Source organism: Erpetoichthys calabaricus, chromosome 2 (assembly GCF_900747795.2).
Source record: "Erpetoichthys calabaricus chromosome 2, fErpCal1.3, whole genome shotgun sequence".
Classification (NCBI taxonomy): domain Eukaryota; kingdom Metazoa; phylum Chordata; class Cladistia; order Polypteriformes; family Polypteridae; genus Erpetoichthys; species Erpetoichthys calabaricus.
The window spans coordinates 67,858,999-68,134,634 of NC_041395.2; the positions used below are offsets into that span (position 1 = coordinate 67,858,999).

A 275,636-nucleotide genomic window follows, 5' to 3' on the forward strand; every position below is an offset into this window, starting at 1 on the left:
AGGAACTGTGGCTGTGAATATATTTTAGCACAACTGATCTAGTAAAAAAGGTATTTAACATGGGGACTGCAATTTCCATCAGCCAGTGTGTGGCTCCTGACGATTTCATCAGTGCGCACAAAGTTTAAATAAAAGCATTGACAAACATGACATGTTGTCAAATGTAGGAACTGCTGCGTTCTTCTGAGAAATGTACTACCAAAACAAGAATATGCAGTGTTGCCAAACCATTAAGGAGTAATCTTCCATTCTTTCTTTCTAAAGCCAAAATTTAAAAACTCCCAACCTCAAATATTTATTTTTAGTAAGTTTTGCTAAACCTATTTAAAACAAAAACTCAGCTGTTTTGTTTGTCATTACCTATTATGATTTTTTTCTGACATAATCTTCAAAGTGAGATTCGGGCAGCTGGACAGTGCTAATGTGATGCACTTCATTTTATTGTGCATGTCATTTTACTGTGTACACCATATGTGACAACAAATCTAAGATAAAATGATTTCAATACATTTTTTTCTGTGCAAAGCCTTGTTTTTTTAAAAAAAAAAACAAAATTGTTGTCCACCTGTAAGTCATCGTTAAATCTGCAGTACCAATCAATGATCAGTGTTAAGCAGTGAAAAACAATTAACTGATGGAGCCAAACCATTTTTTGTGTTGATATATATTCAAACCAACTATATAATAAGGCAGTAGAAAATTTAGACTTTGATGCCAATGCACAGTTAAGATATTTAGCAATTTTTACCATTGAATCAATCAATTTTAAATCATCTTTACCAAATACTGCTTTTGGCAATATATCCAGTAATACAGAATTCTGCAGAAATCTCTTCCTCACCAACACCAACAACTGTAGATGCTTTCTGTGTTCCATGCTGTATGTAGTTCACCATATTATTTCTTTTCACCTGTCCTTTTCTGTACAATGCTTAAAATCTTCAATTAATTTCATGTGCCATGTAAATGTGCAGCCTGTAATCATCTTTACTGTTTAATAATTTCAAGTAATACATGATTTACCCAGAAAGTCATATGAACAAAATTAAGAAATAACAATAATAATAAATACTTTAATATTTCATTCCCTATTTCTCATGAACATATGTCTGACGGTGAATTTGATAACAAATTTTTGACTGTACAAAGTAAAAACTCACATCTGAAGTACTCTTTAGTTCAGCTCACTTGCTGCTGTTGTATGATACATATGCTGTACTCATTGAAAGGTCAAGGTTTGCAGTTTGCTCTGCTTTTTATTTCACTTTTCAGCATTTTCCATTTTGTAACTTTATTTGGGGTTTATTTCAGTTCTTACTGGTTCCAATGTTTAGTTTCCCACTTTCTCGGAGTTAAGCTGTTGTTCTCATAAACTAGGCCTGTTTCAATTTGTGAACTGATTTTGATCTAATCCTTCCAAACCTTGTAACAGTAGAAGATTACAGATCAAAAGCATTACATTCAAATCTGATCGAAGCTACCTTTTATGCAGGATGTGCTGTAAGGTGTAATTATATAGCCAAAATTCCCATTATTCAATAAATCACCTGTCTGAATTCAGAAGAATATAGTTTCCTGTAAAATTGTGTTTTCCTACGACCATCAACAAAAGCAAAGGTCAGTCACTAGGAGAAGCAAAAATTGATCTCCAGCAGGAATGTTTTACTCTAGGGCAATTGCATGTGGCATGTTTAAGACTAAGGAGCTCAAGTGAAGTATTAATATTAGTCAGTAGTTTAAAAAAAAACTACAAATATTGTATACTGAAATGTAATCAGTTACATCGCACTTTTGATACATCTGATTAAATGATGGCACTATAACTGAGGCCCATTGTTTTAGAAAATTTCCTGGGTGACGCCAGGTAACACAGCTTGTATATTATATGTCTGGCTTAGCGAGGCTATGTAGAGCGAGTGCCAACTCCAATTATAAATCCACAGCAATGAACATACCTGTGGGTGCCAATCCTAGACGGAATGAAAGTTTATCACAGGACACTCAAACACACTCTGGTTAACATAACCAACACATCTTTGGGTTAAGTGAGGGAAAAAAATAACACACACAAACACACCACAGTAGAAAAATGTGTAGGCCACGCACGGGCACCAGCTAGGAGAAAATTTAAGCCCAGGACAATGGAGGAATAAGTCAGTGTTGGCCTAATTATATTATGATCTTGTTGGCAAATTGTTTTATGCTGGTAATTGAAACTGAATTCTGATAATATTGCTATTTTTGTTTAATTACTAATTTAGAATTTATTTACTATAGGCTCAGAATTTGGCAGGTTTAATTTGAGTTCATCTCATTAACCCCTTTATCTGCCTGAAGGGCCATCACTAAAGTTCAACAAATTCTACCTTTTAAAGCCCTGCAAAAGCTCTTTCATTTCATCCCATTCAGACTACTGTAGCTCCCTCTGTATTGGTGTTTGCCACTCACCTCTGTCCAGACTGCAACTAATTCAAAATGCTGCTGCCAGATTCTTGACTGGCACTATTTTCCTGTAAAATAAAGAATAGATTTTAAGATTTTTATTTGATTTTATTTTCAAAAGCAAAACATCACAATAGCATGCCACTTGATCAAACAAATAATAATATCTTAACAAAATAAAATGTAACCCACACCCAAAAGAAAGAGAAAAAGAAAGGAGACTAGAACAAAAAAAGCCAAAGAAAAAAATCTAAGTTGTTTTTTTATTTTTTGAAGTGATAAAACAATGATTATAACATAGGAATGTCAATCACAGGCTCAGCATGTTTATTCTAAAATAATATTAATTATTGCCATTTTTTTCAAACTTCTGGACATCTCCTCTAACAGAGAATTTGATTTTTCTAATTTGAGATAATACACAGCTTTACTTACCCAATGAGTTATAGAAGGTGTTTTGGGATTCTGCCAGTTAAGAAAGATAAACCTTGCCTAGGTACATTTTGGAAAATTTTAAATGTAAATGTGATTGATGGAAGACATTTAATTGAATTATCGATTGGTTGCTGCGTACAGAACTAGAGTGTATTCAGTGTATGGCTTAGTTCCGCTACTTTTCTGAGATGCCAATTGAAAGGTTCTTTTCCCACCGTTCCCTAGAATCTTTGCAGGGTAAATGCTTGCAAATATTTTAATACATTGTTGAAATGCTCTCCAAGTCATCATTTTAAGATTTAATTGTTTTACATGGGATCTCCTGTGCCTCTGCTCATCCAGCAGGTCTCTCAGATGCTCCGATCGTGTATTGCTATCTGTTTCATGCACACATTAGATGCTGTGGAGTGATGGTGCCCTCGCTGTAGTGGCCCTAGGCCATTGAATAGCCTGCCCTTCTCATTAAGATCAATCCCTCCAAATGAAAATTTTAAACCCCAGCTAAAAACTTACTTTTTTTTACTTGCTTTTAATTAGCATTAACAGACAAACTTAACTTTGTAGTTCTAACAGTGGTTTTATTTTTTAAAAGTATACAGTATGTATTTTTATAGCTACTAACTGTCAGTATGTGTTTTTATTTTGCCATTAATTTATCCCTTTATTCCAATGCATTATGATTTTCACTCATTTTTCTAGTCAGCTATTAATTTCAATTCGAACAACTTCTAGTTGTTTTTAAAGTGCAATATAAATACATTTGACTTAACTTATGTTTAAGTTATACTTCTAAATCAAAACGTTTTCATATGTCCGTGGAACAAAAACTATTCGTGGACACGTGAGTTTTACAAGCGCTTAAAAATCAGGCACCTTTCTTGCAGATGCACTTAAGTTGGTCTGTGCTTTCAGGACGCAATGAGCACGATATGCTTTAAGTCCTCTGCGATCGAGCTGTTTGATTTTTCCCAGGCAGACGGACGCCACAGTCACGTGACGCAGGTGAGGCACGTAGCAGCGACTATTAAGGTCTGGCGTTTGCAGGTGCGCAAACTGTGACCATAAGGGGCGGGGCTTTCCTAGGAATACTTGGGGGAAAAATAGGCGGCTTGGTTTGAAGGAAGAGTTCAGGTGCGCGAAAGCAACAAGTAAAATACGTTTTAATTGTGTTTTTTTAAAAGGACACTGAACTGTTATCGGCATTACACGTATACTTCAGTCTTAGGACGTAGTGGTTTATTTCCACCCACTTCTTTATGACGCTCATCTTTTAGTTTCGTATTGTTTCGATATGTACAGTTTCGAGTGAACTCTTCCTGGTTGGGTTCACTGGTTACAAGTGAACAAAAATTGTATATTGGAGTTTGTTTTCTGATACAGCCGGATATGCGCCTAAAAGTAAGGTAAGAGGTCAATTAATCATTAATCGTGCCTATTGGGGATTCACTTAAGTGACGACGAGTTAATGTTCCTTTATTTACAGTGTAACGGGCTCGCTTATGAAACATTTCACGTCTCCATGAAGTTTTTCTCTTTTTGTTTAATACTGGTGTTATTAATATCAGTTGTGAATACTGAAACTCTTGAGCCCATGAAAGTTTCAAAGTTCTTTACCATGACTGTCATTATTGGTCTTTGCCCTTTCCTACGTTTGAGTTTGTTAAGTCACTGTTCTTTCTGCCAATTTTATTTTTACCACTTGTTCCAGAAGTCGATCACATGCCTATGTGTGCTTTTGTTCCACAGATGGACGACGCAGGTCCTGCCATTTCTAGTGGTGTCACAGGTGATCACGGGGGTGTTTTCCAGATGTGCTAGGAGACTCCTGTCAGTAGAACAACAGCAAATCTCAGGTGACAAAGTGTCCTTATTTTAAGACGTTTCTGATCAAGTAATGAGTAATTGGCATTTCCCCCACTATGAACTTAATTGCAGTGTTTTCATTAAATTTTATGTACTTATTGTTGGGTGATGGTGTGTTTAGTGAGTACAGCACCAGGTTACATGGGTGGAGTTCCCATGTTCACCAGGTGCCCCATTGCCCTAAAGAAGTGGTTAGGTTCATTAGTTAGTGGACTGACACTGTGTCCAGTATTGGTTTCTCTCCTGTGTGTCAGCTTGGCTCCCCACAGCTCTCGATTGGATAAGAAAGTTGGAAACTGGGTATGCTCATTCTCCCTGTGCAATTTCCTTCTGTGTCTACAGCTTTCCTCCCACCATTCTCAAAATACATGTGAATTGGCAGTGTGAGTGTGCCCTGCAATGCACTGACTTGTTTGGGGTGAATTAGTGCATTTCCTCTGATGCTTATATATGGTTAAATCCCTGTGTCCCAAAATTGGATGTAACAGTCGATGGGTATGAGAGATGCAGGAATGGCTTTAGCCACTTTATGCTGATTGCTGGTGAGTGGCCCTTTGTTTTCACTCCCAGCTTGTTTGTCCACTCATTCACACTGCCTGGCTTCTCCTCACTCGCTCACCCAGGGTCAGAGACAAACCATATGCCACACTTTACCCTGTCCCAAGGCCAGGGTCTGCATTAGAGGCTCACCTGTGGCCGTGCATCAATGGTAATGGACTTTAGCAGCCAAGAGGCACGTCCGAATTGCCATTGCCTCTGCTTTATAGCCAGCTTCATCCAGTATTAATGCCCCTGGACAGTCCATGACCACCTGGGAAGTGTGCCCCTCTCGGGTCTACCAATGGCATAGTGCTGATAACGGAGGTCACATATCTAGCATTTTCATATGTTTAATATAGCTAAAAGTGACTCTGTCCTGATTTTCTCTCTGCTGAGTTTTGCCTTGTATCTGTTTGTCTGTGTTTATTTATTTACAGTATTTATTTTTTTGACTACTCAGATAAATTTTGTCACTGATCTGAATCTGTCTATGCATGCACCAAATGAATGAAAGAATATTGTTTGACAGAAGCAAATTAAAAGAGGTTGGTTGTTGCTCTACTTCATATTATTTCAGTGCAGGACACTTTCAAAATCAAGAAATGAAAGGTCAGAGCTATTGTTCAGTGTTCTTGAGTGTTTAGAAAGGTGACTACAAATAAATAAAATGTACTTTTAGAGATGTTGATTTGAATAAGTTTATCCCTGTTGGTGGCCCAATGGACAGCAGACTAGGATGACGAGAGTGATGTGGACAGTATGGATTTAAAGTGGTCCTTGTGAGAGCAGTTTACATACTTTTTGAAAGGTTTTGATACCATGATACTTTTTTGCTAATCGTACTTGTCTAAAAAATCGAATCTTTGTCACATACAAGTAAAAATTTAATGGAACTGAGCTGCAGTGTGAGTGGAGCCTTTTTGTTTTCAGGTATTAAATGCAAGGTTGAATGCAGCTGTTAATAATGATGCAGTTGCTCTCAAAAATGTCGCGGCATTCATGAAAAGCTATAACAGTCGTAAACAACAAAAATGACAGTAATAATTCAACTGATTAAATAGAGAGAATCATCCATCCATCCATTATCCAACCCGCTATATCCTAACTACAGGGTCATGGGGGTCTGCTGGATCCAATCAAATATAACTATTAATCCTATAAATAACTGTAGTAAACATTTTATAGAAAAAAACCCCTGAACAATGGCAAACTATACCTGTACTAACAGGATGCTAAAAATCCTTGAATATTTCCTGCATGTAATTTTTTTTTTCCCCCCTGTTGGTCGTTGAAAAATAGCCAATGACTGTTCTCCTATATTTCAGACTCGTATGCCTGTCCTCTGAAGACAAACTATTCAAACAACTGAGTCTAAAAATTAACCTATGCTGTGTCTGGCTGGTTTGTTGCAATTAAATATAACAAAACATTTTGATACTCCAATGTTATTATTTCTATTCAATACTGCATACCTTTATTTTTTAACTGGGTCTGGTGCTGTCAGGTTGCTTGGCACAGCATTTTAAAAAGCTTATGGTTGTCTACACTGAGAAGAGGTGGGCAAGGAGGACAAGCAGAAGAAGCCTTTTCAGTCACACTTACCGCAATGCTTAATGCACCTGATACAGTAATCTGCTTTATATTTGACACGGGCAGCATTTTGCCAATTCCATCTTCCATTGATGCTTTAAGCATAGATGTTAACTTTGGTAGTTTGGTAATGGACTGTGCCAGCTGCTTGATTTGAGCAGTGCGCCATTATTTTATTTTTCTTCTCATGATGGATTTTCTCATATTAGCCCATCTGTTGCTTGTTACGTCACATCATGCAATGCATTTTGCCTAAATTTTTTTCTTTTTCCGAAAATGATTTTTTGTTTCTGACATTGTGGAGTTCTGGTGAGAGGAGCCTTTGGGTCTTGGGGTGTCTGCTACATCACTGGGCACTGCATGGATTAAGCAGTTTTGAAAATGTTATGTACTACATTACTCTTAATGTACTTTTTTTGTATTTGCTGTGTGTGGTTGGTACTGTACTGTAGTCAGCAGTCTGTGGGAAGCATGGATCTGAGGATTTAAATATACTATATGCAAAGGTGGTAGTAAATATAAGCTTGAACTTATCTTGGAGCATTTTAAAGAATTTGAGTGCTGTTTTACTTAATCAGACAGACTTGATTTTTAATTCACTCAAATAATGACTGCACTAGTTGGTGGAATATACATTTTCCTGTAATACACAATTACTGTGCCCACACACTGTCCTATTTATTTTATCCCTTAATCATTATTATGGACACAACAGTCTAGCTTTGGTGTATAAGGAGTTGTGAAGCAAACGTAGCTTATAAAATAAAGCTGTTTATTGTATTACTAAAGCAAAGGAACAAGGAATACTGTACCCAAAAATATTTTGTTTTACTTGTTTAAAAAATATTTTTTACCTGTTTACTTATCCCATGTTTGTAGTAATGGCTGAAAAAAATGATCCCATGTTATAATGGAGAATAGGGGTAACAAACTTCCTGACACAATAGGCTTCTGCCAAATGGCAAACGATATCAAAACACCCATGGATGTGACACATTTAAACCAAGATCTTTTCCAAGTTTTGAACATCTAGGTGTGTGTTCGTAACGTTCCAAACAAATATATTTTGGCTAAAATATTGTTAAAAAACCACTTCTGGAATATCCTCTCATGAATCGCTGGGAAGCACGCTCAGATGTGAATGATCTTTTCAAACAGAGGGCTGCCTCTCTTCAACAATCATTAGAAACAACACTGGGTAAAAAAAATATCATTTTTGGGTGGAGTATTACCCTAATATAACAAGGTAGAACAGACTATACTGTATTTATTTGTAAAGAGAACAGCAGAGGCAACTTAAGGCCGTTGTGTTGCCAAGAGTTATCTGAGTTATAGTATACATAGGGAAATGTATAATCTTAAGCAGTTTGGTGGATTGTTACTGTTTGAGGAAAAAGAATTTTATATTGTAGTTAGAAAGTTGCATAGAAGGCTTTCAAATATTGCTGACATTCAACCTACTTAGGAATGTGTGGCTTTTCAAATGCTTTAAGAAACAAGATGGCAATTAATTCTGTGATGGCCACCCAATAATATACTCCCTTTGCCATGGGAAAAATTCTTTTTAGAAATGAATGAACATCACTTCCTTACATGTAGAACAAATATCATTAAACAAGAGGAAACTACTCTGTCTATAAGGTTTGTTTGGTTAGTTAGTGGCTTATGGCTATGTCGCATTACTTGACTTTACCAGTAATTTGTTTTCCCTTCTCAGTTATAGCCTTCAAGTACATAATTGTAGAGATTCGGAGGCAGTTGTCGGTGAGCTGCCATGAAGCCAGTTACCTAATATGACCATACCCAGTGAGTGACTGTAGCAAGTCTGTGACTTGCTCTGATAGAATCTAACGGTTTTATTTTGTCTTTAGTCATAGGGGCAGGCTGTATGTGCATGAGAGCTGACAACCAATGAATAGTCATCCTGAAGTACAATGCGTTAAAAGTAGTAACAGGGAAAAAGGAAATGCTAGTGTTCTGGATCTCACAAACAGAAGAGGATCTCATCTGTCTGATGTCTTGTACTTTTCTAACATGAAAGAATGGGTAAAAAGAAAAACAGGGATAGAGGCTGAGCCTCACCTTTCCATAGTTGTTAATCCTTCATTCAACTCCTGTCAGGCAGCACTCTGTTGTTTGGCACAAAAAAGGGCGACCACAACTGTGCTAGTTGGTCGGCTGTTAAGGGGTTAATGTGAAATAGACTGCAGTTTTCACTTGTAAATTGATTGGTCTGCCTTCCAGATCAGCAATTGTGATGAGCAAATCTACACAAGTGGAAGTTACATAATGTGACATTGGCTTTAGCTGTCCCAGTATCTCACTCTAATGTGTGTGTGGTGTGTGTTGTTTTTTTAAATAAAAGGTTTCTGCTACAGCTACATGATTTAGTAGTTTGGACCAGATTACCACAAATAACATTTCCTTATAAATTCCTCCCAGTGTCAACAAGAACGTGATTCACTATTTTATGATTTGTGCAATGGGTACTTGAATTATGAATGAATGAAAGCATTTTCTTTAAGATTGATGTGTTGTTTACATCCTAGTTTGCCAACATACTGCATGAAGACATAACATTCCCAACTCTGCTTAATCCAATTCATTGTTCTAGGTGGCTAGAATCTATCTAGGCATCGAGGTGGGGACCAACCCAGGACAAGGTACGAGTCCACTGCAGCAAACACAGGACACTGTACCAAAGTGCTGCCCAGTAACTCTAGTAAAGAAAAAATTTAAAATTTGCATGTTCAATATTTACTTTTTACACCATCAATTTTTGTGAGTTTTATTTGCTGAAACGTTGATGACCATTTTATTTCATTACCACTTTTGCTCTATTTTTAAATGTGTTCTTTACCGTTTCTGATTATGAAAGCTTGATATGTATAGTAATCCAGTGATATTGTCTCATCCTGTGTTTGTAAATTTTATGGACAAGATGTCCAAGTGCAAATGGGGCTTGGCCTCATTAGACTGAGATCTCTGCTTGGCACTGGAATGATTCATAGTAAAGTGCAGTGTAGTTGGGGTGACAATTAGCACTTCTAAATTTGAGGTTATAGTCTTCTCCTGGAAAAAGTGCCTTATTCCGTAAAGAGGAGGGGCGAGCAGCTGCCCCAAATGGGGGAGTTAAAGTATCTCAAGGTCTAGGCCTTATGTGTGAGTGTACATGTGGACACCAATTAGCAATAAGTTGGTGTAATGGCACAAAATGTGGAACTAAAGTTGAGAAGCAGGGATAGTCCATAGACCAAGTGGTTGATTACCCAATCTTTGCCTATGGGGACAACCTCTCAAAAGTAATTATAAAAAAAAAAAAAAAAATGATTGCAAGCATGAGACCTGAATGCGGTTAGTGCGCAGGGCTGCTTGGCTTGCCGTTTGTGATAGGGTGAGGAACTCTGCAATATAGCAAACCTCAGAGTTGAACTACTGCTTCTTTGAATCGAGAGAAGCCCTTTTAGGTGGTTTGGACATGTAATTAAGAATTCTCTGGATGCCTACTACCAGAGGATACAAGGCACAGCCCAATAGGAGGAGACCATATGAAATGCTGAAGGAATACCATCCTTCCTGAGTGCAGTATTTTACAAATTTAAGTTTTAAAGTATTTTCAATAAACTAATTTTAAAATGACATTCTTTTATAGCTTTTCTAAGTCCAGAGGAAGCAATGACATTCTTGGGACGCCATTTGCTATACAATCGCTTTGACTTTGAGTTGTTCACACCAGGAAATTTAGAACGGGAATGCTATGAAGAAATATGCAACTATGAGGAAGCCCGGGAAGTGTTTGAAGATACTGCAAAAACAGTTAAGTACCAATTTAATATTTGGGTAAAGCTCACCACAATAATTCAGAAAAATACTGTACACAACCTTTTGTTTATGGCAGGTTTATCTCAAAAGAACACCACTACAATATGGAGGACTATTTCGGACAAAATTAAATAAATAAATAAATGCGCAAATAAATTAAAGTTCTGTGAAATGTGAGCATAAATAAATAAATGTATCATGAAATAAAGCCTTAATAAATAAATTTGCCATGAAATGAGAGCATAAATAAATAAATGTGTCACGAAATATGTTTTTTGTTGCTTATTTATTTATTTCATTTTGTCCGTAACATTCCTCCAAACCATCATGAAATACGACTTGAAATAAAACTGTCACTTTCACTCGTCAAAGTTGAGAGGATGGGCTCTAACACACCATCTAGTTATTGATTGGTTAATCGACTTCTGTAGATTGGCTATGCCTAATTCAACATGGCTGTGTGTGAGATGGAAGTAAACGAGATAGCACAAGAATTAATTAGAAAAATGCTTACTACTGCCGATGAAATGGATTCTGCCGAAGATATCACATATTTCAGAGAGAGAATTGTTGCAGAGAAATGGAAGAATGCAAGAAGACCGACGTTCCAGTTTGAATTAAATATCACACATTTTACTTAACCATGTAATTTCACATTTATGATCTTTTCACACTGCTGACATTATTCTGCAAAACCAAAATTATTTCTCTCCTTCCATATTTTACATTATGTTAACTGGGCTACTTATTTGTGGTCTAATAATATTACATACCTGTGAAGGAGATCCTCTTTTCTCCAAGTCCAGAGGCAGCAAGGCTTGCTTTGACAAACACACTTGGTATTTTGGTAGAAGTCTGGTCACTTAGACAAAAGAAATTATGTGTGTACATTATGTGATGTACTATGCTTGGAGAAGGCATCCTTCTAGTAGACCTAAATTGCCTCCTTGGGTTGTTTGAGCCCCCATACGGGGCAAATAGCCGTGCTACCTCTGCTGTTAATTAAAAGAAGCAACACATTTAATTTTTGACATGCAGCAATATAGTTTTTAACAAGATAAAATTGAATGTGTTCAATAAATGTGCTCATCACTGTATTTCTTTCACTGCAACACTGAAAGCCCAGTTAAATGTAGAGGAGAATCATCCTTTCTGGAATGTGGGCACCATGTTTTGAGGATTGTTTAGGAAAGCTAGAAGTAGCAACATACTACAAATAACTACAGAAGGGTAAAACTGAATCAGGATACCAGGAAACACTGTATAAAAAAATATGCTCACTAAACTGCAAGGAACCACAGGTCTTAGAGAAAGAGAGAGACAGAGTATAAATAAATGTTTAAAACCTACTTTAAACAGTAATTATGGGGGGTGGTGAAAAACAAAGAAAGGTGTTGTTTAATTACGAAAAGGGGGGAAAAAACAGGTAAAACAACAACAAAAAAAACCCCAGAAACCAATTGTATGAAGAATACAAACTGAAATGAAAATGAATCAAATTTTTATATATAAAAAGTGGTAGAAAAAGCAGAAAAAGGCAAAGGTAGTAGACTAACAATTACATAGAATAAAAAATTTAAAATACAATTACATGAAAAATATAAACAATGTGATATAAGAAAATAGAACATATTGGTAAACATAGAAAAATAATTAAGAAAAAAGTAAAAAATGAAATACAGTCACATATTGAGAAATCAAGGAAAAATACATGCATAACAACATAGGAAATTAGTAACGGAAAGCTATTTAATAGCATGAAAAATTAACTCAAAATTGTTTCCACAGTCTTTCTGCTGTGGGTTACTGAATGTACTAAAACAAACACTTGCAACAATATATGTGTATAACATACCGTTAAGTGAGAAGAAAAACAACTGTTCATATTAAAGTTTATTATCCTAAAAATGCACATAAACCTGTTTCCTCCACATCCTTTGCATCAAATTAATTTCTGCATTCTCAGTCTACCAAAATCACTTGACAGTAGGTGAAAACTGCATTTTAAGATAACCACTGTTCAATTATACACAATTATACTTAAGTTTCCATCCAGTTTTTTGCGACGTTTTGTTATCGACAAACAGAATATACGTAAAAAAAATTTGCGAAATTTGCTGTCTCCAGCCTGTTTCCATCAAACTGGCTTTTTATCGATAAAATGGTGTGCGTGATGACGTCATCCCCCCCCAAAACGAACTGTCGCATAACTTTTGTTGTATCGCGAAAAAAATCTGCCCTTGAGCCGTTTCCATACATATGTCGCAAATTATCTACCTTTTGTTTTCCACGTTACACCCCCTCCACTAAACAAAAACAAAGAAATGGAGAGATTATTCAGACAGTTTTTTCAAATTTGCCAGCTTACTGTTATTCCAGTTTCACAAATAATTGGAATTGTACATAATATCCGAAGACGACAGCAGAATGAAGCAGTTGCTTGTCTGATAGCCCTAGAGCTCGAAGAAAGTACCCCAGTGCGACGAAACCCACGGGTATGGGAGAGACGACGGAATAAGACCTTCTGGGAGGAGGTGGTGGAGAGACTTAACAGAAAATCTCTGGCTGCAACATTTTATAATGACACGGCCGATGTTTGAGATGTTGTGTGGATTCATCAGTCCTGATGTTGCGCCCATCACAGGTTGCCACCGACCACCGGTTCCAACCCAAAAGCGGATTGCCATCGCCCTTTACAAGCTGGCAACCTGCGCCGAGTATAGAGTAGTTGGAGAAACTTTCGGGGTTAGTAAAACTACCGTCCATCGATGTGTATATGCTGTGTGCACCGCTATTAAAGAAAAATTAATGCGGCGTTATATCAGACTTCCGACTGAAGCGGAGGCCAATGAAATTGCATACCGCAATTCCTTGGTGCATCTTGTGCCACAGATTTACGGTGCGCTGGATGGCACGCTTGTGCCTATTCTTCCCCCGACGGAAGGCTACCGCGATTACATTAATCGCAAAGGGTGGCCATCTATTGTTCTCCAGGCCCTTGTTGATGATAGGTGCATGATACGAGACATTTGCGTTGGCACTCCTGGAAGTGCCCATGATGCAGCTGTGTTTGCAGCATCGGATCTGTACAGGTGAGCCTACCTTTCAACATCCCTTCACAGTGCGATAACAACTGAATTAACCTGCTTCCCTTAAGGTTTTTAATTAAAACTGAAATTTGAATTAATACAAAATAACGACGTTTAATCAAAAAAAAAACTCTCTTCATCAGACCATGCGAACCGCTCCGCCATTCTCGTTTTGATTGCACGTGATGAAAATGTGACACATTTATTTGCGTTAAAGCCCTTTTTTCCGACAAAAACTTTTTCCAATGTAGTTTTTGCGACATCTGAAGTATCGATATAGAATTTATGCGCTAAAGTTAAACGGAAAAATATTATGTTGACATGTACAACATTTTATCGATAATTAGCATTTCCATCGGCTATATCGGTAAAAAAATTTGAAGCGCTAAATATTTTTTCGCAAAAACTCCTTGGATGGAAACCTGGCTAGTAGTGTAACAAAGTGAATATAAAGAGGCGAGTATGTTTATAAAATGATGGCTCCAACTCAACTATTGTGCGACATTCACAAAATATTTCTGTTAGATTTAATAACTCTTCAGTATTCAGCAACTGATATTTCGTTTGTGATGTGGCTACCGTCAGGTCTTTCTGTTTACTTGTAGGCAGGTTTGTATTTTGCAGACAAATAACTATTGCAAATTTACAGCGCTATTAGCACAGCCACCTAAAATACAGTAGTATATCTTGAACAGGAGTAGAGTGAGTACTCGACAAAGTGGGGGTAGGTCTTCGGCTATCAAGTGGGGCACTTACAGCTGAAACCTCATGTGCTGATTCCTGAGGGGATGAAGAGGTTAGAGCTTCCTGAATTAAAACTGCCGCTTCACGTAGCAACTCTGGGCAACTTTTTGTAGCAGTCATATTCGCCATGGACACTCACAAGCACAACTTTAAGCATGCGCTTTGGTAACTTGAGAATCATATGGCTCATAGTTCGATTACTCTAGGCTGAAGGTAACACTCAACAAATCAATAACTAGAGGGTGTGTTAGAGCCCACCCTCTCAACTTTGACGAGTGAAAGTGACAGTTTTATTTCAAGTCGTATTTCATGATGGTTTGGAGGAATGTTACGGACAAAATGAAATAAATAAATAAGCAACAAAAAACATATTTCGTGACACATTTATTTATTTATGCTCTCATTTCATGGCACATTTATTTATTAAGGCTTCATTTCATGATACATTTATTTATTTATGCTCACATTTCACAGAACTTTAATTTATTTGCGCATTTATTTATTTATTTAATTTTGTCCAAAATAGTCCTCCATACTACAAAACATATTAGGTATGATTTAAACCTTTGCATAAATTCTGATTTATAGAGTCTGAGTGTAGGCAGGCAAGGTGATTGGTTTCAGTTCACAAAGTGGTAAAATTTTTAAAACCGTTTTCAATCCACTTCCACCATTGTATTCATGTAGGGCAAATACCCAGTGGGAAGGTGAGCTTTCTTATGAGAGGTGTGTTTTATATTTAAAATTGTGAGTTTGTAAGGTATTCCAAGACATTTGTACCTACAGTGGAACCTGGGTTCACGAACACCTTGGTACACATACAACTCGGTTTACAACCAAAAAGTTCGCCAAACTTTTGCCTCGGTTCACGACCACACACTCGGTTTACGAACAAGCCAGTTTCCCTTTCGGTTTGTGCGCGCTGATGATTTCCGTACGTGTTGCATTGTCCTCGGTCAGACGTGAACTGCTGCAATGTGAGAGAAAGAGAGAGCAGGCAGGCTTGTGTGCTGATGACAGAGAGAGAGAGAGAGAGAGCAGGCAGGCTCGTGTGCTGATGACAGAGAGAGAGAGAGCGAGCAGGCAGGCTCGTGTGCTGATGACAGAGAGAGAGAGAGAGAGCAGGCAGGCTCGTGTGCTGATGACAGAGAGAGAGAGAGAGAGCAGGCAGGCTCGTGTGCTGATGACAGAGAGAGAGAGAGAGAGAGAGCAGGCAGGCTCGTGTGCTGATGACAGAGAGAGAGAGCAGGCAGGCTCGTGTGCTGATGACAGAGAGAGAGAGCAGGCAGGCTCGTGTGCTGATGACAGAGAGAGAGAGCAGGCAGGCTCGTGTGCTGATGACAGAGAGAGAGAGAGCAGGCAGGCTCGTGTGCTGATGACAGAGAGAGAGAGAGCAGGCAGGCTCGTGTGCTGATGACAGAGAGAGAGAGCAGGCAGGCTCGTGTGCTGATGACAGAGAGAGAGAGAGCAGGCAGGCTCGTGTGCTGATGACAGAGAGAGAGAGAGAGCAGGCAGGCTCGTGTGCTGATGACAGAGAGAGAGAGAGAGCAGGCAGGCTCGTGTGCTGATGACAGAGAGAGAGAGAGAGCAGGCAGGCTCGTGTGCTGATGACAGAGAGAGAGAGAGAGCAGGCAGGCTCGTGTGCTGATGACAGAGAGAGAGAGAGAGCAGGCAGGCTCGTGTGCTGATGACAGAGAGAGAGAGAGAGCAGGCAGGCTCGTGTGCTGATGACAGAGAGAGAGAGAGCAGGCAGGCTCGTGTGCTGATGACAGAGAGAGAGAGAGCAGGCAGGCTCGTGTGCTGATGACAGAGAGAGAGAGAGAGAGCAGGCAGGCTCGTGTGCTGATGACAGAGAGAGAGAGAGAGCAGGCAGGCTCGTGTGCTGATGACAGAGAGAGAGAGAGAGCAGGCAGGCTCGTGTGCTGATGACAGAGAGAGAGAGAGCAGGCAGGCTCGTGTGCTGATGACAGAGAGAGAGAGAGCAGGCAGGCTCGTGTGCTGATGACACAGAGAGAGAGAGAGAGAGCAGGCAGGCTCGTGTGCTGATGACACAGAGAGAGAGAGAGAGAGCAGGCAGGCTCGTGTGCTGATGACAGAGAGAGAGAGAGAGAGCAGGCAGGCTCGTGTGCTGATGACAGAGAGAGAGAGAGAGAGAGCAGGCAGGCTCGTGTGCTGATGACAGAGAGAGAGAGAGCAGGTAGGCTCGTGTGCTGATGACAGAGAGAGAGAGAGCAGGCAGGCTCGTGTGCTGATGACAGAGAGAGAGAGAGAGAGAGAGAGAGCGAGCAGGCAGGCTCGCATGCTAGAGAGCGAGCCTGTACGTGCAGCTGAGCAGGGAGCATGGGTGTTTGTCAGTGTTATTCAATGTTTTTACATTAGTTTACTATTACACTGTGCATTCTATGGTGTAATTAACTATATTTGTGCTTAAAAATATTTTTAAAAATATACATACAGTTCGTACGGTCAGGAACGGATTAATTGTATTTACATACAATCCTATGGGGGGAAATTGCTTCGGTTCATGACCAATTCGGTTTATGACCAGAGGTTTGGAACGAATTATGGTCGTGAATCGAGGTTCCACTGTATATAAATGGAAATTTGCTTTTGCTTTACGTTTGTCTTAACTCAGTAATATGTTCAGAAAAGTTACTTTTTTTCTATTTTGCATTTTATTTGCTTCCTTTATTGTAGACCATCAGGAACAGGTGAATAGCTGCTTATGTCTTGATATCCTCATATCTATGATATACACCTGTTAATATGCTTTTTTCTTTCTTCTTCTTTTTTTCCCCCAAGAAAAACTAAGTTTAATTTACAGTATGTCAAGTTACATTTTGCCTGGAGAGTAGTTCAGTATTTTAGAAAAACATAGGGCAATCCACAGAGCTTGTAATCTGACGGAGTTAAAAAGGTTTTGGCTGAAGTGAGGTACAACATGAGAATGAGATGAAGGTACAGAGAGCTGTAGAGCTTGAAAAACTGCACAAGGAACAATGGCCAAAACTTTGTCTGATTTGCATAAAGCCACTAAACTGCGCACAGCTAGCTGTAATGGTTCCTATAGTGTCCCTCCCTTGAAGTGGCTGCTAGTACAAAATGACAAGAAAAGTCAACAAGGAACTTTAAGTTGCAAGAATTTTCCAAAAATACATTTTACAAGCACTCAAAAAATTAAAACTTTAGATGCACTTACAGAAAACTGGTTTGTTTTTTGTTTGTGTTTTTCTCTCTAGAATTTCATTTTCTTTCCAAGACTTATTTAGAGGTTTGACCGTGGAACAATCAGTGTAGAACAAGTAAAAGAGACCGAGTTCTACTCCCTGTTCTCTTAACCGGGGAAGGGGGGAACATTGCTAGGGAATGAACTGACTTTTACTCTGTTAAATTGTACTTCCCAAGACAAATACTGAAGTCAGTAAGGGAGGGAGAATTATAAGGTGTTATTTATCTCCATTGTTAGGACCCATTATTATATGTTATGAATTCTTTTTTTCTTTAACTCCAATAATATTTTAGATATTTTCATTTTACATGCCTTTTATAGTTTTAAAATATCCTGATTTATTGTGTTTTATATTTGGATTTTACTGTGTCATTTTGTTTTTGTTATTTTGCATATTTTCATGGGTGGGGCCATGTTGTTAACAACTTTTTTGTAGCATGTGTCATCACCAATGATATAAAATATGATGGCTTATTTCATCTTACAACTGAATTTTTGGGCAAAACCAAACATGTTGAGTACAGGTCTTGACGGTTGTTGACACAGTTTGATGAATCAAAAATTTATTTTGAATTTCAACTTCACATTTACTTTGGTATAAAGAATTTTTGTTAAACATTTCTTGTTTTGTGTAACAGACCTGTGCCTGCCTATGACACCACTTTGTTCCTGCTTTTGATAGAAATGTTTATCCTTGGCTGTTCAACCCTTCTCCAGTTGTTTCTTTCAAAACAATCCTAATATCTAGGAAAAATTATTATATGCACAAAAAATGTTATTTCATTTTGAAATGTATTGTACTTACCATGAAGAACACTTTACTCATAACCAATGAATTTAGATTATGGGAAGCATCATGTGGGAGATAAGACAGGGAAAGAAGGAAAGCACTACAACATTGTTAAAGGAAATAATCTGTTTAGTTGTCTTTATGGGATCAAATGTTATGCTACAGAACCAATGATGGTTTTATCTTGGCAAGTAGATAGTGTTCTAGTGTGGTGGGCTGTGGTAGTAAAATCTTAAATGTTGTTTTTTTTTTTTTTTTCTTCTCTTCAGGATGCATTCTGGAAAGATTATATTAAAAATGGCCCTTATGCTAACCCAGGTAAGATAAATTTGTCAATCTGATAAATCACCCACAGCAATGCAGGGTCTGCATCTCCCTATCCAAAAGTTAGGTTGATCGGTCACACCTTTTATATATGAGAGTGCCAAAAAAGGCAACTGGCAAATTGCAAGTGTCAATCATACTCATTCTTTCTGTTATTAAGTAAGATAAGAAGTAAGGTAATAATTGTAAAGGTAGTTGCACTTTAAATTATGTTTTTTACTTGTTAGGCTGTTTCTAAATGTACAAATAAAACATTACAACTTTAAGGATCGAAATGTACACAAGCAAATACAACAGACAGAGGGCTGATTAATTTATTGGATTTCTATGTGAAATTAAATCAGTTCTGTAACCTTTTTTAAACCCAATTTGCAATGAAACACCTGTACATCTTCACATGTTTCATGTACACATTTTTATGTACCTGTATCCAACAAGAGGTACAAACTACTTTTGGGTGTTTTTTGTTCTGTTTAAAAACAAAAAAAAATGTGGCTCTGAAAGCATATTTTCACACCAAGGTTATTATAGTTAATGAAAACTACAATCAAAACTGAAACTATTAATAAAAAAAAAAAAATTGTATAAACTGAAATAAAATAATGAATAAAACTGAAATGAAAAACTAAATGAAAAACTATTGAAGTAGCTAGAAAGACTAACATAATAATTTACTAAAAATATTTTGTTTTCGTTATAACCGGACTTACACAAGGGCTGCAGAGTCCCAAAATTAATCAAAATATATAAGAATTTCCTATTTGGGTTTTGAATTAATGTTCCTGCTGTTAGTCATTAACCCTTGTATTTTTTTTTTTTTTTAACATTTTATTGATTTTATTTAAAGCAAATAACATTCCATACATCCATTCATCATCCAACCCACTATATCCTTACTACAGGGTCACTGGAGCCAATCCCAGCCAACACAGGACGCAAGGCAGGAAACAAACCCCGGGCAGGGCGCCAGCCCACAGTAGGGCACGCACACACACACACACACACACACACACACACACACACACACACACTAGGGACAATTTAGAACCGCCAATGCACCTAACCTGCATGTCTTTGGACTGTGGAAGGAAACCAGAGTACCCGGAGGAAACCCATGCAGACACGGGGAGAACATGCAAACTCCATGCAGGGAGGACCCGGGAAGCGAACCCGGGTCTCCTAACTGCAAGGCAACAGCGCTATTCACTGCGCCACCATGCCGCCACATTCCATACAAGCAAGTCAAATTTTATAGAACTAAGTTCAAGTCAAATCAACAGATGGAAAGTCATCCACCGCAAGCTGCCTGCATATATTCATCCTGTGATCAGCAGTTTGTGAAGGACAGCAGGTGGTCACACAGCATTTGCGGTGACAGAGCAAGCTGAATATGAGCACGTAAAGCGTGTGAAATAGTAAGCGATTTACTGTGTGAAAATAGTGACAGTTCTTCAGGAGCTGATAGTGACGGCATTATAGATTCTGGTTCAAATTTTAGTGAAGAATACCAAGGTGATGATTTTGCTTTGAATATGCTGGGTAGCTTTCAAAGCTGCTGTTCTCCTGGGTTCAAGAGTAGTATTAGATACAGATGATTCCTTGTAGAATTTCAGTCTGTTCATAGATGACCGCATGTTGGCTGTAATTCTGACTGAGTCCAGGATACAGTATATACACAGCAATTATTATAGTAGCACAAACTAAGCCAAATCCTGGGCTGCATGTGAGTCTAATGTCTGTTATGATGAGCTGACCCATTTCTTTGAGCTTCTTGTATATCAAGATGTAATTCAAACGCCTGAAGTCAGAATGTGCTGGTCCATAAAATCTTCACTGTATGGACAGAAAAATCACGAGTGAGTAACGTTTCAGTTTATTTCTCAGGTGCCTGTGTTTTGTTGATAGTAATTCACCTGCCACTTCGCACAGGAAAAATCTTTTTTTGAAAGTAAAATGGTATTGATTGAGAGACTGATTTAGTCAAGATCGGCATATTATTGCTGACCAATCACTTTTGCTTTAAAAATGTCGTTTTAAGAACAAACTGATACAAAACTTGTAAAATTCCTGAGTTGGCAATGTCTCTACTGAAATACAGGTAGGTAGGTGAAGAGAGTCTGCCAACTGATGAAAAACTATACCTACTAATGTTTTTTATATTTATTCTGTATTTATTAATTTTATCTTTTTTTTTTTTTAGTTTACATTCACAGCTCAAAATACCTGATATTTTCAATCTTTTTCTCTCTCTCTCTCAAAATAGATAGCTGAAATATATTCTTTTTGTGTTTTTAATATCGGCCATATCATACAAAATGCATACCAGGGATTTTTCCTGCTTTGCATCCAAACCTGCTAGAATAGGCTCCAGGATTCCTGCGATCCTGCTCTGGAAAACCAGGTTTAGAAAATGTATATATTGTTCCGAATTCTCAGATGCGGTTTCTGATGTTTTGCTGTTGTCCATACTGCTTTGTCACCTGCACTTACTCTACTCATTGTTTGCTGTTCTTATGCATGGGCTATTAAAGTCTCACTGCCGCTAACCTTAACACTAAATACTTGTTTTTCTTTGTTTTTCCTAAGCCCCCATGATTTTCATGACCACACGTATCAGAACACGGTAGAATTTTTTTGGTATCTTTTCAGGCCTGCAGGTCGCAAAATTCTGTCAAAATTGTATGTGCCTGAGATGGAATTGGAGATCAATGTGGCTGGTAGGAAATAACAAAGCCCAGTATGGGAGGTTTTTTAATGCAATATTGAAGGTGTTAATTGTAAGTACATTGTCTTGGAGCAGGATATGTTGTGTGCTGTAGATATTTAAAAAAACATAAAACCTTAAAATTTACCTACATTTCATCACAAATTGGCCTGTTCTGGGCAAGAAAAGGAAAAGATGAAAAGTGTCAACATTCAGTGCACATTTGTTCAGCACAAATGAAATAGAATATATTTTAAAAATGTTCATATTCAGTTTACTATCTGGTTTTGTTTTTCTCTGATTTAAAAACTAGCATAATCAAAACCAGATAGTAAACCATATAGTGTAGTAAGCTTCCACTAACATTAAACTTATTATATGCAAACCCGTTAAGTGTACAGTTCTGTCTGATTGTGACAGAAAACTGAACTCCATAGCAGCTCTTTAACCATACCGTAATTACTAAACCTAAAACAGAAAATAGTAGATATAAAAATGTTTTCTGTGAAATAAAAACTAAAACGAAAAATACACAATGAAGGAAAACTAAAACTAAGCAGAATTTCCAAGTACTGTAAGGTCAGAAGAAACGTAGAAATAAAAACTAATATAAAAAGGTAAGTCTATAATAACCTTTATTCACACCCACCTTGGCCACAGTGAAAAGATAACATAACGCACATAAAGTGTACTTAAATCCCTTTTAATACTGGCTTTTGCTCACAGATAATAACTAAAGGGAAGCCTGATGGAATAATACAATGCCAATAAAGGGGGGGGGTCAGGTTTCGGAATTCATTCCGTTCAGTAGGTTTACAATTTTTAAATGCATTTACACATAGGAATATGTTTTCATCTTGTATATTGTACATATTTAATATCGCAAAACCATTTTGAAAATGGTTTTTCGTTCCCTTTCTGCGCTAATGCCATGTTTAACTTGTTTCATTCTCCCCCAAAAGACTTGCATTTTTAAATATAGGGTATCTGGACCTGGATGCTATAGTAAGTGTGAAATAGGAACCAACCATAAATATTGCATTGCTTTTTTGCAGGGAGCACTTGTGCACCACCAAATTCACTCAACCCATGATGGGCCTGTTTAGAGTCTGCGAACCTTGCATGTCTTTGCAGTGTGACGGAACATGCGTTCTTCACATACATAAATGTCTTGGCTGTGATTTGAACCAAGAATTCTGCATGTAACTCTAGGTCAATTGTGGTACCATGCATCACAGTTCAGTTTGTTCTTGTAAATGTGAGAAGGATATTGGCACATCCTTTTTTTTCCTTTTTGTACTTCAAACTTTTTGTATTGCTGCAGAGCACTACAACACACCAGCAACCACAATTAAGACATTGTGTACTTTTTTTTTTTCTTTTCTACCACAAATGGTTGAAGAACAGATGAGCCATAGTAACTCATATTGATTTTGATTAATAAAATTGTTAAAAAGAGAACGAGGTCTGCAGTGTATGAAATGCCATCCCAGGATATTGAAGAGATTCTGAAAAGAAGATTAGTCACAGTTCTTAACTATTGTAGAAATGACTGACTAACAAATGGAGATACAATATGTAAATAAATTCAAAAACTCTGTTTGGAATATATTATACTGAAGTAGTATGCTTTCTTTCAGTCTGGACTTAATACAGTACTTGGTAAATTATTCTATTTGTCCGTGGTTCTTTGTGTGAAGAAAAATGTGCTAACATTTGTAAAATTTGCACTTAACAAGTTTGCAACTGTCCCCTTGTGTTCTTCTTGAAGAATATATTTTAAAGTAACAGCCAGAATCCACTAGTCTAATTCAATTCATAATTGTAAACAGTTATGCCACTTATTAATCCATTTCACTTCTTCAGTCTTTCTCAAAGCTCATACCTTTTTAGTCCTGCAATCCTCTTTTCTGTTGATCAACTCTAGCATGGTTATGTCTTTTTTTTTTTTGTAATACAGAGACCAAAACTGTCCATAGAACTTCAGATGAGGCCTCACTAGTGAATTATATAACCTCCCTTGACTTGTTAGGTTAAATATATCACAAGGTGTAGGATACATCTTATTAACTTCCTTAATCACGTCTGGGTGAAGGTAGTGACAAGTTCACTATGACTCCAAAGTCGTCCTCATAAGCAGTACTCAAGTTTCAGATGTTCTATTGTGCATTGAAATCTAATATATTTGTTTCTTATGCATAATACCTTCTATACAGATAGATTACATTTCCTTTGCCCAGACCTTTTATACTGTCTAGGTCTCTCTGTAATGAGTAAGCTGATTTTACTTTATCTGCCCTACCACCTAGTTTTATTATCCTCTGCAAGCTTGACAAGGTTTTTATTAATTTTCTAATCCAGATTGTTTATGTATATTAAAAAGAACCGTGGCCCCAGCACCGATTCTTGATGTTCTCATTAGGGATTAATTTGGGGCCACTACTCCAGTGAAATGCTGGTCACCAACTAGGTTTTTTATAAAATTGCTACCTTTTGGCTGAAAATTTGCCTACTGTGTTCTATAATTTTCCCAAACTGCTGCATCAGTAACTCTGTATAGACTGGGCCCTGTTGCAATGTGACACCATCCCTTGTTTACCGTTGTATTTAATATGTAGTTTAGCAAGCTTTGTTGTAATTGAGTACTCAATATTGTATACCATAAGTAAGTTTTGTCTATGTAGATCAGGGAAATGTCAAGTCCACTGAACTTGAGGAAAGTTCTTAACTTCTGTTTGTTGTCTTTGTTTATGTTTCCAACCAAAAAAGGTATGTTCTAGATTGTATATGTTGCTAATGGGCAAAGTGTTTTGCATAGTAGTAGGTAAGCTGCAATCGCAGAGGCTTACTAGTTGCTGATAAATCAACATACTGGTTTTGGCCTTGTATCAATTTTTTTCTGTTTTATATAGGCTGGCGTGCTTAATTTTTCCTTTTTTTTTTTTTTTTTTTTTTACAATCTGTGCCGTCATAGTGTTCAGAAGCTTTGGCTGAACACACACTAAACATTAATGAAGATAAACATCCATAGCAACATTTATAAAGCTGTTTTTTCCTTCTGTGTGTGTCTCTCTCACATCCATTTTCTAACTCCCACCAATACTCAACTGAGTTCACAGATTGAACAATCTAATTTCCATTTATAGATCCACAAATGCTTGTCATGGGTGAAATGAATAAAATGTATGAAAATACAGAATGCATTAATTTAATTTAAAATAAATAAATAAAGTGCATATACTGCAAGATGTGTACACAGGATGTATTGTATTGATGCAAAGGCTACCAGGAAATGGTGAGTGGCAGGGCTGGTTGCTGATATATGAAACTATTATAAAAAGCAGAGTTTAATTTTTTGACAAAATATATACAGACAGTGTGATTGTGTGTGTGTGGTATTGTTTTTTTTTCTTATTGGAAGTGTTCATAAGAAACAAAAGATTTCCTTCAAAACATAGAAGTACATAAGAAACAAGAATAGTTGTCATATATTTTAACTATTAAAATATGTGCTTCAATTTAAATTTAAATTTTTAAAATCAAAATATACTAATTTGTAATAGGCAACTGTCATTTTTAGCCCTCTGATAGAAGTCCATAGAGGGCTAAATTGTTAGTAAAGAATCAAAAATAACGTCTTGTTCGTATTCACTGACCTTCAAATAGTCTAAAACTATACCCCACATGCTTATGTTTGAATTTTGTCATTTTAAACCTTCTGGGAGTGTCTCTTAGAAGGCTAGGACCACCAGTAAAGAATCTAATATCAAATACAATGTCATATTCATCAGCAACCTTGAAATAGCAGACACTCCACAAGCCTATATTATCAATCCCCATTTTTACCCAAACTTTCATGAAAATGAACCTCTTTGACCCCTTGTGTTTCATTAAGGGTTGAGCCCATGGAGTTGGATAATGTAGCATGCAAAACTTTGAGTCCTTGGGATCATTTTTGTTTAAGACACTTAACTGATTTAGCCTTTATGCGGGAATGTACACCCTTATGATAAACTTCTGCCCAAAATGGCCTAAACATGAAAGTTGTTCAGGTCTAGAGGGCTAACAATAAGCGGAAATCCCAAAAAGCTTTATGCTTTGCATAACTAGACTGCAGGATTAGTTGAGATCTATATGATATGTTGGTGATTTTCTCATAGCATTGAGTCAGGAGGCACTAGACAAAAACTGAAGTAATTTCAAAGCGCTCATGAGTAATTATTACTAATACAATATTAAATAAACCTGGTTTTGCAAAGCTCTTCATACAAACACAGTAGATTCAATGCAGTGTATAAGTTAATGAAAAAATAAATTACATCTACACAGAAACCTTTTTCAGGTCTTAAGTTCATATTTCTGCTCCTTCTCAAAAATACCCTCAACATTTGTCCATGTCCACAAAAATTCACAAGGATGTACTGAAATAATTATATTTAGCTGTCCTCTTATGAGTAAATGGTATAGGTACATTATCGTTTAAAATATTAACAGCATCAATTAAGGCAAACTGTATTACTATTTAAAAAATTAAATCACAAGAAGCAGTGAATATACTTTTAAAAAAGAATTGATCACAAAACCATTAACAAAAATCTTTATTGGTTCAGCTCAAAGATCATCTGAAATTCACCAATCCAGCTTGTCACTTGTTTTCATTAAAATGATCCCTTCTTAGGAACAAGTTAACTATGAGAAACATAATGATTAGTGAGTTATTAATTGCTTACTTTATAATAAGCTTGTGCTTCTTGAATAATACCTTTTTATGTGGAACTGTAGTTATTTGATAATATGAGTGTTTTTCAGTTTGTTCTGGGGATTGAGAAAATCCCAAAATGTATTGGTTCTTCTGTTTAATGTTTGTGATATAACTTTGTACAGTATATATTCTGAAGTAAACTTCTTCAAGCAATTTGCTATGTATTTAAAGAAAAAAAAATCTAGGTCTGTTTCTATAAGAGTTCAAAACTAGTTTTCTACAAACTTTTTTGTTTAAAACAAAAAAACTGACATTTTTATTTTTTATTTATTGCCATACTGGTTTTGAATCCCAAAGCTTATCTTATCCAACAAAAGTATTGTTAATGGTTTTGTATTTAATTCCCCCCCCCCCCCCCCCCCCCCCCCCCCAAGGATACCAGCTGCTTCTTAAAATAGCGTTTGTAATTTAAACAAACACACACACAATGAAGCTTATATTCTGATCTTTAGATTTGGTGTTGTTTGGACCACTACAGAATAATAAATTACAATTGCCTTCTTATTGCTAATTTTTTTCCCACATTTTTCATAATGACTTCCTACATGTCATCTTTCAACACGGCTCATACGCTGGTTTCCAGAAATCAGTCTCATAGTTTATCATTGCAATAACTCTTTCACTGTTATGTCACATTTGTTATTATGACAAACTACACAATATGTTCCAAGTAAGTTCTCGCCCTTAATCCTAATAGCCTTTTTAATTGCTTCTATATAATTTGCTTACAGAATGTGATAAGTTCTTCTAAGATGTACTTTAAATTTTCAAACTGCTTATATGTTTTATGTATTTTTACTTTATATTTTGTATGAATTATTTTTATCTGAATAGTTTTGGGTTGTGGAATGAATCATCTGAGTTTCCATTATTTTATTATGGGGAATTTTGCTTTGATATACGAGTGCTTTGAATTAAAAGCACACTTCCGGAACGAATTATTCTCGCAATCGAAGGTTCCACTGTGTATATACCAGTAACCACGCACTGCACGATAACAGTGAATACACTTGACTTGACCATTCATAGATTTTATACCTTCTCTGTACATTAAGCATTTGTTTGCTCAGAGGTTGATGCGCTTGCTGCTTCATGAGAAGCTCTTCTTTCTCCACCCTAGTGGCCCGCTTCTCTTTTTTTTTTTTTTTTGCATTAAAACTGAATAAGTCAGTGTTTGTGTTGCAATTACTTAATATGTTTTCCTTAATTTTTCACTTAAGCTGGCACTTAAGTCTTCAATCTGCCTCAAGAATGATTTAAGATATGAATAGGTAGGAGAAGTGACGACAAAGGTAGTAGGGAATGAGAACAGCGCCCGAATGCAAACGCCGCACAGCCACCCTGCTGGCCGCTGTCGAGAGTTGATTCTACAATAAAATAATTTTTTTTTTTTTTTTTTTTAAAACAGATTTTCCTTTTTCATATTAAAGTTCATTGTATTGAGTTTAGTTATGGCCTTTCTACTCTGACTTTCACAGTTCAGATATTAACTTCTTCTTTTCTGTATCATATTTTTTTTCAGGTTCAAATGACCAAAAGGTAGATGTTACAGCTCTCATTACTGGCCTCATAGCTGGTGGTGTATCACTCTTCATAATTGCTCTGCTATGTTGGTATTTTTGCTGCAGAATTAAAAGGAGAAAAAAGTAAGTGTCCTTAACAGTTAAAATACCAAAATCCAAATAGCAGTAATTAAAATATAAGGCGGCATGAAATAATTTCATTCAGAAACCCCTAACCGGGGTTGCAAATGATCTTTACCTAAACTTTCATTATATAATTGCTTTATGGTGCACTCTTGAATTTTGAAGGCCTTTTGTGTTCAACATTGGCATTTGACCAATACTCTTAACCCAGAATGTTTGAGCATTAAGCACTGCAGTACAGATTCTAACATCTAGACCTCCATAGCACAGATACATTATCATCCAAAATGAATATTTTTGAATACTCTCTCAAGATTGATCAAAAACTGACATCAATTTGTCTCCTGTCATATCGTCTTTAACATGGGGACAATCCTTTCCTAATGTTTATGCACTTGCTGACAGATACAACACATTGAAATCTTTGAATATTTCACTGTATTTGTTTTGGTAGGACTCCCAGTCTATTTGCCAACATGTAAACGTGTAATGTTTACATTGTGAATTTGAATATCCTCCGTACTAAATCTGACAAAGGTTACAGCTAAAATAAATAATGCAAATTTTAAAAGTAGAAAGTATACAGTGCATCTGGAAAGTATTCACAGCACATCACTTTTTCCACATTTTGTTATGTTACAGCCTTATTCCAAAATGTGTGTAGAATTCTGAGGAAAAAAATGAATTTAATCCAACACCCCATAATGACAACATGAACAAAGTTTTTACTTGAGATTTTTGCAAATTTATTAAAAATAAAATAATTGAGAAAGCACATGTACATAAGTATTCACAGCCTTTGCCATGAAGCTCAAAATTGAGCTCAGGTGCATCCTGTTTCCATTGATCATCCTTGAGATGTTTCTGCAGCTTAATTGGAGTCCACCTGTGGTAAATTCAGTTGACTGGACATGATTTGGAAAGGCACACACCTGTCTATATAAGGTCCCACAGTTGACAGTTCATGTTAGAGCACAAACCAAGCATGAAATCAAAGGAATTGTCTGTAGACCTCTGAGACAGGATTGTCTCGAGGCACAAATCTGGGGAAGGTTACAGAAAAATTTCTGCTGCTTTGAAGGTCCCAATGAGCACAGTGGCCTCCATCATCCATAAGTGGAAGAAGTTAAAAACCACCAGGACTCTTCCTAGAGCTGGCCGGCCATCTAAACTGAGCGATCGGGGGAGAAGGGCCTTAGTCAGGGAGGTGACCAAGAACCCGATGGTCACTCTGTCAGAGCTCCAGAGGTCCTCTGGCGAAAGAGGAGTACCTTCCAGAAGGACAACCATCTCTGCAGCAATCCACCAATCAGGCCTGTATGGTAGAGTGGCCAGACGGAAGCCACTCCTTAGTAAAAGGCACATGGCAGTCCGCCTGGAGTTTGCCAAAAGGCACCTGAAGGACTCTTGGACCATGAGAAAGAAAATTCTCTGGTCTGATGAGACAAAGATTGAACTCTTTGGTGTGAATGCCAGGCGTCACGTTTGGAGGAAACCAGGCTCCGCTCATCACCAGGCCAATACCATCCCTACAGTGAAGCATGGTGGTGGCATCATCATGCTGTGGGGATGTTTTTCAGCGGCAGGAACTGGGAGACTAGTCAGGATAAAGGGAAAGATGACTGCAGCAATGTACAGAGACATCCTGGATGAAAACCTGCTCCAGAGCGCTGTTGACCTCAGACTGGGGCGACGGTTCATCTTTCAGCAGGACAACAACCCTAAGCACACAGCCAAGATATCAAAGGAGTGGCTTCAGGACAACTCTGTGAATGTCCTTGAGTGGCCCAGCCAGAGCCCAGACTTGAATCCGATTGAACATCTCTGGAGAGATCTTAAAATGGCTGTGCACCGACGCTTCCCATCCAACCTGATGGAGCTTTAGAGGTTCTGCAAAGAGGAATGGGTGAAACTGGCCAAGGATAGGTGTGCCAAGCTTGAGGCATCATATTCAAAAAGACTTGAGGCTGTAATTGCTGCCAAAGGTGCATCGACAAAGTATTGAGCAAAGGTAGTGAATACTTATGTACATGTGATTTTTCAGTTTGTTTATTTTTAATAAATTTGCAAAAATCTCAACTAAACCTTTTTCACGTTGTCATTATGGGGTGCTGTGTGTAGAATTCTGAGGAAAAAAATGAATTTAATCCATTTTGGAATAAGGCGGTAACATAAAATGTGGAAAAAGTGATGCGCTGTGAATACTTTCCGGATGCACTGTAAATCATTACAAGTACAGTGCCATGAAAAAGTATTGGATATGTGTATAAATGTGCCAAGTGCTTGACTGGAGTAGTATAAAGTTGACTCCCACCAACCTATGGTTATGCTGCATTTCACCACAACCATAAACTTGACAAAATGTTAGAAATAATGGTTACATTTCTATATATTATTGCAAACTGAATGTAACCAATTTCTTTACCATCATATTAGGTTTAAAAAAAAAAAAGTTATGCTAAGCCCAAACACCCATGTTACTTTTTTACCCTCTTGGACATGAACTATTTACACAACCATTAACTGCAAATAGACCTGTCTGTAGCTCTTTAATTCCTTGAGCATGAACTGTTTCTGTCGTGTCACGTAGGAGTATATCAGTGGGGTTTAGTTATGAATATTGATTAGCCCATTTCAAGTCTCCGTTCTTATTCATCAAAATATCAGGTTTTGGAACTTTTTTTTGCTTCAGCTAAAATATGGATGGCCTGAAAGTCTTTAATGTGCCCACTGATACAAAATGCTCCTACAGTGATTGTAACTTGTCCAAGTCCCAGTGCAGCAAGGTGTCCCCAATCTATGATCCTGTCACCACCATGCTTCACTGTTATTGAATGTTCATTTTATATGACTAGTCTGCCCACTTTTTATACATAGATCTTTGGAGTGATTTACAGTAGCTGATTGTCTCAGAAGGCTGCATTACAACACTGCTAATTTTACTTTTCAGTAATGATGCCAGATGAACTTGTAAAAGAATGAGTTAAAGTGCTTGTCACTTTTGTGGGTAGCACTGCACCCTCCTTGTAATTGCTCACTTACTCATGTACAGAAGCTATGGCTTCCTCCCTCACCCTAAAAATGTGCATCTTAAGCTTTTGGGGTCTAAATGAGTACATATGGTGTTTTCCAAATACATATATGGGTAACTGCTGTTTTTAGCATTTAGAATATTTAACCCCTTTTTAGAACACACTTGGTAATCCAAAAAATAAACAATTTGTGTTGAGTCCTATTTCCTTGGAGGCAGGTATTTTCTGTATTTGGTTTTGAATAATTTTACAGTTTGGAAGAATAATTTATATAGTATAAGGTGTTACATTAATATGTAAAAACTAGCCAACCCGCGGCGTAGCATACTCCGCATAATTATGTATTGATGGGTGAACACTTCCTGAAAGACACAGTTATCCAAATGGGATGGGTTTGAGGATACCACTGTGAGTGAATGAAAAGATGGAACTCTGGAGAGAGCAACATACAATTGTCCGTGACTGAAAACTGGTTTTGATACAGGCATATCTTTTTGAAAGTTTGTCCCTGTGCCTTATTAATTGTCATTGCAAAGGCCAATCTAACAGGAAATTGTCTGCGTGTAAAAGTAAAAGGCAAATTTGAATCTGATGGGGTCAGGGAAATCCGGGGAATATGGACAGTTTGTGAGGTAGGAGCTGCAATTGTTTTACACTCCAGTACATTGCGGTGAATGCTGAGAACAGTCAGACGGTATGTGATCTTCTTCGAACCTCCGACTTTTGTTCTTGATTAACGAAAACATTCTTGGCAAATGCTTTCGCGCGAATTGTTGGCTCTGTAGTGCGTGTGCCATGGTCGGCTGCTTAGTGAATTGTTGGTATGCGGGACTCGGTCTTGTGTGCGTCTTGCTTGCCATGGACTTAAGTGAATTATATATATAGATATTTTTTCTTATGCAGCAAAGTAATAATCCAGAACACCATAAAACATACAATAGAATGTCTGATGCAAAATAAATGTTATATTTTGGTATGACCAAGTCAGATGTTGAAATGTGGTATGCCCTAAAGCCAGCTCTTTCTCGTGCCAGTATTTACATTCAAGACTGTTGTATGTTTATCAATGTAAATGAAAGCCAGTTTGTTCTGATATGAAAATTGAATCAAGTACAGAACAGATGACCAGTGTGTTTTTGTTTTAAAATATGTTACACAAACTGATAATCTGCTGAGACCAGTTAATGTGAAATGCTGAACGTAGGATGAAAAAAATCAATCATATGAAGCTTGATAAGCTTGTAATAAACCTTTGGAGATTCTGTCAAAGTGCAGAAAGAAAGTACAGAACACAACTTGTATTTATTCCAAACTAATCACCTAGCAATTGTCTGGATTAAATATGTAAATAACATGCATTCTACACATAAGGATTATATATTGTAGATGCTTTTCAAATATCTTTGGTAACTAAAATTTGCGATTAATAATTATGTGATTTCACTGTCCTTTTTCAGTGTGATTCGTATGAGACAGAACAGTCCAAGTTCTAATCCTACAAGTGGGGAAGAGATCTCTTTGAACACAATGCCTACCCAAATGGAGGACACTGCACATGGACTTCCATCATACGATCAAGCCTTTGCTATGTCAGGACAGTATGATGCACCCCCTCCTCCTTATCCAGGGTATGCCTTCCAGAAAAGTTTCTCTATTCTTAAAGTTCTATACGTACAAATTGAGACTAGTTGTTCATGTTTAATTTCCAGTTCTTCATAGCCTTTCTTACAAGATTAATTTTACCTGTTTCCTTTGATATTTTTGTGCAGTTAACTCACAATATAAATGATTTTATCTACTGTATACCTTTCAGTGCCTCTTTTTTTCTGTCAGTGTTCCAGTTTTTTGTGAGAGGCTTTTTTTAAGTATCCCTTCATTATAAAATAGTGCCTTACTTCATACTATACTCAGTTTTATACTGTTTATGGTTATGGACCATGTATTAGTCAAGGACACTGCTATGTGGTGCTTTTTACTCTTCCCAATTCATGCTTTGTTTAGAGGACACCACTTATGATTATTAAAATTTGATTGACTTGGATCAAAAAGAAAAGGTGTAGAACTGTATCAAAGGCTTTTCTAAAGTCTACATAAATAATGTTTCGAGCTTTGTTTTTTCCTACTACTCCAGTTGCTCATTCAAAAAAGCGAAGAGATTATAAACCCATGCGGACTGCTTACTATATTTTCTTAGTTTGCACCTCTAAGTTTGGTGGTAGTGATATAGCCCCCCATAGTCTGTTCCCCTCTTGTATTATTCCCTAATACCTTCATTATTTGCACTGAAAAATATTCTACAGTTGATTAGATCACTACCTCCTGCATTTTAAAAATGCAATGTTAATAGTGTCTATATTCTGTGGACTCCTAGTCCACCAAAGTCTGCTCCTTTCACATTTCTTTTGGCTTCTGACATCCTGACATGACTTAAGGGCCTCTTCTGCATCAAAGTAGGCCACTATGGGAGTGCTACTTGTCCAGTTTAGAGACACCAACAGTTTAATAGACAAAAACAACTTAAAATGAAAGTTGTACTTTTTAAAATATTCTCCATAGGAAGGCAATAATGTAGCTTTTTTACTGGCACATGCCAAGTCAGATGTCCAGTGCTGCCTGTGTTTGAGGTTTTTTTTGTTGGTAATGGACAGTAATCACTCTACCAATACCCAGAGCCAGACAGAGTTTATATCATGTTCAATGCATAGTCACCAATAATGCATATCCTTTCTTGTATGAAAGTAAGAATGTATTCTTACTTATTCAACCTTTATTTAAACGCGTCTTTGGACTTTAATTACCCCTGTTGTATGTGTTTGAAAATCAATAAATAAATTTCACTACTAGTCCGTTAATACCCCCACTTGTTACCTTAACACATCACATGTTTCCTGTTATGCAAATATGTTTGATGTATCCATAACCTGTTATAATACAAACAAAACATTCAGTAAATATCTTTTTCTTTCTACTCCCATAAAAAATACATTATAGTGTAAAACAAAGTTCCAGGTTCAAGTGTTGACCCATGTTTAAAATGAAATTTTATAAACAAAAACAATCCATCTTTCTTCATAATATTGTCCTGAAAAATTGCTTTTTCCAAACAAATACATAATTGAACTTCTAAGAAAAGTTAAAGTGCATTCCATCCATCATAACCACCATAACCAAAATATTCATAAGCCAACCTATAATGGACATACTCTAATCTGACAGTTTAATTAAACTTAACAGTATCCTAATTTCAAGCCACCTCAAATTTAAGGCATTTGTTTTCCAACTCCACCCATTTATCAGGAAAGGCTTTGTACAGATGACTTAAACTGAATAAGAGCGGAGTGTGTCAACATCTGTCATTTTCTCAATCATAACTATAAACAAGGGGCTATATTAAATGGCCCCAAATACTAAATGCTAATATTAAACAGAAACATGTTCCGAATGCTCATGATTTTGTGCCATATGCCATCCATCCATCCATTCTCTTCCGCTTATCCGAGGTCGGGTCGTGGGGGCAGCAGCTTGAGCAGAGATGCCCAGACTTCCCTCTTCCCGGCCACTTCTTCTAGCTCTTCCGGGAGAATCCCGAGGCATTCCCAGGCCAGCCGGGAGACATAGTCCCTCCAGCGTGTCCTGGGTCTTCCCCGGGGCCTCCTCCCGGTTGGACGTGCCTGGAACACCTCACCAGGGAGGCGTCCAGGAGGCATCCTGATCAGATGCCCGAGCCACCTCATCTGACTCCTCTCGATGCGGAGGAGCAGCGGCTCTACTCTGAGCCCCTCCCGGATGACTGAGCTTCTCACCCTATCTTTAAGGGAGAGCCCAGACACCCTGCAGAGGAAACTCATTTCAGCTGCTTGTATTCACAATCTCGTTCTTTCGGACACTACCCATAGCTCATGACCATAGGTGAGGGTAGGAACATAGATCGACTGGTAAATTGAGAGCTTTGCCTTATGGCTCAGCTCCTTTTTCACCATGACAGACTAATGCAGAGCCCGCATCACTGCGGACGCCGCACCGATCTGCCTGTCGATCTCACGCTCCATTCTTCCCTCACTCATGAACAAGACCCTGAGATACTTGAACTCCTCCACTTGGGGCAGAATCTCGCTACAAACCCTGAGAGGGCACTCCACCCTTTTCCGGCTGAGGACCATGGTCTCGGATTTGGAGGTGCTGATTCTCATCCCAGCCGCTTCACACTCAGCTGCAAACCAATCCAGAGAGAGCTGAAGATCACGGCCTGATGAAGCAAACAGGACAACATCATCTGCAAAAAGCAGTGACCCAATCCTGAGTCCGCCAAACTGGACCCCCTCAACACCCTGGCTGCGCCTAGAAATTCTGTTCATAAATGTTATGAACAGAATCGGTGACAAAGGGCAGCCCTGGCGGAGTCCAACTCTCACTGGAAACGGGTTCGACTTACTGCCGGCAATGTGGACCAAGCTCTGACACTGGTTGTACAGGGACTGAATAGCCCTTATCAGGGGGTCCGGTACCCCATACTCCCGGAGCACCCCCCACAGGATTCCCCGAGGGACACGGTCGAACGCCTTTTCCAAGACCACAAAACACATGTAGACTGGTTGGGCGAACTCCCATGCACCCTCCAGGACTCTGCTAAGGGTGTAGAGCTGGTCCACTGTTCCGCGACCAGGACGAAAACCACACTGTTCCTCCTGAATCCGAGGCTCGACTATCCGACGGACCCTCCTCTCCAGGACCCCTGAATAGACTTTTCCAGGGAGGCTGAGGAGTGTGATCTCTGTGTAGTTGGAACACACCCTCCTGTCCCCCTTCTTAAAGAGGGGGACCACCACCCCGGTCTGCCAATCCAGAGGTACTGTCCCTGATGTCCATGCGATGTTGCAGAGGCGTGTCAACCAAGACAGTCCTACAACATCCAGAGCCTTGAGGAACTCCGGGCGTATCTCATCCACCCCCGGGGCCCTGCCACCGAGGAGTTTTCTGACCACCTCGGTGACCTCAGTCCCAGAGATGGGGGAGCCCACCTCCGAGTCCCCAGGCTCTGCTTCCTCATTGGAAGGCATGTTAGTGGGATTGAGGAGGTCTTCGAAGTACTCCCCCCACCGACCCACAACATCCCGAGTCGAGGTCAGCAGCGCACCATCCCCACCATATACAGTGTTGACACTGTCAGGGTTCCCACGCGTCCTGGAAAACCTGAAAATTTTGAGGGTTATTTTCCAGTCATTGAAATGACCTGGAAACTGATCGAAATGGCCAAATGTCCTGGAAATAATCTTTGTTGTCCTGGAATTTTATTTCTGTTTTCGCTTTTTAATTTTTCTGTTTGAAACTGCTTGCTGTTCGTAAGTCTAGATATGATGACAGCTGAGCTAGGTCGTGGCCTCTGCTGCGCAATGTCTCCACCTACTGAGACATGTATAGGCAATTATATTTATAAATGATTCTTTGACTGGTGGCTCATTTGATGGAGTATTGCCAAAGCCCCTCTTACAGCATTGCAGAAATGCCAGGATGCGATATGTCCAATACCTGAAAATGACAAGCAAAGAGAAGAGCTCCACTCTGAAATCAAAAAGTGGCAGCAAAGAGACAGAAAATAATCACTAGCATTGAGGCAATGCAAGAAGAAGCAGATGTAATGGCAGAGAACGCTGAGAGAAAACAGGACTTTACACTGCTCACAAAATCTAATGCCTATCGTAAAAGTGTTGCTGAAAAAAATAGAGTCATCGGTCTAGATGCAGTTTTATCAGACCTCAAGGAGCAACACCAGCATTGTTTCTAAACCTAGGCCTACACCAGATGCCTTTTTCACAGGTTACACTACAGTGACTGTTTTTTTTTCCAATATACTGGAGTTCAGGCTCTTATCCTTTGTTCCTAGTATTCTTTCTAGTTTAACCAAGTTTTCAACTCAGGAATTGATGGCAAGGCTATCATGATTTAAAATGGATGTATTTTGCTTCTTTTCCCACAAAGATAAGTTCTTTATTATAATCTTTGTCGTTGATTTATGCAAATTCTACAGCTGCTGTATTCCCAGTAAAGCTACCAGTTGAAAGTTAACTCTGACTTTGTTTTGTCGCGTGCCAATTGTTGCATATATTAGTGTTATAGGCATCATACACATGATATAGGCAATAAATTGGCTTTATGCAGTTTTGTTTAATACAAACATTGTACATAAATTTATTTGATACAAACAATGACATAATATGTAATATGCAAGTAACTTTTACTGAAATTCGGTCACTATGGTAGCCTATTTCATGGTGTCATCAACAGCTCTATACTGAACATTATGGAATTGCTCAGTATATGTCACTGTTTGGATAGTTTTCCACAATCCAAGAGGCATTTATTTCTTTAAAAGAGTTTTGCAGTTTAAAACAGTGTGTAACAAAAAGAGGTCAAACAACTCCATTATACATCAGTGCATTAATTGGTGTTGCCTTTATGTAATTTAGCATATCGGTGACACTAAGTCCCTGCATAATCAAAGAGAAATTAAAATGGCGTTAAGCCTGCGACTAAAGTGTATGACTGTATGACCAGATCCTGTCATGAATTTCTGGAAAAAGCTCCTGGAAATGTCCTGGAAAATGATTCCTTAAAAAGAGTGGGAACCCTGCACTGTACTGCTTCCCGTTGTGCCATATGTAATCTTTATAATGTCAGTGTGGGGATTACTAGTAGTTGCTGTTCTATTCTGAAAGAAATTACTTGCAACTTCTGTATGAGCTATACGGCGAAATTCACACATGCAGCATACTTAATACAAGGTTTTTTAATGTCTGCTATTAAAACATAACAATGTGGCATTAGTAATAAACAAACAATAGGAATATTTAGGTGTGCTATGGCTTTGTGCATACAATATAAATGTTCTAAATAGCTACTAAACTGCAAATATCCATGCATATTAGGATATGAACAGACAATATATTACAAAAAACACCTTTCAGACTCAACATTGTACCACTGCTCATATAACAGCTGACCCTACTCTAGAATTAATTTCTCATTGAATCAATTTTCTCATGAACAGAAGTGGGATGTCATTACATACACAATCCTGTGTCTTAGCCTTTTCAAACTGCAGATAAGCACAATTTGCAGTGACTTTCTTTGATTGATAGAAGGCATCTACTAAGATCCAATTGATAGTAGACTTGCTAGTATGCACTGTGTGTTTGTGTGTGTGTAAAAATATGAAGTATGAACCTATTTAGAGTCTGTCATTTGGTAGTTTTTCTTTTATTTCTGGAATGGCTCTGTAATTTTGTGTCTTGAGGTTTTTTTTTTTTTTTTTTTTTGTGGCAATTAATCTCTAGATCAGACCAATCTAATGCCCTACAAACAATTGCAAAAGTATAAGGGAGGACTTTAAAAGCACACCTAAATTTTACTATATGAAGAACACCGTTACGAAATTTGGACTTTTAAGGCATTCCATAAAAATGAATTTTTGCTGTCATTGGAATCTTGTTAAATTAGCATTCATTTCAGAATAGTCAGGCAAGATCACGTTCACTTCAACAGCTTTTTATGGACCTGGAGACACTAAGCCAACCTGGAAAGATGAAGAGCCACCTGGCGCTGTCTGCCTCCAGAGAGTCCAAAGTTGTAATATTTTGGATTCTGGCCTACCCTTCCACATATTGCTTCTACTGTCACTATCCTTGTTTCTCTCTAAAAAGATGAGTGTTTCTGCAAACTGAGTATATAGTTCGAAGCATTTAGTAATCATAACTACATTTGTATACAAAGCCCATATTGTAGTATTATCAGAATCTGATCCTAATTCTGTACAAAATATACTCTAGAATTTGACCCATATTTAGCATGTTATAAAGAAATTCAGTCTTTTGAACCCTTCATTCAATCTTTTTTTATCCTTTTAAACCCATTTATCCAAATCAGGGTCACAGGCAACTGGTACAGCTTGATTAGTTATGTTTGCTTCCGTGTTTTTGTGAAGTAGTTTGTGTCTCTTCAGCCCAGGATGATACACTTGGTTTCTGACCAGCTGTACTTTAGTCTAAAGAGAACTGTAAAGAAATTTATATTTTTAAATAATGGAATTATTAAAGCATGCCATCTGCTGCATTGAAACATGCTTTCTCTTCTTTCTTGGCCCATACAACTGCCACTCCACTTGACACACATTATGCATTTTATTGTTGTGCTAATTGATTAATAGTGAGGGCCCAGTTGTATGATTTGCAAAAATATGAAGGGTATTTTTCCTATTTTGCCTTATAAAGAATTGTCATACAGAATTATTGCAATAAACTTTTATCTAACAACAATAATAATAATAAAAATAATAATAATGTTAATAATAATAAAATTATGATTGCAATAAACTTATTTACTTAAAACTTACTTAAAGAAAGGTGATTCCTCGAATATTCTAAACTGCAGTTACAGCAAAGTTTTTTTTTTTGTTTTTTTTTTTTTTTTTTTAAAAAGAGAAAAATATTCTATTTGGCCACATAAAAAAAATCCTAAACCTGACATTAGATCCATTTATATACTTATTCAATTGACCATTAACATAAATATCCATTTTTTCCTCTATTAGAAGGTGTTTTTATATTTTGACTGTTATTTGCATTTCTGTTTTCTTGCAGGTCTCGGTCAGGATCACTGCATCAGTGAAAAGAAGGAAACGCAGTCCATATGTATTTTGTGTTTTAAACAAATGTGAAACATAATTATTTTTTTAATGTGCATTTTTCTGTGATACACTAATTTGTTTCTGTAGTCAGGAGTAAAGGGCTAGTAGTGCCTTTCTAAATCTGTTTTAGTATGTTTTAACCAATTTTATTGTAATACTACAAATAAATTATCATTCTTCCCTCAACCGAGACCTGTTAAAATATTTATTGAAATTGTAATTTACTGAAGAATATTTTGGTGCTTATTCCCTTCTACATTTATTAACAGTTAGTTGTGCATGTCCATGTATAGTGCACTCTGTTTTTTATATATGCACAGTACACATAATGACTACCATTTTCTGAATATTGATGACTTCCATCTTTGAGCGTTATCAATCACATGTCAACACTGTTTTAAAATTAAAGAAAAAAAATCTCTTGTTATACAAGAAACTAAATCCATATCAGCTGTGTCACCACAATATGGATATAAAACATACTTCCATAAGCTATACAAATTCACCTTGTATATACATAAAATCGGATATACAGTATGTATACTTGGTATTTCTAGCCAGTTTGAGTTCTTGTTTAGAAAATTAAGAATTCTGAGTGATTTGAAATTGAAGACCTGAACAAATTATTTGGAAAGGTGTTGTTTTTTTTTTTTTCTTTCTTTCTTCATCCTTGGACAGCTAGCAACATGTCTTTGCCAGAGGCATATATGTAGAGTTTGACATCTTTTAGCCTTGAAATTAAGCCGACATTAAGCCATTTCAATGAAAAGCATTAACATGTCTGCTTTACATCACTCAAGCATATTCACAAGAATCTATTTTATATGTTCTGATGAAGGAATAAAAATATAAAAATCAATGCTTGATTGAATTTGTTTCTGAATTCTACAAAATTCCATAACATCTGGAGAGAAATAGCAAATCTTCAAAGTGTATGAGATTAAATATTTATAAACCTTAATTTGTTACACAATTAATGAGGTCAAAGTGAAATAGGTTATTTTTGTGTTTTTTTTTTTTTGTTTTTTTTTTTGGAAATCATTCTTTTGTGACAGTGTTAGAATTCACTAGTGAATTATCTTGGACTTGCTTCTGGAGGGCATATTTTTATTAAGATCCAGTAGATAAATATTTGGTGCAAATTTCACCTGCCCATTCCTAAGGCTATTTTATGCATGCTAGAAAAGACAAGTTTCTACTTGAGCAAAATAAACTGCCGTGGTAAAATGTACAGGTGTTTGGGGGACTATTTTTACCTCTTTCTTCCTTTTTCTCTCTCACTCTCTCTGTTTTGAGAGTGGTGAGTGGGCGGAGCTTTTCAAGAGGACTAGGAGAGTGAACGGGAGTGTTTGAAGGTTTCTCCATCTTTACTGTATCTTCCTATTGTTTTTCCTGTCTCTTTTTAATGTATTTTTGGCGATTAGTGTACACTGAGGACAGCCAGTATGGCCTCCCCTGGGGCTGTCCCTGTTATGAAGGTTTCTGTGCCCCGTGGAATTCGGTATTCCTTCTGATTTGGCACATCATGTTCACATATCTTTGTGTGCCATTTCCCTTTTGATTTAAAACATGTTCCATGCAAAATGCTGGCCTTTCTGTTAGTAAACCTGCACGTGCACCCGCGCTCCAAGGTTGCAGGTGTGTTAACACATTATTGTTGTTTTACTGGGGTGCTCTGTGGTTGATAGCAGACAGTAAACTTTGTTAAAATGGTATTGAAAAGTGCCACTTGTGAGTTGCATTTTCAGTCATTTTGGCATGTACACTGTATGTTCCGTTACCAATACATTCTTCAATGGGAGCTCATCAACAAAGAAAAAAAGAAAACCAGATTTGGGAAAATATCAGATAGTTTACTGTCCTCCGTTCATCCCAGAGCACCCCAGTAAAATGGCAATAATGTGTAATACACTTGCAGCCTTAAACTGCAGATTTCAAGATATTGTTGCGTGTGAGGAAACAGCAGGCAGACGGCTGCACATGCATATTTACAAACAGGCAGGCTGGCATTTTGAATTGATCATGCTTAAAATCAAAAGGGTAATGGCACACAAAGATGTGTGAATATGTGGAGATCTGTGATAAACACACCTTTAGTGCACCTGCACCAAATAAGAAGGGACACTGAATTTCATGGGGCACAGAAATCTTCATAACCCCCCTCTTCAGAATGATGAATTCCAAAAGCTTAAGCTACAGCACACTGTAAAACTAATGCCTGAGTTGGCCTGCTGTTTAGAGGAGCGTGTTTTAGCTGTTGGTAATGTGATCGGTTGCAAAAATTTCCGCTTCATGAATGATCAGTGCAGTTGTGGTGTTTGTTCCACAACTGACCTCGTACATCATTTAGTAGAGAATGGAATTGTTATTAAAGACAGTCTGACTCCCATAATGCCTCATGCCACTCCTGCTAAAATGATCATTCTGTCCAGTGTGCCACCATTTCTGTCTAATGAAGCTCCGGAAAAAGGGCTTTCTTGTTATAGACAGCTCGTGTCTCCGGTAAAGAGAAGCAGATACAATGCATATCTTTTTAGAAGACTAGGGGGCTTCCCCCTTCCCAACCCCTCCCCGACCATGAAGAGGAGAGCTGAACGCACCCCAAGGAGACATGGCCGCTCCTCTGAAACCCCTCTTAAACGGTGATACAATGGGAAACAAATAACAGTTGTTTTTTTACCTTCTCTTTGTTCGATCAGCTGCTGGCTTACTGCTGCTGCCGTGCCTCGTGATCTGCATTTCGTGCGGCACTTTAAACATTTAAAAGCCTGTACAGCAGCTGTCCTTTTGTCTCACTGCCTTGTCTCTCTTGTTCCCCAGACATCCTCAAACACTTTGTGATCTCTTTTCGCTGTTCCGTTATTTCAATGAGTAATATTTTCCATTTATTTGGGCTAATGCAATCTTTACTCTCATTTTTTTGAGACTTTCAAATTTTCCGACTTCCGTTATCTCTAATCTGCTCTGCATGTGTATCATGGGACTTGCTTCCAAAGGTTGTAAGTATGACATGACGTGAAAGTGTCTCTCGGTCTCTCTCTGAAGGAAGTAAATGAAGAGATGAACATGGCTCTGACGTTTAATAAAATAGATGGTTATGAATATGTTATCTTCGTTTCTTCAGAACCTATGAAGGTTTTAAATGTGGTGACACTGGACACTTGCAGCTGCTTAAGTGTAGACACTTATTCTGAGATGGAAAGAGACATAACAGTAGGTGAAGAAAATAATCTGGTTCACAAGAGGATGAACGTGGGGGAAATGTCTAATGGTGTGTCAGTTCAAAATGAAACTAATCAGTGATAGGAATAGCAAGAGTGTAAATGGATATGGGGATGAAATCATTAGGGAAGAATGTATAAAAATTAAAAGTATGGACAGTGTAACGACCGATGTACATGAGAATGATAAAGAACTAACAATCAAGGTCCCTAAAGCTTTGAAAAGGCATCAAAACACGAAAGAACAGGTTGTGTCTAAGAAGTGCAGTGTGACAGAGACATTTGTCAAGCAAGATGCAGAAGAATTGTCTGCTTTTGAGAGCGGGGAGGAGGGCGACTTGTTGGACGCATCCTTAACCTTTGACGATACTCATGTCATCACAGGGGGCTTCAGTTTGGCAAAAGTTTAGAGATTTTCTGGTGGAGACAAAGGGCAATAGAAGAGTTGTTGTGCAAAACGTCTTTCCTGACACACAGATGTTTGTTTTATCTTTTTAAAAGAAAAACAAACTGCTGAAACAAGGATCAGGGACTGAAAGCTTTTCTGATCGGGTGGGATAGAAGTTACAAAGCATTTTGACAAAGTTATGTAAAACATAATAAACGTAAAATGAATAATCTCTCTGCATACTTTCAAAAGACTAATTGTTAATGGCTGTAGAGACTCTTTTAAAATTACCCAGGTCTATGATGTCTTGAAAGGACAGCACCTGTCAGTAGCTTACCTGCAGGAAACGCACGACATTTCGGACGTAGAACTGGAGTGGCAGAAATGTTGGGGGGAAGTTTGAGGTGGGGGTTAAGCTGTTGGTGGGGTTAATGTGCATTTTAGCCATGGGACCTCACAGAGCGTGTTAAGTACTTGTCCCTGGTCTCTGTGTCTATCATTGAAGTCGTTAAAGGGTGGGTGCTTAAGAGACCAGCAGCTCTGGAGACATGCCGGTTTATTTTTATTAACAACAATGGGCAGGGAGAGAGTGTGCTTTTTAAAAGAACTTAATCAAGCTCTTAGTGACTGATTTGGATGACTCTGTTTTTAGGAAAAAATTTTAACTGCACTGAAAACTATGTGCTGGATAGAAATCACACTGAGCTACAGCCTCGGTCTGCCAGAGATTTACGCATCATCACAGAGTGGCATGAGCTGCAGAATGTGGGCTTTGAATGGAGCACACAGACCGTACACCTGGGCACAGGGATGAGGTGCCTCTCTCTCCCTTGCCAGGCTTGACCATTTCTTTACTTTTAGCCACCATTTTAGTCTTTTTACGTCCTGTGTTATTGTCCCTACGTGCCTCTCCAATCATTCTCTAGTTTTATACACTGCAATACTGCCAGCTATACAGACAAAAGGTTCTCACTGGTATTTTAACAGTCTTTTTTATGTCTTGACCCATTTTACATACTTTTGGACTCGGTGGATAAAGAGGATCAGTAAGTTCTCTTCTCTGAGACAATGGTGGGATATTGGGAAGGCACAGATTTGCCGCTTCTGTAAACAGTACACTCTACGAAGAGTATGGATGAGTCCATCAAAGCCATGGAGGAGGAGATACTGGAGACTGAAAAGTGATGGAGACCTATGCTTAGAATTCTGGAAGCTGACCTGGTGCAGTTGATTGATCATAAAGTCAAGGAGGTTTTAGTAAGATCTCACTTTCAAGTAGAGACTGAATGTGATACTCCTACAAGATAATTCTTTTAGCCTGGAAAGAAAACGGGTTCAGAGCCGGATCAATCAGTGCCAGTGCACATCATCTGGCTAAGAGTTGAGAAGAACAAACTAGATCTGTGCTAGGGCTGTGCAGTTTTACTCTCTGCTCAGCTCAAGTGAGTTAGCAGAGGAGGTAAACGACAATTTGGATTTCCTTTCAGAGCTGCCTACAATTCCAGAGGTAGAACAGTCCATGTTAAATGGAAGTATGAACTTACAAGAGCTCACAAAGAGCGTGAATCCTAGAAAAGTACAAGGAGTAGATAGCTTATCAATTGCTGGGCACTCCTTTTAAAGTAGCTAGGGGATTAGATAGCATTGCCCTCTTTCCAGGATGTTGTACTCACTGGCTATCAAGCCCCTGCTGATTAACTTTAGGATGGTACTGGGAGGTCTGTCTGTCCCACAGTGTTATGCACTTCTGAACATCTCTGCCTATGCAGATGACATCATGGTCATCATTGGGAATGATGAACATGTGGATGGATTGGTATCCATCCAGAAAGTCTCATCTGCTAAGGTCAACTGGAATAAGAGCTGCGAAGTACTGTTGGGGAAGTGGAAATACAGAAAAGCTCAGCTACCTGGGGGAATGAGATGGACAAGAGGGGTACTAAGTACCTTGGTGTCTATTTGGGTGATGAAGCTAGTGAGAAAAAGAACTGGGAGGAAGTAAAAGACAATGTAAAGAATCATTTAAATCGACAGACCTAGTTACTTCCTCAGCTCTCTTACAGGGGCCGTGTCCTCATTATTAATAACCTGGTTAGCATCTGCTCTTTGGCATAGACTAGCCTGCTTAGAACTCCCTCAGCATGTGATATCCGATGTACAGAAGGAATTACTGAACTCTTTTTGGAATGGAAACCACTAGCTAAGCCACAGCATTCTGTATCTTCCAATAAACAAGCAAGGTCAAGGAATGATTAACATTTAAAGTCGCAAAAATGCATTTCAATTGCAGGATTTGAAAACCTTCTTTATAGTAATAGGCTGCTGTCTTGGACACTTTTGGCTTGCAGTTTACTCCATTAAGTGGGTGCGTTGCAGCTGGACTGGGACCTGTTTTTGTTGGACAGTTCCCTTCTCTTTTTGGCCAGTCTTCTGGAATATTAAAACACTCTTTTGAGGTGCTGGCAACAGCTGAAAGTAAGCCCTGAGGATGATTCCTTTACACCACACTGGGTTTTATAAATGCCTGTTACCTCCCAAAAGACTTTTTGTCCATGTTGCAAATCGAGCATCTGCTTAATGATACACAGAGTGGCCAGATAACTGAACCAAGATGGCAGTGGACTTGAAGCTGTTCTCTCTGTACACTGCTGAACTAATTATGTCAAGTTTCCCATAAGTGGTTAAAGAAATGCTGAAAGACTATTTGGAGAATATGGACACTCTTGAGCCACTTTGTGTGTTTCCAAACCTTTTAGTTAATTCAAGATTCCAAATTGAAGATGGACTACAGGATGCAACACTGGATTTCAAAATGCTTGACCTGGATGCTGCAGAACATTATAAACTGTGTGTCCAGGTGAGACATCAAAGTCAGCTGAGGAAGACTGTGGACACAGCCTGGAGGGACACACTGGGGGATTAGGGAAGTACAGCCTGGCTTGGGTCAGTCTATGCAGACCACCATTGAATAAGAGGACTGGTGATCTGCAGTGGAGGATCCTGCGTGGGATCATCGCCATGAACTCGTTTGTGTGTCTTATTTACTCCTAGGGTGTGTGATTTGTGTCCTTTCTCTTCGGAAAGAAAGGTCTTTCATTCTTTTGTTTTACGGTTAGGATTAGCCAGCCACTTTAACTGTTCTTACTTCTATTTTTAATGCTTTGCATTTGTATTTTAATGAATCCGTGTTTATTTGTGGAGTATCTAAGTCAAAGGATAAGAAGACTAATGGCAGGATTACCGTTTTTTTGTTGGGCCAGGCAAAAATGGCTATTTGCAAGTCAAGAAAAGAAAAAATCAATAATCAATAATTTGGACACTAATCAATAATCAATAATTTGGACACTTAAGCAGAATAGCAAAATATCTACTGCCTTAGTAAGAGCGAGAATATGTCTTGGTTATAAATTTTATCAAATTAATTTTAGCCTGTAAACATTTTTTATACACCAGTGGTGTATAAATGAGGCAGTTTGTATAATCAGGAATGGGGAACTCTCTTTTTATTTGTAGTTCTAATACCATGTTTTGGAAATTGTATTTATTTCAAATATATTTTTTGAGAGCTCATGACTGTAAAGATTTTGTTTGTTTTTTGTAATGATTGTTATTGAGTAATAAAGTTTACATTTAAAAATTGAAATTTCTTTCTTTCTTTCTTTCTTCAAGCAGTGCTTTGAATGCCTCAAACACAAAATGTAACATCCATACTCTGTACTGACAGTATATTATTATGAACAGGATTATGAATATGTTTGCTCTTTATGAAACTGCCTTTTTATAAATCTATAAAATGAAGTCTATTTTTAAAATATGAAGTCTAGCACATTAATGTTAAAATATAATATAATAATTATTATGTCATTACTCTGCGACAAGAAGCAGTTATTATATTATAATTTGGACACTTAAGCAGAATCTAAAATGGAATGATAAAGCAACCCATGTCCTTGATTTGTATCTTGTGTGTTTTTTAAACAGTGTGGCAGGCGGCTCAACCATTCCTCCAGGACCCTCAGAGGCGCGTCCGCCTTCTCCTCCAGCCTCTCGATCACCTCCTGTAATGCTCGTATGGCCTGCAAGATAACCTGCACGGGCTGAAGGACCCCCTCCAGCTCATGTACAGTCGGCAGCCAATTGTTAAAGGCAGCCAACGGTGAATCCGCGCTTCGCCTGTACTCACCTGCCGGTTGTGAGCCACAGAGTCCCTGTGCCGCTTGCGCAGACTCAGTCGGGTTCCTCTCGGGAGGGGGTTGAAGATTCACTGCCCCTGCTTGCACTCGCCTGTTCACAGGAGGCCGGTACACCTCCTCCACTCCCTTACCTGCGTCACCGAGCGAATCTCGGCCCTTCCCCGCCGCCTGCTTCATCAGGCCACTCCCCGTGGGACAGGGCTCCAGGTGCTCCTTCGCGAACTGCGGTTCCCTCCACAACAGCAGACACTCGTCCTCCTCAGACCTTGTCCCACCGTCGGCTCTGGGATCGGTGTCCTTCAGCCAGCCAAACGCCTCTGGATGGTCTCCCCCTACGAGATAGGCACCCGGACAAACACGACCAATGCCCCAGGGCAATCTCTCCCTGGGTTCGGTACCTACCTCTGGGATCCCTTCTTCTGGAGGTAGCTTCCATGGCCTGGCTGCTTCTTCAAGCCTGCCAGTCCTTTCATCGACGACGGGCTCCTTTGATTTGCCTGCTGTCTTCAAGCCCCGCCTGGCCTGGCCCATGAGGGCAACCATTAAGAAGGATATCAGGGAGGCTAAAAGACAGTTGGAGAGGAATATAGCAGATAAGGTCGAAAGATGACCCTAAGAGATTCTTTCAGTATTTTACTAGTAAAAGAACAGTCAAGGAGGAGGTCAAGTGCATCAGAAATAGTAAAGGGGAATTAAAAGATACAGACAGTGAAATAGTGGATGCCCTAAACTTACATTTTTCTGAGGTGTTTACAACTGAGCAAGTGGATAACCTCCCAGAGGTAACAGGGACTACTAAGGAGGTACTGAGGGATTTGGAAATTGTAGAGGGAGAGGTGCTGCTCAGATTAAATAAGCTGAAATCAAACAAATCACCAGGGGCCTCATGTATAAACAGTGCGTACACACAGAAATGTTGTGTACGAATGTTTCCACGCTCAAATCGCGATGTATAAAACCTAAACTTGGCATAAAGCCACGCACATTTCCATGGTACCTCATACCCTGGCGTACGCAATTTCTCTGCTTGGTTTTGCAGACTGGCGGCACCCAGCGTCAAAGCAGTAGTACTGTTCCTGTGTGGTCACCCTTTCTTTCTTAGACCTACATTCCTGACGCGGCTTTATAAATACACTGAAACTAACTGCATATTGTTTATTAGTGTAACGCATCTGATTGTAATTAACCTGCAGCAATATAATGGTCCAGGGAATAGCCATAGTATTCCAAATACCATAACTGCTTTAGCGTTGTTATGCTCACTGCATCTTCTTCTTCTTTCAGCTGCTCCTGTTAAGGGTTGCCACAGCAGATCATCTTTTTCCATATTACTCTCACTGCACCACTCGGAGTATTTATATCACTGTATCTGAGTGGGGAATCACAGCAGCAGCTGATTGGAAAGAGAATTCTCGGTATACAGCATGAAGCAGATGCTGCCTCAGCCACGGCAAAACGCTTCAGAGACTTCCCTGTACGAACTTTGCGGTTTAGAAAAAGTTTCATCCCAAGAACTATAAACGCACTCAATCAGTCCATCAAGTGCTCCTTGTAGAACTGTTTGTACTTATAAGTACAATTACCTCACTGTAAACTTACATTACAGTTATAATATTGCACAACCTGCGCCACTTTATAAAGCGCGAATTTATATATGATGATGATATCATGTTTAAGATGAAATGCAGCAAAATATGTTGATTATATTTTACAGATAAAGCTTTAACTTCATTTAAATAATCTGTATTGTTAATAATTAAACATGTGAGGACATGGTGCCGCAGCGCTAGCTAGTTCAGGGATTGTTCCTGCATTGCGTTGTATTCTTGCTGGTGCTGACGCGACACTGGAAGGATAGACGGATAGATTAATTTAAACACGTACTACGAAAATATTTCAATGTTCCTTAAAAGTTTTGAAAAATCTGCGTTCTAAGCTTACAGATGGCTTAACGTCTATTACAGAGTTGATTGTGTGGCGATTGGGTATTTGGAGAAAGAAAAGTAAGGACAGGAATTGGAGGTTAGTACGTTTGAAAGAGACAGTACTGCTGCAATAAATTATTTCATCGAAGGTCGCACATGGCGCAGCAAGCCTTTTGCGTGAGACATGAACAAGCACTGCGCCACCGTGTTCCCATGTTTAATAACATGCTTTCATTCCTATCATCATGAAAAAGATATCACGTATACATCTCAGTATTTTAATTATTCAGAGAGCTGTAATATCACGAATGTAATGGATTATGTGTCCTGTCGGAGAAAAAGAAAGCCCGTTTAAGAAGCAGGTAGTGATTCACACAGAGAGCATATAGAAGATCGAATACAGAACAAAGCATTTAATGTGCTACTTTAGTTACAATGGGATTTGAGAAACTAGTAAATTAAACGATTTTAAGATGAAGTTTATGATGTTCTACTTTAATAGCAAAATAAACTACGTGATTAAAGTGGAAATTTCGAGATTAAAGTTGACATTTCGTGCTTTTTTCCACTGTGTGCCTATTTTTTTTGTCTGTACCCTAATAAGCTTTCATATGACACTCAGACGGTGGGCTACGACTTGCCTTTTCACGGCGACTTTGATATGCGATTTCTTTTTTATTTCGGGCACTGTGCGACTTTGTGAACTTGAGCTTTCGAGTTTCTCCGACACTCTGTCACTTGATCAACTTTCTTTTGTTGATTATACCACTGTTTAAACCAACAAATAGTACGTTTTTCCTTTGCCTCCACTTGGTATTCGCTGAAATTCTTATATTTTCCCCCGTGTTTTTGCCACTGTCTTTTCACAGAAGGCTATTTATATTGATTTGCATATTCAAAGAGGCGTAATTCTGGGAGGAGTTGGGGCGGGACAGAAGGCGCATGCACGTGCGTTACTTTTCACGCTGATCGGGATTTATGTAGCGAAAGAACGTGGAAGTTTTTGCGTACGCACAGATTCCTGCATCTGGATTTTTCTGTGCATACGCACATTCCTGCTTTTGTGCTTACGCCATATTATAGTGTGAGTTATACACATGGCGTTATACATGAGGCCCCAGGACCAGATAATATTTACCCTCTAGTTCTTAAGGAGGCTAGTGAGTACATATATAAACCCTTGACACATATTTTTAGGGAGTCACTGCGTACTGGAGAGATTCTGAAGGACTGGAAAATGGCAAATATCATCCCATTATATAAAAAGAGTGACAGGGCAGAACCAAGCAACTATAGGCCAGTAAGCTTAACATGCACCACAGGAAAATTAATGGAAGGAATTATTAAGGATAAGATTGAGCAACACCTGGCAAGGACAGGAGTTATTAGGAACAGTCAGCATGGGTTCAGAAGAGGGAGGTCGTGTTTTACTAACATGCTGGAATTCTGTGAGGAGGCAACAAAAGGATACGATCAAAATGGAGCAGATGATATTATTTATCTGGTCTTTCAGAAAGCATTTGATAAGGTGCCACATGAGAGGTTGGGCATCAAATTAAAAGAAGTGGGAGTTCAGGGTGATGTTTTTAGATGGGTGCAGAATTGGCTCAGACACAGGAAGCAAAGGGTGATGGTGCGAGGAACCTCATCAAAACTGGCCGATGTTAAGAGTGGTGTCCCACAGGGGTCAGTGATAGGGCCGCTGCTATTTTTAATATATATAAATGATTTAGATAGGAATATAAGTAACAAGCTGGTTAAGTTTTCAGATGATACCAAGATAGGTGGAATAGCAGATAATTTGGAATTGATTTTATCATTACAGAAGGACTTGGATAGCATACAGGCTTGGGCAGATTTGTAGCAGATGAAATTTAATGTCAGTAAATGTAAAGTATTACACATAGGAAGTAAAAATGTTAGGTTTGAATACACAATGGGCGGTCGGAAAATCGAGAGTACACCTTATGAGAAGGACTTAGGAGTCATAGTGGACTGTAAGCTATCGACTTCCCGACAGTGTTCAAAAGCCATTAAGAAGGCTAACAGAATGTTAGGTTATATAAAACGATGTGTGGAGTACAAGTCCAAGGAGGTTATCCTCAACCTTTATAATACACTGGTGAAGCCTCATCTGGGGTACTGTGTGCAGTTTTGGTCTCCAGGATACAAAAAGGACATAGCAGGGCTAGAAAAGGTCCAGAGAAGAGTGACTAGGGTGATTTCAGGGCTACAGGGGTTGAGTTATGAGGAAAGATTAAAAGGGCTGAGCCTATACAGTTTAAGCAAAAGAAGATTAAGAGGTGACATGATTGAAGTGTTTAAAATTATGAAGGGAATTAGTACAGTGGATCAAGACTGTTATTTTAAAATTAGTTCATCAAGAACACGAGGACACAGTTGGAAACTTGTTAGGGTAAATTTCACACAAACATTAGGAAGTTTTTCTTTACTCAAAGAACGATAGAAACTTGGAATAAGCTACCAAGTAGTGTGATAGACAGTAAGACGTTGGGGACTTTCAAAACTCGACTTGATGTTTTTTTGGAAGAAATAAGCGGATAGGACTGGCAAGCTTTGTTGGGCTGAATGGCCTGTTCTCGTCTAGAGTGTTCTAATGAGTATTAGAAGCAGAACTGTCTTCCTTCCCATTGGGGAGAGCGGTGTCTTCTCGGGTCTTCGGCTATTGCAAAGGCTGACCCCCTTGTGCCGCATGTGTGTGTCACAGGAGTGCGCGTACTACGCGCAACTGAGATGGTGCGCGCCTCGCAGTGCTGCACCGGGCTTTCACAAATTATTTTTTCGACAGGTCCGTGCCTTTTAACAGCCAGCGAGTCCCATCTGGGATGCTATGTGAAAGATAGCCTGGACACAGACAGACACTGAGGCTCACAATATCCAAAACACGCACTTTTTAATTGCAATTTCTCAGCTACACACAATACCGTGCACAATCCACAAAGCTCAGTCCTTTGCACTTCTCTTCAGCCGCCTCCACTCCTCCCTCGCAAGCTCTGTCTTCTCCCTCCCGACTTCGGCTCCCCGAATGGAGTGAGGCAGCCCCTTTTATCCCACCCCAGATGTGCTCCAGGTGTTCTGTGATGGTTTTCCAGCAGCACTTCCTGGTGTGGTGGAAGTGCTGCCCTTGCACCTGGAAGCACTCCGGGCATACACAGTTCCTGGTTCGGCAGCACTTCCAGGTGTGGTGGAAGTGCTGTCCTCCAGGGCTCAGGAACCATCCAGGTGCCCCCTGGTGGTGGCCATGGACCTCCACAGGGTTTAGCTTCCCGTATCTGTGGCCCCTGATGGAATCCTTGGGGCTGCCCTCTTGCACCCAGGGAAGATAATGCCCCTCTCCCGGTCCTTCTCTGCTCCAGGTGTCCCGGTGGGGCAAGGTCCCTGGTCGTCTGCCACAATATATATATATATATATATATATATATATATATATATATATATATATATATATATACATATACACTGTCACACACATGCGCATGGGAGGCAGCTAAAGGGTCTAAATGAGAGTAATTCCACGCCTGTTGTGATGTGAAATTTTGCATACAAGTTGATAAATATTTTGTTATGACTTTATTTGTAACTTAGACAAAACAATGTAATATTAGGGTTATGTTATTGATAATAACAGCAATGGTTTAAGAACCCCTTCCCCCCTTTTAGGAATGAGTCTCTTAGTTACAACAGGTTTGGGGGAAGTGCTTCAAACCAGTTTGGCTAATATTTCTCTGCTAGAATCTCTCAGTCAACCCCCACAGGAAAGCCAGGCTGCCTAACTGCCAAGTTTTACCTTAACGTACGGTTTTGGGGTGGCAGGTGTGAAGGTATTCTGTTCCCCCATTGGTCTGACGTATGGCTGTTTGGAACTGGCTTGTATCAAAAGTCTTTAAGTACCACAACGCCCTATTGGCTCTAGGGGTTGGACAGAAAAGCTATAAATTTCCTTGCTTTACCTCACCCTCTCTCTCTTTTACCAAACTGATGAAAGACCATCACACACGATAAACTGAAAAGGACAACACAATGGAAAGCACAGCTTGGCAGCCATATTGAGACAGGCATGCGGCCTGTTCTGAAGAAAGCTGACCACAAATCAGGACGTAACTAGAGACATTTAAAGTAACTAACAAGTCTTTGTGTCGCCTGAAACTACACATCAACATTTATCAGGTTGTATGGTTGCCAATATTCAAATGTACTTTGCATATTGTTATTATTTATGAATATTATCATCCATCCATCCATCCATCCATCCTCTTCCGCTTATCCGAGGTTGGGTCGCGGGGGCAGCAGCTTGAGCAGAGATGCCCAGACTTCCCTCTCCCCGGCCACTTCTTCTAGCTCTTCCGGGAGAATCCCGAGGCGTTCCCAGGCCAGCCGGGAGACATAGTCCCTTCAGCGTGTCCTGGGTCTTCCCCGGGGCCTCCTCCTAGTTGGATGTGCCCGGAACACCTCACCAGGGAGGCATCCTGATCAGATGCCCGAGCCACCTCATCTGACTCCTCTCGATGCGGAGGAGCAGCGGCTCTACTCTGAGCCCCTCCCGGATGACTGAACTTCTCACCCTATCTTTAAGGGAGAGACCAGACACCCTGTGGAGGAAACTCATTTCAGCCGCTTGTATTCGCGATCTCATTCTTTCGGTCACTACCCATAGCTCATGACCATAGGTGAGGGTAGGAACATAGATTGACTGGTAAATTGAGAGCTTTGCCTTGCGGCTTTTTCACCACGACAGACCGATGCAGAGCCCGCATCACTGCAGATGCCGCACCGATTCGCCTGTCGATCTTACGCTCCATTCTTCCCTCACTCGTGAACAAGACCCCGAGATACTTGAACTCCTCCACTTGGGGCAGGATCTCACACCCAACCCTGAGAGGGCAATCCACCCTTTTTCGGCTGAGGACCATGGTCTCGGATTTGGAGGTGCTGATTCCCATCCCAGCCACTTCACACTCAGCTGCGAACCGATCCAGAGAGAGCTGAAGATCACAGCCTGATGAAGCAAACAGGACATCATCATCTGCAAAAAGCAGTGACCCAATCCTGAGTCCACCAAACCGGACTCCCTCAACACCCTGGCTGCGCCTAGAAATTCTGTCCATAAAAGTTATGAACAGAATTGGTGACAAAGGGCAGCCCTGGCGGAGTCCAACTCTCACTGGAAATGGGTTCAACTTACTGCCAGCAATGCGGACCAAGCTCTGACACCGATCGTACAGGGACTGAACAGCCCTTATCAGGGGATCCGGTACCCCATACTCTCGGAGTACCCCCCACAGGATTCCCCGAGGGACACGGTCGAATGCCTTTTCCAAGTCCACAAAACACATGTAGACTGGTTTGGCAAACTCCCATGCACCCTCCAGGACCCTGCTAAGGGTGTAGAGCTGTTCCACGACCAGGACGAAAACCACACTGTTCCTCCTGAATCTGAGGTTCGACTATCCGACAGACCCTCCTCTCCAGGACCCTTGAATAGACTTTTCCAGGGAGGCTGAGGAGTGTGATCCCTCTGTAGTTGGAACACACCCTCCGGTCCCCCTTCTTAAAGAGGGGGACCACCACTCCAGTCTGCCAATCCAGAGGCACTGTCCCTGATGTCCATGCGATGTTGCAGTGGTGTGTCAACCAAGACAGCCCTACAACATCCAGAGCCTTGAGGATCTCCGGGCGTATCTCATCCACCCCCGGGGCCCTGCCACCAAGGAGTTTTTGACCACCTTGGTGACCTCAGTCCCAGAGATGGTGGAGCCCACCTCTGAGCCCCCAGGCTCTGCTTCCTCATTGGAAGGCATGTTAGTGGGATTGAGGAGGTCTTCGAAGTACTCCCCCCCACCGACCCACAACGTCCCAAGTCGAGGTCAGCAGTGCACCATCCCCCACCATATACAGTGTTGACACTGCACTGCTTCCCCCTCCTGAGATACCGGATGGTGGACCAGAATCTCCTCGAAGCCGTCCGAAAGTCGTTCTCCATGGCCTCGTCAAACTCCTCCCACGCCTGAGTTTTTGCCTCAGCAACCACCAAAGCCGCATTCCGCATGGCCTGCCGGTACCTATCAGCTGCCTCCAGAGTCCAACAGGACAAAAAGGTCCTGTAGGACTCCTTCTTCAGATGGACGGCATCCCTCACCGCCGGTGTCCACCAACGGGTTCGGGGATTGCCGCCACGACAGGCACCGACCACCTTATGGTGACAGCTCCGGTCAGCCACCTCACCAATAGAGGCATGGAACATGGCCCATTCGGACTCAATGTCCCCCACCTCCCTCGGGACGTGGTCAAAGTTCTGCCGGAGGTGGGAGTTGAAGCTACTTCTGACAGGGGACTCTGCCAGATGTTCCCAGCAGACCCACACAACACGTTTGGGCCTACCAGGCCTGACTGGCATCCTCCCCCACCATCGAAGCCAACTCACCACCAGGTGGTGATCAGTTGACAGCTCCGCCCCTCTCTTCACCCAAGTGTCCAAGACATGTGGCCGCAAGTCCGACGACACGACCACAAAGTCGATCATCGAACTGAGGCCTAGGGTGTCCTGGTGCCAAGTGCACATATGAATACCCCTATGCTTGAACATGGTGTTTGTTATGGACAATCCGTGACGAGCACAGAAATCCAATAACAAAACACCGCTCGGGTTCAGATCGGGGGGGCCATTCCTCCCAATCACGCCCTTCCAGGTCTCACTGTCATTGCCCACGTGAGCATTGAAGTCTCCCAGCAGAACGAGGGAGTCCCCAGAAGGTATGCCTTCTAGCACCCCCTCCAGGGACTCCAAAAAGGGTGGGTACTCCGAACTGCTGTTCGGTGCATACGCACAAACAACAGTTAGGACCCGTCCCCCCACCCGAAGGCGAAGGGAGGCTACCCTCTCATCCACCGGGGTAAACCCCAATGAACAGGCTCCAAGTTGTGGGGCAATAAGCATGCCCACACCCGCTCAGCGCCTCTCACCGGGGGCAACTCCAGAGTGGTAGAGAGTCCAGCCCCTCTCAAGAAGATTGGTCCCAGGGTCCAAGCTGTGCGTCGAGGTGAGCCCGACTATATCTAGCCGGAACCTCTCGACCTCGCGCACTTGGGACATTCCACGTCCTAAGAGCCAGCTTCTGTAGCCGAGGATCGGACCGCCAAGGTCCCCGCCTTCGGCCACCACCCAACTCACACTGCACCCGACCTCCTTGGCCCCTCCCACAGGTGGTGAGCCCATGGGAAGGGGGACCCACATTGCCTCTTCGGGCTGTGCCTGGCCGAGCCCCATGGGTGCAAGCCCGGCCACCAGGCGCTTGCCATCGAGCCCCACCTCCAGGCCTGGCTCCAGAGGGGGGCCCCGGTGACCCGCATCCGGGCAAGGGAAAACGCCGTCCAAAGGTTTGATTCATCCCTCACCTAGGACCAGTTTGCCTTGGGTGGCCCTACCAGGGGCATAAAGCCCCGGACAACAGAGCTCCTAGGATCATTGGGACACGCAAACCCCTCCACCACGATAAGGTGGCAGTTCAAGGAGGGGATGAATATTATCAATAATACATTATTTTATGTGTAACTTAACTCCTGCTTGTCTTTTACTACACCTAATTGCCTGAGTTTATAGATGTAGGAGGAAAGGTGGGGAGAAGTTATATACTATAATACCTATATACTATAAAACAGTGGTAAATCTGTGAGATTTGAGGCATTCTGACAAAGGCTACTTATTAATAATACAAAAGGGGAAAGTAGAGTAAAAGTATTACTCTACTAAGACAAAACAACACCAGACCAGGGGGTGGCGGAGCACACTGACCTTTTTTCTCACTTTCCTGCAGACAGTTCACAGGAAATTCTGCCTGGCCCCAGTGACGTCACTTCCATTGAAGAACCTATGACCAAAGAGACTTCCTGTTCCAGCCCTTTTGATGACGTCATGTCTGTGTCTGTACCTATGGAAGAGGACCCTTCCGCTTCTACCCTCGATGACTTCACTTCCTTTTGTGGCCTTTAAAGCCACCATATTTGACTAACCTCGTCAGTTCTGTTTTGGACTCTGTTCTGAGCACATCGGTGCTAGCAATTTAATCATTTGCAGCCAAGGAATATTATATGGGTGGCTGCCCCAAACCTTTTTATGACTCTTGTGTCTGCTTTTTGTGACAACACTATATATTTATACTTTGTGGAATAAATCCACTTTGTGGATTGTGGAAGGACCAGGGGAGAGAGTATTTCTAGGACAGTTTCTCCCCAAGACCAACAGAGGGCAGTCCCCTTAGTTTCCAGCAGGGCCATGGATCATAAGCATGGGAGCTCAACCCTGCTGGGGCCTGTGGCCACCGCCAGGGGGTGCATGAACTCTTTCAGGGCCCTATTTGGTCGCACCCAGAAGTGTGGCCGCAATATGCTCATTGGGCACTTGAAGTCCTTCCAGTCACCAGAAGTCAAGGTGAAAGAGGACAAAGCCTGAAGTGGAGTGAAGGTGGAAGGATTGGCGGCAAGAGGGACTGTGTTGGGCTCTGTGCTTTGCCTTGTGTGCTGTGAAGGCAAATTATGTAAATAAACCGTCTGTTGTGTGTGGCAATTGGTGTCCTGCCTGTTTGTGTTGGGGTTAGGGAGGCTATACATGCCCAGGGCATCACAACATATTATATATATATATAAATACTGTATATATACACAAATTCCTGCAGCATTAAACAGGACTACACATATTAATATCAGGTGTGCACTGTTATTCAGATTGAAATATTGATGAACATTTTAACATTTTTACTCATCTAGTGATGAAGTCATATGACTTCAGTTTAACAATGTAATCACACAACAGTTTTTAGATATACAAAGCTTCCTCTCCAGATGGTCCCGGAATGGTGCATCTGGAATGTGGCATATAAAATAATCATTCTAAACCATTAATCACCTCGCCATACATTGGCAGCATGAAGCACGGCTTTCTAATCTGAGGTGGATGTATGCAGGCTAACAATTACATTTAATCAGATGTCTGCCTCTAACTCTGATTGCAAGCATTCCCATTTAATTTGTAATTAAGCTTCGGGGCTACACAAATTATTGGAAATGCAAGTCATTAATTCCATTATTTCTAGACATGTGGAACAAATACTGTTAGGATTTAGAAAATGAATGAACAAACAAATGCAGTTTTTAAGAGTTAGGGGAAAAATGAGTAATATATATATTATAAACTGTATCAAAATCAAAGACCCTCAAGAAGTGCCTTTGTGATGTGATAAGACATGGTGGATATCAAATGATGTTAATCAGTAACAGAAAAATACATTCTAATTCTATGTTAAAGTAAAAGTTACATTCACATCTTGCATAAAGCCTGCTGTAATTTAGTAAAATGTCTGGATTTTTCAGTACTCTTAAAAATTTGAAAAATAGTCAGAATTAGGGTAAGCAGCTCTCATTTGGGATGTGCATAAGACATGTAATGATTTAGGTAGAAGTACATAACACACAAGAAGAGTTACGTCAAATATTTGAAATAAAATGCAAGCTTCAATTAAAATGTTTAAAGTCAAATATTCTCAATTGTAGCTGAAATTTGTCATTTTTCACCCTCTGCTAGAGGTCTGTAGACAGCTAGTAAAGAATCAAAACTATCCTCATAGTCGTAATTGCTGACCTTGAAATTGCCTTAAATGATACCTCACATGCTTAGGTTTGAAATTTGGGAGTGGCTGTTAGAGGTCTAGGACCACCAGTTAAGCATCAAATATCAAAACTATTATCAGAATTGTGATCAGCAACCTTGAAATACTATAAAATGACACTCCACATGCCAATATTACCAAGTTTTGACCCCTCCTGTCCCATTAGGGTTGAACCCCTGGGGTCGGCTGATGTGGCACGCATGACCTCAAGTCCTTCTGACACCCGTTGGATTCCCTTTATCTTAAGGGTGTAACTTCCTGCAGAAGAGGGCCAATAAAAAGGGGAAGGGAACCCCAAAAGGTTCTGCATCTTCCTTAACGAGACATCAAGACGAGTCCAAATGGTACATCATATACGGGGGGTTTTCTCGTTCCAGTAAGTCAAAGGGGTGCCGGACAAAAAAAAAAAAAACGCATTCAAAGCGTTCACAAGTGTACACACCTGGTTTTGCAGAGCCCCTCATACAAACACACACTGCATTGGGCGTACTGTACGCTCCTGAAGGGATACGTGACATCTACTCAGAAACCTGCTTCCCTCTCCCTTCAGTGCACTCCCTCCTCAGTCTTCTCATATTTGTCCAAGTCTACATAAGTAACCCAGAATGTACTGAAATAATCCGAAATAATTCTTTAACTTGATTTCAAAGCTTTTGTAAGTGATTCTCTTAAACACAGTTTATGTTAAATCTAATTTAAAAGAGTGTTTTGCAAACCTTTACAGGAAACATGTCCAGGTAAGGGGCAGTACAGGGGTTGGTAGCGCTCTCCTGTGGCTCCTTAGTGCTCCATTCAAGTCTGGCGTCTGCACATTCTCCCTTCCTTTCATTTTAGTTCATTTATTTCTTTAGGTAGCTAACCAGGAGTTGCACACACATTAATGTTACCAAGCAGTGTAGCAGACAGCAGCTCAAAGGGGTCCGTTACGTCTCGACCTGAACAGGGATTGATGAGCGATGTTGACCCGACTGGCCGGTTCTCTTTAAAACTGTGCTTATGTTTCTGTAACAAGATAGACTCCACAAAATCAGCTGAATTGTTGCCATTCGCATCTTCATCTAATTATGTGACGTGTTCTGCAAACAAAATAATAACTTAATTTCTGCAATGGCTGTGATTATCCTGCACTGCCCTTTACCTGGATGTGTTTTCTGTAAAGTTGCTGCATTACAGTACCCCGGGATTAGAACCAGGGGTTTTAAAGGATGCTCTAGACCAGGGGTCTCCAACCTTTTTTCCCCTGAGAGCTACTTTTACAAAATGAAAACGGCCGAGAACTACTCATGCTTTCTAACGTTTATTCTCATAGCTTATTTCGATCCAAACAAACTGAATAAGCTGGTTTTGCCTGAACATTTACAAAATGTTGGTGTCCACAACTCACATTTTGCATTAAAACATCACAAAAAAATATTTAGTTCTACTGCACGTGCATTTTGTATGTCTGTATGTATTTTCTAGTGTATCTCACACTATAGAATTAAAACATGAATACTGTCAAAACAAAACAATGCAATTCCAAATCCACAGATCTGACTTATTCATTTGTCATTTTGTTCCATGTCACTGTTTCACTTTATACACATGTCCAGTTGCATGTGTGATGTGTTTTTTAGTTAGTCAGATGACTGGCACTGCATGGAGTCAACAAGAGAGGTGAATTGTGGAGTGTAGCCACTCTTCACTCTTATGGAGCCATTTAAATGTTCATCTGTCAGTCTTGTTCTGAACTTTGATTTCATGACATTCATGTCAGACTCCCAGAGGTATGGAGACCCAAACAAAGCAGACATTTTCAGAGCTACTTGGTGAAGATTCTTATAGTTATCTGGCTCTACTAAGCTCCAGAAATGCTGAGAATGCTGTTGAGACTTTAACTGCACATTATTTTGAAGGTTTACTAATATATAATATATAAAATCCAATGTCTGTATGTCTGTCCGCTTTAAACGAGAGAACTACTTAATGGATTTAGATCGGGTTGTTTTCTATAATTTGCTCGAACATTCTGGTTGATTTTGTGACTTCTCTCATTTCGCTATGTATCATATTTCGCTTGCAGTACCAATTTATTTGCGCGAATCTGAGAAACACGCAGTGGGCCGAAGGGAGGGGCCTTCCTCACACTCGTCAGCTTCGGGGCGTGTTCCTTAACTCCGCTTAGCTAGCGAACGAGAGAACAATTGAATTCAACTTTGTTTGATGTTTAACATAATGTGTTACTTAGGTCTTGATGAGTTTGAGTCGGATATTCTCTTAAGTGTATGCCACATTGCAATTCAGATTGTGGATCGTGATTTTGTATTTAAAGGATGATGATGATATTTTGGAAAGATTGCCCACCCCTAATTTGACTAATCAAGTTTTCAAATTCATGTAGGATTCATTAACCCTTTGGCGAGCTACTTGGAAAGGGGTTGCAAGCTACTGGTAGCTCGCGAGTGACATGTTGGAGACCCCCTGCTCTCGACGTTACTAAAGTTGCCTTTCATGAAGGGCCGGTTCAGGGTTAAAGGTGATAATCCCAGTGAAGAATACAATGGAAACACCATTTGCATGCAGCTTGAAAAATGTGAGGGATCTGCTAGATGGTGTTGTCAGGGTGGGACTCCTATTTTTGGGGTCAGTTTGCCCCTGGTCACTCCTTCTTCATCTTGTTCCTGGGTGATGCTAATCATGCTGATGTCAAGTGACTGATGGGATAAGCGGAAGTAAAAGTGTAAGTCTGGATAGAAGTATGTAAGCCTGCAGTCAGGGTTACACCTGCAAACAGTATTTATCACTTTGACTTTTGGCCTATGTTTTAGATTTAGCTTTGCTGTTTATTTTATATACTGTTGTGCACGCACATTTAGGGGACACCTTTGATGGCCCTGTCTCTTCCAGCCATATATCCGGGCCACAAGGAGGACGAGGCTGTCACTTGATGACTAGAAAGCAAAGCAGAATGAACTCCTGGCACCTATGAGGCAATCTTGAATTGTTAAGTGGATAGCCGGATTGTTGACGTTCTTTATACTTTTGATTTCAAACACTAAAATAAGCAGGTGCACTGAGGAGGTGACCCAGCCCTTGAAGTGGGGTCTGCATTTTCTTTCCATAATACATTTTGAATAATACTTTATTTATCCCAAGAGGGAAATTAAGTTTACCTGTTATTTTATTTTAGATGCCTAAGAAATTTAACAAATAATGACAAGAAAAAAAATCTTAAACACACACAAGAATTGACAGAAAGAAGAAAAACTTTGACTTTCCAAAATTACTGCCATAGGTATGTACTTTTGTCATGAACTGACACTTAATACAGAAAAGTCAGGTCCAGAAGAAGGACATAACCAAAGGTCAAGTTCTGAGAAACGGCGAAGGTCAAAAAGGACAATCTACCAAAATGTTATCCATAAGTCAAAGTCAAAAAGTAAACTTGCAACGATGTTATCCCTAAGCCAGAAATGAAAAGAAACAGCACACTACTGTAACTTTCTAGAAAGAATCCAGAATCTTGGGACAGTTATCTTTAGTGGAAGATCAGTTAAAGTGCTATTGTCTTGACTTATGGTAGATGCCCCAGCAACATTGGCACCTCACAACTGGTGATCAGGAGAACTTTAAATAATAAATCTCATTGTCCCCCCTCTCTCTCTCTCTCTCTATGTATACTGCATATAATCTCTGACCAAGCAATCATAAACAGACATCATGAGGTTGGCCTGAGGGCCCACCGTCCTCTAGTTGGCCCTGTGCTCACTGCCCAGCACCATGGAGCTCGATTGGCATTTGCCATAGAATACCAGAATTAGCAGGTCCACCACTGGTGCCCTGTGCTTTTCACAGATGACAGCAGGTTCACCCTGAGCACATGTGACAGACATGAAAGGGTCTGGAAAAGCCGTGGAGAACGTTATGCTGCCTGTAACATCATTCAGCAGGACTGGTTTGGTGGTGGGTCAGTGATGTTCTGGGGAGGCATATATCCATGGAGGGACACACAGACCTCTACAGGCTAGACAACGGCACCTTGACTGCCATTAGGTATCAGGATGAAATCCTTGGACCCATTGTCAGACCCTGTGGGTGGGTCCTGGGTTCCTCCTGGTGCACAACAGTGCCCGGCCTCATGTGGCGAGAGTATGCAGGCAGTTCCTGGAGGATGAGGAATTGATACCATTGAGTAGCCACCACGCTCACCTGACCTAAATCCAATAGAACACCTCTGGGACATTATGTTTTGGTCCATCCAAATCCACCAGGTTACACCTCAGACTGTCCAGGAGCTCAGTGATGCCTTGGTCCAGATCTTGGAGGAGGTCCCCCAGGACACCATCTGTTGTCTCATTAGGAGCAGGCCCTGGCGTTGTCAGGCATGAATACAAACACATAGGGGCCATACAAACTACTGAGTACGATTTGGAGTTGCTGCAATGAAATTTCAGTAAAATGGAGTAGCCTGCCGCATAATTCTTTCACTTTGATTTTTGGGGTGTCTTTGAATTCAGCCCTCTGTAGGTTGATAATTTTCATTTCCATCAAACGATGTGGCATCCTTTCGTTTCGAACACATTACTATATCAGTCCATATCAGTAGAGATAGCCAGCAACATTTTTTTCCTATTGAGATCTGGTGTGTTTTCAAAGTGTTCCTTTAATTTTTTTGAGCAGTTTATATATACTGTATATATATATATATATATATATATATATATATATATATATATATATATATATATATATATAATGGACAGCACAAACTGACTGGCATCCCAGCCGAGATTAAACAAGGATACTAACCCAGCCAGGACGACAGTGCAATGGAAGGTCTGGGGGAAGTGAATATTTTCTCCCCAAGTACACCAGATGGCAGGATCCCTAAGTTACAAATCCCACAAAGACACCCGCAGGACAAGCTGGGACCTGTAGTCCTGTGGGGCAGGCCTGCTGGGATTCATAGTCTCTACTTTCTGGGACTTCTGTTTGACCTGTAAGTGCTTCCAACAGGTTGTGCCCTAGCACTGGAAGTACTCCCGAGTCGTAGATGAAAGAAGCTGCTTGATCTCAGCCAGGTGAGTCAGAGTTGAGTGGAAGAGGATGAAGCTTGCTTGGAGGAGTGGAAGGAAAATAAAATTAATATTGTAATGATTTGCAAAACCTTTGTAAGGTATTTGGTGGAAATAAATTATTCTATTATATCTGGACTTCTGTTGTTTGTGTCAGGGGTTTGAGGTGCTACAACGCCACCTACTGGTCACAATATATATATAATTATAAGGGCTGTCATTTTTGTCACATGATCAGTTGCAAACTACTGGGGCTAGAAACTTGATCTTGAACAAAATTTCATGACCCAATACATATTAGTATTGCAAAAAAATGTGATATGGCTATATTTGTGGGTTTCTTTTGGGCAGAGTGGTAGGCAGATGAAGTGACATCTACTGAGTGTCAAGCATGTCACAGAGGCCGAAGATGTCAACTAACAGGGCTAAAACACTGATCTTGGCCTTGATTGAAAACTTATTGTGTTTACTGACCTTTAAACGTGACGAGGAGCTCCATAATAGGAAGAAGGAAAAAGAAGGCTGGTGAAATCTGCTGAGTGCCAAGCACATCTCAGAAGGTGCTAAAGAGAGAGTGACTGCACAGCAGGCTGACATGATGGCTAATAGGCACGCAAGGCAAAATCCAAGATACAGAATGCAAGAACAAAAGAGAACTGCATGCTGACAGATGAACCATACTTTAAACAGCAAGGACATAATGGAGAACACCATAATACGATAAAGTGCAGGCTCTCTGTTGAGCATCAAATGCCAGATTAAGAATGCTGGAATCACAAAGATGAAGAAATGCGTGCACATCAAGCACATAACAGAAGATGATTAAATGACACGGACTGAGAAAGAATAAGCAGTCAAGATGTGGACTCACACTATATAGCCTGATTTGTCCTGGAAATTCAAATAAAGTTTTGGTGGTGTGGCCACCAGGGGGCTCTTCCACTTCCCAATCCCGACACAACACACATTTTATATTTTGCTGCAGTAAACCCTTCCCAATCATTTCCCATTTGCAAGCACACAGTACAAAGCACATTCGTCCCAAATAAACACATCTTGTCTTTTCTTCCTTTTCTTTCCTTTCTTTGTCTCGTCTGCATCCACTGTTCCTGGCAAGCTTTGTCCTCTTCCTCCTGACTCTGGCTCTCTGAATGAAGTGAGGCGGTCCTCATTTATGTTGCACCCAGGACTTTTCCATTTAGCGATGGGGCTTCAAGGTGAGAGACCCTTATGGTTTAAGCCTTTCCCAGTCAAGGCTAAGTGCACAAGCCATTTGCTTCCTTAAAGGCAGCCGCAGTAACTTGTACGGAATGGGGCTGAGCAGCATCTCCATCTTCATCCATCGCCTCAGGAAGACTGCTAGATGGTGCTAAAGTTGAAAAAACCACCAAGAAAGTGTCACACATCCTCTTCTCACCACATGGAAAAGAAGTGGACTGTATGACACCTCTGTTACAATGAGGCACACTGAGCCCAGGTGCAAAAAGAACAGCTATAGAAGGAACGTTTTTGTCCAGTTGTTTGCCGGCCTCAAGCAATCAGCCAACACCTGCCTGCACAGTGGTTAGCATGGCTGCTGGAAAACCCCAGAGTCTTGTGCTGTGCTTATGCAGCGTGTGACATCTGTGTGTTCTCTCCGTGTTATCGTGGCTTGTCTTTTCTCATCTCAGAGCCATTTAATTCTTAATTGGGTTGTTGCAGTTTCTATTTAGACAGCGGGTGGTTTACAAGGTTCCCTGGTCGCTTAGCATTTAAATTTCTATAACTGTATTTCTTCAGAAGATGAAGTCAGAGGGTATCACAATGACCTGATGCCAGCTGAGACAGACGTGGCATTACCATCTCATTGTTCGATTTTTTATTTAAGCACAGGAATGGTGTATGAACGTGCATGATTTGCTTGGGATAGAAAACACTAAACTACCGAAGTAAGCTCCACCAGAATTTTCATGCCAAGAACATCACGGATTTTTGTCCTCCTGCCAGTTGGATTAAATGTTTTTAAAAGATTGTCTATTTTGTTTTTCCTTATCCGCATGTCCATATCTGTGTCCAATCACTGGCAAGTGTGAGGAGTCGCCGCTCCACTCTCTCTTTGTGTGACTCTGCTATTGGGAGACCCCTGTAAGGGAGCGGCTGGTCATAAGACAATTCAGAAGACACTTCCACAGGTTAAAGAACATGCTAAGGTTTTGCCATGAATGCTTATACTTTCCCTCTCAATATTGAATTCTTGTTTATTGTGGGGTGTAGGAAGTTTCTGATCAGCAATAAAACATATGCTCATTTTAGGATTATTATAGAATATACACATTTCACAATCTCTCAGTGCTTCCTCCCGGAGCACTTGTTAAGCTTACTTTGAAATATCTGAACAATATACATTTATTTATTTATTTTTATTTACATATCGATTGATTGGCTGTATTATCTATACTGTGAGTCTGTATCCTTCTTTTTATGTTTCTGCTGCTGTATGCATGTGAATTTCCCCTTGTGATGAATACAGTTTATCTAAATTTGCAAATAGAGCAACATTACTATTAACAGCATTTGTGTGTTGGTGTCTAGATAACACTTTTAGAATTCTTTAACCAGATCCCCCCAAATTGATTTTTTAATCTGTTATTTATTCCAGATTGTTTCTAGTGATGGATGGAAAAAAAACTTTTTATTCTCATGTTTTTATAGAAAATGGAGGCAACAAAAATCCTGATTCAATTGGCTTCAATGAAGACACAGCATAAACAACAGCAAACAACATCAGAACCTCCATGGAATAAATCTCAAATTACTCGCATCTTCAACTGAAAAGCTCTGCCAGCATACTTCACTGTCATGCACAACAGTATTTTCTGGAAGTGGTTTATTTAATAATATTTTAGACAAATTTCATGTGTTTGCAAGGGCGCCTTAGAGGGCCAAGTTATACAGAATACATACATATATATATATATATATATATATATATATATATATATATATACTGTACATATATACATTATATACATATATATATTATATACATATATATAATATATATATATATAGCTTTGACTTTGTGCTAATAGATTTGGACTTAAATTAGAATGGTGAACGGACTGTGTTTTCAACTCTGCTGTTATTTTGTAAATGGCTTAAGCTCTGCGTATTCCTACACCGGTGGCATTGCTGGCTTCTACTGCTTCACTGTGCAACCAGTCCTTTGCTGTTTCATAATTTGGAATTATGATTTTTAAACATTTCTGTACAAATACATCAGATAACTCCATATTCTGAATCTGCATCCCAAGAAAATTCCAAAGTGCCTGCCAGCCAAGCTGCTTAAGTTGGTGCCCACCAGTCCAGAGAGAAGGTGACGAGCGTGGCACAGATGTGCGTTTCATTCTCTCACTCTGCTATGTTTTTAGTTTCTCGTATACAAACTATAGGGAAAGTATTGTAATTGTCCAAAGATCTGATGTCGAGATTTTGATAAATCTTGATGTTTTAGACCTCCCCGACTTTCTCGTATACAAAGTATAGGGAAAGTATTGGAATCCTCCAAAACATTCTATTTCGAGATCTTGGTGAATCTCAATGTTTTAGACTTCCCTGAGTCCGAAAATACCACTTTTGGAATTATGTGCGTGTCTGCCTGTGTCTGTGTGTGTGTGTGTATGTAAACACGATAACTTGAGTACATTTTCACTTAGGTCAACCAAATTTTGCATACAAATATTAGGTATAACACGTAGATTTCTATCAACTTTTGGACTCTTTGCATTAACCAGAAGTGGTACTTTACCTTTTATCCATGCAGCTGCAGAGTTCGATTTATTCAACTTTACTTTTATAATAATTGTTGAATATATTATTGATTTCATTTGATTTGTTGTTAATGGTTCTTTAATGTCAGTCAGTCATTCTCCAGCCCACTATATCCTAACACAGGGTCACAGGGGTCTGCTGGAGCCAATCCCAGCCAGCACAGGGCGCCAGCCCACCGCAGGACACACACACACACACAAAGCACACATTAGGGACAATTTCAGATCGCCAATGCACCTAACCTGCATGTCTTTGGACTGTGGGAAGAAACCCACTCAGACACAGGGAGAACATGCAAACTCCACGCAGGGAGGACCCAGGAAGCGAACCCGGGTCTCCTAACTGCGAGGCAGCATCACTACCACTGCGCCACCATGCTGCCCTTCTTTAATGTACATAATACAAAAATATAATCATTGTCTTGCGGCTTACTCCTCAAATATCCATCCCCATATCAGAGTATACAAGAAAGTCTAGGGGAGACCACTCCCGATTTTTAGTGATATTTTTGCTCTGTGTAAAGTGAAAATGTCTACAACAAAATGGAGAAGAACAGCATAAACTACCCTTCCATGATCCCATCTTCTTGCCATCCAAATGCAGATCAACTGTAAGTGACCGTCCTTTTAAATGGCCTTGTTTTACTTTATTAAGCGTCATATCTATTCATTGTGTGTTTTCCTTACAGTACATCACCATTACAACGTAGAAGGAAAATTCAATGCTGTTGTTGGGTTTACTTTGAACTGCACCTAAACACACAATTGTGTCTGCTAAGTGTTAACCAATTAGGTAAGTGGGGTTTTAAATATTTTAAATTATGCAGAAATCATCGGTGGACAGCTATATCAGTGTATAAGAGTACTTTAGTGATTTTTCACATAAAATTTTCCCAGCACATCCATTTTTCCATGGGGTTCTGGTATTTGGAAATTTGCTGTCAAGACACATTTTTATGATAGCTACATAAAGGACACCCATGAAAATTAAGGGGAAGTTAATGCATTCATGACTGAAGCCAGGAAGCACTTCTTTATACAAAAGGTTGTGGGAATTTGAAACAAACTACTAAGACATGTAGTTGAAGCAGAAACTTTGACAACCTTAGGGAGTATCCAGGCAAGATGCACACAAACGAGCTTGACTGACTGACTGACTGACTGATCTCCTCTTGTTTGTCTGATTTCTTACATTTCTTATACCTTTGCTGACAGCTACAGCCTCAAACTGCACTCACTGGCCTATCATGGAGTTCCTGCCTTCCTTAATTGCGCCTACATTTAACCAAGATGATGTGCTCAGATTAGTGGAGCAGCATTTTAAATTAAAGCCTGAGTTTTTCTTTTTTTGTCAAACAATTCATTTTTAACTGTTGTACTCACAGAAACACAAATGTCAGTTTGCAGAACTTGTGGCTCGTTTGACTCATACAACCAACATGCATGAATGCAACATTAGCAAGCTTATGTTACATTTTAGACACTGAAACAGCAGGACAATTTAGCTAAATTGGTGAGGATGTTAACACAATTGTAGATCAAGTTTGTCACCATTGCTGCAGCCTGGGCATGGATGTAATGTCTGCAGATGCTAACTGACTCACAGAGGGACGTAGAAGAACAATAGCACCATTTTCTACTAGCTGTGACACATTTTAACATGCACTACTACATCCACACTAAATTTTTGTAGGTATACAGTAAGTTACTGTCATAATGTGAGAGTCAGTTTCACCGCAGGTTTCTATAAATTGTAGTATTTCGGACAGTATGAGGTGTACGTTTATCTTTATTAAATACTCCTGTTACTGAAGCTCAATTGAGCGCTCAGGTTTAACTTCAGGGTCTCTCAGGTGTCTGTAGATGTCCCCTGTAGGTTCTACACTAGTCAGATAAACTCCATGTTAAGCTTTTCACCTCTCCCTCCCTCCCAGTATACAGTAAATGTAATCTTTGTTCAAGGACAGCAGATGACTTTAGTCTATCCACTGTGATTTTCTTCTGCTAAGATTAATCAGCACAGATTTTGTGGAGTAAAGGTGTTGCTTAGTCCTGACTTTTCACAGTACAATCTAATGGTATGAGCCTGGGGAACAGACGTCAGTCTACTGAGTAACAATTATCCATTAGCAGCTTGCTGGGGTGGTCACAATGGCTGCCCACCAAAGGGTCCAGGAGCTCTACTCCCTTGATTCTATAGCTATCTGTTTTTGGCTGGTCTAAGTTACTTCAGAGCAATGACCAGATATCTGGGGAAATTTCAAAAGTGATACAGTAAAAAAAACATTCTTAATGAACGTCTTTTTATGAAACATGAATTTTGTTGGAATTTCTGAAGATTTGCTCTTGCACAAAAGATGTCATTCCACAAGCATTTTATAAAGAAACTCCTGAGCCTCTTACTGCACCACATTGGAATGTCAGCTTAGCTGGAGGGTTAGCGCCTTATGAAAAAAACGCTTAGTCCTGTTGTCCGGGCCTACTGCCTGCTTGGGAAGGCAGTGTGATTTAGCAAAGTAAAAATGTAATGTCCCCCTCAGTGCTGTGTTGGGGTCTAATCTGGACGGGTAATATTGAAGCAGAAGGCTCTTAGTAAGAGGCTAAATAAACTGGGGAAAAAGTGCCCAAGATTTTCAGATAAAGAATTAAGATGGGGCAAATGCTTCATAGGTCAGAAGAGTCCCAGTCATCTGTGTAGCTGAAGCTGACTGCATATCCCTGGTAAGCCACTAGAGATTTCCTCCTTTCCTTTTTCTTGACCTGTGAAGTGTAGTTTGCAGTTATACAAGACTAACAAATTCATTTCAATGTATTCTTATTAAGTGCACCACTACCTCAGAGCCCATTCACAAACTCACTTCTTGTAGTCCAAACCACAGGGGGCTGGAGCTTATTCGAGCAGCATTTGCTGTAATACAGGAAAGAACCTTGTCCCAGCGCCAGCCCACAGCAGGGCCCACTGCCATACACAAGGCCTAGTTTGGAACTGCCAGTCCACCAAACCTGAATATCATTAGCAGTGTGGGAAAAAACCCACAAAGGCACAGGCAGAGCATGCAAACTCCACTTGGACAAGGACTATGCATTGGATTCAAACCCATGACGTTGGTCTGTGAAGCAGCATTGCTAACCACTGTGCCACCCTGCATGCTCTTCTAGTTAAGCTTAAAGCTATTTTTACTAAAAATAAACTTTTCAATTGTTTGATTACCTTAACTTTGCTGAATTTATTATTGTGTATACCCTACAATGTACTCTGCCATCACAAAGCACAGGTCTTATTATAGTAAACAGTCTTTAATTCTTTCAGGGCTGATGTTGACTTTTGTCAAAGGAGGCGTTGACGATGGTAGTCAACTGTAAACTGTGACAAAACCAACTGTTATGTTTTAGTTGGACTCTTGTTGCTAGAAGGAAAGTTAGCTTCATTGGTTTGACCGAGATTTCCTGCGCTTGTGTGAGTAGCAAGACGCAAAGAATGGAAAAAATGGCACTGATATCTGGCGAGAGATCAAAGCGAATCCATAAAGCAATATACTCTGTGGACGACATTTTGCCTATTATCTCTGAACTGGACTATGACTTGTCAGACTCCGATTTTGATACAAGTGATCAAAAACGAATGTGAGGTTCTAGTTTCAGCTGATTGGTCCCCATCTATTCGTGGTGCTGAACAGGTTCATGTAGCTGACATGCCTACGGCAATGTTTGCTATGGAGGACTGCCACTTAACAATGATAAGAGGTAGAAACCAGATTGTAATGTAATGCACTGCGACTGTGATCGCTGCTGCTGCCCCAGCCACACGAAAACAGCCTGGCAGCAATCCTGACGCACATTCTTGGCAAACTGGCTGCCACAGCATACAGCAACAGATGTTTTATGTTGATTTCTGTGTGAAACCATTGCTTTTCAGAAACTATGTTTTTTGGAAAGAAAATTCAGCCCTCAAAGAGTTAAGTAAACTACCCCTATTGGCATCCACAAACACAATAAAAAAATATAATTAGAATGTTTCCATCACATCTCATTTAAGCACAAAACTGAAAAGAAAAAATGCTACTTTTTTCATGTATACAATTTTATTCTAAATCAATTTGCCAAGATAACATTTATTTACAATATTCACTCTAATATTTTAAGTATATATATTAAAAAAACAACGATAAATATTCACTGACTTAAATATAACTTCTGTACTTGTTGTCACTAGCTTTTGACCCAAACTTGAATTAGTGACTCATCATTTGTACACTTTTTCTGGTTTGTCTCATCAATCACACAGTGGTAGTTCACCACCATACTGACATCCCAACAAACTTGGATCATTCCTTCCATGTCCTTGATAGCCTGGTGGAATCTTTGACCCTGACCTTTACTTTCCGCTCCAAGATTTTCCAGGAAAAATTCCAAATGTGAATCCAAAAAGTGAACTTCGAGACTCATGTTGCAACCCAATTCCTTAAATTTATATAAAAGGGTTTTCCCAATTTCTTTATAATTTGGATCTTTATCATAACCTAAGAGCCTATAAATTGCTTCTTTGAATAATACCCAAGCCTCTTATTCCAAGTCATTCATCACACCATTAAAATTCTGTGACAGAAATCAGGTCTGGCAAAATACCCTTTTAAAATGTAGCCTCATACAAACCTGGTAAAGTTCGGCACAAATACAAAAAAACAGGCTCCATCTTTTGATAGGACTTTGACCAACTGCTTCATTAAACCTAGCTTAATATGAAGCGGTGGCAGCAGCACTTTATCTGGATGCACCAGCCTAGGGCTGATGATGTTTTTGGCACCAGGCTGAAGCTTTTTTTCTAGCTGGCCATTGCTTCTGGGCCCAAAGTCAGTTCTTGGCTCTGTTGTCCCACTCAGAGAGAAGACGTGGGAATTGTGTATGCCCTGACTACTGACCCAGTAAGACACACAGAACTTTCAGGTCCCCACATGTAAACCAACGGGGCTCATTGTAGTTAGTCTTCTTGTGAAAATTTTGAAAGTTCCTTAAACATAGATTTTATCATTTAAATAGAAAGTTGATGCTTAATCAATTATTGCACAAAAACAACTTCAAAGCCTACTGTAGGTGACACATGTCCTGAGTAGTAGGCACCTACCTGTATTCTAGTGATATTCGGAGCCAGCTTCATTGCCTTCTGTAGTGGTCTTTGGTCCTGAGCTGAACAGGAGCCATTGAAGATGTAATGCAGCCAATGAAGACAAACTACACTGTGCAAAAGCACAAGCTGGTGAGCACAGAGAGACATCCAAGGATTCCCCATGAAGTAAAGGCCTAAGTGAGCCTTATTAACAAGATGCATTATGCTCACTTTAAGTCATCAGTTATGATTACAAAAAATTAAAGCAGCTGACCCAATGGAGATGGAAGCATTGCCTGCCTCTTCCTTCCTGAAGTCTTCATTTATAGATTTTGTTCTGCTGACATTAAGAGACAAGATGTCATCCTCATACCACCGTATTAGAAGGCAAACCTCTTTTCTACAAGCTGTATCATCACTGTTTGTGACCAGGCCTGTGATGGTGGTATCAGGAGTAAATTTAATGATGAAGTTGGAGCCACAGGGAAAACAAAGAGTAAAACAGCAGGCTCCACACACTTCCATGTGTGGCGCCCTTGTTGAGAATTAATGTGAAGAAACTGAGCTGCCAGTCTACATAATATCCCGTGATCTGGCAGTTAGAAAGTGTGAAATTCAATTGCAGATGATGGCACTGATTCACAAGTGTAGGAGCTTGACGACCTGCACTGATAGTGAAAGAAGGTTAAATGCTGAGTTGTAGTCTTTCTCACATAGAAACTGGCATCATCCCGGTGTGCTGGTATAGTATGAATATGATATACATGCAATGCTATGCTTGTATTTTAGCTTTTAATTGTTTTTTTCATGTATAGAATTGAATTAACCCTTACCTTTGTTTTACATTTTGAATCAAAATGAATAAAGTTATAACTTTTACCATCTTGATTTTCATTATTTACATGACGCCTTGGTACCTTTCACGCGACTGTGTTGTCACACTTGTGAGTTGTGATGTCATGTAACATTATGTATGGGCCATTTCATTATTCACAGTAGTTGCCTTCAAAACAAGTAAAATTAAGTGTCTGGTTTTGAACCCTTTGCTCTTTGACTCTCAATCTTTATCTGGCTCATCTGATTTTGGTTACTTGGTTTTATTTCACTTCACTGTATTTTTGACCCTTGCCTTCCATTTTTGATTACGATCCTTGGCTCCCAGTCATCTTCTGGTCCCTTTGTTCATAATAATCCTTGACATCTTGTGCACCATAACTATGCCCAGATATGGCATCTTCTTTTGGACCTGTTGTGATGATATGCAAACATAAGGACATTTAAATTGGCAAGAATTTAATGTATAATGTTTCCTAACATCAGATTATCAAATAATTCTATCACAATGGAAGTGAGTGTCTCTGATACACAGTGACTGAGGCAGTCCATTTATTTTCTTTTTGAAGTAGGTGGGGACCACAGATTCTGTCAGCGACTTCATAGAAATGTCAATAAAACATCAGCTAGTTATTTGATGGGCGGCACAGTGGCGCAGTGGGTAGCGCTGCTGCCTCGCAGTTGGGAGACCTGGGTTCGTTTCCCGGGTCCTCCCTGCGTGGAGTTTGCATGTTCTCCCCGTGTCTGCGCGGGTTTTCTCCGGGCGCTCCGGTTTCCTCCCACAGTCCAAAGACATGCAGGTTAGGTGGATTGGTGATTCTAAATTGGCACTAGTGTGTGCTTGGTGTGTGGGTGTGTTTGTGTGTGTCCTGCGGCGGGTTGGCACCCCGCCCGGGATTGGTTCCTGCCTTGTGCCCTGTGTTGGCTGGGATTGGCTCCAGCAGACCCCCGTGACCCTGTGTTCGGATTCAGCGGGTTGGAAAATGGATGGATGGATAGTTGTTTGATTCAGGATTTTAAAATACATTCTGTAATACCATCAGAACAAGATGCCTTGTGGATATACGAGTGCTTAAAAAAATGTTCCTTATATCACCCATAGAAATAGAAAAGGTCGAATCATATGGTGCTGTAGGTAACTGCAGGGGAAGCAGTTTGCAGTTCCAGTCAAAGAGGTGGCATTACATTCATCCAGGTGAGGAAATGTTCATGCAACTGGATTAGGCTTCAATTTAAAATCAAACAACAGTAAGCTCTGCCACAGCTTATATACCTCATGACTGCTAATATGCTCCTGCACTGACATTTAGCAACTTTGATTGTTAATTTTAATTTAGCATTTACTTTCATAATTATGCTGATGTTACTCAGTATTGCTTAACTAAAACCTTAGTGACATCTTAACAACTTCAAAGGTGTTGGATAGCACACTGATTACTGCATCTGCCTTACTGACATTAAATTGATAGCCTGTGAGTGAATATGCTCTGTGATGGACTGATGGAAGTATAAAATTAACAGGTCCACTAAACTTCAGGACTGTCAACTCAGGCTCTGTTTCAGTCAGAACTATTTAATATCCACTTTAATTCTCTGTCTGAAATTTTACTTTGTCTGTATTAGAGACCGTGAAAATGTAAGTTGCTTTGTTAATGGTGAGGATAAACAAATATTAAATGACTCGTTTGTAAAAGGAACCCAGAATATTTTGTTATCTCCAGGTTTGTTCAACTGCTTTTTTTTAATATTATGTTATCCAAAATACAGCTGCAAGAATCACAAGAACTAGATCATGTAACTTTAGTACCAGTTGCTTCAGTCGTTAGTACCAGTTAAATTTAGAAATGATCATTTAATCCCTATACTTTGCAGAAGTTATTAATACATACTGTATACACAGAGTGTGTGATGGGATCACAAGATATAGACTGACTTATAATTCCAGGGATAAATAAAATTACTGCAGAGACAAAGGTGTTAAGCTATACCTTGGGAATGCTCTGCCTGCATCAGCTTGAGCCTTAACTAAACACACCCAGTTGTTGTATGACAAACTACAGCTAGCATTGCCGGTGTGGGGTTGCAAGATGCACTATTGCTTGTTGCATTTTTAATGACTAGTATGTCACCACAGGTATGACAGTGATGGTTTTATCTGCATTTTCACTCTCATCCCACTGTCCTTTGCCACTTCAGTCTTTCCCCAAATGACCTGCCACTTGGCTTCACAGCAGATTAAATGCAACAGATGCACCTGCTTCAGCCCCTAGCATGTCCCTGCTGCAGCCTTTGTTATTTGCTTGAACATTTGTCTCTGAATTGAGGACTGACCTGGGGTACGTGGGCAGCTGACTTCTGCTGGTTACTGAATTCATAAAGCAAATGAAAAGAATAGCCGAAAAATTAAACACTGATATTTGTTTCACTTTTTCTGCTCTCATTTGCCATTAAAAACGTTGTCATTTGTTGTACATTACTACAATGAACAGGAGGGTTAGGAAATTAAAATGTTTATTAATTTCATGAACCTACTTTGTCCACTAGAATTAACAAGGAGCCACAGCCCATCCCAAACATGTGGCCAGGAGGCAAACTATCCATCCCAGGACACACTTACCTCACTTACTCACAACGGGCAAATGTAGCGTCACCAAACAACCTATTTTGTGGAGTGGGACTGAAGCCCCCAGAGAAAACACTAGGAAGTAAGGAGACTGCATGTGGACAGTAGTGGCTTGGATTTGAACCCAAGACCATACAAGTATGAGGCAGCAGCACTAAATAATGTGCCATCATGCCACTCAGAAGAGTTCTTTTTAAAAATATTTAGGGAAGAGCTTCAATGGAATAATAATGAAACTCATATTTGCTAGACCGGCTCCGTTTCAACTTGAGAAGACTGCTACATTTTCAGATAGTTTTATAAAAACATGCAGAAGAGAAACTAATTTTCCCCTGTTACCTCAGTTTAGACTAAGGTCCCTGTCTCCCTGCATGATAAAAGATAACTAAAGGAGGTTGTTCCAGAAATCCCAAGATTTGTGAGGCCAACAGCCATGCTGGGTTAACATGGAAAATGGATATTAAACCAGTGGAGGTGTGTGTATGTGTAATGAATTAAAAAATTAGCCTAGAATAGTTTCATTGTTCTTCCCTAAAGACTTTCCCATTCCAGGGCAAACTAATAAATGAACAAAGTAATACACCTTTTCAATGATGTGGATGGGGGAGGGAGAGAGGGAGCTGTTTGAAGAGACTTTCCCAGAGTTTTAATGTTTTTCATTTGTCTCTACTGCCTTTGGAACATTAAAATATCTGGTTTTGACTCCATTAGTTAAGCAAATGAGGAACAGAAAGCACGCAAAAACTACATAAATAAGACCCATTGTTTCTGTCTGCCCATTATTTTTTGTGTCAGAAAGTATAGGTCCATCCATCCATTTTCCAACCCGCTGAATCCGAACACAGGGTCACGGGGGTCTGCTGGAGCCAATCCCAGCCAATACAGGGCACAAGGCAGGGACCAATCCTGGGCAGGGTGCCAGCCCACCGCGGAGAAAGTATAGGTACTCCCTGCTAATTATCTTTTACAGATATTAGTGATGCAACACCCAGCATCTTTTGCTATATATCCAGATATTATGGGACAGCCTTTCAATGTCTGTATTTTGATCCATACTTGTTTTCTCATGGCACTGGAGAGTGGCTACATATTGCATTGACCTCCATCCATCCAACCATCCATTTTCTTAATGTGCTTATCCAGGGCACTGTTGCAGGAAAGCTAGAGGCTATCCCAGCAATCATCAGGCACAAGGCAGGAACACCACCTGGGCAGGGCACCACTCCATCACGGGGTGAATACACACACCACAACACCACCAATTATTTCTTTGGCATATTTTCATACAAAGTATTTATCTCAAACTGCTTTACAAGATATCAAAGAAAAAATTCTAAACAAATTCAAAATAGATAGAAGAAAGAATTGATAAAATGCCATACCAAAAATAGATAAGAATAAATCAGTACACACTTACATGGCATAGATATACAAGTGATAATAATCACACATACATGAACACACTAGGGTCAATTAGAAACACCAATTCACCTAACCTGCTTGTGTTTGGACTGTGCGAAGAAATCAAAGCACACAGACCCATATGAACATGAGGAGAACATGCAAACTCCACACAAGGGGCACCCAGGGTGAAAACCCCAGTCTCCATATTGCAAGGCAGCAATGCCACCACCTCGCCTCCCTTGGCTGGAGATGAATATAAGAATTTCTCGTTAGTCTGTACATTTGACAGTACTACAAATACTATTATCACTTATGCATCATATATTAAAAGGACCCATTGCCCACTATCTCATTTTGTATACTCACTTTATCATCAGGATCTTATTTTGGATAAATTAGGTGAATAGGACTGATGAGCTTTGTTGGAATGAATATTTTCCATTCTTATTATAATATTCCTAATGGATACTGTCTAAAATCAAAAGGAATGACTGCCTAGTATCGCATATCGTGTAAGCAGTGTTGCTTCAAAAATTATTAGGAATCCTGACTGAAAATGCTGTAGCATTCAAACTCACTAGGAATGACTGCTCAGTATGGTATGCTATATGCCCAGTGCTCCTTCAAATATTATCTGGAAGCCTGACCTGAAAATTTTCACATAACCGTTTTGCATGAAATACTACAGGAACATCATGCTCAGTGTCATCCTTTTGGCAGGTATATTGGTCACCATGTATAACACTACTTCAACTATGTATCAGGGCCATCTTTACAGCATCATAGGCCTCCAGGCAAAGTAGTGCACTGGGACCCCTGTTTTGATAGCTAAAACTGAAACAGACATCAGAAACATTGCGGGCCCCTATGCTCCTGGGACCCCCAAGCCAGTGCCCCTAAATTAAGATGGCCCTGCTGTGTATACTCCTGTTTGCTACACCATAAGGTCGAGGTCCATTATTTTCTTCTGTATATGCTGGTACTAAAACATTTTTTTTTTTTGCCCAGTCAATACTCATTCTGTATACTCCATTGGCATCAATTATCATGATACTATGCTGAATTTCCTACCACACAATTATTAGGGGACACTCTCTCCAATCTTGCATTTTATATAACCTGACATCAAAATTTGGGAACACCCAAATTCCATGTATCATTCTTTATACCCCACTGTTGCATAACTTATTAAGAGGAGACTATTGATGATCTCCAGTATAATGGAGAGCCTTCTACATGCATTATTACTAGAAACCCCGTCGGGTAACACATCCTCTGTATTTCCCGTTTTAGGATATCACGTACGGTACTTGGTGTTATTCCAACACATGTTAACTCGAACAATGGGTGGTCCGATTTGATACAAACTCAATTTTTTAATACCCTAATTATCCTTGTATTGTCGACGACTCATGTGAACGTTTTAATTTGTTCCTATTTCTTTTTCACAAGCTAAACAGCATTATTAAAATATGTACCATAACTGAAAGAAGTCGTCTGTATGAAAGTTTGACGCAGCCCCCTCGCGATTCGCGCGCGGCACTTGTCACTCACCATTGTTTTATTCGGTTAGTTCCGAGGGGTCAGCTGCTTCTCTAGTGGCTGCACTCGTGTGACACGGACTTTACTACATCGCAGACAGTAGACGCACATGCTCTTGCTAGGTTATACAAATAATCTAAATGCTAAGAGAAAAGAAAAAAAAATACGACGTGGTACACTTGGGCGTATAGGTGGCACTGCCGAATGTTCTTCCGAAACAAAGGAAAAGCAAACAAAAAAGCACCCAGCGGATTATTATTTCTTTGAGTAATTCCTATGAATTACCTGCCTCTCCCTTCTGTTCAGTGACAGATAATGACTGTAACTCGCAACCCAGCTGGTAGTAGGAGGTGCATCCTGGGAAATAAACCAACATGGGGATCTGATCCAAGTAGCACCATGCAACACTAACATCATGACTGAGTAAAGAGACAGGAATAATAATAATAAGCAGACAATAATCTGACATTAAAAGAGTCGCTCTTGGATTCTTCTGTGCCATTTGCAAGCCTGCCGGCGACTCCCGAGCCATTCTCCGAGACAATGTGATCGCTCCTGGCCGGCCCTGTCTGCTTGTATGCGTGTGCGCTTTAGAGAGCTTTCCTGGGGAAGCGCCGCACTCCCGATTTTTGCCCGATGATGGAGAGGAACTATTCGACTCCCAGCTTCGCTGACCCGCTGGCTGCTCCAGCGCAGACTGCCGCTTGGGCCTATGATCGCAGCACGCCAAGCATCAAGCCGAGGTAAGCTGGGTGGTACGGTCAGTAGTCGCGGGAAAATCTCGGGGATCTGGGGCCTAGCACAACACGCAGGGTGTCAGGCTGCGAAAGTTTTGCTGGCCGAGAGCAATACGACATGCTGGGTTTGTGCATGGATTTTTTTGTAATTTTTCCCTCCGCGCTATTGTCACATGAAAAGATCCGTAGAAGGAAATGGTGGTCTTCAAGGGGCTCGATAGTGCTTTGCAACTTAGCGAGCCAATCTAGATTGTAGCTCGACTTACGGAAACGTTGGAAACCTGGGATCCCTGCAGAGGGCTGGAAAACGGCAGTTGTTAAAATATCGGAATTTTACTTTTATGGACTATGCAGTGCAGCCCAACCCAAGGGCTTTTGACCACGAGCTGCAGACTCGATTGTAGTGCGGTTGACGAAACACGCGAAAATTCAAATAATTTGCCGCTCCACTTTTTTTTACATTTCCTTTAATAGAGGACGGTAATCACTAAACACAATGGCCGGCTGCGTTAAGTTTCAGAGCGATCGCATTTCACGTTAAAACTGCTCGCAAGTTTCTGCACTTCAGCGAATGATTCAAAATGCGGAGATATGCAGATTTTTGCTAATTTTTATTGTACCTCTGGGAGTGTAAAAATGTTTACATTTTTTCCTAAAGACGCTTTATAATGTTGATAGAAGTGACCAATAACGTATGTCTTTGGGGCCATATATCCAGACGGTCCCAACTGATTTCGTTTAAACTCTTTAATTAGACTTAACTATATTCCATCTGTTGGAGGTGTATGTATTTTTAGCAATGAGTAACACGTCATGAGGCTCGTTACGTGGAGGCGTGGCCGTGTTTGTCAACAGAAGTGTGGCGTGAAATGAGATGAGGTTTGAAAGAAGAGTCGTCATACAATTGCAGCATATTCGGCGGTCCTCTGTCATCTCCTTTAGCTTGCTTACGAAGATGGAATGGTAGCCCTTTGTCACTAATTGGTAGTTTGCAGGAAGCGTACGCACATGTTCTGTTGTGCCCTTTACTTAGGGAGGCAGGGTGGTCTTTAAATGCAGCTGAGAAACTAGCCATTTAAAAAGGTCAAGCACATGTCTAAAGCTAGCTGGTTTATAATCTTTGGGATTTGCCATTTTTACACATGGAATACTTATTGGTGGCTTTTTAATGGGCACTTGAATTCATAATCATAACGTCACTTAGTATAGTTCTACCAGTTTCATTGGTGTTTATATTGGATTAGGATAGAAATGGTGTGAAATTATAAAACAGTGGACACCTAACATGAGGAACCTACTGGGTTTGTTGCCATCTGTTATCAAGCTGGGCATTATGTGGTCTTCGTGTGAATTTACAGTAACAAGACTAACTTTTGGGTTTAGAGCTGTGTGCTCCAGAACTGTGGGCTGGTAGCGGACCAAGACTAAGACAAAATGCAGTCGCAGAGTGCTGCTTTTTACAAAGTTGCCTACAAACGTATACCACATCGTGAACAAATGTAGCACCATGGGCAGTGTTACAAATTTAACTCTGCATATTTCAGACTGTTACACATATGAAAAAGCACTTAAATACCATTTAAAAGATGTGGAAACAACATTTTATATTTATATTTGAAGTGAAGTATAGCATGATACTGTATCAAATATATTTAACTCAGTCACAGAAAATTCCAAGTGATGCATGAGAATATTTACATTGCATATTATAAGTAATCGAAAAATATGGATCAACATACATTTAACAGTTAATCGTTAGTAAAATAGTGGCATCTTTGTCTCTAAGAAATCATTGTCTGGGGCACTGTAATTGCCTTTCTGGCTTCTACTTTTATCTTTCATAAATGTTATTAGATGCACAGTTCAATTCTTCTTGGTTGTTGGTTTGGAAAATGAACATTGAAAGATACTGACAGTTTCATACTGTATTCCTTCAGAGTGTTGTGGAGATATGCAGGTATCCTGATTGTTGGATATGTGATCTCTCACTATATGTATTTTATAATGCCTGTACTTTAGTGTAAAGTTTGTGCTGTGATAAGACATTATGAATATTGTCCAGCCTCTGGCTAGGTATTTTATAACCTGGTGATTGCTTGATTAATTCAGTTATTAGGAAAAGGTAGTAAATAAATATGAGCTCTTCTGTATTATCTACATTATTAGGAATTGAGTTACAGAGAGACAACTATGCTTCAGATATAATTCTACTAACATTTACCTCTCCTTGCCATTACTTTTCTCATAGGTATTTCAGGGCCTCTTCATATGCGCAAAATGAATAACATTTACAATAACAGCCACACTCATTTTGATCTAATTTAGGTTAACGGTTACAGTTTGTTTACGTGAGAATAATATTTTTCCCCTGTGCACTGTCCCTTTAAATTGAGAGGAATGCATGTCGTTAATGGAGAGAGGGCAAGACGTTAATTGATGTAATGCTGTTAACTGGCAATCAGATGGACTGAGTAAATCAAAGAGAAACACAAAGCCAAAAACAAGACTAGTTACAGATTGGTTAAACTTGGTGATTAATCTTGTTCTGCTGTTCACTGAGATGGGACTTACCCCAGAGTATCATCTCCTTTTAGTACCTCACTACATAGTCTGGTGTTGATCCGCTGTTAGTCAGGTACACTGCAACTCACCCATAGAAGCCTACCCCTTCTTCAGAATTAAACTACAAAAGAGGGTTCAAAGTAACAGAATAGGGTTAACTGAACTGCAGTTGGTTAGCATATATTTAGTTTTGTAAGTCTTCATCAATGTAGAAGTATTGAAAAAGTTTTGTCAGCGTTTTGGTATACTGCTGTCAACCTCCCCTCTCCCACCCCTGATGTTCACCTTAACTAATCAAATTGTTTTTGAAGATTTCAATCACAGTCCAAAAAAACGGACCTTTTGATTCGACAGCCTAAGATGTTAAAGTGCGTGTGCATATGGTCAGATTCGTGTCGTGTCAAGGATTTTGGGTCCATCGAGATAATCACCTAGGCTGATGAATAGGTTTGCGAAACTTGCCTTCTAGCCGACAACTGCCATGTTGAAATTTAAATTGATATTATGCTCACATCCATCTATTTTCTGATGTTGCTCATCCATTTCATAATCAAGCAGAGTTGAATCTTATCTATTATAATGGTGCCCCAGTTTGGTCTATTTTGGCTGCAGATTTGTATTCCAACCAAATTGGTTGTTTATAAGCTGGTGCTTGCTGATAACAGAACTTGCTACTTAATTCTGTGGCTTTCATTATGCCAAGTCAGGTCATTCTCATATTGTAGATTTTATTTTTTTCTTTCTGTGGATTCTCATTCATATCATGTGTGAACTGTAGCAGTTTAGTAATTCTCAGTCCTTCACTTTTTCCTCATCCATTTCTTTCCAATATTTTATTAAAACAAGTACCTTCTGTTGAACACACACACACAGGTGTGAGTGATTGTAAATGGTGAACTGCTGGGGCTTTTGTCATTTGTGTCTCATTGTTAATTGCAAGTTGGTTCAGAAAACAAGAAGCAATTAAAATGGGGAATGCAGCTGTTTAAAACTAAAAGAAGCAATTATGTGTTGCAAATATTTTCAGGTAACTTAACTAAAACGAACTTTGAGCAATCGTTTACTTCAGCAGCAATAACTTCTGATTAAGAGACTGAAAACCGGCAGCTACTATGGCACACCATTCCTCCACTAGAAGCATTAGATTCAAGGCAGGAGGTTCTGTCAGTCAAAAGAGTAATAAATCCTTATTCACTCAGTTTAGAGGACTCTGTTAATCTAACATGCTTGTCTTTGGGAAGTGGAAAGAAAATGTGAAAGTAAAAAGTGAGCGGCCCGGGAGTTTTGAGGACACATCACTGTCCTGTACATCACCATGCTGCGTTTTGCTGTTAACTCGTCATTTTAATATTCCAATGCACTCAATACTTTTGTGTCACTCAGACTGAGCAATATGAATTATGTTCTCCCTGGCAGAACTGGGGAAGTGTAAGGTAACCAAAATGAATGCACAGCTAGGACTGATTGTGAATCTTATTGTTTTTATGGTTAAAGAAAAATGTATACAGTGGACCAGAGATACATCGAATCCTGCCAATTAATTGAACAGGGACCAGATTCTATAACAATAATTCCATACAGAAATGTCTTAATAGAAGTGGTTAAGTGAGTCTATAGAAACTTCTTTTTACTTTGAAAGTAATTCTAATAAACTAGCCAGAAATTTATTATACTTATCTCTTTAGAGTCTGTACTCGACCAATGATCTTACAATAGATATTAGAAATTTAACAAACAAGAACAGACTGCTGTGTCCAACAAGCTTATTTCGGGTCTAAGTTGCCCTAATATCTTATCCAGCTGGTGTTCAGAAGTCTTAGTCATAGGTGCTTCAGCTATATGCCGGCTGTTTTTTCTTGGCTTCACTCTACATTCCCACTTCCATGTGGTCTTATTTAGTAGTCAAAAAGAGCACTGAACAAAATAGATTGTTTTAATGGTCATAAGTATTCCTATGCCTTGTAACTTAAATGTGTAAATAGTGGCATCGCTTACAATGGCCATTAGCAATGAGGACATGTCCTGTGTTTATATACTAGTTAGTCCAGTTTAAACAGAGGCTGAATACAGGCATGTTCAAAAGAGAGCAATATCTCCCAAAAATTCTTTTGTAAAATTAAAAGAGCCTCTTGATTCTTGAATTTCCCTTACAGTGTTGACAACAGTGCATCATTATAAAAGCAAACATGGAAAACAGCTGTGATACGACGTCTGTGTCTTTAGTGCTTATTTGTGATTTTCTTTTGCTTCTGGGTCAGTGGTATTGAGTTCAGAAGAATCTCATAATGAGAAAAAAATGTTATTTTACATTTAATTTTGAACACTTTATGACAGTTTGTCAGCACTGACTTTGGAACTGGCAATTTCCTGTGAGGTAAATGTAGAGGTCAGGTGCTATGGACTTGAGCCATTGGTGCACCACAAGACTGTGATCAATTAGTATTAGGTATAGTGGAACTGAATGGAAATTACAGAAGGTCTATTGGATACTATTGAGACCACATATGTTATATGGGTTGGAGACGGTGGCACTGACAAGAAAACAGGAGACAGAGCTGGAAGTGGCAGAGTTAAAGATTTGCATTGAGTGTGATGAGGATGGGCAGACTTAGAAATGAGTACATTAGAGGGTTAGCTCAGGTTGGACAGTCTGGAAAAAAAGTCAGAGAGGAGAGACTGCATTGATGTGGACATGTGCAGAGGGGAGGTGCTGGGTATATTGTGAAAAGGATGCGAAGGAAGGAGCTACCAGGTAAGAGGAAAAGAGGAAGGCCTAAGAGAATACTTATGGATGTGCCGAGAGAGGACATGAAGTTGGTGGGTGTAACAGAGCAAGATGCATAGGACAGGAAGTTATGGAAAAAGATGAAATGTTGTTGCAACCCCTAATGGGAGCAGCCGAAAGAAGATTATTTTCTTGGTGACTTTCACAATACTTAAAATCATCCAGTATATTGTAGCTTTGCTGATGTATTTTGTCCCTTCTCACACCCACACTACTCCAGTGCTCCACTCGTTCAGCTTGTTTTCTAGTATCCAGTTTAAAACACTTGTCTTAACACAAAGGTCCCTGCTCAGCTCTGCTTCTCATGGTGAATCTGATATCATGGTTTCTGTTTTTCCAGGAGAAGCATTGCATGTTGAGCAATCAGCCTGAAACTCTTGTCTCTGATGTCAGAAATCGGGAACTGCGTGAAAAAGAACTCAGAATTCCCCATTTGTAGAAAAAAGACAACCCTTTATTTTGTCCAAAAATCCAGTAAGCTTGGATGAAAACGTTTCATCATTTAAATTCCTAAGGATTTTTGAATCCATTATTTCAAAATGTGTGCCCTTAAGCGGTACTTCATTTATGATATAAAAGGCTAACTTTAGAGCTGATTGGTTAAAGGGAAATGCAAGTCTTGGAGCAGTAACTTCAATGATGTTCCAGAAACAACTGGAACTCGAGGATGTCAGATTGACCTGCTCCTCACTACCCCAAGTCTCCGGTGTCTCTGAAAGATGTTGTCCTGTTTTCTGTTCTATCCACTGTCCTTCATTTTGCACAGATGGGCTAAATATGTATGCTGTTTGTCAGTTCTTATTCCCAACTTGTGTGCAGACCAAACGTTTTATAGCACGGCCATCTAAACCTCTCCCTCGATGTTCAGATGCGTCTTGAAGACTCGCCACCTACCACATTTCAATTCCCAAAGCTTCTTGCTTCCTTGTCAATATCTATAGCTTCTTCTGACCCAATTTATCTTCAGTTACAAGGGCTTCTGTTATGTTGCTCATTTTCAAACTAAAAATGATAGGTATAATACAAAAAGTGTACTATCATTTCATCTTCTATCCCCTGACAATTTTAAACTTTCTTGGCATGCACTCAAATTTATTGCATATATACTTATTTTTGTACCTTGTGTAAAGGTGTCTGCTAAACAAAAAATAATTCATTATAGAGGCAGACCTTCATTGTTTTATACTCCTCTTTTAGACTTATTTCTTATATTCTTTCATATCACAGAGAATATTCAAGGGTCCTAACAACTAGTATGGGATGTTTCAAATTGAGAATGTAAACCTGTTCATTGGAGACTTGGCTTTGAGGGATTATCAGATATTGGAATTTATTCGTCTTCAGAATAAGCACAAGTTACAACAGAACAACCCAAATGTTTTGGAATGGGAACAGAATAAGAATGGATGTACAATGTGAATGGAGTGTTTGTCTGAAGAACAGCTTCCTGGTCTCCATAATGAATTTACTTTTCCTTGATTTCTGCTAATGTCTGTGAGTATGCAGTTTACTCTTTAAATGGAAGAATGTGAATGAATTAGCCTTATTAGGGAATGAGAGTTTGGAAGGCATGGATTATGACCCCGTGCAAGATTTGTTGTTCAAGACAGAACTCATTTTCATTTCACAGTGTTTCTCGAGTTCAGTCCTCATTAGAGTTGTCAGAATGAACACCACTATTTAAATATAATTCGAATCTATATGAAGTAATTCTTTTTCAAAGTCAAATGCTATAGTTGTAGGTTGTTGTACTATGTTGGCCATTGTGGATGCAATGAAAAGTCAAGTAAATGACTGAACAGATTACAATATGCAAGCTGCCTGAAGAATGGGCTTTAGCTGCCTCGAAAGTTTGTATATTGTAATCAGTTCAGTTAGCCAATAAAAGATGTAATTTTGCTTGACTTCTCAAAGTCAAATGCTGGCATTCAATTGTAAAATATACTTCTGCATTTTGCATATATTTTGCACATAATGTCCACAATCAGCATTATCATTTTTAGCTGTTAGTTTGTATCATAAAATGGACAAAGTCTTCTACTGCCCTGCTCTGCACTTTGGTTAACAGGTAAACTAACAATAGATTTGAAACATTTTCCCAGCACCCTAAAAGTATTGTTTTGCTCCTGATCCAGTTCCAATTTCACTCTTGAACCAGAGATCCCTGATTAGCTGTTATTTTATATTAAAACTGTTAAGCACTGACTGTAGCAAATAAAAAGTGATTTTGTTTTACATTAAACATAATGGGAAATCACTGCTAGTTTTCTGATTTTCCTTTATTATAATGCCTTTAAAATATCCACTTTATTAAAGAGCATTTTCAGTGTCGGGAAAGCATACTTGGCTACCTCAACCAACATGTATCTTTTAAAGGCTGCTGGTTTGACATATAATTCCTAAAGCAAAGACAGAATGAAAAATAAGTATTAAGGCTACATGTGTTTTATTTTTGTTGCATCTGTGAAGGGGGGAAAAATATCCTTTTTAATTTTAATCCTGTATGTTATTCTGACCACAGCAGGCCATGCTACAAAGTTATCAAATTGGTCTGCTCCACACACTTAATCTACCTTTCACAAGCTGTTTTTTTTAAAACAATATTTTTTAACAATAATAAACTCGTGATTTGTTTTAAAATTTTGCAATGTGTTATTTTTTTTACTTGCTAGTGGAATTTTTAGGTTGCTATAGTGTTTGCCAAATAAAAATATAATGAGGAGGGAATACTTAAAAATTATTACATTGCAACATTTTGTACTCTCAGTAGCTCATTTTGTGAAATGTGAACAGACTCGCTGTGTCTCATCTTATCTTATGTAAAATATAGATTGGCACTGACTTTACATCTTTTACATGCAAGGATCAGAAAGGCACATAGTGGAGCATAGGACTGGAAGAGGGGCAGGGTGTAGGAGGCCAAAGTAATGCGTGCTTAGTGTATGGGCTTGGTATATGCATTACAGGCTTCTTTTTGATCTTGTCACTTTTCATGCTTAGAAAATCCTGGTTTTTTTTTTTGAAGTCCTAAGCACTGCATGGTGTGGAGACTTACTGCAAGCAAAAAAGCAAAAATATTAATAACCATGAAGCAAACAAAGATGCATTAAGTTCAAACATACATGCGGTAGAACTTTTAACATACATTTGAATATTTACTCATTTTTAATATGAGTATTCAGATCCTAATTATTGAATAATTTGTCAGCCTTAGTTCTTTATTTTGCTCTCATTTTTTAATGTTCCTGTTATAAGATTTTTCTTACTAATTACTATACAGTGAGCTTGTAGCCACAGGGGTACCCTAGGACAAAACTTTGGAAGCCCTGACTAGATGAATGGTCTTTAGTTCCAAACAGGTTTAGTTGCTTAGTCTAATTATTGTGTGTTTATGTTTTACGTACTCAAATATCTCAGATCTTTACTTAATAAAACAGTTGTAATATATGTAACATTTATTTAATCATTATATAATAATAACTTAATTGAATTCCTCCACCTGGAAAGTAACTCAAAAGATACAGTACATTATAGACAAAATAACTGCATGACTTGAGCTTTATACAACTGGTATAGATCCTAGGTAAAAACTATTTTTGTAAATGTCTGATTGTTTAAATTGCCATCATACACTTTTTGTAATGGTTATGGGATTTTCAATATGAACTGGATTTCTTTTATTTTACTTTCAGATTGAACCAGCTGTTCACTTTAATTTCTTTTCCAGTCAAAGCTGTTCATTAAATTGAAGAAATATTACAGTTTGGTCAATTTGACATTGCCATTTTTAGATATTCAAACACTAGAGGTATTAACAATTCACAGGGTTAGTCACCATTTGTGAACAACCCTGGTACAAATGAAATAAATGTTTTGCTCCGACACAAATGGTATTCATTAAAAGAATCAAGTTCTTAACTGCTATGTTACAAGATGGTGTTACTACAGACAGCGCAGATGGCATCTCTATTGCTGTCTCCCAGATTGACAAAAGTATTCTGGAAAGTGTGGCAGAAAATTGATTATTGTGTGGAGTCACACACGGAGCTTGTGTTGAAGGATTGTAGGAGATGTTTCATTTAATACCATTTTTGTTATACCAGTGGATGAATTTAATTTGTAATACAATTTTAAAGTTGTTGACAAACATTTTGATTAAGCCTTCTTAAAAAAAAAAAAAAAAAAAAAAAAAAAAAAAATCTAAATATGGTAATAGCCTCCAATTGCATTTGGTGAAAAGAAAAAAAAAAACAATAATAATGTCTATTTTGTAGAAACCCTAGCAACTTTTTGTCTGTAACCTTTGTTAGTTAAAATTGTACATTATTTATTAGTTCTGTTTAATTTGACATGACTTTTTTATTTAGAAATGTTTATACTACATCTGCATAAACAGTTTTAATGTTGAATACTAGGTTTTTCTGAGACAGCCTAGTGCAGCAGTGTCTCTACATTTGAAAGTATTTGTATTGCAAAAGACCCAGGGCTTTCACTAAACACCTCGATTAATTAAGTGTCTGGACAGATAGGGAGAAGTTGGTGTGAAATGCATACATTGCTAAATTATTAATGAGGAAATCAATTATATAAATGGCTCGGTCACTGTTTGTGGTGCATCAATAGTTGGCTAATATTGTATGCGTTTTTCCTGGAACCCCTGTACCTCTTACACTGGGGGGAAAAAAGTGTGTGTCAGGTTGTTAGGCAGCTCTACTTTGTCCTGCATTAGCCTGCTTTGAGAAGCACTGGCTATCCTGTTTAGGAAAACGCAAAGGAAAAATGAAAGAAGAGATTGACCAAGTAGCAATTTTATTCAAGTAATCTTTGACTTAAATCCAAAAAAATATTATGTCACATAACATTACTGTATTCCTGTGCATAGATTCATGCCAAGAATTAAAAAGAAAATGTTTACCACAGAGTCTGTAGTAAAGTATTACAGCTGAATTCTTTTATTAGTGCCTGACCTCATAAATGCTCTACAGAATGAGTTGGCACAAACTCCCAAAGAAATGCTCCAGAATTTTGTGGAAAGCCATCCAAGAAGAGTGGAAGCTATTACAGCTGCAAAGAGGGGACCGACTCCCCATTACAGTCTACAGTATGTATTTGAATCCAATGTCATTAAAGTCCCTGTTGGTATCATGGTCTGGCATCCCAATACTTTTGTCCATATAATGCATGTATACATTGATTTTTTCAGCAGAGGACACGGCTGGAATGGAGCCTCCTAGGAATAGCGCTTAGCATGTCACTGGTATCATGTTTCTTTTGAACTCCCTCAGATGCCACATTTAACCTTGGATTAGTTTACTGATGCTGTAAAAATGTTTTGAATGAATGTGAGAATGAGTTAGAACAATGGCATTTGAACATGAATTACTGATATTTTGTAAATTTTTAGTAAAATAGGTTAAGGATGCGTAAGTATGAGGGAAAACTCTTCTGCATGCAAATAGACCCCCATTGTTATACTGAGTTACTTGCTGATTTGCTGCATAGAAGTTACTCACTGGTCTTTTGTTTTTCTGATATACTACTATTGGAGAACTCTATCTGTATTCAAAATTTTGAAATTACCCCTATTGCAATAAAGATTAAAATATTATGAAATTAGTGACAATTTTGAAATATGCGAGTACTAGCACAGTGAAATGCCTGTTAATTGAAACAGGCTAAATGGTACAAAGCTAAGTGCACTGTTTTGATCGTGACTACAATTTATGAACTTCACTTCACCAGATAGATAGATAGATAGATAGATAGATACTTTATTAATCCCAAGGGGAAATTCACATACTCCAGCAGCAGCATACTGATACAAAAACAATATTAAATTAAAGAGTAATAAAAATGCTGGTAAAAACAGACAATAACTTTGAATAATGTTAACGTTTAACCCGGGTGGAATTGAAGAGTCGCATAGTTTGGGGGAGGAACGATCTCCTCAGTCTGTTAGTGGAGAAGGACAGTGACAGCAGGCTATCGCTGAAGCTGCTCCTCTGTCTGGAGATGATACTGTTTAGTGGATGCAATGGATTCTCCATAATTGATAGGAGCCTGCTGAGCGCCCGTCCCTCCGCTGCAGATGTCAAACTGTTCAGCCCCATGCCTACAATACAGCCTGCTTTCCTCACCAGTTTGTCCAGGCGTGAGGCGTCCTTCTTCTTAATGCTGCCTCCCCAGCACACCACGGCATAGAAGAGGGCACTCACCACAACTGTCTGATAGAACATCTGCAGCATCTTATTGCAGATGTTGAAGGACGCCAGTCTTCTAAGGAAGTATAGCCGGCCCTATCCTCTCTTGCACAGAGAATCAGTATTGGCAGTCCAGTCCAATTTATCATCCAGCTGCACTCCCAGGTATATATAGGTCTGTACCCTCTGCACACAGTCACCTCTGATGATCACGGGGTCCAGGAGGGGTCTAGGCCTCCTAAAATCCACCACCAGCTCCAGATATGCATTACATCCCTTTTTCTTTTTATGTCTTGTTGCCTTTCTTCTTGCCTGAAGTTTTGTTGTGGATGTACACCAAAGGGTTTATCATTTTATGCCAGTCACTTGCCTTTGTTCATCAGACATTGCTGCCCTTTTATGGATGCCTGATGACATTACGCCCAATGTTTCTCTTCAAATTAATATTCAAAAGCTGCACAATGACTTGCATACCCCTCTTATGCTGTTACTTAAAGTGAAGGAAAATCCTCGTTTTATTGTTTATCCCAAACTACTGGTATTGGAATATGTATTCTCTATACCAGGGATCTGCGTTCTACTGTTGGAACACCTGTGGAGCACTTTGATGTCCATTAGTGTGTTTGTTCTGTAAACATTGACAGGATGGGGTGAGGCAAATCTCTTACAGCTTAATGGCTAAGAAGCTGTTTTTACTCAACTGTTAGGACCTGAACACTTTTAACAGTAATACACTAGATATTCACTTTTCCTTGGGGATGTATTTTGTTTAGGTTTGCTGTGCCCCGATGATTATACCAGAGGAGGAGTTTAAAAGTGTCAAGTATACTAATCATTTAAATAAGTGATCTGAATGTATTGTCTTTAGTTAATCATAATCTCCTGTCGTATTTGCACTTGTAGATGATGTAATATTTTGCACCAATGAAATAGTGATAGTTTCATGCAAGCAGTAGTATGTATAGCATCTCTTGAAGAATGCCATTGTGAAGTGATACCAGTTAGACTAGAAATATGTTGTTACTAATCAGTTTACTAGATTGTCTATCCAAACTATATACAATGTACACATTTGTGAATCCAGATCAAATATTATGTGTCAAAGTTTTGACTAAGTCTTGACATCAACCTCTAATGAAGAAGACCGAATATACCCTCCTGCTAGTGATAGTGCACATGTTTATTTGATGGCTAACAGTTTATCCAGTTTGCACTCCTGCTTCAACTTGTACCCCATCAAACCTGTGGTGTAATTTTATTCTTTATGTAATTTTAGTGTCAGGTCATACTTTTAACTGTGGATTCTCACTTTAAAAAAATCACTAGAAACACAAACTAAAAATAATGGACACTTACATTAAATGCTGAGAACATACTAACAAATTGATGTGTTGAAAATTAATAATCTGCCTTAAAAACCAGTTTCAAAAAGTACTGTCCATGCATTGAAGTATGGCAGCGTCACTCTGTAAAGAAGCTTCTCATCAGCACTTTATAAAACTGATAAAGCTGGAATACAATGTTGTGAAAAAATTGCAGGGAAGTTTTATTTAAGTATGTAAAATCAGTAGAACAGTGGTGTGAAGGACAGACAGCATTGTAGTGGCATAACAGTAAAAAAAACTAAATACAGTACACCCCCAAAATTCGTGGGGGTCATGTTCCTAAAGCACCTGCAAATTGTGAAAAACCACAAATTATGGACGTGGTTAAAAAAAATGCCTATTTTTATAGTTTTAAACCATAAATATGCCCCCAAAACACTTTAATTTCATTTCAACCTCAGCTTAATAGATTACCTAAAAAAAGAATGTAAAGGTAAACCCGTATACTGTACAGTACTGTACTGATATGTCACCCGCAGTGCTAGAATGTAAAATACCGATGTTACTGCTATATGTACTGTAATTCATGCAAGCGCGTTTTTATTGCCAGAAGCCTTAGAAGGTGCAGGGCATTTCGGCGGCATCTTGGGGCTTCAACCCTTAAACTGCCACATACTTGGGGGTTAATGCATCCCTGGACGCCAAATAGTTTTTTGCTGCACTTTTTAAGTAAACATCACAATTCACAAAGAAAAAAAGTAAAATTTTAGCGGAACGCATTTTTTTTCATGCAAAGAGCATCACAATTACTGCAACACTGATCATTTTACACACTGCTAATGAACTGTAAAAACTACTTAAAAAAACTACTGGAACAATATGTACAAGGTGCACCTGAGGCTATTGATGAAATTCAGTAAATCACCGAGCCAACTGCACTTGAACTGGTTGCACGCAGACAATAAAAGAGGCGTTTCATGCCATTGCAGGTAGGTAATACACAGGCCAAAACACCCACAGTTCCATGAAGAATCTCACAATCAGCCTAACATTCTCATTACCCAGGATTTCCAAATGTGATTGGGGCACATGGGACTGATCAGAGTGGAGTTTGATCAAACATTATGTATGTAATATACCTCTCCTCCTGATGAATAATCAGACACAGTGTCTTCATCAAATATTTGACTTTTGTCAATATCTTGTTGGTCAGACACAAGTTCTAGGGATATCACATTCCCTGCAACTGACCCAACAAAAAAAGAGGGCCATATGGAACATACCTATGGCACTCATTGAGGACAAATATATGCAATGACCATCCTTTACCTGAAATGAAGTGACCACTGCATCCTGCCACTGGTTTTGGGGGGGAGCTTCCCCCTGGAATGCCCTCAGAAACAGGGCGATGGGCATTTTGCTGGTTAGCCAACTCTTCTGCAGGGATTAGGTCTGGACCGCGTGGACCTCCACCTGTTTTTTGCTTGTCTACCTTCTTATTACCTTTAAAATTTAATGCTTTTTGTATTATATATGATTATTTATGTCAACAATTCTTTAAATATTTATCTATAATAATAAAAGGCAAAGCCCTCACTGACTGACTGACTGACTGACTGACTCACTCATCACTAATTGTCCAACTTCCCGTGTAGGTGGAAGGCTGAAATTTGGCAGGCTCATTCCTTACAGCTTACTTACAAAAGTTAGGCAGGTTTCATTTCAAAATTATACGCGTAATGGTCATAACTGGAACCTCTTTTTTGTCCATATACTGTAATGGAAGGCAGCAAGATGGCCGTAGGAGACTGAGTTGCGTGTCGCGTCATCACGCCTCCCACGTAATCACGTGAACTGACTGTGAACTCAGTACGTAGAAAAGAAGGAGGAGCCCCAAAGAGCGCTGAAGAAAACACTCATTACACAATTGACAAGGCAGCGAAACAATAAGAAGCGAGTGAGTGATGCATACAAGCATCTTCATAAGACACGAGGTATAAAAAAGCACGGTGTAAACCGTAAGTCTAAATTTACTTTATAGAAACGCTCCCGCTGCCGTTTGCAATACCATATTCGCGAGATACAAGTTTAATGAGAAGACACGAGGTATAAAAAAGCACGGTATAAACCTAACCTTAAATTAACTTTATAGAAACGCTCCCGCTGCCGTTTGCAATGCCATATTCGCGAGATACAAGTTTAATGAGAAGACACGAGGTATAAACGACAGTTTGCATCACTTTGTAACAGAGTTAAAATTGCTGTAGCGAGAAACTTTTAACTGCCGGGTCTTAGCTAACATTAAATAAACCCGTGGACATCGCAACATCACACAAGAGAGCGGCTCACGTGAAGTGACTGAACGCAGCAGGAGTGATCACTTCCATGAATCAAACCTGTTCAAAAAACACATTACACAATTGATAAAGTAGGAAAAGAATATGAAACAAAGCACGGTATAAACCGTAACTTCAAATTAAGTTTATAGAAACGCTGCCGTTTGCAATACCATATTCGCCCCTGCGAAGCGCGGTGATTTTGCTATATATATTAAACTATTTCAACCATTGTATGATCTGCTTCTCGCAACTGAAAGAGGGCACCGTGGCAGAAGTTAGCCGACTTGCTCACCAACCACAAGCGTTACCTGGTAGGTAACCACCCATACAATCAGATTGTGAATCAGACTACGAATGCCTGCAATGTAATTACCCCGATCTACATGCTGTCAAATGAACGAACCACACGCCGTAGCACAACGTTAGGGGCTTCGCCTCTACGTCCGAGGATCGATTCCAGTAAGGGAGTGCAGTGACTGTGTACTCCTAATGAGCCCACAATTACGGTGAAACACGTGTCGCATACTATGCATCTTCAAAGCACGGTGTAAACAGTAAGTTTAAATTGAGTTTATAGAAACGCTCCTGCTGCCGTTTGCAATACCATATTAGATGACTTTGTAACAGAGTTAAAATTGCTGGAGCGATAAATTTTTAACTGCCGGGTCATGTCGCGTGTTCTTGGGTAGGTACACCAAAAAATGTATACATTTATGCATGTAATGGGCAAACAAAAAATGTACTATACCCGAAAGCACTACAGTAGTACTCAATGTATCTTTACTTCTTAAATGTTAATGTTTTACTGTTTAATAATTTATACGCTTCTTATATGTTATTCAGATTCTTTTATCAAAATACCAGTAACAGTGCACTGCACGATAACGTGGAGTGAATATACTTGACATGACCATTCATAGTATTTATCCTCTTTCTCTGTACGTTTACCATTCGTTTGCTCAGAGGTTGATGAGCTTGCTGCTTAATGAGCAGCTCTTCACCCTAGCGTCCCGCTGCTTCTCTTCTTTCGTCGGCATCTTTTCCCGTTAAAACTGATTTGTTTTAAAACTTAGTATGTTTTCTTTAATTTTTCAGTTAAGCTGGCACTTAAGTCTTCAATCTGCCTCAAGAATGATTAGCGGAGGTGGTAGACAATGAAAACGTCAGCCGTACGCATCCGCCACGCACGCACTGGTGCGCGCAGCTGTGAGTTGACTCTACAATAAAATAAAATAAAGATAAAAAGAGCAATAACTTGCAGCACCGCTATTCAATTACACTTGCCTAACGCCTCTCCTAAGGGGAAATACTGTGGGATCTGGGCATCCGTCAAAGCAGCAATCACAAGCCCGATTACAAAGCGGGAAGCTGTGATTTGTCCTCTCCCTCCCATGTAACAATCGCAGCCCGTGTTGCAACGCACTATGTATATATGTGTATGTGTGTGTGTATATATATATATATATATATATATATATATATATATATATGTTCATATGTGTGGGAAAGCGAATAGTAGACGTGACGTAGTATATGTGTACCAAATTTCAAGTCAATAGGTGAAACAGTTTGCGAGCTACAGCTGATTTAAAATCCTGGACAGACAAACGAATAGCCACGGTAGCGTATTATAGAAGAACATTTTACTGTTTAATAATTTATATTTATATGCAATGTGCTTCTTATATATTACTTCATATTCTCATATGATAATGATGTTAATGTTGTTTATATTGATTTCTATGTTATTGTAAGTGCCCTTTATTTGTGGAAAAATAAATTTGGCAATTAAACTTATTCTATACATACATTTTATTTTTTTCTCTTGCACTCAGTGAGCGAATCCACTGGGTAATCAGCTATATATATATATATATATATATAGATATATAGATATATAGATATATAGATAGATATATGTGTATGTATGTAGATAGATATGTGTTTATATGTATATATGTGTATATATATATATATATATATAGATATACAAATATGTATATATGTGTATATATATGTAGATATAAAAATAAGTATATGTATATATGTGTCTGTATGTGTATATATATGTTGATATATGTATATATATATATGTGGATGTGTATATGTATATATATATATGTATATATGTTTATGTATATATATGTTTACATAACCTCTTTAACACACTACTTCTCCGCTGCGAAGCGCGGGTATTTTGCTAGTATACCAATATTTACCAGTTTGAAGTATATTCTTGTACTTCACTTTAACCTGTTCCCATGTTCTCCTTGTGCTCACGTTTGATCTGGAATGATGACATATTAAATAATAATTAATCTGACACATAGGAAATGAAACGCTGCATTCAGTAAGTACAATGCACACTACTTAGCGTTTAATTTGTCGGCCACTTTTTGCCAGCCGTCTTTTCTGGTTTGGGCTGCTTTTGCAGTGTTACCCCTTATGCATATTAAATCTTGAAATTCTTCATTTCCTTCGAATAAAAGGTCCTGCTCCGCTTGTGTGAAAAAAAATGTGCCCGTTCTTTTGTCATTTTGTTACAGACTATCAAAGACTTGCTGATCATGTTTTCTAGACTCAATATATAAATGGGCTTTTCAATCCGCGCGGGTGCGCACAAACATCTCGGATGATTAGATCCAGCTAGACTAATCTACTACACGGCTGCATTTGAAAAACTCGCTTATCTCGGATGAGTTTCACCGGCATTTACTCATCGAAGATGAGGCATCTGATCTCGGATGATTTAAGTGACGTACAGAAAATACCCCCCTGTTCCCCTTATGGCGATTATACATTAAATACATCAAAGCACCAACAAAACATACACAGTAAAGTCCATGAAAAACTGCAACGGATGAAATATAATGATGAAAATAGATAGTCCAGAGATCTGCATGTTGAATGGGAATGTAAAGATAGTCCTACCGGTAGTTCCTGAAATGATGGAAGACGGGTGGACGGGTTCAGGAGCACTCCTTTCTTCGCAGGATGGATATGAATCCACTTACAGTCCTTATGTACACAGGCAGATGGCAGACAATCCAGACCCCAACCACGAAATGATCCGAGGACAAAACAAATAAGTACAGGTAAGGCAGAGAAACAGGAACTTGAAACACAAATTACAAAAACTTTTTTTTTCTGTCTTGGTCACCAGCCCCCTTTTTAAAAGCCGCGCTGATATCCTTTGACCCCAACAGTGCCTGCACCCTCAGCAGAAGACCAATTGGAGCCACTGCTGGGAGTTACAGTTTCAAATTCTAGTAGAGTACAACGCTCTTGGATTGGCTACTTTCACCATCCCAAGCTGCGTTTTCCCCTACGGTTGCTTCCTGTTCTTTCTACAGTGCAGCATTGCTGCAAAAAAGCCATAAAAAATTGCGGAGGATATTTGCGGTTTATGCTAACAATTATTAGTTAGGTTCTAAGGAAAAATCTGCAAATGACTGAGGCCGCAAACCCTGAACCGCATCTTCGCGGGGGTCTATTGTATTCTGGGATGACTTCATTGAAATTCCCAACCTTTGCCCCATTTAGAAATTGTGAGAAAGTATGAAGTGGGGGCCAGAGATGTCATTTCCTAAAAAAATGAATAAACCAAAACAAATTTGCAAAGAGGGATGGGCAAAGATCAGCATAATCCAAATGCAAATAAACAGTGATCTACTCCAAAAGACTAGTAATGTGGAAAAAGATGAGTTGGCCATTCTTCTTCATCTTCTGAGTTTGTAGTAAAAAAAAAAAAAAAAAGACACAGTAAGTATCATTTGTCATCCTGCGATAAAGTACAATTTTAAACCTGTACAAGGTTTTTATTATTTTGATAGACGCACACACACCCACCCACACACAGTATGTGTATTATATAATTTTATTTTTCTTTGCTAGAAGGAGAAAAACAGTTTTTGCAAATTTGCATTGCAAGTTCAGGCATAACTCAGTAGGGTGTTTTTTTTTTGGGTGCTGTCACACTGATCCTATTCTACATCAGGAGTAAAAACACTTTGAGAAATATTTTTGTTTTTTTTATTTTTCACCAGCAATTAGCAATATACAAAAATAATTAAATTTCAGAACAAGAGCAACTGTTGGTGACATATTTTGTATGAATGAGATTAAGAGAAGATACCTTTTGATCCCAACTTGCAGAATGTTTTGTCTGACTTTTGTAGTGTAAATAGGTCAGTTATATTGTTTTTTTGTTCAAATTACAAGTTTTATTGGGGAGGGAGGTTTTCCTAGCGGACTATCCAAGCACAGTGGCATATTGGTAAGAGTTTCTACCTCAAAGCTACACGGTCTTGGGTTTAAATGCACATCCCCAGCAAGTACAGATTAGATTGATTGGTGAATCTACACTGGTGAGAAGGGTCTGGCTACAGACCTGCAGTGGCAGACCCCTCTGTGGCTGCTCTATTTGCAGGATCATATGACATCATTCTGGGGACTGTGGCTGGAGGTGAGAAGTGGAGACTGTTGGCATAGGGCAGTCTTGAAAATGCACTGTTCATTGATTGTCCAAATGTAAAAACTGGTTTACTGGATAGATCTATGTGTGCATGTATGCTTAGCATAAATAAATAAGTGCAGCTAACTTTTTCTAATAAAAGCTAATGTCATAAATTAATGAGTGTACAACTCTAGTAACAAAAGATACTTTACTATTTGTACATTTTTGCCATAGTAGAAAACTTATTAAAACTAGTTGCATTGTGTGTGTTTAACTAGCTAGGATCTGAAAAGATTTGAGTTGTTTTACTATATTAGTTTTCTTTTATTGATACAAATAGTTTAACGCTTTCATATTGTTGTGACCTAATGTGACTGCATGTAAAGCTCTACTTTTGTTTTTTTCAGCTCCTGATGTCAGTGTTATAAATGTTTTATAGTGGAACACAGGAGCATCCCTCCCTGACATTTTAATACAGTATCACTGAAGAAGAAATTACCATACTAAAGAAATAGGCTTTGCTGTTGTGGTAGGAGAGTTCGCGAATTAAGAAAAACCTGTTATGCAAGCTAGTTTGATTTAAGAGTTTTATTTAGGGTCTTGCGGTTTGGTGAGTGACTTCAAAGTTTTTTATATTTTCCCAACTTGAGTGTTTAACTTTTATGAGACTGTGTGCTTTTGTTCCCATGTTAAATATGCACATCTTACACTGGGGACTATGTATTGCTCCGCATGTGGATTAGAATTGTAGTGATCCATATTACTAAACGAGAATGGTAAACCGGATATGGACGCAGGGACCTGCCCGTGGACGCAAAAGAAATAGTGCGCAAGTGCCACACAAAGCCCCCCCCACCCCGAGTGAAATGGGAGAGACTACGCACGTGCGCAGGCGCCACACAAAGCAAACCCCTAAGCACCAGAGCAAAACGGGAGAGACTACGAACCGTCAGAGTAGGAAACAAAGTAAAACGTTATAAACAGGTTAAAGAACAGGGACAAACACATGGAGAGCAGGTTACAGAACAAAACCCCCTCCCCAGAGTAAAACGAGAGAGACTACGAACCGTCTGACATGCCGCAAGCAGGATAAAGCGAGGTCAGAAATAAAACACAGAGTAGGAAACAAAGTAAAACCTTATAAAGGGATTAAAGAACGGGGACGAACACATGGAGAGTGGGTTACAGATGATGAAAACTGGAATGCAACAGCTTCAAAAAAACCTAGGCACGAAACACATGCACACCGAGATACAGAATATAAAGGCAGAAACAACGACAGTTAAACATCCACACCACACAGCGGAGGCGGACCCGGAAGGTGCAGGCGCCTACATCATACGTCGGAAGGCGCAGTAAAGTACAAAAGGCAAAGGTGCCTACACAGCATGGTAAAAACTGACATAATACGGAAGGCGCAGGCGTCGATGCCATATTGTGAATGGCACTAATGCGTGGTGAAGACGCAGGAGGAGACATAGTAAAACAAGAGGAGTCAACGCCCCGCCCCAGAGTGAAACGGGACACATGACGGAGTCCACAAAGGTTCATACATCAAACCCGAGATGGTACGGACACGTGTCTGAAACCGTGGAAACAAAACTGTCTCGGCTCCAAAACCAAACAGCTCAACAATTAACACAGCTTCGACACCGAGCCCCCGTGGACAGATCTAATGAACGTGGACACCTACAACGCGCGTCTCAAACTGCGTAGGCAAAGCAGGCACGGATTCAACACGACATAGCTCGAGTGACCGAGATACAAACACGCGTCTGCCTGGATATAATTAATGAACGCAGGCGCCTACAACGTGCATCTGAAATGCCGCACACCAGGCAGGCACTGCTCCAAAAAGAAACAGCTCGACTAAACGAGATATGAAGTGAAATGGGAAACACTACAGAGTCCGCAGTGCTCCACAATTCACCGCATAATAGTTCGGAAAGAGCTTCGTAGTAACAGTGGGGAAACCCAGAGTGACACGGGCGAATGCTCCGTATTAAACATACGTCATCCTCACACGTCCAAACTATAGATAGATAGATAGATAGATACTTTATTAATCCCAATGGGAAATTCACATTTTCCAGCAGCAGCATACTGATACAATAAATAATATTAAATTAAAGAATGATAATAATGCAGGTGAAAAAAAGACAATAACTTTGTAGAATGTTAACTGTTAACGTTTACCCCCCCTAGGTGAATCACATTACAGTGATGCATTATTAACAGTACGATAAACATCACAGTATCGCAAACAAATGAAAATTATTACTCAAAAAAGGGAAAATATATTCACCACGGACCAGGTGTCATTGAAACAAAAGCAGAATAAAGCGAGATCAGAAATGAAAGACAGTAGAAAGCAAAGTAAAATGTCATAAACAGGTTACACGAGGGGGCCAAACACATGGACAGCAGGTTACAGATAATGAAGACCGCAATTCAAAAGCTTCAAAAACAAAAGCTCGACTGACCGAGATACAAACTGAAACGGGAAACACTACGTGGTCCGCAGTAGTCCACAATGCACCACATAATAGTACGGACAGAGCTCCGTATTAACAGTGGAGGGCCCCAGAGTGACACGGTCGAACGCTCCGTATTAAACGTGCGTCATCCTCACACGTGGCTGCCCAGCGGGCACGGGTTCAAAACACCGGGGGTAGCCGAGCGAAGCGAGCAGGGGGCGGAGCCCCCTTGTAAATATTTCTAAGCATAAAACATGGAATACCTGTCATGCTAGCAGACATTCCCAATGTCCACAAACTGTGGTCCATGTGTTCTTCAAATGCTCAAAGTATGCAAAAGTACTCAAAAGTTAAATCTGACAGTTATGAGCTACAATAATTAGACATTAAGGTTTGAATTTCATGTATTTATCTATAGATTTCTAATTCTTTATAATAAACATTTTACCAGATTTCTTAGATTTCAACACATCCATCCATCCATCATCCAACCCGTAATATCCTAACTACAGGGTCACGGGGGTCTGCTGGAGCCAATCCCAGCCAACACAGGGCGCAAGGCATGAAACAAACCCCGGGCAGGGCGCCAGTCCACCCCAGCAGATTTTAACACAGGTAGCGTAAATATCTGTAAGAGTTGGCTTGTGCCTTGCATCCAGTTTTGTGGGGATAGACACCCTGAAATATTCCTAATGCAATAAGCAGGTTTAGAAAATAGCAGCATGAATTCATTATTCAAAAAGGAACCTTTTAATCTTTTAAATATAGTTCTTGTGTAATATTTGGAGGAAATTTACCACAAATGAAAAGCTTAAAACCACAGTTTTCAAATTTATAGCTAAAATAAAAGTAAGAAAAATACTATTGCCACCTTTCCTTTAGCTCATAATTTTTATGAACTCTTATTTCACTCGTATATGGAAGCTTATTCCTGCCACTCAGAAAAAAATACATAATTGCATTATTTTGCAAAAGTATTCTATTATTTTGCAATAAACATTCCACTATTTTACAAAGATACATGCCTGGTGTAGTTGGTGTCATTCTGCATGTGCATGCTCTGGATATCTTAGGATAGCTACTGGAAATAGATTTAAGAATATGCATAGTGTGCAATCAAGTGGCAGGAACTGAACAAAAATTATATTTATACATATAATTCTGCATGTGCTGAATGGTACACTTAATCTGCTTTGTTTATGGTAACAGGGAGGCAGTGGTTATCACAGCTGCACCTGGTATAAGGCACAATGGACGGTATACCTGTTCTTTGCAGGTCGCAATTGCATAGCCAAACAGAAAAGAGTGTGCTGCATGCAATCCACTAACAGAAACCTGTAAATAAAGTATCTGTTTAGTTTTAATCTTATTTATTTACTACACATATTTTGAAACAGTGTAATCTGTGGCATATCAGCTAGTGTTCATTCCTTGAATGTTCAGGGACTCTGGCTGGGAATGGAAAAAAAGGGGATGGATTTTATTTACTTTACAGCACAGGTAGGACTAAACAGTTTTTGTTAACTGAGAAATATTCCTGATACTTTTCCAGTGTTCAAAGATCTTGCTTACTGCTTCTGCTACCATAGGGCACGTTTGTGGAAGTAAACATTGCTTTACAGCATTTAATCAGGTGACTTGCATTGGGAAAACATGCAGATCCTGGTGCCGTGAATCAAGAATGCTAGCTCTGCACCACCATCCTGCCTTTGTGAAAACATCTGTAATGTGCTTACTAAACTTTAATCTGATTAAAACTAAATGTATACCTATACCTTTTTCTCACTTACTATCCTTTGATTTCAAGCTACACACGTGCTTAACCTCTTCCTTCACACAAATGCCTGATGTTACTGGCAGCAGCAGGTTACAGTCATATGAAAAAGTTTGGGAACCCCTCTCAGCCTGCATAATAATTTACTTTCAACAAAAAAGATGACAGTGGTATGTCTTTCACTTCCTAGGAACATCTGAGTACTGGGGTGTTTTCCAAACAAAGATTTTTAGTGAAGCAGTATTTAGTTGTATGAAATTAAATCAAATGTGAAAAACTGGCTGTGCAAAAATGTGGGTACCCTTGTAATTTTGCTGATTTGAATGCATGGAACTGCTCAATACTGATTCCTTGCAACACCAAATTGGTTGGATTATCTTATTAAGCCTTGAATTTCATAGACAATCACGAGAAAAGGTATTTAAGGTGGTCACTTGCAAGTTGTGCTTCCCTTTGACTCTCTTCTGAAGAATGACAGCATAGGATCCTCAAAGCAACGCTCAAAAGATCTGAAAACAAAGATTATTCAGTATCATGGTTTAGGGGAAGGCTACAAAAAGCTATCTCAGAGGTTTAAACTGTCAGTTTCAACTGTAAGGAATGTAATCAGGAAATGGAAGGCCACAGGCACGGTTGCTATAAAACCAACCCAGGTCTGGCAGGCCAAGAAAAATACAGGAGCGGCATATGCGCAGGATTGTGAGAATGGTTACAGACAACCCACAAATCACTTCCAAAGACCTGCAAGAACATCTTGCTGCAGATGGTGTATTTGTACATCATTCTACAATCCAGTGCAATTTACACAAAGAACATGAGAAAGAAGCCCTTACTGCACTCACGCCACAAACAGAGTCGCTTGTTGTATGCAAATTGTCATTTAGACAAGCCAGATTCATTTGGAACAAAGTGCTTTGGACTGATGAGACAAAAATTGAGTTATTTAGTCATAACAAAAAGTGCTTTGCATGGTGGAAGAACAACACCGCATTCCAAGAAAAACACCTGCTACCTACTGTCAAATTTGGTGGAGGTTCCATCATGCTGTGGGGCTGTGTGGCTAGTTCAGGGACTGGGGCCCTTGTTAAAGTCGAGGGTCGGATGAATTCAGTATTAACAAATTCTTCAGGATAATGTCAAGCATCAGTCATAAAGTTGAAGCTGGATATTCCAACAAGACAATGACCCAAAACACAGTTCAAAATCTACAAAGGCATTCATGCAGAGGGAGAAGTACAATGTTCTGGAATGGCCATCACAGTCCCCTGACTTGAATATCATTGAAAATCTATGGGATGATTTGAAGGAGGCTGTCCATGCTCGGCAGCCATCAAATTTAACTGAACTGGAGAGATTTTGTGTGGAAGAATGGTCAAAAATTCCTCCATCCAGAATCCAGACACTCATCAAAGGCTATAGGAGGTGTCTAGAGGCTGTTATATTTGCAAAAGGAGGCTCAACTATATTGATGTAATATCTCTGTTGGGGTGCCCATATTTATGCGCCTGTCTAATTTTGTTATGATGCATATTGCATATTTTCTGTTAATCCAATAAATTTAATGTTGCTGCTGAAATACTAGTTTCCATTAGGCATGTCATATATTTAAAGGAAGTTGCTACTTTGAAAGCTCAGCCAATGATAAACAAAAATCCAAATAATTAAAAGGGGTTCCCAAACTTTTTCATATGACTGTATTTCTTGCTTTGCACCCGGTGCTGCTGTGATAATCACTAGCTCACTCTGACCCTAATCTGGGCAGATTAAATTTACTCCCCAACACATGCAGAATTAAATGTATACCTATGACTTTTGTTCAGTTCTCTCAGTTGATTGCATGCTGTGCACATCTTTAATCTGTCCCTTACTAGCCATCATGGGACATCCGGAATACACCCATGCACGATGATAGTGACCATACCAGGCAATGCCTTTTGTGAAATAATGCAATAAAAATATTTTTCTGAGAGGTGGGAATAAACTTCTGTACTCAAAAGGCTAATTCTAAAAATATTTTAAAATAGCCTTCTCAGAAAAGTGTTATAAAAAAAAGCCTGGGTCAAACACTGTTGGCCGATATGTTTAAATTAGGGTGAAGAAGTGTCCTATGCTTCCTCAAAATTTGTTATACAAGTTGTACGAAGGCTATGCTGTGAATTTTTTAATTTTTAACATTTTTTTCCCTCCAATTGTTTATTGGTGTCATCTTACTAAATTCCATCAATAAGCCTGAAATTAAGTTAGTGGATAGTTTTAAACCTGGGAATCTTCATGCCTTGGTAATGTATAAAAAGAAGACACAGACCTGTGATGTTGTTGCATCAATATACAGTATACCTTTATGATCAGGGTCACAATACAAATAAAATTTATTAGCACAAATTAATTATTGAAATCTTGAATTTTTCATGTGCCTTTGCTTAGATTGATTGCACTTTTGTTACATATGAACTGGTCAGTTTGAACTTCACTTGTCCAAGTTTTTGTTTTCTCCTTTCACAGCTGTGAATACCTCATCTCTGGTATTGCCGTTTTTTACTTTATAAAATAACTTGGAGAAACCTTTTCAAATGTTCATTGATTTAGATTTATTAATAAGAATTTTAGTCAACATTATTTTAAAATGAAAATTAACCTGTAATTACTATTTAGCACAAGAAGCCATACTTTGGATGCCGCATGTTTTTATTTAAGCCCAGAAAGTTGTGGTGATACAGAGGACTATAACAGACATTTCAGTTTCAGCAGAAAGATTTCCTTTGTAGTAGAGCAAATTTCAAAGTGCTGCTTAATGCAGAAAGTCTGGGATTAAGCACAAAATTGCAGACCCACTTCTTGATCCCTGCCAGTCTTTTTTCTTAGAATTATTTGATTATACCACTGCCATATGCCAGGACTAATGTAGAATGAGAAATATTTTCAAAAACACAGTGATATGAATTATGTCAGACCTGTTTCTGGATTTGTGAAACAATCACTTTAAAGCTCCTTGCAGGCAAATGGTAATATAAGATGCTCTAAGTAAACATCAGTTAATATGAAGTTAAAGTAAACAAACTTTCAGTTTACACACATCCCGGAGAAAATAAACTATTAATGTTCTATGATCCTTGTAAAAGAAAAAAAAATAAAGCTTGTTGAACGTATGCCAATTGCTTGCCACACTTCTCTATAGGTGTTATAGATGCTGACTGGTCTCAGAATACTGGTGAACTACAAAGCTGTGACTCTTTATATTTCCATAGTGATGCTCACATTCATGGCTCACTATGAAGTTTCAGTGTAGAGTTATTAAGGATCATTTAATGGCAGCATACAGCAAAGAGAGAAAAATGGCAAAAGTTAAGCATAAGCTAATCGGATTCATTATACCTGTTATTAACCAGCAATATGAACATCTTGCCAGCAGCTCCACCTGGAGTGTTATGCTAAACTAGTGAAGTTTTCAGCCTTGATTCAAATGTTGAGTCCAATGCAGTATATGTAATATGTTCAGCTAAATGATTAATGAGTTTATGGTGTCTGTGGGTGAATGTGCCCTGTGATGGACTAGCACCTCATCTAGCATTTTGTCTATCATATAGTGGATAGGCTTTGATAAGCAGGTTTGATAATGGATGGAAGCATGTTAGTGTCATTCTTGAGTTTAGGCAGTACTTTACTTAAAGGCAGTAATTTTGTTTATCCTTGCAATTGTAGTAAGTCCTGCATTTTATGGTATTAAGAAGTTATGTAACTTAGGGTTTCTATAAGTCATTGTTTAGCTGTAGTTTGCCTCAGTGATTAGTTATGCTTTATAACAGTTTCTATGTCATAGGTATGAGTTCTGTGCCCTTTGTGAGTTGCCACCAGTATGTTTAGGACAGTTTTTGAACCTCCACAACTCTAAATTGAATTAATTGGGCATGAGTATATTAAGTTAGAAATAGGGTTGCCAATGACTAACCATTCATTAACATTTGTTAAGAGTTTAAAACAATTAACCTTATCAATTATGCAATTAGTTTAACTTTGCATTAGGAAATGCCTTTGCTTTGCTGCATTACAATGCCTGTTTTAAACTTACTTTGAGACATGGTGAGGAATTTTGCACCAGAATGTGCAGTGCTGTGATGGGGGACCACAGACGTGCACCTAAGAGTTTTATCACATGCAGAACAAACTTTCTGTTTGGGAGGTCAGATTGCAGCAACCAACCATATAGGCATTGCTAGCCATTAAAAACAAATGACAGGTGGTTTGACAAAATCCAATTCCAATCGTCATTCTTTCAGGAGCTAGTCAATCATTTTTTATTTAGGATAACCCATTTCTTCTAGAATTCCCATCACCAGCCATGTAATAAATGATTTCACTGAAGGGACTCTAAGTCACTGTCAGTAGATTTACACTTGAAATGAATCACTTGACCAGTGGACTGCATTGTCAACCAAAATTAGTTCACAGTAATGTGCTCTCTACATAGGTGAAGATTGACTGATAAAATTAATGGTATTACAAGAACAGTGTTCAAGTGAGAGATACAGCTGCTGGTCTTGCCAAGAATCTAACTGCTGCCATGTAGAAATGGTAACCAGTAGGCAAAATGGTTACACGTGTTTATGATAATATGCAAAACTTTTTGACTACTAATTCATATACCTGCTGTGAACCAGGCTTAGGTTGCATGTGATGGATATTAACATTTGTCTTAACTGTGCACAAAGGCTACAGGAGTATACCTATAACATCTGCACTTTCATAAAACAAAAATGTATAAAACACTGTGCAATAAACAGATAGTTTGTGACCTGAATAAATATAAGTATGCCCTCATTTTCCTTGTTATTAAGCATATTCCCTTTCTATTAATCAGTACTAAACGCTACTTATGAAATGTGATCAGTATTTGCATTGCCACTTAGAACAAATGCATAGCCTTAAGAAGTGAAGATCTATATTGTAGTTATGATATTTGCCACCATGCTTTGAATAACTTTAGAGTAATAATTGGAACAATGTAATCAGTCTGACAGTAAGGGATTACGATCATTCATTCTTTTATGCTCAAGAGTAAATAAACAAACTTTTTTGTCCAAAAGTACATACATCCAACTATATTCATTTTCTACTTATCCAGTTTGGTCAAGGGGCACCATTTTAGTTTTCAAGCTGTTTTAGTAGAATGTTGCAGTTAATTGTTTCAAAAGCTACACTGAAGTTTGAAGACATATTGGCTAGTTTTTTTCTTGAGTCGGAGTATATTAAAGTGTCTTTAGCAGCATGGAATTAAGATGTGTCTGTGCTGTGACTTGGACACAAACTGTAAAGTCTGTATTTTTTAAGACTGGATATATCAGGGGAACCATTTTTATAAGCCTTTAGTTGTTGAATTTATATTAGTACATAACTGTAGAAAACATTTAAATATAAATATGGGCTAACCATGGCCACTTTTAAAGCTCTCTAGGACAACATTGGCTATTAAAACGTGACAATTCTATCCATTATGAACTGGATAATTACTATAAGCAAGTTTTTTTTCATAATCTGTTTGGAATATCAAAATGTTAGTGTTAAACACACATCTTGATAAAAGCAGATGGTAAATGTTTATCCATTTAATAGGATAAATACATTTTAAGAAATGTAATGCATATGATAGTGCTTGGAATACGTAACAATGTCAGCTACTGATTTTTAGACAGCTAAAACTTTAAGGTTTTAGGACAATTAGTTTTTCACTGTAAATATGGAACCACTTCCAAGTAAAAGGGAGTTTAAAGTAGATCCACTTATTGATTAATGATGTGTGTGATATTTTCCTTTACAGTATATCATCATGTGATCTGGGAAGTCTTAATTTTTTATATAAATGGAAATGATGGTTTTCATTCATCAATCTGAAATATCTCTGATGCCCGAGAAAGTGGATATAATTCTCACATATGAATCCATCTTTTAAAGTCAGTGTATTATGGCGATTACTAATTAAAGCTCTCACAGTGTATGTTTGCACTAGAAGCAGTAAAAGAGTTAAGTACTTAGGAGTTTCCCCAAGTACAAAAGCTCAATTCATTTGTTTTTCTATGCTGGATTAGTTGTGCGGTTGTTCCATATAAGGATGTAAAGTTTGTTTTTTTGCTTTGCTTGATATATGATTGTGCTTTACAAGAACACCACTGTTTTGTTTTGGCAAGACTAACAATTAGTTTATTTGACTGTTGTTTACAAAAAATCATATCATATCATTAAAGCCATCAATGTTTTAAACTGTCAATTTTTTCAAACAAATCTGTTATTAAAGCTGTCAATTTTTCAAACAACAATTTTTATTAAATAAAATGCTTAATGAATTATTTCATGACTGTCTAGTATTTGATTAGGCATTCTCAACAGAAATTCGGGTGAAGAGAGGGGCGGAGCTGTCAACTGATCACCACCTGGTGGTGAGTTGGCTTCGATGGTGGGGGAGGATGCCGGTCAGGCGTGGTAGGCCCAAACGTGTTGTGAGGGTCTGCTGGGAACGTCTGGCAGAGCCCCCTGTCAGAAGTAGCTTCAACTCCCACCTCCGGCAGAACTTCGACCACATCCCGAGGGAGGTGGGGGACATTGAGTCCGAATGGGCCATGTTCCGTGCCTCTATTGTTGAGGCAGCTGACCGGAGCTGTGGCCGTAAGGTGGTCGGTGCCTGTCGTGGCGGCAATCCCCGAACCCGCTGGTGGACACCGGCGGTGAAGGATGCCGTCAAGCTGAAGAAGGAGTCCTACAGGACCCTTTTGTCCTGTGGGACCCCGGAGGCAGCTGATAGATACCGGCAGGCCAAGCGGAATGCGGCTTTGGTGGTTGCTGAGGCAAAAACTCGGGCGTGGGAGGAGTTTGGGGAGGCCATGGAGAATGACTTTCGGACGGCTTCGAGGAGATTCTGGTCCACCATCCGGCGTCTCAGGAAGGGGAAGCAGTGCAGTGTCAACACTGTATATGGTGGGGATGGTGCGCTGCTGACCTCGACTCGGGACGTTGTGGGTCGGTGGGGGGAATACTTCGAAGACCTCCTCAATCCCATTAACATGCCTTCCAATGAGGAAGCAGAGCCTGGGGACTCAGAGGTGGGCTCCCCCATCTCTGGGACTGAGGTCACCGAGGTGGTCAAAAAACTCCTTGGTGGCAGGGCCCCGGGGGTGGATGAGATACGCCCGGAGTTCCTCAAGGCTCTGGATGTTGTAGGACTGTCTTGGCTGACACGCCTCTGCAACATAGCATGGACATCAGGGACAGTGCCTCTGGATTGGCAGACCGGGGTGGTGGTCCCCCTCTTTAAGAAGGGGGATCGGAGGGTGTGTTCCAACTACAGAGGGATCACACTCCTCAGCCTCCCTGGAAAAGTCTATTCAGGGGTCCTGGAGAGGAGGGTCCGTCGGATAGTCGAGCCTCGGATTCAGGAGGAACAGTGTGGTTTTCGTCCTGGTCGCGGAACAGTGGACCAGCTCTATACCCTTAGCAGGGTCCTGGAGGGTGCATGGGAGTTTGCCCAACCAGTCTACATGTGTTTTGTGGACTTGGAAAAGGCATTCGACCGTGTCCCTCGGGGAATCCTGTGGGGGGTACTCCGAGAGTATGGGGTACCGGCCCCCCTGATAAGGGCTGTTCAGTCCCTGTACGATCGGTGCCAGAGCTTGGTCCGCATTGCCGGCAGTAAGTCGAACCCGTTTCCAGTGAGAGTTGGACTCCGCCAGGGCTGCCCTTTGTCACCGATTCTGTTCATAACTTTTATGGACAGAATTTCTAGGCGCAGCCAGGGTGTTGAGGGGGTCCGGTTTGGTGGGCTCAGGATTGGGTCACTGCTTTTTGCAGATGATGTTGTCCTGTTTGCTTCATCAGGCCGTGATCTTCAGCTCTCTCTGGATCGGTTCGCAGCCGAGTGTGAAGCGGCTGGGATGAGAATCAGCACCTCCAAATCCGAGACCATGGTCCTCAGCCGGAAAAGGGTGGAGTGCCCTCTCAGGGTTGGTAGCGAGATCCTGCCCCAAGTGGAGTAGTTCAAGTATCTCGGGGTCTTGTTCACGAGTGAGGGAAGAATGGAGCGTGAGATCGACAGGCGGATCGGTGCGGCATCCGCAGTAATGCGGGCATTGCATCGGTCTGTCGTGGTGAAAAAGGAGCTGAGCCGCAAGGCGAAGCTCTCAATTTACCAGTCGATCTATGTTCCTACCCTCACCTATGGTCATGAGCTATGGGTAGTGACCGAAAGAACGAGATTGCGAATACAAGCGGCTGAAATGAGTTTCCTCCGCAGGGTGTCTGGGCTTTCCCTTAAAGATAGGGTGAGAAGCTCAGTCATCCGGGAGTGGCTCAGAGTAGAGCCGCTGCTCCTCCGCATTGAGAGGAGTCAGATGAGGTGGCTCGGGCATCTGATCAGGATGCCTCCTGGACGCCTCCCTGGTGAGGTGTTCCGGGCACGTCCAACCGGGAGGAGGCCCCGGGGAAGACCCAGGACACGCTGGAGGGACTATGTCTCTCGACTGGCCTGGGAACGCCTTGGGATTCTCCCGGAAGAGCTAGAAGAAGTGGCCGGGGAGAGGGAAGTCTGGGCATCTCTGCTCAAGCTGCTGCCCCCGCGACCCGACCTCGGATAAGCGGGAGACAATGGATGGATGGATTCTCAACAGAAATCAAAATTCATTTCTGCTACAAAATAATAGTTAAATGTTCTAAGGTAGATTTGTTTTCTGTAATGTACAGTTGGCTTATCTATTGGAGATTTTTGTTGCATCAGTTGTCTTCTTTCTTTTTTGTTCATTATTAATTTAGTGACAATAGTGCTTTTGTAACTGATTACCCACAGCTCTGTGAGTATTATTTTGGCTCTTTATAGGTTTTGTTCCTTGGAAAATATCTTGCTGATCATACTGTACTAAAATACTTTATTTAATCAGGTTAATGACTTCCTGATTAAAAATGAGCAGCTGTGCATTATTTGGACAAATTTAACATGGTTGTTTACTGGGTAAAGGAAAATATTACACTTTTGGACCATTTCACTCACAGATTCTGTCCAGAATTATAGAATTTGCATTGGTTCACTTCTATAGCCATACTTTGTGAAAAAATTATTTCTGAAAATCATGCAAGGTCATGATAACTGTATATGTTTAAAGGAATATGCCACCAAAAATGTTTTTTGAATCTGTAAAACTTACCATGTAGTTGTAGTTATGCCAGGTAAAAACTTTTAAATTCCTGATACAGACTGAATTCCACGGTTGGGGCCCAGCGTCAAAAAAATCTGATTACTCATTTTGCATAATTCAAATGTTCAGGTTTCAGTCATAGGCTCGGAATTTCTCACACTTGTGTATTTTGGCTAAATATTGTCAAATTAACTACTCCAGGAAATGCTACTGTGTATAACAAAGAAGTGCATTCAAACTACTGGTCAATGAATGATTGTGATCTTCAATTCAAAAGCTTAAGCCTGTTTGAATAAATTCCAATATTTATATTGTTAGGTGGAGCATTTATTTAAGTGGTATGCATTTATTCATCTTTGAACATTTTTCAAAATATATACACATACTAGCCATGTGCGCCCAACTACGTTGCACATGTTAAAGTTGTCTGTGAAGGGCTCCCTGTTTAAACGCGGCTGCCAGGCGTGAACTGGGCCCTTCGTCGCACAGCATTATGATTTTTTATAAGGGAAACAAAATTACAAAACAAAACCCTTGGACATTGATTCGATAGGAACGGCCTACTCGGAATCACTGCCCGAATAGTAATTATGTGGTGGTGTAGGAGCATTTCTGCTTCTCTCCGTTCACAGTCCGTCTCATTTTCACGACGCTGTCGTTTCCTCTCACGATCTCTTCTCAACCTTTCTCCAATCTCACAGGTTGCTTTGTGGCAATCCAAAGAGTAAGGCAATATACACTGAGCAATGGTTATAAAAGGGGGACACATAGGTATCCCGGCTCTTTAAAGCATAAATAGGGATGACTTCACTGACATGTGAGCAAGCCAGGGTACAACTGTGAGACGCACAGCACTCGCCGGCTACAACGTAACAATAATAATTTCCGGAACGTGCTGTTAATTTGTCATTCATTTTACCCACTGTCTTTCTTTCATTCATATGTTACGTAGGCACATACCTTTTATCTTCGGCAATCTCATTCTCTAACCAGGCTTCACGAGCTAACCAGCGTAACACTGTCCACCACCCCTTTCATTATTCCGGCACATTGTTGACATCCGTGAGTAACAACAACGTACTAAACTGAAAGGTGGTCTACGCATGCGTGGAATTCGCGGACAATCAAAGATCAAGATCCAAATGAAGATTATATATAAAGATTAGTTAATTTAAAAGCACAACAATTTGTTTAGTTTGAATGTCTGTGTTTTGAGGTGTGACTGGAGTACTACAGTCTTCAGTAGTATAAGCCTGGAGGAGATTCTTAATGCAATGCCTATGTTTTAGCTGTCTCTCTACTGCCATCTAGTGCTTCTTCTTCTAATTCATTCGTGGACAAACAAAGATCAAGATCCAAATGAAGATTATATATAGAGATGAACACTTTGGGTCTCAAAGATGTCTTCTTGGGATGGAAAATATGAAAAGCCTGACATGCCTGTGTGACAGTAGGTAATGGAAAGCACATTCTCAAAGTGCTGGCTTTAAATGGTCATCTTGGTAGACTCATCTTGACATTGGAAGCTGTGCATCTTCCACTATTCAAAATAATGATGATTCACTCCTTTGTTTTTTGATTTCACTTATTTCAAAATAGATCATTTGGGTGACAGACTCTGTCCTAAAAGGATTGGGCAAAAGGTAGAAACACTTCATGACAGTACTCATCAATGGAGATCGTCAAAAAAAAAATGCAATTACAGTTTTAACATCTTATGATTCTACCACTGAGATAACATTGTGGGATGTATGTCTATTCCCTCTCCTAATAAGGAGCCAATAAAGTTAACATGACTCAGTTCTTCCAGTTAATTAGTGAATCACATATTTTAGGATGCCTAAGGTGAAGTCTGTTTAGCACAGAATCAAGACAGCACTTCTTCACACAAAGGGTGGTGAGACCTTGGATAAAGTATCAAATCTCACATTTGAAACAGAAACCCATAGACCACATAAAGTGTCAAGGCGAGATACTGGAGCAACTTGGCTATTGGTCCTTTCTGATTAATAAAACTTTCATGGTCTTGTTCTAAAAAGTTAGTTATGTCTTTAATGTGAATGTGATTTATTATGCAGTGCAAAGCACTGTCAGCCATATCCCATTAATCAAAATTGCACCTAGAGTGAAGAAATTCTGAAATGCTAAGAATGTGCACTTTTTATGCAGAATTAATAGCAAGTCGACATTGTGTGTGTGTGTTAGATCAGTGTAAATGTGCTACTGAATATTATATTGATATGAACTACAAACAATAATCCTATTAGTTGCATATTATATGTATATTATGTACAATATGTTAAGAATATTAGAGTTTTATGTAAATTGACTTTTTCATTATTTAACATTTTATAATTTTCATTAATTAAGTTGATGGGTTTATATATAAAATATGTTTTTATAAAAGATTTTTAAGGCATTAGGAGATTTGATTACTGTATAATTATTTTTAGACATGTTCAGTCTTCTGTAAACAAGTCACTTAACTTGATCAATTAAATCCACCATTTTAAATAGAAAGGATTATAAATATTTAAAAAGAAGATTTTTTTGTAGGAAACTTAAGTTGCTGTAAAAAAACATCAAATAGCAAATCCATAGTTTTTGCTTTCACATGTTGAAACACAGATACCTACTTCCCAGTTTTCAGATGTACATATTTTATTGCATTTTTCCAGAGTTAGATATATATTTTTAATTTTATGTACCAGATGAATACATTTATTCCTAAACTGGTGACTGCCAAATACAGTTATATAGACTATTTTTGCTGAGAGTGCATTTCTGCATTGTAATAGAGTTGACTGTTAAGTGATCACAGAGTAAAATAAGGAATTTTAAGAATGGGCATGCTTAAATTTCAGTGGACAGGCTGAGACTTGAGAAGCGCAGCTCATTTTTTGTTAAAATGTGTTTTAGTTTGATGTTATTACAAGCTTTTTTGTTTTTCCCCATTGATTTGGCTGTTGAAGCGAGATTCAGGTTTATTGTATTGTAAAAAAAGAGGAAATTTACAAGGAGTATTTGATGGGGCCTTGTAATTTCAGAAAACAGAAAATTCATACATGTAGGATTTTAAAAGATCTCTAATTTGAGGATAGCCATTTGGATGACCTTGGATGACAAATATAATTTTAGTTTGTAGTCAACAAAACATAGTGGAGCAAAAGCAGGAAAACATCTGATAAAAATCTATTTTGAATCTTTGCTAAAGAAGTTAGTATGTAATTCAGTTTGATTGGTGTGAACTTGAATATTACCTGCATTACTTATTGTAGTAAATTGTTGTTTGTGCAGGAGTCCACATTACCAGTTTTTACTCTGAAAACCCTAAGGCCATTCATTCTATCCCATTCATGGAAATGATATGGCTGCTTAAGAGAATCCTGCATTCAGATTCATTGAAGCCTTCTAAGCATGCTAACAAAACATGTTAGAGATCTGTAATCAGTCCTTTGTAATTTTAGAAATTAAAGTTGTGTCTTGCTTTTGTGTTACTAAGCGTAAATAGAAATAGCAGTTGAAACTGCAATACAAAATTTGCAAGATATCTTGGAAATCTGGCATATTCACTGTTTTATCATTAGAAAAGTTAATTAAATCTGTGCTGCTGATATTTTTAGGAATTTGATGACAGTTCACATTACTTGTCAAAATGAGAACTGTTTTAAATGTAATAAGAGTTTTTGCTGTTTTCATGTATTAATCTGAAATAGTTATAGCAGAGAGGTGTTGTTCTCACATTATACTAATGATTATAAGAGAAGCCTTGGTGTGTCGTTCTATGGGATGGTGAACATCACAAAGTATCAGACATAATATCCAATAATTTTGATATCTGCTGTCAGCAATGTGTCAATATTATACTGTATATGTAATATATGTAAATATATTTTGTTTTGTTTACATTTTTACGATTTCTGTGGCGGTGTTATTTCAATACCATCTTATTTCTTTGTATTTCCATTGGTGATAAACATTTTGAAGCTTCAGGTTATTAGGACGCTGCAAGATGCATGACACCTTCACAGTCATGTTGTAATAAATGGCTGCACACATGAAACAACATCCAAACTTTATTTATGATAAAGAGAATGCTTCGAAAGAAGACTTTAGCATTATGAAATATTTAATTTGATTTCTGGTTTGACTTGATCCTATTTTTTTTTAGTTGCTGGTTTATGACTTTAGTGTATCTGCCTCTGCAACGTCTGACGATTCTTTGATTTGCCCTTAACAACAAAATACAGGCCTGTGCCACTCAGCTGTACCACTGACCAGGCATACTTTTTGAAAGTTGTCATTGGTTGTAACCCACTATATATTGTGAGAAAGGAAAGTGTATTTATTAAAAGTTAAAAAGTTTTGGCCATTTTTTCCAACATCAGGTTAAAGTTGCTTGTAGTAAGGCAGTTAACGTGCTACTTAGTAGAGCTGTGTGAGATGTGGTCGGTGTGTGATGCCCTATGTTTAAGCTGCGTTGCATAAAGAAGCTCGACTAAACTCTGTTACATTGAAGGCTATAGACAGACTGATGTATACCATTGCTCTGAATGCAATGCAGAAATTCAGGAAACTGACCTGTATTATTTAGTGACTTTGTATTCATTTCCATTCTTTTTTTTATTTGATGGATTGACTACTGCCAACTCATAAGACGCTTATAATTGTCATTCTCTAAATTGTTCATGGTATGCTGACTACCATTAAATCTGAATCTGAAAAACAGAATCAGTGAAACATGTAAATCAATGAGAAACAATACTACAGGATAACATTCAATAAAATCTGCTGTAGATATACCCATGGTTAAGCCTGTCAACACTCTTAACTTTGAAAAGAACAACAATCCAGCAGAAGAATGAAACTTCTTTTGATGCTTTTCCCTGTGATACTGCAATTCACCTTTACATTCTCTTAGGGTTTTTTTTTTTAAATGTTTTGGTACATTTACTTATTTGGCTGATTTTTTTTATTCAAGGCAACTGAAAACATGTATGCTATATTTGATTACATTTCTTTTGATTTTCCATTTAGAGCACAAGCATGTCACGTGACTTACTCATGGTCACACAGTATCATTAGTGGGATTTATACCCACAACCTCAGGGTTTATAGCCCAAAGCATTAGACACTTCACTACACTGCCTGCTTAGTAACCACTCATGGTAATCTCAAAGAAAATATGTTCACAGACAACTTAATAATAGTCATAGTCCTTCTCAAGCCCACTTGCTCCAATTGAGACAATCAAGGAGCAAGAGCTTATTTTGGTGTTTCTGGCCACAATGCAGGAAAGGTCTTGGAAAAACTGACAGTTTATCGCAGGTACACTCACACTGGGGCCATTTAACCCAAGCTGCAAGGCTTTGATGATGTGTGTGTCAAGAGAATGAAGCATCAAGAAGAAAAGTACAGAGACCTAGGGAATACACACAAACTCTCTGCAGACAGTGTGGTGCCTGATTTGAATATAGTTTGTTGCATCTGTGAAGTGGAAGTGCTAAACATTGTACGCTACTGAACCGTCAAAGGTAAGACTGTGTTACATATGTTTTAACTAAATATCGTAAGTTTCTTAAATTAACAGCTTACAGGGAAAACAGTACAATATGTTAAGAAAAGAAAAATACCTACTATTCTCAGCATATTTTGTTTTATATTCTTGAGGTTTTATTTAAAAATATCTCCACTCTTGCAGTTTTTCCTCAAGCAAGTTTGTTTTTTGGACAAATATGAGTGGAAATCTCTACATGCTAAATTAAAGTTAAATTTTAAAATGTCAGAAATCAATTATTTGAGGGACTGATTAATAATTTCTCAAAATTTTATAAACTACTGTAAACATTAGAAAGTTGTTACATAAAAAAAAAGTCTGAAATATCAAAATGACCCCCCCCCAACCGCATAACACACCACAATGGAATCTGAAACCCTCATGGTGTTAAATGTACAGTAAGCCTTGGTACCAATAAATGAGCCAGTGGCTTTATGCTAAACATTTATTCATCTTATTGGGGGTCATATTCCAATGGACTCTCTTTCTGCCTTTCTTTTCAAGTGCGGGTGTGACCTCTGTTTTAGTATTTTTCAATTTTTTCTACATATCTCCCTTAACCTCAAGCTTTTCTGGTTCTTTCTTGACAGTTCTAACATTTTTTCCCCCATCTCATTGTTTATATTAAAGGTGTACCTTTCTTGTACAGATTCTTGTCACAATTCTTCTATCACATGTTGATATCCCCGAGATGGTGGTGTAAAAGACTATTCAAGTAATTTTCTTGTAGATGAAAATATATATCATGAATATCAAAGTAAAGAAGACAAAAGTTTTAAGTCTGTGTAAAGCCCTTATTTTCTATTTGTATGATCAGAACATTCCAGTACTATGAATGTATTTGTTAAAAAAAAAAAAAAAAAATCAATACTACAATCTGATTGGCCAGCCAAATACTTAGAGTAGTAAATTAAAAACTAAAGAGAGATGATTTTTTTTTCAAATTAAGAAAAGGAAAATACTATATAGTAAGTGCGATTTTTTTTTTTTTTTTTTTTCTTTTTCTTTTTAATTTTTAATAATTCTGGAGAGCTGATTAGTAGTAAAGATGTGAAAACATTTGTAAACCAATTTTGTGATACAAGATACCCAACACGATTCTTTTAATCTTGCATATCCAGTTGCTATGATACACATGGTTGTTTGTGGTCACAGCTTGTGCTGTTACATACCATTTTTAAATTAGCATTATAGGGAGGTTAACCAAAGCTTTAGCTACACCTAAAAGCACATTATAATTTCAGAAGTTCATTTCACCCACAAACTTATATGATCTTAGCTTATATTTTTGTTTATATAGTTTATATTTTGTTTACAGTTTTTATTTTAATATTTTTGTTATGCTAGATTTTGTTAAATTGCAGTTGTAGCAATATTTCAAGTGATTTATATGTTTTAAAAATGTAATCTATAGTTGCTTGTATGCACTCTAAATTTCTTTTTCACACTCTGGGTCTGCACTCCCTCAAGTCTTTTCTTTCTTTCTTTTTTTTTATCTTAAATACTCTTTTCCCTTCCTTCCCTCTAGATTACAGGTAGTATTCTCAGATGAAGCCATAAAAAACCTACCTACAGTCGAACATAAACAAATGTTACTTGGGACTGGCAGCGATACACCAGTGGACCTCAGCCTACTAATTGAAAAATGTCATTCTCCCAACTTAGTTACATTTCTAGTCAGATTTTTTTGCTTTTATTCTGAAAAAAGTCACTGGCGATTTGCTGCATGTGTTCGAGTAATTTTCTGAATTTCCACTTTGAGCTTTGGAAGAAAATTCAGGTTGGTGTTGATTTGGTGAACATTTGCACCTAAAGCAATTAAAAATCAGCTGTAATCCTTATGTTAAAATAAAAATCAACTTAGAAGCATTAACCTGAAAAAAGAGCACAAATAACTCCTAGAAGGTGTACAACTACATTAGAAGCCGCAATAATGCACTCTCACTCATAGCAATCAACCCTTGCAAAAACAAAGATTGACCAAGGTCGAAATTAAATATGACCTTTTTTTAAAAAAATATTAACTACTAAATAAAAGTAAACTAATAATTTATATACTGATTTCCTACCTCCTTATTGCCCACAGTGTCCTTTCTCAGTCTCTTTGCAATATTGATAGAGTAGATGAATTAGTGGTCATAGTCTTTCATGCATCATCATGAACACACTTAACCACTTTGCTTGTGCTTCTTCATGTCAACACAGCAAAGCGGCCAGATGTATGTCTTGTTGGATCATTTTAGTTATCTTTAGTACTTACACTAACAATTTCATGTGTCAGACTTCATATACAGGTGCTGGTTATAAAATTAGAATATTATGACAAAGTTGATTTATTTCAGTAATTCCATTCAAAAAGTGAAACTTGTATATTAGATTCATTCATTACACACAGACTGATGTATTTCAAATGTTTATTTCTTTTAATGTTGATGATTATAACTGACAACTAATGAAAGTCCCAAATTCAGTATCTCGGAAAATTAGAATATCAATTAAGACCAATGCAAAAAAAGGATTTTTAGAAATGTTGGCCAACTGAAAGGTATGAACATGAAAAGTATGAGCATGTACAGCACTCAATATTTAGCTGGGGCTCCTTTGGCCTGGATTACTACAGCAATGCGGCGTGGCATGGAGTCGATCAGTCTGTGGCACTGCTCAGGTGTTATGAGAGCCCATGTTGCTCTGATAGTGGCCTTCAGCTCTTCTGAATTATTGGGTCTGGCGTATTGCATCTTCCTCTTCACAATACCCCATAGATTTTCTATGGGGTTAAGGTCAGGCGAGTTTGCTGGCCAATCAAGAACAGGGATACCATGGTCCTTAAACCAGGTACTGGTAGCTTTGGCACTGTATGCAGGTGCCAGGTCCTGTTGGAAAATGAAATTTGCATCTCCATAAAGTTCGTCAGCAGCAGGAAGCATGAAGTGCTCTAAAACTTCCTGGTAGACGGCTGCGTTGACCTTGGACTAACACCAGCAGATGACATGGCACTCCAAACCATCACTGACTGTGGAAACTTTACACTGGACCTCACGCAACGTGGATTCTGTGTCTCTCCTCTCTTCCTCCAGACTCTGGGACCTTGATTTCCAAAGGAAATGCAAAATTTACTTTCATCAGAGAACATAACTTTGGACCACTCAGCAGCAGTCCAGTCCTTTTTGTCTTTAGCCCAGGTGAGACACTTCTGACGCTGTCTCTTGTTCAAGAGTGGCTTGACACAAGGAATGCGACAGCTGAAACCCATGTCTTGCATACGTCTGTGCGTGGTGGTTCTTGAAGCACTGACTCCAGCTGCAGTCCACTCTTTGTGAATCTCCCCCACATTTTTGAATGGGTTTTGTTTCACAATCCTCTCCAGGGTGCAGTTATCCCTATTACTTGTACACTTTTTTCTACCACATCTTGTCCTTCCCTTCGCCTCTCTATTAATGTGCTTGTACACAGAGCTCTGTGAACAGCCAGCCTCTTTAGCAGTGACCTTTTGTGTCTTGCCCTCCTTGTGCAAGGTGTCAATGGTCGTCTTTTGGACAACTGTCAAGTCAGCAGTCTTCCCCATGATTGTGTAGCCTACAGAACTAGACTGAGAGACAATTTAAAGGCTTTTGCAGGTGTTTTGAGTTAATTAGCTGATTAGAGTGTGGCACCAGGTGTCTTCAATATTGAACCTTTTCACAATATTCTAATTTTCCGAGATACTGAATTTGGGACTTTCATTAGTTGTCAGTTATAATCATCAACATTAAAAGAAATAAACATTTGAAATACATCAGTCTGTGTGTAATGAATGAATCTAATATACAAGTTTCACTTTTTGAATGGAATTATTGAAATAAATCAACTTTGTCATAATATTCTAATTTTATAACCAGCACCTGTATAGTATGTTTGATACTGTGGCATGATTCTTTGTTCTTAGTCCCATTCATTAATCATTTGAGAGTGTAAGCTTATTGGCTATGGATGTCTGAGTTTTCAGCTCTTATGTCTTTTCTGTATAATGTTTTTCTATATAGTTAACAGTGCCTCTTGATGGAATGTGGTGCCGTAGCTCAAAATAATTGATTAGATGCTAAAGGCCTTTGTTGTCAACCATATGATGACATGTTTTGATCTATCATTTTACATCTACTCTGCGTTTGCTCTGACCACTGAGCAGAAGTTTTTCCTGTTAGTGCTATTAATAGATAGGTTGCTATAACTAATAACATGTAAGAAGCAAACATATTTACATTATATTCATTGTATTTTTTGACCCAGTCTGGCTAATAAATATAAATGTATAATAATGTTTAATTCGTTTATAATAGTATATATATGTATGTACAGTATGTGAATGCTACATGTTAACAATCCTAAATGTTATTTTAAAATAAACACTTGTCACTTCGTATACGGTATATGTCTTTGTCCTTTTGGCAGTTTTCAGATTTATGACATTTAATATTACCTACATTAAACACATATCCATGAGGAAAATAAGGACAAACATCAGATCACATTGCAGATTCAAATGCTAGCATTTTCTGTTAGAATAGCTGCCAATCCTTATGTTCAGATTATTGTTTTTATTAATCTTTACATTTTCATTCAGTTTACTCTTATAAAGTACACTTGTAAACTCAACATGTCATACACTAATTGTACCATTATAGCATCATCAAAATACACACAAAACTGAGGAAAGGAAGATACCATGCAGTACATATGAAGATATATTCATGTACATTATATAGAGTTTTAACAATAATAAATACAAAAAAAAAGTTTTCTTAAAGCAGTAATGGCTTTTAATCCTCAATTTCACTATCTTAGATCATAATCAGTACCTTGCCTAAAATATGGAGCCAATGTAGGAAACACTTTAAGACATAGGTGTTGTTCTTTGCAGCTCCATTACAGGACAATTTTGTATTATGGCCCTCCCCTAATTATACAGTATTTAATTTATAGAAATCATTAGGTACAGTGTATCCGGAAAGTATTCACAGCGCATCACTTTTTCCATATTTTGTTATGTTACAGCCTTATTCCAAAATGGATTAAATTCATTTTTTTCCTCAGAATTCTACACACAACACCCCATAATGACAACGTGAAAAAAGTTTACTTGAGGTTTTTGCAAATTTATTAAAAATAAAAAATCTGAGAAATCACATGTACATAAGTATTCACAGCCTTTGCTCAATACTTTTGTCGATGCACCTTTGGCAGCAATTACAGCCTCAAGTCTTTTTGAATATGATGCCACAAGCTTGGCACACCTATCCTTGGCCAGTTTCGCCCATTCCTCTTTGCAGCACTTCTCAAGCTCCATCAGGTTGGATGGGAAGCGTCGGTGCACAGCCATTTTAAGATCTCCCCAGAGATGTTCAATCGGATTCAAGTCTGGGCTCTGGCTGGACCACTCAAGGACATTCACAGAGTTGTCCTGAAGCCACTCCTTTGATATCTTGGCTGTGTGCTTAGGGTCGTTGTCCTGCTGAAAGATGAACCGTCGCCCCAGTCTGAGGTCAACAGCGCTCTGGAGCAGGTTTTCATCCAGGATGTCTCTGTACATTGCTGCAGTCATCTTTCCCTTTATCCTGACTAGTCTTCCAGTCCCTGCCGCTGAAAAACATCCCCACAGCATGATGCTGCCACCACCATGCTTCACTGTAGGGATGATATTGGCCTGGTGATGAGCGGTGCCTGGTTTCCTCCAAACGTGATGCCTGACATTCACACCAAAGAGTTCAATTTTTGTCTCATCAGACCAGAGAATTTTCTTTCTCATGGTCTGAGAGTCCTTCAGGTGCCTTTTGGCAAACTCCAGGCGGGCTGCCATGTGCCTTTTACTAAGGAGTGGCTTCCGTCTGGCCACTCTACCATACAGGCTTGATTGGTGGATTGCTGCAGAGATGGTTGTCCTTCTGGAAGGTTCTCCTCTCTCCACAGAGGACCTCTGGAGCTCTGACAGAGTGACCATCGGGTTCTTGGTCACCTCCCTGACTAAGGCCCTTCTCCACCGATCGCTCAGTTTAGATGGCCTGCCAGCTCTAGGAAGAGTCCTGGTGGTTTCGAACTTCTTCCACTTATGGATGATGGAGGCCACTGTGCTCATTGGGACCTTCAAAGCAGCAGAAATTTTTCTGTAACCTTCCCCAGATTTGTGCCTCGAGACAATCCTGTCACGGAGGTCTACAGAAAATTCCTTTGACTTTGTGCTTGGTTTGTGCTCTGACATGAACTTTCAACTGTGGTACCTTTATATAGACAGGTGTGTGCCTTTCCAAATCATGTCCAATCATCTGAATTTACCACAGGTGGACTCCAATTAAGCTGCAGAAACATCTCAAGGATGAGAAACAGGATGCACCTGAGCTCAATTTTGAGCTTCATGGCAAAGGCTGTGAATACTTATGTACATGTGCTTTCTCAATTTTTTTATTTTTAATAAATTTGCAAAAATCTCAAGTACAGTTTTTTTCACGTTGTCATTATGGGGTGTTGTGTGTAGAATTCTGAGGAAAAAAATGAATTTAATCCATTTTGGAATAAGGCTGTAACATAACAAAATGTGGAAAAAGTGATGCGCTGTGAATACTTTCCGGATGCACTGTATATTTACCTTCAGGAATCTTTGTTAAAAATGTGTTTGCACCCTTTGATCCACTCAGTTGTAAATATTAAATTTCCTGAATAAAATAATTCTGACTTATTTCCTAAATCTTTCATCTATGTCCACACCTCATAAAACTTATGTAATAATGAGGAGAATATCAGTTGTATTTTCAGAATTTATCAGTTAATGTCATGATACTCACTCACTACAGCACAATCTTGGGAAATGCTGGGAAAGAATCCCCTCTATTAATATCTCAGGACAGGGACTGGAGTTTCAATATTAATAACAGCCATATATATATATATATATCTCTGTGCAAAACATGCTGTGTATCATACACAGATTAGTACTGGATGCTATTAAAACAATCTAGCAATAAAGGTATGATTTTTTTTTTTTTCATACTACATTTTCATTGGCTCAGTTGATGGAGGAATCCTAATGCAAGTTCTGTATCTGAATGCAAAAACTATCTTATAAAACTGGAAAATTAATATAGTCATCTTTGAGTCGAACGGTGCAAAGCTTTGTAGAATCTGGCAAGAATGCAGTGCATTAAATTTGTTCTATAATAATTCTACTGGGTTCCTGCCAACTAGTTTGAGAAAGTATATTATGGATTTTCTTCATTAATTAGCTCACTGCATTGAGTAAAGGTAGGGTTTTAAGTATTGTTTAAGATAAATGAATATCTTCTTTCTGTGATTTACTGGATCGATTGTAGTTGTGACTGGACTTATTTTTAATATTTTTATATTAATAGGTGTTTGTTTTATTAGAACCTGTCTATTGTATTGTTTATATCTAGAAATAAATGAAGAAGAAAAAAGATGTATATTTTTGCTTATATTCGTTTTTGGCATTTGATTCAGTAGATGTTGATAATATGCCTTAACATTCTACGGAAAAAGCACTTTACTACCCTGCACAAAATGGTTTGTCCGTTTTAACTGAAATCCGATGTGTAGACTCACTAGAGAGATTCAAACAGTGTATCAGTAAAGAACAACAGGATAAAAGCAAAGCCAATTATTGTTGTAACACAACAAATCTGAGAAATCATTTATCCTGATGTCACTCATAAACATAATCATCAAAATGAGTAGAGCCTAAACAATCTACACTGGAGATGGCATGTAGATCCAAGCTTCCATTTAATTTGGCTCGTGTCCAAAAAAATAACAGAATCATATAACAGTTTTAATCCATAAAGATAAGAGACACTGGACCGATGTTCAAAATGAGGGCTTTCAACAAATGATGCAGGCTTTTGAATTGTGGTATGCTATACCAACCTGAAACCAATTGAGAGAAGTGATTGTAACTAGGCTTTATGAAAATCTTAAGCACGCACCCCAAGGAGACGCAGTCGCTCCTCCAAAACCCCCTTTTAAATGGTGGTACATTGTGATCTGCATCTCGCGTGGCGCTTTGAACATTTAAAAGCCTGTACAGCAGCTGTTCTTTTGTCTCACTGCCTTGTCTCTCTTCCCCTGTTCTGGGTCTTGCTCCCGAGGCGCATCCCTATGAAGAGGAAGATTTTCTATTCTTTTAATTGAGACAGAACTGGCCCCTCTGACTACACACGGAGCTCGATTCACTCCTGAAAGAGACTTGTTTGTTAGAAGTATTTGAATAATGTTTCTGTCTCTAAAATCTAGTGTGTATCTGTGCAGCTGTGTGACCCAAGCGTGACAGCATATGTGGATTTCACTTTCACCAAACAACAAATCTTTTAATTCTTGCAGATACGCCTCTTCATTGGGAAGAAACACTACTTTTCCCTGACGAATTATACAATCTACAAGTCTCCAACTTAAAGTTCTTTTCACTGTTCCGTTATTTCACCGAGTAATAATTTGTTTGTTTGCACTAATGCGGTCTTTACTATCTTTTTTTTTTTTTTTTTGACTTTCGAATTTTCGTACTTCCATTATCCCTAACTTGCTCTGCATGTGTATCGCGCCAGCGTTTTTGAATTCTTTATGATGTTCTACTTTGTCATCTGCTCTTTGTCTTTTATTTCTGGCCACAGGCGTGGTTAAATCTTTTGGCACATAGTCTTGTCTCGTGGGACGTGAAAGTGTCTCTCTGAGAAAGTCAAGTCTCGTCTCTCAAGATTTTTTTTTATTATAATAGAGATTTTATTCCACATCTTACAAATACTGATGTTAACTGTGCATTATTAATCAGGCATTTCTTCTTAAATGTCATTCCATGCTTATGCATATGTCATGAAGTCACCATGTAGGTCAGGTCTGATTGGGGAGCATGTACTAGTACAACACAATGCCACACCCACCACACGACGAAATGGCTTGGGATCCTGGTTGGCAACCCACTGGAGATGAACCATCTGTCTGCTGCAGCTTGGTGCTACATGGCCGCCTTGGCCTGGTCCAGCCACTCGGGTCCTGAACAATGAGAACTCTGCTAGACAGATCACCCTTGTGGAATCCCGGCACATGGCTATAATGCCATAACTGAAGCTCCCTCACAATGCAGGTAATATGCCTCATTTGGGACTCTGTGAGCAGCCACTTGTTTGACACCAAGTCAAACCAATGGTACCCATGGATTTTCCAAAGAGACATAGTACCAAAGAAGTCCAGTCCTTGTCTCAGGTCACTGTGTCTATATCAAAACAGGAAACCTCAGGACTTTAAAGACTTGGACTTTTGTCCTATTGCAAGATATTGGGAGCGCCACACACCTTTCCAGCGGCCTCATGACAACCCCATGCTCTCTCAGTTCTTCTACCAACTTCATAGGAAGAGTCACCAGAGACATAAATGTTACTGCCGAAATAAGTAAACCTCTCAACAAGGTCAACATTCTCTCTGCAGATAGACACACTATTTAGACACCCTTCAAATAAATTGTTACTGAAATTTGTCACATTATACGTATTAATGTTCTCTTTACATGGTTAAGTAATTTAAAAAACAAAACAAAAAAAAACAAAGCCACCACTTCAGATATGTCAGTGCATGCCAATTCAGTCAAGATAAAATTTATATCGAATCAAATCAGGACATCAGTGCTGATACCCAGCCCTAGTAACAACACATCCTCTCTAAGGTACACTGGCAAAATAAAATGCCAAGACGACAAAATTAATAACTGTGGAACAATATTACTACAATGATTACTCATGAATAAATGAATAAACAAACAAATAAATAAATATGCACAGCTTAAACCTTAGCTTTCAGTACCTGCAATGCTAAACTACTAATTCTTTGGCCTTGATTTAAACGCTGAACCCAATGGGCATCTTTGACAGTAACAGTTCAGCCTATTCTAGTAGAGTATTTAACTGTGCACTTTTAAGCGGGTCTGCAACTTAGGGATAAATACTTAGTAAATACCTACTTAAATTTAGTTTTAGTTCCCAGGCATGCTGCTAGCTCTTTCTGCTTTTTTTTCTTTGTTTTCTTTCAGCCACCTCCGAATTGGGTTGGGTTGGGGAAGATACTTTATTCTCATTTTGATGTTGGACTCTTCTTATCTTGTTATTCCCTTTTTCTCTCTCTTCATAAAAAATAAAATATTGTTTACAAAAATAAGAGTTTTAGTTAGAATCTTTACTTCTGTGCTTTACGTTAACTATAAACAGTAAGTAAACAATTTGAAAAGCCTGTCAATAAACCATTAGAATATATTCTTCCCCCCTCTTTCAAACATTATGCATTTGTGAAAATCCTGTTATAAGGTGAACACTTGCAATTCAAAAATGTAAATCACCTGTAACTTTAATGGGGAAAAATGTATGCATTGTAGAATCACACTCTAAAGACACATTTTTGTGTTTATTAGTTACTTTAATACCAGCAAACCGCAAATCCAAGAATGGCAATCACTTTCTGTTCCTTCCGATATTTGGAGGGATGAAAAATCATGGAGGGTGGGTGCGTCCTGGGAAAGTTTTCATTTAATTAAATAAACACATTTGTACTAAAGCGGTTTCTTTTTGGAGCTGTGACTCATCTGGTTCTGGTGTTTCAGAAGCATGTTATAGGCGCCTTTGTTTATTGTTTTTATCCATGCAGTCTTGTTTTTGTTTTTCTATGGCTGTGTCGTTAGCTAGAAGTCGTTTGCTGACGGCAGCGGATTCGCATGCTGAAGTGACGATGGCGGCGGACCCAGGCTTGAAAGGGTACATTACTAAACGAAGGTGGTATATGTGGTGGTGTGAGCAGTCGCATTCGGGCAGCGTTGGTAGTGTGTACGGCTTGCCTGTGGCCTCTGGCATCTGTGCATATATACTGTACAACCAGGCGTGCACGCATTACCTCAAGTTTAGTTTACAAGTCGTGTTGTGTTTGGGCGCCACCTACTGACTTTGGGAAGCCGCTGGGTTTGACACTGGGGCGCAGTGCGCGTGCGCTTCGGTGCGTCTGGCATCCGTGCATATATAAAACCTTCGTTTAGTAATATAGATGGCTGTTTACCAGTTCCCATTATGCTCTTTAGTAGCGACTGTATTTTTAAGTATACACTTAAGATTTGTAAACAAAGTAAATGTATGATCATAGGTGCCCTCTATTAGGGGAAGTTGAGTCAATTGTCCCTAGGTTCTGAAAATGAAACATTCAAGCAAAGAAATTGCATTATTCCTGTCATTAGTCCAAATAGTACAAATGTTCCATATGATCAAAAAAGCATCCAGCATGTACAATGCCTTTCAGCAAGTATGCAAAACCTCCAATCTGTTTAAGCTTTTGAAATACTGTTGAGTTTTTAATAATTTTGTTTGAATAAAAGTATTAATGTGGCCTCCTTTGCTGCTAAATCTGCCAGTACCAAAGATGAATCTCAGTCCAAAATGAATTACTATTATTGAATACTTATTATATTTATATAATTTGTTATCTAAATTCTTATTTATGTTGTAGCGTATGGTTTTTCTGCCCCCTCCCCATGTTTATGACAAGTTGGCTTCATTGCATACGGTACTATTTATGAGCTCATATTGCACTTACCAAAGAAACTGAAAAGACAGAAGTCACAGGGATAGTGGGGGCATCATTGCTGTGGGTTGGTTGCGATTGCAGTGGTGAGTGAGAAGATGATGGACAAGGAAAAAACAAAAAGTACCAAGTTCTCGTATATTATCTATATCTTGTGCCTGATTTTCTTCCATTGTGACAGGAGGAGAAGAGAAATCAGAAGTTGGATGTGAGGGCCTGAATGTGTCAGCAGCAGGTGGATTAGCTGCCTGAAAGAATATGATATGATGCTGGTCTATTTAGCTTCTCATAATTTTTCTTTTGTATGTCTGTGTGTAGCAACAAATTGAAAATGCCACATTAATTCTTGTAACTGTAACATACAGTACATATCTTGTAACTCGAACAAGGTAGTAAATGAAACTCATCATAAACACAAAAACTTACATCTCAGAGGAAACCGTTTTGCTTGAAAGAAAATAATAAATTAGGTTTGATTGGTGTCATGAAATTAAAATAAAAAAAAAACAATTTTCACAATATTTCAAAGCTGTAGAACTCAAGATTTTGAAAGCATGGCTATGATACCTGAAAGGTTAAATATGTGTCAAAGGTAACACTTCAGCTGCTGAATTTAGCCAAACTGAACAATGGGGGTTTTGAGTTAGGGTTACAGTATTTACACACACTAAAAATGTATTTTCCTTAATATAAAGGCAATTTTCACACTTTTTTTGTGTCACTAAAATCATTGATGCATATTAGCTGAAGAAGCATCGTTCTGTTTAATTTGTAAATTCAACCAAGTGTCATTATTGTACAAATGAAAGGTACTGTTTCTGAATTTTAGTACTCCTCCCAATCACAGCATGTAAAGAGTAGAAAAAATTGGGTCCAGCCCGGAACCCTAAGGGGCAACATCTGACCACAGACAAGAATGAGGAACATGAATATTTATACTTCTTTATGTATTGAACAGGACTTAAAAAGCAGGAAGTACCCAACAAAGAACAGTGCCTGCCAGTCCAGGTAAACTGTCAAGCCTTTATAGCAGAATGCTGTGGCCAGTGCATTAAATGCTACACTTAAATCTAAAAGTATAATGATTGTGATATTCCATGCATTCAAGGGAATTGGAATATTAATTAAAGCCATGTTTGGGCTTATTCTTCACTACTACCAAAGTTAAATGTTTCTCTTGAAGACTGCTTTTTAAAATAATGTTCAAGTTGTTGAAAAGGTCTATTTAAATTGACCTATAAATCTAAAGAAAATGTGCAACCAATAGATACAGTAAACATGTAGTAGCTTTCAATGAAGAAATTAACACAAGTCCCTACAGTTTAAATTTACTGAGGAGGTAAAGTTAAAAGATAGCATGATACAACATGGTGCTTCTTTACAATATTTAGATGCTTAGTCTAAAATTTTGTGTTACTTAGTTTGTTGTTAAGGAATCTTGAAATTTCATTCATAGAACCATTAATTGGTTCAGGTTTTAATTAACCATTTTAGAATTTTTCTTCAAGGTAACTTAGAGTTGTAAACATTTTCATATGGCATATTAGTAAAAGTGTGTTTTTTAGGAGTTTTATTATATTGCTTAGAACTTTCAGTCTGCAGAATGGTAAACTTGTAACGTTAATATCCAATTCTGCTCTGATTTAAAATTTAAGATTTTAGGTGTTATCATGAAAACCTTTGTAAAAATTCTGTGGCCCTAAAAGATCCCTGGGCATCTTTGGTAAAGAGTAGGATGCTTTCCAGTGTACTAGATAAATTGTCCATCATGGCCTGGACATTTTGGCCGCCTAATTTCCCCCGTGTCAAATTGGCTAATTATGTCTCTCACCCCGTCACCAACTGAAAACTAATGTGTTGAGCGTAGTGGCACAAGGTGCCTGAAATCTCATCATCCAGGCAGATGCTACACATTGGTGGTGGTTGAAGTGGCTCCCTTCTCTCCATGTAAAAGCACTTTGAGTGTCTTAAATAGCGCTATATAAATGCAATGTCGTCTTCTTTGTTTTGAGAAGAGAAGCTGTATCTAAAGCCCGTTTCAACAGCATGCTGTAACTTAGAATGAGGTCACATTTTTATTTTTGACCAAGACTCAAAACATTTTACAAAAAAATTTTAAATTTAATAGCTTTTTATATAATTTGTCAAAAACCAAGTCTCATTTATTGTTGTGATTAATATGTAATGTTTCAGATAAAGATAAGAGACCTGTCATGTTGTAGTGTTTTTAGTTTACATCCATTGACGTTTGGTTTGTGGCATTTCTGACAAGAAATATGGTGCATTTTGGACATTGTCAATAGTCAGTATTTGATCCTGTTGTTGAGGTTTGTAGTACCAGGCTTATTGCCTCAGTTTCTGTTATATCTGTTTACAATATCTTAGTTTGACTCAAGAGCTTCCAGAGAAAATACTGTTCTTCAGTAGTAGCACTGTTACAAAGTCTTGAAGACTTGAGTTTGTAACAGTTTCATATGTCCGTTGTAATATATGGGATAGATTTCAGATTCAGTTAAAGTTAATGTTTTGATGTGCTTCTCCTGAACCTGCAAGAGGATCCCGATTCTGCAAATTGCACATTCCCATGTTCAGACAAATTTTCACTGTACTGAGGACAAATGATTATTTTGCTATTTGTAATTTGGCACATCTACACCTAATAAAAATGGCCACTTAATAGCTCTCCAAAGCACTTGCCATAATTATTGTCATCCATATTTTTGTCAGTTCTAAACAGGAAAATCAGTATGTAATAAACTGTGACCTCTTGTGAATGGATGTTTATTCTTCCAAGAGTCATGTTTATTCTTCCAAGGACGTTTATTTTTCATTACTGTAATTACTCCCGGTAGTAAGTAGCCTTATAAGTCACTATTTAGATATTGATCAGCTTATCCTAAAAGAGAAGCTGTCAATTCGCTTGGCATTTCATTTATTTAAAAAAAAGTCAGTGTGCTTTGCATGCTCAACTTGTGTTTCCTTAACAACAGATGATTATGATTTACAGTAAATCTTGGCATTCTCAAGCTATGTCAAACAGTAAAATATTCTTGGGGGGAAAAGAATACAATGTAGATTCATGCAATAGTATGTAATGTCAAAAGGTTTCTATTTTTACTGAATTCACATGTTTTATTTGAAGGAATTTTTTTTTTTTGATTTTATTGTAATCATTCCATACAAATAGATCAATTTTTACAAAAAATAGGATTGAAAACAAATCAACTCCCACCTCTGAGAAAGAGAGCATAGCCAACGGAGTAAAACTTAAAGCTAGTAATAAATAAATTGATGAGTTTAATAGGCGGATAAAGATAGATGGAGAAGAAAAAGAAATGGGAAGAGAGTCTACTTCCTCAGTGCTTTAAGAGCTTATTCTAAAATATTATTGATTAGATCCTGCCAGGTTTTGAAAAAGTTCTGCACAGATCTTCTAACTGAGAATTAGATTTTTTTCCAATTTCAAATAATATAAAACATCAGTTACTCACTGACTTAAAAGAGGAGAGTTTGGATTCTTACAGTTTAACAAAATAAGTCTGCATGCCAATAGTGTAGTGAAGGCAATCACAGTTTGTTTGTCCTTCTCCACTTTAAGCCCATCTGGAAGAACACCAAACACACAGGGTTAGGAGGGATTGTGACACCAAGGCTGTCTCAAAGGCACTTAAAAATTTTTGTCCAGAACAATGTTATTTTGGTGCAGGCCCAAAACATGTGACCCAATGAGGCTGGAACTTGATTGCAGCGTTTGCAGGTTGGATTTTGCCCTGGAAGCAATTTGGACAGTTTTAAGCAAGACAGATGTGCTCGATATATAATTTTGAGTTGAATAATTGTATGCTTTGCGTATATGGAGCTCGAGTAAATTCTCTGTATTGCTACCTTCCACTCCTTTTCTGATATGTTGAGTGAGAGATCCTTTTCCCATTGTCCTCTTGGATCTTTGAAAGGGAGGGACTGTAAAATAATTTTATATATTGCAGAAATGCTGTCCGAGTCCTCGAAACTGAGCAATATTTTTTTCATACAGAAGGAAAATTTTTGTTGATAAAGAGCTTTGTTTACTTGTGATATTTACCCCTAGGTATTTAAACTGATCTGAAATGATGAAAGGGAAGGTGTCCAATCTAATATTGTATGCTTGAGAATTCACTGGAAAGAGCACAATTTTATTCAAATTAATTCTGAGACCAGAGATCTTTTGAAATTCTGTAAGTGCTGTTAAGACTGCAGGCACAGTATTTTGTGGGTCTGATATATACAGTACCATATCATCTGTATATAGAGAAATTTTCTGTGCAAGTCCTTCTCTGATAATCCCCTTTATCTGATAAGCATTTCGACAGTGAACTGCCAGTGGTTCAATGGCGATTGCAAATAGCAGTGGTGACAAGGGGCATTCTTGTCTGGTACCACATTCTATTTTAAAGTAGTCTGAACAAATGTTGTTAATACAAATTGAAGCTTCTGGATTGGTATACAGTAGTTTGATCCATGCACAAATTTTCGGGCCTAACCCAACTTTCTCTAATGTAGTGAAAAGGTAGTTCCATTCAATCATATCAAATGCTTTTTCTGCATCCAACGATATCATCTCTGGGGTGTTTGACTTTGCAGGTGAATATATTACATTAAACAAGCGTCGAAGATTGGGAGTTAAGTGTTGGCCTTTATTAAAACCAGTTTGATCTTGTGATATTACTGAAGGTAGCACTTTCTCCATCCTTCTAGCTAGGCCTTTGGAGAGTATCTTAACAACATTATTCTGAAGTGAAATTGGTCTGTATGATGCAAATTGTAATAAGTCCTTATTTTGTTTAGGAAAGATGGTGATTAATGCTTGGCGAAAAATTTGAGGTAGAATTTGATTGTCTCTAGCTTCTGTGAATGTTGCTAATAAGAGGGAAGCTAGCTGAGTGGAGAATTGCTTATGAAATTCGACAGGGTAGCCATCAGGGCCTGCTGCTTTCCCGCTCTGAAGTGACTTTATAGCATCTAGTAATTCTGATAGCGCCAGAGGTTTACCCAGTTCCTCTGCACTAAAAGCATCTATTTGTGGTATGTGTAATGTATCCAGAAATGCATTAGATTGTGTGTTGTCTTCTTTAAACTCAGTAGAATATAAGGATTTATAGTAGTCTCTAAATGTGTGCATTATATTTTTATGGTCAATGATTTTATCTCTGTTCGTGTTGGTGATTGCTGGGATTGCATTGCGAACTTCGTGCTTGTGGATTTGTTGAGCTAAGAACTTAATGGCTTTCTCTCTGTGTTCATAGTAATGATGTCTTGATTTAAAAATGAGTTGTTCAGTTTCTTTGGTTGTTAAGAGGTTGAGCTTTGAATGCAGAGCCTGCCTTTTCCTATGAAGAGCCTCACTTGGACACCTGGCATGTTCTTGATCTATTCTAGTAATTTCGCTGGTTAGCTCTGATACCTTCTTGCTTTCTATTTCATTTCTGTGGGAAAGATATGAAATAATCTGTCCTCTTAAGAAGGCCTTTAGAGTTTCCTAGAGTATTCCTGCAGAGACCTCGGAGGATGTATTTGTCTCTAAGAAGAAGCTGATTTGTTTTGATATAAATTCTGTACAGTCGTCTGCTAATAGAAGTGGGTTAAGACGCCATCTGCGAGATGAGTATGTGGGACATAATGATTTTAGCTCCAAGATCAGAGGGACATGGTTGGAAATAACAATAGCGTCGTACTTGCAAGATTTAATCATAGGCAAGAAATTATTATGTATAAAGAAATAATCAATTCTTGAGTAGCAATGATGATCTAGTGAGTAAGAATATGTTCTTGAGTTTGGGTTTAGAAACCTCCAGGGGTCTGATAAGTTTTGGTCAGTTAAAAACTGTAATTGTCTTTGCAGTGTTAGATGTCATCTCCCCTGTGACAAGATACCTATCAAAGAGTGGATTTAAAACACAATTTAAGTCCCTAGCCATTATAATTTTGAGTGTTCACATTGGGAATGGATGTAAATACATTTTGCATGAATTCCCTATCATCAACATTGGGTGCATAAACATTTATCAATCACTTTACAGTTCAATAAATTGCCCATGACAATCACATATCTCCCTTCAGGATCAGATACTACATCTGATGCTACAAATGGGACTGTTCTCTATGTATGAGAATTCCCACACCTCTAGATTTCTTTGTAAAGCGGGAATGGAACATTTGGCCAGTCCAGTCTTTTTGCAGTCGGAACTGATTTGAAGGAATATTTAAAGGAAAATAAGTGATTATCCTGTTTTGTTTCCAACACTACATTTGGTAGAAAGATTGTAGTTTTGTTCCTGTGCCTGTTAGCAATCATAAATCCATTTTCTGTGTCATTTTAAGTCAAATCGGAGCTTTGGGGAGCCGCATCAAATCCAGTGTGTACTCCGTGCAAGGCAGGAACCAAATCTGTACCAGACACCCATATATCAAAGGGCAAGCTTATGCATGCCCACAAACACTCTCATACAGACTGAATTTTGTGCATTAACAGTCTCCAGTTAACTAACACACATGTATTAGAAATATCGGAGAAAAGCTGGAGTACCCACAGAGGAACCCATACAGATATGGGGAAAACATGGAAAAGCCCAATAAGATTGTATGCCAGCGTACTGGTGGTGTTAGTCTATGTGCACAACCACCTCCGTCCTCAGTCATTCAAACTTTATTTTATGTAGCACTTTTCACAAAGCACTATATCATATGGTACTCTATCCCATAGGATAGTTATTACTGTGATAGTCAAGTGTTAGAGACACATTTTTGGATTGTACACTTTTTTTCCCACAACTGGTATAAAGGGCTTATCACCTCACTGCAAATTTTATGTTTAATTGTGTTTCTTGATTGTGAAATCTGGATACTGTAGACAGTGGCATTTGAGAGACATAGATAGCTTAAAAAGCTTTAAACATTTTTACTTAATAGTGTGAATGGGAAGCCCTTGGGCTTTCAAATTCATTCATGACTGTGATGTTAGGTAGTTGACTACTTTTGTTTGGGTTTTTTTTTTTTTTTTTTTTTAACTTTTTTTTGAAGTGGCCATTGGTACCTCTCGTGTTCTATTTCAATGCTCCTGTCAGACTTCATGTACAGTTTATATGGAAAAGTTTGGACACTCCTGGTGAAGTTGAATGTTCCACTTAAGTCAGTTGCTGATAGACTGCTAATCCAACATGTGCAAGTCACAAAAGAAAGCATTAAATGTAATTTTTTAATGCATGATTACTATTTATTCAAACTTATTACATTGAGGTGAAAAAGTGATACTAGGGGAAATATGAGAAAAGTACCTGGGAAAAACCCTTGCACAAATATACAGAATGTGTTGACTCCAGTGACTAAATGAAATAAAACATTGTAGCCCTAATTGTTCTGTTTGCTTTTGTTTGACATTTTATTCTTGATCTATTTTATGCTGTGCATAATGCCTTTTTCTGCCAACTCATTTAATGTTCACTTATACACTGAAGAAATCTTTAACATATTTCTTTCCTGCCAATGTAAAAACCATTCACATTACAAGCAGTCTCATTAAAATCATGTCCAATCACTGAATTGTAACTAAAATCTTGATTATTTTCATTGTTCATACTAAGCACATCAGCTGGTGTAGCAAGCCCAAGTTTGTTTTGCTAAAAGATAAATAATCAATTGATGTTAATCAACCAATTAATGGTTTAGATTTTGGCAATGTCAATAATTATTTTGCAATTCAGTTAGACTCACACTTTACTTTCCTTACCTTTCTCTGTAGATAGGGTTCTCAGCTGTTAGGCTTCAAGGTTAATGAAGAAGCAGAGTAGCACAATTTATCAATAAAACAAGGATTATCTTAGATCAGAAGCTTTGTTTGTCTCCAAGGGGAAATTAAAACTTTACATAAGTCCAAAAAGGGAAAACATGTGTATGTGTATACATAATAAACAAACAACACCTCCCAAAACACATATTCTGGCTTGGGTAATTTGGAGCTGCTGCTGTTAACAGACTTGTAGGTGGCAGTAAGATGATGAGACCTGTCCAGATGTACCTCAGGTTTACATTTAAAGGCATTCATTTTTGAATACAGCAGTTCTAGCTTACTGTGTCCACAAAAGGTACATTCCATTAAATCCAAAAAATTTCCTAGTTAAAGAAACCAGCATTCAGAATGACTCATCTTTCTCTAATTTGGATTAGAGAAATATGGTAAATGCTTACAGTGCTCTCCTGTATTAACGGAGTCTTGTTCTGTTCAGATGTTTGCACAACTTGGCATTTGTTGTTGACAAATATAAAAAGAATCAGTTAATATTACCTGATATGTTCAGGTGGCTAGCACTGGACATGATGCTTGTAATACTTTTTGTGGTGATTTGATATTTCAACAGTGTATCGGAAAGCTTAGTTGTGTTAGTCGTTTGTTTGGTTTTATACTGCTTATCATTTTTTGTAAAGTTTGTAATTTTCCCCTGCTATGTTGTCTGTTCTTTTATTGTAATACTAGTCATTTAGCCCGTTACAATAATGGGCGCTAGAACAGTAGTGCCTAAACATTAGTAGGAACAGTCTATATTAAATGGCAAGGGACTTTGACCTCATTCTTTTTGTTGGTCGTATATTTCTTTCTTTCAGCCTTTCTTTTGTTGATGTTTACTTGCTGAGCTGACCGTTCTTCGTGGGCTGCCGCCGTGTATTTAATTTTCTGTGACAGTAATACTGTCTTGTACGGCCCTATTCAATAAGGGCGCGCACAAAAAGGCGAGCTTCAAAAGGGCTACCTCAATTGAGCGCGGCAAATAAAGGCGTTCGTAGATAATTTAGTTCAAATGGCTCTGGAATATGTGAAGAGCAACAAAGGTGCAGATCTTTAGTTATGCGCTCCTTTATTCGCTGTGCCCAATTGAGGTCGCCCTTTTGAGGCTCGCCTTTTTGTGCGCGCCCTTATTGAAGGATGCCATCTTGTATGTCCGTAATATACCTTTAATTTTCTCTGGCGGTAATACAGGCGTGCACGTCGGTAATATGCCTTTAATCTCCTCTGACAGTAATACTGGCTTGTATGTAGCTGTAATATGCGTCACTGTATTGTGTACCTTTAATTTCCTCTCGCAGTAATACTGGTTTGTATTTCCGTAAAACGCCTCTAACTTTCTCTGACAGTAATATTGCGCATCGCACCGTGCCCCGTGCATGCGCACTTCACCAGAAGACACCCACACACGGACACCTGGACGCACATAGGGATTTTATATATATAGATGTGGAGTTTTGCCTTGTCTCTTTTCTCACCTCCTTGCAAAACTTTTGTTTTTTTTTTTTTTAATTGTTTGATTCTCTGGTTTATTAACTTACTGTACTCAAAGATACCATTTTTGAATTTGCTTTGCTTTTTCTCATTGGAAGAAAACTTTTTGTTTTGTTCTTTGCAGTGCTTTTGTTAATAAGCTTTATTATACAGACAAAACAGAGAGGGAACTGAAAAAATTCCTAAGTTAAATAGAATTTGGCCTCATTTGTGTGTGTAGACTGGAAGCATGCTTCTGGAATTTCAGAGCTGGGTCTACTTTATGGGCCTACTTAGAGTTTCAGGCCTGTTTTTTTTTTTTTTATTTCTGTGATCCCAGAAATCGCAACAGTTTGTTTTTGTTAACTATTGCCTTTCATTGTGGTAAATATTATGCACCATGAGCAGTAGACCACAACTTCAAGTCAAAATGGCATGTTTACAATTAGGGATATGGGAATTTTGGGCAATATAAATAAGTATATGGCATTTGAATTGAATGCATGTCTGTATTGTATTTGCTGTTTTTTTAAACATTTTATTATTAATATTTTTGCTTTTCACTGTATATCATGATTTGCTTACAAGTTGCTCATTATTGCTTAAGAGACTTGGGTGGAAACAGTGGCTTCCATGAATGTGATTGGCTCTCCCACAAAAAGCAATGCAAAGAGAAATAAGACACACACTGCAATGGCACTTTCTAATGACAATGTTCAAAAGAAAAACAAACAAAATTATCAGTGATTGCTCAAACAAGTAAACGCAGTCATTTTTTCCTTTTTTTCCTAGAGGCCAGAGGACCTTATGTCCCGGTGTCTATTTTTTACAGTAAATAAACTGAAACACTGTGACCCTTTACATGTTTTACAAATGAAACAAGTGTTTTAAATGTTACTTTTTGGTGGTCTTTTAAGTATTTTGTGTATTGTAATTAATTATTTAGCAGACAGCATTTTTCAAAGTAACAAAAAAAATGTAAAATGAGTTTAAGTGTTTAATTACACGCAACAAACAAAAACATGAAGCAAAGAAGCATAGGCTATAGTTGGCTCAGTCGCTTGATGAAAACTAGCGATCTTTAAAATGGGTGTGTTTAACACAGAAGATACCGACCGTTGAACTAATGACTAATAACAATATGGGTTAACAATTCAGAAACACATATAGGCTGATCCTAAAAAGTTAACTGCAAAAACATCTGTAAAATCCCACAAAAGTGTCCAGCACGTCTTCAGTAACATGAAGCCAAAGTTAGTGTGAGGTAAAACCAACAATCGCTCTTTTACATTCGATTGCCATTTTTCTTTCTTGCCTTCGAAGATTTTTTATACATTCGAATTATGTTAGAATAGTGATATTCGATCTGACAGCCGTAGTTACTTTTACGATACTTTTAAGATTTACTTAAAACAATGTTGTAAAGATCTCCACAGAGCTTTTTTTTTTAAAACTCACCTCTGTTGTCATCTGGCTGTTTTCTCGAGGCATCAATGTGTTCTCTTCAAGAGTTTCGTTGTAGAGCGTGCATACCACCTCATCATTTATCTTGGCCCTTTTCTGTTGTAGACAATCTATCTCTGATTCACTCGTTTGCATTTCGTTTGATGCAAGTTCCATCTGAGCTTGCAACATTTTGAGTGCCTGTGATTTTACATCTGCATCGAAATAGTGGTCTTTCTATCTCGGGTCTACAATAGTGGCAACACAGTACATGGGTTCTGTGTAAATCTCAATGAAATGATTTTTTACAGCCTCCAAGAATGTGCTTTTACTGGTTTTGACTCAGAACTCAGTATGAGCGCTTTTAGTCAACAGTCGTTTTAAAGCATTAACTGAGGGAATAACGTTAGAAGCCAAGGCTTCAGACTGGCAAATTTCTTTTGTCAGTTGTTCAAATGGAGCAAGGAATGTGATTATGTTCTCGAATAAAACCCCACTGATTAGGCGTTAGAGTCGCAGGTAACTCAAAATCGGAGGCTTAAGTCTCAAGGGCTCTTTTCTGCTCCAGCAAGCTTTGCAGCATATAGAATGTGCTGTTCCATCTAATCAAAATGTCTTGTTGAAGCATTTTCGGTGGCATACCAAGTTCAGTTTGTATAGTTTTGAGACACGAGTTGGCTAATTATGAATGCTTAAGGTGACCGACTATTTTTCTGCCAATCGCTATTGTATCAGAGACGATGCGCTGGGATAGTACGCCGTCGTTCACGACAAGCTGTAAAGTATGTGCCATACATGGCAAACTTGGGATCCCGCATTCCTCCATAGCCTTTGCAACGTCGCGTGCGTTGTCTTGCAATACTACATGAAAATCCTCTTTGGCTGTTTTCCATGTTTCAAACATTCTTTTAAACGAAACAGAGAGTGCAGCACCCTGCAATTCAAACTTGTGGTCAATCAACTGAGCAGTTAAACTAAGCATACTAATAGCACTCGTATCAGATGTCCATATATTAGTGGTAAAGCTTATGGCTGTAACATCTTCAGCAAGGAGTTTGTGCACATGACTTCCCACAATCTTATGTAACTCTGGAAGCGCTATGCCAGAAAAATACCGGTGACTGAGTATCTGGTAACAGGGCTTGAGATGATCAAGCAGCCTTCAAAATCCCTTATATTCTACAACAGAAAATGGCTGATCATCCAGAGCAATAAATTCCATCACCTTTGCAGTAATTGTTTGAGCTTTAGGGTTATCTTTATCAAATTTCTTTTGATTTTTCAAGTAACTGATCACCACGTTGAGCAACTGCAGTATTTGATTTTGTGTGCAGTGGCACAGGATACTCCTCTTTTGCTCTGAGGAATTCTGTATATTTGTCAGGATGGCGTGTCTTCAAGTGTGTAATTAAGTTGATGATATTGAAATTTCGCACTTTGGTCCCTCTGCGCAAAATATTAGTCGAACAAGTGTTGCAAATGGCATATTTTATGTCGCTCTCACTCACTTTGAAAAACTTCCACACCGCAGACATTTTTGTACAGTAGCCCAGCGTCTCCTAAATGTCTGCCACATCCGGAACACAGTGAATGGGTCATCAATATTGGTTCGAATTATCGGTCAAATTTAGTCATCAGTCCCTGATGCCGATAAAATTATTTTAGCCCATTATCTGCCGATACAGATGTAAATCCGATATTATCGTGCATCCCTATTTACAATATAGCATCTCTTAATTTATTGCATCACAGTGCCACTGAAATAAATTATCACACCAGTTAGGGTGGTTTGTGAAGGAACAACAATAGGTAAACATAATGCATTAGTGTCAGTAAGTGACAGCAGACTGTTCCCAACTGTAAAGACAAAAAAGCCTGGAACCTGCATGGGAAGCATTGCCTAACTAGCACAGAGGAAGAGTAAAGTGCAAGGAATGACATTGCATCTCTTTAGATATATACAGTAGGGGGCAGCAGGATTTTCTTTTTAGCTTGGTTTTCTTGTTGTTTTTCCTATGATTTTTCTGGGTTTTTTTTTTTGTTTTGTTAGGATAAGCAAGATTTTCACTGTACCTTGTACATTTGACAACACTACTGTTTCTGCTACTATTGTATAAAGTAGTGAAGTATCTTGCAGTAGGGCATTTCTGCAGTGTTATTTGAATACTGAAATTGACAATTTAAGCATCTGTAAACATTTTAAATTTTCCTCGACTGTTCTTGTTTTAGAAGGTATAAAAATAGTGTATTTATTAAAATGTTCAGTGATCAAACACTCTTACATTTAGCTGTTAATTTTGTAATATTATTGGAAAAAGTATTTTAACATTAGAGCAAGGATGTAGTTAATCTGAGACTGTTTTTTTTGTGGTGGAAGAATTAATCTGAGGCTGTTTTTTTTGTGGTGGAAGAAATTAATCTGTTTAGATGAACTCTGAAGGAGCCTAAACTGAGGTATTAAGTAAACAATTAATGAGTGGCAAAAAGAGTCACACTTTCACATACTTGTGGACATGTATGTACATTGTGTAACAGGAAATATTCATATTTATTGAAACATCATTTATTTAATATTTGTGGGACATCTGCATGGTGTGCAATACATATAACACATTGTAATCTCATATTGTAATAATGGGAAAACATCTCACCTGTCAAGCTTTCATAATTAAGCACAAAGCTTGAGGGAGAGTTAATTTTTGTGTTGCTCTGTAACAGATTTTTTTTTTGCTTTTGGAAAGTAAGCGCATTACAGATGCATCTATGATGGAACACTCTCCATCTCTGTTGCTTTGCCCCACACCACAAGTGGTAGTAGTGCAGATTTAGAGCGACTGCGGAATGACTTGAGGCAAGCTGAATTTGTTTTCATGAGAGAGATACTCCACTACAACCCTATTCATCTCCCCCAGTTTTAGTAAGGTGTTTTCTATTACTTTGTATGCATACACTCTAGGGATGCTCTGATCAGGTTTTTTCTAGACTTCATACTGATCAACAATATCATGTTACTGGATTGACTGATTTCAATATAATTAAATTTTTTTTATTTTTATATTAAGCTCCTGCATAACCAGGTGAAGAACAGCCTAAACTTCTATTTTAAAGTATTAACTTTGGTATTGTTAAATTGGAATTTTATAGGATTATTTTTCAGTGGCCATAAAATACTAAAATAAATAAAATTCCCTTAAAATACATACTTTTTAAACTAATAAAATAGAGAAAAATGTTTATCCATAATACATATGACATTAAAGAAAATAAAAGACTAATGTACTTATCTGAAAACAAGGCTTAATTTTAAAAAGTAGTTTTCAGCATTTGTCTATCAAAAATATATATTTTCACATACTGATTCAATAAATTGATCAATTCAATAAATTGCAGTGCAGTTTTTTTTTTTTTTTGCTGTTAATATACACATTTACTATATTTATGCAGGTTTTTTGTTTGTTCCCCCCCTCCCCCCCATGTACCAGATAGACATTCTTAATTCTGGAGTAATTGTAAATTCCTGTGTAATTATTAATATTGATTACCATTTTAATTATTCAGTACTTGTTTCTTATACAAACCTTTAAAAGAATCTCCAAATCTATGAAATGTTTTCAAGATGTTTATCAAGAAGATGTAAGGCTAAATGCTTAAAAAACTAACAAGCCTATTGTTTACTAAGCAGTAATTTCAATTTTTTTCTTTATCTGTTCTTTTCTAATGAAAATGTGAGCTGCTGTACTAAACACAATCTCGCTAATCATCCAAACTCTGACAAAGTGTTAGTTTTAATTAAAGGACAAAATAAAAAGGTCTGAATCCATTAAAGTAGCTTTTTTGTAATTTGTCTAATTGCACAAGACGACACCTATGATTCTGTTTTCTAAATTTATTACTCCACTCTTTAATTTGAAGCCTAATATTCTGGTCTTGTTCTGCTGCTGTCTGTATACAGAAAGTAAAAGATGTACACTCACTGAACTACCATAATACCTCACATAAAGGTAAAGCACTACAATTAAATTACAATAAAGCTTAAAAAGCAGATATTGAAAAAGTTGTTTTTTGTGATGGGCCAATTTACAGATCACAGATTGAGTCTTTTGTAGTGAAAATAGGCTGATTTAGATTGGTGGATGATGCCACTTGAACAAATAGTAATAAAGCAATTGTTTGATTCTTTGGTATGAGCAGCATAGATGCTTTGAAGCGGTTTAAAACATGCTGGCAATTTGTTTTTAGTTGTCCTTTAATCTTACTGCAGAATAGGAAGGAAAAGTAAAGCAAATTATAGAATTTTAATAAAAATTTTTTTAAGTTTTACTAAATTTATCAATCATTTACACCATGCCAAATATGCTAGTTCTTATAATTGGTAGCTAACTTTTTTATTTTAAAAGATTTGTCTTATTTTAGAAAAACATGGGTTCAGATAATGAGTGATTAGCATTTGTTCAATAAAATTAACTTAAATCAAATAAACAGTGCTTCCAGCTTCAGCTTGATGTTGGTGATTTGCAAGGGCTATGTGCGCGATGTTGCCAAGACCGTAATGTGGACAAAGCAGGAAGGAAATGGATGAATGAAAAAACTGCCATTTGCAGTTTGCTACTTTAGAACTGCACATGGTTTGTGTTTAAATAATTGTGCAATCATTGTATAAATATTGTTCTGAATAACCAACATATCAATTCCAGCAGTAGAACATGGCTTTGAAATTGCCAGCTATATGGTAGAATGCTGAATATCTGAACCAGTTGGGACCAAGATAGGTTCACTTAATGACATGATTTGGATAATCAGAGATACATGAGGTCTTATGGTTAAATTCTTGTACACAAGCTTATTACAACTTATTTTAAAATATGAAGTATTATAAAGAGTGACTCAGGAAGTCTGCGGTGGGTTGGCACCCTGCCCGGGATTGGTTCCTGCTTTGTGCCCTGTGTTGGCTGGGATTGGCTCCAGCAGACCCCCCGTGACCCTGTGTTTGGATTCAGCGGGTTGGAAAATGGATGGATGGATGGACTTAGGAAGTGGTCAGTAAATAGTAACAAATGTTTTGAAAAAGCAATGCATACTGTATTATATATATTTTTAACTTACATAATTGTTTTACATGGTGTTAAATCAAATTATCTTAATACATAAACAAACATACACAAATGCAAGCAACTGCACATAAACAAGAGTATAATGAATCTGGCAAAAGTTTATTTTTTTAAATAGCATATATGATCTTGATGGACCATGCAAGTTTTTTTTTTTTTTCTTCAGAAGCACAGTTTCTCATTCTCTTTATCCTCAGTATCCATAGAGCTGCATTTTGACTGTAACACCATCCCATTGCATTTTCTAAATATTGGAGCATATATGTTTATACTAGTCATTAAGCCCGTTACAATAACGGGCGCTAGAACAGTAGTGCATAAACATTAGTAAGAATAGTCTATATTAAATGGCAAGGGACCTTGACCTCATTCTGTTTGTTGGTCGTATTTTTCTTTGTCTTTCAGCCTTTCTTTTGTTGATGTTTACTTGCTGAGCTGACCGTTCTTCGTGGGCTGCCGCCGTGTATTGTGTGTCTTTGATTTTCTGTGACAGTAATACTGTCTTGTATGTCCGCTGTCTTGTAAGTCCACAATATACCTTTTGTTTTCTCTGGTGGTAATACAGGCGTGCCCGTCGGTAATATGCCTTTAATTTTCTCTGACAGTAATACTGGCTTGTATGTGGCTGTAATATGCGTCGCTGTATTGTGTACCTTTAATTTCCTCTCGCAGTAATACTGGTTTGTATTTCCGTAAAACGCCTGTAATTTTCTCTGACAGTAATATCGCTCATCGCATCGTGCCCCGCGCATGCGCACTTCACCAGAAGACACACACACACGGACACCTGGACGCACACAGGGATTTTATTAAAGAGGATAATCTCTAAACCCATTTCTGCATGTGCAAAGCATATGGAAATTTATTCTGGCGCAGAGTATTGAAAGGAGGAGGGGGTGCAGATATTGAGCACATACTTGTACACATTTCAGGGGGTTCATTTTCTAGATTGAATAATTGACAGTTCGGATGACTTGCATTTGGATATCAATGTCTTACAGTACTTAGGCCATGGCTAGTGTAAATAAATGAATTGTCATATATAAGTTTGTAGTAGGGATAACCAAAATAGGAGAAAAAAATGCCTACTTCCACTAGCCTGTATAGTTCAGTTCACATCTGTTAAAATTAATTAGGTGCAAAATGTTTTAGCTATTTTTCATTTTATATGTCTGTCACTGGTTGATTTTTCCTAATGAACAAATCTTCTACAAACTGTGAACTTAATTTAAATAGACAATAAGTAAAAAAGCTAAGAATGTATTTATGCAAGAACTGTAGGGCTGCAACTAATGATTATTTTGGTAGTCGACTAATCGTTCAGTTTTTTTCCCCAATTAGTCATGATTATTTCATGCCTGACTATTTTGAAGCCTGTGACCTGTGGTTGCACATCCTGTTCTGGGCTTCAGTGCATGTCTTGCCTCATCTGCTCATGTCTGTGCACTTGTGAATGTCATCCTGATGTCTCTGCATTAACACAATTAAAATTAATAATAATCAAATTAAAATAACCAGTGAAACATATGAATTTGAAAATAATCAGATGTTTTTATATTAGTGTGACCATCACAATAAAAAAGAAATACATTAAAACAATAAACTAAAGTGTACGTAGTCTTTAAATAAAAAAAGTGCATTTAACTTAACCAAAAAATACATAGTTAAAACAGAAACATTTTTCATATTTTAGTAATAAATGACAAAATGTAGACATAAAACTGTATAATGTGTAAAGCCTGAAGTGCAAAGATCAAATAAACACTTTCACAAAAGGTTCAAGGATGATACAATAGCTTCCGTGGTGAAGCGGTAGGAATTGCTGACTTATAATCAAGAGTTCCCTGGTTCGATCCTGCCTGCCTCGTATATTTACCGTTTTGAGTAGTGAGTTGCTCTTATTGTTAATATTATACAACAAACACATGCATTTGATTTGCGTCTGTAACAGCCACTGTAAATGTATAGTACTTGTAAAAGTTACCTTTTTTTTCTCCCAGTTTTATTTTCTCAGTCACGATCATGATACTACCGCCTCCCCAGGGATCTGACGCTGTTACTTTTTATCTGAAACTAGGAACAACTGTAGATGTGGGTGGTGTTTTGAGATAATCGAACTGGAAATTCTCTGATCTGGATGGATAAAAGCTGACACACAAACGCTGGCGAATCTGCCTTATTCGTATGTCATTGTCACTTGATTTTTTTTAATTCAGTTTTATTGAGTGTTCCAGCTTATGCTGAATTAGGATGCACCTTTTGGTCTGTGATGTCAAAGCCACACTGACAAAAAAAACAGACACAGGTATATATGATATTTGGAATTATTTATTTTATGACCTTATAGTACATTTCGGGAAAACATTGTGGCACGGATGCAACATTATTCATATTATTCATATTCTTTCATGTACCTTCTTGCCATTGTAATCGGTGACCGCGTTCCCCTCCGCCCCCCCCCCCCCCGACTTTGTCCAGTCTGCACAGGACTCCAGGACATTGTGGCATAGCGGGTCCACAGCTCCCATCAAAAGCCTGTTTTAAAATAAATGATCACCGCGCTCGCGGCTTAGCGAGGGGGCGTGGTGGTTGTGTGGCTGAAGCGGTTCTCAGGGCAATTCGTGATGTGGGAGTTTCTCTCCTAAGTGCACAGATGAGAGACCACCCGCATCCGTGATTGTTCCTGGGGATGCTTATTTGCCACAGCTGCCATGCCCTCTTGATAAATAGACGCACAAGTTGGCTAAAGGAAGGAAGGAAGGAAAATGAAAGATTGATGGAACAGAGGTTTCAGGAGAAGGAAGGAAGCAGCAGGAGGAGAAAGTCGGTGCGGGAGAGTGAGTGCAGGCTCGTGTGCAGCTGTAAAGGTAGCTTGGGTGTTAGGTCGACACCCGAGGAGTAGCAGTAGTGGTCGCTCCTGCTAGAGTTGATTCTGAAGGGCGGGAGTGACCGGAAGGCGGATGACTCTCCGTGGAAGGCAGCGGGAGTCGGGACTTGGGGTGTGTATTCCCCAGCGTGGGCGCCCTGGTCGCTGTCAGGAGGAGCCTACCGGAGCCAGGGATCGGAGAGGCGAACTGAACAGCAGAAGTAGGCAGGGTGAAGGACAGCTGCAAGTAGGGCAACTCCCCTGTTGAGAAGCCCAGACGGGGGAAGCAGGGGGGCCGCCAGTAGTAGAAGAAGGATGCACCGGATTTTTAAAAGGACAGCTTTCTGCATTATTTTAACCTCGTTGTTTTTAGAAGACTTTTTTTCTATTGTTTTTAACCTCCATGTTTCACAATTGTTTTATGGATTATTTATTTATTGAAGACTTTGAAGCACTGCACTTTATTTAATTTGGACACTTTGTTTTTGTTGGATTTTAAATAAAAGCACTTGACACTTTTGCACCATCCCCTTGCTATGTTGTTGCCTCACTGCTTAGCTCATCGGTAACATTACCGACGGTGTCAGGTTAAGGGCTCTCGGACAGCAGACAGGAGCATGTAGCAAACCCGCATCATCACAGACATGTAGAGGAAAGAATGTTCCTCTGCAAGGTGAGCCATGAACGCTCTTCTTTTCTCAGTGGACCCCGTACATGCCTTGCACAGTACAAATCAGAAAACATCATCGCACTAATGCAATGTTATTTGAAAACGAACAGATCAGGTATAAATTACTTGTAAAAGTTAGCTTTTTTCACTTTTATTTTCTCAGTCTCGTTCACGCTGTCCCTTCCCTCCTGATCTGACCCTAACTAACTAACAGCGCCAGCATAAATTCTCAAGAGACGGCGACATCACAGCTCCAGGATGCTTGTGTTTCTGATGCTCGTGCATCACGGTGGTGCTGCCATGAAAAGAAAACTCCGCTTTGCATAATCTGCATTCAACTTTTTTTTCTTTTTCGGTGAAGTGCTCCCACACTTTAGAAAGTTTCTGTCTCAAATTTTTTTTCATCTCCTTCCCCCTCCTCTATCTGACTCACCATTGTAACCACATTTATTTTCCTCTACGTTCTTCTTCTCCTCAGATGTTCTTTCTTCGTTGGTAGGACTGTGTGCAGTCCTGACAAACAATAACACGATCCTGCTCCCGGACGTTCAAGTAGTGCATTGCAGTTACAAAAACCAATGTGGTTCTTTGTGACTGGAGCCTATATTGAAGGTTCTGTTTATGAGGTGTCGACAATTTATTGTAGTCGACGTTTTCGATTACGTCAGCTAATCATTGCAGCCCTAAAGAACTGTGGGTCTATCATGTAATGCCATTTAAAAGAGCGGTAGTTAAGTAGCAACCATCCTGGATAGGCTTTTTCAATTGGTTGAGCTTCATTTGCAGGATTAAGGGTTACTTAAATATATCTACTATTGGTATAGTGTGCATTACACTTCATAGATCTTGTTTACTTTACATATTATTTTAAATATGTGGTTTTGTATCTAAATCAGAATTTAAAATGTTCTAATAACCCGTGGTTCAGTTTTATGTGTGGCCTTTTGATGTTTGTCTCCTGCCCTAACATGTATTGACTAGGAAGATGTTGATGCATCTTGTGGCAACAGCAATTGTGTTAATGGTAATTCTAACTTCGTGTTAGTGGTTTGCACCAGTTGGAGTGCTACTGTGACAAGAGCTTTTTGTGGTTGTCTAGCATCGGGTGTCCATGATGCCATAAATCTAATGCGATCCCTATTGTGGTTTTTGATAGCACTTACAATAGGGATGCTCTGACCAGGTTTTTTAAGGCCAGTACCGATCACTGCTTTTACAGTACTTGATTGGCTGATTCTGATGCCAATTCTATTTTTTCCTTTATCCCTTTAAAAAGCTTTTTACACTAAGCTCCTGTAGAACAAAATGCTAAAATGTATTTTTATAATTAAATTATAGATCACAGGTGTTAACTGTTCATTCTTTAATAACAAAATTAAATTCAGTAGGCTTAATTTTCAGTGGCTATAAAAATAGTAAAATAAAAGTACTTTAAAATACATTAACTAATAGGTACAAAAGAAAAGAATGTGTGCATAATACATATGGCATAAAAGAAAATAAAATGCTTCTCAATTACAAGCTGTTGTATTGTTTAATTTTTTTCTGTAATGTACCTGTAATCTGAAACAAGACTTAATAAAAAAAGAGTTTAACATTTCTCTAAAACAAAAAAAAAACAAATTGTATATATATTTCTTTTAAAATATACATTTACTATATTTATACAGGTGTGCTTTTTTTCTTCAGTGTATCAGCTAGACATTCATAATTCTTGAGGTGTTATTATAAATATGGATTAAAATATGTAGTTCTTGTTTCTTACCAAAACGTATGCTGTAAGACACACAGCGACAAATAATAAATACAGTAAAAATCTTTAAAAAAACAGCTGCAAATGTATCAAATGTTTATCAAGAAGACACAAGACTAACATGCTTAACGGGTTTAGAACTAAAAGATGCATTTTTCTGTTAAGTTAACAAGCCTATTGTTTACTAAGCAGCAATTTCAAATTTGTCTTTGGTCTTTTTCTAAGCTACTGCACTTAAAACAAGCTTGCTGTCCAAACTCAAATGGCATCAGTTTTAAAGGACAGGTTAAATAAGGTGCAAGTTCATTAAAGAAGCTTTTCTTGCCATTTGTCTAACTGTACAGGACGACTCCTCAGATTCCCTTTTCTGTTTATTACTCCACTTTCTTTAAAAGGCTAATATTCCAATTGCCTCTCACTCTGCTAAAACAAGCCTTGAATTGCTGGAGGAAGTTTGCTGCAAAAAAAAAAAAAAGTCTCAACTACTGCAACTAAATTACCATAAAGCTTAGAAAAGCAGGAGCTGAAACAATCGGCTTTTGTGATTGGCCAATTTACCAATAACCAATAGTCTTATTTAGTGAAAAATAGGAGCATCCTTAAATCAGAAAAATTCTTAAAACATGAGATACAGTTGGTTATGCTTTTTTTGTGTGCCCCCACTCCAAATTAGAGCACAGGCAGGATCTGAAACCTCAACCTTAGTCTTCCTACACTTTATTTGTAGGAGTAAATCTAAAGGCAATACTGATTTTACCAGTCAATAAAATGTATTCCTAATGCGGTTAGAGTGTAACATTTTAATGCACAAAGTAGGGAGCTTTTAGTGATGCTCCAAACTGTGCTTTTCAGATTACACAAACACCTTGCAAAAATGTTTAAACTACAGATACTATATCTATGGTTTCGGGACAGTGAAAGATCTTGTACTATACATTTGGCAGTTTTACTCCTTTTTAAATTTGAAGTGTTGGTGTGAAGTAAGTTAATTGGTTTTGGTCAACAGTGCTGATGTATATTAATATGCTAATTGTTATCTCACATTATTGTTTCCTCCAGTTTGAGCTATGGAACTTCTCATCCATCACATCCAGACAGTGAACTGCTCCACAGGCAGACCTACACAGCCTCTCATCAATTGCCTGGCTATGCCACTGCACACCATCCCACAGGTTACTTACTTTTCCTTTATTTAAAGTCTTTTGTTTCATTTAAATTGTATCAAAAATTGTTTACTTTCTGTTGATGACTGTATATTCTAAAGTATTGTACCTGTATAATACAAAATGTAACAGAGACAGAGAGATCCTGTTCACCCAGTTGTAGTAATAGGTAGATAACTTTACTGCTTGCTTTCTTTGAATACTAATACAGTGATTTCTATATGCAGTTAGGAAAAAATGTGTAATCTTGCAGTAAAATGTTTTAGCCGTTTCTTCTATGTCTATTTTAAACGATGGGTATATTTTTCATTTTGCCTGAATGTGATCAAATTAGAATTTGATTAATAGAATGGTCACATTGATACAACTGAGGACTTTACCATGCTGAAAAATGTATTTGTTGCAGTTGTATTAGATTAATAGTATTTCTTTAGTTTTCTAAATGTTACAAACATATTTATGAAAAAGTATTTAATTAAATGTCATGTTCCACTGCATATTTTATTTGCTGTGGGCTTTTCTGGGGTAGCCCACAGTTGCTGTAGCCTTAAAGACCTTAGTACAATTCCAGGACCAGGTGCCCCATGTATAAACAGTGTATATACACAAAAATGTTGCATATGCCTGCTTCCACACTCACATTGTGATGTATAAAAACTAAAAATGGCATAAGCCACGCACATTCTCACAGCAGCTTCCCCCCTTGCTGGCGGCACCCAGCATCAAAGCAGTGCTACTGTTTCTGTGTGGTCTTTTTTTTTTTTTTCAGATTTGCATCAGCGACGCGGGATTTATCAAATACACCAAAATTAAGTGCATATGGTTTACAAATTTAATTCACTTGACTAACCATTCTGTAACATAAATGGGCACAGAAAGAACAAACTATTCCAAATAACATAGCTGCTTTAACGTTGTTCTAATCAGTGCACCACTCAGAGTATTTTATCCCATTGTGTGTATGCGTGGTATCATAGATGCACAGCAGCAGAGCGGGAAGCTCTGTGGCAGGTAAGGCGGGTATGTTTTTCCTTGCCTACACTTCACTGAGTAGGACCTCCACTTTGCATTCACTGAAGTTTTTCTACACCCTGTGCTTTGCCATTGTCTTTTCACAAAACGCTGGATGTAAGGAGCTATTTATATTGAGTTGCATATTTAAAGGAGTGTAATTATGGGAGGAGTCGCAGTGGGGCGGCAGGCGTGTGCAAGTGCATTACATTTCGCAGTGACCAGGATTTATGAAGTGGAAGTTGGCTTACACACAGTTTGTGCATCTGAATTTTTTTGTGCGTACATATTCCCAGGATTGGTTCCCTGCCTTGTGCCCTGTGTTGGCTGGGATTGGCTCCAGCAGACCCCCGTGACCCTGTGTTCGGATTCAGCGGGTTGGGAAATGGATGGATGGATTTTTCCACTTTTGTCCATATACCATGTTTTAGTGTGAATTCTACATACAGCTGTTATACATGAGACCCCAGGTCACCGTCAGTGTTGAGTATGTGAGATATTTCTGGGTACTCCGGTCTACAGTCACATCCCAAAGATATTCTTAATAGGGTAAATGGCATGGTTGCATTGATTGTGTTCATTACTATATCCTGCAATAGAATAGTATCCAAAATGGTGGTTTCTTGCTGTGTGTTGAGGGCTGACAGTCTAATTTCTTGCTCTTCACAATGAGAAAACTGGATTCAGAAATGTAATTAACTTTACTGATTTTGTAAGGTATTTAGATTTTTAAGAATATTTTGTGTGTTTGTCTCCTACTGAGCATGCTACTATCTTTAAATGTGTACTTTGTCCTATATGATGTTAAAATTTTTCCGCATTATATATTATGGAATTATATTAATCTTTCAAATCTGTTCATGTATGTAATCCACTAAGCGTTCTGTATTTATGTCACTTGTTTGCCACTTGTTTTACAAATTATTCTTGCAACTGACTTTGCAAAAAATAATAACATTGCATGTCCTGAGATGCGACTATTGTGCAGGCACACATCGCAATAACGATGCTGAAGTGATATATTGTGCAGTCCTAATATCAATCAAACCATATGATGATATGGCAGACCCCCTAAAAAAGTCACAGTGGGTGCAACTGGGGAATTAGTCATTTAATTATGGGTTGGATTAAAATGAGAGTCTCAGACAGCAATCAACAGAAACTGGCAGGAAATGAGTGCTTTCCCTTAAGTTGACAGATGGCAAAAAGAAAACCTTATTAGTTATACATAAGGTATCACTGTCAATTGTGGGCATTCCCACAGTAGCCTTTGAATACAGTCAGAGGTCCAGTCTTTTTAAAGTTTTCTGTTGTAGTGAAAGTAATGGTTCACAGAAAACACCTTAATTTGGTATAAATGACTACTCCTTGGATGTGTGAATGCACTCAACAGGAATTGTACAAATGCTGATTATAGTTCTACAATAGGTTTGTTAACACTAGAATCCCTGAAGCCTATGAAAAAAGCCGTAGGGCCGGGCCACCTTAAATTCTTTTGCGTCTTTGTTTTGAAAATGTGTCAATTAGAAACTGCAGCAGGCAGCTTGCTCACTCGTCCCTCACCGAGGCAGCTGAAGTCAAGTCAGACGCTGAAGTCTTTTTATCTAGGAATTAGGTGTTTGGAATTGTATAGGGTAAATAATATATTGTTATTTGGAATACATACATTTCATGTATGCTCCGTGTCTAAAATGATCTGGGTAAATGTAGGATGACAGGAAACATGAGGCAAGAATTGTTGAACATATAACTAAAACAGAAACATTTTTCATGTTATAATAGTAATTGACAAAATGCTGACATGAAGTGTATAATGAGTGAAGACTGAAGTCTAAATATCAAACACTTTCACAAAAGGTATAACAAATCAAGTGTACCTTTATTCAACAATATAACCAAAAAAAAAATTATTCAATTTGCATGTTGCTGTCAATATGTAAAAACTGAAGCCCAAATATCAGTTGAATGGCTGGCTTAGAGGTAAGAATGGTTGCTTCTAAATCAAGAGGTCGATCCTGGTTCGAACCCAGGTCTTCCCTGCATTTACTGTTTTGAGTAGTGAGCTGCTATTATTATTATTACATAATAAAACATACATTTGATTTGAGTCTGTACCAGCAAGTGTAAAGTTTAAAGTGTAAAATAATGATTTTTTTATAAGAAAAATAAAAGTAGCCATTTATTTTGTCTCATCAATAGGAGATAAATAGAAAATTAAGAAGTGTATAGATTCAATTTACTTTCTTTTTAAGAAAATTGCCAAAATATAACTAGTAAGCAATACATTGATCCAAGCAAAAGAAAACATGTTTCATGTAAATTAGTGATACTTAATACCCCCTTGTACATAAAGATTGCATAATGGCAGTGATGCAACAGAAGTGGTGCATGTCACCAGCTACACAGAATTAAGGATTTAAGAAATTAAGGGAAAATCACAACTTTGGAGTAAGAATGGAGAAGCTTTGTTCAATCTTGGCATGTCTAAAAAGAGAAGGTCAACAGACAGGCGTAACGGAGACTACTTGAAGGGACAGTCCTTCACCTTCTTCTCTTAAGTTTCTTTCCAATTTTTTTTTTTTTTTTTAAAACCAGATATTTCACCATGATCACAAATGGGACCCAGAAATTATACTAAGTTAGATAAGCTTTTCTCTAGTTTAGTCCTGGGGCCCACTGTAGCTATACATTTTTGTTCTAAACAGTTTCACAATCAATGAGTCATTTTTCCTCTAACTGATCTTATTGTTGCTTTCTTATTCTGAATTCAGAAAGGCAGAGAAGTTTGAGAGTAGGAAATTTAGAAAATGTTTTCTGCCAGAGTTTTAAGCGCTTAACTGTTTTTTTGTGTGTATCATTTTCCTAATAATTCACCTTTTTTCTGTGGAGTTTGCTCCCTCAATTTTAATTTAACAATGACAATTAATGAACTTGATTCTTTAACTGAGCACGAGGCAGGAACAATCCATGAACGTAGCGCCAGCGGCTCGCTAGCGCTGAGGCAACGTGTAGTTAAAGTTTTCTCTGTATAATAAACACATTTTGCTGCATTTCATCATAAAAATTATATTGTCATCATATGTAAATACGCGCTTTATAAAGTGGCTCAGGTTGTGCAATATTAGAACTGTATCACAAGTTTACAGTAAGGTAATTTTACTTATAAGTACAAACAGTTCTGCCAGGAGCACTTGATGGACTGACTGAGTGCATTTAGACTTCTTGGGATGAAACTGTTTCTGAATTGCGAGGTCAGTACAGAAAAGGCTCTGAGGCGTTTGTCATATGAGAGCAGTTCAATAGACATCATGGCTGAGGCAGCGTGTGCTTGATGCTGTATACCGATAATTCTCTTTCCGATCAGCTGCTGTACAGCTATGATTCACACTGAGATACAGTGATATACTCTGAGTAGTGCAGTGAGAGTAATATGGAAAAAGATGACCCGATATGGCAACACCTAACAGGAGCAGCTGCAAGAGGAAGAAGGTGCAGCAAGAGTAACAACGCTAAAGCAGTTATGGTATTTGGAATAGTTTGACCATTCTGTGGATCATTATATTGTTACAGGTTAATTACAATCAGATGCATTAAACTAATAAACAATATGCGGTTAATTTCAGTGTATTTATAAAGCCGCATCAGCGAGGTGGATCTAAAAAAGAAAAGAAAAACCACACAGGAACAGTAGCACTGCTTTGACCCTGGGTGCCGCCATTCTGCAAAACCGAGTGGAGAACTTGCGTATGCCAGGGTATGAATGCGGATCTAAAAAAGAAAGGATAACCACACAGGAACAGTAGCACTGCTTTGACCCTGGGTGCCGCCATTCTGCAAAACCAAGTGGAGAACTTGCGTATGCCAGGGTATGAGGTACCGTGGAAATGTGCGCGGCTTTACGCCAAGTTTAGGTTTTATACATCGCGATTTGAGCGTGGAAACGTTCGTACGCAACATTATTGTGCGTACGCACCATTTATACATGAGGCCCCAGAACACCAGAAAAGGTGGAAGGAAAATTATTATATTGATCATAAAATTTTAACAAAACATTATTTAAAAAAATACTCCGTTATCTCCAAGTAACATATAGAAATGCTTGCTATATTTCAGTAAACCAGCTTTTTAAATTCATGAATTGACACCAAAATATACAAACTGGGAAATACCAAATTGTGTAATTAAGAGAGGAATGCAATTAAAACCAGAAGTTGGTTGAGCCAAAAAGCTGCAGTCACAGAGGTTGTTCCTAGACTGAACTTAAGATCCACTTATACTAAGATTGTCACTTTCAACTTCCTTGGTCATTTACAGCTCATTATCAATTGGCAAGAAAGTCAAATGGTGTCTTCTTGGTGGAAGTTTTTCATCTGTTCCTCCTGCACCTATGTACACTGTGTAGTGTAAATGTCATTTAGCAACCTGGTTGTTGTATATACAGTGGAACCTCGGTTCACAACCATAATTCGTTCCAAAACTCTGGTCGTAAACCGAAGCAATTTCTCCCATAGGATTGTATGTAAATACAATTAATCCATTCCAGACCATACGAACTGTATGTAAATATATATATTTTTTTTAAGTTTTTAAGCACAAATATAGTTAATTAAACCATAGAATGCACAGCGTAATAGTAAACTAAATGTAACAACATTGAATAACACTGGGAAAACCTTGAACAACAGAGAAAATTAACACTGCAATAGTTTGCGCTATATATAGCGCTACCAACTGCTGACTAAAAACACTTATTTTAAAGAGTTTTAAGCACAGGGAAAAAAATGAACATTTGAAAAAATCCGTAATTTAATAAACCACCAAGAAAAGTAACATTGCAACAATGCACGCTACGAACCGATCGCTGTAAACAGAAGTGAAAACAAAATCAAGCCTAGTGCATTCTTTAACTGCCTTCCTACCTTATGCGTCCAACTCTTGCGCTGCCTATGAGTGCGTCTCTCCCTCTCTCGTGTGTGTGTGTGTGTGTGTGTGTGTGCATGCATCTCTCTCTCTCTTGCTCGCTGCACAGGAAATGCACAGGGAGAGACTGAACATGTACAAACCGAAAGGGAAACTGGCTTGTTCGTATACCGAGTGTGTGGTCATAAACCAAGGCAAAAGTTTGGCAAACTTTTTGGTCATAAACCGATTTATACGTGTACCGAGACGTTCATGAACCGAGGTTCCACTGTGCAGTGCATTCCATAATGTTGCCCTTTGCCCCCTATTAATTCAGACCCATTGTGTTAATGTTAAGTTTAAGAGCCATTACTTTTGCTTTCTAAAATTGACTACAAATTACCTTCTTCCCTGTTCTGTCTTGCAGGGCATCCTTAAATTAAGTGCTTAGGTTGTGTTTAGGCTTCCAATTTGGCTTAATTTTCTCAATTACCCTTCACAGTGCATTTCACTGTCGACTTTTATCTTTCCTCATGTCCAAACCTCAGCCTATTTCACCTCCTTTACTAGATCTTTCTTTTAATTCTTAACTCATTTTCATGGTACTTGTATGTGTGAATCTGAGAGCGAATGTGCCCTGCAATGACCACGGATTCCATCCTGCCAGCTGCTTTCCAGTACACTGTACTGTGCACATCTGCTCCCACAGCCTGCATTAGGTCATCCGTTTAATGAAACAGATTTGCCATTAAAAATCAGATTATGGGGCACATTCTTCACATCTCACTCTTGCTACCACCATTAAGTCTGCAACTCAATCCATATTCAGCACATCAGTAAAATTTATATAACAACTTGATGATTACTGTATCGCTATCCAACACTCCTCATTCATTCAAAAATTTCAGTATTGTCACCTATAGACACAAGTACACTATGTAATTAATATTTAAATATTATTTGATTTGTGCTTTAATTAACTTTGTAGACTTGGATGCCTTTTTTTGCTGTATATTTACGTATTGATTTAGGCTGCATTCACTTTGTGGTTGAAAATAAAAGTGTTATGTTTATACAAGGAAAAGCAGATGCTGTAATGCTGTACACTATTTACTGTAAGAATCATTTTCAGTTGTAAGACAAGGCCTTTTTCAAGTATAAACATCCAAGGAAAAAGTTCAAAATAAGAAAGGTGTAAGTCAAGCACAAGATGTTTCATATAACCATGAACATGCTAGAATTTTCTGAGTTACAGAGGAAGCAGGCAGACATTTTGGGCATCTGTATTAACAGGCTAATTATCTTAAGCAATATCTGAAAAGATGATTAAAAAGTACAGTTGACACATTCTTCTGCTCTCTGGATGTTTATTACAATGGTTTACAAATGTTTGTCCTGTTACACAATATGCACTTAAAACTTGAAGCTAAGTGCTGTTTTTCTCTGATATTAGAGTGTCTTTTGCTGTTATTGAATTGTTTGGTAAGTGTGTGATGAAGGAATAAGCAATTAGCAAAAATATTGAGATAAAAGAACCGTTTTTTTCAGAGAACATGTGCCCTATGCAAAATAGAGACTACTGTTCTGAACCCAGTTATAGGAGGCCCATTTATTTGGAAGTAACACATCTCCAGACCTATGCCAAAGTGATATATCTTAATATGCTAAAGAATATGTGGAACTGTGACAATGGATCTCTCATGTATCCCAGACTGGGGTTGGGTGTCAGCAAGGACCTGATAGACAAACTTATAGACAGATTGATCTGTACTTGTCCCCAGGTGGAAATTTGGCTTTTTACAGATGCTTTTTAAATAGATACATAAATAGGTCGATAAGTAAGTAAATAAATAAATATACACTCACGCTTTGGTCTGAACAAAAAACAAGACTAAAAAAGAAGAAAAAAAAAAAAAACTTTGGCTGTCACAGTTACAGTGAGTGTTACCGGCCCAGCAAACCACAGTGTAGGAAATTGCAGTGGCCGTCTCAGAGTTATAAAATGTGAAGGATGTCACTTCCCACATTAAAGGAGTACAGTCTCCTATGGATAAAGCGCCTGCTCTTCCTTTTCTTACATGGATCGTCTGTGTTCTGAGACCAGTCCAACCTGTCATTAATGTGGACCACCAAGTACCTGTAAGAATGGACCACCTCTACATTCAATAGTGACCAGACATAGAGGTGCTTTGGTGTGTTGAAAGTCAAAAAATCCGTTTCTTGGTTTTGCTGATATTAAGATGCAGACAATTCTCTTTGCACCAATAAACAAAGTTCTCCACCTGACTCCTACACTCTGTCTGATCCCCTTTATTATCAATACACTCCATACTTGCAGAATGATCTGAGAATTTCTGCAAGTCACATGACCTGGTGTTATATGTGTAGTCTGGGGTGTACAGAGTAAAAAGAAAAGGAGACAGGACTATTCCATGTGGTGCTCCAGTGTTACTCACATTTGTATCAGAAACACAGTCCTTGAGTCTCACAAACTGTAGTCTGCTGGACAGACAGTCCATTATTCAGGATACCATAGGCACATCCACTTGCATGTGTCTGAGTTTACCCCATTACAGGGATGGCTGGATAGTATTGAAGGCACTGAAGAAATTAGAGAATATATACATCACAATGCTGCCAGCCTTGTCAAGGTGAGAATAAGCCTTGTGGAGCAGATAGATAATTGCATCTTCAACTCCAATCTTTGTTCAATAGTTAACAATGTAAAGGTCTGACTTATGCCTACCTAAGACACCAGTGGCAAAATTCCTACAGCTTTTTAATCCAGTGTAAGCAACAGATCCCTGCTCCCACTCTACATCAACTAAGCTTAGGTCCAGCTTCTGTTATCTGTAGTCTGTACTCCTTGCTGCTTATTGTGTGGTTTAAAACAAAGTCAAGATTGCCCTCCACTCCAAGGGGAAATCCTAGTGCTAGAACTTAACAGTGGAATACAGTCTGCAACAAAGATGGGCATCATATGATTCTAGTTTTGCTTAATGACAGTGCAAGAGCACATGCAAGAGACACCGATCATAAAGGTAATACGTTTGTTTTACTGAAAAAGAAAAGAAAAAAAAAAAAAACTTACCAGACTCCAAGCAAACATATTTTAAAATAGCAAGAAAGGATCACCCTTGAAACCTCAAAGACTACAAGAACAGTACCACCATTGTGAGCTGCAACTAAACTAAGAGAAAATCATTTGGACAAAAAAAAAAATAAAAGTATGCTCTCCTACCATATGTGCAGTGAATATATCTCTGTGCATCCTAAAAGCTTTCAGGCAAACAATCACCAATAATTCCTGAGATGATGGGAACTGGACAAAGGCTAAGTATCAATGCTTTGTACATTAAGATCAGAGGCTGAAAATATTTACCACTTGTAACTAGCGTAAAGCCAGTGAATGTTTTTGCATACGTATTTTTTGTTGTTGGTGTTACTTACGATAAAGTAATAACTAATATGCCAGATAAATCTTTAGATTTTAAAAAGGTTTTTGTCTTCAAATTTAATAGAACAGCTAAACTCAGGAGAGCATAAACTCCTACCTTTAGACTTGGCAGTTGTCGACTCCCAACTATGGATGAACCTCAGTTTGTGTGACATGCATACACATACATAAGCTATGGGAATTGATCGCCAGCTACTTCCAGTTATTGTAAACCAGACAAAGATTTATAAATTTAACTGGATAACATACCAGAAATCTTACCACAGCATTTAAAGCCAGTCCTGAGTGAAAAATTCTTCCTTGGCTAATTCTTACGTAAGAAATAGAGTAAATTATAGGTCTGTGCTATCTTTATATGAGAAAGTTAACTGCTTTGTATTGTTTGTTTATTGTCCTGTGTCTATTTGTACAGTATAGTGCCCATTAGAAAATTTATAAACTTTGTTCATAACTAGGAAAATCATCTTTTTCTAACTCTTCCACCCCAACATCATTTCTGCTTCTTACCTGCATTAACTTTCAGGCCTTTCACCTTCATCTTAGACTTGTGCCTATTCTTTTTCTTTATTTCTACTTTCCTTTTTTGTTTTCATTATAAGAACAAGAAAATCCATAGTCATAAACTTATCTTGTTACCACCTCAGTCTTGTGCAACACTCTAAAGTCCACCACCACCTACACCTTCTTCATCTTTTCTAATACTTCTGCATCACTGCAGAAACGTAACTGCTCATTTACACATTAGTCTGACTGTTGTCTTAGTACTTGCAGTACCCAGTTATCCAACTTTTGCTGATGTGAAAAGTGTAGTGCAGTTTCTCATAATAATGTGATATACAAGGAGGAGTCAAGCTAAAGTTAGAAAATGGAATGAACTTTAACAAAACTGATAATGTCAGTTCTCATTGCACTTGTACCACCTGCCTGGAAGTGCCTGGATTCCAGCAGAATAAAAGGTTTTGTCTTGTCCTCGCAACCACTTGTCCACTGCTTTCTTTATGACATCATCTGTCTTGAATCGACAACCACCCAGATGATGTTTTTTTTTTTTAGTGGTCCAAAAGGGTGGAACTGACATGATGTGGCAACACCTCAAACTTTACTTTCTCCAGACAAGCCTTGGTGTCCTTAGCAGTATATGGGCAGGCATTGTCTTGCAGCAAAAGGCCTCCTTGAGACAGTAGTCCCCGCCGCTTGGATCAAATAGCAGGCTTCACATTGATCTCCAACAAGTCACAGTAACTTGCACTAGTGACTGTAGTACCCCTTGCCATGGAGTGTTCGACAATAACTCTGGTGCATGAGTTGTTGCAAAGACGAGACAAAACCTTTTATTCTGCTGGAATCCAGGCACTTCCAGGCAGGTGGCGCAAGTGCATTGAGAAATGACATTGAGTTTTTTTAAGGTTCGTTTCATTTTCTAATAAATCCCATTTTCTGACTTCAGCTTGACTCTCCCTCATGGCAATGTCAGCTGCACAATATGAGTGCAATTGTGATTGTAAATGACAAACTTTGTTTACTGTCGACTTTCCCACACCATCTCATATCTTAATCTCTTTTGAGATTTTTAAATATAAATGGGCATAAGTAAAGCTAGTTTGAGGTCAATTTTGAAATGAGTTTGTTTTGTTTAATGGTAATTATAATATATAGGGAGCAACATACACAATTTAAAAAAATATAGATAGATATACTTTATTAATCCATCCATCCATCCCATCCATTTTCCAACCCGCTGAATCCAAACACAGGGTCACGGGGGTCTGCCGGAGCCAATCCCAGCCAACACAGGGCACAAGGCAGGAACCAATCCTGGGCAGGGTGCCAACCCACCGCAGGACACACACAAACACACCCACACACACCAAGCACACACTAGGGCCAATTTAGAATCACCAATCCACCTAACCTGCATGTCTTTGGACTGTGGGAGGAAACCTGGGTGCCCGGAGGAAACCCACGCAGACACGGGGAGAACATGCAACTCCACGCAGGGAGGACCCGGGAAGCGAACCCAGGTCCCCAGGTCTCCCAACTGCGAGGCAGCAGCGCTACCCACTGCGCCACCTACTTTATTAATCCCAAGGGGAAATTCACATAAATATGCGCAGGTTTTAAACTTTGCCAAGAGGTAAAAGCTTTATGCTGATGTTTTGGGGATGCACGAATTGCACTATATACAGTACTGTGCAAAAGTTTTAGGCAGGTGTGAAAAATGCTGTAAACAAAGAATGCTTTCAAAAATGGAAGTGTTAATCATTTATTTTCATCAATCAACAAAATGCAGTGAATGAACAAAAGACAAATCTAAATCAAATCAATATTTGGTGTGACCACCCTTTGCCTTCAAAACAGCATCAATTCTTCTAGGTACACTCGCACACAGTTTTTGAAGGAACTTGGCTAGTAGGTTGTTCCAAACATCTTGGAGAACTAACCACAGATCTTCTGTGGATGTAGGCTTCCTCACATCCTTCTGTCTCCATGTAATCCCAGACACACTCGATGATGTTGAGATCAGGACTCTGTGGGAGCCATACCATCATTTCCAGGACTTCTTGTTCTTCTTTACACTGAAGATAGTGCTTAATGACTTTGGCTGTATTTTGGGGTCATTGACCTGCTGCAGAATAAATTTGGGGCCAATCATACACCTCCCTGATGGTATTGCATGATGGATAAGTATCTGCCAGTATTTCTCAGCATTGAGAACACCATTAATCCTGACCAAATCTCCAACTCCATTTGCAGAAATGCAGCCCCAAACGTTCAAGGAACCTCCACCATGCTTCACTGTTGCCTGCAAACACTCATTATTGTACCGCTCTCCAGCCCTTCGACGAACAAACTGCCTTCTGCTACAGCCAAATATTTCAAATTTTGACTCATCAGTCCAGAGCACCTGCTGCCATTTTTCTGCACCCCAGTGTTCCTACGTTTTCGTGCATACTTGAGTCGCTTGGCCTTGTTTCCACGTCGGAGGTATGGCTTTTTGGCTGCAACTCTTCCATGAAGACCACTTCTGGCCAGACTTCTCCGGACAGTAGATGGGTGTACCTGGGTCCCACTGGTTTATGCCAGTTCTGAGCTGATGGCACTGCTGGACATCTTCCGATTTCGAAGGGTAATAAGTTTGATGTGTCTTTCATCTGCTGCACTAAGTTTCCTTGGTCGACCACTGCGTCTACGATCCTCAACGTTGCCCGTTTCTTTGTGCTTCTTCGAAAGAGCTTGAACAGCCCATCTTGAAACCCCAGTCTGCTATGAAATCTTTGTCTGGGAGAGACCTTGCTGATGCAGTACAACTACCTTGTGTCTTGTTGCTGTGCTCAATCTTGCCATGACATGAAACTGTCTTCCACAACCTCACCTTGGTAGCAGAGTTTGGCTGTTCCTAACCCATGTTTTAAGCCTCCTACACAGCTGTTTCTGTTTCAGTTAATGACTGTGTTTCAACCTACGTGTGACATTGATGATCATTAGCACCTGTTTGGTGTAATTGGTTGATCATACACCTGACTATAATCCTACAAAATCCCTGACTTTGTGCAAGTGTACCTATAAGAATTGATGCTGGTTTGAAGGCAAAAGGTGGTAACACCAAATATTGATTTGATTTAGATTTTTCTTTTGTTTGCTCACTTTGCATTTTGTAAACTTATAACAATAAACAATCATTATTTATATTTCTGAAAGCATTCTTTGTTTACAGCATTTTTTCACACCTGCCTAAAACTTTTGCACAGTACTGTGTATATACACACACACACACACACACACATATACAGTGGAAACTCAGTTTGTGAGTAACTTGGTTTACGAGTGTTTTGCAAGACTAAAATTTTTAATAAATTTTGACTTGATAAACGAGCGAGGTCTTGCAATACGAGTAGTATGTATACGCTTTGTCTGCTGAGCATCATGTGATCACAACTGAGCTGATGGTTCTTCTCTCTCTCGCTGCGGGATTGTGGGCAATCGTCTCCTATTCTCTGGAGTCGGCGTGCCTCACTCATATAGTCAACATCCGTATCAGCGTATACGGTTTACTACAGAATTGTGACTGCGTGTATGTGTGCGCGCTGTGATGTGCGAGTCCCCGTCTTGCACCATAAAACACGAAGCTGAGTCTCAGTACTTTAGCAACACCAGCTTTATAAAGCTTGGTTATAAAGCGCGGTTATTTATTGTAGCGGGATCTGCCACTCTCCTATATGCTTTGGACTGCGAGCACGTTTCTGGAACGAATTATGCTCGCAAACCGAGGTTCCACTGTATATGTTATGTTCTTGTACATTGTTTTGTTATATCTGCACATGAGAGGGACTGCTTATTGCTCATGTAACACTATTTATATAGTCTAATTAGAGGAAATAAACAGAAATTAAAAAGACGTAAATTCTAATTTTGAATCAATGCTGTAAACTTTTTTTTAATAAATGTTCTGCATTTTTGTGTATAGATGTCTATCAAACACCTTTATTCGGTTTTGTATGCAAGTAGAAAAGGGGTATTCCTGGATTGTCTTCCTACCACAATATGACAATAAACCAGCATGTGACCACTATATTCATGTTGGTGGTATCAAAGTAAAAAATCTGGTAGTTTTGGTTAATGACTTTTGGCTCTGGAACTATTTCACAATGGTAAATGTAGTCCCATGAAACAGTCATACATAAATGGATAAATCATTTGAGACTAAGCCTTTCAACCAGATCTCTGCAAACGAATATACCTTTTTCTGAGTTCTTGGAGTTTAAATTCTACTGCCCATATTTTTCTAAAAATCACTAAAAAGACTTTCCAAACCAGATTTTGTGTTGTTTTATTTTTGTTTTAATTTTTCAGCATGTTTATACTAAAAGAAAAGTGTACTCTCTATCCTCCCCCTCTCTGTCTCTACAGGCCTTTCAGGAATATTTGATACAGGCTTGCACACTACTGGCAGCAACACTACTGAAACATCAGTCATGAACTTCCTTTCTGCTATCGAATCACGCAACCCTCCAGCAGGACCAACCACAGCTTCCATACTTCCACAGTTCAGAACGACTTCATGGCAGACAGGTGAATCAAATAAATAGCTACATAAATGAAAGATGGCTGACTTACAGTATGTTGATCCCTGGCAGTTTCCAAATGTGTGCTATTACTTATGCATTGTTAATTGTTACTGATTTCTTTTAGTTAATTATCAAAGATTAGGCTCATTATTTAGTGTCAAGCTTGTTATAAACAATTTTTTTTAAAAGTCAATGATTCAGAAATCACTGAAATAAGATGTTTTGCTTTCTCTGGGTTATGTTGCTTGCATGGCCTCTAGTTTCCAGCATGGTATCAAGATTAGTAATTTACCCTTACAGCTGGTGATGACAGATTGCCCATTTTGTTGTACACTATTTCTTCTCCCAGTCTTGCAAGAGGCATTTTACGGTTTAGATCATATTGTACTTTTAAAGCATTTTAAAACCAAATTCTCACCCCATCCTACTGTGTGACCCTTCGTTACCCCACATAATGGACATATAGATAAAATAAATTTTTATCTGAAACCGCAGGCTATAGTACTGATGAAGTGTTTACCAGGGGGTTGTATGGCACTCTTCGGTTCTTGGTGTCTCAAGATGATAGCCCCATCAAATGTGGTACTGTCTTTTAGTCATATGGAGCTTTGTTATAACTTGAGTGAATTTTTTATATTGGCTTACCTTTTATTCTTCATCAACAGAAAGTTTTTTCAACCAGATGTACAAATTACTCTGTGCTGTGTTCTTTTGTAGTCAATGCTGCCACAGAGAACGGTCTCAAACAGTTATCTCCCTGCAAAGATAAAGTTAATAGTTTGGCTTTATTTCCTTGTATTTTATTTGCATATACTTTTTCACACTTATATGTTTGGCAAGAGTATAAAAGCACACACACTATGGGAATTTACAGACTATAACCAGAATTCCTTGTCCTTATGGGTAGGGGAGGAATGTGAAAATATTTCCAGATTATCATTCTAGAAGCAGAAAATACTGTGCTTTGCTGTTTAAAACTCACAGCTATCCTGCCAAAGAAACTCTGCATTGTGTTTGCTTATTTTCAATGAATAAGCACCTACTGTATAACCCAGTCATCTGACATTTGCATACATTAGCTTTTTTTCCCCAAAGTATTTTACAGGTATCAGCTTCATATTTATTTATTCTGAAAAACGATAGGTTAAGTCACTTACTTAGGGTCACAAAGTGAGTAAACAGTGAAGAGTGAACTTGCAGCCTTGTGATTATAGTCCAAATCTTGTAACCACTTGGCCATTTGCCTCTGTGGTTCCTTCTTTCTTACTCTATTGGTTTTAACCCTTGGCAGCCTGCAAATAGCATTCTTCTTAAGTATGGGCTATCTGCATACTCTAGGTCAAGGCAAGCACACACCTTTAACCTGGCTGTCACATTTGAAAATTGAGACATTACATAGAAAGTGGCTTAAATTTCTGCCATATTACTTCATATGAAGAAGAGGGTTGTCTGGATGAACAAAACAAATTATTCTAGAGAGAACAAACAAGTTGACAGGTCAAAGTTTTCCTAGCTTTTCATGTGCATCCAAACATAAACTCAGCTGCAGCTATCCTGGGTGCTGCATAGTAATTATTATTATTTTTTTAAATAAAATATATGGCTTTCGTTATAAGAGCCTACCAGGAAATAGACTTTTTTTACTGCCATTATTTGTTTTCTTCCTACCAGTAATGGTGATGGAGTGATCATGGACACACACATGAAGCAATGGCACTTAAAATAGGAAGATTTCATTCTGTGAGAGTGCTATTCCACTTTGACCAGTTTGACTCTTGTTTTTTTTTTAGTGAATTTTGCCTAGAGACTTCATCTGGCCCCATAAAGGTACAAGGAAAATAATATTGTAAAATAGATTGTGCCTATTTAACTTGCTTATGTAGTACTGTTAATTTTTAAGATCAAGTCTGGTAGAATCATTAAGCACTGTATTGTTATGAATAAGAATATTTAAAGTATTGGTCTCCACTCTACAGGCATGCATTCATCCACGGCTACAGAACTATTTGTCACTGGAGCATTGCCTGTCTCTGGGACTTTTGCCCCAACATCAGCGTTGTCTGCCTATCAGCACCCCAACACTTTCAGTACAAGGAATTTTGCCACTACTCCATCACTGACACTTCAGGATGCTGCTTTCAGCCCGACTTCAAATGGACTATTGTCTACACATGATCCTTTACTGCAAATCAAGCCACCACAAAATTCTGTCCCAACTGCTTTGGCCTTTGATCGCATAGGAAGTACTGTTCTGAGTACAAGTATACCACCACAATCATCTACATATCGTTCAGCCCAAGAATCTGCACCTCATCTTTTGCAACCCCAGTTCAGTTTGCTGCCCTCTGCACTTAGTTGCACACAGCAGGCAACCCAGCCTTATAGCACACCGGTTTTCACAGGTTCTGCAGCCTCTATTGAAAGAGCACTTCAGAGAGAATGTAGTGTTATTAAACACCATCAGCGGCCTTCCAGTACACATTCAATTCCGACTCAGTTGTCAGGTGCTCAGCATTCCTTACAGGGTTACCTAACAAGTGGAAGTGGAGTTAATTTTCAGGATACTTCAAGGCAGTCAACAATGCCTTGCAGTCCAGTAGAAGATACTACTCAGGTGAGCAATGGAGGACCACAACAAAAGACACCTCAAGCCACACTGGAACAAACTCAGGCTTATCCTTCAACTATTCCCTCTCCAAGTTATTCATCTGCTACGACCACAAAAACGAAAGACTGTTCTGGCAAACGAACTCCACGATCATCAAAAGCAACCAAATCACAAAGTGTTTCCCCAGATGTACAGCCACAAACTTATACCAGTTCTACACAGAAGCCAAGTACAGTAATAGCAAGCCAGCCAGAAGTTTATTCTTCAGCACAGCTAACTAACTTGATGTCAGAAAGCCAATCGCAAAGCTATGCTTCATCTCAAAACATAGCCACCAGTGTGAGCCATTCACAGGTCTATTCTTCCACACAGTCAGAAAAATTGCCTTCACTATATAAAACTTTGACTTCATTTTCTGGCCAGTCTGATAACCTTACCTCTGTCAGTCAATCCCTTAGTTATTCTTCCAGTCAGCAACAAGTGCTGCGTTCTGTTGGACACAATGAAAACTACACTGGTCAGACACAAAACATATGTTCAGTAAACGAGTCGCAAAGCTATACTTCCAACCACACTCAGGGTTTGCCTACTGTAAGTTATACTGCACAGTCCCAGGGCCTGTCTTCAGTCAGCCCTTCACAAAGCTATGCTTCAGGACAATCCCTCACGTTAACCTCACAGTCTATGTCCTTTTCTTTGTCTCGAGCTCAAAATCTGCCCGTTTCTAGTCCAACTCAGAATTATATTTTAATGCATAGTTCACCAACAGCGCAGAACAAAAGTGGATCATCTCCTCAGAAATATATGCCCCCTGTCCAGTCACCAACCTTTTCTTCCACATGTCATTCCCAAGCCTTGCAGAACAACCGATCTCCAGACACAAAGCCTTCATATAGTAAAAGGAAATCTGATTCTAATTTATTTGTCACATCAAAACAAGAAGATGAGGAATTTGCCATTCAAGATTTACAAGAATTACAACAAGCTTCACTTGAAGCCACAGCTCAGAGTCTTTCAGGTAGTGAAATTTCAGAACAGAATCCCATTTATGTGGTTTCAAAAGCAGATGACCGGTACAATTCACAGAGTGTGATAAGAACTAGTTCAAGACCCGAAGATCAGATTATTGGCCTTTCACTTCAGGGTTCTAAAAAGGATGAAGAAATGAGTACAGTTACCCATCATGGACAAAATGTTAGCACTGCCAATGGCAGAGTAGCTTCAGACTCAAAGAAAGTATCAAACTTAGTGCAACCCTCTCATGCTAATATAAGTGCAGAAGATTTAAAACAGCAGACTCTTTTGCATAAGGTTCAAGACACCAGGTCACAGGACAATCAGGACCAAGTGATCAACATTCAACAAGGCCAGACACCCTCTTTAAGAAATACTCAACAAATCTGTCTGCCAAGTGCTCAGGTGCTGTTAGAGCCTACACGAGATTTACAGATGGTTTTACTCCAGCCTTCTTTGCTACATTCAGGCCTTGACCAGGCCAAGATTTCACCCCAAATGCAACAGATGCAGGCACAGTTTCTACAGATGGAAGATCATATTATACAAACAAGTGGTGGTCAAAATCAACAACAGCTTCTTCCTCAAAATTCTGAAGCCTTGAAAATGGATGTGACTGAGGCTTCAAAAGCACTACAGCAGCATTTAATGGCAAAAGATAATTTTAGTCAAGCCAGTCAGCAAGAATCTAAGCTTCATTTTGCCCTTAGTTCAATCTGTTTTCCTGACTCGGTGTTGCTGGGTGATGAAAGAAGCATCTTGTCCAATGTAGATGATATTTTGGCTGCAACAGCAGCAGCCTGTGGCGTAACACCGCAGGATTTTACTAAACCCAATTCAGCAGATGGAGAGTTACAATCACTTGATACCCCTTCAGAATCAAAGTCACATTTTCAGTCTGTTGACGTCAGACATGTACCTCCTAATTTTTCCTCCTCGCACTCTCTTGTGCATGCACAGAATATGAACATGACACTTAATGGTGGACAGCTTAATATTGGTTTGCATTTAGTATCCTCTGTACAATCCAAAAATTCAGAACTTGAGCACCAGGGTCTAGACTCCTCTGAGCCTGGTTTACAGTCTGGATTGACTTCTCCAGCTCTAAACTCCAGGAATGAGATGGGAGATAAAAGTATGGGTTCATTTCAAAAGCAAAGGAGTATCAGTCAGGATTCTGAAGAGGAAACTGAGGAGACAACAAATGGTAGAACTATAAACCGAGCAAACGATACAGACTTTATTACCAGCAGAAGAAGCTTAAGTGATGAAAGTGCTGCTTCAGAAAGTGAATATACTTTGCCTAGTGATGATTATGACCCAACTGGATTGTTGAGTAAAGCAAGGCTACCTGTTAAGGCAAAATCAAAAACAGCAGCACTGCCCTGCATACAGGTTAATGTTAAAGATAAGGAAATGGCTCCAGATTTTTCTCCTGATAGTTTTTTAAAGAAAAAGTCTAAACCTAAAGGATCAATAAAACTTTTTTTGGAGGATGAAAATGGCAACCAGAAACCAGCGAAGCGTACTGGGCAAAGTAAACGGCAAAATTCCAGAGGGAGTGATGGCTCTCAGTCAGCTTCAGACAGCTGCTATGATAGTTACCAACATCAAGAAAGAATTCGGCAAAAAATAAGAGAAGTAGAAGAAAAACAGCCAGAAGTTAAAACAGGGTTCATTGGTTCATTTTTGGACTTCTTGAAGTCTGGACCTAAACAGCAGTTCTCATCTCCACCTATACGAATGCCAAATCGATCACGAAAGCCACCTATTACTTCTGTTCGTCCACTTCATCCTCCACCTACTCCTCCTGTAAAAGTCCAACATGTGTCATTACCTTTGGTGTCATCAGAAAGTATGGGTGGAAATGCAAATCATTCACGCCGACTTGAGGATGACCTGAAGAAAAATCTAGAAACTTTGCCATCATTTTCTTCTGATGAAGATGAATCAGTGGGGAAGAATCAGGATCTTCAGAAAAGCATATCTTCTGCATTATCAGTTTTAGATGAACCTGCTGAGAAAAAAAACAAAACAGGTAATTTTTTTTTTCTTTTTTCAATTTTAAATACTATGAGGTCTAGTAGTCTTTCTAATAAGAATAATTGTAAGGCTTGTTCAAGGAAAAAATATAGTGTAAAATTAAGAAATTATGAAAATTGTATAAAATTATGAAATGTGTCAGAAAATAGTTATATTCATAAGCCAAATGGAAAAAATGCTGTAACTGAAGAGAGCACAGTGGTGTAGGCCACATATCCTCTTTTACAGTTATGTAAGATTTGCATGTTCCCCCAGTCTTCCTTCCATTTCCAACTGAGGAGTAAATCAGGCTGATTGACATTTATAAATTACCTTCAGGCTTCCATAATGGTTTACATAATAACCAAGGGACTTCTCATGAAAAAGGCAAGCTTTGACCTCTCCCGCTTTAAACTACCCCACCTCCTATAATCACTTAAGTCAAGCTTCCCAGTCACATCAGGGCCCAAGGTCAGCCCTCTTCATAAACTGACCCCTGAAACCTTTAAAGTACAGTCCTGATCAAAAGTTTAAGACCACTTGAAAAATGGCAAAAAATCATATTTTGCATGGTTGTATCTTAACAAGGTTCCAAGTAGAGCTTCAACATGCAACAAGAAGAAATGGGAGTGAGACAAAACATTTGTTGAGCATGCAATTTAATGAAAACAACGATTAAACTGAAACAGGCTGTTTTATAGCTGATCAAAAGTGTAGGACCATACCTCCAAAAAAACCCGTAAACCCCCCCAAAACAGAAATCAAACTTCCAAACATGAACTCTGTACTGAGTAGCTCCACCGTTATTGTTGATCACTTCAAAAATTTGTTGCGGCATGCTTGATGCAAGCGTTTCCATGAGGTGAGTGGGAACATTTCTCTAAGTGGTGAAGACGGCCGCACGAAGGGCATCAACTGTCTGGAACTGTTGTCCATTTTTGTAAACTTCCCTTGCCATCCATCCCCAAAGATTCTCAATTGGATTTAGATCAGGGGAACAAGCAGGATGGGCCAAAAGAGTGATGTTATTCTCCTGGAAGAAGTCCCTTGTCCTGCGGGCATTGTGTACTGTAGCGTTGTCCTGTTGAAAAACCCAGTCGTTACCACACAGACGAGGGCCCTCAGTCATGAGGAATGCTCTCTGCAACATCTGGACATAGCCAGCGGCCGTTTGACGCCCCTGCACTTCCTGAAGCTCCATTGTTCCACTGAAGGAAAAAGCACCCCAGACCATTATGGCGCCCCCTCCACTGTGGCGCGTAGAAAAGATCTCAGGTGGGATCTGCTTGTCATGCCAGTAACGTTGGAAACCATCAGGACCTTCAAGGTTAAATTTTTTCTCATCAGAGAATAAAACTTTCTTCCACCTTTGAATGTCCCATGTTTGGTGCTCTCTTGCAAAGTCCAAACGAGCAGTTCTGTGGCGTTCAAGGAGACGAGGTCTTTGCAGACGTTTTTTGTTTTTGAAGCCCTTCAGTCTCAGATGCCGTCTGATGGTTATGGGGCTGCAGTCAGCACCAGTAACGGCCTTAATTTGGGTCGAGGATCGTCCAGTGTCTTGACGGATAGCCAATTGGATCCTCCGGCTCAGTGCTGGTGAAATTTTTTTGGGTCTTCCACTTGACTTTTTTGTTCCATAACCCTCAGGATCATTTAAGAAATTCCAAATGACTGTCTTACTGCGTCCCACCTCAGCAGCGATGGCGCGCTGTGAGAGACCCTGCTTATGCAGTTCAACAACCCGACCACGTTCAAAAAGGGAGAGTTTTTTTGCCTTTGCCATCAGAACATGCGACTACCTGACAGAAAATGACAATGAATCCACATCTTTGCACAGATTTGGCCTTTTAAAGGCATGTGGTCCTAAAATCTTGATCAGCTGTAAAACAGCCTGTTTCAATTTAATCGTTATTTTCAATTAATTGAATGCTCAAAAAATGTTTTGTCTCACTCCCATTTCTTCTTGTTGCATGTTGAAGCTCTACTTGGAACCTTGTTAAGATCCAACCATGCAAAATATGATTTTTTGCCATTTTTCAAGTGGTCTTAAACTTTTGATCAGGACTGTATTTATAGCTGTTCAACTGGCAGGACTGGGCAACACAATTCTTCTCATCTCATTACAAGACTGTATGTTGCCACCTAAAGGGGTGTAAGGTAATGAATGGGCTATTGCAGATATATCACTGTCAAGAGATTTGATGGCCAAAGACCTCTACAACCTCATATCAGCCTTGCCTCTTTCTAAGATTCCTTGGTCTTCGTCTTTCTCCTAATATCGGGTAAGCAGTTTTCAGGGTACTCACTGTGCATCCAGGGTGTACTTCTCCCTGATTGTTTCCATCTTCCTGTACTGACATGACAAACATAATTTACATGTGTATGTCTTGAGTTTTGCCTAAATGAATAAGTTTCCCACTGTATATTATTAATGTGTGTGTTCATGGTTTTTAGTTAAATAGGAGGTGTGGACTAACATAAATCAGGTATCTCTAAATAATAACTTTCTGCCAAGAATTATGATCTTATTAAGTGATTAATCTTATTATCTTCATCTCACTCTTTCTATAGTGTTTCTGCTTTTATTCAATATAAAACTCTCATAGTTTCTATTCACTGAATGAACAAGGAGAATTGTAATGTAACAGAAAGGACTAGGAAATGAATCATAGTTAGGGACAGAATAATCATAACCTTTAGGAAAACAAGAGATTGGATTGTTCTTAAAGTGTAATATCATTCAAAAGAAAACTTAGTACATAACCCAGTACTAACAAGAAATAAATATTAGAACCTGGTATTTCATAATAGTGGCCGCCCCCTTATCTGTAGTACCCTGGACACCCTAGAAAAAAAATCAAGGTTGAAACGTACATAACAATCCAGGTTTATACACATCAGTATAAGGAACCTATGAACGTTCCTGTCTGTAATAACCCTACCAGTGGACCAGATATTGTATAGTGGGACAGCGTAATTAGGAATCGGGTAGACAGTGAACATCACATTCTGCTTCTCCATCCAGTTGGATTAGAGGAGGTGGAGGGGAGGGCCTACTATTGAACCAATTTCAATTTGGATACTGTAAGGTTTCTGAACTCTTTTAGGATGCCCCCAACCACCATAAACGGGACGACACTCTGAAGCTAGACTGCTACATCTGTGGAAGACTACTTGAAGCAACCACAGCTTCACAGCGCAGCAGCATAGTGCTGCGCAAACAACTACGAACCGATCGAGATCATGCTGTATGTGCCGGTTGCTGACGGGTGATGCAAGGAACATTACAAATGCAGGGAACAGTACAACTTGGTCACTGACCTGGCCCCAACTATGCCCGTTTGTTGTGTCTGAGTGTATAGGAGAGTGGTAGCTCTCGCTGCAATAACCCCTGCTGTTCCTGTTTCAAGTTGAATAAAGCTGGTTTTGCTAAAGTACTGAGACTCAGCCTCGTCTTTTAGGGTGCAAGACAGTGACTTACGTGTCACATGGTACCAGAAGTGGGGTCTTGCACCAATGGAACCCCAAGAGGCATTTGATATCCCAATACCAGCAGAGCAAAATGAACCTCCTGCTGGTGCTCCGGTCTTCGCAATCCACAGGGATGTGCTAGTGAAGATGGCTCCCTCGGAGTGTTTCCTATTTTGCTTCAAGCACATGGCAACATTGATGCACTGGGTCAGGAGAATCTGGCTGGCTATTGTGGCTCCATTTTTAATTGGGGAGGCCCTACAGGCTGTGCGAAACCTCCCTCCCGAAAGGTTTGATGATTATGACTTCCTGAAGCAACAGATCCTCCTCCTCAATGGTGTAAGTATGTGGACGCTTGAGGGCACTGTTGCCCCGTGAAACCCAACAGACCAATGCAGACACTGGTTCAAAAGCACACAGAAGTATTTTAATTTTCTACTTCAAAGTGCCCCAAAGCACCTCCACCACCATAAATCAATAATCACAATAACAATACACAACAATAAACCAATCCTCCACTCCCAACTCCGCCTCAGCTTGCTGGGTCAGCACCAGTCCTTTAAATAATCCTTGACCCGGAAGTGCTGCTGTCCTTCAATCCATGTGATTCAATAGCACTTCCAGGTCAGATGAAGCCTTATATTTTTCTTCTGTCTCAGTGACTTGGGAGTACTTCCGGGCTATAGGGAAAATAAAAATCCCTGCATCTCCCTGCAGCATCACCCGATGGCACCCAGCAGGGCTGTGGAGCCGAACTCCATCTCCCATGATGCCCTGCGGGAATCCGGAGCACCTCCATGCTGCAGGGAGGACTCCATCTAGCGGCCTGGATGTATTGGCCAGGATAAGCTGCTGGCCACCTCTCACAATAACTATGAGCCAAGTGTCAAGGGATGCCAGTTTCGTCTGTGGCATAATGATTCCGACCACCCCATACAAGGACAGATCCAGGGCTTAGTGGACCTGATTCAATGCTGGATCCATGGAGACACTTTTGAGCACATTGTGGAGAAGCTTGCTATTGATGCAGTCCTGTCGGGGACAGACAAAAGCCTTTGTGATGAAATGCTATGGAATGACTTCCAGTCGCTGCTGGATCTGACTCGCAGATAAGAGGATGCACAAACCACCTGTAAACAACGGGGCTACCCAAGCTTGACCCCGATTTCGATCCAGCCAGCACAAACCTCCAGGGTTGCCAGCCCCACAGGTGAAAGACACCATAGTGGGAACACAATAGTACAGACTGAACGCAGCCACTTTCGCTGTGATCAACTGGGACATCTGGCTCGGGAGTGCCATCTCCCACCTGCGCAATCCAGGACCATTGGTCTGGCCCAGGTATGTGGCTTGCAAGTGTCCCCCAAGATGTTAAAGGAGGACAATTTTAAGGTCTCTATTACGTTGGCCGGACGAGAATTCTCCACACTGTTGGACACTGGTAGCAACCTCTGCGTAGTCTGCTATGACTTGCTCCAGCAAATCCCTTATAAGTCCACAGACAAAGTGAACATCCACTGCTTCCATGGGGGACATTAAAACATATGAGACTATATTACTCCCTCTGAAATTTAAAGGGAAGTGCTTCAAGGTTTGGACTGCCAAATTAGACACCTTACCCTGGCCACTCCTTATAGGAAAAAGGAATGCCCTCTCACCACGGGTTTTGGCCACCTGCAGCACATAGTGGATAGAGAGGGGCACGCCACAGGCAATGTCAGTCAAGGAACCGGGCTTGAAATTGTTCCGGAGTTGTACAGTGAGGTGGGGGAGAAATCCTCAAGTGAAGACCTGGGATAGCTGGCAGACTTTTCCACGCCGTCACATGCACCAATAGCCTTCCCAGACTGGACAACTCAATATGAACCCAAATGAAAACGAAACAGCAGTGGAAGGCGAGTGCGATGCTGCATCAGACACAGAGAAAGCAGAGACTGTTTTGTGGGGGATCACCTTGGCGCGGAAAAGACGAAGGAAAACATTTTGAAATGCTTTTATTGGGTGGATGTGGAGCAATTCTGTCAAATAATTTCCGCTCACAGACCCACCAGGGCACCCCTTTTACCAATGCTTATTTTAGACGTCCCCTTTGAGAGGGTGGGATTAGATATTGTTGCCCGCTTCCCAAGAGTAAAAGTGGCTTTCAGTAGTGCTTGTGGTAGTTTAGTGCTTCCCAAACTCGGTCCTGGGGACCTACTGTGGCTGCAGGTTTTTGTTCCAACCAACTTCTGTTTTTAATTGGACTGCTGGCCTAATTAAGTGAAGTTATTTCCCAAGTTCAGTGTTTTGGGAACAATGTAAAATTAGAAAAATAAGTTTGGTAAAAAAAAATAATTGTATATATTATATTAACATGTACAAAGCAGTTATATGGGAATAATGTCTTTTGTTATTTTTAGCAATATTTACATCTTGATTTTCATTCTACTTTTCCAGGTGTTCTAATTGTTTAATCAATCCATTATTTACTAATTAGTGGGTCTGATACTAAAGTAGTTGCAGCCTTTGATTATTCAGTGTTGTTTGCTCTGCTCGTTTTTAATTATCATTAATAGGATACACAACAAGGGGGAAAACTGCACATAGAAAGGGCAAAATATAATGAAATCAACAAAAGAGTTAAGCATGTAAATCTATAGCAAAAGTAGATATATTTCTAAATGTCTTACAAATGTAAAAATCATGCTGCTGTGCTTTTCTGAATGTAGAGTAAGAGAAGAAAAATACCAGCTAATTAAATTAAATCAGTGTTATCATGTGTTGTTACTGATTATGAATCTGGTTGGAACAAAAATCTGCAGCCACAGTGGGTCCCCAGGACCGAGTTTGGGAAGCACTGTGTTAGTTGATTACGCAACAAGATACCCAGAAGTGGCCGAGCTGCGGTGAGCGGACACCCGCTCTGTTGCAAAAGTACTCTTAGAAAGAAATGTTCATGCATATTGGTATCCCTCACATGACTCACAATACATAAAACACAGGAAGCACTTTGAAATGTACCAGTACTGCTAATTTATAGGAGACTGAAACAACTTTTTCAAGGATAGCATTGTCTTGTCTATTGAGCTACACCTTTCGCCCTGCTATAAATGTAGGACCAAGTCTTTTCTTGTGATTTGCAAAACACTGAGTAGAGATGTCTGGCTTCTTCAGGTTCTCATGGACCACTTTTCAAATTTCTTTTAACCTAGACACTATACTTACTAAGGCTAGACATAATTAAAAACATTTAAATAGCCCAACAGTCTAATAGTCCAATGTCTCAAATTGAGACATTCAAATAGCTAGGAATGTCCTATTTCATACTGCTAATTCAGCTAACAGTTAAACAGAAAACCAAACATTCTGAAATGTATCTACCATATATCTGAGACATTTCTTAAGATCACTTCTGATTCTCTCAGTCTTGATGGTTAGCATGAGGATTCTATCCAAATGTCATGTTTATTGTACAATCCACCATTTCACAGAAAAACCTCCATAATTTAGAAAGAGATGCAGCCCTAATTCAGAAATAATAGTTCAGAGAAACCCATGCAGCCAAACAGATTCTCTCAACAAAATCAGAACTAGTTACTTAGTAGGTGTCTGTAGGGTGATAAAATGAAAATTCTTAAGAAACCTAGCCATGATTACTAATATAGTTGGACCTCCGTATCCACATCTGTGGATTTAGCCAACCATGTATCGAAAATGTTCAATGCCAAACACTATGCTGAAACCATGTGTATAAAGTGATATTTAGGCATACCCTGCAGGATGCCGGGAGGATCAGTGAGGGTGAGGGTGGTGGCAGGTGAGTCATTTAGAGATGATTTAAAGTATATGGGAAGATATGCATACGTCATATGCAAATACCTTGCCATTTTATAAGGGTTTTGAGCATCCACAGATTTTGGAGTCTTGGAACCAGACCCTCACAGATACCAAGGGATGACTGTATAGCAGTACAACCTTATGATATTGGCAGATTTGTAATGAAATCCATAATGATGGATTCCCAAGGTCAGTGTGAGATTGGAATGGGTTGTAAAAGCCCCAAAGATAGATCTGAAGCACGTTTAGACCTAATCGCAGATTTTCAGCTGTAACATAATCATGATCATCTCAATAAATCTTTCCCACTAAAAATACCTTTTACTTAATATTACTGTTTTGTTGTATCCCTGGATGAGCAAAAATTTTATGGAGATGATTCCATTCCAATACTTCTTTTCAACAAGCTTCCGGAGCATACAGTTTATCTGTAGGTACCTTATCAGAAGTTGATGAGGGGATAGATTTAATTTTTTGTAATATCATAAGGATTTATCATCAGAGTTGTGGCTAAAAAATTGTCTAAGGGAAGAATAAATTCTGAAAGGCTTGAGGTCATATCAGGGTCAAATATGCGGAAAAGAGCATCTGCCTTCCCATTCTTATTGCCTGGTGTATTTGTTATCTCAAAACTGAACCTATTAAAAATAGGGCCCAGTGAGCCTCTCTTGCATTCAACATTTGAACTGATTTCAAATACTTAATTCTTTATTCTTTAAATTTGATGAACGGTAATTGAGCCCCAAATGCCAGTGCCTCCATTCCTCCAGTGCCATTTTTTTCTGATAATTCACAATTCCCTATGCTGTAGTTCTGCTAAGCAGTAGAAAGCTTTCATGAGTAAAATGCCACAGGAATCGGTCAGAGTTATCAACCTTTTGACACAGAATTGTGCCAACCTCTATAATGGATGCTATGCTAATTAGCTTCTACAGTTAATTTTTTTGAGGGTCTGGGTGAGAAAAAATGGCAGCACTGGTGAACAATTTTTTAAGGTGTTCAAGAGGATTTTTGAGCTTCATTAGACCAATTATATTTTTGAACAGCTTTCTTAGAGCAGTAACAGAAGAAAAGATAGTACTGAAATCATTAACACATCTACCATAGTAATTGGCAAAATCAAAGAACCATTGGTTTTGCACCTTCTGGAGCCCTCCCAAGTGATTACAGCTTCTACTTTGCTTTTATACATACTTAGTCACATTTGTAAAATTTCATAACTCAACAATAATACTGTGTCTTGGTGATAAGTCACATTTTTTCCACCTTCGCCTACAAATTATTTTGCCAGACTCAAGATACAACTTTATTCATGTTTCTCTAAACTATTGAAAAAAAGAAAATATTGACTATGTAAACTAATACTGAAATCTACTCTATATATTGTCACACTTGGGTCACAGATTTGCACAGAAACACAGGAGATTGTAGAGACAGGGATTTTATTCAAACACTTCAAACAAATATTTCTCTCTTTCAAAAGGGGTGCGTGTCAGGCGCAGGACCCCCAACAGGAGCAGTGGATGTCTGGAGGAGGAGGAGAGAGAGAAAGAGAAGCAATCAGCCAAAAAGGACAGGTGCTGTTCAGGTTTTTAAGTATGTGAAGTGCTGCACAAGAAGCATATCACGCAGAGCAGCCGCACCAGTCCAGCAAGTAAGAGACATGAGACGAGAGTTCGTATCTTTCTGACGGTATAACCATTGAAGTGCAGCATGATCAGTCACGAATGTAAAATTTCAACCCCATAAGTATTAAAGCGCTTTCACAGCCCATTTAATTGCCAAACATTCTTTCTCAATAGTCAAATAATTGCGTTCCCTAGGAAGCAATTTTCTACTGAAAAATGTGATAGGGTGCTCTTTCCCATCAAAAACCTGAGAAAGGATGGTGCCTAAACCAAACGCATTTGTGTCCGTCTACAGAACAAAATCCTTAGGGAAATCGGGATTCCGCAAAACCGGGTAAGACGACAAAGCAGTTTTCAAATCACAAAAGGAACATTCAAAAAAACTCTTTCCATAAAACAGGCCGGTTCTTTCTGCCTCTAGTAAGATTTGAAAGAGGAGCAGCCCTATTTGCAAAGTCAGGGATGAATCTTCTATAATAATGGACAAGCCCCAGAAAAGCACAAACTTGTTTCTGGATGTGGGTAAGCAAGCATCTCTTCCACTTTTCTAAATTGTGGCCAGAGTAAACCCCTGCCCATTGAATAATCCAGATAATGAGTCTCAGACATACCCAATTTACACTTCTTAGGGTGAGCTGTCAAGCCAGCCTGTCTCATGCTTTCAAGGACAGCCTGAAGACGCTCTAAATTCGTTTGCCAATCATTGCTGAAAATCATGACATCATCAAGGTATGCCCCGGAATATTCAGAATGAGGACGCAAGATCCAATCCATCATACGCTGGAAAGTTAGAGGCGTGCCATGAAGACCAAACGGAAATCTAGTAAATTCATAAAGTCCGTCAGGAGTTGCAAATGCTGTTTTCTCACAACTGCCAGCCTCAAGAGGCACCTGCCAGTAACCTTTTGTGAGATCAAACCTGGAGATATAGGTCACCTGACCCAGTTTTTCCAATAGCTTAACAACACGGGGCATTGGGTAAGAATCAAATTTAGAGACCTTATTTCAAGTGCCTGAAATCGATACAGAAATGAACCAAACCATCTTGTTTTAGGACTAATACGACCAGACTGCACCAGTCACTTTACTTTCACGAATTACACCCAATGCCAGCATCTGTTTGACTTCTTCATGCACAATATTCTGTTGCTCTTCCGGGATTCGAAACAGGCGCATCTGTACCCTAACACCGAGGTCAGTAGTGATTTTATGTTCTGCAAGGTTATTCACACCCGGCAGGGCGGAAAAAACATCAGTGTTCTGTTCGATCAAAAATAAACTGTGTCTTTTGCGAGTCAGTCAAATCGTCACCAATGGCAACATCGATAAAAAGATAAAAGATACAAGTGCGCATTTGTTCCGTTATACTTGTATCTTTTGTGAAAGTGCTTCTTTGATATTTGGACTTTAGTCTTCACACATTATACACTTCATGTCTACATTTTGTCGTTAGTACTAAAACATGGGAAAAGTTTGTCTTTTAGGTATGTGTTCAACATTTCCTGTCATCCTACACTTACACAGATCTTTGTAGACACGGAACACACGTGAAATGCATGTGTTCTGAATAACGATATTTTTTTTTAGCTTAGGTACCTGACTCCCTGATAAACAAGGCTTCAGTTGGGAGAGGTTTTTGCAGTTTCTCTAGCGGTGGGGGGGATGATATAGCAGGCAGCTTGCTGCTTGGGATTATTAACACATTTACAAGACAAAAGACGCTGACTGGAGATGTGCGAGTGGATTTAAGGTGGGGCGGATTTACGAGTTCTCATAAGCTTTGGTAATTCTAGTGTTAAATGCATATTCTAATGAGCTATTGGCCAGTCATGTCTGATAACACAAAGGTTACTTCCTGAGTCCAATAAGGCTGAGATCTCGCGGCCCCCCAACTTCACAGAGATCATTAAACTGTCCCTTTTTACTGAATAAGGAACACAGGAGCAACAAACCTCGGCCAACCCAACTTCCATTGATTGAGCAGGGGATAGTGACATTCTCTCGCCAAGTGTCCAGGTTGATCACACCGGAAACATCTTCGTTAAGCTCCACTGCCGAAATATTCACAGCGATGTCTATGACCATTTGCCTCCCCAGATGTTGGCACTACATCAACAACTGGATCCCCCGATGGCCTTCCTGTGGAAACTCGATTTTCAGGTCTTAAAGTCTGTTGATCTTTGAACTGTCATTCAGGGCGACGAGCATTCCCTGGGCAATCTCGCGAAGGCTGATAATTAGCATAAAGAGCAGCAAATCCACCGCCTTTTCTCCAAACAGTCTGAGAACCTTCCAGACGTTTGGCCAAGATTGTCAATGACTCAACATTATGATGAAGAAATTCATCTCGGAGAACCGCGGGTATCCATGCCAGCACTATATTCATGGCAACCTTTTGCACAGCACGTCCGATCCGGTCTCCTTCAAACCAGCAGTGAACTTTATGAATCAAATCTTGTATCTGCGCACAAATGGGACCATCCATATCCAGTCTCCAATCATGAAGTGCAAAACCTTTAGCCAAAAAGCTCATAGATTTACGCAAAACAACTTGCTGCTTGAAGAAATCATAATCGCTGAGTTTATTGTGAGGCACATTCCGTAATGCAAGCAAGGCATCCCCAGACAAAAAGGGGGTGACGATAACAGCCCAGTTTTGTTTGTCCCAGCGCATCAAAGTCGCCACGCGTTCAAAAGCTAAAAGGAACATCTCTGGGTCATCTGAAGGACCCATCTTGTAAGCAGATCCTTAGGATTAGCAGGAGGAGTAGGAGGCGGATCATCCTCTGGGTCGGGAGGAAGAGGAACTTTTTGAGCGAATCAAAACACCACTTCTGGTACCACTTGTCACACTTGGGTCACAGATTTGCACAGAAACACAGGAGATTGTAGAGACAGGAACTTTATTCAAACACTTCAAACAAACATTTCTCTCTTTCAAAAGGGGTGCGCGTCAGGCATGGGACCCCCAACAGGAGCAGTGGATGTCTGGAGGAGGGGAGAGAGACAAGCAATCAGCCAAAAAGGACAGGTGCTGTTCAGGCTTTTAAGTACGTGAAGCGCCGTGCGAGAAGCATATCACGCGACAGAGCAGCCACACCAGTCCAGCAAGTAAGGAAGCAATGTGAAGGAATACTGTCCGCGTTTAAGAGGGGATTTTTGAGGAGCATCCATGTCTTCTAGGGGTGTGTTCAGTCCCCCTACTCACAATACAGTAATCCCTCCTCCATCGCGGGGGTTGCGTTCCAGAGCCACCCGCGAAATAAGAAAATCCGTGAAGTAGAAACCATGTGTTTATATGGTTATTTTTATATTGTCATGCTTGGGTCACAGATTTGCGCAGAAACACAGGAGATTGTAGAGAGACAGGATCGTTATTCAAACACTGCAAACAAACATTTGTCTCTTTTTCAAAAGTTTAAACTTTGCTCCATGACAAGACAGAGATGACAGTTCTGTCTCACAATTAAAAGAATGCAAACATATCTTCCTCCTCAAAGGAGTGCGCGTCAGGAGCAGAGTATGTCAGAAACAGAGAGGAAAGCAAACAAATCAATAGGGCTGTTTGGCTTTTAAGTATGCGAAGCACCGCCGGTACAAAGCTGTTGAAGGCGGCAGCTCACACCCCCTCCGTCAGGAGCAGGGAGAGGGAGGGAGGGAGAGAGAGAGAGACAGAGAAAAACAAAGTCAAAAATCAATACGTGCCCTTTGAGCTTTTAAGTATGCGAAGCACCGTGCAGCATGTCGCTTCAGAAAGCAGCTGCACACAGAAGGTAGCAACGTGAAGATAATCTTTCAGCATTTTTAGACGAGCGTCCGTATCGTCTAGGTGTGCGAACAGCCCCCCTGCTCACACCCCCTACGTCAGGATCACTGAAAGTCAGCGCAAGAGAGAAAGAAAAGTAAGTTGGGTAGCTTCTCAGCCATCTGCCAATAGCGTCCCTTGTATGAAATCAACTGGGCAAACCAACTAAGAAAGCATGTACCAGAAATTAAAAGACCCATTGTCCTCAGAAATCCACGAACCAGCAAAAAATCAGCGATATATATTTAAATATGCTTACATATAAAATCCGCGATAGAGTGAAGCCGCGAAAGGCGAAGCACAATATAGCGAGGGATCACTGTATATAAAATCCTAAGCCTAAAAGTGCAATGATTTTATGTGACATTTTTATGTCATGTTTTTTGTAACACTTTAAAATCGGCTTATTTTAAAACCTACATATATATGTTTGGTAGCATTCTTTTCAGAGTTTATCGAACTTTAATGTGATGTTGTTAGATTTTCAGATTCTTGTTCCATTTTTAAATTATAAACTAATAAATATTAAGAATTCACATCCCGTGAGACAAGACTTTGTACCAAAGGATTTAACCACATCCGGGCCGGAAATAAAACACAAAGAGTAGGACAGCTGCTGCACAGGCTTTTAAATGTTCGAAGTGGACATTTCAATCCACTTTACTGATTCAATTCTTCTCAACTACCCAGTAAAGTTAATCAATATATATGATTATTTGATTCATCCATCCATCCATCCAATAAAAAAACAAAACATTCTCTGATAAGTTTCTCCTTGAATGAATCATTATTTATAATATATTTGTTAAATGATATATTAAACATTCTGGTAATTCATAATGTATAATACCAACCTCTTTAAAAGCATGAAACATGACAATAAGCTGGAAATAATTAAGACACCAAGTTCAAGAATCATAAGTGAACAAGAAATGTGCAACTCATTTTTGGGGAATGATTCAGTGATTCACTTTGCAAACATTTGACTCGTTCTCTGGTAATAATTAAGTTCACGAAACAAATGAACAAGAATCATGTTCAATGAGCTGTAAAAAGATAAGTAATGTTGAAAGCAAATAGTTGTTAGAAGTTAGAATAATATTTTTATAAGTTTCGGTTTTATGTGACTAATTTGTAAAAAGGGACATAAACAAAATATAAACATGATATTTAATGTTTATGACAATTCCAATAATACATTCTAATATAAATTTGTTGTTACTGTATTGTACTTATATATGAGGAACAAGAGAATGATCGATGACAATTGATCAATCAATCGAATGCTCTCTCGCCAATAATAATTCAGTTCTAACTAGAAAGAATCATAACAGAAGTAAATGAGAATCATGAATCAGATGGGTATTACTGGCACATGTGCTTTAAACCTCTAAATGAACGAGACTGATGGCATCACACATGCACATTAAACATCTAAATGAAATCGTGCATGCTCTTTAGCACTCCAGTCAAGCTATACTGAATCAATTCTTTCATGCTTGCAAATTGTTTTGCATGATTCACTGAAGAGAGTCATTCAAAAGAACAAATCATTGCAAATTACCCATCACTATGTGAAGGTGATGTGTACTGAATATGTCTAGGAAGTTCTCATAAAAGCATTCATATAGATCCCAAAGTAACTTGAGTATGTTCAATTTTCCTCAAATAAAAGAATTATAAAGCCGACTCCACTTTATTATATTCTGAGACTCACAACACAATCAATAACTGGATTATGTTTAACCAACTACAACAAGTAACTAACTCCAAAAATAGTAAAGGTATGGGAACTTAGTATAACCAAAAAATGTTACATATTCTTGATGTATCCCACTAACACTCAAGTTTAAGATTATTAGTCATGTATCCCAGCACCTCTCCACCTAATGGGTTCTCATCAAAAGAAACAATGTGACTTGTTTTTTGAGAGAAGAAGTTGTAAATTCAAGAGTATTATCAATCAAGAGGTTATGACATTTTGTTGCCCCAGAGTCTGTAAGAGCATGTGTCTGATAAACCTTCAATTAATATGCCTCTAAGCAAAAAAAATGTTTAAACAGTATTTGAGTACCAGAACTCCTCCCAACTGCCCTAACATAGAATTGATTTTCTAGTTTTCTTGTTTTTAGTCAGTTTGAGGAAGCTGGCAATGATATGACCTAGTCCTTCATTAAGCCATTGTGGTCTTTTTTTGTTTTTCTGCTGCAACTATGGTATTACCCAAAACCATTGGGTCCGTAAAGTCCTTATTTTCAGCAGCAAGTCTGGATGCCCTATGTAGCATTTTTATTTTCTTCCTAACTTTCTTTCCTTAGTGTGTGTACCTATTTTCAACACTACTATAGATCCACTACCTCTCCTAAGGTATTACCGATAGTTTAAGAAAGGTTTAAATGCAGAAATAAAAAATAAAGTGATAGTCACTTGCAAAATGGCAGCATCAAACTCAAAACAAAATAATGAAGCAATATACAAGCAGCACAATAATAATAAGAATAAAACTTTACCAGAAGACAAAACAAAAATTAGAAAAAGGAGTACAGAACCTAGCAGGAGAAAGAAATACACTTTAGGACCTACAACTTCACAACACAGTGTGGATATTTGTCCAAACAGTCTAGGCCTTCTGTGTACCACTGCATGTTATTTATTAAAATTATGTTTACTACCATTAATTCTTAAAGCTCTCTTTTAGGGTTGCAGCAAAGACTGTCTTTTTTTTGGGGGGGGGAAAGACATTTTGCAAATTCCATATGTAAAAATGTCAACCTGTTATGGCTGGTAAAAGAGTTTAGTCCACTATAATATTTTTGAATCATTTTTCATTATTTATTAAAGATTGTTTTTCCATTATGGAGTCTAAAACCTTAACAAATGAAAACCATGTTAATTGCTGAAATTGTAAGATGAAATAAATGAAAATTTTAGCTGCATAACTAATGATCATTATTTTTTTAGTTTTTTACAGCATATAAAATATCACAATATAGTGATAGTTAAATTGAACACAAACTGATAGTAGTAGTAGTAGTAATACTGCCCATGTACAAAGTACAGTGAAATTCCTACTTGCATGGAAGACCAACAAGCAACATATCACCATTCACTGGTGCTATAATAAACAAGAAATCGTTTAAAATACATAAAAGACAAATTCACTTACTGTACTCCTGAACCCAGGTATTTTAGTATGTAGGTGTCAGAGAATATCATTGCAGCATCAGGTGCAAAGTAAATGCCAACTCTAGACAGGATACTAGTCCTCCACAGGATTAAGCTACTAGTACGTAACTTAGTACTGACTCATTGCAATGTGAGAACTAATGCTATAAAGGGGGTCACTACTGTATTTTCCTGCAAACTGATTCTTTGTTCTGGTTAAAATCCACTATTGAATCTATGAGAGTCCTATGTGTATATACACTACTTTTCATCCAACTTTTGTATCAGTAAAGTATCTTGAGCTGATATTCACTATAACAGAAACTCATTTAATCTACCATGTCTTGTTATGTACGTTTCATTTTAACATGCGTATATCTGTTATTTTATGACTTAACTTCAGTGTGCTATGATATTCCCTCCCTCATTATTTGCAACCCTCAAGACAGGGTCAATATAGTTAAAGCATCAAAGTGGTTTACTTATGTTTTATGTAAATTTAATTTGCTTCATTACACATTTGTTGTACTCCATACATTATTGTGCCTACTACATTTTAGAAATATTTATAGTAACAACAGAAAAGCCTTCAAATCTTTTGTGTAGTATTGTGTTTAGCACAAAGAAAATTTGTATTCTTAAGAAACAACTGACAGCAATCTTTAGCATTTGAATTAAATATATTTCACTTTGAAGTAAAATATTCTTACACTTTCATTCTCATTTTCCTGTCTCCTAACCAAATCTCCTCCCAATCAAGAGCCAGAAGCTAATCCAACAGGCTCCATAGTTAAACAGGAACAGGGTCCAAGCACACCTCTATCAGTATTAAAACAGGATCCCCTGTCTGTACCACCTCAGCCATCCTATTCAGCAGTAGCAGATGATTCCAGCATTCAGGAGAATCAGGAAGAAATTCCTGCAGATCAGTTAGCCTTGAAGCAACTGTCTGTGGCAATAGAAGGCTCAACTGATGAAGACCAGTCGGACAGTGGTGGAGAAGGGATGTACAGGGAAAGGGATGAATTTGTAGTAAAGATTGAGGACATAGACTACCTGAAGGTAAGTTTCATTGGTTTGTTCCTTAATGTTTGTATTACTGATTAACTTTTTTTTATTTTCTTTACAATGTAAATTTAGACACCTTCCTGTAGCTGTTCCACAGAAATACATATCTGTGAGATTGCTATCTTTTGTTTTGTAATGTTTTAGTACGAAATCTATGTTATGATCATAATCAGAATTTAATGATTTATTTGTGCCTTGGATTATGCCAAACAACTCTGTATGACCCATTTTTAGCATTGCATTTGGCAATGCCAGTAACTAATAAGACATTATGGCAAGTTTCCAGTTTTGTTTTCCATACTTTTCTCTGTAGATATGGATTCCAAACTATTAGAAATATGTCAAGATGACTGAACTACAATTATTTGAAGAAAAAAAAAACAAACTAATGCAGGTTTTCAATAAGTACAAGGATTAAAGAAATATAACTGCTTATACATATAAACATGAAAGACAAAATGCAGGACAAACAAGTCAGACAAGCACAGAACTTAGTTCACTTTGAGGTCTTCTGGAGTTTCTTGCTTTTACAAAGTTTTTTGTTTAGTGTTTATCTCTAGGAATTTTAGTGTGACATCACAGCCAGGTCACTCTTCCTCTCTCAAATGCACAGTTGAAGGTAAGAGGGCTAAACCATTACATTAGTACTCAAAGCACTCTTCTTCCTTATTTAGTTGAAAGCTTTTAAAAAACAGGTTTGCCTGACAGTTATTTCTGGGCTTGTTACACAGTAACATTTATACGTAAGGAAGAAGGTCTTTAGTTGGTCGTTTACTTGTTCCTAGGAAATGAAAGACATACCACTGTCGTCTTTTTTGTTGAAAGTAGAGTAAATTATTATGCAGGCTGAGCAGGGTTCCCCAACTTTTTCATATGACTATATTATATATATATGAGACAGAGAGATATTGTACCTTTCTGAAGTTGTGTTTGCTTTTATAAGCGGTTAGACTATTTTCAATTTGTGCAAGATCCGAGTGTTGATAGCAGCTCTTCTCTTATTTCTGACATAATAAAATGAGCATCTCTGCATCTTGCTGATGGCTATATGGCTATATCCAAGTGACCTTTAGGTATTTGTTTTATATAAACGAGAAAACACTCTTTCTGTAATACAAAGTCTGTTATTAGCACAAAATTTGATGAACCATTTGCCATTGTTTTTGTTACCATTGACAGGTTTGCCCATAACATTTTCTGTGCTGCTGTTGTCACTATAATCTTTGGCACTCAGATCACACATGACTACTATTATAATTATCACCAGTTGAAAAAAAATCAATACGACTTACCTACAGACACTCTCAAAAGGTGTTCTTATCAGATTATAAAGAGGTGGATTTCACTTTCTAGTAGTTTTCTTGAATCAGGATGTTATGGTTCAATCTGAGATAAAGGAAGTCAGATTTCTTGGAAAAGCTAAGTTATCTGCTAACTAGGATGCTGACTCTAGTGACCTGATGTTAATTTTGTGATTCACCCCTAACCTTAATCCCTGTAGTACAGATTTAGGATTTCATTATCAAGATTTATTTTAACATGACCATTCCATCTTGGGTCACTGAGATGATCTGAGCTAGTTGCAATTTTTCATCATTGTCTATACATCGCCATTTAAGCAGTCCATTACATAAAGTATCTATCTATCTATCTATCTATCTATCTATTTGTTGTAGCTTCAGGTGTCATGCAATACTTAGATATGAGGGGGGCCTAGCCCAGTGGCTGTGGTTTCCACTAAATGAACAGTTGTCTGTCAGATAACACCTGGGCAAAAAACATAGAAAACATCTGAAACAACAGCTTAGCAATAGCAGAAATTATCTATGCCAAGATGAATTATTAGAACCTTATTCATAGGCTTTGGACTTCAAACCCTGAGCTTGGAGGGTTCAAATCCTGCTATGTGACCCTGAGCAAGTCACTTGACCTGCCTGTGCTCCAACTGGAAAAATAAAAACAAATGTAACCAATTGTATCATAAATGTTGAGTCACCTTGGATAAAGGCGTTGGCTAAATATGTAAATGTAAAAGTGCTAAAATACACTTCGACATGGTCATATTTGTCCCTCTGTATGTCCAATCAAAATGACTCCGCTCCTACTAGACCAATTTGTTTGAAATTGGGTAAATATGTTCTTGAAAAAAAAAAAAAAACTCATTAAAATTCAGTTTGTTGAAGTATTTAAAATGAAGCATGGTGTACACATTTTTCAAATTTCAAAAACACATTGAAAAAGCATTGCATTAGTGTTAAAAGTAATCTATTTTAAATCATGGAAACAGTACTGATTTAACCTTCTGAATTCATCTTTGAGAGAGATCTGTTTATCTTGTTTAACCTACGTGTTTTGCTCTATTACACCTCCAACAGCCACTCTTCATAAAAAATGAAATATTCCATTAGTTATTGTAATACAAGCAGAGTGTTGTGCATGTTGTCCAGAACCTGCTGTCATTTCAGCAGAAAAATTAATTTATAGGATTAGAGGCTGGCGCAAATCGGAATTCCGGTTTGGACATGGGAGGGTCCCTTCTGATTGCATCACAACTATATGATTTAATTATTTGTACATTATTTTGTATATATAATTGGTTTCATATTTAACATGATTAAAATTCATATGGCAGGGCATATGTTGATGAAGTGTTAAGTAGCAAATTTGGCTCCTTCAAGGATCTTGTGTTCCGAGTTCAGATGCAATGTCCAGTCATTGTACGTGTTGAGTTTACTACACATTCCATTCATGTTTGCATGGGTTTTCCTCTTATATCCTTAAACACGTTAGATTAGTCTACAGTAATTGGAGACTCTAAATCTGGGTCCATGTTAGAGTGGATATGTATACGAGTGTGGTCTGTAATGAGTTGGTTCCCTTCTAGTGCTGTGCCCTATCCTGGGTTCAATGTTGTCAGGACTTCCGTAGCCCCCTGCAACCCTAAATTTAATTAAGTGGGTTTTAGAATGTTATATTACAACAAAAATCTTTTAACATTCAGCTACTCACGCTGGTGTATTTTGTATAGCAGTCTGTTTTTTTTGTCCAACGTCCTTTTACTTGAACCTACCTGCAGCATCTACCATCTATCCTCAGCTTGAATCACTACAAGTATAGTGTCACAATGGTTTCCCTCCAGTGTGCCCCCAGCCTGTTTTATGAGTGGATGTACAATTTAAAATTATTGCAGTATTTTATATTACAACCACACATCATGCATATAAATAGCCATTTTAACACTGGTGCCTAAAGTACACTGCATGAGTACTTATGAGATAAGAAATGGTGCAAGTAGTTAAGGGTTAATGTAATATGAAATGTGTTTATGAAAATGAAAGATTAGATATAAATAAATTAACTTGGAAACCATCAGGGAGCAACTGTAAAAGTAGAAATCATTATAAACATTACAAGTTTTATATACCGTAGATACTCGCGTATTAGTCGATCTCACAGGTAAGTCGAGTGTATTGTTTAAGCCGAAAATTACAAAATTTGTTATGACCCGCGCATAAGTCGAGGGTAAAACTTGACAGCTATCAGAGATAGAGGGCGACAATCAGCTGTTAATGGCGACAAAACTCACTGTCATGTCACAGGCATTCCCCTCTGTGCTTGGAGAAATGCTAGACTCGTTGACTCTGCAACTAATCCTTGTGTGTGCGTGAGTTGCGAAATGTAAACAAAGGCAAGATGGCGTCGATACGTCACAAGGGAGCGAAGCGAGTGCAGAAAAGAAAACACTCGGCAGACGATGTTTTGCACATTATTGCTGAGTCGGACTCGGGTGATTTTTCAAAATCAGATTTTATTGACAGTGATCAGGAATCAAGCAAGAAGGTGAAATCCTTGCGTGTGTGTGAGTTGCGAAATGTAAACAAAAGCAAGATGGCGTCGATATGTAACAAGGGAGCGAAGCGAGTGCAGAAAAGAAAACACTCGGCAGACGATGTTTTGCACATTATTGCTGAGTCGGACTCTGATTTTTCAGAATCGGATTTTATTGACAGTGATCAGGAATCAAGCAAGAGAGTGAGAAGCCGGCATTAGCTGATCGGACACCAGCCAATGCCGCCCCAGCTGATTGACTGCCAGCTGAACGCATTCGCGCAGCCGATGCAGCTACGGCAAGGTTCGCGTGGGAGGAATACCCAGACATTGATCCGAACTGGCTACCGGAGTTCACAAGACAGCATGGATTGCTGTAGGACACAACAGATCACCCGCTGCTGGACTACTTCAGGCTGCTCTCTCCTGATGCTGCTTTTCAGCTACTGTCAGACGAGACAAACAGGTAGGCAGAGATAGAGGGCAACAATCAGCTGTTAATGGCGACAAAACTCACTGTCAAGTCACAGGCATTCCCTCTGTGCTTAGAGAAATGCTAGACTCGTTGACTCGGCAACTAATCCTTGCGTGTGCGTGAGTTGCTAAATGTAAACAAATTTAAACAAAGGCAAGATGGCGTCGATATGTAACAAGGGAGCGAAGCGAGTGCAGAAAAGAACACACTCGGCAGACGATGTTTTGCACATTATCGCTGAGTCAGACTCAGATTTTTCAGAATCGGATTTTATTGACAGTGATCAGGAATCGAGCAAGAGAGTGAGAAGCCGGCATGATCGGACACCAGCCAATGCCGCGCCAGCTGAACGCATTCGCGCAGCTACCGGACTTCACAAGACAGCATGGCTTGCTGTTGGACACGACAGATCACCCGCTGCTGGACTACTTCAGGCTACTCTCTCCTGATGCTGCTTTTCAGCTACTGTCAGACAAGACAAACAGGTAGGCAGAGAAATTTTTTGAATCGCGGGCTGCGCTTGCATTGCATTGATAGCGTGCGTTGCCTTGGTTCTTTTGATTCCAAATCTGGTTGCACATTGCAGCTAATGGTATGTTTGTTATCCAAAACCTGCAAAAGCTAATGCTCAAATTCAAGTATTTCACAGTTTAAAGAATTATTTAATGAATTTAGAAAAAAAACTAGCTAATGAGCAATAGTATTGCTGGCTTATAATTATTTCAAAGACCATGGGAAACGGCAGATGACCGGTGACTTAACACCGTGAAGCGTTGAGTGTACAATGTCATTAACCAAATTCTATGGACAATTGTGTTGCCCCGCGGATAAGTCGATTCTGTTTTTTTGAATGAATTTTAAGGCATAAATTTTTCGACTTATACGCGAGTATCTATGGTAATTATGCTTTTAAATTAATTCATACTGCAAATCCCTTTATACCAACACTTCAAATGAAGTAGCTGTTTAAAAAAAATCATTAAATATCTTAACAAAAAACACAACATTCCTGAGTTGATAATGGTTCATATGTAGATAATGGCAGCAAAATAAATTGTGTATTCACAAACGTTTGATGATAAAATCCTAAAAAATAACCATGCTAGCATTTATGAAGGTAGCATATTATTTTACAAAATGGATACACATGCATTGCTTTACTTTCTTATATCTAACATCATATAAGCAAGCTTTAGTCAATGCTTGAATTCATGAGCATCATCAATTTGCACCTATAGGGTGGAGAGGGAATGAGGCCATTTTCCCCTTTTCTAGTAGAAAAATTATTTGTTTGTTCCGTGCTGTCAGTTTTACTATTGGAACAAAACACCCAAAACCATGTAAGCAAAATGAACTAGTATGAAATAATTGATATTTCCCAAAATAAAGTAAAATATGTGGGGATTTGTTTTCATTATGTCTGTTATTATTGGCACAGATAACCCATAAGTTCAATTATCGATGACTTGTAGGAAAGTATGATAAGATGATTTAGTATACAGTGATCCCTCGCTATATCGCGCTTCGCCTTTCGCGGCTTCACTCCATCGCGGATTTTATATGTAAGCATATTTAAATATATATCGCGGATTTTTCGCTGCTTCGCGGGTTTCTGCGGACAATAGGTCTTTTAATTTCTGGTACATGCTTCCTCAGTTGGTTTGCCCAGTTGATTTCATACAAGGGACGCTATTGGCAGATGGGTGAGAAGCTATCCAGCTTACTTTCTCTCTCTCTCTCTCTCTCTCTCTCTTGCGCTGACGTAGGGGGGTGTGAGCAGGGGGGCTGTGTGCAGCTGCTTCCTGAAGGACATGCTGCACGGAGCTTCGCATACTTAAAAGCTCAAAGGGCACGTATTGATTTTTTTTATCTGTCTCTCTCTATCTCTCTTCCTGCTCCTGACAGAGGGGGTGTGAGCTGCCGCCTTCAACAGCTTTGTACCGGCGGTGCTTCGCATACTTAAAAGCCAGCCCTATTGATTTTTTTTTTGACTGCTTGCTTTGCACTCCTTTGAAAAGGAAGATATGTTTGCATTCTTTTAATTGTGAGACAGAACTGTCATCTCTGTCTTGTCATGGAGCACAGTTTAAACTTTTGAAAAAGAGACAAATGTTTGTTTGCAGTGTTTGAATAACGTTCCTGTCTCTCTACAACCTCCTGTGTTTCTGCGCAAATCTGTGACCCAAGCATGACATTCTAAAAATAACCATATAAACATATGGTTTCTACTTCGCGGATTTTCCTATTTCGCGGGTGGCTCTGGAACGCAACCCCGCGATGGAGGAGGGATTACTGTATAGGGATATCTAGAAATGCATTCAAAGATCTATTAAAATAAAATAAATGACATATCTTTAAGGATATCTCAAATGGATTTCTAGATGACTTGAAATAAATTCCTGTGATTTCAAGATGCCCACTTCTTTTCATGATATCTTAACATTTTTTCACGATTTGAGATATCTGAAATACAATTCAAGATGTACAAAATTTTACAGGATAAATGTTTTTAGTAGGACCTATTGTTATTTTAGAATATCTTGCACTGGGTTTCTCATCCTTTTGAGTTATCTTAAAATTTCCATCCATCCATCCATCCTCTTCCGCTTATCCGAGATTGGGTCGCAGGGGCGGCAGCTTGAGCAGAGATGCTCAGACTTCCCTCTCCCCGGCCACTTCTTCTAGCTCTTCCGGGAGAATCCCAAGGCGATTCCAGGCCAGCCGGGAGACATAGTCCCTCCAGCGTGTCCTGGGTCTTCCCCGGGGCCTCCTCCTGGTTAGACGTGCCCAGAACACCTCACCAGGGAGGCGTCCAGGAGGCATCTTGATCAGATGCCCGAGCCACCTCATCTGATTCCTCTCGATGTGGAGGAGTAGCGGCTCTACTCTGAGCCCCTCCCGGATGACTGAGTTTCTCACCCTATCTTTAAGGGAAAGCCCAGACACCCTGCGGAGGAAACTCATTTCAGCCGCTTGTATTCGCGATCTCGTTCTTTCGGTCACTACCCATAACTCATGACCACAGGTGAGAGTAGGAGCGTAGATCGACTGGTATATTGAGAGCTTTGCTTTACGGCTCAGCTCCTTTTTCACCACGACAGACCAATGCAGAGCCCTCATCACTGCAGATGCTGCACCGATCCGCCTGTCGATCTCACGCTCCATTCTTCCCTCACTCGTGAACAAGACCCCCGAGATACTTGAACTCCTCCACTTGGGGCAGGATCGCACTCCACCCTTTTCTGGCTGAGGACCATGGTCTCGGATTTGGAGATGCCGATTCCCATCCCAGCCGCGAACCGATCCAGAGAGAGCTGAAGATCACGGCCTGATGAAGCAAACAGGACAACATCATCTACAAAAAGCACTGACCCAATCCTGAGCCCACCAAACCGGACTGCCGGAGTACCCCCCACAGGATTCCCTGGGGGACACGGTCGAATGCCTTTTACAAGTTCACAAAACATATGTAGACTGGTTGGGCAAACTCCCACGCACCCTCCAGGACCCTGCTAAGGGTGTAGAGCTGGTCCACTGTTCCACAACCAGGACGAAAACCACACTGTTCCTCCTGAATCTGAGGTTCAACGGACCCTCCTCTCTAGGACCCCCGAATAGACTTTTCCAGGGAGGCTGAGGAGTGTGATCTTAAAATTTATTTCAGGATATCTCATTTGATTTCAAGGTACCTGACTTTACAGGAAGACCTAAAATATGTACTTTTTTCTGTGATCACAGTCCTCTTGGGGTATGCGAAAAAAAAATTCCAACATGCTCTCCAGAGACATATGGAGTTTTGGGGTCAGAGCGCAGGGTCAGCTATTTGTCCAGCACCACTGGAGTAATTGCAGGTTTAGGGCCTTACTCAAGGGCCCAACGGAGTAGCATTGAAATTGCCATAGAAAAGTGCCTGCCTATGACAGCCGAATTTAACATCTTCAACATAACTCCTGAGGTATGGCTGAGCAGTTGAACCATTTATAACATTTTCTTAATTGTATTACCTTTAACTTGTTTTTTCTGTTTTGTGTTACTTTTGCTGTTTAGTAATACATCACATAAACAAATGCATCCCTTTAACATGCTATATCGTGACCATTTAAACCCAGACTCATATGATCTGTCAAAAGCAAAGTAAAATCATATGCTTAAAAACAATCCAATTGTATAGATCTCTTTTTAGCATGGATGAAACAAAGAAATAGTAACCATATAGAAAGAAAGCACTCATCTTTAAATAATAATTGGTAGTTTACAACATTAGAAAATTTTGAAAAGAACAGGCTGTTTTCCCCAGCAAGTGTGCTAATCCGATTGACCTAATTTTCAATAGAGATGTGTGCTGAAGTACGCCGGCGGATCCATGAGCGCAGCAGTGCGTTTCACTCCGGAGATACACAGGCATACAAAAAGAGCAGGTATGATCTCCGAAAAGCCATTAAATAAGGCAAAGCACCAGTATGCCCACAAACTGGACTCTCAGTTTAACAGCACAGCAGACGCTCGTCGGATGTGGCAGGGTATTCAGCTGATCACAGACTACAAATCCCAGACACATGCAGCCAGTTTCACTCCCGGATGAGTTGAACGTGTTTTTTGCTTGCTTCGAGCTCACTAACACGGACAGGCCCGTGCAACCCCATGCAGCATCGCAAGACTCCAGCCCGAGGCTCTCCGAGGATGACGACTCAGCATCCGCAAAGCACCTGGCCCAGACGGACTCTCAGGTCGCATTTTAAAAACATGTTGCGACCAGCTAGCTGCTATCATTACGGATATTTTTAACACATCACTGAGAGTTTCATCTGTCCCCACCTGCTTCAAGCACACAGCCATCATATCCCTGTCCCAAAGAAAAATTAAGTAGACTGCCCTAATGATTACTGCCCAGTAGCACTTACTCCCATAGCCATGAAGTGCTTTGAGAGGCTGGTGCTAGAACACATCAAGGACATCATCCCTGACAGTCTGGACCCCCTCCAGTTTGCCTACCGTTGAAATAGGTCCACGGAGGATGCCATAACACTTCACACCACCCTGTCTCATCTGGAGAACAAGAACTGTTATGCCAGGCTGCTGTTTGTGGACTACAGCTCTGCATTTAACACCGTCATTCCATCCCACCTCATCGCTAAACTCCTGGATCTGGGGCTTAGCTCTTCACTGTGCAACTGGGTACTGGACTTCCTAACCGGCAGATTTCAGCAAGTGCATATTGGTGGAAAAGCCTCCTCCATCATCACCATCAACACTGGCACCCGCAAAGCAGCGTGCTGAGCCCCCTGCTTTACTCTCTCTACACCCATGACTAGGTAGCTAAGTACAGCTATAACACCATCCTCAAGTTTGCCAACGATACCACTGTAATAGGTCTGATCAGCGAGGATGATGAGACAGCCAACAGGGAGGAGGTCAGACTCTTGCCAGAATGGTGTCGGGACAACAACCTCACCCGCAACGTTAGCAAAACTAAGGAGATGATTGTGGATTTCTGCAAACAGGCAACAGAGCACAGCCCCATCTGCATTGGAGGTAAAGCTGTGGAGCAGGTCAGCAGCTTTAGGTTCCTCTGAGTCACCCTCACTGATGACCTTAAATTGTCAAGTCACACTGCAGCAGTAGTCAAGAAAGCCCAACAACGCCTCTATTTCCTCAAGAGACTGAATAAACCCTAGATGTCCCCTACAACCCTGTGCAGATTCTACAGGTGTACTGTGGAATCCAGCATCACATCCTGGTACAGCAATTGCTCAGTTCAGAACTGCAGAGCTCTGCAGTGTGTGGTGAACACAGCACAACAGATCACGTGCACACCGCTCCCTGCGATCCATTACATCCACACTACACGCTGTCTCAGGAAAGTGAACCGTATCAGGCGGGACCCCAGCCACCCTGCACGGTTACTTTTCACCCTCCTCCCAACAGGGAAGCGACTAAAGTCCATTCGGACGCGCACCTCCAGGTTCAGGAACAGTTTCTACCCAACTGCAATCAGACTCATGAACAATCAGTAACCTTGTGTCACCTCCACTGCTACCTGCACATATACTTCTGGCACTGTCTCGATTTATTCCTAGGATTCTAGTTTTATTTATTTACTTATTATATTCATTTATTTATTGTGTGTGTGTTTTTTTTTTTGTCTATGTTAACTGTCTGCAGGGGCACATGCAAGCAAGCATTTCATTGTACATGGTACTTGTACACATAACAATAAAGAATTGAAATTATGTTATTGTGCAGAGAAAACAACAAACAAAAAAAGGTTCTTTGGTGTATCATATCATGGAGGGAAGACTGTGCCAGTCAGTTCCTTTTGAAGCAAGCTGCTACTGTAGAGTGCTTCAAGTTACAAGTACTGGATAAGCAACAAATTATATGAAATGACATTTATATTAACAATATGTGATTGAGCCCTTATTTAGGTATTTGCTCTCCTAGGCAACTACTGTAATGAGAATTTCTACCTGTTAAAAGTTTAACTAGTTTATAGGGCCAGGTATTAAAGGGATACAGTTGTTACAGTGTATACAATAATATGTATTATGTGTATAAGTGAAGAATTTATGTGATGATTGTCATGTATTCCTGAGGTAAAACAATTTTGGCAGGGTCAAGTATGATGTAATATTCACACCCACATCCTCTTACAGAGAGGCAAACACCAACTAATAAATAATTTTACAGTGTGTGATGCTGCTCCTGGTAATTTTATGCTATTATTTTAATGGATTACACAATTTAAAATGGCTATCTTGATATCTGGTAACTTTTAAGTTGTTTTTAATAAAGAAGGTATACAGGACCGTGGTTGATCAGGGTTTTTAAATCAGCAGGATAATTTTCAGGTTGCGGAATTAGTTAACATTTATTTGTGGACTGAGGCTTTATTGTTGTGGTTACTGGGGGATGTAGTTCTTTACAATGATATCTGTACAGGGCACTATTTTGAGACAATTGAACATATATTTGGGCTCCTGCAAAGTCTGTTTTGCATAAAATTAAAGAATGTGTATACCTTTACTGAGGGGGACTTGTATAATTTTTAAAAAATGTATATTGTGCGGGGCGGCACGGTGGCACAGTGGGTAGCGCTGCTGCCTCGCAGTTGGGAGACCTGGGGACTTGGGTTCACTTCCCGGGTCCTCCCTGCGTGGAGTTTGCATGTTCTCCCCGTGTCTGCGTGGGTTTCCTCCGGGCGCTCCGGTTTCCTCCCACAGTCCAAAGACATGCAGGTTAGGTGGATTGGCAATTCTAAATTGGCCCTAGTGTGTGCTTGTGGTGTGTGGGTGTGTTTGTGTGTGTCCTGCGGTGGGTTGGCACCCTGCTCGGGATTGGTTCCTGCCTTGTGCCCTGTGTTGGCTGGGATTGGCTCCAGCAGACCCCCGTGACCCGGTGTTCGGATTCAGCAGGTTGGAAAATGGATGGATGGATGTATATTGTGCAATTTACAGCTTTTATATATCAACATTTTTATAGTTACTAAATAAAAATCACATCTTTAGTACCATTTTGTAGGTTGCAGTCATGTTGATGCATCTATATTTTGATATTTTTACTTTTAAATATTCAAAATTATTTACCTGTTAGTAGTGATGTAAAACTTTATTATTTAACACTGTACTTTTTTCTAAGCCCGCTTAATCCTGATGAGGGTCATGGGGGACAGGAGCCTATCCCAGCAAACATAGGGCACAAGGCAGTAACAATGTTCTGGACAGATATCCATTCCATTGCAGGGTGAACAGACTCATGCACACACTAGGGACAGTTTAAGACTGCCAGTTCACCTAACCTTCATGGCTTTGGACTTTGGGAGGAAAACAGGACCCGGAGGAAACCAACACAGACATCGGAAGAACACACAAATCCATGCAGGGAATGACCCAGGACACAAACCCTGGCCTGCTTACCGTTAGGCAGCAGTTCTATAACTGCACCAGTGTGCTGTTCTTTATTATTTAATAAAAGTAGTTAATTCATACTACACATTAAACACTTACAGAACAAAATAGTTAAAATATAAAGTTGGCCTTTAAAGAATTACTACATCAAAACTAATAAAAGTGTAAATTACTAATAAATATAATTATTATACCTTTATGTGGTCATATATGTAGTTCTCTATTCAGCAGAACAAAACAGAAAATTTCCCCATTTTGAGGTTTGCTTGAAATCTAGATTTATCCAAATGTTACATGTATTATTTTTTAAGTGAACTCCTAAACAGGTAAGTTGATAGGTAGATTTTTATCTCATATGAGTATGTTTCCAGATCTTCAAATGAAAATGGTGTCACCTCAAAGTTTCTATAATAGCTATAACATTAAATTGGCTGGAAAGTGGGTTTACTTTTCTTGAGTCCCGCCATCATATCCATGATAGTAAGTGTGAAATATGGGATCTACTTTTTTTTTTAAAATGTACAGTAATTATGCATTCATTTCAGCTTTGGGCTATTTGATTGAGATACAAGTAAAGCATTTTTTACTTTCTATTTTTGGGATCTACAGCTGTTTTTATTTTACTAAATCAGCACATGAAATGTATGTTGTCAAGACGAATTACATTATATTGTAAATAAACAATGAATCTTATCTTTAAAACTGTTCTAGAACTTAGTTTTCATTTACTTTAAATAACCAAGATAATCTGTACTACAGTGTAAAACTAAAAGTTTATTTTTTCATAGATAACTAATTATTATTATTCTGTTCATAATTAGTTTATACTATCCACTTGGTGCTGAAGTTGTTCTGTATATTTTTCATAGACTTTACATGTACTGTATATAAACTGAAAGGTTCTAAGTTTTTAAATTCATCTTCAACTTCTTTTCCCTTTTACAGACAACACTAAAAGAAGGGAAAGAGCCGCCTGCAATTTGGAAAGTACAAAAGGCACTGTTACAGAAATTTGTACCAGAATTACGAAATGGAAATAGAGTATTTTCTGGAACAAACAGTGTGAGTAAAATTAATTAAAATTCATTTTAATCATTTCTAGGTACATTTAACAAATGTATGTACATATATTATACATAAGCTAAGACTGAAACAAGGCAGAAGTAATCATGCATGCTTTGCTCTGTGCTCCCGTCAGTGCTAATTTCTATCACTTTACTATCAGCACAGCGGTCCTACACTCAAAGATAACAGTGTACATATTTTAAAGGTAAAGATGCTTTTGTCAGCTTCCCCTCATTGACCTATACCATATTTAATTTATGGAGATCACCAAGGGCCTCTTTTATAAACAGTGCATATGCACAAAAATGTTGCATATGCCAGTTTCCACGTACACTTTGCAATGTATAAAATCTAAACTTGGTGTAAAGACACGCATATTCTCAAGGCAGCCTCAACTGCGAATGCACTTTTCTGCTCAATTTTGTGAACTGGTGGCACCTAGTGTCAAAGCAGTGCTACAGTTTCTGTGTGATCTCCCTTTTTCATATTCGCATCATTGACCAAAGATTTGTCAAATATACAAAAATGAATTGTATAGCATTTACAAATTTAATTTACTTGATTGTAATCATTCTGTAACAATATAATGGTGTGCAGAATGAACTATTCCAAATACCATAGCTGCTTCAGCGTTGGTACTCTCAGTGTACCACTAAGAGTATTTTAACCCACTGTATATGTGTGTGGTATCATAGCTGCACAGCAGGTGATCGGAAAGCTCTACGGCAGGATGTGTCCAGAGTGTAGAGAATTATCGGGATACAGAATCTAGCCCTGGAGGACATTTATAGCACACACTGCCTAAGGAAAGCCACCAGCATCTGCATGAATTCCACTCACCCATGCCACAGTCAATTTGAAGTTCTCCAGTCTGGTAGATGCTTCAAAGCCTTTCCTGCATTGACCTCGAGACTCATTAGTTTCATCCATAGAGCTATAAATGCACTCAATCAGTCCATCAAGTGCTCCCGGTAGAAATGTTTGTACTTAAAATTACAATTACCTCACTGTAAACTTGCACTACAACTGTAACATTGTTCAACCTAAGCCACTTTATGAACCATTTGCACTATATGTACAATTTTTGTACTTATGTTTGCATGTTGTATATTTTCCATTATTTTTTTATCATATTATTATTATTATTGTTATTTTATCATTTTATAGGAATATAAGTTTATGGAGGATCTGCATATTGAATCTCATTGTACCAAACAATGACAATAAAGGAATTCAGTTCAATTCAATAGAATAAAGCTTATATTTAAAGATGATGTTAGAATACTAGGATGTATACTTGATATCATTTTTATGATGAAATCCATTCAATTATGTATATTACATTTTACAGATAAATTGTTACATTAATTTAAATAATGTATACTATTAATAATTAAACATGTGAGGGCACGCTGGGACAGCGGTAGCAATGAGCTAGCACCCCATCCAGGGATTGTTCCTGCCTTGCGCTTGATGCTTGCTAGGCCTGGTGCGTTCAATGTTCTAGAAAAGGCTTACAGCTAGTTTTACATTATAGAGCTCATTGTGTGGCAATTGACTACATGGAGAAAGAAAATGGGAGGACAGAAATTGGGGGTTGGTATGTTTGTCAGAGATAGTACTGCTGCATTAAATTATTTCATTCAGGGTCGCTCATGTCCCAGCAAGCATTTTGCGGGAGGCAGAAAGAATCCCTGGATGGTTCGCCAGCTCATTGCTACCACTGTGCCCCCATGTTTAATACATGCTTTAATGCATTTCATCATGAAAATGATATCAAGTATACATCTTATTATTCTAAATGTTCAGAGAGCTATAATATCATGAATATAATGTATTGTGTGGCGATCTCTGCCTGAGCGCTCCTATCTATAAAAACAGAAAACCAGTTTAAGAAGCATGTAGTGATTCACACATATAGAACACACAGAATTATGAAGCATTTAACATTCTACTTTAGGTACGATGGAATTTGAGAAACTGTAGTAAATTAAACATTAATTTTAAGGTGAAGTTTACAATGTTCTACTTTAATCTCAAAATTTCCACTTTAATGACAAAATAAACTACAGGATTAAACTCTATACTTAGACCTCTTTTTTTCTTTACTGTGTCCCTAATTTTTTTCTTTTCTCTGTGCCCTAATAGGCTTCCGTATAACACTGATGGTGGGCTACGACTCGCCTTTTCAACTTGACTTTGATTTCTGACCACTTCTTTTTTATTTTGGGCACTGTGCAACTTTCTGAACTTGAACTTTTGAGTACCACTCAATCAATTCCCTTTTGTTGCTCATACCACTGCCTAAGTCACCCAAAAGTGCTTTTTCCTTGCTTCCACTTTGCATTCGCTGCAGTTTTTTTTCCATACTTTTGCCACTGCCTTTTTATAAAATGCTTAATGTAAGGAGCTATTTACATTGATTTGCGTATTCAAAGGGGCATAATTCTGGGAGGATTCAGGTTGGTGCAACAAGTACGTGCACATGCGTTACATTTCACGCTGACTGGGATTTATGGAGTGAAAGTGCGTGGAAGTTGGCTTACGCATGGTTTTGTGCATTTAAATTTTTTTGTGCGTACGCACATTTCCACTTTTGTCCATGTGAATTCTACGCATGGCGTTATACATGAGGCCCCAGGTATCCAGAACTTAAGACAATTTAGTCCAGGGTAAGATGTATGCTGCCTTTGAACTACTGTGTATACAGCATATTGTAAATGAGTACAGTCTCTCTGAACATAGATATATTTCTGTGTCTACACTGTAGTCACTGAATTTCACAGAAAGAAATTATATGATCACATCCTTGGTTAAATTCTATAAATATGTAACGTTCCAGTACTTAGTATGTCTGACTTTTTTTTAACTGATCCTTCTTGACATAGAGTGGATATGTTCACTGCAGTTTGTCACATCTATCCTGTTTCCCTCCTGGTGGAAGACTTCCTTGAGTGCCTTGATGTTTGATGTGGAGTTCTATAAAACGTGTGTCTTCAGAATACACCATGGGTGCTCAGTAGTGTTCAGGTCGGTCAGCATACTTGACCACTCCAACATTTTCACTTTGATCATCCTTAAGAAGGCAGCAATGGCCTTCGAAGAATGTTTGGAATCTTTGCCATGCTAAAAAATTGCCAGACAAACCTAGACTGTGAAGAGAAGTTTGCATCTTTTATTTCATGATTTTGCAGTACATCTGAGAATTCATGAATTTATTCAGTTCTTCCACATCTTTGGCACTCATATAGCCCCATATAAGAATGTTGCATTTGCTGAAGTATCCCCACTTTCATTAAATGTCCCTATATCAAGCCATTCAAATTTCTAGGTCACAAGCACATGAACAAAAAAAGCTGTTTCAGCTTGTGACTTGTTATTGGTATAATCCCCTCACTTTCCACCCCTCACCGAAGGGATTGAGAACACAGTTCAGTATTTTTTCCCACTTCTAATTGTCCTCACTTCATCTTACCAATGCAAAGACAAGCATGATTACAAATGAGAAAAGAAATCAGAGAGGTCTTGGAGGGATGGGTGAGTGGTTAAAGTGATTGCTTGGTAAAGTGAGCACGATTAGAAATTGGATTAAAAAAATTTTTTAAAAATCTTGCAGTTTTGTTGACCCCTTCGTTAGGGACTACCACCTGCAACCCAAAAGTGGTTGAGAAGCACTGGTTTAGGTACATGTTCGTTGTGTGTGATTAGCTCTAGGGCCCTGTCCAGGGTAGTTTCTGATCTTGTGCTAAGAAAGGCATTGTCCCCATCCATGTTGGTATGAAATGTATGTATTTTGTTTATTCCAGACATGAATGGCAAGATAAGAGCAACAACAAGACAAAAAAATAAATAAAAACTCTAAACCTTTGTGGGTCAGCTGCATCAGAAGGCAGGAGATGTATGAATTTTAGCACAAAAACCCCAGTTTATTGTACAAAATGTAATGTTTCTCTTTGTCTATTAGTAAACAGAAATTGTTTCACGGACTGGCATGAAAAATAATTTTAAAGTAATGTTTTAGATAATTATGTAATTATATGCACATAGTTACAAATTATTCTTTGCTTTAGAGTAATGTGTGTGTGTGTGTTTATTTTTTAATAAAAATATAACTGCAGTTGTAATGTTTGGGTGATTCTTTATGTGCCAGAAACTAAATGTTTCCAAAAAGAGGGAAAACCTTGTGACAAACAATATAACTTTGCAATGCTATGGGGTATGAAATCTAAATTTGGTTTAATGATAGCTGACAGATTAGGGCAAAAAAGAAAATTGATTCCAGAGTTGTGCATCATAAAATGTCTTGGTTATGTACAGTAAAATAGGGATTTCTGTCTAGAAAAACTGTAAAGCAACACATTTTTGGGGTGTTATATTTAATTGATACTGGTGTAAACAAAAAGGTTTTAATCATATAAATATCATATAAAAGTTGGTGTGTTGTATGTACTACTCTTCAGCCATTTGCAGTTCCTTTCTTATATAAGCATAATAATAGACATTTGTTTTTTGGGTATGTAATTTAGGCGCAATAGTGCCAAACTCCTCTTTAGGGCATAAGTGGTTAATAAATTCTGCTGTTGCTTTTGAAAATTAAGTCTGGCTTGTCTGCCTCACTCGTCCTGGTCCATCCCAGTCATGACTGTTCATGCTCTGGATACAAGAAGATGATCATGGCTGCGAGTCTGAGGGATCTCAGACCGTAACAGGATTATTTTCCCCCCTTTTCATTTGGTAATTTAAAAATAATTCATCTTGTAACATTTTTTCCCTTAGTATTTCAAGTATTATTTTCAGTGTTCGTTTATAACATTAATGCACAAAGTAGCCATTCCTAATATGATTTTTGTTATTGCTTTTCTTACAGTATCTTGGGTACTTTGGGGATGCAAAGACAAAGTACAAGCGAGTTTATGTTAAGTTCATTGACACTGTAAACAAAAAGGAGTACGTCCGTGTCTGCAACAGGAAACCTAGATGTAAACCTTTGCATTCAATGAGGTACCAATTAATAGTTGTTTACTTTTATGAATGTAAGCTCTTAGTTTTCAATACTGGGTTATTTTTAGACTTTGAATGTTTTCCCTTTTTTTGGATTATTTTGGACAGTAATTCCTACTTATGCTATGACTTGTGGTTTGCTTTCTATTGCACTGTTAAGGTTTCAGCATTTAACAGATAAACTCCATAAAAATAGCTATATTAATATAGACGTTTAATCAGTAAATGTCTATTCCATGTATTATGTCTATTCTTGTCTGCTAAGTTTTTCCTTACCATGCAAAGTTGAAGTTATTACCAAGCACAGAACTGAAATGTGAAATATTTATTGGAAGATCAGAAACAAATGGAATATCATCATGCATGACATTACATGTTGGTTACTATTTAATGAACTCACTGAATTATTTAAGTTTTGTATATAACTATTAGGGAGCCATAACAAAGGGAATTTTTTTTTCTTTTGTACTTGTTAGGAGTTCTCAGTCCCGGTCCAGCAGCGCCAAGCCTGCAACAGCTTCTGCACCTTCACCTGCTCCCAACAACTTGACCCAAAAAGTGCCCTCAAATAAAACATCTGCCTCAAAGCCAAAAGCAAAACAGCAGAAAGTAAAGGCTGAACCTCCTCCAAAAAAACGGAAGAAGTGGAAGGAGGTGTTTTCTCCTTCTCCTTCAGAGTCTTCACAAGAGGCACAGAGTGAAGATGATGGTAAGCTGCTTTATTGTCTGTTACATGGGAAGACACTAGTAGCTTTAATCTCTTTATTAAAAGTATGCATTCTATTTTGACTTGGAAAGTTTGGGTAAAGGTTAAATTTGTGAAATGGAAGAATTGTATCAAATTAGCCTAATGTAGCCTAAATAAAACATAAAAGATATATGAAATTATTAATATTTAGGAATAATGCTCGCTCTCAAAATGAAAGGACACACATTGGGCTGAAACAGAGATGACATTTTAAGAAGATGAATAATTTTGGAAAAGACTTGTGTTAATGAATATAAGCTTTAATATATGCTGAATGAAAATGTAAAAATCCAATTGATTATGCCAGGATTTACCATCAAATTTTAGTTTTACTTGCTAGCAAATGGTATTTATGCCAATAACTCATACTAGCAGACATGTGTCAGTTACAATTAAAATAATGTTTTGGAAACCACTGTTCCTGGTTTTCATGTAGCTTTTAATTTATCTTTATTAATCAGGAGCCAAATAAAAAATAAAGAAAATCCTTTTTGGTTTCACACAAGTAACAAGCTGCACAGTACTCATTATTGTTTAATAGAAATATTTTTTCAAGGTAAAGACACACAGACTTCAAGTTAACTCTTTCTACATATTATGGTTCACATATGCTGCTGTTATTGCCTGTTTTTAAAGTAACACATTTTCACTGTAGGATTGCATGCAGTGATTTTGTGGTCTTGATGTGGTATATAAAATTTGTAGTTAGTTATTCAGGGGTGCCCACATACAGTTTAAAATATAAAGTATTACATTTCTATTAGGCATTTTAGATGTAGAAAATGTATTACGAAGACATGTATTAATAAATAAATTACAAAATTTGTATGTAAAATACATTTTTGTCCACTCAGGCAATATATAAATCATTTTTATTTGCCACTCTAGTCTTTTCACACTGTATATAAAGTGTGGACCTGACCTATTTCTGAGCTCATAAGCCTAACTAATTTAATAGAAAATGGAACTGAAGCCTTTGTAACTTGAATGGAAAGTCTGTGTAACAGACGTCAAGACGACAGTTTTCCCAGTGTTTTTTTTCCTCTTTCATTTATCTCGGTTATCTTATAATTTTTAATAAATAATTATTAGGCTTATGACATTATAAAGTTTTATGGCATAAATTTCTCAGACATGTAATATATGTCCTGCAACTTTTATTTCAAGAATAATAGATTTATATAGCACCTTTCCATGCTCACGGCACTTAATGTTACTGCAGACCTGAAATTTCCATAGTTCCAAAATTATATATAGCAAGTTTCTACTTCATCATCTTAAAACAGTGTCTGCATATTTATGTATCTCTTAACAGATAATAATTGTATTTATTATGTAACCACCAGGGGGCACCTCTGCACCTCAAACTACAGGCACAACAATACCCAACACAATTCCAGGTTCAAATAAATGATTCTTTATTGGATAAGACACCTTCGCACAAACTCCAGCAAAATAAAACAAATCAGGATACCTTCCTCCTACAAAAGAACATTGCCTACTGCCTCCTGATTCTAACTCCCTGAGGTATGGCTACAGGCTCCTTTTATGTTGGACTGAGGAGTTCGTCCAGTGGCTTGTTAGAAGCACTTTGGTCGTACAGAAACCAGGGAGGTCCTCCCTTGGCAGCACCCAATATCGTTCCCCAAAGACCCCTACAGGGCTGCACTTCCAGACTCCTGCAGCCCTGTGTGTGTCCAAACACTGCCACCTATTTATTTGGGGAATAAACTGCTCCTGGATTGGATCGAGTCCTTCCTGCATCCCAGCCAGGACAGGAATCACAGGGTGTCCTGGCCAGGTAATGTCTATAACTGGGCTATCCTTCCATTATTGTTTCTCTGCCAGGCAGGAAATCATTGGCCATCTAGGGCTTGGTGCACGCCCATTGTCTTGGGCACTCACAATTGAGGTTTTTGTTTGTCATTTATATAGGAGATACAGATAGATAGATAGATAGATAGATATGAGATTGTCATAAAATAAGATTTAATTGTATAATACACACACATTTTTTTTTTAAATTTGGTCCAACATTAAAAAAAGTGTTTCATTTGTATGCTATCTATATATATATATATATATATATATATATATAAACTCCCTATGTGCGTCCAGGTGTCCGTGTGTGGGTGTCTTCTGATGAAGTGCGCATGCGCGGGGCACGGTGCGACACACGCGATATTACTGTCAGAGAAAGTTAGAGCCGTTTTACGGAAATACAAACCAGTATTACTGCAAGAGGAAATTAAAGGTACACAATACAGTGACGCATATTACAGCCACATACAAGCCAGTATTACTGTCAGAGGAGATTAAAGGCATATTACCGACGCGCACGCCTGTATTACCGCCAGAGAAAATTAAAGGTATATTACGGACATACAAGCCAGCGGACATACAAGACGGCATCCTTCAATAAGGGCGCGCACAAAAGGGCGACCTCAATTGGGCGCGGCAAATAAAGATCTGCACCTTTGTTGCTCTTCACATATTCCAGAGCCATTTGAACTAAATTATCTACGAACACCTTTATTCGCCACGCTCAATTGAGGTCGCCCTTTTGAAGCTCGCCTTTTTGTGCGCGCCCTTATTGAATAGAGCCGTACAAGACAGTATTACTGTCACAGAAAATTAAAGACACACAATACACGGCGGCAGCCCACGAAGAACGGTCAGCTCAGCAAGTAAACATCAACAAAAGAAAGGCTGAAAGAAAGAAAAATACAACCAACAAAAAGAATGAGATCAAAGTCCCTTGCCATTTAATATAGACTGTTCCTACTAATGTTTATGCACTACTGTTCTAGTGCCCGTTATTGTAACGGGCTAAATGACTAGTTTTACTATAATTTCTAAATATTCATTGCATTTCAGGAAATAACTCTACACATTAAAAGTTTCATGCTTTTATTATTTTTATTATGGCAGAGATACCAGCCATTGCCCAATTACAATTTTAAAAACTTGTGTTAAATCATACTGAAGTGGTCATGACCTACATGGATATCTTTGAAGATTATAATATTCTGGCAGGAGCGACCAATGTCCTCACTCAAATTGTTTCATACTGTCCCTACCACAAAATTATATAGTTTGTGATATAAAACATCCTCTTCTGTCCCTTTGAACAAATATACTTTTAGATTGCTTTAACCTTTTTCTTTACAGTATATTTGTATCATTTTATTAACAAACTTGTTTATTATGTTCTACTTTTAGAATTTACACCACCAGTACCTTTTGCAACTCGGTTCTTAAACACCAGAACCATGAAGGAAACATTTAAGAGTTATGTGGAGTTGTTAATCAGTGTTGCACTGGATGCAGATGTGATGGGAGCACTGGAGAAAGAGAACGGTTAGTACAGAAAAGTGACTGTTAATGATTCTGGATATCTGATTAACAATATTACTAAATTCCTTTAAATGTATAAGGGAATTGTTAAGTGTCAAATACTGACTTTTTCTCCACATACACTATTTTAAAGTTAATACAGCCTTCTGGCTTTAAGAGTTGTAAGAATCATTGTATTCCCACAAACCCGAGTGTACAATTTTTCATGACATATTTATATTACTGATGCTCATTTACACTGTCAGTAAAAATTAAAAAAAAAAAAAAAAAAAATGGAGGTATTTAAATTCACACTGAAAGTGTATATGAAGAAACTACTTCCATCTCTTATGCATCTTCAGTAACTGTATTAATATGTGCAAAAAGCAAAAGGTTTATATATAAAAAAATGTGTTTACAGTCTCTAGAACACGATTGGCCATATCCCCTGGGCGGCAGTATGAGACTGGCACATTCTGTTTTTTGAATTTGGTCTCCTCTTTTGTGTTTCTGATCTATATGTGCAGATGCTTCACACTTTTTTCTTCCATTAAGATAGAAGCACCTTGTAAATAATAATCTTTCATTAATTTATTATGGGTCTCATGTGTTTTCTCAGACTCTGGGAGGGGGAGAAGTTGAGTTGCTTTAAGGTTTGTTTTGACTAGCTACCGTGCCGTAGGCTAATTCTGCATATTATTAAATTTCAGGATGTTCTTAGAAAAACTGCTTAAAAATGAAGAGTTTGTTTAAATTAGAACATGCTTTTAAGATCAGGTTTGTCTGAGAATCACTATTAAGTTTGTTATATTTGCTATTTTAAAACTTATATTAGCATCATTAGCTAATTAAACTTAATAAAGAGTAATATTTAACGGATGAGTCAAATTCATTCAAATTAAAAAAAAAAATTATTTTCTGGAAATAATTCAACAAACACGCTTGCTGGTGAACATGGCAAATTTTGCTGTGAACACTTTTGATGACCCTTTTGGAGAACACTAAAGATTATCAATCTTACAATAAATATCACATTTCTCTACAACATAGTAGTCTATTTTCCAAATTTTGCACCACTATATTCTTAAATATGCATTGCCATTTTAATGAGTATTTTGTACACAACAACCTCACAGCGATACCTTGCACTTTTAAGTTCTCAAATGACCACCATTCATTGAAGATAACCACTCGTGTTTCTAAATTGCAATATGCAGTCATCTGGTGTGCAGTAACCAGAAAACAATGTCCAGTTTCCAAGTGGAGACCAGCTGTGAATATTTTTCTGTTCAATTTCAGTTGGAGAAAATTTGATATATTTTGATCCCATCTCCATTTTGGCAAATAAACAGTACCAAAAAAATGAAAACCTTTTTTTCCTTACAAACATTTTACATATTTTTGGCACATATCTCAAAATGTTCTTATAGGGAAATGGAGAATGATTTCATGTTAAATTTTAATTTTCCTCCAACGTACAGACAGGGTTTATGTAATGTTATGACATAACCTTTAAGTCTCAGCTTCCCTGTACCTATCCTATTTCAGTTTCAAAAATAACTACCATGTGTCTTGCCAACTGTGAAGTTAAACTGTTGTGTTACAAAAACATGTGATGACTACACTGCAATAAGTTGTGTATTTTACATTCAGTGTCTTCTTGTATCAAGTTCATTTACTACTTTCTTACAGAAATCTGCTTAACTGCAGCTAATCTGAAATATTTCTGTATTGATGCACCTTGTGAATTGACTTATTTCAAAAGGGTGGGGGGGATTTGCTTAAGAAATTACACATTACAGCCTTCATGGGACAATATTAGGAATCCATGATTTTAACATGTTTATATACCATAATGAATGTTCTGGAAGGTCAAGCTATGTCCTTCTTTAATAAGGCAACAAGTTGGCAGCTTAATGATTATGGTGAATCAGATGGATTAGTGCACTTCACTTGCAGATATCTGTTATATAAAATTTATAAGCACAAACTGAACCATAGGAAACTGTGCAAACTTGATTTTAGTCTTCAGAAATTCCTTGTTTCTCTTAATATTAGCCATACTTTTAACAGATTTAAGAAAGGAGCTATCTTTAGCAAAAGCATGCTTTCTTAATATTTTAATTTTATAAAACTTTTATAGTAGTGACTTAACTTTACAGGTCACAGTCTTTCAAATAATGCGTGAATGCCTAATATATTTTAAAAATGTGGTAATACCACATTTTCTGTAAGTGTTTAAAGACCTGCATTTGTAATGGAATGACTTGTAGTGTAGGTTGTAACATACATTGGTAATGCAATACATCCCCTGTTAGCTGCAGGATTAGAGACTTTTGTTCGGTTCACCTCAAAGTAAAACATAAGCATGCCCAAAATTTTACAGAAAATAAAAACAGTTGTCTATATTTTTTATTTTAAGTATGTGGAGGAGCACAGCATTGACAGAAACAGCAAGTGCATCTACCAAATTTCAAAACAGCAACTGATGGAGTTATAGCAGTTTTCTGAGACTTTTTTCTTTGTTTTTGTTTTGTTTACCAATTGATCTGGATGAACTAGATCAAAATCTCAAAATGAGGCGATGCCTCCAGTTACGTTAATGCAAAATACTTACTCCTGCATTACAAGTATTGGTTAAACAATTCACAAGAGACCATCTATCAGTGACAGTTTCAGAAAGTGTAATCCACTGTGAGTGAACCTTAGTTGTATTATAGGTAGGTTCTTGGGGCTGTGGGGCTGTCACATTTATTTGTAGAATCTCGTTTACAATGTATGATTGTAATATGTGGGAAAAGTCTTTTGACCACAACACTGGCAAGCATTTGAGCCCAAATGAACATCAATCTCTTTATTATCTGATACCATTTTTTAATATCTGGCAATATTACTCAATATAAAAACAGATTTGTTGATATCAAAGAGCCCATCTCACATGAATGGTAGATGAGCCAAAAACAAGTACTACTCTGTTGTTTAGACTATTTTCATTTCATCATACATCATATTTCATACTCCTTTTAAAAAAAGGTTCTTTGATTATTCACCATGTTTTATACCAAGTACTGCATATTCTAGTGGCATAGAAGGCAGTTGTGCTGCCATAATTTGTGGAAAAATGACAGGTCAAAAATGGCACTGAAAAGGACGAAGAGCGAAATGCTGAATCATTAACCAGTGACAGACCAGGGTCAGAAATTAAGCAAATTAAAAGTAAAACAAAATCCAAAGCACAATAGTGAAAACTTAGAGGCAAAGTCAAAATAACTTACAAAAGTCCTGACAACCAGAAGATTTTTTAGGCTGGCAATAGATCGTGAGGTTTTTGATATTTGTATCCAGAGAGTAAGTTTCTTCACCTTCATCTTTAATATACTTGACATTTGTTGCCACTTCCTGGCATCACAGAATAGCAACGGGAGCCATTACCAATAACAAAAATGACTGGTCAACTCAAAATGGGGCACCCATGTACTGAAACAGTATACAGAAATGATGCTGTAAAAATATAGAAAATATTTTAAGAGATTTCAAAGAAAGCAAAACTACAAAAATAAAGCATAGAAATGAAATCTAAAAATATCAAAAGCCCTGAAAAATTATCTGAACTAACACCTGAACAAAACAAACTATGCTTCACCCTAACCCTGTGGTGTAATTTTTCTAAACATATTAAAAATGCTATTATGCTCTGTGTAGTTTGTTTTTAGTGGGCTAGTCATGGTAGCAGCAGCACTACATTCTCCAAAGGAGGTTCCCTCCAAATATTGTCTAAAGTTCCTCCAGAGTGTTTACTATACAAAATACAGATGGTGTTCTATCCATGAACACCTGAAAAGGAAACACTTTAGAGTGTAGCACAGGACGACACAATAGTACTAAAAGTGACCCACATACACTTACTTAGCAATTTGACAATTATTTTTGGTGATATGAAGCTGATTAACTAGAGGAAATGATATTAGTGACTAGTAGGATGAACAGAGCAAGTAGTTCTTCAGATACAATACAGTATATAAATACAATCAGTTACTCTGCATTATATTAATACTATCATTTAGCCTGCTAAATATACTTGCCATTTGCCACCTTTTTGCCTCTTATTTGCACTTAAGTGACAATGTTTTAATACACAGGTTGCCTAAATATAATAGACTAATCAGTTAAATACAAAGCTAGCTTTGAGTAAAAGGTTGCATATTCACATTTTGCCAGATACACACGTGGACAAATTTGTTGGTACACCTCAACTAAAAAGAACAACCCACAGTTGTCTCTGAAATAACATGAAACTGACTAAAGTAATTGGCATCCATTGTTTATTCTGTATTTGCCAAAAATCAGAGTTTGCTTTAGAGTTTTGATTTAACAGAATATTTCAAATAATAACAAAAATTAAAATGGCATAGACAAAAATGATGGAACACTTGTCCAAATATTTTGTTGCACTACCTTTAGAGGCAATCACTGCAAATGTGTGATTCTTGTGACATTCAGTGATACTTCTGCAGTTTCTGTCGTTTGACCTTCTTACACTTGACTTTGCTTTACTCTTTACTTTATCATTTAATCACTTTTCAAGAGGCATACAGCACTTTTTCAATAAGGGTACAAACAGATTTGTCCACATCTGTATGCCAGAGCCAGCAGCTTGTGACTCTTTAACTGTCGTCCTATCCACAATCTACTAGCAGGGTCACTTGGGTGCTCACCCTGGGTCTCTTCTTAGAAAGGGGCCTTAGTGTATGGAAGCAAAAAAAAAAGCATAACAGGAAAAAAAATCCAAGTTTTCACTGATAGTACAGGCACACACAGCAATCAGCTATCCTCAAACCTCATGATTATAAACATATCCAATCAGACCTGATTAAAAAGTTTTTAAAAGAATAATATAGCCCAGATTGCTTACTATAATGGGAGGATGCTGTAATGCTAAAAAAACTGTTCTCGATACTGGCAGCTTTTTAAAAAAAAAAAAAAGATTTTGCAATACCGCATGCGAGATGAAAGTAGCTGTCTTTATAGTCTGAAAAAAGGCTAATATTGGCACTTCTAGCAGTTTTAGCAACAATTTTTTTCTGATTCTGCAGAATCCAAGAAAACCAAAATAGACCTGAATAACAACATGGTAGACAACAATGTCAACTGCAGGAGATAAAATGTACCAAATGATGTCAAACCAGAATGCCAGAAAGAAGGATTACCGATATTGCCTTTTACTTTATTTGGTGCAAATATGCAAACCTAAACTGTTCAATGTAGTTGAACGAGAGGGTGTTTTTAATTTTTTAATTATTTAATGATTTTAGCACAACTTGTATACCACCAGCTCCTGGTCACTGTATACCACCCTCTCACCCCTGCTCTTTGATTGCTACACATAAAACATTAAGGGAAAATCCCCCTTCAGTTGTGGTGCTGCAAACTCCAAGAGAAAGACATCAGTCTTAGATCATTATACTTCAACTTCTGATGGAGAAGCCACAAAATCTTGTGTTGTGGCACTCAAAGCTAATACTCCACGCTCCTCACACTTCAGGTTAATGCATCAGTGTAATACATAGGGTTCCAACATTTATGTATATCAACTTGAAGCATTGCTTTGCATATACTTTTAAATCATTGGGCTTTAAAAGGAGATTACATACAGTTGACAAAAAACACAAAAAGAAATAATGTACGTGAGTGAATGATGTAAACAAATGAAATAAGTAAAAAATCCAACAATATATACTCATATTTGACATTATTCCTACTGAATCCTAAGAATATACTTTCCTGTATAACAATGCAAAGATCATCAACAAAAGCCAAGTCACTAGGCAAAGCAGAAATTGAGCTAAGGAATGCAGGAATGTTTTGTTCATGCTCAATTGTGTATAGCATTTTCAAGAGTAAACTGCACCAGTGACTTACTGATATTATTATTACTTATTATTTGAATGATGCCTTTATCCAAGGCAACGTATAACATTTGAGATACAATTTGTTACATTTCTTTTGTTTTTGCAATTGCAGTACAGGCAGATGAAGTGACTTGGTCATATGGTCACACAGCATTAGTACCAGAATTTGAACCCACAACCTCAGGGTTGCAAGTCTAAAGCTTTAATATTGTATACAGAAAAGTATTTACATAGTACTTCTGATACATCCAATTAACTGACAGCACTATAACTGATGCCCATTGTCTTATGAAATATCCCAGGCAAAGCCAGGTAGCAAAACTAGTTGAAAATGCATTCAAGTCAAGTTGGGGAGCATGCACTGGTACAGTGCATTGCCGCACCCACTACACAACGAAACAACTCGGGATCCCAGTTTGACCCTCTATCTGCCGCAGCCAGGTGTTACGTGGGCGACCCCTTGGTCTGGTCCAGCCACTCTGGTCCCCAGCAATGAGGATCTTACGAGCCGGAACACTCTCGGGGAAACACGCCACATGGCTGTAGTGCCGTAACTGACGCTCCCTCACAATGCAGGTAATGTGCCTCATTCGGGACTCCATGAGCCACCGCTCCACTCATTCAACACAAAGTCAAACCAATAATACCCAAAGATTTCCCGGAGAGACACAGTACCAAAGGAGTCCAGTCTTCGTCTCAGGTCACTGGATAGCATCCATGTCTGGCAACCATATAGCAAGAAAGGAAGCACCAGGACTCTAAAGACTTGGACCTTGGTCCTTTTGCATAGATATCGGGAGTGCCACACACCCCTTTCCAGCAACCTCATAAATGCTCTCCCAAGCCATCTACTGACTTCATAGGAAGAGTCGCCAGAGACATGAATGTCACTGCCAAGGTAAGCAAACCTCTCAACAAGGTCAACACTCTCTCCGCAAACAGACACACTGCTGAAGGCTGTGCCCAAGAGGTCATTAAAGGCCTGGATCTTGGTTTTTATCCAGGACACTTGCAAGCCCAGACACTCAGACTCCTCGCTGAATCTCTCGAGCGCCCCAATGAGAGCCTCCATGGACTCCGCTAAGATCACAGCATCGTCAGCAAAGTCAAGATCCGTGAGCCTTTCTTCACCAACTGATGCCCCACAGCCGCTGGACCCCACGACCTTGCCCAACAACCAGTCCATCAAGCATTGAACAGAGTAGGAGCAAGAACACACTCCTGACGAACGATGCAGAGGTCCTGTCTCCACTCTGTACAGCACTCACAGTACCAGTGTACAGGCCGGCCATGATATCCAGCAACCTCTTGGGGATCCCGTGAATCCTCAGGATGTCCCACAGGGCAGCTCAATCATCTGAGTCGAACGCTTTGCGAAAATCAACAAAGGCTGCAAAGAAACTCTGCTGATATTCGCCTTTGCGCTCCACAAGAACCCTCAGTGCCAGGATGCGGTCAATGGTAGACTTCTTAAGCATAAAACCAGACTGTTCCGATCGCTGGTAGGTGAACAAGTGATAACGGATCCTATTGAGGGCAAGCCTAGGAAGGACCTTACCCGGCACCGAGAGCAGTGTTGTCCTCCTGTAGTTGCTGCAATCCTGGCGATCACCCTTCCCTTTCCAGAAAGGGACGACAAGTCCGGTTTTCCAATCAGTTGGGATGATACCAGTCTCCCAAATGGAAGTAAAGATTGCTTGCAATGCCAGGAGGACAGCCTTACCACCAGCCGGGAGAAGTTCACCCCAGATACCTCAGATCCCTGTAGCCTTGTCTCCCCCTCAACCTAGTTCACCACCTGTGCAATCTCAGTGAGATTGAGTGGTTCACAGCTAATTGGAGGATCAGCCTCAAGAACCGTGGACCCAGAGATATCCAACGTCCTAGCCGGAGGATCAGCTTTGAACAACTGCTCAAAGTAGCCAGCCCAGCGGGTCACAACTGCAGTGTCGTCCATAAGGACCGTTCCATCAGCCGCCCTGACTGCGACCCTCCGAGGAACAGATTCAGATGTGCAGAATGCTTCAATTCCTCTGTAAGCAGGACGTGGGTCGCTAGACCATAGATGGTGTGTCACTTGCTCACAGATTCCTCTAACAAACGCCTCCTTATCTGCCCTCAGAGCCCTCGCAGCTGTCCTTCTTGGTTCCCGGTACAGACCAGAGTTGCCACTGAGCCGCGCACTGTGACTTCTCTCAATGATATCCAAGATGCCCTGCGAGATGAAACACCTCCTTCTGGGAACACCGGTAACACCAACACAACCCTCAGTAACCTTCAGGATCTTGTCACGGAAGGTCTCCCACATCACATTAGGATCGGCAGTCGTACCCAAATCTGAAAGTTCCTCACACAAACTGCGTGCAAACTCATTAGAAACAGCCTGGTCTTGGAGTCTGGCCAAATCCAGGCTCATTTTCCTAGTAGGTGGTAACCTGCTGGACCTAAGCTGGATCCTAAGAGTAGCAACAAATCTGTGGTCAGAATTCACAAACTGGGCACTTCTGTAGACCCTACAGTTTTGCAAGAGCCTCCAGAGTCTGCCCACGAGGATGCGATCGATCTCCTTCACCGCACCACCAGTACTGGAGTCCCAAGTCCAACAATGCAGTTCAGGGTGCTGGAACCAGGATCCAGCAATTCGCAGCCGATGACGTTTTGCAAAGTCAAGGAACATGAGGCCAATTTCACCATGGTCACCAGATCCATGGGGACCGAGACAATCCTCATAGCTAGCCCTGTCAGTGCCAGTGGCTGCATTGAAGTCACCCATGACCAGAGAAGTGTCACCTCGTGGGCACCCATCAACCACCGAGCGAAGCTGCGAATAAAATGTCTCCCTCGCCGAGACATCACTCACCGCGCTCGGAGCATACACTGAGACAACAGACAAGGCACCCAGAGAGTGCTGTAATCTGAGACTCATAATGCGCTCGTTGAAAGGAGTGACATCGGAAGAAGCCAATCTGCTACAGCAACAGCTACTCCCCGAGTATGACAGCCATCAGACCGACCAGACCAATAAAAGGTGTATCCACCTACAGAGATCTGGCCAGTCCCTGGTCTGCGCACCTCAGAGAGTGCTGCCACTGAAATGCGGAGTTTACGCAGCTCCTCCAACAGCAGAGGAAAATTATCATCTTGCCGGAGAGACAAGACGTTCCATGCGCCCACCCATATGGGTCGCCTCAGATTGGGAGCCGAGTGCTGCTGTGCAGCGGGCGACACCTCAGCACCAATCCCCAACGGTTTCGACTCCTCCGGGGATGGGGCTCCCGAGGGCTTTCCCCATCCCCTTCATGATGCGAGCAGCCTTCCTATGGGCGGCTGCAGCAAAGCTACTCCCGTGGAGAGCAAAAAGGAGTCCTTTCTGTAGTCTCGGAGCTTTGTGAAGTTTTTTTTTTTTTTTTTTAAATGGTGGCTGGAGTGCCAATCCTTCCACCAACCCCCATGATTTCCCTGCAAGTTGGAGGACCGCTTGCAGGGCCGGATGCAGTTTAACGTCTTATGCATTCCCTAGTGGATTATTGATTGTTGACTCAGAAGATGTATTTTTAAATCTGGTGCAGCTGTCATATCTAATCCAAGGAAGAAAAACTGTGGCATAGCACCACACAATGCATAACCTATGGACATTCCACTGCTGGGAAGCTTTAAGAAACGCACCATTTACTGCAATTAAGATTGGATCAACAGCGCAGACTGCACAGTCAAAGTCAAAGCAAACTTTGAAAAGGAAAATGAAATCCTAGTTCTTATGTTAGAGAAGCCTAAAATCCACTTCTTTCCCACCAGAAAGAAAAAAGCAATGCGTGGAATTTTACGTAATTGTATAAATGTTTTTCCTGACTTCATCCCTTCCCCACCCAAATCTGAAGTAAAGAATTTCATTTTTTAGCAGAAGAACTGTTCTGAATGAATTAATTTATATGTAGTGCAGGAACTCTGCTATAATAGTGAACAACATAGGATTTGTTGTTATTTTATATTGCACATGTTACACTACTGTGGTAACCTTCTAACTAAGATATCAAGTAGGTTGGTTTTCCACAAAGGGAAATAACATCCGCGAACTTCAAGATTTTAAAATATGAACAAACTGATTTACATGTGTTTTGTCAGCCCTGCTGGTCTCCGTTTTTATATTGAATATGTGACAAATTTTCACACAGTAAGAAAACAAACAGTGAAAACAGCTCAGCAATGAAACAATTTAGTTGCAATGGAATGGTTAGCTTGATTAATTAAATGTGATAATGACAATAACTGACAATAAGAATTGAAAACAATGATTGCTGTGCAAACATTGCCAAAAAATTAACTGTTACAGAAAAGTTTACCTTATTTAATACACTATGGCTCAAAATCTCTTCAAGAGATTTGCTGTCTCTTGTAGTAGTATGCTTCCATTTGGTATCATTTATACTTTACAAACATTTTTAAGTCCCTTCTACCAAATATACACAGCCAGCCCTCTAGATTTTAGAAATCTGGGCAATACAGACTTAAACTGATGCTGTAGTTATTTTAAGCCAAAATAAGACACTCAGTATTTCTCAATATGTTCTCATAACATCTTCAGGTTTCAAGATCAGCACCATAAGAGACATATATACTTATATATGTTCCAGCCAAAACCCAAAGTTCAGCCAGTTCCCAAATTGACTGGCCGTTTCGCATTTTGGCCACGAGGTGTGTCCCAAATCTGAATTACTAGAAATGACCAGCGCATATGCTACTTTGGCCAGCCATTTCGCGAAGTGGCGAGAACTCTCTGGCCAAAATCCGATGTGCTGATGTAAGACACTCCGCCCAAGGTGCAAAGATGCTTAAAAACTTTCAGATGCAGATTCAGAAGGGAGTTTTCCATTCTGCACGAGAAACTGCTCAAGGCGGGTCTTGTTCAGAAAGCGGACGCCACTTGAGACAGCCTTCCCTTCGCCCAAACACTAACCCTTAAGTCAATAAAATAGGTCCCTGATGTTAAGTCATTATTTTAGGGCTAAAATGATAACAGAAATGTGAAACCTACTTATATACCTAATCTTAATTATCGTGGAACAACCAAGTGGCATCCGCTTTCTGAACAAGAGCCGCCAAGGCTACACTCAATGCAATTGCACTACTAAGTGCGCAATAAATTGCTGTTCATGCCTTTTTTCTTCCAACTTTGGCCGATCGCCCCATGCAATTTCACAAACTGGTTGGCCAAATTCTGAAATTGAGGAAATCATCGGACATTGGCCAGTCAATTTACAGCGACATTGGTCATTTCCCGATTTGGCTGGACACTTTCCGCTTTGGCCGTAACATATAGATCTTTTCTATGCAGCGTCCAAAAATTGGTATATTCACACACAATAATAATATGAAATATGAGTGAAGGAAAGTTTTTTCTCTTTGAAAATTTAGTAATTTCATGAATATTTGTGCTTCAAAGAAACAGCTCAAATAAAACTCATAATCTTTTTATTGAGCTAATAACAGATAATTTTATATATACAAACACATATACAGTACATTATACATATTGTAGTGCCGAGGTGAGTGCCAATGGACCCTTGCTCTATACCAGTGGTTCCCAGCCTTTTTTTGGCCATGCCCCACCTAGGCCTCTCTAAAATCATTATGTTCCCCACAGTAACATACAGTATACCTTATTCTTACTACCGATTCAAAAAGTGAACTCCTACTCAAGTGGAGGAAGCCCATAATGTCATTCATTTGGTCTAAACAAGCTTCCAAAGAACATGGAAACAAAAGAGGGAAGAGATAGTTGAAATACTGACAAAAAAATCACTAAGAAATTGTTAAAAAAAAAAAAAAAAAAAAAAAAAAAATGAAGTGATATGAAAATACAGCAAATACAGTTTTGAAAACATAAGACGACGTGATATTCATAAATATAAAATAACTAATGACAGCTTTTTCTGTAATATTTTGATCATTTTATATTTTTGTTATATTGTAAAATTTTATAATCATTGTTACAGTTCATATTATGTTAATGGTAAAAACTATTTCTAAGTAGAAAAACCCTAGCCGGTTGCAAAATCATAAATTAAAGAGTTCTTCACCATTCCTTCTATGTTTATATAAATATATAAATGTCCCTGTAAAAAGTAAAAATAAAAATGACTTTTTTCTATCATTTTTTAACAGTGAATTTCTATTTTTTCATTTTATAAATTGCTTAATGTACCTAAATTCTCGAATTGCCCCCCTACTCCCCATGTTGGGAATCACCGCTCTAAACATTGCTCTTAAAAGTAGCTCCTCTGTCCTTAACAGGAACACGGACTTGTTACAGCACTAATTACAATTCATTTCTGACATGGGATGGATTGTAGTTTTTGTAGGTTCCCCTGCTGTTGGGTCTGAAGCTGTTCATTTGCATGATGAAATGCTGCCTCATTCTGTTGGTGACTCATCCTTAGGCTGATGCAACTTGTCAGCATCATTACAGTATATTGTTTTATGATGTAAATAGTATGTAGTGGCTCCAAAATATGTATATGCATATACATGATTTTTTTTTTTGTCTGTAACAGTCTATATGATGCATGCTAGTACTTATTTTATAACAATTACCAGAATAGTAAGTACTGTAACAATCCAAGGTTTGGTGGACTGACACACAAACAGCAGCAGCAGCTGTTGAATAGTCCCTGAAATTACTATTTATTAACTCTAAGAAAAAGTACCTTGATCAACTTCCACTGTTGGCCTCGGGAGATGACACTCTCTAAATTTTGAAGCTTGTTCAGGGGATCACTGTCACCACAAGCTTTCATACCACACTGGCTGTCATCTTTTCTTTGCCTTTTCAGGACAGCAGCTTTAAAGCTGCTTCAGCATGTATGTCTCTGCCCCCCACAGAATCTCACATGCTTATTCTCTCACAGGTCAAGTTGCTACAGTGCTGTATTTTCTGTCAGGCAACTCATAGTTTACATTCAACTTTCTTAACAGCTTCTGGAATCCTCGTTTCTCTATGGTATACGTAAATACTTTACACAACTGGCGTCAAGAGCTGCTTGAAATTCTGAGGAGGGTGGTGATGTTTCAGTGGAAACTGAGCTGTTTTAACTACCCAGTGAAGCTTTACTTTCACCTTCCAGCTTATTGAACATTGGAGTAACATCTCCCTATTAAAATCTGGCATCTCATCCTATTACTAACCTCTTCTCACAAAGTAATATTGTTTATCTGACTTCCCTCCACATATATAAAGATTACCAGGACAACATACTATATTTATAAATGTTAATTCAAAATGCACACACTATATGTTAAATATCCATTTTTATAATCCATAAGCTCATTTTGCTGCCAACAAAAATACTAACTCAAAATGGTAAGTATATAGGAGGCCAAAATAGTTGAAAAGCAGATAAAGAAGAGTAGTAGCCACTTGTAAGCATTTTTTTTTAATATAGCTGACTAGCTTGACTTTTGATAATGGTAACCGTGAGAAATAAGTAAATGGGAACAGTTCAATTTATAGTAAACCTACACAAAATATTATAATACCTGCAAAGGTCTTTGTTTCATTTGTCTTTTAAATTGTTTATTTGGGTATTTCTTTTACAGATGAACTTCTATTGCCTCACATGAAGAAGGTGGATGGAATGATTACTGACAATAGGAGGAGACTGCTTCCAAAATTAAGAGTAGGACAGTCATTTAAGGTAACTGGATGTTTACAGACTTAATTAAATGTCATGTAAAATGCAACACAACCTGTATTCATGCCATGAAAATAACTTGAAATTACCGTTAAAATATACCTTGCAAGCTAGTAAATCTTTTTCTTCTGAGAAATCATTTTATTAAGTTATGAAAATATACTCTTAATTGTAAACGGTTTTTAAATGGAGCTGAAAAGTTTTTCTGAATTCAAATTCTTATGAGCATTTAAAAACATTTTAGTTATGAAAATAGGAGTATTTCAGGAAGTAAAATATTGTATTGCTGAAGTCCAGAATTAACAAAAGTATGTGTTCAATAAAATCCAGACTGTTTTCTTGAAATGTAGCAGAGTCTTCAAAGCTGAAGGTGTACAGGCACACATATAGCTTTCCAGTTATATAATTAATGCTTTGTGCTAATTTCCCATTTTTTATGTCTATATTTATACTTCACTGAAAATTTGAATTAGAAATGTCTGTAACAACGCTTTGACTAGTGAGAGGTTTTTCCTAGTTGAGGCAGCAGGGAACTATGTGAGCTCTGCTGCAAGTTATGGACAGGCCCCTGTGGACCTGCAAAGATGGTAAGCGCTGAACTGGTTTGCTGCGTTAAAGGATAGATTAGCCACTGTCTTGGAAATACTAACTGACCAGAGTGTAAATGGCCTTGCTGTCATAATGCTAGGAACCTTAGTGTCAGGTGGTGAGAAGGGCAAAGTGAAGGAAGAAAGCAGTATTGAGCATAAGAGGGCAAAATGTGGTAGTAGTAAAGAAAGTTGGTTGTAGGAGAGATTGTAGGAATGTGCATGAGACTTTCCTTGTGATAGGCCATGGGAGACACTAATCATTTTTATTTTGTCTATTAACGTGATGCTTTGTACATACTTAAGGTTCTTCCCTTCCTCATCATTATTACTTTGTTAATGAAATGCCTTACTTTGTGGTAGATATTCTGGCAGCTCAAAGTGAATTACTGGTCTTTGGAGATTTGTTATTCCAGTTCGACTAGTTAAAACAATGGACTTTCCCCATAGATTAATCCTTAAGAGTTTCAGTTAAAAGTACCTGCAATTCCATTTTGACAAGTTTAGATTATAATAACATATTTCTTTAATGTATTTGAAGTAACTATATCTTAATGTAACTGTGATGTTTAAAATGTTTTGAAATTCTGCCTAGTCAAAAGTCCCTCAGTTGTATATAACCACATTATAGACTAATCAGTATTAAATAGATTTGTAATTTTCATTTTAACTATCCAAACGCACTATATTGTATTTATTAAAAATTATGATTTTTGACTTGTTAAAATTAAGTCAGATATGTATATGCAATTGTGACTGTTCAGAATGTAATGATGACCAATCAAAGGAAAGCATTAAATGTTAAAACAGCTTGCCATGAATGTGAATCTTTTATGCTCAAACAAAGCTAAAGCCCAAGCAATCACAGTGGAGAAAACAATTAAAGGTTTCATCTTATAAGTGAACCTGTAGGAACTAAACAAGACACCTGCTACAGTCACAGTTTAATTTTATGGTTGAAATTAATCAAAGCTTTAAAAAATATATATCACAACAGTACTGTTAATCAACAAGAAGGTGAAGGATGTTTAATTACTGTGAACTTTACTGATTATCCTTTTGCTGGAACAACCAAAAATAAAAAACCTCATGGTGTTTGGGAATCACAGAATTATGAAACTGTGTTGTATGGGTACCTAGTTAAAAACACATGAATCCATGAAAAAACAATCAAGGGCTTACAAGTAACCTGTAGGCACAAAACAAAAGAAAATTTCTGGCTACAATGGCTGAGGTGTTTAAAGCTGCTGGTTTTAAAGACGTACATTTAGACCCACTGTCAGATTAAAACTAAGATTGCTGCATCACGCAGTTGCATGAGAAAACCACAAACTCCAGAGTCTTTTATTGTATGTATTTGTTACCATGCTGTTTTATCTGTACACTTTTCTGCCATCAATGTAGGAGTCTTTACAGATTAACTTAGGGATTTTCACAGAAACTGTGTTGAAAATCAAGACAGTGAAAATATTTTAGTAGTCTAACTAATAATATCGAAATTAGTAATCTAACAGGAAATTCTTTAGCCTTTTACTGAAACTGCTGCCCATTTCAAACCCTACATTGTTAAAACTGATTTCTAAGGTGATTCATTTACTCTTTAGTTGTCCATCCACTAAATAAGTAAGTAGTTTTTTGTATCTTATGCATATTGTGGATCAGGTTAAATACATTTTTTTTTCTTCAGGAATACAATTTGTGTGAGCAAATTGTTTTAGTATTATCTTACACCTTTTTCTTTACTATGATATGCACATGATAATTTAAGACTGTTTTCTAACAAGATAAGTTCTCCAGTATTGCTTCATTAGCTATTATTTCCTATTATTAAAGATATCAAAATTTTCCCTTTTTTTTTTTTTTTGCAAGTAGACAAACTATACAATGATTAAGAAACAACTGTAGCAGTATACTGGTGGGATGGCTGTCTGTTGGGCAGTATTAGATGAAAAAAGTCCATAGAAGAGATTATTCTGTGAATGAGAGATACAAGCTAAGATTAAAGGCATTAAACCTTTTCAGTTTAAGCAACTGGAGATCAAGATGTGACATGATCGATATTTTTTAAATTATGAAAAGAATAGTATAGTACTTTTACTTTAAACATGGGACAGAGTTGGAAACTGAAGAGCAATTTTACCAAAACATTAAAGTTATAAGGCACATGGAATAAATTACCAAATAATGTGGCAGAGAGACTTTCAAAACTCGATTTCATGTTGTTTTGGAGAAATTTAATAAATCGGCCGGTTGTCATAAAATGTTTTTGATGTTCTGTTGTGTACAAAATTTGTTTGAACTTTTCATACCTTCCAGAAATTAAAGTGTCAATAGCACAGTGAATGGTCAAGCTAAAAGAGGAAAACACCCAGAAAAGTGACGTGGCTATTTTAAAAAGGCACTGAGTTCTTATGTGGAAAGAACAGATTTATATAACTATGATTAGTTAATAGTCTGCCAGTTTTATACTGCCTGACAGATATTAGTCTGCAAAGTGGTTTGGGCGTTTACCATCTAGTGCTGTGTTTGAATAATGCTTTGTGTGTAGTTTATGTGTTGTTTTTGTGGTTTATCATTTCTCCTCTAAAGCTCGATTTTAAATCAGAAGTATTTGTTATATCAAATTTACATAGCTCTCTCTCTCTCACACACACACACACGCAAAACCAGCTAAATTAACTTTTTAAAGGCTAAAGCTACAAAACTTTAATGAATGTACTGGAAACTACCAGTGCCTTCATGCACACTATGCAAACAACTGTCATGAAAATCGTAATTGCAGAAAATGGCTTTACCTTCCACCATGTCACACAGGAGTGGCTGTGTGACTTTCCCTTTCAAACAATGCAAGAGTACCTGATGATTTTTCTCTGACTAAAGAATAAGCACATACCACAGAGTAGTGTTTGCCTTTGTGTGTCTGCTGAAACACCAAACTCATACTGTTAACTTTGTGAATAACTTGACCCACTTTTCCATTGTGCAGGTATTGGTATTCTGTGTTGCTCTTGTAGTTCCTCCTTGTCAAGCAGCCAATGCCAAGGGATAAAACAAACTTAAACAGAAATGTCATGCATATCAACTGCAGCCGTTTGCTTAAGTCATGAATATCAGACTGTCATTCTGTCCTTTCCTAAAAAATAAGGGAAATTGCACTCCCATACTGCAACCCAGCCACAGGGGATGCACAAACCAGTGTTTCTTCGTGCCAGTTCCAAGCCCGGATAAATGGGGAGGGTAGCGAGACCAGCTATGTTATATGGGTTGGAGACTGTGGCATTGACCAGAAAGCAGGAGACAGAGCTGGAGGTGGCAGAGTTAAAGATGCTTAGATTTGCACTGGGTGTGAGGAGGATGGACAGGATTAGAAAGGAGTACATTAGAGGGTCAGCTCAGGTTGGAAGGTTGGGAGACAAAACCAGAGAGGAGAGATTGTGTTGGTTTGGACATGTGCAGAGGAGAGATGCTGGGTATATTGGGAGAAGGATGTTAGAGCTGAGAGGCAAGAGGAAGGCCTAAGAGAAGGTTTATGGATGTGGTGAGAGAGGGCATGCAGGTGATGTTTGTAACAGAACAAGATGCAGAGGACAGAAAGATGTGGAAGAAGATGATCTGCTGTGGCGACCCCTAACGGGAGCAGCCAAAAGAAGGCGGCTCTCATTCTTGCGCTCAAGAAGCCGTTAACTAGCTACAGCCTGATTCAAGATTAATTTTTTTTCCTTTAACTCATCAGTGTGGTTTTGCAGTAAATGTGTAATAAGTGCATATACAAAGCCATTAATTAGATTTTCATGGATGGATATAAATCAAGTATGAGTCTTTTGAATTTTCATTTTCAACTCCACACTAGGAGTATTGCACATTTTAATGAAAAAACAGGATTCAAACTGATAATTTGCTCTTTGAGCCCCTTTTCAGGCTTAGTAACTGAATTTTAAAATACTATCTTCTCTTCCCTCTTCAGAGTGCACTGGATAGTTTTCCAGAACTGGTGGTGCTAGATCTAAAAAAGTCTAGTGAGGCAGGTTCATCTTGTAAAATTAAACTGAGTGGGAAAGTTTACAATAAAAGAACTCTGAGAGCGGCAAAGACTTCCTCCAAATTGCCACTGGTAAGACCATTTTGATTAATTCTATTTTTTATTAATATGATTTTTGGTTTCTTATGTTTCGTGCTGGCACAGGGCTTAATACTGTTGCATTACAATACCTGAGACAAGGTTCTAATCCCACCCTAATGACTTTGTATAAAGAGTCTGCATGTTCTTCTGTGTTTCAATGCATGTTTTTCCTCCAGGTACTCAGATTTTCCAATGATAAGAAGGTCAAGCTAAAAGGGCTTCTCAAGTGATCCCTATGATCATATGTATGTGGTTATATACCTTAATGTGCTCTGCAATGGGCTGCTGTCCCATCCAGACTTGTTTTTACCTTATTCCCAGTCCTGCAACAGTGAGGCCCAGCTCCATGTGACCAAATAGTACTGGGCAGTCACAAGCCCTCCTGAATCAAGGATAAATGTCAAGGAAACCAAAGTAATGGAAAAGAGTCTTTTATTAACTAAAATAATTAATACAAGGAAGGAACAGAAACAAATATTGTGACTAGCACACTTGGGTCTAACTTCAAAGAGTTTACAACTTTCCTCAGTCCAGTGAAGTGTTTTATTCACTTGCTTACCTACAAATATCATCAAAACACACCTCTCCTTCACCTTCCACACCTTTTCTTCAAGGCTACAACTTTTTCTTTCAAGCAGTTGATCTCTTGTTCTAACCAACCTTAAAACTCCAAGTTTAATTGCACTGTGGCCAGAAAGGACCATGAACTACTTTCAGGTGGTCGTAAAGAATTTTTATTTCCAGAATCCCAGGTGCCATTTTGATGTCTTTCAAGTCATATGTATAGAGCTTTCTCTGGTGGCCCCAGGTATTCCTGCACTCCCAAACTTCAACCAGTACTAAAAGGACCAGGGAAACCCCAGTTACAAAATGAGACCAAGAATACTACTTAGGAGGCCCCTGTTAACCTGCAGTTTGATCAAATCCTAACTCCCATCTGCACAAGACTTAAACAGATTTATTTACCTTTTAGTAGTTTAGCAAACATTCAATAAATGATGTTAATCTAAAAAGAAGATGTGATGAAGTAAAAAAAATTCACCTTTAAATCTTTGAAGAAAATCATTCCCTTGTTATTATTGAATATCTGTAAAGATTTATCATCAAGTGCTATAAAACTTCCTTGTGCACAAATTATATATGAATGTGATCTTTTTAAGTGTATTTTACATATGAAAATGTATTTATTTTTCTTGAGACATTCTGTAGAATTGTGTGTTTGCACTGGATCACTGATTTGATCAACAGAACTATTACCTTAGATTGTTCTGAAAATTAAAGAGAACTTTTCAAAATGAGGAGCAAAGTTAAATCTGTAAGAGGGTTTTAAACCAGTGTAAAAGTCAACTGTGTACTAATGGAAATCTTTTTAGAGTAAGTTACCAGCAGTAATCAGCCAGTAGGTGGTAGCACTGATTTATAAATTGGGTCTATCATCTCTGCAACACCATATTTTATTGCTTTTACAAATTGTCTTTATTTAATAAAAGGTATGTTAATGCAAGTTTTAAAATAAACCAAAATTTTAAATATTCATTAAATGTTTCTGTATGTCAAAATTGTCACAATTTGCAATTTTTTTTTTAGGAATACAATGTGGACAAAGATAAAACACAGTGGTTTTCTTTGTATCATTCACTCCAGCATTACAAATATCATACTTACCTTTTGTGCAAAGATGAGGTGAGTACAATATTTTTTTTTTTCTGGAGAAATTAGAAATTTCTTTGGTGCAAGATTTTAGAATAGATAACCCCTGGCAAAAATTATGCAATCACTACTCTTGGAAGATGTTCATTCAGCTGTTTTACTTTGTTGCCAAAAAAAAAAATTAAGATAAAAATAAAACAACGTATGAACCAAAACTATTTCTGGCATTGTAGAACATATCTCAAAAAAAAAAAAATGAAATTTTTATACTTAATGGCACATTTTTTGTTCAGACCAAGTAGAGGAAAAAATATTGGGATCACTCAACGATGAGGAAAAAAATTATGAACTCATTAACCCAAAAAATTACAATTAGTACTTTGTTGCACCTTCTCTGGCTTTTATGACAGCTTGAATTCTTTGAGGCATGGACTTCACTAATGAAAAACAATATTCTTCATCAATCAGGTTCCATCTTCTTGTATAGCAATTGACAGATCAGCTTTGTAGGATGGAGCTTTGTCAAGGACCATTTTATTCGATTTCCACCTGAAATTTTCAATCGGATTGAGATCCAGACTATTTGCTGGCCATGTCATTGAGCTGATATGTCTTTCCTGATGAAACACTCTCTGTTCTGTGCCAAGATGCATCATCATCCTGAAAAATGACTTCATCATCACCAAACCTACTTGTGATTGATGGAATGAGAAAAAAAAAAGTGTCCAAAATTTCAAAGTACACCCGTGCATTTACTGTAAAGGTAATGACTACCATCTTCCCTGGTTCCGTACCTGACGTGCAATGCCATATAAGCAATGAGTGTGGAAATTTGCTTGTTTTCTTCAGGCAGTCATCTTTATGGTTAATTGGAACAGAATCAAACAAAAAGTTCCAGCATCATCTCCTTCACCAATAAAGATTCATGATTCATCACTGAATATTACTTTCATATAAATCATCTGCAGTCCATTATGGTTTCTTTTTAGCCCACTGCAATCTTGTTTTTGTCTGTTTAGGAGTTAATGATGGTTTATGTTTAGCTTTTCTGTATGTAAATCCCATTTCCTTCAGCCAGTGTCTTACAGTTTGGTCACAAACACTGACTCCTGTTTATACCCGTTTATTTTTCATTTCTTTTACAGGCATATTCCTTTGAGTTTTCTGTCCTGACACTTCCTTGGTCTACCTGTATGTTGCACTTTTACAACTTTCCCATTTTGTTTGTTCTTGCTCGAAATTTTAGACACATCTGACTGGGAACAACCAACATGTTTTGCCACACTCTGTGTTGAAATATGTTCTTAATGGAGTTTTATAATCCTTTCCATTGTTTCAACTGACAGCTCTCTTTTTGTGGCCATCTTTCCTGTCAATCAACCAGGTGCAAGAGCTCATTATGGTCTGCAAGCACTTTCTTTTAACTGCAGACTAACTGGCCTATTTAGACTTGCGCAGGAATTTGTTTTAGAAATGCAGATTACCAGGTAATTCCATAATTTACCTCTATTTGGCCTGAACAAGAACTGTGCCATTAATTACAACATTTTAATTTTATTGTATGAGGTATGTTTTACAATGCAAGAATGTACAGCTGTTAAATAAAAGTCTTGTGTCATATCTGTGATGTTCTTTTGCAACAGAATAAACAGCTGAATGAACATCCAAGTGTAGTGATTCCATAATTTTTGCCAGTGGTTGTATTTGTTTAAGCTGTTATGGACATTAGGTCAATGTGTTTGTGTGTGTATAAAATTTCTGTTTAGACAAAGTGGGGGTAAAGAGTCCGTTTGTATTTAGGGGTCACGTTATGTAAAATGGCATGCGTAACTGCAGAACTCCTACCAGCAAATAGCTATGAAACTGCCTTCATAAGACGTAGCATAGAATAAAGTATTCATATAAACAATGTTGGGTTTAGTCCCTTTAACTTCTTTGGTTATTGCATAGCCAGTGCCTGTTTATTGGCAACAATGGCAAAGGCAGCATGCTTTTAAAAGCTATACAAGCAATTTCTTGGTTATAATTTAAGTGGATGCCTTCACTTGCAGGGTATGCAGTGCAGAACCGAGTTGCTGCTTAAGCTCTGTAGCTGTGAAACACATGGCCTATAACATTTACAAGGGCTGGTTTTCCTTTAGGAAACTGTATTCACTGTTTTGTTTCTATTACTAATGACCCTTCTGAAGGTTTCAGTAAATTATCTGTACTAATCTGAGCATCTCTGTGAGCCTATAGTGTGTTTAAGTCAGTGGTTTATTTACTGCCTTTCTCTTCATAGAGATGAAGTCTGTAATTTGAAAATTCTTTGCACATTCACATAGCACTCGATTTGGTTTGTTGCATTTCTTGCAGTTTTCGCTTTTAATGCAAATTGGATTAACCTGTGTCCTGGACTGAAGATGATTTTCTGATAGTGATGTTTTTAAGCATGACCTAAAATATCAATTCATAAAGTGTACTATATAAATGAACATCAAAGAAGCCATAAGAAATATCTATAATGCTAATTTTAAAACAGTGCCATTAGAAAGATCATTAAAAGTACAAAAAAATGGCACTGCAGCAAATATTTATCCAAATATCCTTTGTTTGCTGTGATTAATATACAAGTAACCCCACATTTAGTATTATTTCTTGTAATGGAAAACACCTGCAACCGTGTCATCGGTCTCCTTCTAGTTCTTTAAGTTATTGGATAAGCAAAAATATAACATATGCATCTACAATGACCTGCTTATAACAGTGAACCAAAGGCTTCAAAAAATCATCCAGAATGTAGCTTAATGATTCTCTGGTTTGGCCAGCCAAACAAGGAGTAGCCAGTGAAGAGTTTTCAAATAAATCATTACCAAACACTGCATTTATTCAAATGTTTAAAAGTTTTCAGTATTGGCCCAATTTTCACATCCATATTAAAAAGTCAAAAAAGAAAAAACTGAACTTGGTTTTAATAGGGATAATTGTCAAAGCCACTCATTGATGATAAAAGTACTGTCAGTTTTGACATCACCAGCTATTTGACCCAACTGTCATGGTCCAGTCTGTCAAATGAAAAAGGAGCCCCAAAAACATTCAGTAACAAGACAGACAATAAAAATAGTAGTTTGTATTCAACTTTCTACCCAATCAGACAAACACGGAATAAAAGTCTACTTTGATTCTAAACATACTGGTTTGTGAAAATCAGACTTCACTTAGAACAAGTAAGAATTCAGTAGCAATATGAAGCACATTTGGCAGCAAGTGAACACTATGATAACAAGAACATATTTCGGAATTAGTAGAATACATGTATATGCAAACACTTAATGTGCATTAATTTAAAGGAGAGCTACAGCTTTTGCCACAGTTGCAGTCCCAGTATCACTTCTACTGATTAGTTTGCTCTCATTAGAATGTCTAATTTCAGAAAATGAGTAGCCACACCCATCAGTATTGAAAGGACTGACTGCATTAATGCTGCAGGAATTATCTGAATTTTACACATTTGTACACGAGTGCAGTCTACTGCACCTATGACTTTTGGTAAGCCTAAAGTACATCATATAATCACTGATACAGCTTTGGATAAATGCATACCACATTTCACATTTTATATATTAAATGTGACCACAAAATATCAGTGTGAAAATCATCCGTATGAGTACCAGACCAGATTTGTTTTCGTTTTACTGGCATATCCTCATTAAATGTTGATCAGAGAATTTTGCTAAAACATTATTCACTGTGAATTTGCTGTGTTTGCCCTTGTTCATCGAATTATTTACTGATAATTTGGCCAGTGTGACGTTGTCTGGAGCTGTAACAGTCAAAATTGATGGGACACCCCCCACGGTACAGTATATAAAGCTGATCATTTGCATTACAGACTCTGTGAGATGAATTATCTGTGTTTGTAGCCAAATGTATAGGTTGATCTTCGAGATCCACATCAACAGAAGTAGATGCGTGCCCTATGCATGCAAAATAATTAGCCACGTAGCAGGGTAAAAGTGAAAAACAGACCTTGAAACACCCCAACAACAGAGACGACTTTATAAAACAATTTTTTTTTGACTATTTAGAAGACGTTTCTATCTTTTTGACAGTGTAAAAAGTGCAAAGTAATCGGCACAGACAGTTGTGAGCCTTCAGCACAACTTCAAAAAACAGAACGAGCCAGCGGTTTCAGTCATTACACGCCACTTTGAATTTTCTGCCTTTAAAAGACCTACATATTTTTCTGACTTTTGACTGATTTCATCATTTCCACTTTGTTTTGATGAAATATATGATTGTGCGTCTTTGACTGCATTCTTTCTTCTTTGATCTCACACAGTCACGGTGGTGTAATGGTTGGCACTACTGCCGCACAGCTCAGATCACACTTTTGGCCACAAAAATGAAACATATACACATAAATAAGTTCTCTCTGCTTGTGAAGTTTTAATATACTATAATAAAAAGTTACAATTTTAAAATATGTTAATTATGTCATTTGCAAGTATCCAAAGTGCTTGGCTAGACCGCTGCATACAGTAGGTTCACCTACTGTTTTAGTTGCAGCTGACGTCTTTGAATTGCCAGCCGTCAACAGGGCTTGTGAGCAGCTGTGAGGATTTTAAAATGGGCCCAGCATATCAAATACTAAACAGTAAAACCATGTTTTTCACCAATGTGCAGTTAGATCTTCAAGTGCCACATCAGTATAAGAGAAGGTGGCGTGTGCCCTCAGTCTACATAATAATTAGCTACGTGCAGATAAACCTTTGGAGAAGCCTGACAACCCCCTCCTCCAAACACAGGAGACTCTATGAAATAATTATAACAACAAAAGACTTATTGCTATTTACAACACGTTTTTATCTTTTTGATAGGAGAAAAAGTGCAAAGCATCAGCATAGACAGTTTAGAGTCTCTTCAGCACGACTTCAAAAAATAGAACAAGCCAGCGGCTTCAATCATGACACACCACTTGCCACTTTGAATTTTCTGCCTTTAAAATACCTACATATTTTTTTCTGACTTTTGACTAAGATTTCAGTATTTCTGATTTGTTTTGATGAAATCTATGATTGTGCATCTCTGACTGCGTACTTTCTTCTTTGATGTCACAGAGGCATAGTGGTGCAGTGATTGGCACTACTGCTGCATGGCTCAGGTACCTTTTTGGCCACAATAATTGGTCCAGTATAGTTGGAAAGCGTTTCCCTAGCTCTCAGGGAAAAGATGACTGCACCATTATAATCCAGTCAAATCTAGTTCAGTTAGTCATTCCCCATCAGCTTTAATGCAATTCACCAAGTTTGGCGAATATCAAAAACATTTCTGTGATTTTGGAGAATTCACAGTGAAGTGAACTCATCACTCTTCACTCATCCTCAATTACAAAACATTCTGTACTGTTTGAATGCATTTTGAATGCATTTAATTATTGTGAAGTGCATAACTGAATCCGTTTAATATATCTTACTCTTTATTATTTTACAATCTAAATACAAATACTGTCATGACTTGTACCAAAAAGATCAATGGGCTTCCTTTCTTATGTGTTACTTGTTGACAAGTTCTACATAGTACACAAGGACAGGAAGCACACCAGGGTCGATTCTAGAAGGCACTTACTATAAATGTTTTTGCGCTACCTTATAGTTAAAGGGTTATGGACTTAAAATTGTCAGTTAAAGTGTCAGTTCTAACATTATAGAACATACTGTATTTTAACTTATTTTTTATTATTGTATATTTTCCATTCGTCTCTTGCTGACAAAAAGAGCAATGGAGATAGTGTAATTAAATATGATATTCATTCTTGTTTTTTGTTTTTTTCTTCAGTGAACGCTAAAGCTTTTATTGTTTTAGCAATTTCTAACTAACATACATCAGATTAATTTGAACAATGTTGCTGTTTCTTAGTTACACTATTAGCTATGCAAAAAAGTTCTGCCACAGACACAACAAATTGTGGTAACAAATGACATAATTAAAATCTCATTTATTTTCAGTGGATAGTTTAGGTTAAAATGCTTTACCATTTTGTAATGAACATGTAAGATTAAACAAAAATGCAGCAAAATCTGATAGTCAAAAAAAAAATTTAAATCCCAGAACTGGTTTTATGTCTCATTAAACAGAAATTTCATGAACTCTCAATCCATAACACTGTGCTAGGCTTCATCTTTAGTCTGGCAGGAGGCAGGCTAAGGGTTGATGCTTAGCTGCCTTGGTTAACATTCACGATTTGCCTCAGTCCTCTTTGGTAGAACCAAAACTGCCTCAGATAAGCCTGTTGTCTTAGTTTAAGTAAGGCTTACTCACTAAGTGAGCTTTGTGGAATACCCCCCAGATTTCTAAACATGGTAACATGTCATGCATATCATTACATAGCAACACATACTCCTTTGCTTTTAATTCCACTGACATGAACACTACCACATATCCCATAATCCAAACCAAATAATGTAAATGGTGTAAGAATTGAAAATGGTACAAAGATGAGAGAAAATACAATACTTAGTTGTGAGTTCAGAAGAAAATGCGCAAAGTACTGGATAACAAGGAATCAAAATGAAAAGGTTAACCCAGTGGCAGATTGCTTTTAATAGTCACAAGCCTATATATAAATTCTGGCAAACAGATGTACTTTTTATAAAAATGGGAGGTGCTTTTATTAATTTGGTAAAAGGTGAGGCACAGCTTTCTTTGTAAAGAAATTGTGTCTTTGTTCTAATTTGAAGCCTGTATGAGGGGAGTTTTTTTGAACAATATGTAATACATTATCATTTTAATTAACTACGCATTTTGGGTGGCATAGTTGAGTAATGGTAACTCCATCACCTCACTGCTTTAGGGGCATAGGTTTTGAATCTTTTCTGTGTGTAGTTGTTTTCCAAATGGTCAAGTTTTGTCAGGGTATTCTACTTTTCTTCCATATATTGAAGATTGTTATTATAAATTGATGGCTATAATTGGTTTCAAATGTTTATTCTACAAAAATGATACAAGATAAATTTCATTACGGCACAAGAAAGGGTATACAAAAAAAATTTTTTAGTCTTTTAAAAATGATATCCTCAAGGTGGTGGCCATCAATAGCAATACACTCTTCGAAACGATTTCTGAATGCTTGTATGACTCATTCAACCATTTCAAGGGGAATAGCAGCAATTTTGTGGCAAATAGTGTCCTTGAGGGCTTCAAGGTTTTGAGGTCGGTGTGTGTATACCTTCGACTTGAGATAGCCCCGCAAGAAGAAATCACATTGAGCGAAATCAAGCAAATGTGAAGGCCACACGATATTGCCGCGCAGGGAGATCAGCTTCCCTGGAAACATCTCCAGCAAAAACTTTCATGGATCTCTGTGCCGTGTGAGCTGCTGCTCCATCTTGTTGAAACCAGGCATCCACTACATCCATTTCTTCCAGTTGGTGCCGCAAAAAGTTCTCTAGTATTTCAATGTAATGTTCTGAAGTGACGGTGACCGTTGCTTCTCCCTCCTTGAAAAAGTAAGGGCCTACAATGCCAAATTCTGCACACCAAACTGTAACACGCTCATTGTGCAGGTGTCTCTGATGAAGTTCACAAGAGTTGGTTTCAGCCCAATAGCAAAAATTTTGCTTATTTATGCAACCATGCAAATGGAAATGTGCCTTGTCGCTACACAACGATGGAGTCTTGATGAACGGTTTGCGGAATGTTTGCACACAACTCTCTACGGCTCTCCCAGTCTCTCTCCGTGAGTTCCTGCACTACCATCATGTTGTATGGATGGAAATTAAGGTCCTCATGCAAAATCCTCTTCAAAGATGTGTTGGAAATGCCTAAGGCAGAAGCATGTTTGTGCTCTGAATGTCTAGGAGATTTGAAAATTGATGCCCTTACAGCTTAGATGCTTTCAAGCGTTTGTACAGTCCGAGGACTGCCCAGAGATTTACTGTTCAACGTTGTACCTGTCTGTCTAAATTTAGCCACCCACTGAAGAACTGTTTTCTGATTTGGGACATCACCGTTAGGAGGAATGTTGAAGTGCATTCAGAAGGCACGTTGCGTAGTGATGAGGGATTTGTTGTTTTTGAAGAACGCTTCGACAGAGAAAGCATGGTGTACGCTGTACCTATGCAAGTTGCCGACTGAAAACTACAAGGGACTGCCTATCAAAGGACCCCCACCCCAACCAACTCGGCTGCCTCTACCTTGCAATGACCTTGAGAAATGTGGTACTTCATTTTGGCTCACCTTGTATAAACGCATCACTTCATGAAGTAGCATATTAATAAATAAAGTGCTACAATTTGTAATTGCTTGTAAACATAAATCATAAAAGTACAATTAGACTTGTTAAAAATCCTTAGTCATATGTAGTATATGTGGATGGTGATTACGAAGCAGAGCGTAAAAACAGTTGGGTAATTTATTTTTAAGTGTGCCATCAAATTGCTCATATTTAATAATTTAACAGTGCCAGCAAATAACCTCTTAAGTTTTCCGACTCCACTTTACCAAAAAATAATCAGATTATACAGGAATGAGGGCTTTGTCACTGCTGTAATCTGGTTAACCATCTTACTGAAAATGTTAGGTTTTTCTATGATTAATAAAATATACTTTCACTTAATGTATCAAATTAGTTTTATCATAAAAGAAAATGCACTTAAAAACAATACAAAACAACTGAGCTTTGAAAGTCATTACCATTAGCCCACTTTTTAGTCTCAAACTCATTTAGTATTTGGTACTCGAACCTTTTGCAGTAATTATTGGGCTTTGTAACAAGTTTTTCATATTTTACAGAATATTTGGCCACTCTCCGTTAACAAATTTTCCTTCTATTGCAAGTTACAGTATGGTGTACAGCACCATACATTGGCAATGCATACACCAAATAATAGTAATAATACTGCATTTATAGGGGCACTTTACATTAGCAATAAATTTCAAAGTGCAACATAAATAAGTGGTTTTAATTCTTTAGGAAGAAAACTCCTTAAATCTAAGAATTAAATGCGGCCATAGATTTCAGGACTTTGACTAGACCACTTGAGAATTTCATTTTCAATTTTTAAACCATTTCAGAGTGAATTTGTTTTTGTGTATGAGGCCATTGTCTTGTTGAAGTATGAATTGTTTTCCTAGTTTCAGACCTTTAGCAAACTGCATATGGTTTTACTCCAGTGTCTTAATTATGTCGATGAAAGGCAACACCAAAACATAAAACTGCCAGTACCTTATCTATATACGGGGAATGTGTTGGAAGGAACAAACACCGTTTTTTTTTCCCCACCACACATCACTTGCTATTGAGTTCAGATAACTAAGGTTTTGTGTACTTTTTCACCACTTTTTCACCATTTTCAATATGCTTCATGTGAGCTTTTTCAAACATTATTTCTTACTTCTCGCCACTCTTTCATAATGTCCAAGAAACAGTACCTCCCATCTCATCAGAGACACAGTGCAAGCTCTATGAAGTCTGCTTCATGTTCATTTGTTGAATTTCTTGAAAGACCCCGGATATTTTTATGTGCCATCAGTTTTCCAGTAATTGATTTAGTACAGCTGCTTTGGGTTCTTAGTGCTTTTGAAATCTTTTGATATCCTTTAGCAAACATCTGTTTATCAACTCTTGTGTTCCTCAATTTATAAGGAAGTTGTTTTGTTATACATATGACGAGGGTGATCTCACAAAAGCTAGATTGTTTTACCGTAACACAAAAGGTGAATTCACTTAAAAGTGTTAAATACACAAATGCATTTACACGTGCTGCAGAATGTGCAGAAATGAACATTCTGCAGCAAAATAGTCAAATTCTAATAGTAACTTCCTGTGCTTTTTGATGATTGTTAAATGTTGTGGTGTTAAATACTTTTCAAAATTGCATTTGTTTTCCATTTTATTTACTTTTATAATAAAAGTACAAATGGACTATCAAATTTTATAAGAATGTGTTCTTCACCATAAAAAAATGCAATTTAAATGTATGGCAACTTTTGGCTGTAACACAAAAAATTGTGGTAATATTGCTTGTATGTATATACTATAGCGAATGTTTTTCTGATAAAGTTTTTTAATTTAGCATTATTTTAATGAACAAAACATACTTATTTTTATATACAGATTGCTGCCATTCAGAAGGACAATGAAGATCTGGGACAAGAAGAGACGGTGCAACTGTGCATGAAAAATGCCAAATGGGTGGAAAGTTTGTTTGACAAGTTTGGCGAACTTCTCACACAAGTGCAACAAACCTGTTTATAACAACAGTTATACAGACAATTAGGTCTCCCCTTGAATACAACAAAAATGCAAGCACTAATGTAAGACAGAATAGCAGGTAACACGCTCCACATGGGCATTCATGCTTCAACCCTGGCCATGGTGCTGACAACAGACTGGGACTGTAATATTTAATACATGTCACTTTTTTTACGCTGGCCAACCATTTTTTTGAATGAGTTTTGTACTTTGTAATTCTTTTTTCCTGTAATAAATACATTTTTTAAGGAACCTTATGTGACAGATCAAAGTGGCAAAGCATGCACTAAAAAGACTTAATACTATAGGAAAAAACACTTTAAATCAGAGAACTAAATGCTTTAATTTTTATTTGCCTCTCTTCTGTCACTAGGAATTAAAGCAAAACTGATGGGTGAATGGGGGATGGGGAGCAATTTTTAATGAAACGCCAAATTTATATAGAGTATTGTAAATTTTGTAAAGAAAAACCGGCGTGTCATTACATTCTTAAAAATTGACAATATAGAAATATACTTTTTTTTTTTTTTGCTTTTAAGACTCCTTTTATTATAACAGTGTTCAGAAAGCTGAACATGGAGTTGGTGCAATTCTAAAACTGCTTGTTTTGTGACAAATTATATTGTAATGGAAATGCAATGAACTTAACTATTTTCTCTGTTTGAATAAAAATATTTTGCCTTTATACTTTTTCTTTAAATATGTACATTTTATCTCACTAATAGTTGTATTTTTCACAAAGAAAATATTGTGGTTGAATTTGTTTCATGTATCTTTGTAATACACCTTTCCTTGTTTTCAAAATAAATCCTCCTGCGTTTATATGTTGATTACATAATGTATACTATATATCTTGAAGTATTCTTTCTTTCTTAATACAGGTTTGCTTAAATGTTAACCAGAATAAGCATACAGTATTGGACTAGTTTTGCTTTCCAAGTGTAGCTGTGTTACACACTGCTATTATTTTCTGATACATGAAAATAAATTTCCTACTAAACAAGGGCACTGATTTATTGAGTTGCTTTTTTATTTTGAAATCATAAAAGTACAGAATGGATATACAAGAAATCTGGACAGTAGTACTGTGTTCCAGTAGCAACAATTTAAATTCAAAATATGAAAAAACGTAGACTGTATTTGTGTAATTACTGTGTGAAGGGTTTGAAAGGATCTGATGCACGTTCGATTGAAATTCACTGTATGTAAAGAATGGGTGATGAGATTGCAGGGTGAACATTTCTTTGTTGAAGCCTATTGAATGACTAGTGGTGCTACTTGTTGAAACTTATTTACACAGAACAACAATGATACATTTTTATCTAGTGCCTCTGTAATGCGAAAAGCTCTCTGCAAATGTTCAAAAAGAATACAACATAAACAGAAGCACAGAAAACCTCAATAACACCAAAAAGAGTAACCAGTATCAAAGCAATAAATGCCAGCATCAATGAAGCAGACTGGGCAATCATGCCTATTGTGACAAAAAGGCGCTATATGAGCGCCAACCTGACACCGACAGACACGGGAGACACACTTATAAAAGAAATAAACTTTTATTTTCTTCGTATGTGGGCTACATCTTCCCCGTACCCACAGAAACAACACATTCCCACACTAAACACAAACTCAAACACAAATCAAATCTTCTTTCCTCCACTCCTCCCGACTCTGGTTCCTCGAGTGGTGGCTGCTGGCTCCTTTTATAAGGCACCCAGAAGTGCTCCAGGTGGCTTGATTGCCCATTTCCAGCTGCACTTCTGGGTGTGGCAAAAACACTGCCCATAAGAGCTCAACAGCTCCTGTTGCAGCACCCCATGGCAGTGCCTGCGGATCCCAACAGGGCTGCACCAAACTCCAACTCCCATGAAGCCCTGCGGGAGTCCGAGGCACCGCTGCAACCCAGAGTGGTTGCCATCTAGCATCCCGGGGGAGGTATTGGGTAGCCCATGCTTGCTCCCCCAGAAAATATACTGAAGGGGCGTCCCAGCCGGGGCCCATGCCACACTTTATTACTACAATATGTAAAAACACAGCTTTCCATAGCCATGCATTGAAATTAAGACTTAACTGCTAAAGTATTAAATATTTCATGTTTTTAAGTACCAACAGAAATTATTAATCATCTAATATATACAAACCCTATTGTCTGATCGGCAAAAAGAACAAGCATGAAATCAACCAGAAATAGAGTGCCAGTCCATCAAAGAGCAATGACACTTTCATATACAAGGAGGGGCAGAAGAACTCCCAATAGTATTAAAAAAAACCTTTATAATAAAACTTTCAGCAATTTCCTTTTAGTATCCTTTAAAATACTTTCCTTGACGTGCAATACACTTGTCCCAGCGCTTCTTTTATTATTTCATCTAGAGCTTACAGTGTTTTTTCTGTATTCGTAACAGTGTAGCAAACCTTCTTCCCTTCAGTCTCAATTTTAGTTTCAGCAGCAAAAGTAAGTCACTGGGTACAAGATCTGGTGAATACTTGGGTGTGAAGCAACAACCACATTGTACAATAATACCAGAAATACGTACTTAACTCCGCACAGTGCCACTTGGCAGACTGATTAACCACTCGATACCTAGCAGCATATTAACAAATACCTTACTCCTGTGCTATTGACTGATTTTGGCAATTTCTCAGTCCCTCCTTGTACTGTACATGACTAGTTTACCCTTACCAATTACCTAATCACATCAATGTGGTGTAAAATTAATTTGCAGACCTCAACAAAAATCTGCACAGGCACTCTGAGAATTTGCTAAATCCACAAGAGCAACAACCAGGATTTCAGTACATCCCTGGAGCAGTGAGGTTAACCACTGCACCACTGTGCAAACATCTACCTTAGTAACAAGAAGAAAAAAAAAAAAAAAAAAAAAGAGGCATTGTAATTTAATCCCACAGAAACCATTGTACAGCAATGTACAGAACGTAGAAACCATTTTGCAGTAGTCCCCAAACTTTACTACAATTTTCTTGTAAGTTACAATATCTCTATATGGAGTTTGTACACTTTCTGCAAGAGCTAAAGACATGTAAGTGAGGAACTTCAAGCTAGTCCCAAGATAGTGTACAAATGTGCAGTGCACTGGACTTCCCATTAAGAGTTTGTTCCTGCCGTGTGCCTGATTCCAGGATAGGCTATGGCTTCTCATGACCCTGTCATAGAAATGAGACAGCACAGAAAATGGATGGATAAACAGATTATAAAAGCTGAACACACACTTATCTGGTTGAATCAGGATCAGCCGGTCCGGTCCATGTTTAATCACATGTTTTGCTAACAAATCTCCATGACTAGTAACATTCTCTTTTATAGTAGGTGAGAACCCTTAGAAATAACAGACTTTGAGGCTTCCAGTACCTCCCCCAAAATGCAAATACTAAAGAACAAAAAAGAGTTTTATATTATTTATTGAAGCAGAGATTGAAAAAGTAATAATTTATTCAAGTATTATTTAAGTACAATTTTGTTACTTAAAAAAAAGTATACATTAGTAAATATCCTCAAATATCCATGCTGTGCACTGGAATGTATAAACAATATACAATAAGACAGATAAATAGTTAATAGTGTACTGTACTTTATATGCCCGCATGTCTACATTAACATTTTCTTATTTGGCTTACGCCTTTATCCAAGGCAACTTACAACATATGTGATTCAATTAGTTATGTTTCTTTTGGTTATCCAATTGGAGCACAAGCAGGTCAAGTGACTTGCTCATGGTCACACAGTCGTCAGTAGCTGGATCTGAACCCACAACCTCAGGGTTTGAAGTTCAAAGCCTTGTCTATGCAATACAAAATAGCACACAGTAACACTTGTAGTTAATGTTATACACTTCTCTCAAAGGGGACCCATCATCAATTACAAAACAGATTATACTCCCCTCAACTGAGAGGAGATTTAAAGTTATGAAAGCAAACCATATTTTTAATTGCTGGTAGTTCACAATGACAATTAAAATACGAATTCAATAAGGATGCCACTTTCTTAATTTAGATTGTTTAAAAAAATTGTTTTCATGTACTATAGATAAAACTTGGAAGAAAACCTTACATGCAAAACTGCAATTGCCAATTTTTCTATTAAATTTTTTTTAAGTCGACGGATTAAATTTTAGAATTCCAAACATAGAACAAATATGATAAATGGATCCATTGTCGTCTCTTTGTTTATGGCTTTCTACTGGATTTCAATGAATGAGAAAGTTTCAATTTTGAAACAAAAATCCAAACAAATAGCACAATAGCCACAGTTCTTTCAAACCGTATTTATTATTGTCTGCTTCTAGGAAATTGTGTTCTTCATCAACTGCCAAAGGCCTCATTCTCTTCCTCCGTGAAATGAGATTTAAATGTATGAAATTTAATTACTACATGTGCACTATGCGAATTACAATTTGAAATCAATAAGGACACTATATTATTTAGTCTGTTATTAAAAACCTACTGATTAAACGTCTCACCTTGTTCCACTAACTGTGCACATCTCTGAAGTAACCTGGATATTTTAAATACAAACTATACAAAAAAGGACATTGTGACAATTGATGCATGGAAAGCAAGTGATCAAAATCTCAAAATATCAGGTGATAATGCAAAATGTACTTATTATAAAGTATAACTTGAGTCAGTAGAGACACCAGTAAAGAAAAAGTTTTGCAAATAAAGTGGCATTAGCAGCAAGAAAGGCTTCTTAATTATGTTAACATTAGGCAAGTACAATTTGTAAAGAACCAGCATAAAAAAAGCAATTTTCAAAAACTCAAACAACATTTAATATGTTACCTCTGAATAGCAAAGTAGAACACTGAATAACAAACTACAGTTTGTGCTGCACACCATTAAATATAGTAGTCTTGAAAAAAGGGGGAAACAAAACAAAAACATAGGCAGATGTTTGCAGCAATTATCGGCATCTGAAATGTGCACTTAAGACAAATACAGCATTAATGTATAGCCTGTAAAATGTCAAAGGTGTTTTTTTCCTTCATGTTTCCAACTCCTGGATATTGCATGCACCATGAAAGGCTGGTGCTATAGAATTGTCAATACATTCCTCGGTGTTGAGTTGTTTTTTTTGAAACCAGACAATTTACAAATGCCCTTATACAAAAAAAAAAATGCCCTGCTAAATACGACAAGCTTTTAAGAAATGATGTATGTGCTAAATGCACCTCACATTACACACTGAAGGGGAACTTTCAAAGGTTTTTGTAAATATGAGGAATATGTCTTGCTCAAACGGTGGAAGGTCAAAAAGGAAGACCGCTAGGTTGAGTTTAGGGAGGAGGTAAGACAGGCACTGAGTGGCAGTGAAGAGCGCATCTTCAGCAGAAGTAGTAAAGGTGACAGCAAGAAGGGTGCTTGGCATGACATCTGGACAGAGGAACGATGAAAAGGAAACCTGGTGGTGGAATGAGGAAGTACAGGAGAGTATACAGGGGAAGAGGTTGGCTAAGAAGAAGTGGGATAGTCAGATGCAGAAAGTAGACAAGAGTACAAGGAGATAAGGCATAAGGTGAAGAGAGGGGTGGTGAAGGCAAAGAAAAGGTGTATGACGAGTTGTATGAGAGGCTGGATGTTGTTAAGGAGTGAGAAAAGGAGCTGTACCAATTAGTAAAACAGAGGGAGCAAGCTGGGAAAAATGTGCAGCAGGTTAGCATGATAAAGGATAAAGATAGAAACGTACTCACAAGAAGATGGAAACAGTACTTTGAGAGGCTGATGAATGAAGAGAATGAGAGAGAGAGAAGGTTAGATGATGTGGCGATAGTGAATCAGCAAGTACAATGGATTAGCAAGGAGGAAGTAAGGACAGCTATGAAAAGGATGAAGAATATAAAGGCTATTGGTCCAGATTACATACCTGTGAAAGCATGGAGGTGTTTAGGAGAGATGGTAGTGGAATTTTTAACCAGGTTGTTTAATGGAATCTTGAAAAGTGAGAGGATGCCTGAGGAATGGAGACGTATACTGGTACCAACTTAAGAATAAGCAGGGATGTGCAGAGCTGTAGTAACTACAGGGGGATAAAATTGATGAGCCACAGTATGAAGTTATAGGAAAAAGTAGTGGAAGCTAGGTTAAGAAGGGAGGTGATGATTAGTGTGCAGCAGTATGGTTTCATGCCAGGAAAGAGCACCACAGATGCTGTGTTTGCTCAGAGGGTGTAGTATGTAAGAGTTGTACAGGATAAATATGTACGAGCGAAGTGTGACAGTGGTGAGGCCTGCAGTAGGAGTGACAGATGCATTCAAGGTGGAGGTGGGATTACATCAGGGATCGACTCTGAGCCCTTTCTTATTTGCAATGGTGATGGACAGGAAGACAGGTTGGACTATGATATTTGCTGAGGACATTGTGATCTGTAGCAAGAATAGGGAGCAGGTTGAGGAGACCCTGAAAAGGTGGAGATAGGCTCTAGAGAGTAAAGGAATATAGGTCAATAGGAATGAGACAGAATACATGTCTTTAATTGAGAGGGAGGTCAGTGAAATAGTGAGGATCCAAGGAGGTAGAGTTGGCAAAGGTGGATGAGTTTAAGTACTTGGGATCAACAGTACAGAGTAATGGGGATTGTGGAAGAGAGGTGAAAAAGAGTGCGGGCAGGGTGGAACAAGAGTGTCAGGAGTAATTTGTGACAGACAAGTATCAGCAAGAGTGACGGGGAAGGTCTACAGGACGGTAGTGAGACCAGCTATGTTATATGGGTTTGAGACAGCGCTGACCAAAAAACAGGAGACAGAGCTGGAGGTGGCAGAGTTAAAGATGTTAAAATTTGCATTGGGTGTGACGAGGATGGACAGGATTAGAAATGAGTACATTAGAGGGTCAGCTCAGGTTGGACAGTTTGGAGACAAAGTCAGAGAGGCGAGATTGCATTTGTTTGGACATGTGCAGAGGAGAGATGCCGAGTATATATTGGGAGAAGGATACTAAGGATAGAGCTGCCAGGCAAGAGAAAAAGAGGAAGGCCTAAGAGAAGGTTTATGGATGTGGTGAGAGAGGACATGCAGGTGATGGGTGTAACAGAACAAGATGCAGAGGACAGGGAGATATGGATAAACATGATCAGCTGTGGCAACCCCTAACGGAAGCAGCCGAAACAAGAAGATGATGAAGAGTGTTCTGCTACCACTACACCAGGAACTTTCTCCTGCATCTTGCCTACTGTAAAAACAAAGTTACAACAGACAAGAGGCAGGATCTGGACTACAGTAGCCAATAAACTGGAGCATTATACCGTGATGCACTAAGATGCATCTACTTACTGAGCCAGAGAAAATGTGAAAAAGTAAATGGCCATTATGTTTTTTTACTAAAATGCACTCCCAGATCATGGCATACAACCCCCAAAACTTTTGCATGTAGTTTTATTTTAATTTCCCACTGTAAACGCCAGATTTTTTAAATATCCAGTCAATTGCACTTAGTGAGAACCCACCTTAAAAATGTAACAAAGCAGAATCAGCAAAAAATAATTTTTAAAGAGTAACAGTATTTACATTTTAAAATCCATTTAAAAAGTACAAATTCCCAACAAAATCTACTCAAGTATAGTAACAAAAATAAAAATAAATTTATTGTTTTCCATAACTGTATTAAAATACTAACTGAAAGCAAACAACTCAACTTTTTTTTTCAACTTAGTATTTATACAATTGGTTATTACTGTATATATATTATATATTCTGACTCTCAAAAATTGAGTACTTGTAAAATTATTTGTCCGCAAACTGACAAAGTTGGAGTGAAGTTGGGCTCACTCCAAAACCGCTCACATGGGCCCTAGCTTTTGTGCAACCTTGTATTGGAACAAACAAGTTCAAAAAGGTGGATTTGATAATTGTATGTCCTATACCTCATTGCTGTGAATTGCTAAAACTTTGATTTGTTTTAGTTGTGGGAGAAATCAAAACAATTATGTTTTGGGTAAAATGTTTATATTTAACATTTTATCTCTTCATACTAGCAAAGCAAGAATTCCAATTGACTGTCACCTATCTCCTGCTTATCCAGAGTAGTGAGTAAAGCAAGTACATTACAGTAAATGATGACAGATGCAAAATAAGAAAGCATTAAAAGGGAAATGCACTATATATTACATTACAGCATGTTGTTCAGGGGACAGTATATTAGCAAAATGTTGGCACTCAGACCAGGTTCTTTTTCATTCTCGGTGCAGTTTGCACATTCTCACATGCCTTTTCTAAGGGAGCGTCTGTTTCCTCTGACTGTCCAAAGTCATGCTGTCACAGAGCGATGGCACACTCTAAAGTGACTGGTGGTGTTCTGCTGTTATTTAATCTTTTGATAAGGAAAAAGTGTAAGCCAGAATAAATGGATGATCAAAATACTGCAGAGTATCATTTTTGATGTGGTTTGCATATTTGAAATTCATGTCAGGCTATTTTTTGGATATGCTATCTTAATACTTATTTAACTGCTCAAAAAATAATTACTGTGCTGATCAGTGTCCATTATTTCTCACAGTAAAAAAATTTGTTTCAGTTGACCACAAACCTATTTAAGTGGAGTTTCCTTAAATGCCCTGTCAATGGCATATACAATTTGATCCATTTTTCCATCCTCAGTCAGTGGACTGTGGCATCCTGTAATTATTCTTACAACAGCAAGCCCTGAAGAAAACTCAAATGGACACGAGCCGAACATGCAAACTCCACAGACCTAGTGACCTGGCTTTGATTAAGGCAGTAATGTAAACCCTATCTAGCTTAATCTTAATTAAACATAAAATTCATAATAAAAACACTACAATATTAAATATTTTCATTTCTGAAAATTAACCCATCCACAAATCCATTTTCAATGAAGATTTGCAAAAGGGAAATTAATGATTGTACTCACATGAATGAGTGAAGGTCCACTTGGCTGTGTGGCTTTCTCCTTGCATGGTGGTGTGACCAGCGGCCTTTCAGGTCTTGCTGCTTTTCAGGAGCTTGTACATCCTCATGTAAGTAAGGACTAACTGCACTGGAGTCCTTCACAAGTAACAGACTGCAAATAAATAAATAAAACCTTTATCGTTTTATTTATTCATTTTTCCTGTACTGATTAGTTAAGGATGCCCTTGAATGACTGCTTTTGATCCCAACACTAGCAGTTGTGTTAGTATTCCTCTCTTTTATTATGAAGGAATGCAAGATTTTGGCTGGCCTTCAAACTAATCTTTAGCAAGGAAGAGTATGGCCTGTTCCCTTGAAAACCTTGCTCTTCACTGAAATCAGTTTGGACACAGCAGTTTTCACGCTTTGCTTTCAATGTTTTGACTGCAGGTTTGATTTAAAGTGTGCTGGTTGACTGGAGACTAGAATACTGATTTTGGGCTGCTTCTTATGGTCTCTTCATTGTCACATGTGATGCTATTAATCATTTTTGTTTAAAGACTGCTCAGGTCAGTCCAGCCGCAAATAACTGGGGTAAACATTTTATACATCAAAAGACCACATTAGAAAGTCTGAAGATTATAAAAATGGCCCTAAAGATTAATAGTAAAGACCTGGCTTCAAAAGCAAGTTCAACCTTTCTGACACCAAGACTCTTTTAAAAACTGAACCAGGACACATGGCAAAACCATTTTGTTTTAATGTTCATTTCTTCGACAGAGCAATTTAATAAACTTATAGTCCCTCCGTGCAATGTCCAACAACATCCTCCACAGCCTGTATACTCACTTTGCACCGTTCCATGGCAGTAGGGTTTATAATGTTAAATGACTGTTGGCATGATTTCCTTTTCCTCTTATTTCTGCACTTCAAAATTGTCCCCCACATGTCTGAGGGGATTTTTCCCAGGGCACTCTGGTTTTTTTCCCCCCTTAATGCACCATGTTAAGAGGATTAGGATTCTAAACTTGGCCCTGTGGTGTCCATCCACATTTGATTCTCACCAAATGCTGCCCAAATAGGCCATTGCCTCATGCGAGTATGACTAGCAGGTTTGAGAATATGACATTACGTAAAATAGGGTCACTTTCAGCATTTTGAAACATGGGGAGTAATTTGAAATTGATGAAAGTTAGTTAGTTGGAAACGTCAGTTTCTTCCATCTCTTTCAATATGTCCTTCAAGTGTGTTCTATAATCCGTAAGGATACTTGATTTGCTAATTTATTCAACATTGCCATGACTTCTTTATATAATGATGTGCCTCTCTTATCCTGCCTTGTACTCATTTTACCTGAACTTCCAATGGTGCCCTCGAGTATGTGATTAAACTGAAGGAATAATGTCTGAACAACTTTACTGAGACTTTAGACAATTTTGATTTAGGATGGCAGAAGAAAATCTTTTTTATTAATCACGGACGTTGTCTGTAAAAGGTAAATAATAAAAAATTTTGCAAATTGTTTTGATTAATCACTTAGCGTAATTCGGGGTTGCAGTAGAGACCCTCCTTTTTTATGACTCGGTAAAAAGTTAGTTTGACCAAAGCCGCAGGTCTTACTTACCGGCTCGCCGAGAAGGGGACCTATGGTGGGCGGTATCGCGCGAATGGGGTAACTGACAAAGGTCGGCATCAGCGTATGCGTCCTGTTTGAATGCCTGCAAGCGTTGCATGCATGTACGAGTAGTTGTTCTCTCGACCTCATATCAGTCCCTTTTTGTAACGTCGTTTGCAAGCCAGCTGGCTATGTGGCATTAGACTTGAGATTCAAACGACGGCGTGTGAGTTGACAATAGCCACGCGCGAACGGATCCTTTGCTTTAATCAAAGCACACGCGTGCATGTGACACGAGAGAAGGCATTCAAGTGGTTCATCTATTGGGTGTGGGGGTTGTTAAGGTCCGGCAGCTCACGCGCACGCGCCTAAAATTAGTTCGGGTCACACGGAGCGGGGTTAGATCGCACCTGGAGCTTTTTAGCGCTTGGTAGTGACTAGCCAGGGCCTGTCTGGTTGGGTATAATAGAAGGTGCAGCTTATTTATTTATGGAGTAAAAGTGGTCCTGCTTACATGTCGGAGGTAAGCCGTATTTACCCTGATAATAGTAATTCGTTACAAACGAAAGGAGTGTTTACCTTGTAAATTATTTTCTTTTCCAAAATTTGGATTGGCACAATAAGCATGCCTGAAAAGCTCACTTTGGTACTAGTTAGTGATGGGCGGAGTGAAGCCTCATGAAGCATCAACACGTTTGAAGCAATTGTGTCGGAAATCGTATCGAAGCTTCGAAGCATTTGACACTCACCTCTCTAGGGACACCTCCTGGTCATTTGTATTAACAGCACATTTTAACAGTAAACTCTTAGAGCATTGTGGACGAATACCGAATCTCTATGAAGTTGTGATATACACCTTTGAAGTCAAAAATTATAATTGGCAATAATGTCAAGCATTGTAAATCGACATACGCATAGCAAGTAATTATTCTGCAGTAATCGGATCAACGTTGACTAGTTATGTTAGGCGCTAGCACGGATTACCGTTGTTTAGAAGTAAATGTATGCGTAACGGTGGCTTGAACAATTACGCCAGTCGGACAGCGCCAGGTCTCGTGTTCAATAACAAACCTGGTCAGCATCTGTCTGGGGATTGCAGATTGCCGTTGCCTGATGCGTTTGATTGATAGTTCCGATTATGCGGCAATGCTCCTTGAAAACCTGGTTGGTGTTAGACTTCTAATCGGGAATTTAATCTGCATAATGTACATTCATATTCTAATTCCAATGTAAAACCAGCATATATCAGTATTTTAATTAAACTCTTCAACCAAACTAGACTACACCTCGTGGAAATGCGATTGGTCCATCACTAACTGTTACTAAATTTTGCAATAACTATACTGATACGAACTGGCGCTACACATCCACATCATCACGTGCATTGGAAATGAGACGCTGAGCTTTTGACGCACAAATGTTTCAAAACGACACCTTGAAGCTTGTTTAAAAGTGCACGTGAGATGATGAAGGGGAGGTAAAGCCAAATGTCACTGAGATATGTCGTGTGTTTACTTTTATCAGCACTGTCAATTACTTCACCCCATGTTAGCCTTGTTAATGACGACGCTGTAGACTCTTCATCGATTGATACAGACGCCGGCATGAAGATCTACTAATGCACTGGAAACAAAGAGCAGGCAGCTATCCATATTTATAGTAATTTAAAAAAAAATCTGTCTTTGCCAGAAACATTTATTCTTGTTTACGGTAAGAGCAGCCCATACTAATCATTTATCTCGAAGCATGCGCAAATAACACTTGATACACGTATATCACCTAACGTTCAAAGTACAAGACCTGCAGTTTACCTATTGTAACATAATATAGCTAATACAACTAATGAAACCCTCTACGTTAGCTAGATCTACCATTTCATCATACACATGAAACAAGACACATATTTTCATTAGATACATCTTTATCACACTGCTGCCTCACAATAAGGAGACCCGGGTTAATTTCCCGGCTCCTCCCTGCGTGGTGTTTGCATGTTTTCCTCGTGTTTGCGTGGGGTTCCTTCGGGTGCTCCGGTTTCTTCCCACAGTCCAAAGACATGCAGGTTAGGTGCATTGGAGATCCTAACATGTCCCTAGTGTGTGCTTGGTGTATGTGTGTGTCCTGGGGTGGGCTGGCATGCTGCCGGGGATTTGTTCCTGCCTTGCGCTCTGTGCTGGCTGGGATTGGCTCCAGCAGACCCCCGTGACCCTGTGTTTAGATATAGCAGGTTGGACAATGACTGACTGACTGACAGACATATTGAACATTAATGCAGTAATTATAGCAGCAATAATGAACCTGAGGAAGAAAAGGAATATTTATGAGAAGGGACAGAAACAGTGATATCGTAGTAAACAGTATAAAAACAACATATAACACAGTAAATAGAACATATAGAATATCAAACAAGATATTACACTTCACCAGCAACCACCCGGTATTTCATAAACGGAGCTGTGTTAAAACTCTATTCAGAAGAGTCCACACCCACTGTAATACGAAGGAAACAAAAATGAATGAATAACTTCAAACGGATACTCAAAAACATTCATTAATCGGAGCTTACACAGAAGACGCCAAAAAACTCAGCAAACAATTGAACTGAATCAGAACCCCCACCCCACCTGGCACTCACTCCCTTATCACCACAATGTGTCAGAAGGTACAGCGGGCATCCTGGCCAAGTCAGGTGTCAGAATAGTGCACAAGTCAAGTCAAGTCAACTTTATTTATAAAGCACTTTACATACAACAGCCGCTGACCAAAGTAAACCCACGAACAATCTGCACACGGTCCTCTTTAATGCTAAAAACAAGAAATCGATAGCAGAAACACGAAAAGCAGTTTATAGTATTCCACGCAGTTCTTGCTCAGCAGTATACATAGGACAAACTTCAAAAAGAATCGCAACACGTATACAGGAACATCGCAACGCCATCAGAAGAAAGGACTCACTTTCATTGTTCTACACGCATACTAAATCAACAGGACATACATTTAACTGGGACAAGTCAAATTTAAGGCCAGTACTAAAAGTGGCAGAGAGCTGGCCGAATCTTGGTTATCAAATGAGAACGCCATCAACAGACACTTGGACATAAATCCAGCATATGTAAACTTAATAATAATAATAATTCATTACATTTATATAGCGCTTTTCTCAGTACTCAAAGCGCTATCCACACAGGGAGGAACCGGGAAGCAAACCCACAATCTTCCACAGTCTCCTTACTGCAAAGCAGAAGCACTACCATTGCGCCACCTGTGAGGACACACAAGAAGAACATGTTCATAATAAATAAACTGTACACCCAATACCCCCCCCCCCCATTACACTGTTTTAGCCACCCCCCATCCACATAATGTGTTGCTATATATTGCCTTTGATTCTTGCAAGTCTAAGCATTATCCTCTGATGAAGACCCCTGGCAGGGGTTGAAAGCTCAGGAATAAAAACTACTTTATGATACATGATACATTTTTTCTCCCTTTGTGGATCTCCAGCTGCAAATCTATAATAATAAAAGGCAAAGCCCTCACTGACTGACTCACTCACTGACTCACTCATCACTAATTCTCCAACTTCCCGTGTAGGTGGAAGGCTGAAATTTGGCAGGCTCATTCCTTACAGCTTACTTACAAAAGTTAGGCAGGTTTCATTTCGAAATTCAAAGCGTAATGGTCATAACTGGAACATATTTTTTGTCCATACACTGTAATGGAGGAGGCGGAGTCACGTATCGCGTCATCACGCCTCCTACGTAATAACGTGAACTAAAAACAAGGAAGACATTTACAGCACGAGTCACACGCGGGAACAAAGGTAAATTACGTTAATTTTTGACTGTCTTTTAATACTGTGTGAGCATACATATTAACACATGTGCAATTAAACGTGTGCATTTACGGGGTGATTTCTCAGGCTTAAAAGCTCACCTTTTATCAAACGCGAGAAGAAAGGTAACTGACGTTGTTCACTGTCTTTTAATACTGTGTAACCATACATATTAACGCATGTCCAATTAAACGTGTGCATTTACGGGGTGATTTCTCAGGCTTAAAAGCTCACCTTTTATCAAACGCGAGAAGAAAGGTAACTGACGTTGTTCACTGTCTTTTAATACTGTGTAACCATACATATTAACGCATGTCCAATTAAACGTGTGCATTTACGGGGTGATTTCTCAGGCTTAAAAGCTCGCCTTTTACTAAAAAGGTAAATGCAAAACTATTTTCAATCAGTTTATTGAAACGCTCCCGTTAAGGATTGCAATAACATATTCGCGAGATAAAAGAACGAAGTACGGGGAAATGGAGGAACAGCCGCAAACAGCGAAGAGCAAAAAATTAATTAAACAATTGAGAACGGAGCGAGTTAAGCATACAAGCATGTTCATAAGGGAAACAAAGCACGGTGTAAAACGTAACTTTAAATTAAGTTAATAGAAACGCTCCCGCTGCGGATTGCAATAACATATTCGCGAGATAAAAGTTTAATGAGAAGACACGAGGTATAAACGAAGCACACGCCGTGGCGCAACGTTAGGGGCAACAGTTTCAACCATTCTATGATCTGCTTCTCGCAACTGAAAGATGGCACATGGCGGATGTTAGCCGACTTGCTGACCGCAACGTTAGGGGCTTCAACTATGCCGCTGACGCAACATGTCAGTGCCAACACTTTGCAGACTGTACTTAAAAGACACGCCCTCCTCACTGGACAGTTAAAAACACCAATCAAACTAACGATGACATCAAGTATTACCCAATCAAAAGTAGGAAAGGAGGCATCTTCATAAAATGTGTGTGGGATGATTTGCATGAGACGCTGCTTTAAAAAAAAATGATTAAAAAAATACGGGATAAATCCCGTCCAGTATTGATTCAAAACGGGACGCGCAATTTCATTCTCAAACGCGGCACGATTCCGTATTTTAAAGGACGGGTGGCAACCCTACAGTGCCAGGTAACCACCCATACAATCACATTGTGATTCAGACTAGGAATGCAATGAATGTAATTACCCCGATCTACATACAAGGCGAAAGTCTTGCAACATTCAAAGATGATGGTTTGGGATAATTAGTACTTATTAAGTACAACATTGAACATAAAAGAGCTTATGAAGCCTTGAACCGAAAAAAGCAAGATCTCAGAGATCGTAAAAAAAAAAAAGGAGGTAATGTCGTTTTACTCGCTGTACATTTTACTCAAACATTACCAGTTATTCCACGAGGGAGACCAGCAGATGAACTCAACGCGTGTTTAAAATCCATGCTTCTCCCACGGTCGGTTATATGTCGCGTGTTCTCGGGTAGGTACACCAAAAAATGTATACATTTAAGCATGTAATGGGCAAAGAAAAAATGAGGTATACCCGAAGGCACTGCAGTAGTACTCAATGTAACTTTACTTCTTAAATGTTAATGTTTTACTGTTTAATAATTTATACGCTTCTTATATATTGTTCAAATTCTTTTATGAAAATACCAGTGACAGCGCAATGCACGATAACATGGAGTGAATACACCATACGCATCTGTCCACGGCCGCCCTGGTGTGCGCAGATAGGAGTTGATTCTAAAATAAAATAAACATAAAAAGAGTAATACATTCATCACCCATAAAGCGGATAGCAGACGTGACGTATTATATGTGTACCACATTTCAAGTCAATACGTGAAACGGTTTGCAAGCTACATGTGATTTAAAATCCTGGACAGACCAACGAAAAGCCATGGTAGGAAATTATTGAAGAAGATTTTACTGTTTAATAATTTATATTTATATGAAATGTGCTTCTTATATATTACTTCATATTCTCATATGATAATGATGTTAATGTTGTTTATATTGATTTCTATGTTATTGTAAGTGCATCTATGTGTGTATATGTATGTATGTATGTGTATATATATATATATATATATATATATATATATATATATATATATATATATATATATATAAAAAATATATATATAAAAAATATATGTGTATATGTATATATAATATATCTGTATATGTGTGTATATGTGTGTGTATATGTGTATATGTATATATATATGACAGCAACACTCATAACAATGACAACACAATTACATTGACAATCATGTTACGTTATTTTTAAAATGTTTCCTTTACTTTTTCATTACCTCTTTAACACACTACTTCTCCGCTGCGAAGCGCGGGTATTTTGCTAGTATATATATATATATACAGTAATCCCTCACCTATCGCGGGGGTTACGTTCCAGAGCCCACCGCGATAGGTGAAAATCTGCGAAGTAGCGACCTATATTTATTTTATTATTTATACATATTTTAAGGCTTTATAAACCCTTCCCACACTCTTATAAACCTTTCTCACTCTCTTGTTAACCTTTCCCACGCTCTTATAAACACTTCCTATGCTCTTAAACACTTTCTACATTCTTAAACACCGCAGACCAACACTGCACACTGCACGCAGCGATCAGACGTCAATGTGTCTGCACTCGCTTTGTGAAGGGGGGCAGCTGAACTCACGCTGAGCAGAAATGGACTTTGTGCTGCTTCTGCCAAAATGCCTGCTTGTCGCTCTGCACGTTCGGAAGGAGGAGGAGTGTGTGTGTGTGTGTGTGTGTGTGTGTGTGTGGTTTTGTGAGGGCTGAACGCACGTTCGCTCAAAGCCCCCCTCCCCGGAGGCGCAGTTCGCATTGTCAAGGGGGTGGGGAGCTGAATGAAAGCTAAGGAGAAGTGGACTTTGTGCTGGCTTTCTGCTGCTTGTCGCTCTGCGTGTCAATAATTTAAAAGCCTGTACATCACCAATTTTCCTGTCTCTCTGTCTTGTCTTGCATGAAGTTAAAATGTTTTATAATAGTGAGATGTTACTCATATCCTTAGCCCGATATTCACATATCATATGTGTTAACAAAGTGTGTTTTATAAGTTTACATGTGTTTAAAGCATGTGGGATGGGTATTTTAAGGCTTAAACTATAAAAATGTTTATTTATATGGTCTGTCTATATCGCGGATGTTCTCCTGTTGCTGATGGGTGTGGAACATAACTTCCGCGATAGGCGGGCAATCATTTGTATTTAAAAACCCGCGAAGTCGTGAATCCGCGAAAAGTGAACCGCGAAGTAGTGGTACAATCATATATATGTTGATTTCTATATTCAGTGAATACACGCATAACACTGTTCACTATAGAAGTGAGGCAGTGCAACACAGAGACTGGAATATTTATGAGAACAGCCAGAGTATTATGGTGAAGGAAGTGTTTTGAACCATATTAGTACAGCTGTTCTTATGCATTCTAATAGTCAGCATTTTAATATGCAAAATTTGTCATTTTATATTTTGACACTAAGTAATGTACTGCACAATAATTTCAGTTGTGTTGATGATCCAGAAGGATTTGTTTCACCAATCACAACTCTGTTGAAATTTTGTAACCTGGTGGTGGAATATGCAGTGTAATGTAATTAATATAACTTCCTAACTCTCGGGTCGAAGCAGTAAGCTGACATGAGGAATGGAAATGTCCCGCCCCCATGCATTGCGGTTCGAAGCAATGAGCAGACATGCGTAGTACTGAGATTGCATCCTGATGGGGTGCCGAAGCCTCAGACATGCTGAGTACTGAGATCGTGACAGGACACCGAAGCCTCTGACATGCGCACTAGGTTAACTGAGGCTTCGAAGCCTCGAACAGATTCGAAGCCTCAGACATGCGTAGTACTACTGAGATTGCGTCATGACGGGCTTCGAACAGGGATTTGAAGCCTCAGACATGCGTAGTACTGAGCTCATGACGTGGCTCCGAAGTCTCAGACATGCGCACTGGGTTAACTGAGGCTTCGAAGTGTCGAGCAGATTCGAAGCCTCGGACATGCGCACTGGGTTAACTGAGGCTTCGAAGCGTCGAGCAGATTCGAAGCCTCGGACATGCGCACTGGGTTAACTGAGGCTTCGAAGCGTCGAGCAGATTCGAAGCCTCGGACATGCGCACTGGGTTAACTGAGGCTTCGAAGCGTCGAGCAGATTCGAAGCCTCGGACATGCGCACTGGGGTAACTGAGGCTTCGAAGCCTCGAGCAGATTTGAAGCCTCAGACATGCGTAGTACTACTGAGATTGCGTCATGACGGGCTTCGAACGGGGATTTGAAGCCTCAGACATGCGTAGTACTGAGCTTATGACGGAGCTCTGAAGCCTCAGACATGCGTAGTACTGAGCTCATGACGGAGCTCTGAAGCCTCAGACATGCGTAGTACAGAGATTGGATCATGATAGGGCTTCGAAGTCTCGAGCAGACATGGTTACTGAATCTTTGTGAAGCCTCAGCACACTCAAAGGCATTGACCTCTATATTTTGAGAGTCTATCTGACACTTAACTCTCTAGTTATATTTTGTAATTCGTATTGACATTACACACTTCACTTAATATAGTTAAACTACAATTCAGGTAGTTGCTGAGAAGTAATTATTGTTCTTGTGGTTTGCTGTGATTTCCTTTGTCTGATACATAGTGTCAAAGATATATTGTCATATATCAACTTTATATATATAAAAAGATTAGGTAAATCGTGCAACCTTTTTATGGAACGCTTAATTTTGTTCAAAACCGTACGTCATATAGTATACATCTATAAATATAATTTTTTTGTCTTCATTAGGAGAATACAACAATGATATTCTCGTGTCAATTAAACCAATTTAACGTGCATATGTCAAACAACATATTTCCACATCCGCCGCAGTAAGAACAGTAGTAGTAGTTCAGTTGTGCGAAACTCGTTGATTATCCTGATTAGGTGGCTCAATGGTATCGCAACTGTCTCTCGGTAAAAACACCAGCGGTTCGCGTCGTCGATCCTCCACTTGTTAAAGGTTTTTTTCAATTCCTCCATTTAACAATATTTTGGGCTTGGACGGATAGTGAGCGAATCGAGCTGTCGAGGGAAGATTGGGCCGCCGTAGACGGGCAGGGGGCACACGTTCCTAATTATATTGTGTATGTAAAGAGTTTCACTGTGAAACGTAATAAGCTTCATATTTGTGTGTTTGGAGACCCTGGTGTCGTACTGAATTTGTATTGTAGAAAAACAAACTACTGTGCAGCATGCCTAAATGTGTCTTTTCGTTTCTGATCGCTATACGGCACTACCAATTTAAGACAATTCGCTATAAACAGTTTCAGCCAATCAGCGCCTTCTAAACATGCAGAATGACAGTGTGATCCTTTATTGTAGCGGCGCAGCATCTTCGTTTCAGTCAGTCATTGTCCTGTTAGACTATTTACTGTTAAGTGCTGCTTGAGGTAGCGTTTATAGTACAACAGGTAGCCTACGTAGTTCTTAAATTGGTATTGAAATGCACACACAAGTCTCCTAAATTATTTATTGAAATGCCTACATTTACAGTGTCCGTTTTAGGAAATCGTAGTTTTTACTTGTTCCCTTTATTAGGAATTACAATTTCTCAGTGTCATATATTATTCGTTACTACTCGCGAGTCCCGCATCATTGAGATTCTGATTTATATTCGGTATAAGCAATTTTTTAAAAGGAGCGTTCATTGAACTGACTATAGCAGACTTGTCATCTTCTTAAAATGACTTTATTGATTTGATGTTGACAATCATAAGGTCAAAAACCAAGGAGGCGAAGAGTTTGCACGGACTGTGCTGTTTCTTTTTTTTGTGATATCGCATCAGTAGAGAGTGCGTCAAATTAACAATGCATTCTGTCCTAAATGGCAGCGCATACGCTTTTTTATATTTCCTAAAGGCCAATGTGTCTCAGTTTGCTCATTAATATGTTTTGATAGTGTATTTTAGTGAGAATGATTATAAACATATTACCCATGTTCATTTCCCATGTAGATATGTAACGTTTGGTGAGAATAAATAAAAAGTAACAACACATATAATAGTTATGTTGCATTGTTTATGATTAACAAAATTCATAGTTTATCTGAAATGTTCTACTTATACAGTCGATTTATTCCACTTCTGAAGGTGTACATTGTCGGTATTCTCCATTGCAATTGCCCCAGAGTGTAAGGTGTGCCAGTGCAACTGAAGGGTGGCAGACGAGCTCACGTAATGGGTGACAAGGCACATCCTCACCCTGATGCCGAGGCTCTTGTCATGAATATTCCCATCTTGTGCTTTTTCTCGTTCCTGCCAGTTTACTATTATTATTGGACATGTATGTAGAGGGAATGTGTGTGTTATTTTATGTCTATGAAAGGAAGGACGGTAAAGCCTTGAATGACACTGAGTGTTGATACTTTGGGTGACACGACAGGTGAGGAGCAGGGAACGTTAAATGTGACAGTGACTGCGGGGGATTGTGGGACTGGAAGATGGTTTAAGAATACAGAAACGACAAAAGCTTAGTCTTTCAATAATTTTATTTACATCAATGATTTACTCCGTTGAGCTGCAGTTCGGAAGATTACTTATTTACCCCCGGCGCAGCCTTTGATAAGATGCATTCAGAAGGAAAGGATGTTCCTGACAAAGTCAGGTGTTATTTTGAAAGTTTGGCTCCAGATGTGCTTATCCAGCTGCTCCTTCTTGTCAGTACTTGAGTGATCTTTATGTTCACCTCTGGATGAATTCGCAAAGTTTCTTTACAACGTTTTTGTCTCATTAACGCAGAACTCCCGAAGCTTTCCTAAAATTGCATAAGACAGTTGTGATTAGTTATGCAGCACATGCTTTTACTCACATTGCTTTTTGGAAATCAGTAATACAAATCAGCTACAGATCTGGGAATCACTGAATAGTAATTCGCATATACTGGTGTAATGACCACGTCGGCTTTAGTGAAGCGTTTCTTAGCCTCTCTGATATGATCGACACGGCGTAGAGTAGATTCTGGATTGTTATAATACGTGCTACCTTACGCAAAATATGCTCATTAATTTGTTACAGATTCTAGGTGGACACGATTCCACACCAAGGAAAAAGGTGCCCCATGTAAATCGTTCATAATGTCTCCAAAATATATTTGTTAACTTTCAGACAAGTACTACTTAACTGTTTTATACAAAATCCTTATTTCAACATATGCGAGCCTAAATTAGGATTTGATCTCGGGTTAGCGAACTTTATCGCTGTAGCAAGAACAACTGCTTTTACGCTTTGAGCCAAAGCGCTTTAACAGACTAGTGAATGACCAAATCGACTGCTGACTGCGCAGATATCAATGACGTCATTACGCAAGCGTGACTCAAAATCACGTGACGGGCGCATTTGCAGCAAGCCTCGAAGCGGCGCTTCGATCTCCAGTGCTTCGAAAGCTCGACACAGTGTCGAAACCCGAGTATCGAGCGGCCCATCACTAGTACTAGTTACTTTTACTCATTATGCTGTTTCTAAAAATTGTTTGTGGTTTTTGCGCAGTGAAAATTTTTGTTACTGTGTCTAATTCTTCTACTCTTAAAAATCCATTGAAGATACTGGGCTTGACAGAAAGAACGCTTGAAGTAAGTCTCCCTTAAATTGAGAAGTTGGGTTTATTTCAGCTTGGTTTCGGTTCTAACAATGAGGGTTAGAGCAAATCGTGCTTGGTAACCTAAGCAACTAGGCGTTATTTTTTTCGACAGCTCCGTATAGAATCTATAACAAGTTATGTTTTGATAAACTTGTTTGACATGTCCACATACGTATAGCCAATTTAAAATGTGTATTGTTTAAATATTTTAATTTTTTTTTTTTTTTAGTAATAGCTGCAGTAAAGGTATGTGCCACAGTAAATACAGTCGGCCTGCAACTGTGAATTCAACCAACTTGATCAAAAATTATAAAAAAATCGAGAAAGTTCCCAAAACAAAAACTTTAATTTGCTGTATGTTGAGCACTACACTGAAACCATGCTATTTAGAGTTAGACATAACCTGCTGTAACCTTGCTCCATAGGAGTTGAATAAAATGGCTCATAGGAGAAAACTTGCAGCACATATGTGGAAGCCAATTGCTGACCAACCACATTGCTCTTTAGTTGGTTAGCTCTGCTCATACAAAGCACCCTTGCTCTATCCTCTGGATTGATCGATCCTGTTTTCTGTCAATCAACACTTTTGTAAAAGGAAAGCTCTTTATTGCATGTCCGTATTAGGTTTGGTTCAGAGCACTGTCAATTGGCAAGGTGGGAAATGGTTTCCATTTTTACACTGCACGCAATACTGCAGCTATAAAACAAAAGACATTGACATATTCTGAGAAGTAGAGACCCTCTATCAAAAAAAAAAAGACTAAAAAAATCACTAACTGGAAAGTTAAACTGAAAACAGACTTCCTTAACCTGTGCTTCCCCCAAAACAATGGGAGTCCATCAATCAGCCCACAGGCACCTGCCTAGAGCACTGGCTGTAAACTTGTGGAAAAGTTATCTATACACGTGTGTACAAAAACCTGTACAGGCTAGGAACTGCTTGGACACACACAGACTGCCTTTGGGTAACCAGTACACTGTAAATTGCATTATGAAATTTCAGCCAATGAATCTGTTATTATTGACAGGGACACACACCTGCAATGCGGCAAGTGCTGCCCCACGTTTCTCTAAACCGAATCCATTCATTTGGCAATCGAGACTGTAGGGTGCTATGAGGCTCTTGGCGCTACATTGTGTGTACACTTTGTTTCTGTGGAAAAAAATGGCTTCTAAAAAGGAGTTAAGTGGCCAAAGCAATCCCCCAAAGGCTAAGAGAGAACAAAAGTGCCATCTCTGTATGGTAAAATAAAAATCTTAGATCTTTTGAAATCGTGCATGTCACTTGCCGAAGTCCTTGTTCCCTAAACAACCCCTGTATAACAACTATTTACATCTTATCCTTATTTTATTAGGTATTCTAAATCTAGAGATGATTTATAGGAGGATGTGCATAGTTTATATGCAATTTATTATGTAATTTTATATAAGGGACATCCTGAATATCTGCCAGTTTTGGTATGTGTTCTGGAACCAATCCTTCATAGATAGAGGAACAATTGTAAATAATAAAGTAATGCAAAGTTGACTGACTTACTCATCAAAATACTATTTCCAGTTAAAAAGCTGAAATTTGTCAGGATGGTACAACTACGGCCATATGTATCCACTAAGAAAGGACATTTTGATATGTTGGTATTTAGGGTTATACCCCCACTCGCAATAGAAAAACTAAATACTCCAAAATCTCAGAAATGCTTAGATTGATTTGATTTTAATTTGCTAACTTTTTTTTTGTCTGTTTATTAATATTATTCTAGTGTAAATGCTCTGTGCTGAGAGCGTGCTTCATCCAATTGAAGGATGGAGCAGAGGCAATTGAGGGGTCGAACAGACCCACTAACAATAGGATGGATGGAAGAGTGAAGAAGGGGAACAGTGTCCCAAGACCGGAAAGAGGCAAGATCGTATTGGCTGTGTACAGTGAGGTCTGAAATGTAAGAAGAAAGTTCGGCGAAGCTTGAGAAAGGTGCAAAGCTCAGTGGTTAGCATGTGTACTATACAACTCTAGTGAGGGAGAGAGAAATGTGAAGTAGTTCTCCACCTCGGCGGTAAGCCCCTGATCTTTTTGTTCCTCATATATAATGTAACCACTGATCAATGTTACACTATTATTTGAATCTGTGCCCTAAGGGAACCCGTTCTTCAATTTTTTTTAAAAAAAAAAATTTTAATTTACATATACCGTATCTTCAGTAAAGTGTCAAGTCATTTTTAATCCGCGGTAGCCAACGTTGGTCTAGGAGGGCTGCAGGTTTTTGTTCCAATCCTGTTTTTTAATGAGAGGTAAACTATTATTGATGAAGCACTTATTGTTCAAGTGACAATTTGATGCTTCATTTTAGTGGTGTCAGTTGTTAAAGACCCCCATCCTTAATTGCTTATTTCAGTCTTAAACGGCTGCATGGCTCCTTATAAGTAATAAGATGTACATGATAAAGGAGCCAGCAGTTCTCCATTTAACTTGTTCCTATTTATACCTGTGTAGATTCATCATGCACTATTTGGTTTAATAAAACACTTAGTAGAAAAGTGTGACAGATTGAAAATTTTCTGTTTCAGGCTTCGAATCATCTGGATGATATTCTTAGAAAAGAAAAATATCTGTAAGAACCTAACATTGGAGACTAACATGCCAAAAAATTAAATGAGGTCTGAGATTGTGAAGGATTGGTTTCTAATTAAGCAATTAGTTTGGAACAAAAACCTGCAGTCACTTCGACCCTCCAGGACCAACATTGCCTGCCCTTGTTTTAAATGACATTAACGTGTATGACTGGTCATACTGTGTAATTATCCATTATGATAAGGGAAGTGACACTGGGGCAGTGCTCCTGTGTTAAAGTAGTTTTCATTTCTGTTTCCTTGTAAAATGTACAAAAGAAGTTTACTTATAAATGTACTCTATATTCTAGTAATTCTGAAGTATGTTCTTGTATATAATTTTTCACTTACTGCCAAATGCATTTCACATTGCTACCAAATATTTGTCTTAAGTGCAACATTTACAAACTAGAACAGCATGCTCTAGTTGGAAATGTAGACTTTAACCACAAAATTTACACTTTATTTTGTAGTTTATTTTGTCATTAAAGTAGAATGTTGTAACATTCATCTTAAAATCGATGTTTAATTTACATAGAGTTTCTCAAATCCCAGCGTGTTTTATGTGTGTGAATCACTATGTGCTTCTTAAACAGGCTTTCTCTTTCTCAGACAGGAGCAAACAGGCACTGATCATCACACAGAGTACATTACATTCATGATATTACGACTCTGTGAAAATTTTAGAATAGTAAGATGTATGCTTTTATGGAACATTGAAAAATCTTTGTTATACATGTTTAATTTTTCCATCCATCCAGAGTTTTGCCAGTTCCAGCAAGTATCATGTGTGAGGCAGGAACAACCCGGGATGGGGCACCAGCTCAACGTTACTGCTGCACTACTGTACCCTCACTTGTATACATTATTTCAAATTTATCTGTAAAATGTTAAATGCATACTTTAATGGATTTCACCATAAAAATGATATCAAGTATACATCCAAGTATTCTAACAGCACACGGCTCCAAGAGGATAGCTCATGGAAACCTCAGTCAACTTAGAAGCCAGTCATCATCATCTGTAAATGTGTGCTATCGTCTATTGAATTAAATCAAATTCCTTTACTGTCATTGCATGGTACAATGAGATTCAATTTGCAAATCCTCCCATAAATTTATTTTTCTATAAAATGATAAAATAACAATAGTAATACGATAAAAATGAAAAATATACTGTACAATATGAAAGCATAAGTACAATAAACATGTACATACAGTGCAAATTGTTCATAAAGTGACTTGGGTTGTGCAATGTTACAGTTGTAGTGCAAGTTTACAGTGAGGTAATTATAAGTACAAGCAATTTTACCAGGAGCACTTGATGGACTGACTAAGTGCATTTTATAGATCTATGGATGAAACTGTTTCTGAGCCTTTAGGTCCGTGCAGGAAAGGCTCTGAAGCGTTTGCCGGATTGGAGAAGTTCAGATAGACTGGGTCATGGCTGAGTGGAATGTATGCAGATACTGGTGGCTTTCCTTAAGCAGTGTGTGAAGCTGTATCCTGCTAATTTTCTGCGCTCTCGCCACAACCCGTCGTAGAGCTTTCTGATCAGTTGCTGTACAGCTATGATACCACACACACATAAAGTGGGTTAAAATACTCTTGAGTGGTGCCCAGAGAGTGATAACACTGAAGCAGTTATGATATATGGAATAGTTTAATTCTGTACACTATTATATTGTTACATAATGATTATAATCAAGTGAGTGAAATTAAATACATATCGTTTACAAATTTAAGTGTATTTAATAAATTTCATGTCACTGATGCAAATCAGAAAAAAGGGAGACCACACGGAAACAGTAGCACTGCTTTGACTCTGGATGCCGCCAGTTTACAAAACCGAGCAGAAAAGTGCATAAGCAAGGGGGGAGGCTGCTGTGAGAGTGTGTATGGTTTTACACCAAGCTTAAATTCTGAAGTGATTCTGCACGTCCAGAGTATATTGATAACGAGGATGAGACTGAGTATAGGTGTCAGTTGAAGAAGTTTTGTTTCTTGGTGCAGAAATAACTGTCTGCGACTTAACATCAGAAAAGCAGAGGAACTGGTTATTGACTTTTGCCGCACCAGAGAGCCTCTGTGTCCAGTCACTATTCAGGGAGTGAATGTAGATGTGGTCCACTCCTACAAGTATTTGGGGGTCCACATTAATGACATGTTAGACTGGTCTTGAAATACAGGGAAACTTTATAAGTTTTTTCACCTTAGGAGACTGGATTCCTTTAATGTGGGAAATGACAACCTTCACATCTTCTATAACCCTGGGCTGCAATGTGCTGGACTGCTAACATAACTTTAAAAGAGCCCCACCAAATCAATAAGCCTAATTAAAAGGGCACGCTCAGTTATAGGATGTACTCTGGACTCCCTGGAGGTTGCAGCAAAGAAGATAATTAAAGTAAAACTGAGTGTCATTATGAACAGTGGTGTACATCCTTTCTCTCATATACTAACACTGAGGACTTTCAGCTAATTTAATTATTCAGCAGAAGCGTCTCAAGAAACGCTACAGGGGCTCCTTTATACCAACAACAATATGTCTGCATAATGTCTGTCTGTGACTGTGATAGTCAAATCAAAACTTTTCTTTCTTTTTAATTTTCTTGCTTTGTAGTAATTCTGGTGTGTGTTTATACCAAAGTGTGTGTGTCGGTGTGTATTTATTTATTTAAAGAGCTTCTGTAAAAAGCCAGATTTCCCCCTGGGGACAAGTTCTGTATCTCGTCTACTTTATGAGAACTGAATAAAACTGTTAACTTCTGTATTCTGCCCCATAATACACTGTGCATTACATTAGCTTCACACTTTAAGTCCCAGGTATACAATCTGTAGATATAATACTATCCTCTATGGTATGATATGATGTTATCGATGATCAGTTCTCATGGCCTGCTCAGGTACCCTACACATGTTATCCCTTTCTAAATTAGTGTTTTTTTAGTATTGGTTAATACAAATTATTAAAAATCCAAGCAAGAGATATAAAAATGGATGGACGACTCTTCATTTTAATTTCCAAACAGTCAAATGATCATTAAAAGCTACATTATTTCCATTATCATAAACTATATAGCCAAATCAGGCACATCTGGAAAAGACCAGAAGGAATTACCAACTGGAAGTTCTATCTGGTTCAATACCAGTTGGTTGACGGGCATGGGTGGAGCAGATCATAACTTATTAAACCTTGAAAGAAGAAACTGGCCTTTGGGATGTCTGACAGGAAGAGTTGGATGTAGTCAGTCTATGCAAATAGAGTCTGGAAGCAGTCTTTTCTTTTGAGAGTGGTCTTCTTCCTACTGTCAAATCCCTCCAAAGGAGAAGCTCCAGGCTTTTGAGGGGTTACTCACAGACCATAACTGGAGTTTGTATTGATGAGTGAAAGTTAGTGATAGTAATTTGTGGGGGAAAACTTCAGCTGTTTTAGAAAACAACTCGAAACTCATCTGTTCAGGAAGGCTTTTAGGTCTACTTGACTTTGACTTTACTACCCTTCTTTGTTTACCTTTATGTCAAGATGCTCATGTAACCTGTGTGTGTGTGCTAAACCATCAATTATGTTGTCTGTTAGGCTTTTTTCTCAGAATTTACTGTCTTAGTCTTCTTTATTTATTTATCTGGTTTGTACAATGCTATATACTGTATACCCTGCCATTCTATCTTAAACTCTGAAGTGCCTTGAGCATAGGAAAGGCGCTATATAAATAAAATGTAGTATTATTATTGTTGTTATTATTATTATGTGTAATGGAGAGCTGTTGAGCTGCCAAAATGGTCTGACTGGATTGTCTACTTTGAACTATCAGAAGACTGTCAAAGTGAAGGTACACTAAAATATGTCTAGGTAATGCACAGATCTTTTCAATTCTTACTTAGAAGACTTTTGCTTATATTTTATGGGAACCAAGAACATACAGTGTGAGTCTGGCTCATCCATAAAAAGACATATGGGGTGTTGCTACTCAATGGTATTCTTTTCAAGTTTCCAGTAGTTCAATCACTCTCAAGGAGCTGTAACTAAAAGTTGGTTGCTGACTGTCATGGCAGATATCCAATAACCAGTTGGCAAATACCAATAGAGATAGAGGCTGTATCAAGCAAAGAAAGAACCCTTCATGTACCATTTGTAGGAATGCTTCCAGATCGGACAGAGGAGTACCAGCAGATAAGTGGTATCTGTGTCATAAGCAAAAGTAATGGTCTTTATATGGGTGAAGGTTGGTTTGCCAGAAGTTCTTTAAAGCTTGCCATTTGATAACTATGGTAGATAAGAAATTTGACAAATGAGAGGAGACTATTCAGCCAGTCAAGCTTTGTTTGTTTAGTTAACAGCTAAGCTGTCCCAGTTTCTCATCCTGAAATTTCTTGAAGGTTGTCAAGGTTTCTGTTTTAAGTACATCTCTTGGTAGATTGTTCCAGATCTACACTCTTCAGGTAAAGAAACGTGTTTAAAAAGGCTAGCTTTCTGATTCATTTGGTGCACTGCATCACTCTGCCTGTTCCAGAAGTCAGTTATCTAATTTCTTCTGCTAATGTGGTAACAAGGATGACATCACACAATACTGTGTGTGTAGTAAAATGATGCATAAAGTGTGTGTTTCTTTTGACGTGTGCATAAATATAAATTAGTGATTTCACTTCAGGTTATTATTGTATACTATGTTCTTGGATGGTATTGGTGTTGCAATGTATATTTAAGGTTAATTTTGTGTTACTTTTGAAGTCTATGTGTGTTGATGCTTAGACAGCAGTATGGGGGTGACTGTTTAAGAGCAACGAGATGTAATTTACAGTACTGTGTGCATTATCTGACATCTGTTAATGTTGTTTTTTTTGTTATATTCAATTGTTTTAATATAGAAAATTGATTAAGTTCCAGATCCACATGTCAATATTCTAAATATACAAGGTGCAGTTTTTTCCAAGTAATTATAGTAAGGTACACTATTGATCTGTTGCTGCCATTTACTGGATGTGTAATGCTTTTAATTTAGTAGTATTACATTGATATGCATGATTTATGAAACTTAATTTCCTGTCTTTTAGAAAAAACATCCATACCTATTATATCTCTGCATGCATATAAAGGAGGAACACTCTAGTAAATTTTGCCCTGTTCCTTGTTCTTGCCAACTATTCCTTTTGCCTGTTCAAAAAAATGTAAACGATTGGCAAGGCAGGATCTTCCTTTCATAAACCTTTGCTGACTGTTATATTATTTTCATACAGGTACATTTTCTAATTGATTTCTTATTATAGTTTCCATAATTTTGCATGGAAAGGGTAGTAGGACAGGGATTACATTACTTAAGCTATTCTGAGAAAACTGGGGAAACATCAACTGCAGATATCATCAAGAGTTGGAACTTTTAAACCAAAGCCTGTTTTTGGGGAGGCAGTATAGGAGGCATCTGAAGGGATTTGGTCAGTAGCAGGAAGAGCAGTGTGGATGAGATGTGGACAGGAATGCTGAGAGCACCTGATATTGTGGAATTGTCTTTATTTATGTTCTTTACATATTGTGTGGAAGTTGAGACTGTTGCATCTTGCGTAACATTTGAAAAATATGATACTATTTATTACATTATCACCATTCAATAAAGAAACAGAAAAAAGAGGATGCAAAGGAGATCCTTCTTTCTTTACTGGAACAGAGTATGAATTTAATTGTCACATACATGCCTTTGTAATAAAACACTAATAAAACTTTGTTCCAGTGACAAAGGTAACAGACTCTTCAGCCATCCTGGAAAGGCCAATGCAGGGGGGGCCTTAGAGCAGAGACTGTATGCCAGTTGAACGTTTGATCTATGAGTGAAAATGGCAGGAAAAACAATGTGAACCAGTGAGTCTCCATAGTTAAAAATACAGAAAAAGTCAGAGCCAAAAAAAATCTAATAAACCAGAATACAAACAAAAATATAATTGAAAAACCACACAAAGTACTAAATCTCAAAAGAGATTTTTACTCAAAGCTAACACACCAAAATTTTCTCCACTGAATCTGGAATCAGTGCAGAGAGTGTGCCACTATCATAACTGACCCGTGACTTCTGTGTCTCACATCTGGTAGTGTTAACGGTTGTTATAAACACTATAGTGGTGGTAAAGTAAGGACTCCCAAAACAATCCATAAAATGGCAGCACAAGCACATCAAGAAAATAACATAAAAGCAATCACTCTTTCAAAATGAAGTCAAGCATGTAAATTAAGTAAAGAAATAAGCTCTCCTCCTCTCAAAACCATTAAATCATAACACAAGTGTGGAACAATGGATCACGTCTTTGCCCTTACAGGCGTATATGAGAGGTTGTGGGCATTTGATGTAACCATGGTTGTAGACTTGGAGAAGGCTTATGGTTACATATCTGCTGTATACTACTCAATGCATTTACACATTGAAAAAACTATTTACACTGACATGTTAAACTAGCAAAAGTACTTAGTCTTTTATGATTCTAATTCTTTTTTTGTAAGCTCAGTTTTTATATTTCTAGTATGTACTATATTTTTTCTGATTTTGAAATACTTTGTTAATCCCTGAGTGGTAATTGTCTTTTTGCATGACCTTTGGGAGTTAGTGCACATGGTCAGTGATTGTGCAGCTGTCCTGGAGCAATTGTCAGGTTAAGGGCCCAACAGAGTATACTTGAAAGTATGCTGCATTCATTTTTTTTTCTTTTTATATAGGCTAAATTAGTTTTGCAACTAATTAGCTTGTTTTTCTTTTTTTGTGTGGTGTGTGGTGTTTTTGGTTTTTTTTTCTTTGTTTTCTCTGGCAATATCTGCTTGATTACTAGGGTCACATTTCCCAAAAGGCAATTTGATGTTTACTTTTTCCAAGATTGTGGACAATTCTAAATGATTTTGCTACAGTTAGCTTTTGAAATTTGGCTTAACAATATTTTTGTCACCATTTTTTTGTCATAGGCTTTTGGATTGTGATTATGTTATGGCATTTAGTTTTGTCTGTTATTTAAAAAAAAACACATTTTGGAAGCATCCTTTAACTACAAGTTTTGATTAGCATTTAAGAATTTGGTGCCCTGCTTATAGCATGAGGCAGTACCTGCAGCTGCTTTAGATTGCACAGGTAGTCAAGCTCCTCCAGGATGACACATCCATATGTGCCATCACAAGAAGGTTTGCTGTGTCTCCCAGCACAGCCTCAAAAGCATGGAGGAGATACCAGGAGACAGGTTGTTACATGAGGAGAGATGCATAGGGCTATAGAAGGGCATCAAGTCAGGAGCAGAACCGGTATCTTCTCCTTTGTGAAAGGAGTAACAAGAGGAGCACTGGCAAAGCTCCACAAAATGACCACCTACTTGCTACTGGTATCCATGTTTCTGACCAAACTGTCAGGAATAGATTCCATGAGGGTGGCATGAAGGCCTGATGTCCTCTAGTGGGACCTTTTGTCACTGCCCATCACAATCGCCAGAGAATACAGCTCCTCCATTGGCTCCCCATTTTATTCACAGATAAGAATAGGTTCACACTGAGTACATGTGACAGACGTAAAAGAGTCTGGAGATACTGTGGTGAACGTTATGCAGCCTGCAGTATCATCCAACATGACTGGTTTGGCGGTGGGTCAGTGATGGTCTGGGGAGGCATATCCTTGGAGAGTCGCACAGACCTCCACGTGGTAGGCAACAGTACCCAGACTGCTGTATTGGGTAAAATCCTCATAGCCACTGTCAGACCTTATGCTGGCACAGTGGGCCCTGGATTCCTCCTGGTGCAGAACAATACCTGGCCTCATGTGGCCAGAATGCATAGGCAGCTCCTGGATGATGTAGACATTGATGTCATTGACTGGCCCACACGTTCCCTAAACCTAAATCCAACTGAGATGTTATTTATTGGTGCATACGCCACCGCCAAATAGCGTGACAGACTGTCCCAAGAGCACACTGATTCCCTGATCCAGGTCTTGGAAAAGACCTCCCAAGACACCATCAGCCTTCTCATCATGAGCATGCCCAGATGTTTTCAGATGTGCATACAGGCAGGTTGGGGCAATACATACTACTGAGTTACATTGCCGTGATGAAATTTACACAAGTTGGATCAGCCTGTGATTTTAATTTTTGACTTAGGTTTTCAGTGTGATGTTAAATTCAGCTCTAAGTGGATTGGTGATTTTGGTTTCCTTTGATCATTGTTACATCATTTTGTTTTTTAACGAATTACACAATATTACTCAGTAAAGATTTTCCACTTGAATATTTCATTCTTCGAGATCTGATATGTGATTTAAGTGCTCCCTTAATATTTTTACCAGTGTGTATATATGAATATTAAAAACAAACTATGAAAACACTCATGAGAACTTTTTACTTGGGTGATAGAAAGCTGCTGCTGCCACTTACAGGGTTGCAGGAGGGATTAAGATGAGGTCACACCTGCTCAGATTGTGTCAAAGCTTTATATATTTAAAATCATTTTCATGTTGTCTTCCTATCTAGGTAATGTCACAAGAACTAATACTTCAGTACCAAATCAATACCAAAATGGCAAAAAAGTAATAGTACGAGTTTTTTTACAGTATCGGTAGCACTGAATGAAAGTCGGTACCAAACTGTTGAGTAACTGCAAGTGGATGAATTATCACAATATCAAAATAATCTGGTAATGGCTCTCAGTGCTACACCACTGCATTAACACATGCTGAAAAGAAAAACTGTAGAAGTCATGTTTGGAAATAACCTGGTGTTCAAGGTAGGAAAATTTCAATGCATGATTGCC

The 275,636-nt window shown here is 38.5% G+C and overlaps 2 protein-coding genes across 2 annotated transcripts; both read left to right on the forward strand.

The window, feature by feature from the left end:
* The first annotated feature begins 3,934 nt into the window (after nucleotides 1-3,934).
* Nucleotides 3,935-39,878, forward strand: prrg4 (proline rich Gla (G-carboxyglutamic acid) 4 (transmembrane)). The gene is made up of 7 exons (XM_028793879.2): nucleotides 3,935-4,280; nucleotides 4,624-4,730; nucleotides 10,523-10,686; nucleotides 18,814-18,862; nucleotides 27,857-27,980; nucleotides 32,470-32,640; nucleotides 39,646-39,878. The coding sequence occupies exons 1-7, from the start codon at nucleotides 4,264-4,266 to the stop codon at nucleotides 39,671-39,673; spliced, it is 660 nt and encodes a 219-aa protein (XP_028649712.2). The 5' UTR covers nucleotides 3,935-4,263; the 3' UTR covers nucleotides 39,674-39,878.
* A 39,671-nt stretch (nucleotides 39,879-79,549) lies between these two features.
* qser1 (glutamine and serine rich 1) lies at nucleotides 79,550-243,313 on the forward strand. The gene is made up of 13 exons (XM_028793880.2): nucleotides 79,550-80,212; nucleotides 152,623-152,735; nucleotides 167,002-167,163; nucleotides 169,136-172,819; nucleotides 189,449-189,750; nucleotides 202,909-203,025; nucleotides 207,896-208,029; nucleotides 208,506-208,738; nucleotides 212,000-212,137; nucleotides 225,616-225,713; nucleotides 230,262-230,408; nucleotides 232,005-232,100; nucleotides 242,164-243,313. The coding sequence occupies exons 1-13, from the start codon at nucleotides 80,106-80,108 to the stop codon at nucleotides 242,302-242,304; spliced, it is 5,472 nt and encodes a 1,823-aa protein (XP_028649713.1). The 5' UTR covers nucleotides 79,550-80,105; the 3' UTR covers nucleotides 242,305-243,313.
* The last annotated feature ends 32,323 nt before the right edge of the window (nucleotides 243,314-275,636 follow it).

What these genes read in the sequence shown, in the direction of transcription:
- qser1 (XM_028793880.2), top strand. Translation starts at nt 80,106, where the DNA reads ATGATGGAGAGGAACTATTCGACTCCCAGCTTCGCTGACCCGCTGGCT. An exon ending in ACGCCAAGCATCAAGCCGAG is followed by an intron (nt 80,213 to 152,622) that starts GTAAGCTGGGTG and finishes TGTTTCCTCCAG; the next exon opens with TTTGAGCTATGGAACTTCTC. An exon ending in TGAGAAAAAAAACAAAACAG is followed by an intron (nt 172,820 to 189,448) that starts GTAATTTTTTTT and finishes CTCCCAATCAAG; the next exon opens with AGCCAGAAGCTAATCCAACA.
- prrg4 (XM_028793879.2), top strand. An exon ending in TGGCCCTTATGCTAACCCAG is followed by an intron (nt 18,863 to 27,856) that starts GTAAGATAAATT and finishes ATTTTTTTTCAG; the next exon opens with GTTCAAATGACCAAAAGGTA. An exon ending in CCCCCTCCTCCTTATCCAGG is followed by an intron (nt 32,641 to 39,645) that starts GTATGCCTTCCA and finishes GTTTTCTTGCAG; the next exon opens with GTCTCGGTCAGGATCACTGC.